The sequence below is a fragment of the Mytilus trossulus genome, chromosome 4, assembly GCF_036588685.1.
Source record: "Mytilus trossulus isolate FHL-02 chromosome 4, PNRI_Mtr1.1.1.hap1, whole genome shotgun sequence".
Classification (NCBI taxonomy): domain Eukaryota; kingdom Metazoa; phylum Mollusca; class Bivalvia; order Mytilida; family Mytilidae; genus Mytilus; species Mytilus trossulus.
The window spans coordinates 15,391,517-15,637,947 of record NC_086376.1 but is presented as its reverse complement, the minus strand read 5'-3'; the positions used below and the strand labels follow the sequence as shown (position 1 = coordinate 15,637,947).

The window sequence follows — 246,431 nt, the reverse complement described above, 5'->3', positions numbered from 1 at the left end:
CAATCTTATCGTCGCCGATTGGCTCTCTCTTACAGAGAGCCAGCGACGCGACCAATGATCACTAAGAGTTCAAGCCCTCGTGTGGGAGAAAATCGGACACGGAAAGGGCTTGAATTATTCGAGTTAGGTATAAACCAAAACCTTTATTAATATTAAAGAAGTAGGAACAAAGACGGGCTTTAAAACATAATAAAAAAGGGGGGAGTTGAAATAAAAAAAAATCATCAAAGATAAACTCTGTCCCTTTCCTTGAGCCATAAAACTAGTATTTTTTTTTTGTTATTTGGAGGATTTAGTGGTGAATGTCGTCTGGAATACTATTCCAAATGTTTATAACGGCTGGTAGAAACGCGGCCTTTTGGTAATCAATAATAATGATTGATTCATGATTTTTTAGCATAATATAGTTTGTAAATATATAGACCCCATAGTCCTGTGGTCGTGTCGATCTAGCCTCTGATTTGAAATTAATACAGAAAGATAATCAGGAAAATCTCTGTGAAACATTAAGTGAAATTTTAACACTTGAACTTGTGTTTATTACGCCGAGACTGGAGAGTTTCTCGACATTTCAGTCATCGGTACAGCAACTGTCTCGATGTTATGTTGGATCCCCCTGTATCAATTCTTGCTGCTTTTAGTTGTATTTTTTCCAGATATGTTTTTAAATAATCAGGTATGATTATATCCCAGACATTTTTCATTCTTTTTAAATCAGTGTATGTTGACATTTCGTATAGACACCACAGTGAGTCACTTGTCTATGAACTCTGTTGGTACTAATTTCAGTTTAAATCATTTTTTTTTGCTATACTTTATAAATTTTACCATATCTCTGTTCTTTTTATTTTGTCACTCCAATATTATATCTTCTTTATATTTTAGTAACTTGGGCCAAATAAAATTCATCCCACCTACATTTTAAACAAAAACGTTTTACTTTTTATCTTCTATTAGGAATTTAACACAAAAGAAAGATGTGTAGTGATGGGAAGATTGTTATTCAAGTGTTTGAAACTGCTGTGAGGTCTTGTGAAGAAAGGGTTATATCATTTGTTAGATAAATATTCATTATGAACTGTTGTACTTTTCAATTTATACCAATCTGAAAAACGTAAAAAAAATTTACCGAACTCCAATCGTATTAAAATAAAAATCGATTGTAACTCGCTCAAAATAACAAACGCGGATTTAGGGGAAGGGGGGGGGGGGGGGGCAGGGGGCCCGGGGCCCCCTTTTCTGGGAAAAATTTGGTTGCTTATATAGGGAGTCACTGAAGCATGAACGGAGCAGGCCCTCTCTTATGCAGCCAACGGGCCCCCACTTTTGAAAATTTCTGGATCCGCCACTGCATAACGAAATCAAAGATATATTTTACTTAGATTGCCCAAACTCCACGGGAAGTCCAAGGAAAATTCAAAAAGAGGAAGCCAATAAAACCAGACAAAATCAAACGCGGGACGAAGTAAAACAACTGTCCTATTCCTTTACATACGATTTCATCCAATGGAACGAAGTAAAACAACTGTCCTATTCCTGACTTGGTAATAACATACGATTTCACCCAATGGAACGAAGTCAAACAACTGTTCTATTCCTGACTTGGTAATTACATAGGATTTCATCAAATGGAACGAAGTAAAACAACTGTCCGCTATTCCCGACTTGGTAATTACATACGATTTCATCAAATGGAACGAAGTAAAACAACTGACAGTCCTATTCCTGACTTGGTAAATACATAGGATTTCATCCAATGGAACGAAGTAAAACAACTGTCCTATTCCTGACTTGGTAATTACATACGATTTCACCCAATGGAACGAAGTAAAACAGCTGTCCTATTCCTGACTTGGTAATTACATACGATTTCATCCAATGGAACGAAGTAAAACAACTGTCCTATTCCTGACTTGGTAATTACATACGATGTCACCCAATGGAACGAAGTAAAACAACTGTCCTTTTCCTGACTTGATAATTACATATGATGTCACCCAATGAAATGAAGTAAAACAACTGTCCTGCTCCTGACTTGGTAATTACATACGATTTCATCCAATGGAACGAAGTAAAACAACTGTCCTGCTCCTGACTTGGTAATTACATACGATTTCATCCAATGGAACGAAGTAAAACAACTGTCCTATTCCTGACTTGGCAATTACATACGATGTCACCCAATGGAACGAAGTAAAACAAACGTCCTGCTCCTGACTTGGTAATTACATACGATTTCATCCAATGGAACGAATTAAAACAACTGTCCGCTATTCCTGACTTGGTAATTACATACGATTTCATCCAATGGAACGAAGTAAAACAACTGTCATAATCCTGACTTGGTAATTACATACGATTTCATCCAATGGAACGAAGTAAAACAACTATCCTATTCCTGACTTGGTAATTACATACGATGTCACCCAATGGAACGAAGTAAATCAACTGTCCTAATCCTGACTTGGTAATTACATACGATTTCCTCCAACGGAACGAAGTAAAACAACTGTCATATTGCTGACTTGGTAATTACATACGATTTCATCCAATGGAACGAAGTAAAACAACTGTCCTATTCCTGACTTGGTAATTACATACGATTTCATCCAATGGAACGAAGTAAAACAACTGTCCTATTCCTGACTTGGTTATTACATACGATGTCACCCAATAGAACGAAGTAAAACAACGGTCCTATTCTTGACTTGGTAATTACATACGATTTCATCCAATGGAACGAAGTAAAACAACTGTCCTGCTCCTGACTTGGTAATTACATACGATTTCATCCAATGGAACGAAGTAAAACAACTGTCCTATTCCTGACTTGGTAATTACATACGATGTCACCCAATGGAACGAAGTAAAACAAATGTCCTATTCCTGACTTGGTTATTACATACGATTTCACCCAATGGAACGAAGTAAAACAACTGTCCTATTCTTGACTTGGTAATTACATACGATTTCATCCAATGGAACGAAGTAAAACAACTGTCCGCTATTCCTGACTTGGTAATTACATACGATTTCATCCAATGGAACGAAGTAAAACAACTGTCATAATCCTGACTTGGTAATTACATACGATTTCATCCAATGGAACGAAGTAAAACAACTGTCCTATTCCTGACTTGGTAATTACATACGATGTCACCCAATGGAACGAAGTAAAACAACTGTCCTATTCCTGACTTGGTAATTACATACGATTTCATCCAATGGAACGAAGTAAAACAACTGTCCTATTCCTGACTTGGTTATTACATACGATTTCACCCAATGGAACGAAGTAAAACAACTGTCCTATTCTTGACTTGGTAATTACATACGATTTCATCCAAAGGAACGAAGTAAAACAACTGTCCTGCTCCTGACTTGGTAATTACATACGATTTCATCCAATGGAACGAAGTAAAACAACTGTCCTATTCCTGACTTGGTAATTACATACGATGTCACCCAATGGAACGAAGTAAAACAAATGTCCTATTCCTGACTTGATAATTACATATGATGTCACCCAATGGAATGAAGTAAACCAACTGTCCTGCTCCTGACTTGGTAATTACATACGATTTCATCCAATTGAACGAAGTAAAACAACTGTCCGCTATTCCTGACTTGGTAATTACATACGATTTCATCCAATGGAACGAAGTAAAACAACTGTCATAATCCTGACTTGGTAATTACATACGATTTCATCCAATGGCAATGGAACGAAGTAAAACAACTGTCCTATTCCTGACTTGGTAATTACATACGATGTCACCCAATGGAACGAAGTAAAACAACTGTCCTATTCCTGACTTGGTAATTACATACGATTTCATCCAATGGAACGAAGTAAAACAACTGTCCTATTCCTGACTTGGTAATTACATACGATTTCATCCAATGGAACGAAGTAAAACAACTGTCCTGTGCCTGACTTGGTAATTACATACGATTTCATCCAATGGAATGAAGTAAAACAACTGTCCTATTCCTGACTTGGTAATTACATACGATTTCACCCAATGGAACGAAGGAAAACAACTGTCCTATTCTTGACTTGGTTATTACATACGATTTCCTCCAATGGAACGAAGTAAAACAACTGTCATATTCCTGACTTGGTAATTACATACGATTTCATCCAATGGAACGAAGTAAAACAACTGTCCTATTCCTGACTTGGTAATTACATACGATTTCATCCAATGGAACGAAGTAAAACAACTGTCCTATTCCTGACTTGGTAATTACATACGATTTCACCCAATGGAACGAAGTAAAACAACTTTCCTATTCTTGACTTGGTAATTACATACGATTTCACCCAAATGAACGAAGTAAAACAACTGTCCTGCTCCTGACTTGGTAATTACATTTCCCGTACATCATCTGAATTGATTTCCTTACCTGATGTCAAAAACAAACACAAAGGTGAATAGCATATACTGAACCTGGAATCATACCTAACTCTAAGAACTTAGTCTACCAAATTAAATTCAGTTTTATAATTTAGATTTATTTAGCAAATCTAATTTGTACATTTACCGGTTAAAATTACAAATATCGCAAACTCCATAGTTTATTAAAATGCACAACTTTTAGTTCTATCAAAAATAGATATAAGAAGATATAGTATGAATGTCAATGAAACAACTCTCCATCGAAGTCACAATTTGTAAACCTAAACTGACCATTATAGGTCAATGTACGGTCTTAAACACGGAGCTTGGCTCACACGAACAAAAAGATATAAAGGCCCTTTTTTGTTTTTTGTGTTTTTCTATTTCACTATTTTTGTGTTATTTTTTCCTCCTATATTTTGTATTTGTTGTGTTTTTGGTGTGTATATCCCTTTAATCATTGTATGTTGAATTATTATGTTTCTTTCTCTGTACCTTGTTAATTGGTTTTAGAGAACGAAGTATCTATATAATATCTAAGGCATCAAGGACTTTCAAAAAATACATCCTTGTTTTACGCTAATTTTTTACGAAAACAAACTTGTTTCTCCTTCTGTAGACTTGATTGAACACCTGTCTTCATCGTCAATATTTTTCATTGCTGGCTTCTTTTTGACATAGAAATAACAAGATGTGGTATGAGTGCCAATGGGACATCTGTGAATTCTTGCGTACCGACGTCCAAAATTCTACTGAGTATCTGTCCTCAAACCCTATTAATTTGTTAAATAAGGCAATCGTTATTCTCAAATTCTCGTTCCAGGGTTTAATACTCAAATTTCTTGTCGACGGTTCTTTTTTTACACATCTGTATTTGACTTCACGTTCAATATTTCTGAAAATTGTATTTGTTTGATTATTTCTTGTCATTTGTACTTTTTGTTGGAGCACTGAAGAATGGAGAAACTTTTTTGCATTTTTAATATTTAATTTAATCACTATGTTAATCAGAAATTTTATTCTAAATGACTTAATAGATATAGGAAGATGTGGTGTGAGTGCCAATGAGACAACTATGACTTAACTATGTTTTCACACTTGTAAAAATATTTTTTTGTTAACAAGTTTGACTTTATTAAAGTAGTTTCTTTGCATGGTCTCAGTTCACTAAATATTTGTTACGTTATTGTAATTTTATAAAAGGTTTTCATTCGACGATTCCAGGACAAGTTTGACTTTAAAGTAGTTTCTTTGCATGGTCTCAGTTCACTAAATATTTGTTACGTTATTGTAATTTTATAAAACGTTTTCATTCGACGATTGCAGATAAAAACATGTCGTAAAAGTGAATAGATCGACCTACATGATTGGGTTCCAGTAGGGAATATTGCATGTTTTATCCATTATAGATATAATATGCAGTATATATTCCCTACTGAAGTCCCATCATGTAGGTCGGTCTATTCACTATTACGACATATTTTTATGTTATCTGATACTTAGTGGTAAACAAACTGTTAATATCATGATCCGAGTCATTGACTATATATAAAATTGAGAATTGAAATAGGGAATGTTCCAAAGAGACACCGACCTGACTAAAAAGAAGAAAACAGCCGAAGGTCACCAATGGATCTTCAACACAGCGAGAAAATCCCGTACCCGGAGGCGTGCTCCTGCTATCCCCTTAACAAAAATAAAGTATTGTTAATTCCTATCTAGCATCTCAAAACTATGCCTTGTTATCACAATTGTCTTAAATGTAAAAGAAGAAAATTGGAAGGCCGAGGAAGAAAAAAACAAAAAACAAAACAGCAACAACAAAAATAAAAACCCACATACAAATATAAATCTTAAGAAAATTTGAAAATCCCTATGTGTCATTTGAACCACAAAATACCATTGACTGATATATATAATAAAAGTTGCAAGACCCCCATTTGGTTTCTTAGATTTTATTTCTCGTGGTTAATATTAGACAACATAGGGATTTGTAAACGCATTAAAAGTACAATTGTAAACCAGTGTTCTATGAACTGCCGACATATATTCATAGAAAAAAAAAGTGTCAAGAGTTCATTTGTGGTGGGTTACCAATCCGAAAATCATTTTATTTTTTCTTTCTTTCTTATTCAAGTAACTGTAATCTTGACCTGCCAGTCCTAAATCAGTCAGTATGGGCTTTTAAATTCTAAAATCTTCCATGGGAAACTGAAATTACTATCCGGAAACCACTATTCAATAAAAAAAACCTGTTTAGTAACAGTGACCATGACCTTTGACATATTGACCACTTAAGCAGTACTTAGTCTTCCCCTCTTTGCTCTTTATCTTTCATCTTTAAAAGTTTAATTTAAGCAAACTAAGTAAATGAAACTCGGGCTATTATCCGGAAATCATTTCTTAAAAAAACCTTAATAAAGCAAGCGTGACCTCGACCATTGATCTACTGACCATCATACTTTAAGATGCATCTTAACTTTCCCAATAGCTTTCATCGAACTCAAATTAAATACCAATCAGACAAGGGAAACTCAATTTATATACTTTCCGGTACAATATTGTTAATTTTTATGACAAAATAAATAGGCTTCTTTTCCGTCCCTTTATGTTCAACGAATTTCATTTCAATCAAGCAAAATACCAGTGTGGAATCAGTTCTCCAAAATGTCTCTACATTAAGTAGCGACCTTGGTTTTTGACCTTCAGTATACCATCCATCTTTAAGATTCATTAGATTCCAGCAAGGGTTACTAGTACTTAAGTTATTATCATCTGTATTAAAACTTTTGTCTTGGACACACGGATGAACGATCAGGTTACGTAGGCTCCCAAAATATCTTCAAATTTGAAATATGATTTTTATATAGCAGTATTATGCAGTATCTAATATTATTTTGATACAAATGTTACAAAAAAAAAAGGTATGCATTGATTGACTAGATGTAAAGCTGATAATAACGATATTTTATGGACTTTTGAGAAGTGGAAATCGTTTCCATTTTTGTACAGTTTTTAAATCGCACGGAGCTATTTGCAAAGATAATCAACAGCGTTTTAAAACACCAAAAGATATCGAAAATTATGCTACCAGGAGTACGTTGTATAATTACTTCCCCCGACGAATAATACTCAGTTGCGTAAATGGAACGTGTAATCTTGGATGTGACGTAGTATCCTGAACTTGCATCTCCCCATGTTTCCTAAAGAAGCAATTATAGAACATAGCCATTCCCTTTTTGTTTCAGCAGAAAATCATTCCACTTTGGGGTAGGGAGAATGCGTCAACGAGACAGTAATTCAACAACATCATTAACACAGAAATCGAGGTCACAACAAGTTAGAAAAAACAACAGAAAATTATCTATAAAAAATATATAGAAGAAAGAAGACAAACAACTATTAACACAGAACAGTAGATAACCCCGGCAGTGTCGAGTTTTTCTTACTTTCAATATAAAGAACATCAACAGTATTGGTTGGGTTCTCTCCCTTTTTAGCCCCTATCATTTAAAATAACGAATAACTCGATAAGGTCAGATGATCTTAGGAGGTTCAGACAAAGCTGATTAAAATACGGGATTACAGACGACAAAACATAGATGTCATAGATACAAGTAAGATATACATGATACCTTATATTATAAAAGAAATCCTAGCAATCACTGAAAGCATGCTGCAAGGTCATATAGAGCAACCTGATGTGCATAGGACAATGGTTGTGGTTTGTTGATGTGGTTCACAAGTGTTTTATCGTTTCACGTTTTTATGATAGTTTAGACCGTTGTTTTTCTTGTTGGCTGGCTTTAAAGTGTGAGCTAAGCTCCGTGGTTTTAAAAGACCGTACTACTAGTTAAAGTTTACTTTTACAAATTGTGACTTGAATGGAGATTTGCATCATTGTCACCGTCATACCACATCTTCTTATATCTATCAGTTACGTCTGCTGATATATCTGTACCATGATATCACAGAATTGAACTGTTTGTTGCTGAACATTATGTTTCGATCCTTCCATCCAAAATGATCCAAAATCTATATAGCAATTTAGATAGTTCAACTTTAGGCCTTTTGCAACTATCACCAAAACACCAGGTGATGAATCGAATTTTACATACGTCGTATAGATATATGAATATGTGGTATGAGTGCCGATGAGATAACTCGCAATCCAAGTCACCATTTCAAAAGTAAACCATCAGAGGTCAATGTATGGTAGCTCAAACCGAACAGCAAGCTATAAAGGGCCCTGAAAATGACTAGTGTAAAACCAACGGTATAATCTATTGCGAATAACACTTATGAACCACTTTAACAAACGACAACCACTGAACATCAGGTTCCTGACTTATATAGGATATAGGTGACAACAAATGAAGTTGGGTTAAACGTCTGTTAAATAGGTACCAATCTTCGCCCTTACCTAAAACAATAGTGTAACATCTGAACACTATAAAATATCAATGTAAAGTATGCTAGATTGTCTATAATTGAAGTCCGTATATTGTCCTATATTATGTCTTATTTATATTAACTTTGCTGTTAGTTTTCTGTCTTCTTGATGTCAAGCCCACATCTTTTATTCATAAAGTGTTTCATCTTGGGTCAGGATTTATAATCATAAGAAATTTAAGACAAATAATCAAAACAGTTACTTCCTCAATATAAATATCTTTGTCCCTGATTTCACAAATTCCCTGTAACATAGACAAGTGAATTGAACCTAGATGTTCCATTTGCAGACTACCTGACAGAAAATTATGTGACAATATTGAATCACGATTTCTAGTCATCATACAGTTAAGTGTACGACAAATAGTCCAGAATCCTTCCATGCCCACTGTTTATAATGAACAGTTTTACCTGACTCATCCTGCCAGGTTTATCTCTTTGAAGAGTATCATTGGACAACAGTCTATGAATTACATTAAGATTTGTTATATTGAAAACGGACCTGTGATAACTCTACGTGTTTTGTGTCTTTAAAATGTATAACCATAAAGAAAATTATGACTTTTACTCTGCCAGGTCAGATCTGACGGTTCCAAGCCCGTGTAAAAGGGAAGGATAGTCATAAAAGCCAAATATTACAAAGCGCAAATGTCCTTTTATAAAAAGCGCAAGTGTCCAATGATTTGAAGCGCAAGTGTCCAAAATAAAAAGCGTAAATAAATGTCCTATGAAAAAGCGCAAACGTCCCGCTCCTTTTTTTTATGGTGCTATTTTTTTCTGTTTTTTTTGTTTGTAAGTAGACATTTTGTTCTATAAATTGATTTAGAGGAGAAATTTTCGGACCAAATTTCTTTTTGATTCTATGGCAAACAATCATTTGCAAATGTTCTTCTCAAATGGTCCTATGACACAGTTATCCCTCTTTGGTTTTAGTCCCTAGTGTAAGCAGTGTATAACTTGCATGTTTTATTTGATACACTTTCCCAATTTATTTCTTGATATTAAATGAATGAAATATTTAGTAGGGGGTGTAATTACATGTTTAAAAAATTTGGGTGCTGAATCTTTATGTTAAGTATAGTGATTTGGTCCAGTTCAAAAAGGTCAAATTTAATCACGTCTGAAGCTGTCAAACTGAATTTTACACCCCCTTAACACAGAATTGTCAATATTTTGAGTTAGAGCTGGTAGAAGTTTCTATAATTTTGATATTATTTGTATCACTGGTAGTTCACTTCACTGTAAAAATCTTTTTGAGAAAGAGCAGGTGCGATTTTTTTAATTTGAATTTATTGTCTAGAAGAAATGCACTACTGTGACGAAATAACTGTGTTCTCTGGCCAAATATGTGTTTTTTTACAATGCCGAATCTTATCATTTTAGTTCCAGTAAACAAGTTACATCGTTAAAAGGGTACCGACTAAACTGAAAAAAAGTCAAACATACAAGAAGCGGTAAACAAAAAAATGTACGTCCTTGATCTATTTTTATGTAATGTTCGCACTTTCTTTAAGTAAAAACGTTTTCAAATTATCAGGAAACTTCATGGGTGAATGATGACAAAGAAGTTTAAACATAAAATTTTGTTTCGTGGAACAGAATTAAAACTATGAATTAATAATAAGAAGAGTGAGTATGAATATTAGTACAAATTAACATACTTTGTCACGTGTTTTTATGGCAAAATATTGATAACGAGCACAGCCTTTTTTCTTTTCATCCGTTAAAAAGGTAAGCAATTATTATTTATTGTTTGGTGATTTTTGTAATCAACTATCACCATTATAAGATGTTTGTCAATATAAAAAATAAGAGCTCATGCATGTTTATTGTTATTATGTATATATATGCAACCCGATTTTAAATAAAGATAACTTTACTTTACTTTATGTCATATGATTGCTAATGAAAAATATCCCAGCGACAGGTACCCGACAAACGCCTTATAAAGTTTACAACTATACTTCAGCATACGGCCTTCAATAATGAAGAAAAAAACCCATACCGCAAGGAAAGCTATAATATGCTTCAAAATGACAAATGTAAAACATTGAAACGAGAACACTACCTGATTCAAGGGGTACAATCAAAATCACGTGATGGATATACGCACACCGGAAGTAACAGTCGAGCAGACCGCTTGAAAGGTAAGTAGTCGTATTTACTTGTTTATATCAAGAGAATTTAATAAATAAGGTAGTGCACCGAATGTCGGATAGTATGTAGTCTTAGAATACACAATTGTTTTTGCTAGAAAGCGTGCAGTTATTGCAAACACTTCGACACAGAAATTTTGGAACTGTGTCGAAGTGTAAGCATTAACTGCACGCTTCCCATCAAGGATAATTGTGTATTTCAAAACTAGATAGTATCCGACATTCGGTGCAGTACCTTATGTATTAAATTTTATTGATATAAACAAGTAAATACGACTACTTATCTTTCAAGCGGTCTGCTCGACTGTTACTTCCGGTGTGTGTATATCCATCACGTGATTTTGATTGTACCCCTTGTGATTCATATGTATAAAACGATAACCACTGAATAACATGCTCCTGGTGGGTCTAAACAAAACCCTCCCATAACATTGAACAGTGGTGGAAAAGCACAATATAGGAACACACAGCATCATTTAGTTAAATAGGGATTACCGGAAACTTATCAGATTGATACACAACACAAAACAACCATTGAAAAAAGTAAAGATGTAAGGTTCAGATTTGAGAGTATTCGTCACTGAAAGCCTTAAACAACTAATATAAATCAGGTATCTTATGTTCAGTAGTTGCCGTACTTTGACCTATTATGATTTACTTTTACTAATTTTGACTTTGATGATTAGTTGTCTCATTGGCACTTAAACCACATATTCTTATTTATAAATCATGCATCTAAGACTGAATATCAACCAGTACAAATACAACATCCAAATAAAATGGAAAATGGAATCGGGGAATGTGTCAAAGAGACAACAACCCGATCATAGTCAGAGCAGACAAATTACATATGTGTATAACACTAATATTTTGTTGGATTTAACCAATAATCAAGATATATAATTTCAGTTCATTTAGAATAAAATTGTTTAGAGAATCGATGCTTTTACCAGGATCGTATGACACGGTAAATAAAATCTCCGTAAAAATAATATATTATATCCCGTGTGTAACAACTTTTTCTACTGGAACAGTCATCTTTCCGAACCATATCTTTGTAAAGCTTTTAAATAATTTGTGGTAGCATTTACTAGTACTACATATAGATGACGTTCGCTGCAATCCAAGACGTCACTACAGACACGGGTATAGTGAACGAGTTGGACAATATAAACACCGCAGGAACATCATCATTCAAACACAAAAAATAACACAAAGGATCGGTACATCGTCCCTTTTATCGTATATTTATATGTGTAGAGTTTCCTTTATTAAACTAAAATATCAAGGTCAATATAAATAAATAATATGATGATTGCCAATGAGACAACTCTCCACAAGAAACAAATGACACAGAAATAAACATCTAAAGGTCACAGTAGGGCCTTCACCAATGAGCAAAGACTATACCGCATAGTCAGCTATAGAAGACCTCGAAATAACAAATGTAAAACAAATCAAACAAAAAACTAACGGCATAAATATTGTACCAAAATAAATATTAAACCAAAAAAAAATGTGTAACACTGCAACATACAACCACCACTGAATTAAAGGTTCCTGACTTTGCACAGGCACACACATACAGAATGTGGCGGGGTTACACATGTTAGCCTAACATGGGACAGTGGTGTGACAGTACAACATAAGAACAAACTATAAAATCAGTTGAAAAAGATGGATACAAATAGAAATGCATAAACAACAACATGTGGACGTGACTGGGTACTTGTACATCCCAATATCAAAAAGAAACTAAATATAGATCTGAAAGTTCTCGCAGTTACTTACAAACTAGATCAAAGTCAATAACAACTAATAAAAAAATCATGCATCTAAGACAAAATTCATATCAGTTGATTTTATTATTATTCAATCAAGAATAACGACTGAAGTAAAAAAAAACATCAAATAGATCTAGATGTTTGGATTCTTCAAACCTTTAGTAACAGATGCGCTTCATAGTGCCTAGTCATCTGTTCAGCCTTCCTACTTCGTTATATGCACAGTTTTTGTTGGTGTTGTTGTGTGTTGGCAATTAAATATTATGTACTTTACTAATATTCGATTTATATATGTGCAATGTGCTACTTAAACAGCATTTATCATGTTTATTTTTTATCTTTAGATATTTTTTTTTTAACTGACCGATTTTATATCGTATACATATAGTTATTTTGAACAACAGATGTTTACACATTTAAATGCCTCTATGTTAATGTTATTTTTAATGTTTTTATACCGAATTAACCAAATATAAATATAATCTTTTTTTCGTGTGCCATGTTGCATGCGACTTCTTTTTTCGATTCAATTTGCACAGAAATATGTTTTAAAGGTTATACAGTCTCGTAACGTTTCCTGTTTACAAAATAATAAATGTTCGTATAAATGAAAGGACATGTTAAACTCTGAAAACAACCAGAGCGTAGACTTCTGTGTCAAGTTCAAGTTCGCCATACACAACTACATAAACAAAACAATAATTTACTCTGACTTCTTTAAAGGAAAAACTAAAACATTATAGTAGGATATAACTTAAGATAACCACTCTCTAAGTTTCTGAAATTCGACATACAAATATAAAATATATTTCAATAATAATCGATTTCTTTTACAAAAAAATAATTTATTTTATTAAAGTGTCTGCAGATTTTTATACATATCTTTTTACTAAAGAACTTATGAATAAGTAAAGGCAGAAGTTTCTTAGTATGGATAGTAAAATTTGGTATTTTCTCTGGGTCGTTCAAATCACTCGAAACTAGGTGAGACATGCACAGAAGTGATAGATTTGTATTATAAATATAGAAAATTGAATATTTTAATAAAAAAAAAAAAAAAAAAAAATCTGTATCATAGACCCAAGCGCCTGTGAATCCCGTTGGTAATCTCTCCTTTTTTGGTAAATATTATGAATAAAACAATTAAAAATATGTTTTAATGGCATCTGATAAAATGAATAAACGAAATACAAGCATAACTCAAAGTTTAAAAATTTGCAGCTTCTATAGTACGAGTTTTTTTTAAACATTCAGACCATAATACTATTGCCTAGTTTAAGGATTTTCCCCAAATACTATTCCCGGTGGCAGTCCGATTTTAGATTATGCATTTTTAAAATAGTTTAATCTTTCTGTGGAATGCTTTGGCGGGGTTTAGATCGAGATCAAATTGTACTTGCACTTGTCTTCCATTATTGGATGTTTTGTAATGAAGATATCTTTATTTAAAAAAAAGGTTACACAGTTCGTGACTATAATTTTTGTATAAGCAAATGTATCAGATGTACACATTTCTAAGTTATGCCTCTACTTTAAACGTTTTAAGTCCAGCGAAACAGCAGTAAAAAATCTGAATATACCAACTTGGTCATTTTAAAACTGACTGAGCTGGAAAAAAAGAAGATATAAAAACCGAACTCCAACTCAAATTTAAAAAAAGGGATAAGTCCATAAAAATACAATAAATTAGATTAAATATATGATAGATGTTATAGGGGAAATAATACCAATATAGTTCAATTTAATTCATTGGTTTATGTTTTTATTATGCAAGAATATTAGATAAGATGCGAATTTAATGTCGCTAATTGAAAAAAAAAAAAAAATGAAATGAGATTAGCTTAATCTGACAAACTTGACTTAAACCATTCATGCACCATAAAATCAATGAACAAATATTGACAAAATCATCAAGTGGAACATTGCAAATACAAGAAGTACAACGATTTAACCAAATTCTTTTATGAAATGTCAGAAAAGTTTCAAGTTAGTCTAAATTCTCACTGCAGCAGCATGCTTATTATCTTTTTTTTTCAATAGAAGCAAGTTCGTAACATTCCAATTAGCCTTGACCACTACATGATTAACGTTCTGACCACTATGTCTCGGTTATTGTATAGAAAGGTATATACTATGAAAATTAGAGCGCGGGGCTGTGCCCCAAGCTCTTATTTTCATAGTATATACCTTTCTATACAATATCCAATTTAGCACATATTTACAACTTGAGTAATCCTGTAATTAGTCTATTGGTATGTTTTGGCTGACTAGCTGTAGCTCATTTACATAGTTTTGTAAATCTACTCACTATCATCATTGTAAGATATTGCCTTCAGAATGAGAGATTGTAGTTGCTGGTGTAAGTATGTTTATTGGTATATTTGTATAAAGCTGTGTTTTACTATACATGATAAATTTCAAAACACATAGATATAGCTTACAGTGGCAGATCCCAAAAGAGGGTGGTGGAAAAGGCTTATTTGGGGTATGATCAATGCTTTGACTAAGAACATACAGTTGAACCCCTCCCCCTTAATTTTGGGTTAGAACCCGTTTAAAAATGAATGGATCTGCCCCTGGTATGTACCCATAGGTAGTCTAGTGAATAGTTTACATGCATGAAATATCTGTCACTGGACATTTAGCAACCAATAATCAATCCATTCATGACGAACTATATTGAATTTCTTTTATTTCCCTTTACAAGGTTTCAAGGTTCACTCTTTTTTTGTGTACAAAGTAATTTCATGGAAGATAATATGAATTTAAAACTTTATTGTTCTCTAATCAAGTTATAATGAACTACAATGTATATTTGTTACTCTTTATTTAATTGAAAGAAACTTTTAATTGTCAAAAACATTTTTTATCCAAAGATTAAATAGTGGGATGTTTGAAAATTAATTTGAAAACTAATTACAAACTATTTAGTTTAATTTGGAACACAACATTTTTTTTCACAATAGCCAGTAGCAATTTGTATTTCAATATCATATCTTGATTACGATACAATGAAATCTGACCCTTGTGGTCATTCATGCGTAGTTACTTAGTACACGAAAAAGTATGTACTATGAAAGTTAGAAGACAAATTCAAGCAATTTGATTGGACGAAAAGTTGTGAGTATGTGCTAAATAGGATTACCACACTGACCACAATATAAAGGATTATCTCCATTGTAGCCAAGGTCATTAAACATTCCTGTATACTATGTGATCCTATAACTGTTAATTTCTGTGTCATTTGGTTTCTTGTGAAGAGTTTTCTCATACCACATCTTCTTTTTTTTTTATATACAAGAAACTTTTTCTTCGTTGGTCTATGTGCTATGGCCAAAGAACACCAATAGAAGATTTCAGACGGGATAAACACTCATATGGTAAATAGCTATTGAATTTTAAAAAAAATCTAAATCTATTGATGGTCAATTCAACCCGTAATTGTTGGTTAAGGTGGCATACTTAACGACTTGTTCACTGTTTTTGGCAGGTGTTAAGTTGCAGCATTTTACCGCAAATTAAATAATTATATATAAAAAAAATGTGGTATGATTGCCGATGAGACAACTCTCCAAAAGATACCCCAGTGGGCACTCAACGTTGTGACAACGTTGAAATTTGGTTGAAAAATGGTCGTGACGTTGATCGATCTAAATTCTACGTTGATCTAACGTCATGGTATTCAACGTTGACTTCACAACGTTGTTTCAACGTTGAATTTACGTCGTTAAAATCAACGTTTAAACAACAACGTTAATTCAACGTTGGGCTAACGTCAGTCAATCGCGACAGAAAAATCTTATTGTCAAAATTGAAGGGTACAGATATATTGGATGAGCAGATCGAACAAGGAGCAGTGCTGCAGTATTATAAACGATTGGATAATAAGTGTCTAATCTAGAATTTATAATACTTATAAGGGGGTCCACTGACTGCCATAAGCGTGAGGGGGTTTCCTCCTGTCGTGCTTCCATGATCCCTCTAATCAATCATTTTATCCCACAAAAAAGGGGGTAGACCGAATTGCATTGTTTATGCATGGAAAGGAGTTTTGGACAAGAACAAGTGGTCAGGAGACATCACCAATAAAACAAATCGGCTTTTTCAAATTAATTTTGTTTTGTGTTTATTTCTTAAGTATCTTAAAAAAAATCAATTCTAACCAATTATTAAGAAGATCTAATTTTGGTTTATTAATTATCTATATTTTGGGAGATCTCGAAAACCTGTTCATGCTATTTTAATTATATGTATATCTGTATAAATATGATATATTCTTAGTTTATATTTTTTTTAATCAAATCGATTTTTTTTAATTGCTTTCATTCAATTAAAAAAATAGGTGAAATTATTCGGTATATTTATTTAATTATTTTTACCGATTGATATTTAATATATAAACTTAAAATATCATCGATGTACAATGTAATCATAATAGACATAATAATTGAGAAGTTTTTAAATTTTCGCGGTTTTTCAACTGGAGTTCCGAATATTTACATTTGGATGCGCACGCAAGCACGCGCACCTCTTTTTAACATCCGTTTAGAAAAATTTGAAAATCATCCTCGAGAAATTATCGCACCAGACTGATGAACAAATAGTGAACAACTGCGTCTAAGGAATATAAAGAAGATAGAAGACTTTTCTGTATAAACCTCTTGATATAAGCGTAAGTCTATTTTACAGTTAAATTAACGAAGAATCATAATATAAACAAACACATTCAAATTATTTATCAGATTATCTGCATGTTTACCTTCACAGAAATTATGAAAAGGTCTTCTCTTACTGAATCTAATTCAGTTTCATGTCAAAACATGATTGCATATATCCTCTAATTAGCAAACTAACATAAAACATATCTAGCCATGCACAGAGTCAGTAATATCAGAAAAAGGGGGAGGGGGTGTCATCGAAAACTAGCCATGCGTTCCAATACAACTCGATATGGTGTGTCTGACACACATAGAAATGGTCTGCTCTTAAACACTATTTTGGTCTTTTAGATTTTTTTGTTAAACACCTCTCATCTTTGATAGTTTTATCTGTATATGAACATTATGGTTATTGCCAAACACAGATCTGGTTTAAAGGATTCATGCTTTGTCTTGTTATTGATGCAAGTTGGTACAATTGTTTCAAATGAACATGTTGTTTTCTATGATCTAAAATAATTGTTTTATAATTGGTAGAATTTGATAACATTTCCGGCTTGTAAAAGTTCACAACTTTATTTATGTAATTCAAATGTATGTTATTTCTTTTCCATGCTTTCAGATGCTGTTCTAGTTTGCCACAAAGAGACACCAGAATCCAAAATATCCAAGCAGTGATCAGGACATTTGAAGTGTGCCCCACAGAGAGCAGAAGGAGTTTCTAGGCCAGAAGAATAAATCATGAAAACAAAATAAATTTTTCATTTTAAAAACCTCTTTTTTTTTATTTCTATAGTTAATTTAGTGGCAGTAAAAAAAGGCAGTGAAATTTAGAAATACGTTATTTAGTGCATCTTTTTTTTCTCCGGTTTACTCAATTGTATCGGGTGTATAGATAATGATTGAATGGAATGAGTAAACAGCTTGTTGATGGTATGGTTTGTTCCAAATGCCTTCAAGATAAATAAAAAACCAACATACGGTATACCCTCAGAAAGTCAAATTTCAGATCAACAAGTATCAATAAAAATGAAAAAAAGACAACTAAAAAGAAGTAAATACATGAAATATCGGATTACAAAAACCTAAAATGAGAACATCTTTTTTATGGTCCTGCTATGTATTCACATAAAACAAAGGAGGCATTTTGTGTCACTGTGTCAAATTTGCTGCATTTACATAATTTTGTATAAGTTGGAAAACTTGATCAACCAGAATCAAACCAGTGTGCTGTAGTAAGTTTTTCTTTTTTCCTTTGCCTTGAGAAATTGATGAGCTAGAAAAGTAAGCTTTCTTAATATTGATATATTTGGTTTCAAATAAAATTTTGATATTGTAACTGTCTCTTCTCTTTGTTTCTGATTGTTATTGTCTACTTTTCTCTTTTGGAGTCCCTTGTTGAGAAAGGAACTGTTGATGGACACTAACTTGAAATAAAACTTGAAAGTGGCTTTTTCATTTCATAATTCAGGTATCTTGATATTGTATTTGAACACGTGCCAATAAGGATTAATGTAAATCCCAAAACCATCACTTCAACCAACCTACAAATGACCCAACTACAACCTAACTCGACCTGATATCAACCTAAACCAGACCTGATTTCAACCTAACTCCACCTGATTTCAACCTAAACCCGACCTGATTTCAACGTCACTGGACCCGATTTCAACATGTTATCAACGTCAATACAACGTTGAAACTGCAACGTTGATTCAACGTCAGAATTTCAACGTCATTACAACTTTCAAAACTAACCCAAGTTTCAACGTTGTAACAACGTTGAAGACTGACTTTGGATCAACGTTGATACAACGTTTTGTGCCTGCTGGGACTAAATTGATATGTAAAAAAGCAACTATAGGTCACCGTACGGCCTTCAGCAATGAGTAAAGCCCTTCCTGCATAGTCAGCTTTAAAAGATTCCGAAGTGACAAATGTTAAAAAAAATAGACTAGAAAACCAACGTATGAACACAATAATGAGCTAAACATTACCCAATTAAACAGATTATGAGTAGTACAAAAATAAATAGATGATTTATTTTATAAAAGTTTCACTGAACATAACAATATTTACTTATACACAATGTCATATGAACCTTACTTAAAGTAAACGGATGCTAGCTTAAACGGCTTTATTAAACCGATTTGTAATACGCATATAACATGTATAAAAAGACAATATTTTTTTTTCACGTTGAGAGAGAGGTAAGAAACAAATAACTTTTAGATTGTAACATATAAAAAAGAAGATGTGGTATCATTGCCAATGAGACAACTATCCTCAAAAGACCAAAATGACACAAACATGCATGTTTTTTTCCGGTGTAAAATAGTGTAAAGGAAACTAAAGTAGGAACTATTTTCTCATTACATATATTACACATAGGGTAAATCAATTTTTCAATATCACAAAAATAATCATATTAAAAATATTAAATCAAAGTACTTATTTAATGTCTGCCCGGATGACCTCAAGATCTGTTGGTTCAGTTATAAATGATAGGAATCTTAATCTATGTGTAATAATGAATGTTTTGTTTATGCATCATGTGGATTGCTGCTTTTACCATATCGGTATATGTATGACAGTGGTGTAGCAGATACGCTTTATAATCTGACAGACAAATGTTCACTCATTGAATGCCTACATTCTATTCTTATGATAGTGTATTGTATATGAAAAGAAGGCACCCTCCTGCAATAACTTGTATTTTCTAATGAGTTGGAGTTATGCAGCCAACCATATTTTGATACTTTATCAACTAAATGTTTTAGTCATCTGCATATTTGACAGTACTCAATATACACGGTATATATTTGTGTACTATATAAGTTATTGTAGATGTGAGCCAATGATCCGTGTTAAATGCCGTGCTTTGACCATTATTGTTGACTTTTTTACACATTGGTACTTGGATGGAAATTTGTCTCATTGACACTTATACCACATCATCTTGTTTCTATTTGTCAGTTAAACACATTCAATATCTATTTTTTGTTGTTGAAATATATAACTGTTCATACGTATTTCGTCAAAATTTATCAAAATAAATTGTAACTTTTCGCGGTAGAGTCTTCGACTACATTTCGAGATGTCCGGAGTTCGATTTTTCACACAGTGACCGAGTGAGACAATATGTGTTTTTACTTCGATCTCCCAAGCTTAAACAATGAATTCCTCTACCTATGATAAGTGTAACCAATTCACCTGTCATTATTTTTTTTTAAATTCTTCCCCTTTTCTGTATGACTCTAGGTATTGATGTCATCGACTTATATATATAGGGGTCTATATACATGTATATACATGATATTTTACTATACAATTGCATGTTAATAATCGGTTCACTAACTTTTAAACATAATTTGTTTTCAGAATATCAATGAGCATTTTCAACCTGAACAGCACATTGAGCCTAAAGAACAGACATGACTTTTAAGGTGGCACTTATTCAGATGGCGGTAACGGCAGTTAAATCAGATAACCTTGAGCATGCGGTCAAGCTTATTAATAAGGCTGCAACAAATGGAGCACAACTAATCATATTGCCGGAATGTTTTAACTCTCCTTACGATACGTCATGTTTCCCAAAATACGCCGAGTCTATCCCAGGACAGACTACAGATCTGTTAGCACAGACAGCCAAGGATAACAATGTCTACATCATTGGGGGTTCTATACCAGAATTCTATAACGGAAAGGTATATAATACATGTCCAGTGTTTAGTCCATCAGGGGAACTTCTTACTAAACACAGGAAAATTCATCTGGTTGACATTGACGTTCCTGGGAAAATTCGTTTTAGAGAAGCTGATACCCTAAGTCCCGGATGTGACTTTACTACATTTGATACTCCGTATTGTAAAGTCGGAATCGGAGTCTGTTATGATCTGCGATTCCCAGAACTAGCACACATTTACGGTGAAATGGGTTGTAAATTCCTGGTATACCCAGGGGCGTTTAATATGACCACTGGCCCTTCACATATGGAGCCTTTACTGAGAGCCAGAGCTGTTGACAACGAAGTTTATGTAGCGTTGGTGTCGGGGTCTCGCGATGAAACAGCTTCATACGTTGCATGGGGACACAGTACAGTGGTCAGTCCTTGGGGAGACGTTATAGCCACTACAGAACATTTGGAAGCCATTGTATATTGTGATATCGACCCAGACTTTGTCGACAAGGTTAGAACTCGACTGCCAATTTTATCACAGAAGAGGACAGATATGTACTCATTGACAAATGTTGTAACACGGACATAAGAATTTAACACAAGAGACTGGATATATACTCAAATGTTGTAAAAAAGGGAAAATATATCAATATAACCATTGGAGGAACAGAATATGTAGTTGAATTTTCTAAAAAATTAAATAAGTAAAGTCTGAACGCAATTGTTTATTCATATTTTTGCACCCTTAGTTATCGGTTTATCCAACCCATATTACTAATAATAAATATTATAAACATGCCGTATTAACCTTAAACAGAATTGACTAAGTCAGAAAAATAGAGATTGTGTGTCGTATTACTAAATAAAGGCAACATTAGTATACCGCTGTATAAAAGTCATAAATCGATTTAGAGAAAATAAATTCGAGTTACAAACTAAAACTAAGGGAAACACATCAACTATAAGAAGAAGAAAAAACGAAATAACAAAACCCAGAAGTGCACCAAAAAAACAAACAATAATGCAATATCCATAGAAAGCCAGTTGTAATTTTGTGTGAAATCGGGAATTTTCAGTTTAACAGGTGAGGAATTCAGGTATAATCCACCATTTTAAATATAGTGAGATCCACCAATTGAGGTATAAGTATATACAATGAATTATGAAAACCTGAGGGTTCAAGAAGTCATTTTTTCAAGTTCTCACATAAGGATTTCCGATATAATGCCGAATCTTCAAGTAAAACTATGACCATATCATTAAATATCCTTGCAGTTTAGTCAGATAACCATATAATACTCAAAGCACTGACGTACTGCTAGCTCGGTTGACCAAAAGACCTGATGGCAAGAAAATGAACATCACACAATTCAATCCTACTGTAGACTGTTAAATGCAAAAAGTAATTTCACACAAATACAAAATGCTGAGGAAAATCCAAAACGGAAAGTTCTTAATCATACGGCAAAACCGAAAGCTCATTATGATAGTTTTTTTTATTTGGCTAACAGCAATCTCCACGTCAGTCTGAAATAAACCCTCATTCCAAAATGAGCCTTCATTTCAAAATAAACCTTCATTTTACTTAAAAAAACTTCATTTCAAAATAAACCTTCATTTTACTTAAAAAAACTTCATTTCAAAATAAACCTTCATTTTAAAATAAACCTTCATTTCATAATAATTTAATTTTGGATGTAACACGTCTTCTGATTGGCTGACGTTATTTTGTTATCAGCCCATAGATATAATTTAGTCATGCGACCGTGACGTCATCAACGTTTTTTCATGGTTTTCTACGGTTTAAAATGAAATTTAGAATTAAATTATAAGAAATAGCTGTAATATTTTTTCTGTCCATTCGAAATAACATAAAAAATGTGGTGCACACGGTTAAATAACCCACTAAAAAGTAAAATCACAAAAATACTGAACTCAGAGGAAAATCAATTTGGAAAGTCCATAATCCGATAAGCGCGTAATTCAGTGTACACCAAATTTTTTATGTTATTTCTTCATAGACAGAAAAAATATATGTCATTCCTTAAATGAAATGTTAATAAAGACAACAGTAGTATACCGCTGTTCGAAATTCATAAATCAATTGAGAAAAAAACCTACCCGGGTTACAAACTAAAACTGATGGAAACACATCAAATATAAGAGAAGTACTACGACACAACAGAAATACAACCTTAAAATGTAATACACACAGAAACGAACTATAATGTAGCAATGGTCATTTTCCTGACTTTGTACAGGACATTTTAAGAAAGAAAAAATGATGGGTTGAACCTGGTTTTGTGTGGTATGTCAAACCTCCCGCTTTTATGGCAATGTTAAATATAATATTGAAATAACAACATGACATAACAGGAATACAGTACAAACTATTAAAAGAACATTCAAAGAATGCTCAAGTAAGAGTAATGCAGTTTTGGCACTACAATACAAATAAATGGGAGAACATATTAGAAAGAGTAACACACGTATAGAATGAATGAACACGTGAAAGATCATGATCTCCTTCCTACAAACCAATCTGCGTATCGTCAATTCCATTCGTGCGAATCGGCCCTTCTACGACTCGTTAATGACATACTCGATGGGATGGAGCATCAAGAAGTCACCGCTATGATCGCCGTTGATTTAAGTGCAGCATTCGATACTGTAGATCATAGTATTTTGACAAATGTACTCGAATATCAGTACGGTGTAAATGGAACCGCACTTAAATGGATCGATTCCTATTTGAGACCTCGAAGCTGTCATGTAAATGTCAGCTCTACAACATCATCAGAGCGACAACTTGAGTGTAGCGTACCACAGGGAAGTTGCTTAGGTCCCTGGCTTTATTTAGTCTACGCCGGAACCCTATTCGACATTATTTCACCATCTATTACTGTGTACGGATTTGCCGACGACCATACTGCTAATAAACGTTTCGTGCCAACATTAACGAATGAGATGGATGCAATTCGTGACTTACAGGCCTGCGCTGTTCATATAAACACCTGGATGAACAGTAACAAACTAAAAATGAACAATGCGAATACAGAGTTTATTCTCTTTGGCAGTCGACAACAACTCTCTAAATGTCAGACAAAAGAAATAATCATTTGTGGAGATGTTATAAAATCAAAAACATGTATACGGTACTTAGGAACTTTTCTGGATGAGACTCTAAACTTCAAAGACCATATTACTAAAAAAATGTAAGACAGCAATGATGAACTACTACAAAATAAAGTGCATACGATCCTATCTATCGAAAGAAGCAACTGAAACTTTGGTCTTATCTTTGGTTGTTTCACATTAAGATTATTGCAATGTTATACTTTTTGGAATTTCACAAACTGATTTATATAAATTGCAACGTATACAGAATATGTGTGCCAAACTTGTGTTAAACCGTTCTAAGGATGACAGTGCCAAGCAGGCATTGTTTGACTTACACTGGCTTCCGATCAAAGCCAGAATTACATTTAAAATCTTAACATATATGTACAACTGTCATGTAGGTAATGCACCGTCATATTTGATCAATTTGTTAAATCCTCAAGTGTCGAAACGTTCATTAAGGTCGTCAGAGTCATCTATTGGTTGTTATGCAGTCCCATATAACAAAAAGAAAACTTTTTCAGATAGAAGCTTTAGTACTATTGGGCCAAAATTGTGGAATGAACTAGGTACAAATGTAAAAAACTCTGAATCTTTGGATACTTTTAAATGTCGGTTGAAAACATTGTATTTCGAAAATTATTTTGAACTTTTCTGACTTTTTTTCTTGTGTATCACAGTATAAATTTTCAATTTTTGGTATTGTACATACATATTGTATTTTTGTTTAGTATTTTTGTATTTTATATGTCATTTATGTACAACGCCATTGAATACATATTGTATATGTAGAAATAGGCGTTTAATTAAGTTTTCATGTTTCAAAAATAATAGCTAACAAAAGGTACCCGGTTTAAATTTACACGCGTTTCGTCCACACAAGAATTTCTGTATTTTATGAGTATTTTAAAAATTTATATTTTTTTTTATTCAGAAATAACTCTTATTTATCAAATGTTAATGAATGTAAAAAAAAACAACATAATTTTTTGCTGTATATTTATCAAATTTTTAAAAATTGCACTATTTACGTTTTCATGGAAGCCATGTCTGTTGTTTCTTTAATTTCTAGTTATACCTGGAGAATATTTAAATGGAACCCAATCAGAAAAAATGGGATTGTTGATCATGAATGTATCTGAAATTAAAAGATCTGGGTTCTTCGAAGGTACTCCGTCTCATATAAAAATAAAAACAGGTCGAAAGGGAGAGGCGCACAGTTTCCTCTAATAGGAATGCCGAAAATTTGTTGATAAAGTCTACCTCCAAATTCAACAAATATGCTGTCATTAAAATACTTCGGCATACTGATAATTTGACTGTTCGTCTCTGTAGCATGTTTCACATTTATGTTCACTATTAACAAAATAAGCCGTTTGGTATCCCAAAGTAATTAATTTATAGCGTATGCTATCATTTTGGTTAATATCTTTTAGATTAATTTTCAATTTCTCATGAGGAATGGTGGTTTACAGGGTTAAAAAGTTTTGATAGAACTAAAAGATCGAGATTTAAACTTTAGAGTTTTTATAATCATCATATGGTTAATACCACTACACGAGTAAACAGTTTCAGAGTATTTCTTCTGAAGACCCTCTTTCACTGCGGACAAAACTTTTGTCAATCTACTGGACAATTCTTTAGTCGAACTCGGAGATGAGCCAGTTATTTACCGTTGTTTGTACGGATTTTTGTGAAGCTGAGGTATTCAATACAAACAAGGTCCTTCGATTTTTTGTTCAAACGGACTTTGGTCGATCATTCACAAAGTTTTTCAACTTATCAATGAGATGTCTAATCAGAAACCTGATTGTTTTGATCCATTCTGACAAAGGGTTCAATTCAACTTTTTCTTGTTTAGCCCATGCTCTGGCGTAATTTACATTTGTTTTCTTTTTTTCATATATATATTTTGACGATTTTAAAAATAGTTAACAGTTTGTCAATTTGATAAAATTTTGTGGGTACATATGGTTGACATTGAAGAAGACCAACTGAAAGAAAAAAACTGCAAGGCACTGTCTTAACGCAGGAGGATGAATTCAATAAACAATAAGCTGTGACATTAAAGAAAATTCCATCCCACGAATATGTAGTCCTACAAATTTATTGACAAATTGCTTTTTTTTGCCATTCTGTAACAAAATGGCTTCATTAGCAACATCTTGAGTCGAATTTCAATTTTGGTTTATAAATATATGTTAAATTGATAGTAAAAGTGTCATATGATGTGTTGATAGTTAGATAGATACCAGGTTTATAATTAAATACACCAGACTCGCATATTAAATACAGGAACAAAATTCCAAAAGTTTTGCCAAATACAGCTAAGGTTTATCTATTCCTGAGGTAGAAAAGCCTCAGTATTTTAAAAATTCAATCGTTTTTAAACAGTTAATTCAAAAATGTCAATGATAATACATGTAAGCACATAAGTGAGACTTACGTGCCAGTCTTTGTAAGAATCAGGCAATTCAGGAAAAAATCAAAACATGATAAGAAATAAACCACCTAGCTTATCATGCTATTTAATGCTAACCATCATCCTGAGTAAAAAAATAGTAGTCTTTCGTTTGTTTGTGTCTTGTAAGATCAAATAACTTGGATAGAAAATTGGTTAGAATGATAGCAAATTATTGAGATATCTCCCCGTATTCGTTAATTTCTAATGCATTTCAACCAAATTGTATCTTCTATTACTAGAACAGAAAACGGAAATGAATGTTATTTGTGTGCATAGCTACATATCATGAACTTAAATCAATGTCAAATTGGGTGGGGTTTTTTTGTCATGTTTTCACCACTGCCTGATTCTTAGGCAGACTGGCAGTACCAGGATTATTATTTAGTACGCCAGACGCGCGTTAACAGTATTAACTGGCAGTTAGCACTTCGACATGAATATCAATTAAGTGGTAATTTTTATTAGTTTCCTGTTACAAAACTTTGAATTTTTCGAAAAAAATAAAAGAAAGGCTTTTCTACCTAAGGAATAGAATACCTACGCTGTATGTAGCACAACAATTTGGAATTTTCGGTCCTCAATGATCTTTAACTTTATACTTGTTTGGCTTTATAACTTTTATGATCTAAGCGTCACTGATGAGTCTTATGTAGATGAAACGCGCGTTTGGCAGTTTGAAACTATAGTATTGGTACCTTTGATAACTATTAACACCACTGGGTCGATGCCACTGCTGGTGGATGTTTCGTCCTCGGCGTATCTCCATTCCAGTAGTCAGCACTTCGGTGTTGATATGAATATCAATTATGTGATTATTTTTCTAAATTTCCTGTTACAAGACTTTGAATTTTTCGAAAAAAAAACTAAGGATTTTCTTCTTCAGGAATAGATTACCTTAGCTGTGTTTGGCAAACCATTTTGTAATTTTGTTCCTCAATGCTCTTCAACTTTGTACTTGTTTTGCTTTATAAAAATTTATAACTATTTTGATCTGAGTCTTGTGTAGACGAAACGCACGTCGGCGTAAATACCACATTTAGTCCTGGTATCTATGGTGAGTTGATTTAAATATTCAATATCATGTTGGATTTAGCAATTTTATTTAGTTGATTCTTCGTTTGACGCTAGTTCAGATGATATTGTCCCTTCTTCTTCTTTGAACATTTCAATCAAGTTGTAAATAAGGTATCTGTTACTAGCATAATAGTCAGCACTTCTGTGGTGACATGAATTATCATTGATATGGTCAAAATTGTTAATTAAATCAAAAACTGTCAACCATTTTTGATTATTAAAATACTAAGGCTTTTCTACCTCAGGAATAGATTACCTACGCTGTATTTGGCAAAACTGTTTGGAACTTTTGGTCCTCAATGCTCTTCAACTTCGTACTATAGTTTGCCTTTTAAATATGTTTTAATTCGGTCGTCACTGGTGAGTCTTTTGTAAAAAACACGAGCGTCTGACGTTAATAAAACATTTCAATTCTGGTATCTATGATGAGTTTATTTGTTTAACGTATTCGTTTTTATTCTGTAGTTAGTCACAACTTCGGTGTTAACATGTATATTTATTATGTAGTCATTTTTATAAATTTACTCTTGGCAAAAGTATGAATTATTTTTGGAACTTTGGTCATCGCTGCTCTTTAACTTTGTACTTGTTTTGGCTTTCGAATTCATCAGAGCGTCACTGATGAGTTTGTGTGGACGAGACGCGAGTCTGGCGTTTCAAATTATAAGCCTGGTAAATTTTGGTAGCTATTATTTGTGTGTTTCTTTGTCCTGTATGTTCTCCCATTTATTTGTATCGTAGTTCTCATGTAATATTGTCATTTTAATGTTATATGGAACATTGCCATTAAAGCGGGAGGTTTGGCCAGATCACAACAAGATTCAAGCCTATTTTTCTTAAAATGTCCTGTACCAAGTCAGGAAAATGGCTAATGTTATATTATAGTTCGTTCCAGAGTGTGTTGTATTTAAGTGTTGTGTTTCTGTTGTGTCGTTGTTCTCCTCTTATATTTGATGTGTTTCCCTCAACTTGTAACCCTGATTTGTTTTTTTTCCTCAAGACACTGAGAGGTATACCCCATATAACCAGGATCAATAATGCATCTAGGAGAGTATAGCAGCATCCTACAAATAGGATCGTTTTATGCTCCACTGACTTGTGTAATTGTGTCATTCAGAATGAAAAAAATGGACATTAACTACATGCAGGCTATAAATGTTTCACAATTTCTTCAAAATGATTGACAGATATGATAAAAGGACGAGGTTTCACCTATGAATATCTTTTAGTAGAATAACACAAGAGAAATAAACATTCACTCGTAAAAAAATGTTTTAACAAAAAGACCAAACTCCAAGGTAAACTCAAAAGGGGGAAAGTCCTAAAAAACTAACAAAATCAAATGTTATCAACCAACTGAATGAGCGAAGAACAACAGTCCTATTTACCTGTTTTTATAACTAGTAATACCTCCAACGGCAGTGGTTTTTGGTTTTATATATAGTTTTGTATTGAAAAAATTCGGTGAGCAACCCAAACAGACATAAAAGGCTAATCTGAAGAAAAAAAATGATATTCAGAAGACATAGCTGCTATTGACCATGGAGAACTGTATGTTCCAAGTCAGGAATATGACAGTTGTTATCCATTCGTGTGATGTGTTTGAGCTTTTGATTTTTGCCATTCTTTATTCTACCATTTCATTATTCAAACCAAGAGATCTTGAAGGGCAGCACGACATGTACACATAAAGCAATACATCATGATTTGTAACAGAACAACATTTTTATGTATTTAAATGAAACATTTAGATTCGAGTTGAGTCTTATCGTGAGTCTTATGATAAAGAAACACACATCTGGGATATCAAATTATGAAAATGTGTTTTTTATGGAAGACAAGCAAAATATACATAAATAATTTATTCAAATATTAAAAACTTTGGTCACATTTCTGTACAAAGATCACAGATTTAAGCATTGTCCCAACAGTATTTTTCATTGTAGAACTGGCAACATTGTAGTGGATAAAAGGGAAGCACCTGTAAATTACAATCTACAATCTACACTTTAATTTTTTTAAATCAATTTCCAACATTTAGTAAAATTTTAAGAGTAAAAGCAATTGTTTCATGAGTATACGAAATACATATGCTTTTGGATTAAATTTTGGATCTTTTCATCCTTGAAAGATATATCGTTATATGTATTAAACATTATGTATCAATAAAGCGTTAAGATAGATATTTCTTCTATGTTATTTCTTGTGAGATGTTTTAACATCGACAGCAGTGTTTAAGATTTTGAGTACACAATAATGAAGGAAAAGCCTATAAATACATTTAATGATGCTTTTTGAAATAAAAAAATGAAAGATTAGAGTTCAAATGTCTGCCGTATTTAACGTCTAAAGGCATTTTCTTTGGTTCTTTAACATTATAAAATATGAAATGAAGACTTGAGAGTGAATGCAGTTTGTAATTTCAAATACAATTACTGTTATATTTTAAAGGGGAATAACACTTTTCAAATTATTTGATCGGTACTTGTTTTAAGTTACCTTGTGTGTTTGCAGCAGGTCAATCCATTGTTTCATACCCATCACTATTGTTTGGCACTGGAGGAATATAATCATTTACTCTATTTATTCCTATAGAATAAGTGTTGGAACCATTTGTATTTTGGTGGTCATTTAAAATGGATTGCAAGTTCAGACCCTGATCATTTCCACAATCGTGATGAGGATTCGAATTTGGACAAACAGATCTTTCAATATGATCAGATTGCTGTGAACAGACCTGGCTTTTTTCTGTCTCAGTTTTAAGTGAATCAGTGCTTACCTGCAACAGACACAAAAAGAAAATATATTTACTTATTTGGCATGGTAACATATATTAAATCCTTCTAAAACTTACTCTATAAATATTCAAATTACGACCATTCAACGTCATATGATTACTTTTTATTGATGAATGTACATGTATTGTGGGTTTTTTTTCTCTACAAAAATACACTTTGCTATATATATCAGCATTCGGATATTGGTTTTTTTTAAAAGAAAAAAGAAAAAGAAATCACTCAAATGTCTGGTTTCAAAATTACCTACATTTAAACTATATATCAACCACCTGAATAATAGAACACATGTGCTTATCAACCACAACCACAGGAATTCTAGAAAAAAAAATGGACACCTTCAATAACAGTTTCCAAAATTGACCCACAAAAGCAGGACTTTCAGATTCAAATGCAACATCGTTTGTAACGTTCAATTTGATTGGATACTGTCACCTATTTTCAGGACATCAATTAACAATTGATTCTATGAATATATATTTGCAAGCACAGCCGCCGTTTGATAGATTTCAGACGGATGTTTTTTTTGTCAGTTTCTGTTGAATGAAGATAACAATATTATATTTTAAGCCCCAACTGCATCTATTGGTGATTAAATGGTCATAAATACCAGTTGGCTGACGCATTGCCAGTAAACTCAATTTCCGACCTTAAAATCATCAAAGGATGTCGATACAATACATCCATCTCCTAAATCAAAGATTTCAAAGGTACCAGGATTATAATTTAGTACGCCAGACGCGCGTTTCGTCTACATAAAACTCATCAGTGACGCTCATATCAAAATACTTATAAAGCCAAACAAGTAAAAAGTTGAAGAGCATTGAGGATTCATAATTCCAAAATTTTGTGTCAAATACGACTAAGGTAAACTATGCCTGGGATAAGAAAATCCTTAGTGTTTCGAAAAATTCAAAGTTTTGTAAACAGGAAATTTAGAAAAATGACCACAGTATTGATATTCATGTCAACATGGGAATCATTTATTTCATAAACACGGAAATAATAAAATTTTACATAAACCCCAAGCACAGGCATCCTAGGATAAAAGTACTTTTAACATGTTGAGGTATACATGTACCTTAGATGAACCTTAGTTTTAGTGAAAAAAATCTACTTGATATACTTTTTTAGTGTGTTTCCTTAAATTCATACAGCATTTTCACCTATCCATTTTGTTTCGAAACACTAAGGATTTTCTTATCCTCAATGCTAGCAAAACTTCAACGAACTAAATGATTTTAGATAGTTACTACAAAATATGAGAAACAATACATTGATACCTGGTTGTCTATTGAGTTACTTTGGTCACAGTTTTCAAGTTCTTCTTCATTTAATTTTAAACTACATAAAAGACCATTTTTATCAATAGTGTCTCTGCCAACTATTTCCTGTAAAAAAAATATTCAAATAAGTTTTTAAAACGTAAAATCACAAAAGTACTGAACTCCGAGGATAATTCAAAACGGAAAGTCCTTAATCAATTGGCAAAATCAAATGCTCAAAGACATCAAACAATTTGAAACTGTCATATTCCTGACTTGATACAGGCATTCTCTTGTTTAGAAACTGATGGATTAAACCTGTTTTATAGCTAGTTAAACCTTTCACTTGTATAATATTTGTATAAAATTCCATTATATTGACAACAATGTGTGAACAAAAGAAACAGACATAATAGCTAAAATATCAAAAATAGGGGTTCATCAGTCAACGTTGTGTTTTTATGATACCGGTAATCACTATAAAAAAAAAATAGATATATAAACATCATTCACCATGAAACAATAACACAACGACGGGATGTATTAGTACAGAGCAAAGTTATTTGATTTTGCCATGTGACAATGGACTTTCCGAATTGATTTCCTCTAAGTTCAGTATTTTCGTGATTTTACTTTTCACATGCAAAAAATAAATTCAAAACGGCACACAGACAAAGCACATTAGCAAAAAAAGAAAGACAAGAATGCAGAAATTATCATACAACAATGAGAAAATGATAGGATGTATAAGTACAGGGCCTCGTCATATGTAAATGTTTTCTCTCTCTGAAAAATATAATAAAATTATGTGAATAATGTTTGTTTTTTCAAATTTGTTGCACAAATTTTTACAGTTATTTTTCAATTCCTATTTTTGGTACTTCCAAGAAGTTACCTCCATTTTTAATTTTTTTATTTTTATGACATCATCTTTTGACTTGGATAATATTTTAAGGTAAATTAACCTTTAATTTCGTATCTGAAGAATTTTGTGAATGAGTCGAAGGTGCTGCGTCATCAAGAGGCTCTCCATTATCAGACATCTGCATTGCAGTACTTGTTTGATCTCTATGTGGAAGGATTATGTTCTCCTCCGTATTGCGCCCTGTAAAAGACGTTGTTGTGCTTGGAGGAGTGGTCACTGATGATGTCAGACCAACACCTGTTTGTGTTGTGCTTTGGTTGTTTGCAGCATTTTGACTTGGTATAGTTGTTGATTTAAATGGTAGAATTGTTGCTATTGGAACAATAGCTGAGTTGTTTGAAACCAACCCATGGCCATGTATACTATTTCTGTGATATATAACCGAGCTGTCATTAGATTGCATCTCAGCAAGATCGTGTTGATTGCATGTACCCAATTGTTGATGTAAAGGAGTTCCATTATCAGATCTATTTGTTGTATTCTGATTCACTGATTGTAATATGCTGTTAATTTTCGATGGTTCATCGCTTTCAATACAACTGATTTCTGTCATATTAAAACAAAAATAATTTTGATTTTGTGCAAACAATTAGTCATATATGAAAACACAATGACAAGGTTAAAACTACAGGTCACATAGCTGCCTTCAACATGAGTAAATTTATTTGAAGCTAATAAAGGCATCATGATCCTAAAATGTAAAACATTAAATGAAAGAATGCAATTCAGTTCTTTTCTGGCTTAACAAAGAATCCTCATCAACACAATGCCATGTAATATATATAATATATATGCACACACAATAACTAATAACTAAATACATAATGCACACATTTGTGGGGCCCTTTATAGCTGGCTGTTCGGTGTGAGCCTAGAATCTGCGTTGAAGACCGTACCTTGACTTTTGATGGTTTACTTTTATTAATTTTTACTTGGATGGAGAGTTGTCTCATTGACACTCATACCACATCTTCTTATATATTTTATGCTTATACAAACTTAAATGGCGATGATCGCTCATAATAAAAAATAAACTGACAACGCCATGGCTAACAAAGAAAAAGACAAATAGACAAATAATAGTATACAAGACAACACAGAAAACTACAGACTAAGCAAAACAAACCCCACTAAAACCTTGGGGTGATCACATGTGTTTGGAAGGATAAACAGATCCTGCGCCACATGGGGCACACATCATGGTGCTCATGTTATTATAAATCCGGTAAATAGTCTAATTGGGTAGGTCACATTCGTCAAAAGGGAAGGGGATTGTAGTTACGACATAAGGGTCTTATCCGATATCAACTGTGAAACGGTTATTCCAAACTTGTGATGGCGTACGTAAAATTTACGAAGAAATTATTTCAACTTCACCGTTTGGAACTCTTTGTTTAATAGCATCCTTGACAGCAGCAACCCTATATCAAGGACATCATGACAGACCTTCTCAATATTCTGAGCATTATGAAATTCCACATAGCTCACATCTTCGCTAGCCAAGCAGATTAAGCCAACATTTGTGATAACAATGTTGTGCCATATATCAGAAGACCTTGGTAGCACTTGAACTCTTCAATTTGGAAGTAAAATTACGGAACCATCTAGATTATACACACTTGGTAAAGCAGGAAACAAAAATATACGTTGACATTCATGCATTTGTACAAAAAACATACACATGAACTTTTATTAATTGATTAAAAACATTCAAATTGTAAAATAAATATAGTCGTAGTTTTAGGGATGTAAAGACTTGTTGCACAATAAGCACAATGAAACCATTACTTATTGTCTCCAAAATTCTATATTAGTCCGCCAAGGGTGGAGAGGAGGGAAGTAAACAATTTAAAATATGTGAAATCATTCAAATATAAGGATGATACCTCTGATTTCAAGGCAAATACACTTTCTCCTTTCCTACTTTGGTCGTCTATTAATTGTTTCTGTGTTTTACCGTAATAATTCAACAGTATTCTTAAGCAACAGAGTTCTTCAATAATGTCAATAGCCTAATATATTGAATCTTACAGAGTAAAGCAATGGATCATAGATAATTAATAAAACATTTAATAAAATTATATGTATGCAGACAGTATGTGATGAAATGCAGGTCAGTGTGTGTTGTGAAACATATAACTGTTAATCAAATCTGCCTCATTTAGAACAGCTGTAATAATTACAAGCATATATTCAAGACGATACAAAATTAATGAGGCCAAAAAAACCGAAATTTTCAATCCTTATTCTGTTGTAATTATTTACAGACTTAAAATCGTGAAAATTAAGACACTTGTGTGACTGAAATATTGTTACCCGACATACCTGGTTGCATTTCATTACATACACACTGTATAGAATTTTATCATATAGAAGCAGTATTGTTTATGATTTCAAAAAAAATATATGAAAGTCTGTGAGCTATTAAATGCTACAATGCACTTTCTGAAAAGCTTATACTACTGTTGCCTAAGTAGGCAAATCCCACAATTCTCCTTAAAACTAACATGTTCTGATTTTTTGTCATGGAATTTTTATCTACATGTATACAAGGTTGACTTCATATAGTAATAGAAAGAAAGAGAATAAGTTAGCAGAATTATTCAATTCAACTTTTCGCCTCATTTGATAATACAACAGTTGGTGACTATGTTGAACGCATCTATATCATCGAGATAAAGAATACAACAGACACAGTAAGGTTTGCCTCATTTATTGACTTACATCTAGAAATTGAAAATGAGGGTCGATTGAAAATAAAACTTTGTGTCAAAAGAGATGATTGCAGCTTCCCATTTGTGAACTTCACATTTCTATGTACCATCAATGTAATAGTGATTGCATACGGAGTATATATCTCTCAATTGATACAATATTCCAGGGCTTGCATTTCCTCTCACGATATACTTGATTGTGGGTTTTTGCTAACAAGAGTTTCAAGTGGAAAAAATGAAATCATTCCTTCGCAAGTTTTACGGACGCCATCGCTAATTTTTCCATAACGGTCAACCAACTCGTCATGGCCAATATGCGATTCATATATGATAACAGGTATTTTCCTAATGTCGTAACTACAATCCCCTTTTCCCGAATGTGACCTATTTGATTATTAGTGGGATTGTACTAACATGAGCAACAGAAAGGGTGCCACATGTGGTGCAGGACCTACTTACAATTCCCCTAGTTTTTTGTGTTGCTCAGTTTTGAGTTGTCTATGTTGTGTACTACTCTGCTACTGTTTGTCTGTTTGTCTTTTTAGCCATAGCGTTAGCAGTTTACCTTTGACTTATGAGGTTGAATGTCAATATGGTATCATTGCCTCTCTTTCAAAACTGTTGATAATCATATTACTTATTGTATATCGAAGCTACTCAAAAAACAAATAAGCATAATATTAGATAATTCAATTATACAATAAAACCCTTGGTCACATTAAATTCATGACACTTCATAGCACGCTTACATGAATCTTGATTATGAATTTCATGAAGCTGTAGTTTCTAAGAAAAGGAAACAAAATGTGTGTGTGATATACGGAAACACAGGGGCACTTCAACCAGTATTTTCAAAACTCATTCACAAGTCATCTACACGAGTAAGAATTATTTCAAAATCCTTCATCTTCAAATTTTTAAATTAATTAGAGTATTTCTATGGATAATAACCTTAGCAAGACATAAAGCATTAGTTAAAAGGACTACTACCATTTCAATTTATATTTATGATTTTTAAATAATATTTTACCTTGTATCCCAGCAGGTACTTGCTGCTTGACCTTGATAAAAATATCTTTAAACTTTTCCCACTCCTCATGTTCATTGTGCCAGTTAGCACTGAAAGATAGACCGGTCATTGTATAGAATGCCTCTGGAATTTCTGGATCTGTTAAATCTAAATGTATGACAATAAATCTTTTCGATTCATTCTGGTCTAACAATTTAGCAAATGCAGCATGAGACGAGTAATGTCCCCAAGCATCTTTTAAAAACCCTCTTGTACACAAAACAACAATAAATCGTGATGCATCCACTGTGGTAAACAATTCACCAAATATATTACTCCCTGCTTTGGCATTGAGGTCGTGATAATAGCTTTTTAAACCCCATGTTTCCATTTTTTCTACTGCAAACTTAACAAATCTATAGGATAATACATAGTCAGGGTCCTTTTTGCGATTGCTACTCAGCTTAGGTCTGTTATAAAGAAACATGGCACTATATGTTTTTTCCATTACATCTGCCATTGATTGCTGTATACAAATACAATATTCAATTTTTAAAAAGTAGGCAGGTGTTTTGAAAACATTTCAACATAAGTATGTTCGATTCTCCAAATAGCCTTACGAACTCTATCTGAAAAATAAAATTATTCGACTATAGCTATCACGACCTAAAATTTCAATGTTCATGTATGAGCTTATCTATTCGTTTTTGATGCGTTTTGTTATTTGATTTTGCCATGCGATTATGGACTTTCCGTATTGATTTTCCTCTGAGTTCAGTATTTTTGTGATTTTACTTTTTAGAGTTCATGGAATAAGGATACATCACCAGAAACAGTTTCTCCACTGTTTTATTAATTTGACAGTGGTAGTTATTGTGCCTTCACTAAATAGTAAATTGTTAGTTCATATTGAGCAAAGTGTGACTGTTTTAACCTTAAATTCAGGTGTGGGCTCTTAAGCTCATTGGTGAACACCCCTAGCATACCTAATGACGAAATGAGAATTATAAGTCACCATCTGCATCTTTGTAACTTCGATACATATATCGTGGCTTTGTACCTTGTCGTGCTATTGTAAGACTTGTTTGTTGCTTGTCTTTCATTTTTGCTATGCGCTTTGTCTATATGCCTTTTCATGTTTCATTGTTACATTCATGACGTGTATTCTCGTCTTTAAGTTTTGCTATTATGATATGTCTATATGCCATATAATTCTTAAAATATTTGTTTATTGATTAAAATCATTACTTTATTCATACAGTTCTATATAGTTTATAATCATCAATCGAAAATCCGGCTTCAAAATAATAATTCACAATGCTTTTCAATATAAAATTTGTTAGCATGTGCCATAAATCTATTTCCTTGGGATAATATACTACGGGGCGCCGAATGGGACTCTTGTGGTTTTGTACTCAAAATTCAACTTTGTACGGACAAAAGTGACTTTTGTTCAACAAAAATGAGTTCAGTTTAACAAAATTTGTATCATGGTACAAATTTTAAAAAAATTCATACAAAATTATCTATCAGCGGACAAAAGTCACTTTTGTCATGACAAAATTCATTTTTGTTACACAGACTTGACTTTTGTTACCTAATTTGAAAATTGGGCGACAAAAGTCAATTTTGTATTCAAATTAGTTTAGTTTGGTTTCTGTGAACTAATTTGCATACAAAATCGACTTTTGTTACACAAAATTGACTTTTGTGAGACAAAATTGACAAAATTGACTTTTGTCTCAACAAAATTGACAAAATTGACTTTTGTGAGACAAAATTGACCAATGTGAGACAAAATTGACTTTTGTCTCAACAAAATTGACAAAATTGATTTTTGTTTCAACAAAATTGATTTTTGTCTCACGAAAGTCAATTTTGTCTCACTAAAGTCAATTTTGTCGTATAAAAGTCAATTTTGTTGTTACAAAATTGAATTTTGTCGTCACAAAAATCAATTCTGTCGTCACAAAATTGACTTTTGTCTCAACAAAATTGACAAAATTGACTTTTGTCTCAACAAAATTGACAAAATTTACTTTTGTCTCAACAAAATTGACAAAATTAATTTTTGTCTCAACAAAATTGACTTTTGTCTCAACAAAATTAACAAAATTGACTTTTGTCTCAACAAAATTGAATTTTGTCTCACAAAATTGAGTTTTGTCTCACAAAAGTCAATTTTGTCTCACAAAAGTTAATTTTGTCTCACTAAAGTTAATTTTGTCTCACAAAAGTTAATTTTGTCTCACAAAAGTTAATTTTGTCTCACAAAAGTTAATTTTGTCTCACAAAAGTCAATTTTGTCGTATAAAAGTCAATTTTGTTGTTACAAAATTGAATTTTGTCGTCACAAAAATCAATTCTGTCGTCACAAAATTGACTTTTGTCTCAACAAAATTGACAAAATTGACTTTTGTCTCAACAAAATTGACAAAATTTACTTTTGTCTCAACAAAATTGACAAAATTAATTTTTGTCTCAACAAAATTGACTTTTGTCTCAACAAAATTAACAAAATTGACTTTTGTCTCAACAAAATTGAATTTTGTCTCACAAAATTGAGTTTTGTCTCACAAAAGTCAATTTTGTCTCACAAAAGTTAATTTTGTCTCACTAAAGTTAATTTTGTCTCACAAAAGTTAATTTTGTCTCACAAAAGTTAATTTTGTCTCACAAAAGTTAATTTTGTCTCACAAAAGTTAATTTTGTCTCACAAAAGTAAATTTTGTCTCACAAAATTGAATCTTACCTCACACAATTGACTTTTGTGATTTAATTTCCATATCAGGTAACAAAAGTCAATTTTGTATGCAAATATGTTTATATTTGCATACCTTTTAGACAAAATTGACTTTTGTCATAACAAATATGAATTTTGTTTACAAAAATGAATTTTGTCATGACAAAAATGAATTTTGTCTACACAAATGAATTTTGTCATCACAAAATTGAAGTTCTCACAAAACAAGTCTGTAGCACAAAGTTTTGTAAGACAAAAATGATTTTGTCATGACAGAATTGAATTTTGTACAAAACCACAAGAGTCCCATTCGGCGCCCCGTATATACGGCATATTTTGTTAAAGGTGAAAGAAAAGGTAAATCCTGCAACACAGAAGAACAAGTGATTAGTATTCTTGAGTTTCTTATTGACAACATATTTGTTGAATCTGGAGGTAGACACTTTCAACAAATAGTCGGCATTCGTATGTTAACAAATTGTCCGTTGACTTTGACAAAATTTATTATTAGGTAGTGTATGAAGAGGGAGTTATGTTTAGTTTAATAGGATATTTCAAAGGCGTAATTGTAAGTTTGTCAATTTCATGTTATCCATGGTTATCTATACAGCGATATATTGTATATTCAGAAGAAGGAATTTACTAAAAAAAAATGATAATACAGTAATGCTGATCTTATCACACTATTTAAATAAACTGTAATAATCATGTAACCTATCTGTATCTGTAATCTTTGTGTGGAAAAGATGTATGATAAATGATATTGAGAACTAAAATAACAACACACACGGCTTTCTCTTCCTCGTATTTAGACTTATTCGAGTACCTCGAATTTGACATAAGCGGTCATCTCACTACCAGAATTAATGATAAACGAGACGGTCTTGATGTTGACATAATCAATTTTCCCCACCTTAGTAGCAATATGATAGCTTCGCCTGCATATACATTTCCCAATCCATAGATATAATATTTAAGGGTTTGTAAGTGATATTCAGACTTTCTTAAACGTCACCAGTGTCTGAACAGAGAGTTGATTAACAGAAAGTTGATTTCGAGTTGATCGAAAGATACTCAGGCTTTGTTGATAAATATTCCGTATCAACGTCACAAATAATACACGATGGTCTTGAAGTGTCGTTTCTAGGTACTGACGTTGTTTGTCATCTCAATTACGTGTTATAGTGTTCTTTTATTTGTCTTTTAAAATGATTACTTTTACTATTTACTCTATTTTTTGGTAATATATTCATTTAACTTGGCTCGGTACGTATTCATCCAGTCATTGTGTTATTATACTTGTTTGTATTCTTGTCTTGCGTGTTCGCTAATGTGTTTTGTTTATATACCTGTTTGTTTTTCTTTGTTGTTTTAAAATTTATAGTAAATAAGTATAAACACTATGTTGACTGCTGTACACCTTTTGTGAACGTGTGTACCTATTATGCCTGTTTGTTCATACGTAGATGTCAACATAGTGGACTTTTATGCGACTGTCATACAAGAGGTTAGGCTAGCTATAGAAGAAAATGCCTGCACCAAGTCATGACAGTTGTTATTCATTTGACTCTGGACTTTCCGCGTTTTGAAACTTCCTCGAAGTTCCAAAGCGCAGAAACCTGTAAATTTTGTTGGAAACATAAAAATGAGACAGACCTGACTAACTGGGTTAGCACTAATACACGTGCATCATAATTTATTGACTATTGTTTCTGATGACACAGTGGCAAATTTTTCATTTATAGTCAGGACGAGAAAAAATAAACAATGAATAAAAATAGATCGATCCTTTAATAACGGATAAAAGCGGGAAATGTGGACACCAAATGAAAAATGAAGGTACATTAGATAGTTTTATATATAATGTTCAGCTTCGTTAATAACTCGCTTTAGACGAGGTATAAAATGTAACTACTCAATTCTAACTTGAAATGGCTTCGAAGTAATGCAGTCCACGCACGAAACGGGTATCAAAGACGGATCTAGGAGGGGGCCCCTCTTTTTTCGAAATAAATCGTAGATTATGTGTATAACATGTATAAGGAATCACTAAAGCATGGCTGGAGATGGCTCCCTCTTATCGGAAGTCAGAGACCCCCCTAATTATGAACGTTTTGGTATCCACCACTTGATAGCTTATTGGCTAATAGGCAAATGCCAGTTGTAAGACCAAGGTATGCAAATTTGTTTCATATTCCCAGGCAACGCTTACAGTTTACTGTAGTCATCACAGATAAGTGAAATAATAATTGATTTTGTAAATATATTTATCATACATACCACGTAAACCACGGGTTAACATTCGCTTTCTTACTATACCTTCATAATTTTGAGCTTTTAAATTGTTAATATAAAAATGAAACGTTTGGAAGTGCACAAACCCATTACAAATTCCTAATATAAAAGTGAAAGTTGTAGGGATTTCCCATTTAATACTTTACCTGTTAATCTATAATTAAAATCCCTCCTATGTCAGGATAACCATCAATATTATTAACCTGCATTATATATAACACTCATTCGTTTAAAAATCCTCCATTAAACTTCTAAACGGCAAAAATACATACTAAGCATATAAAAGTTAAAAACTCAAATCGCCACTAAGATACTCGTGTGGAAAGGAAGGAGTAAGTCTGATAAGGCGATTCATTTGGCTTATGAATTCAACTTTGCCGTACATATTTGCATTTCTGTTAACATGGGACATAACATAATTATATACTATTATCATGGCCAACTTGAAGGTACAGTCAATGAACTATTAAATGTTGATGGCGTTGATGCTATGTGTGTGGAACTTATCTTTTCTTGAAATAGCTAGGTAATGAAAAGTTCACTAATAAATAAACTCATCACAGATACCAGGACCAAATTTAGCATAAACGCCAGATGCGCGTTTCGTCTACAAAAGACTCATCAGTGAATCCAAAAAAAGTTAAGGGCCAAATAAAGTACAAAGTTGAAGAGCATTGAGGACCAAAATTCCTAAAAGTTTTGCCAAAAACAGCTAAGGTAATCTATGCCTGAGGTAGAAAAGCCTTAGTATAACAAAAAAAATAAAAAAATTGTAAACAGTAAATTTATAAATATAACCATATCAATGACAATTCATGTCAGCACAAAAAGTTTTTTATCAAATAATTCCAGTCCCAAATACCAGGAAAAATAAAGTATTTCCTAATAAAATCTAACAATTTTAATTACGAGCAAAACTTTGAAATCATGGTATATGACTACACTGTTGATTGATGTGTCGTTTCCGAGGGTATCACAGCTCAGTATACGTAGTCAGCAGCTTAGTGACATAGTTTTGTGTTGGCTTATAATGTCATTCCTTTGTTCATGTTTACAAAAGTAGAAATATCCAAACTGTAAGATTTTTCTACAGGTATATAATCTTTTCGGAATTTGGGTTATTAATGGTTTTAAATTTGTTTTTTGTTTTTTGCTTTCCAAATCTTTAGATTCGACTGCTAATGATGAGTGTTATTTGAGACAAAAGGCGTGTCTTAGGTTCCAAAATATACTAGTATTTTTTATGACTTACTATAGTTACTGCCACGGGTATGGTGTTATTTTGTTACGTAGGACGACTTTCAAACTGTAATTGGACACGATAACACACATTTTGAAAAAAATAGAGGGAGAGAGAGAGAGAGATATTTTACATTGCAGCAAAAACTTATTTTGTGTCATGGATCGATACCCCATATCCTTAATTAAACATTTAAACAAATGCTATCTAAAGCAAAACGCAAATTAAGTAAAAGTTAAACGCTTTTAAAAAGCTTGTTTTAAACGTGTCAATGAACTTAGGTAAAATTGATAGAAATAATAAAAGAATGATCAAATTTTACAGCGAGACCGCCTTAGTTGACATACTAACCAAAAACAAATATTTAAATTGACCTTTGTTTTTAATATATGTACACTTAAACTCCTGTACAATGATAAATTAAAAGTAGTTTTAATTAATGTTTAGATGAAACGCGCGTCCGCCGTATTAAATTATAATTCTGGTACCTTTGATAACGATTTACACCACTGGGTCGATTCCACTGCAGGTGGACGTTTCGTCTTCGGGGGAATCACCAACCCAATAGTAAGCACTTCGGTGTTGACATGAATATCACTTATATGTTTGTTGTATGCCCCATCTACGTTAGCAGAGGGACATTATGTTTTCTGGTCTGTGCCTCCGTTCGTCCGTCCGTTCGTTCGCCCCGCTTCAGGTTCAAGTTTTTGGTCAAGCTAGTTTTTGATGAAGTTGAAGACCAATCTATTTGAAACTTTGTACATATGTTCCCCATGATACGATCTTTCTTATTTGAATGCCAAATTAAAGTTTTAACCCAAATGTCACGGTCCACTGAACAAAGAAAAAGATAGTGTAAAGCTCAGGTTAAAGTTTTGGTTAAAGTTTTTTGGCAAGGTAGTTTTTGATGAAGTTGAAGTCTAATCAACTTAACACTTAGTACTCATTTTCCCTTAGATATGATTTTTCTAATTGTAATGCCAAATTAAAGAACTGACCCCAATTTCATGGTCCACTGAACATGTAAAATGATATAGCATCCGTGTACTATGGACACATTCTTGTTTTATATATAAATTTCCTGTTAGCAAAGTTTTAAATTTAGAAACCCTAAGGATTTTCTTATCCCAGGAAAAGATAACTTTTTGGAATTTTGGGTCCTCAATGCTCTTCAACTTTGTACTTGTTTGGCTAGATAACTATTTTGATCTAAGCGTCACTAATAACTCTTATGGGTGTCATCCTGGTTTGCAAACTGAACTTTTAATTACATGCATATGTAAACGGTTTAGTCCTTGAATGCCAACATCTTTAAAATTTTATCTGCCGACAATTTACCTGTAACAGAATGTTGGCGCTCGAGGAATAGGTGCAAATAGTTATCACAACAAAAGTGCATGCTTATCAAAACAATTATATTAATTAAACAGATAGGTAAAATCTAATTCATGTTTGTCAAGTTGCTGGAAATCATTTATTTGATGTTACTTCTTGAACACATATGGTTTCTTTCAAATTTAAACTTTGAAAAGGGTTGCATCCCGATGTAAAAAAAAATGAAAACAACACGTTTAATAATTTCTTGCGTCCGAAGCGCTTTTCTGGATTTACCTTTACCAGGAACATTCCAATCCAAACATTTAATCCGAAGATAGATAAGTACGGAAAATCATTGAAGAGCTATATGTCAACAATACCCGAAATAAATAGCCAAATTCATCTAACGCCAACTTTGTCTGAGGGAGTTGAAACCAAGTTTCACATTAATTTCAAAATTTATTAACGGACAATTTTAGTAAAGTTTGTTAAATCATGTCAGTACCGGAGCACTGACTACTGAGCTGATGATACCCTCGGGGACTGACATATGTATTGTCAGGAATTCCAGTATACACAAATTCTACATCAACCTCTTTAGACTTATATTTTTTTCAATATTTCTTTAGTTGTGTGTGCAGCTGCTGTAATATCTTCCCATATAACACGATCGAATTTCTTGAAACTTTTTATCATGTGTTAGATTACTAAGTTTTATTATGTTGAGTTTGTTCAGGATATTTTTCTTGGTTATAATGCTATATTCTTTGTTTGTAAGTGATTCGTAAAATGATATCGGTAGAGTTAATTATGTTCGCAAACTCAACAGAGATCTTATAAAAAAAAAAAGAAGATGTGGTACAAATGTATGATAACCAATGCGACAACTCTCCACAAATATCAATATGACAGAAATTGAGAATTATAGGTCACCGTACGCCCTTCAACAACGAGAAAACTAACGGCTTATTTATGTATAAAAATGAACGAAAAACAAATATATAACACATCAACAAACGACTACCACTGAATTACAGTCTCCTGACTTGGGACAGGCACATACATAAAGATTGTGGCGGGGCTTAATTTGTTCCAACGATCCCAATCCTTCCCTAACCTTGGACAGAGGTGTAACAGTACAACATTATAAAAATCACTTTAAAAAGGCTTAACTCATCAGATGGATACAAATACTGAGAAATCATATCTTCATGCACATAGTGGACGTGGTGGGTACTTGTATATCCCAACAACAAAAAGACACTATAAGTACAGATCTGAGTTACTGACAGCTAGTTCAAATCCACTTATAACTAATAAGATAAATCATGACTCTTAGACTAAATTCTTGTTACCCTATTTTATGGATTTTTTTCAAACTTTGTAGCGTTTCAGCTTGGAAATGATCAAATTTTCTAAATTATTTTTAATGGTTTTAAGTTTTATTTTAATTTAAAACTGTTCAATTGAAATCTTCATATATTTCATTTATAATATTTAAAATGATATGAAATTGAATAATTCTCTAATATTTTGTTTTTAGCTTGAAATAATTGTATCTAACTTAAATGCCTTTAATATTTCCAATATGTCTTATGTTAATAAATATTTCCATTCACAAAAAAAAAAAAAAATTCAATCAAAAGTAATAAAATGTATTCATTTTTATTTCTTTATATACATAATAATTCTAACCCTAAAATTTTGCTATTTTTTTTCTAATCAAAAACTGATCAAATGTTGCAATTTTATCAAGTTCACCAATTATTTTTAACAGTTAAATACTTATAAAAAACACCTATTGTTATTATATAAACATTCATTGAAATATTTGTGTTGGCATTCAAAGAATAGGTTACATACAAAATGTTGGCATTCGAAGAAGACACCATGTAAACATCGGGGGAATTGTTGTTTTAACAACTATAGTTTATTTCTCAATAATAGTAATAGTTTTTATATTATATTCTGCAATTAAAATTTATTTGACAGGACAATGTATTAAAAGAGGGACGAAAGATACAAAAGGGACAATCAAACTCATAAATCTAAAACAAACTGACAACGCCATGGCTAAAAATGAAGAAGACAAACAGAAAAAACAATAGTACATATGACACAACATAGAAAACTAAAGAATACACAACACGAACTCCACCAAAAACTAGAGGGATACCAGGTGCTCCGGAAGGGTAAGCATATCCTGCTTCACATGTGGCAACCGTCGTGTTGCTCATGTGATAACTAATCCGGTAAAAAGTCTTATTCGGTAGGTCACATTCATGAAAGGGAAAGGGATTGTAGTTACGAAGTGAGGAACATATCCGATATCATTTGTGAAACATTTATTCCATAACGGTCAACCAACTCGTTATGGCGTCCGTAAAATTTACGAAGGAATGATTTCAACTTCACCATTTGGAACTCTTGGTTTAATAGCTTCCTTGTGAGCAGTAACCCTCTATCCAGAAAATCATGATAGGAAATGCAAGCACGGGAATATCGTATCAATTGAGAGATATAAACCCCGTATGCAGGTGCTGGTGGAATGTTGCTACTTATAAATGGAAAGTTCACAATTGGAAAGCTGAAATCATCTCTTTTGTCGTAAAATTTTGTTTTTAACCGACCCTCATTTGTAGATGTATGAAGCCGACTTAACTGTATCTGTAGTATCCTTTATCTCCAGTTCGATGGGATAGATGCGTTCCACATAGTCACCAAATTTTGAATTGTTTAGTGAAATAACATCATCTATATAGCGGAAAGTAGAGTTAAAGGATATTGCTAACTTCTTATCTTTCTTCCTAAGAAGTTCCTGCATGAAGTCAGCCTCATAATAATAAAGAAACAATTATTAAATTATTTAATTAGATAAACAGAAAAAAAAATAGGTAAAAAATTCTGAAAAAAGTAAAAAGTAAAATAATGAAACTAAAGAGTAGAACAAATGTCATTTGAATTTCTTTTCATTTATCCAACTAATTCTAACAAACATAAAAGCAGAGACAAATATTATAATGTCTTATATGTCTCTGATAAAATAAAGGCGACTGTTCAGTAGCCAAGCTTTAAAAATATGACACAATTTGAACAGTAATTTGCATCCACGCTAGCATTTTCTTCTAAAACAAATAAAGCAATAAATTAAAAATGGTACCACTACTACACAGAAAAACCCTGCTGCACAAATGACCTGGAAGAATGACACAATAAACTAAAGAAAAGACGCAAACATGCCCATCCCAACATCTAAGTGGTCATCAAGTTACTGATGAAGACTCAGGCACTAACAGAATATACTATTATCAAGTATTCAGCAGGAGGAACCCGCCAACAAAAAGACGAGGATACAAGGTAAAAGACTCCAAAATCTCACAGACAGATTTATCAACACGGAGTAATCAACATGATAGATTACAGCATCACATCTTCTACATTTGATCAGAACAATGCAATGAAATAGTGTTTTGTGACATCTGATGTATTTTACACATAGACCACATAGTGTCCCATATTACTTATTTTAGTTTAAACAATATTTTATTAAAAAAAAAGGGCACAAAATATAATTATACAATATAAATACAGGGATTCGGAAACAAGAAAAACTTATATTAATCCGTTTCCCTCATTTTACCATTATTATTAATGATGATAGTGGTTAAATATTTATTTCCTTATGCAATAAATTTATGAAATTGATTCATATAGTATGAAAAGTATGTTTGCAATACAAGAGAACTTGGATTAGTGTATTTATATTTCTATATCATTAAAGACAATAACAATCAAACCAAGGAGTAAACAAATACTCACAAAACCAAAGGACATTTACATTAACAGTTATAAATAATTATTAAGAAACAACACGAACTCCACAAAAACCGGGAGTGAAATCAGGTGCTTCGGAAGGGTAAGCATTTTCTGCACCGTATACGACACTCGTCGTGTTATTTCTTTGTAAAGTCCGGTAATGATGGAAGGTTTGAAAATCATTCAGAAACTATTGAAAATAGGCACTTTTATCACTGAATGTCATTGTTTTGTCAATGTGCATGTATGTTAAATGAATTAATTGAATATTTGATTTTGTTATTATATTTTCTAAACTTCGAAAATGTAATTACAAAAAAAAAATACCTTAATATATAGAAAACACTAACAAACTAAATACCTAAGTTTGAAAAGACTGTACAATTGTATGCTCATTAAAACCTTTGTTTTTTGTTTTCTTTATTAATAGATAATTGGTAGAATAAAAAGTGGGCAGACCAGGAGTATGTAGTTTATGTAGATGAAATGCACGTCTTGCATATTAAATTATAATCCTGGTACCTTTGATATCTATATTCCAGCCATTCTCTACAAATGTTTCTTGAACTCCTGTCAGGGTCTCATGTTTTGAAAAAAAAATTGGCAATCGAAATCTTTTAATTTTGGCCATGGCTTTCATTTTCAGTTGATCATTGTGTTCGTATTAATCATCTTTGGACTTTTTTTTGGTTATAATTTTCTAGTACATCCTTGCCATGTATGTTGTTAAAATGGATTTGTCTCATTTTAATAAGAGGAATGTTAATTTTGTTGGTGCATTCATATACATTTGAGCTCCTCGTGCTTTTCTCGCAGCATTACAGTCTTGTTTACATGTTTTGATTTGTATATTGCTGGAAGTTTCACTATAGTTCCTTGTTGATTTTCTTGTAAAATATTTCCGTAATGTTTTCCTGCATTTGTAACAGTGAGATTTTTTTAAAATTCCATCATGTTCATGGTGTGTCCTTTTTTTATTTATTAAAAAGTAAAATAACAAAAATACCGAACTCTGAGAAAAATTCAGAACAAAAAGTCACTATTCAAATTTTTCAACTATTCAACTATTGTCAATAACGATGTTTTATTTTATAGATAAAGGAAGATGTGGTATGAGTGCCAATGAGACATGTTTATTCAGTTTATTTTGACAAAATTGAACAGATCTGACTGCTTGTAGCTTATATATACAGCAGGATCTGCACAACCTTCCAGGCATATGAAATCACCCTAGTTTTTTGGTGGGGTTCATGTTGCTCAGACTTTATATTCCTATGTTGTGATTTATGTACTGTTGTTTGTTTGCGTATCTTTTTCTGTTTTAGCAATGAAGATATCAGTTTACTTTTGACTTCTTAGTTTGAATGCCCTATGTGTATCTTTTGACTCTCTTACACTTTCTTCTAACATATACCATTCCTTGAATTGTATTGTCAATATTTACATTTTCCAATTATCTATATTTAGAGACTGGCTTGGAATCCATAGTTACTAAGTAGAAGACACAGAAGAAACTATATGTTTTAAGAGATACAATGGTTTTGCCCCACAATACTTAGGAGATTTTTTTTTCACCATCTTTACAAAATGCTCAGAATTGAAAATTATCCTGATTTAAAGTTATTTCTCGCAATTTGAATGGATAATATTGTCCTAATAAATAGTAGTGCATTTTTTTATTAAGTAGGTTTGAACTATCTCTTGTCCCATTGACTTAATAAAAAGAACTTCTATTTTTCATTTTTCACAGTTTTAGATTAAAGATCTAAATATTGTTCTATTAATTTAAATTGCAAAAACTATTTATAAACAAGAGTGAACACACTGAAATGTCTCGCCTTCTTTCCTTATCATTGATATTATGTTGATAGTCATAAATATAAAGCTTTATTACAATAGTTATCAAAGGTACCAGGATTATAACTGTCACATAAAATTAACATTAGCCAAGAAAACAAAACATTGACCAATGAACCATGAAAATGAGGTCAAGGTCAAATGAACAAAGCCAGGCAGACATGTACAGCTGACAATTCTTCCATACAACAAATAAAGTTGATCTTTTGCGTAAAGTTTAAGAACCAGATGATCCGCAGGGCGCAGCTTTATACGACCACAGAGGTCGATCCCTGAACGGTTGGGGCTAGTATGGACACAACATTCAAACTAGATACATCTCTGAATTTGGATTGTGATTAAATAGTTGACACAGCATAGGTTTCTGACACAGAATGAACTTAAAATAGTTTTCACTATGCTGTTGAATATTAGTCCTTTGATATTTGAAGAAATTTTCTTTTCCATTTCTGAAATTTTATTAATAATAAAGTTTTTGGCAAATTCCCAATGTACATAATTTAAGAGCAGTTTAGGTGAGATATTTAAATGACTTTTAATTACCAATCTTGCACTGCTTTTAAATTATGTTAAGTTATTGTGCATAAACCAAGAAAAATGCTTATTTGGATCCCCTTTTGGCCCCTTTTTCCTGAACCGTTGGGACCAAAACACCCAAACACAATCCCAACCTTCCTTTTATGGTCATGAACCTTGTGTTTAAATTTCATAGATTTCTATTTACTTTTACTAAAGTTAAAGTGCGAAAACCAAATGTCTTTGGACGACGACAACGACGACGACGCCAACGTCATACCAATATACGACCAAAAAATGTTCCATTTTTGCGGTCGTATAAAAGTAGACCAAAACACAAAAACTTAACACTGAGTAATGAACCATGAAAATGAGGTCAAGGTCAAATAAAACCTGTGAGACTGACATAAAGATCATAAAATATTTCCATACACCAAATATAGTTGACTTATTGCATTGAGTATTACAAAAAAAGACCAAAACTCAAAAACTTAACTTTGACGTCTGAACCATGAAAATGAGGTCAATGTCAGATTATACCTGCCAGCTAGACATATACAACTTACAATCATTCCATACACAAAATAAAATAGACCTATAACATACAGTATAAGCATAACAGACCAAACCACAAAAACTTAACACTGAGTAATGAACCGTGAAAATGAGATGACACCTGCCAGCTGGACATGTACACCTTACATTACCTTAGGCAATATCCTTCATCATAAATTAGTTCAATCGAAAATACCTCCTTATTTCAAAGACCAGTCTGTACCAATCATTTCTTATACCTATACCAAACCTATTGCAACTAAAATTTTCAATTACAAACACGTTTTGCAGGATTTCGATATTGACGACTTCAAGTCTAAACCTCCTGAGAGAACTTGTGCTACTTCCCTATTCATATATAATCCTGCTGGCCACGTTATTACCGGTGACCTCAACGTTGTTAATAACACTTCTTTAGAAATGTGTTATCGAAAGGTCCGAAATATCGTGAGCCTAAATCCATCAATTGGAAATACAACTTTAAATGTTTTGATGGATTCAGTCGACGATTATGCCAGGCAATGGGATAAACGCGAGAAGGATGACGAAGACACTCTTTCCGAATGGATAAAGGCAGTGAGGTCGTTGATACAAATCAGAATTAAGAAACTGAATGGGTATATCAATGCCCATGCTACATCAATCTTTAAAGACCCAAATGTCGCAAAACACCTAGCCTACCTCCATGACAAATATGTAGTCGTCCCTGCAGATAAAGCCCCAAACAACATCATTTTTGTGTGTAAAACTCATTACATTCACTGCTTGATAAACGAATTAGGTATTGACAATTCACTTGGAAACTCAACATATACCCTCACGACACTTACCAAAGAGGAAACCCTGGATAAGCTTGGGTCTGTTCTATGTTCCTTTGGAATTTCAACCAAAGATGAAGAACTGGATCTTCTATCACTGTATTGGATACCTAAACTACATATTGTACTTACAAACAATGGTATATTGCTGGGTCTTCCAAGTGCTCCACGAAACCTCTTTCTAAATTATTAACATCTATTTTATCAGCAATCATAGATGGGCTTCAAAGTTATTGTGAAACTGTCTATTCTAGATGTGGCGTGCATTAGATGTGGATACTTAAAAAATTCTAAAAATCTTTTAGAGTACATACAATCTAACTCTCTTTCATCTTGTAACAGTATTAAAACATTTGACTTTTCTACTCTTTTCACAAGTATCCCACATTCCAAACTAAAAGACAAATTGAAAGAGTTGGTATTGCTTTGCTTCATTAAAAAGAATGGCCAACGCAGATACAAGTATCTTGTTTTAGGGAGGGATAAATCCTGCTTTGTAAAGGATCACTCTGATTCAAACAAAATATTCTCTGAAACTGATATTATAAAGATATTTGATTTCTTGATTGACAACATATTTGTTACGTTCAGAGGACGTGTTTTTCAACAGACTGTCGGCATTCCAATGGGAACAAACTGTGTCCCTCTACTTGCCACAATGTTTCTTTATTATTATGAGGCTGACTTTATGCAGGAACTTCTTAGGAAGAAAGATAAGAAGTTAGCAATATCCTTTAACTCTACTTTCTGCTATATAGATGATGTTCTCTCGCTAAATAATTCAAAATTTGTTGACTATGTTGAACGCATCTATCCCATCGAACTAGAGATAAAGGATACTACAGAGACAGTTAATTCGGCCTCATATCTTGACTTACATCTAGAAATTGACAATGAGGGTCGGTTGTAAAAAAAACTACGACCAAAGAGATAATTTCAACTTTCCATTTCTAAGTAGCAACATTCCAGGAGCACCTGAATACGGGGTATATATCTTCTAATTGATACAATATGCCCGTGCTTGCATTTCCTATCATGATATTCTTGATAGAGGGTTGCTGCTCACAGGGAAGCTATTAAACCAAGAGTTTCAAATGGTGAGGTTGAAATGATCCCTTCGTAAATTTTACAGACACCATCAAAGTTGGTTGACCGTTATGAAATAACTGTTTCACAAATGATATTGGATATGTTCCTTACGTCGTAACTACAATCCCCTTCCCTTTCATGAATGTGACTTACCGAATTAGACTATATACCGGATTAGTTATCACATAAGCAACACGACAGTTGCCACATGTGGAGCAGGATCTGCTTACCCTTCTGGAGCACCTGCAATCACCCCTAGTTTTTGGTGGAATTCGTGTTTTTTATTCTTTAGTTTTCTATGTTGTGTCATGTGTACTATTGTTTGTCTGTTTGTCTTTTTCATTTTTAGCCATGGCGTTGTCAGTTTATTTTACATTTATGAGTTTGACTGTCCCTTTGGTATCTTTCGTCCCTCTTTTACAGTCCTTCCATACACCAAATATACTAGACCTATTGTTTATAGTATCTGAGATATGGACTTGACCACCAAAACTTAACCTTGTTCACTGATCCATGAAATGAGGTCGAGGTCAAGTGAAAACTGTCTGACGGGCATGAGGACCTTACAAGGTACGCACATACCAAATATAGTTATCATATTGCTTATAGTATCTGAGATATGGGCTTGACCACCAAAACTTAACCTTGTTCACTGATCCATGAAATGAGGTCGAGGTCAAGCAAAAACTGTCTGACATGCATCAGAACCTTGCAAGGTACACACAAACCAAATATAGTTATCCTATTACTCATAATAAAAGAGAATTTAATATTACAAAAAATCTTAATTTTTTTTTCCAAGTAGTCACAGAACCATGAAATGAGTTCAAGGACATTGGACATGTGACTGATGGAAACTTTGTTACATGAGGCATCTATATACAAAGTATGAATTATCCAAGTCGTCCACCTTCTAAAATATAAAGCTTTTAAGAAGTTAGCTAACACCACCGCACGACTGCCGCCAAATCACTTTCCTATGTTGAGCTTTCTGTGACAAAAGTGGCAGGCTCAACAAAAAAAACAATGAATAAGTGCTTTGATAACAAAATCCGAAAAAAATCATTAATAATAGTATTCTAATCACAGCTAATCTAACCAGCCTCATTTCAAAATAACAACCAATTTAAATAAAATATATTATTCTAAATATTGACCTTTATAAACAAAATATAAAACACTAAATATAAACTTTAATAAAACCAAACAGTTAGGTTAAAAGTTTAAACAATTAATATATAATCTATTTAAATAAAACTTTGGTCACATTTATTTACAAAGTTCACTGAGTGTTTAAACATTGTCCCCACAGTATTTCTCATTGTAGAGGTTGCACCAGGTAGCATCTGTCTCATTGTAGACAATAAAAGGGAAGTACCTGTAAATAAAATTACTCATGTTAAAAGACTTTTATCTCTTTAAATGATTTACAATATTTATTAGTAAAATGTAATGAGATAATTAATATGACTCTGAAACAGATTTTTTATTAAATATAAAATCCAGTGCATTATGGCTGCGCCCATTAATTACCATTACATTTGCGCACTAAAATCATTACGTTTGTGTGCAGCTTTTCATTACAATTGCACACATTTATTTGACAGGTTTTTACCCCCGATTTGCTATAAAAAAAAACCACCTTCATAAAATATTCGTGCCTTGACAAAACTTTATAACTAACTTAGATTATTTAGAATTTTAAAGAGATCACTATTCTGGTACTTGTTCACCCTAAAAATTCGCAATGAAGTTACATGTATGCCTTTAGTTATAACAGAATTTATCATGCACACTTTATATTTTGTCTTAGAATGCAATATGAACAATATATGATTAAATTATATCTTCAAAGTTAACGAATTTTTCTATCATTTATATTTCATTATATACCCTTTTTTACCTGAGTGCATCTGTAAGATAAATGTGTGCAAATGTAAAACATTTTAATCCCAAAATGTGGGCAATTGAGTGCACCCATAAAATCATTTATTTTTAATTAATGAGTATTAATTGGTTGTGTCATTAATGATCTTAAATTGATGAAGAGTATTTTTGAATACCTAAAATGATGCATTTAACAACATGATTCAGCATTGTTTAAAAAACTAAACTATTCTTACGATAAAGATGTGCAGATTGTAACAAATGTAAGAAATAAACATTTGACAATGAAATTTTGACATGTGTAATCAACTGAATACAAGAAAATAACATAAATAAATTTTTCATAAAGAGGGGTATTATATATAATGAATGTATTAATTTCATATGATATTTTTCTATTACAGAGAACTTCACACTTTGAAGCAATGTGTGTCAATTATTTTTTTTTTTTTTTTTTTTTTTTTTTTTTGGTACTTATTATTGATTTTAATTCTATTATTTTTCTATCAATATAATTATTTATGTTCATATATCTTTCATATATACGTTTTTAGTTCTTTTAAACATAACATTTTTTATTCCATTTTGTTTTGTGGTTAACTTATTATATTTTTATCATGTATATATATATGTAAAGCGTCTTAGAGTGATTTTATTGTTATATAGGGCACTATAGAAATTTTTACTATTATTATTATTATAGTTTTTAGTTACCTTGGCTGTTTTTAGCAGATCTGTCCATTGATTTACACCCATCTCTATTGCTTGTCAGTGGAGCACTACTATTAGCAGTTGGTCTGTTTATTCCTATGTCAGAAGTGGTGAAACCATTTGTCTCTTGATGATCATTTAAAACAGATTGCAAGTCCAGACTGGGAGCATATCCACTATCGTGCTGAGAATTGGAATGTTTATCTTTTGGACAAACTAACTGTTCAGGTGGCAGTGGACAGGTATGACTTTTCCTGATAAGTGGATAAGTGCTCAACTGAAAAAGAGTCAAAATAATCAAACATCCGGTTAATTCATATGTCTCAAGACAGTATGCTAACCTATTATAAACCTTTTTCTCTTTATTTCACCTGGTTCGGTTTTGAAATAGTTATTCCTCATCATTTTAAACATATCATCATAAAACAAATACATTATAATTATAGGGTTTTGAAACAAGATATTCATAGCTTATACTAATCAATTTCCTCATTCAAATAATGATTACATAACCATAGCATGCAATACATGCTACAATATTAATAGGGAACAAGAATAATTAAGTAATTACAGAACAAAGAAAACGGGCTAAATATAATTTGAAAATAATGAAATAATAAAAATACAACAATAAATAAATGGTGAATGTATCCATGGGACACAGATGATGCCCCCACTTGCATATAACGTTACAAGGGGACTTACCTGAAGAACTGTAAAACTGTTGCAACCCAAATTTGAACTTGATGTGAGTTTTTTGTTTGTATGGGGGCATCACTGTAGAACCATATAAATGATGCCACCAAATTTAAATTTGATCTGTGTTTTGTGGTAATAAGCATTGTGTATAAGTTTCATAACATTTGGTTGAGGCAAACTAAAGTTAGAGAACGGAAACCAAAGGAGTAGGTTCAGTAAGACCCCTTTTTGGTCCCAAAATATAGCAGTTTTACAAAAGTGTGAAAATGTTATCTTTTAGCTATTTACTGGAAACAAAAATGCTTCTGCTAAATAATATTAGCAGTTTTTACCAATACAATGCACATATATCAGTTCTAGCATCTTTAAGTGATGCTAAATTACTAAAATTTTAGCATTTTAGTTAAATTTTAGATGGTTGAAAGTGGCAGCATTCGTGTTCATTCATAATATTGAAATGTAAGTTGTATTTGATGATAATACATAACATATATAAAGGTTGAGGATGAACAAGGATGCTGCCACTTTCATTTTTGACAAAAAGCATCTTAAAAGTGATGTTTTTTTGCATGTTTGATAGATTATTCATATTTACGCTTGAATCTGAGCATTTTTATTGACTAAATCAGTTAAAATCTCTTACATCAACTAATTAAATCAATTTAAACAGACATTTAAGTGTCCAAAATCTTTCGTTCGATGAACCTGAAACTTGAGGCCAAAATCGGCCCTTACCGAAAGAACTTGGCCCAGTAGTTTCAGTGGAATATGTTAGAAAAAATTTACAAATTTTATGAAAATTGTTAAAAATTGACTATAAAGGGCAATAACTCCTAAAGGGGTCAACTGACCATTTCGGTCATGTTGAATTATTTGTAAATCTTACTTTGCTGAACATTATTGCTGTTTACAGTTTATCTCTATCTATTATAATGTTCAAGATAATAACCAAAAACAGCAAAATTTCCTTAAAATTACCAATTCAGGGGCAGCAACCCAACAACAGATTGTCCGATTCATTTAAAAATATCAGGGCAGATAAATTTTGACCTGATAAACAATTAAAATCCATGTCAAATTTGCTTTAAATGCTTTGGTTTTTGAGTTGAGGCAAAAAACTGCATTTTACCCCTATGTTCTATTTTTAGCCGTGGCAGCCATCTTGGTTGGATGGCAGGCCACCAGACAATTTTTTTTTAAAAAGATACCCCAAAGATGATTGTGGCAAAGTTTGGATTAATTTCGCCCAGTAGATTCAGAGAAGATTTTTGTAAAAGATTACTAAGATTTACGAAAAATAGTTAAAAATTGACTAAAAAGGGCAATAACTCCTAAAGTGGTTAACTGACCGTTTCGGTCATGTTGACTTATTTGTAAATTTACTTTTCTGAACATTATTGCTGTTTACAGTTTATCTCTTTTTATAATAATATTCAAGATAATAACCAAAAACAGCAAAATTTCCTGAAAATAACCAATTCAGGGGCAGCAACCCAACAACGGGTTGTCTGATTCTCTGGAAAATTCCAGGGCAGATAGATCTTGACCTGATAAACAATTTTACATTGTCAGATTTGCTCTAAATGCTTTGGTTGCTTAGTTATAAGCCAAAAACTGCATTTTACCCCTATGTTCTATTTTTAGCCATGGCGGCCATTTTGGTTGGTTGGCCAGGTCACACCACACATTTTTAAACTAGATACCCTAATGATGATTGTGGCCAAGTTTGGTTTAATTTGGCCCAGTAGTTTCAGAGGAGAAGATTTTTGTAAAAGTTATTGATGACAGACGACGCCGCCGGACGATGGACAGAAAGTGATAGGAAAGCTCACTTGGCCCTTGGCGCCAGGTGAGCTAAAAAGGGGGAAGTCCATAAAACCTGACATAACCAAAGCCAAAGATTTGACTTTTTCAACTAACAGTAGTGGATAACATTTGTCAATATATTTCTATCTTCTAACAGGCATTTCCAAAAGAAAATGATAGGTTAAACCTGGTTTTAAAGCAATCTAAACCTCCCACTTTTCACTAAATGATAAGAGACAATAATATTTTACGAAAAAGTGCAGTAATATTCTGATACCTGATTATCTGTGGAGTTACTGACACTTCCACTATTGTTATCAGGTTCCACATCACTTCTGTTTAAACTACTGGAAGGATAATCTTCATTGCCATTGTCTCTGCCAACTATATTCTGTAAAATAAAAATACAAACAATTTCTCACTAAATGTATTATAAAGGATGCCTCCCGTTGGGGGAATTTCTCCCTACATTGAAGACCTGTTAGTGACCTTCTGCTGTTGCTTTTTCTATGGTCAGGTTGTTGTCTCTTTGACACATTCACCATTTCCATTCTCAATTTTATCTCTCAGATAATATATTAAAGTTTATGTTATGGAATCAAGATAATGAGACAAAGTTTATGTTATGTCAGTTCAGTTATTCTCAAATGCATTTCCCTAATTTTAACAGTGATATTGCACTTAGCAGGCTATTATTTCAACTTATTATTATTTTTACTTAGAATTTGCACAAATTCCATGGTTATTCTGTATTATGATTTTTTGGGCAGTGCATACCACTTTCCATACAATCATACAATGTATTTTGTATAGAAGTGTTGTGCACAGCACAGTAAATTCTATTGAAAATGTGCTATTTTCTGTGGAATAGAAAGTGTTGCATGCGGCACAGAACCTTAAAATACAGAATAAACTTGGAATTTATCAATCATTTTTAGCCCAAGAAATTATGCAAATTCCATGATTAAAAATAATTCCAAGTTGAAATAATAGCCTGTTACTTTCTATTTTTTTATACTTCCCAGGATTTTATTTAATTTCATTTTGTTATTTCAATGACATATAACTTTTAATTTAAACTAATATCTGAAACATAAAATATAGTACCTTTACATTTGTATCTGAAGAATTGTGCATGGTTATAAATGGTGAGTTAGTCAAAGTTGCTGCACCATCAGGAGGCTCTCTACTAGCAGAAGTGTGCATTATAGTACTTGTTGAGGCTACTGTTTGAGCTCTAGTACCAGAATTCTGCATTGCAGTTCTTACTGAGGCTACTGCCTGAGCTCTAGTACCAGAATTCTGCATTGCAGTAATTGCTGAGGCTACTGCTAAAGCTGCTGGTTCCTCAATATTGTTCCCTGTAGTAGACATTACTGTGGTTGGAGGAGTGGCCACTGACAATGTGTGATCAGGACCTGTTTGTGTTGAGCTTTGACCATTTTCAACCAGCAGACTTGAAGTTGATGATGATGATGTTGAAGATGAATTGTTAGAATTCAATCCATTTGTACTGGTCCTCTGGTAAATAACTGGTCCACCTTCTGATTGTGTCTCTGAAGCTCCCAAACTATGTTGGTTACCTCCACCTGATTGTTGGTTTGAAGGATTTCCATTTCCAGATCTATTTGTTGTATTTGGATTCTCTGGATGTAAGTTGTCAGCAGTTTCTGGTGGTTCCTGTGGCCCTGCATCTGTTTCAACAATACTGTTTGCTGTCAAAAACAAGAATTAATTTTGTAAACAAAAAAATTAAGATATAAAAATATAATGGAGATGGTATTTGCTTGACATTGTTTAACAATTGAAACAAGTATCAACCAAATATCAAGTGACAGAGATTGTAAAAACTACAGATTAATGGACTGACTTCAATGGCCAACTGTGTCAAAGAGAGGCTAATTAATTGCATGTACAAACAAATTTCATATCTGAAGGCAATTAAGAGTTATGCTATAAATATCAACAGTATAAAGAGAAGTGCCATACATACCTCTTGGATAATTTGGTGGATTTGTTTCTGTAAAAATAATAAACCAAGTTAAGTTACTTGTAGGTACTAAATCCTTATTAATATGCCAATAAACATTTACTGAGAATATTTTTATCAGGCAATAGAAAAATGAAGTCTTTTTACTTGACTTCTGGTATAGCACTAAATTACTAAATCATTAGTTATTATTTTATCAATAACTTTTGAGAAATAGACTAAATCACAAAAAAAGCTATTTCATTGATGATATCGTTTCAATTTGCTGTAAGCTTGGTTGATAAATAATTCAGCATCGCAATATAGGTTTGCAACAAATAAGATGCCAGTATTCATACTGAAGAACAACAATGGTCAAACCATGGGCGCTTAATAACATGATAGTGAACATTGTAAATTTATAAAAATATCATTCAAACAAAGCTTAACATTTTAGTTAAATTTGAAAAGAAGTCCATGTCTTTTCAACTGAAACCTAAAATTCTTCTTTACAAAGAACTTAAACAAGACAAAGATTAAGCGAGTTAAATTTGAAAAGAAACTGACATGTATGTAAAAGCAAACTAAATATCTAATGTAAATATCAGTTTAAAAACTCATTGGATTAGAAAACTTTACATTTGAACAATGAGAAGATTTTCAATTCACTGAAGCACCAATTAGTATATCCTATAATATTCTGCTTAAAATCGAAATGAAAAGATCCTTTTGCAACAGCATTGTAGCCAAATATTAATGATCTAGTTCTTTATGAACGCACCTAATCAGAAAATTTCAAAAACATTGTTAAATAAAGTAAAAATTCCAAAGTTATTGATGCATAACTTAGGAGAGTTATCCAAATTTGCTCTGACATCTGTACATTTTTTCTGACTGGCTGAGCTGTTTTAACCCCCATAAGATAAAGTCATTATCTTTTCATAATTCATACACTGTCAATTCAGAAATGATTGCAATGTTTTTATTATTGCCAAATTGCAACGGGATGGGTTCCTCAAGAATAAAGCTTTCATTTTGAATTTTGTTACCATTGTTTGTTAGTAGCATTTCCGGAAATCACATATTAATCTTGAATTTTATAACAATCGCCATCATAAATGCATGCAATAATTTCTGAATTTACTGAACTTTTGATTTAAAATCTACCTTGCACTCCAGCAAGGAGATTATTCCCATGAAGACTTGCTTGAGGGTGTTGTACATTTTCTCTCCTATTTAGGATTGAATCAGAACCAGAATTATTGTATGTCACTGGAAAGCGATCTGGTCCTGTGTCCTGTACAGGTTGTCTGACTTTTGGTGTAAAAATGTTTATAAACCTTTCCCACTCAGTATGCTCACTTTGCCAGTCAGCTTTAAAGGAAAGACTCTCCATAGTATTAAACTCATCTGGTATTTGTTGATCTTCTAAATCAATATTCAAGACAATAAATCTTTTTGAGTTATCCTGTTCTATCAAGTTAGAAAATGCTGCCTGGGATTTGTACTTTCCCCAACAGTCATTTAAAAACCCTCTTGTAAGTACAACAACAGTGTATCTTGATGCTTTCACAGTATCAAAAAATTCACCAAATATATTACTTCCTGGTAAGGCATCTCGGTCATGATAGTAAGTCTGTCTGATTCCCCTTGATGCCAGTTTATCTGCTGCATACTTAACAACATCAAAGGAAACTTGAAAGTCCTGGTTTCTATTACGATTGTTTTTTAGCTTTGGTTTATTGTAAATAAACATTGCATGATAACTATATCCTCTTTCCATTAAAACATCAGCCATCATTTCATTCTAATGAAATCTGCTTCCAATATCAATTAAATACCAAATCAAAATATTTTGATTTGAATATGTTCTTTTGTAATTTGGCAGTCCAAACTGCCATGCATTTTAACACTTCCCCATGATGTTAAGTTATTTGTTTTTTTCCAAAAGCAGCAAAAACTCAATCTGGAAATAAAAATGTTAAATATAAGACCAGTCTGTTCCAATGTCCCCCATGATGCACATATTAATCATTCCAAAAACTAAAATAAAATGCTTATCTGAATGCAGCCTAATAAAACCACAGAGGTCAAACCTTGAAAAATTGAGGTAAGCTTGGACACAATATTCATTTTATTAAACTGGTGATATAGACGATTTCCCATGAGAGAACAGCCAGGTGGCGCTGTCCAAGGTCATTTTGCGGTCACGTTGTTGTCCGAGGTCGTACGTGCAAATTTATGAGCTTGATTAGTTTTTGACATTTTCATCCGTTATATATATTGTTGGACTTACTGGATTTTTCTCTTTATTTATTAACAATTTTGATTGATGGATATTCTATAATTTTTGTGTGATGGTTTAAAAAACCGTGTGGATTTAATAGATTAACACTGCTATATTGACCAAAGTGGTCATCAAAATGGCGGATAGTAATATTGGTGATTCGACGTCCGAAAGGAACAATTTTGCCGAAATGGTAAAACGTCGTACGAAAGAGATATATAAAATAAAATCAGGAAAGGTTTCTGAAACAGTGGGAAACCACGATACCGATATGAACACTAGAAGTATAAATAGAAGTTCGGATGCAATGCGCATGGCCGAGGGAAGTACAATTCTACGCATGTCCGGCAACCCGGAAAGCGAAAGTGAAACTAACGATCATGAAAACAATAACAGTCCTACAATGAAGGACATGATGAACAAATTTTCCAGTATGGAAAAGTCCCAAACAGAAATAATGGCTAATTTAGCCGTGAACATTTTGCAATTGCAAGACAAAGTTAGTGGAAAAGAGTTGAATAAAACTAAAACTCATTCACAAAAAGAGTCCGATAGGACAAGAACTGTTAGTGTCAGTGACATTCCTGAATTGTCAGACATATCAGATGATGATATGGAGTCTGAGGAGGAACAAGATGACCAAGATGTTGGTTGTTCTCTTGATCAAATGTTGGATGAGGTAGACGAAGACTTTTTTCTAGAGTTAGAGAAAGAGTACCAAGAGGACAAAAAGTTTGGTCCTGAGATAGATAGTGCTATGGCAAAACTTGCTGAAACAGCTATAGAGAAACCCTTGAAAGACGAGGAGTATCAAAAGTTAGCAGACAAGTATTTGGTGCCTGAAAATTGCAAAAAGATAAAGGTATATTTTCAGGTTATATATTATATTGCTTTAGATATATAAAGTATAGTTAAGATTAAGCAAAATAAAGCAAAAACGTATATTTATAATTGAACGATAATGTTTTTGTGATTGAAGTTCGTTTTTATTCAACGGTACTATTAATTCTATTATCATGATAAAATGGTCAAGCATTTATGAATGCTCAATTGATTTTTTAGGTACCTCTGGTAAACAGAGAATTATGGAAGGTGCTAAAAACCAGACGAGAAGGAGATGTGGCGATGCAAAAGGTGACTCAGACATGTAGTTCAGCATTGGTCATGGTACTCAAGGCTTTGAATATTATTAAGACAAAAGGGGACATGAGTGAAACCAAACCCATATTCAAAGACTTGTTTAAAGTTTTAACGCATGGGATATGTACGGCAAACAGGAAAAGAAAGCAGATGATAAGGCCTATAGTCCCAGGGAAATACAGGAAATTGTGTGAAGTAGACACACCTGTTACAGAATTTTTGTTCGGTGACAATCTGGATGAAAAGGTGGACAAATTGGACAAAGATGACAAAAGGTCAGACAAGTTATCTATGGAATCAGGAGGTGTTTTTTTAGGGAAAAGAAAGCACAATTGGTCAAAGGACAGTCATTGGGGTCCAGCAAAAGACAAAAACTGGCCAAAAGACAAATTCTGGCCAAAGGACAAATTCTGGGCAAAAAACAAAAAGAAACTGAAGAAACCAAAGACAATACATTAAACGTATCTGTAAGTACTTGTATGTTCAAGTTTTACAATACTCCAGATAATTTTATTGGAGGACAGATTTCAGTATTCATTCAAAACTGGGATTTACTAACTTTGGATAAGTGGATAAGAAATGTTTTAACTGGTTATACAATTGAACTAGACAATATACCATTTCAAAATACTATTCCAAAAACAATTGAATTTAATGAACACGAAAGTGATTTAATTCAGAAAGAGATTGAAAAGTTTTTAAGGAAAGAAATTATTGAAAAAGTGTCAAATACATGTAATGATACTCATGGATATTATTCTAACATTTTCATTAGACCTAAAAAGGATGGTAGTGTTAGAGTAATTTTAAATCTCAAATCTTTCAATGATAATGTTGTCAAAAAACATTTTAAAATGGAAACTCTGCATACTGCTATTAACAACATTAAATTAAACCAATTTATGGCTTCAGTTGACTTGAAAGATGCGTATTATAGTGTACCAATACAAGAAAGTGATAAAAAATATCTAAGATTTAGATGGAAAAATGATCACTACCAATTCAAAGTACTTCCACAAGGGTTATCGAGTAGCCCAAGGGTTTTTACCAAATTGTTAAAACCTGTTTATGGAAAATTACGTGAAATGGGACACGTCAATGTGCCTTATATTGATGACAGTTTGTTATTGGGTGATACATATCATGAGTGTTTGAAAAATATTGAAGATACTGTTACTTTATTAGATGGATTAGGATTTACAATTCATCCTGAAAAATCAGTATTTTTACCCACTCAAGAAATTGTTTTCCTAGGGTTCATTATAAACACATTAAATATGACTTTACAGTTAACTCCTGAAAGGAAAAAGAATTTAATAGAACAATGTAAACTGCTTCTCTATCAAAAGAAAGTAACAATTAGAGATTTAGCACGAGTAATAGGAAAAATGGTAGCTAGTGAACCAGGGGTGAAATATGCTCCTTTGTATTTCAAGGATTTAGAACATTTTAAAGATAAGTCCTTGAAAGGTAATCAAGGCAATTTTGATGCGATTATTGAGTTGGATATTAAAAGTAAAGAATTACTTCATTGGTGGATTGATAATATTATGTCCAGCTGCAAGTCGATGACTATTTCACAACCATCAGTTATTTTTTATAGTGACGCTAGTAAGACTGGTTGGGGTGGTTTTAATAAAACCAACCAATTGACTGATAATGGGTTTTGGACTCATGATGAAATTTTTGAACATATCAATTTTTTAGAATTGAAAGCAGCTTTATTAACATTGCAATCTTTAGGACATATGCTTCATGATACACATATACGTTTGTATGTTGATAACACAGTGGCATTATCTTATATACACAATTTTGGGGGACGTATACCTTCTTTACATAATCTTACTAAAGAGATTTGGTACTGGTGTGTTGATAGGAATATTTGGCTAAGTGTTGCACATATTCCAGGGAAAGACAATGTTACAGCTGACAAATTGTCTAGAAAACTTAATGAGGATATGGAGTGGATGTTAAAACCAGAGGTTTTTGAGATAATTGAACAAGTGTTTGGCAAAATAACAGTTGATTTGTTTGCATCTGGCTTTAATAAACAAAAACAACGGTATGTGTCTTTTTTGCCAGATGTAAATGCAATGGCTATTGATGCTTTTACTTTTTCATGGACAAGTTCTGATGTTTATTATATTTTTCCTCCTTTCAGTCTTCTGGGAAAAGTGCTGCAGAAGTTAATTACAGACAAAGTCAACAAAGCATTGATTGTAGCACCAATTTGGACAACTCAAGTATGGTTTCCAATTCTTCTACAGCAGACTTGTCAACAACCATACTTACTACCACAAAAAAGTTTAATATTTCCAGGAAATCTACAAAAACTACATCCAGTGAAAAATCTTCAACTTGGGATTTTTTGTGTGTCAGGGAACATCTCCAAAGTAAAGGAGTTTCAAACAATGTTGCCGACATCATTCTACAATCATGGAGATCTAGTACATCACAACAATATAAATCATATCTCAAGAAATGGAAACTATTTTCAAGTGAAAGGGAAATTAATTTGTTTGATCCCCCTACCGAAGTGATACTGGAGTTTTTAAATTCCTTATTTGAACAGAATGTAGGTTACAGTGGTATAAATACTGCTAAATCGGCTATTTCAGCATTGTGTAGTTTAGTTAGTAATAGAAATATTGGTAAAGAAACTTTAGTTAAAAGGTTTATGAAAGGTGTTTTCACTAAAAAACCTAGTTTACCAAAATATAGTAAAATTTGGGATGTTAACAAAGTATTAACATATTTTGATAAAATATCGGACAATGAACAGTTGTCTTTATTAGAGTTATCACAAAAACTAGCTATGTTGTTTATGTTATTGAGTGGACAAAGATGTCAAACTATATATAAATTAGAATTAGATAATGTTCAAATTGAAGGAGACACAATGGTTGCTTATGTTAGTGAATTGTTAAAACAAACTAAACCTGGTGTACATATGAAACCTTTAGTATTTGATAGATATATTATTAATGGAAAATTGTGTATTTTGAGAACTTATGAGGAGTATGTAAGGAAAACTGAAACTCTCAGGAATAATGAACAAAAAGTATTTATTTCTACAGTTAAACCATACAAATCTGTTACAAAAAGTACAATTGCTAGATGGGTAAAAACTGTTATGAAAAGTTCTGGAATAAACATTGAATGTTTTGGCCCACATAGCTGTCGTTCAGCTTCAACATCAGCAGCATTAGGCCAAGGACTTAAAATAGACACTATATTGAAAAGTGCAGGGTGGAAATCTGCAAAAACATTTCAAAAATTTTATAATAAAACAATAGTTATTGAAACTGAAAATAATTTTGCTCAGAAGATTTTACCATCAAGTAACTAAATGTAATATGGTGTTTTATGATATTATGTTATGATCATTATGCATTAATGTACAAATGTATATATGTTTATTAAAAGATATATTACTTGAAATATTGGTATTAACATAGCCTAAAGAAGGTTTTTTCAATTCAACGTGGATTGATGATCTAGTTGTGCTCTAAAATCTCATGGGAAATCGTCTATATCACCAGTTTAATAAAATGTTTAAATTAATCGAAACATTTGAAGATTAATTATAATTTTATTAAACTGGTGATATAGATTTCACATGCCCACCACTTGGGAATTTCTTGTGAAATTGTACCCACCCTAAAATACAACTAGATCCTCAAAGCTCTGAAGTATGACCTTGGACAGCGCCACCTGGCTGTTCTCTCATGTGAAATCTTAATTTAAACAATAAAATTGAGAATGGAAATGGGGAATGTGTCAAAGAGACAACAACCTGACCAAATAAAAAAACAACAGCAGAAGGTCACCTACAGGTCTTCAATGTAGTGAGAACTTCCCGCACCCGGAGGCATCCTTCAGCTGGCCCCTAAACAAATATATACTAGTTCAGTGATAATGAACGCCATACTAATTTCCAAATTGTACACAAGATACTAAAATTAAAATAATACAAGACTAACAAAGGCCAGAGGCTCCTGACTAAGGACAGGCGCAAAAATGCGGCGGGGTTAAACATGTTTGTGAGATCTCAACCCACCCCCTATAAATGTACCTCTAACCAATGTAGAAAAGTAAACGCATAACAATACGCACATTAAAATTCAGTTCAAGAGAACTCCGAGTCTGATGTCAGAAGATGTAACCAAAGAAAATAAACAAAATGACAATAATACATAAATAACAACAGACTACTAGCAGTTAACTGACATGCCAGCTCCAGACTGAATTAAACTGACTGAAAGATTATGATTTCATCATATGAAAGCTTGATACCGTCTAAATTTGGATTGTGATAAAAATTTTGACATATATAGATTTCTGACACAAAATAAATGCCATTGTGGTCAAAGATCTTAAAAATTTGAAAGAGGACATTTAATTTACATAGAATTGTCTGATATCCAGAATCTAACAACATGGTTTATAGATTCAGCATATAAAAAATCACCAAGAATTTAATTTTAGCTGAAATCAAACAAAGTTTAATTTTTGACACTTCAAACCTTAATGTTGACAAATTTGAAAACAGGGCCAAAAAAAAAATAAAAGAACATCTAAATGCACAATAAAATTTAAGCATATCATAAAGCTGCAATAATTCAGTTTTTAATGAAATCAAACAAATTTTAATTTTTGGACCCTTATGACCTCCATGTAAACCTATTCAAAACTGGGGCCAAATATCCAAAATAGTAATACATCATTGTATTGATGATCCTCTGTCAATTTAGCTCTTGAAACTGATAAATCTACATAGTATTATTAAGATCCTTATACACCAGTTGTATTTTAAAAGACAAATGTATTGACTAGCTATTGGGCATCATTTAATGTACATTTATGCATTTTGTGAACTTAGAACTGTTGTCTGTGATCTCTTGTCAGGAGGAATTTTTGAAAGTTCTAAGACATTTAAACAAAAAAACAAGTGCGGGCAGACTAAAAATTTTAAGAGGTTGAGAAAGAAAAAAGAGTTTCATTTCATTTGTTTAATTACAATTGAGTTTCAGCCTGACAGATTGAAATCAACTTGTATAATGAGCCTTCTAAAGAGAAAGTATCAAGCTATTATTTGAACTTGGAATTATTTTTAATTAAGGAATTTGCATAATTTCTTCTGCTTGAAATTTTCAATAAATTACATGTTTATTTGGTATTATAATATTTGAGCAGTTCCTAACACTTTCCATACAATGTATTTTGTATGGATAGTTTTGTGAGCAGCACAGTACATTCTATTGAAAATGTACTATCGTCTATGTAAATGAAAGTGTTGTGCACAGCACAGAACATCTAAGTACAGAATAAACCTGGAATTTATTAAAAATTTCAAGCAGAAGAAATTATGCAAATTCCAAGTTCAAATAATAGCCTGTTAAGTGTACTTTTTTTCAATTAAACAAGCTCCAGTGTGTACTGATTGGATGAAATTAACTTGTACTGGCATGAAAATACAGATTGTTTTGTGTTATTAAAATTTGCTGTTACAAAATGTTAGAAATTATGAAAAATTAAGGAATGTATCTTCTTCATGCAAAGCTCTGATTCCTTTGAAGCATTTGGCTATACCTTTTGAACATTTTGGATTATAGATCTTCATCTTTTATATAAGCTTTGGATTTCAAATATTTTGGCCATGAGCATCACTGAATAGACATGTATTGTCGAAATGCACATCTGGTGAAGGAAAATTAGTACTGTTTATTTTATTATACTACCACTGGGTCGATGCCTCTGCTAGTGGACTGTTAGCCCCCGAGGGTATCACCAGCCAAGTAGCCAGTACTAGCATGAAAATACAGATTTTTTGTGTTATTAAAATTTGCTGTTACAAAATGTTCGAAATTATTAAAAATTAAGGAATGTATCTCCCTCATGCAAAGCTCTGATTCCTTTCAAGGATTTGGCTATAGTCTTTTTGAACCTTTTGGATTATAGCTCTTTATCTTTTATATAAGCTTTGGATTTCCAATATTTTGGCCACGAGCATCACTGAAGAGACATGTATTGTTGAAATGCACATGATATGTGGCATCTGGTGCAGGAAAATTGGTACCGTTTATTTTATTGTAACTGTTGATAAAAAAAGTATAATCATCTTCTTGCTTTCTTTTGACGATCAATAGCAGTAAAAAATCTTGCCAAATGATGTTAACCATAATTTTTGTTGGATGACAATAAAATGTACATTTTTTTAACCATTATTTTTTTTTAACTGATTTTGACAAATCATGTAAAAATTATTCCATAAATTATTAAATAATGACAAATTTAGTATGAAATGAGACCTCTCATGAAGCACAAGGATTATTTGATGATTATCAGTAAAAATTTAACCAATAACACGCTAACATTGCTAACTGTAAACGAAAATTATTGATTAACACCTGATGTTAAAGGGCATCATATTCATACCCTCTCTCAAGGGGGTCTCTCACTCTTGTCGGAATCTGGATTCCGCTTACTGTTTTGTTAGATTCCTGTACACCCCTTAAACTATAAACCTAGGCAATTCTCATTTTTTTTGTATTAATTTCCTGTGTCCTGCTAGACTCTATCATTTCGGGTACACGACAACTCGTACTTTCGGCAAGTCGTACTCAACCAACTCGTACCCTATTTTTACCAACTCGTAACCATGTTTTAATTGTTATTATTTATCTAGTTTATATGCATAGTTATTGTAATAAAGCCAAATGTGCTACTGCATAATTGATGTCAATACGAATATAAATGATAGTAGTATTGTGATGAAATATACATTTTAAAATATTGTGCAAACGTACATGCAGAAAGATTAGATCAGACATGAAGTTGTTTTGATAACGGTTAATAAATGGCACACTTCGTGTGTGAATAAGGGCCGATTTACTGGTAATCGACATGCTTCAGGTTTGAAACAATGATCAATGAATCACCGGCAAGCGAACTGCAATACATAATTTGTTTATTAAAGTGTCACATATTACTTGTGATTTCTTATAGGTTAAAAAATTATCAATAATGTTTAAATATACGTGATGTCAAGTGCCTTTGCATAGAATTGTAAGTAAATTGAATTAAATGAAATAAAATTATCTATCATAATTATAAAAAATTAAACCAATACATTTTTTAATTCTTATAGGCATTTATAAAGAGTTGTATAATCAGCTAGTACAACAGGAAGAAGAGATAAATATTTACTACTTACACGAAAAAACTAAGACATGTTCAACGCAATGCTAAAAAAATATAGGGTACGACTTAGTAGAAGTACGAGTTGGTAGAAGTACGAGTTGCCGAAAGTACGAGTTGGCTGAGTACGAGTTGCCGAAAGTACGAGTTGACATGTATCCATCATTTCCCATTTTCACGGAACAATAATTTGACTTTCACATGTCACGGTTATAAAAAAAAACCGACAATCCCCAGTCATGCTTAGACCCCAATAAGACTAACTCTTTAAAAGTATTCTGAAATATAATCATAAAAAAAGTATGACAGTTTAAAAAAAAACCATCACAATCATCATCGTGTAATGTGTTTTCGTACTAATAACAAATTTTACTGCTTACGGTTTTCACTGTTGAGTTTTTATTCAGGTGTTTACTCAAATTTAAAAAGCATATCCTGTAGATTGATTTCATGTAGCTAGTTTTTTTGTCAAGGCTTACTACGATTTTTTACTGTTTCCGATTACTTTGCGATTTTTGTATGTCAAAAAAACGGCGTCATATGTTTTCGTATGAAATAAAAATTGGATCAGTACACGGACAGGAAATGACTATAAAATCCGGAAATTAATATTTTCCAAAGTCGTGGTTCTGGTGATCGCGTGAATCATAAAATAGGTTATTTAATACTATTCAGTACTAAAAATTACTAGCAAATAGTTTAGGTTGGTGTTTCATGTGCTGAAATTGTTAGATTTTGATTAGTTTCAGATTGGCACCTGGTTTGCACAAAATACATTATTTTTCTAAAATAAAATGCAGTTTTCAAAATTTAGGATTAAATATAAACAAAGTTAAGACTGTATTCATCTTCATGTGTCAAGGATGTATAAAAAGAATTGTCAATAAAATATTGAATAATTAGATTTTGAACAACCATTTTATATAACAACCCTGTTAATTTTAAATCGCTGGTTTGTAATTAAAACGGCCAAAAAACACATGACAGTCGTATGTCTTGAAGATCAGATGTCTGACAGGCAAAAAACATATCTGGACTATATTTTAACCCTTCAGAATTTTTTTCCACAACTATTCTAGTGATGCATATTTTTGACATTAAATAAAAATGGCTAAATAGGTCAGTTTTAATAAAGGAGTAGGGGCATTAAGGCCTTGTTTTTGCCCAAGAAAATGAAATGTTTGATAACTATTTCAAATTGGCACATAATGTTTAGAAATGTATAGGGTCAAGAAATAAAAAGGAAAAACATTAAGATTTTTATCTGATGACGTCACAACTACGTCATAATATGTGCTGTTTTCACAAAAACGATGAAAACTACAGAATTTATGCAGTTTTATGACTTTATTTCTGTTGTGGAAACATCCTGCGCAGCCGAGAAACAACAAAATAATTTGACAAAAGTTTTATTATAACTATTGGCATTTTCTCACCAAATGTAAAGTTGTTTCTTGGGTGCGCACATACTTTTTCAATCTAAAATATACTTAAAATTTGATGAAAAAACAAGAAAAATCACGAAATTTTACAAAATATGCAATAAGGTTATGATTTGTTGCCATGGTAACTTGTTCAATGTCAAATTTGTTTTGTTTTTCTTAGTGCCATATACCTTAGACAAGTTTTCAGTAATTTAAGAATATGTTTGCTAACTTGAAAATTTGTAGTAATTTTTGGGCCAAATAAGGGCCTTATTGCCCCTACTCCTTTGTTCTAACGTCTTTAAAAAGCGCTGTTGAATATGTTTTAAATTTGTCAAACTGTAGTGGTGTTATTGTTCTAAATATAGAAACCGAAAAACACGCCACAATATACGCGTATGCTGTTAAAAACCGAGAAAATGTAGTTGATACGAAAACATATGACATAGGAAAACATATGACACGACGACAAATGGCTCTATCCTTATAATGTTAACTTACTAACTATACATAGAAAATGGTGTTCTCGGACTGAATGCACGTAATTGTCTGTATGTTGATGAAATGTGGAATCGTAAACTAAACAGGAATTAACAGTCCCAACAAATTCTTCGGAGTCTATAAATAGAAGTGAAAGTAGGGATTTTCCGGAAATTTCTTGCTAATTTCGCCACTTTATAATACTCTCGCCACTATTCGAGCGAAAGTAATTTAAACTCTCGCCACGCAAAAAAAAAGTTAAATAAGATAAGCAAAACTATAGATTTTTTTCTGGCAGAGTCTTTTTTTCAAATTTTGCTATTTGCTAACTAACTGAGCAAAAAGAAAGGTGGCGTCTTAAAAAAATCTATCAGGGTCGACTTTGTGTATATGGTATTTAAACTCAGAAATGACATAGATTTCTACCAAAATGGCGCTGCCCACAGAGAACTCGTGTGGAAAGATGTTTCAGCTAAATTAGAGATTTTAAAAGTAAAAATGAGGATAATTTATCTTTATTTCCTTATCTATAGTTGTATACGACTCTTAGTCGTTCATCATGACAGCCTCTCTTGTACGAAATTGGTTTGAGAATGTAGACAACTGGAAAAATGTATATCGAGTTCAATAAATCTCATGTTTTATAAAAACAAATATGGAAAAAAGTTCTGCAAGCATCCACTTGATAAAAATACAGCTAATGAGGGAGGGGGGGAGTAGAATGGGTCCTGATCCCGAAATACTGGGTTTAAAAGCATGAAATTCCTGCGGTCGTGAATTTAAAAGAATTAAATTATCCCAACATCCTGAAATTAGAAAAAAAGAATATCAGGTTTTCAAAATGGTCAATACGAGGGTCCTAATAGAGGTACTGCCCCCTTCCTCATCGTTTGAAAAGTTTCTTGAACTATTGATGTCATGCAACACTTACATTTCCATTGTGGCGTCAGTTATTTTGAATTAGGACGTTCAAATTTTATGGGATCCTTTGTGATGTCTAGTAATGCAAATAACAAATAGTGATAAAGAGAGGTGTGGTATAGTGGTTAGTGCATCTGAAAACTTACACAATGGTTCCTGGTTCGATCCCCAATTCAGGGGAACATTTTAGGGACTAAATATCAACTCTCCCTTGACACCATTTGTTAGTATGGTCTTGAAAAACAAGGATAATTTGTTGTAAGGGGATTATAAATGGCTGACCTGTGTGAAGAGAAAGCCATATATCTTGCAGGTTCGTTTCTGATGCAAGATTTATTTGGTTTATATCAATTCCAACGGCATATTAGAGATTTATATGTATGCCATTTGAATCAAATTGGATGAGTTAAATGTGTACTGATATGTTATATAGGGAAGATTTGAATGTGTCACTCTGTGGCAAAAACTGTCTCATTGATGTCTGTTTATTCACGTTCATATTAAAAAACTGTGTTAATTTGGTTGTTTTTTGCTTGATTAATAATCCAGTGATGCCAATTTAAAATGAAATTACAAAAAAATGTATAAGAAATATTGAGTCAGGAATGAGATTAATTGGTTGTCAGTTATTTCTCTAAATGAAAATTCCATAGCTTTGGCATAATGTTTGATTTATCATTAATGAGTAAATTCTTATGCAAACATAAAAATTCACGGCTTTTACATTTTTGGATTTTATCAGTTTTTGACTCTTTGCATTATGTTTTCTGGCAAAAACAACTGTTGAATTAAAAACAATTAAAGTTTCCATGTATTTCTTACATCAATAAAACAATCATAGGTCATTAGATCATTTCATTTGCTGGAAGGACAACAAAGTATTCACAGATATACTAAACATCAATATTCATTCAATAAAGGGAAGTATTTTATCATGTTCACTGCTAAGCTTATGTTACAATATTTAAAAAAAATGATATAATTTTTAAAAGTTTAATAACATATTAAATACATTGTTGACTGGACCAATAATACATTTTATATGAAAAATTATAAAGTTATATGAAGCAGTTTAAAGAAGTTTTTCCTTTTCCAATTGGTAAAATACTCAATGATTTGCAAATATATTATGCATAAAGTAAACATGTATTTTGTCTATGTGATAGGAAGTGGTGTTTGCATTTGGCATATAGGTATTGATCATTGGTAGTTTTTTAGTACAAAATAGAAAATATACATGATATAGGGTAAGAATTGATAATTTAAGGTATTAAATGACTAGCTTCTTAACAGATAAGGTACATTTTTACCTATATATGAAAAAAGTTGCCATGTTTGAATAAAAAATTTACTCAGGAGTACAAACAGACTTGTACATATAGAAAAGTTAACAGACATGGTAGGACCTACATAAATATAATTCAAACACATTTTTTATTTCAGAAAACTAAAATCTGAACTGGATTTTGCTTTAAAGAAAAATGGAAGCAAATTTTCCTAGAGGTGGAGTGGCAAAGAAACAAAGTCATGAAACAAACAATAGAAAAGATGATAAAGATTTATTTAAAGTATGAAAATAGTGTTATCAGTGGTTTTTTTTAGTATCATCATATGTCATGTACATCAGGGTTGGCAAAGTATTACCCACCCGGGTTTTCCCGGGCTGGGCCATACTCCCAGAAATGGGGGTACTGGGCATTACTGGGCAATATGATTTTTTTAGCTTGTTTTAATATAAAATAGTAAAGTTTTTGCGTAGTTTCATAGTATTTTAGCTAACTATATACTTTTTATACAGATAACCATTGAAAGTCATTTCTAAAAGTATGAAAAATTCAATTTCATTCCCTTCTATGTAGCCGGAATACAAGATTTGCACATTTAAGGAAACCTTGTTAATTACCAAGCATTGTTTCAACAATCCATACTTTGATTTTTTTTTTATTGCAATGTTTAAGTGAATTGTTAATTTAAATGTTTTACATTCATACATTTGTCATATTGCTAAATAAACACTCTAAGGGGTCATGCCATTAACACCTATAAAATTGAAAGGGCTGATTATTGTTACCTAAACAAATCTGCATTCTAATCAGAACAATTACTTACTAATTAGTGACAGTACATACATTTTGTACATACATTATTTAAATGTAATTTTTCTTACATGTAATTGTTAATTCTTAATAGGAGTTATATTTATTTAAAAAAAAGTTTTTTGCTTTATGATTTACAGTTTTACCAATCAAGACAAACAAAAAAGGTTATATATATATTAGTGTTGTCAAATTGTACGCTTTTGGCTAACCGGTTACTCAGATAATCGTTCGACCGATTAACCGGTTAACCGGTAGTTTTAAGTTGTCGTTTGAAAGCCTTATCAATAGTACCATACATGTACACATAGTTATAAGATGTGGTATGAGTGTCAATTTGACAACTTTTCATCCAAGTCATAATACTACAATTAAAGAATTGAAGTTTGTCCTTTGGTATGATAAGGCTTGTCTGTGAGGATTCCTGGTGAAGTTTGGTTTTTAATAAACAAATACACCGTATCAACTATAGCATTTGTACCAACTTCAGATTGAAAAATATAAAAAGAAACGGTCTTGATCTCGTAGAATTGAATTTGTTTGAAACCGATCATTGTTTAATTTTCTCTTGTTGTCTTCGAAAACAATGTGGAGTGTTTCAATTTGAAATGATTAATTATAAAAAAAGAAGATATGGTATGATTGCCAATGAAGCAATTCTCCACAAGAGAACAAAATGACACAGAAATTAATAACAATAGAGCTCAACATACGACCTGTTTCTTTACTTTGTTTGCTTGTTTCTTTCAGCATGCTATCACGTATACCTTGAGTACATTACATAAGTTTGCATTTCACAATTTTTAAGGTAGCATTTAGTTTAAAGAAAGACTACACCTTGCACTACAGAGGTTACACATTTAGATGTTGGTTTACACAATATTAGATCAAAAACGAAATAATGAACTAATTAGTAAAATTTAATCGCATCTCTGATTTAAAGTTATTGTTAAAAAAAATGTTTACCAATCATGTTTCTTTAAGGTCCTGCCCCGAGCTCTAATTATTTTTTTGTATTTAGGATCAACAATAGCAATCAATATACTGGACAATTGATCTGTCAAATTAATAACCACGACAAAATTTTTTAAATAAAACATAACTATTTAATGATTTCCATGCAAATTTATATCAACACTTTCAAAATTAAAAAAAGTCTGGTTAACCGGTTAGAGTTTTTGGTATTCGGTATTCGGTCGTTCGACCGGTTAACCGGTTAATCGTTGACAACACTAATATATATCTTAAATGTATGAAATTTGTGTTTGATCACTGAATCCTCTATAAATTTCAGAGTAGTATTTTATATTACCCAGTATTGCCCAGTATTACCCACTAAAACCCAGTAAAACCCGGGTTTTCCCAGTATTTCCCACTGGGCTGGGCAATACTCATAAAACCCAGGTTTTTGCCAACCCTGATGTACATAGAAGAGGTTGTTAGGACATTCAAATGGCAAATGCAATATATCATTTTCTAAGAACTTATGAAAAGTATATGTTTGAAGAGCTCTCAATTGTTACTGTTATTTATATTGATATCCAGATTTTACACATCATTTGCATGTTTGCAAGTCTATTTGGTTGTAAGAGCATTTAACTGCCAGTATATTATCAGGCTGCAGGTAAAGACTATAAAATAAAGATTCATTTAAACCTGGTGTATTGGACATGTTGAAGGAGATTAATTATATTCTTGACTTGAATCAGGTGCAGGGCTCACGCTACCAGGCGAAGTGGGCGAAGAAGTCGATTTCCCGACTCACTTTGCTTTCCCCAACCCCCAAAAGCGAAAAGAAGTCGCCCTGTTCTAGACGATACTCGCTTTCAGTCGCTTCCGTCATCGGACATTTTCGATTTTTACCAAGTTGATGAAACATCAATTTTTCATTGATAATTTAAGAAATTAAGACATAAACGATTCATTATCTTAAGAAAAGAGGTTGTGAAGCAGTGTCTTTGAAGTGTGTAGCAGGTTATTTGATAAAAAATCAACTTGTTATCACTTCGTACATTTTCGCTAGTTCCGGTGCTTGTTACTCAAAAAACGTACATTTACCAAAATTTCGGCGGCAAAATAAGTTTGTTTCTTCATTTAAATGTGATGCAAGTTGCCTCCATTAAGTGTTTAATCCATGTATTGCAGTAAAAACATCATGTTCCTTTCCAAATAACTTGTCAAACATCGTTTATTTTTGTAAATTTTCTTTCATTCGTCCGCCATTGACTGATTTCTTAACTACAAATCTCAACCGGACCAGCTATGACCGAAATCCGTACTTTTACAATGATTACTTTGGACGCATGGATGGAACAGCTAACAGAAGAATATTGATCCAAAAGGGAAAAATTACGTATTCCACACGAATTAAGAGACTTTTGGTTACATCTTATTGATTGGTGTATATAATTTCCCTATATTTTTTATGGATTGTTTCAAACTATTGATTAAAGTTGTTTAACTCTGAGACTATTATGACTATTATACTATATTTCAATATATTATGGCCCAGCTTAAAAACTTTTTTTTTTTTTTATTAGAAACACTGAATTTCATACACAAGATAGTTTGGAATTAAATTGTAATTGATATATAATTATATAAATTCTTTACATTTTTTAAAATAAAATTATTTTTTTTTAGTGCTAGATGCTAAATATTTAATTTGTAGTTTCTCACAAGAACCTTAGTAAAACTTAAACAACTTTTAATTTGAAATATTACTTTAATTGTATACTCAGATATGAATTGAACAATATAGAATGAACATTATTTACATATGACCCTTTATACTATACATGCTATAGTAAAATCCAAATATTGTAGCGCATCGCGCGAATGAGCACTTCTCTTTCAAATCCCACCACTTCTCCCTATCAGTTTCAAAAAGAGAAGTCACTTCTCCCTATAAATCTGAAGTAGTGTGAGCCCTGAGGTGTGTTTAAGAAAAGACGGATCACTATATTTGTTTCCTATGGTACGAAATCTGCTACTCAAATTATAACAGTACACTAAAACAACCTCCTTGGATCAACTTGTAATCTGTTGCACAGTTTAAATGTGTTATAAAGAAACTCTGACTCAGTAGCAAATATGTTAAATTTAGTTGTAAGCTTTCATGCAGAGCTTTATTTGGGAAATTAACCTGAAGTTAAATGTGCTTTTCTTAAGTACATAAACATTTTTCTACCTTTATAGTTTGTTAATGTTATGAAAGAGTTGAACATTTTATTTTTCAAAACTATCATAATATGATAATGTCTCTTATTCCATGAAGACTGGAGAAGATGGTACTAAAATTGAGAAAGGACAGAAAAGAAAGAAGAGAAATGAAAAGAAGGGAACAGAAAAGAAAAAGAAAAAGCAGAAAGTGATGAATCCAAAGTCTAACCAGTATAACACAGGCCAGATTCAGCAGCTTTCTACCAAGGTATTATAGGTTTAATGTGTAGGACTTTAATATACTGGGGAAATAAAAAAAATGCAATAAATTTGTATGTAACTGGGTAGTTTTGGATCTATTATTTTTCACTCTTAGTCACAGTTTTAAGGGGATTATTGTGTTACATTGTATTTCAAATTCCCATTCAGCATATTTTACAGTAACCAAGTTGTTTACATTTTATAGAAAACAACTGTTTCTCAATTTTATTGGAGCAGAATTGATATTAATGCATTGCATGAATTAAAGACAATATTTTTTTATTTTTATTTAGTAAACATTATTACTATTTTCCCTTTCAGATGTTATCTACCGACATGTTAGTACTGGGTTGTGTGAAGGAAGTACATGATTATGAAGTGATATTAAGTTTGCCTGGTGGTCTATCTGGTGTAGTACCTATAACTAACATATCTGATGCCTACCATGACCAACTCAAACAACTAGCTAGTCAGAGTGGTACAGAGGATGACATGGAAGACTCAGTAAGTAACTATTATGTACACTTTTTTGTACTCATTTATGGTTTGTGACCCATATTTGTTTTCGCTTAAACAATTTATGATTTTTGAACAGTAATATACTACTTCTACCCAGGGTTTCCGCTGGCGGTCGCCATTTTCGCAATTTGCGAAAAAATAATAATTTTGGCGATTAAAATTCATCATTGGCGAAAGAATTTGGCGAAAGAAATAAATAAAACGATTTATTTTCAGCCATCTTGTTTGTTTACTTTTTTTCGGGTTTCTCTGACTTTACCAATCAGACAATACTCGGAATTCACCTTGAACTCGTTAAGATTTTGACAGAAAATCGATAATCAGCTGATTGCACTCATAGCTATTGACATCAAAGGACTAATTAATAAAGGTGTTGATTGTTATAATATGACAAAATGATATGATTAAATGGCTTCTGTCACATGTCACAAAAGGGAACTATTAACCACTTTGCGACGCACGTGTTTGAAGCAAAATTTTTACGCTGCCTCTTCTTCTTTTAATGATAGTCCAGAAAAGAAAATTGTTGTTATGACGGAAAATGTTCAAAAGCAAGAAATGTCTCTGATTTAAAACTTTATCATTTAACTTTCATATAGATAATTGATTTGAGTGGGTACTCCAAAGTCGTTTCAGTGACACACTTGTTTCAAGCATATAGTTTTACTTATTTACGATGGTCTAGAAAAGAAAACTGTCGTTATGACAAATATATTCAAAAGGTTGGCATGAGAGTAACCCTTCAATGTAATGACTACACCTTACATGAGGGATCAATTTCAAGTGATAAGATGCTTCGTTCTGTTGTAAAAACCACTTCTTATTTAGGGGGGGGGGGGGGGGGCTGAAAAAAGGAAAATTTTAAAAGAAAAATATATTGTGTTACTTGGCGAAAAAAATAATAAAGTGGCGAAAAATATATTGTTTTGGCGAAAGAGGTGGCGAAAAAAATAATTGACCCAGGGGAAACCCTGCTTCTACCTTTATTTATCTGCCTTTTTTTTAATTTTTAATTTTATGTTTTTCTCAAGTCTTTTTATTATGGTTGGAAATAAAGTTAAAATCATAGAACACTTCCTGAGGATGTGCATAATCCTAGGGGTGCTATAAACAGTTTCGTATAAAAAACTAGGGGTTATTCCCCGACTGAAAATAGACATTGAGGGAAGACCCTTTTTATCAACATATTAAATTGGTGAAAAAGTATCATGTTTTTTGTATTTGGTTGTAAAAATAAGTTAATTAGCTTTAATTAAAACAGGTTGAATGATTAAAAAGATTTTAAAAAATTAGATTAAATACACATGTTTTGAGGTGAGACAAACTGTAAACATCCTGTTTTTTTGGCAGTGAAAAGTGCAAAACTTATTTGCACCCACTGTAGCTCTTTTTGGAGCAGGTGAACTTACTCTGAAGCATAAATTTTTAGAAAGACCAGGTAAATTCATACTGTTGATTGCATCCTAGTCTAAAAAACATGTTTAAGGGGAGATAATCAAATTAACATTGTTCAATAAAGCAATATTTGGTAATTGTCTCTGGTAGGCACATGTCTTCCTACATGTCAAAACTTTTAACTGAAACATATACAATGACTAGACAAATATCAATGAAAATTTTAATACATAAAACACTACCTGAGTATGTGAAGCCAAAAATATAATCCTAGTCCAAAATGTTTAAGGGGAGATAATCAAATTAACTTTGTTCAATATAGCTTTATTCTGTAATTGTATTTGATATGCACAACTTTTCCTACATTTCAAAACTTATATGATAAAAATTACACATTTATAGAACACTACTCAGGGAAACTTGAAGAAATAAATCATGGTCTTAAATGGAAAAGGGGAGGTAATTGAATTAGCTTTCTTCAGTTACAGTATTACAATATGTGTTAATAAGTTTCTTTGTACAACTCTTACTCAAAGGATAGATGAATATTGACTCAAAACTAATGTAGAATACTATTTGAGGATATGTTTAAAGAAATATTGCTCCTTTCCACCATTTTAAAGTGAAGGAAACAGAATAAATTTATTTCAATATTTGTACGAATGACGTCTTTCTAGCACCATTTTGAAGTGAAGGAAACAGAATTAACTTATTTCAATATTGGTACGAATGACGTCTTTCTAGCACCATTTTGAAGTGAAGGAAACAGAAATAACTTTATTTCAATATTGGTATGAATGACATCTTTCTAGATGAATGAGCATTGATGACCTGTACTCAGTTGTAGAACACCATGTTGTACACAAGAATGTACATATGAATCTTTATAATACTAGTTCTAGTCGTAAAATTAGGAGATGACTGACCTAACTTACCTAAATTTTGTAATATTCTCTCATAAGGCCTAAATTAAAATATTGTTTGTTTGCCCTTTTCCGACCCTATGTTTTGAAACAGGGTAGGTAGGTAGGTAAAATATTTTATTTTTTTCCGCCAAAAAATAACTTGGCTCGGTATATAATTTGTCATGGGTAGGCAGGTAGGTATAATATTTTATTTTATAGATACAAACTCTGCATAATGTCATTTGTGTCCGTTTTGTTTTTGCAAGTCAGTTTTCTGGGACTATTAGTTTTAAAAAAAAAATGACGTAGAATGTGAAGCACAGGCACTTGTTTCTGTCCATTGGAAGACCCACTATCAACATACATTTACGAGTAAATGTACGTTGATAGTGGGTCTTCCAATGGATAGAAACAAGTGCCTGTGATTCTATACTACGTACCTTTTATGCTTACCTTAAGATTTTCTGTAAAAGATAACTTTGTACTGATAAGATATGTCCGGGCAGACATACATTACTAGTAGAAAAAGTCCCTAGAGTGTTAAAAACATAGTGTGTGCCTTTGTTTCCAATAAAAATGCTACAAGACATAAAACTTTGACAATTGTCATGTATTTTACATCGCTTTTATAAATGATCTGTATGGACAACTTGGCGTTTTACTGCCAGATATTCTCCACTTTACAGGGTTTTGTCACTTTTGATTCATATCAGATATAAATAATACACCTTATCTCTATTTGTCCGCCATTACTTGATATTACACAGGTTCCCGTAAAATTTTGACATCATAAAACAATATATCTGACGCCACAATGGAAAAGTGATTGCTGTATGCGTCAAAAGGTCAAGAGGCCGGGTCGGCTGGCCGAGTAGGCTAATAGCAATAAGGTGTATATAGCAGCATCGTTAACATAATCATCCTGATCTGCGGATCACAAAAGGTCATCCCTTCATAGAATACAACGTCCGTTTACAAATTAGATTGTACACACGTTGATAATTTTGTATCAAACAAACTTTTTTGTAAATGAACCCTGCTTTTTAAGTATAAAGGTACAGAGTAGCGTACCGCATATCATGATTTCAGGAAGCGTTCACATGCTGAACATCGATTTCAAACAAATGCTTTGAAACTTCAAATGCAAGTGTTCATGTCAAACGCTAAGGTGATACCAAACGAACTGGACCTTATATGTAAAAGATAAAACCCGAGAATTCCGGATAAAATAGTTTTGAGCGGGAAATACAAATATAAGATTTTTGGTAGGAATGAAAAAATAAAATAAAATAAAATCTTGCTGGTAAATACAAATAAAAGATTTTCAGGCGCAACGAATTTATAGGGTCTGTCGGTAAAGGGCAAACAATCAATATTTTAATCTAAGCCTAAGTGCAATGAACATGATGAAATATTATTGACAGAGGACATAAGAGAAATTTCTATATTTGCATTTTTTGATAGTTTGAAATCTATGAATGTTTATTGCGTTTTTGCATTTGAAGCTAGCTGAAGAGAAACAAGGTTATAAATATTAGTTATTTTTGTTTCCAACATACAAGTTAAAGATGTTATTGAAATTATTTAATGGATGTGCATGATTGAATTATAAAAGTGATTTTTTTCTCTCTCAGGATGTTCACAGTTTACATGAAATATTTAAGATAGGAACTATAATACCTAGTAAAGTGGTATCTATAGGGAAAAACACAAAAGGAAAAACTGCCATTAAACTGACCATCAACCCTAAAGCTGTTAATCAGGAGTTTGAACCTTCACATATAAGAGATGGACTCGTAAGTACTTTGTTATACAGCTATTCATTATTTAATTTACCATCAATCCTTAGGCTGTTAATCTTGTTAATCCTGTTAAAATGTTTAATTTTGATTATTTTGACAGGTAAGGGCAAATCAAGAAAATCTGATGGTTTAATTCAGAGTTTACTTTTACCCACTTAATCCACAAAAATTATAATTCCATAGTACATTGTAAATAGAAAGTATTTTCATTTTATTCTTGAATTGTGTGATTGCCAGGTTTTGTATGGTAGTATTGCAAGTCAGGAAGATCATGGATATGTAGTGGACCTAGGAGTAAAGAACAACAAAGCTTTCCTAAAGAATAAGGATGCTGAACGATTCATACAGCTACATAATGATGGTAAGTGTTGTCATACAATTAAAGAATGAATGTATGAATGGTGGAATAACAGCCAGAGGCAAATTTAGTAAAATTAGAACGAGAACTTATTAATGAAATTGAACTACCTACATGCTAAGTCAGAGGATTTTTATTATGCCCAATTTAAGGGCATTATGTTTTCTGGTCTGTGCATCTGTTTGTCTGTTTGTCCGTTCGTCCCTCTACGTTTTTCCGTCCGTCTGTCCCTCTTCAGTTTAAAGTTTTTTGGTCAAGGTAGTTTTTGATGAAGTAGAAGTCCAATCAACTGGAAACTTAGTACACATGTTCCCTATGTCAGATATGATCTTTCTAATTTTAATGCCAAATAACGAATTTCTACCCCAATTTCACAGTCCACTGTACATACAAAATGATAGTGTGAATGGGGCATCCATGTACTATGGACGCATTCTTGTTATCGTACTAGTTAATATAGTAATAGTCTGCAAGAAGACATGTCACCCACCCTACAAATAGACCCTACTTGACTCCAAGTTGACCAGGCTTTGCTCTTATTCTAAAATGTAGCATATTTTGCAGAAAAGCTGCAAATACTAATTTTCAAGCTGATGTTGTTTAATAGATAGATTAGGCCTACCACAAGATTTCTAATTATATAAAATAGAAGATATAAAAGTGAGTTAATGTGTTTTGCAGGATATCCATTGATGGTTGGACAATCTATAATATGTAAAGTAGAAACAGGGAAGGATAAACTGGACATGTTAAGTGGAGAATCTAGAACTGTCACAGTGACCATAGATCCTAACAAACTAGCATCAAATGAGGTTAGTAGTCCCGCAGGGTGGGAGGGGGATAAACTGGACATGTTAAGTGGAGAATCTAGAACTGTCACAGTGACCATAGATCCTAACAAACTAGCATCAAATGAGGTTAGTAGTCCCGCTGGGTGGGAGGGGGATAAACTGGACATGTTAAGTGGAGAATCTAGAACTGTCGCAGTGACCATAGATCCTAACAAACTAGCATCAAATGAGGTAAGTAGTCCTTCTGGTATTTTTTGTCTTAAAAATTCTGAAGAAGGAAACATTAAATGGAGTGGCATAAACCTTGTAAAATCCACATAAGTGTTTTCTGGTTAAAAGTTCATGTCAAGTATGAAATTATAGACCTTGAGCAAAACTTAGAATTGTTAAGATTGCCATTGAGACAGCTGTCTATAAAGTCCAAAGACGTGGACAATTACCAGTCAAAATGACCTTCAGCAATGAGCAAACCCCATACCCATACTAGGCTTTAAAAAAATGGTTTTACTACTATGGAAGCACACATTTCTTTTTTCACAAAAAAATTTTGGGAAACTTTTTGATATTTACTGTCAATTTTACAGGCAGGAAAATTTTGAAAGAATTTAAAACTACAAAAATGTACATGAAAAAACACTGTCAATCTTTCTGATGCAGAACTTTTGAACACTTTGAAGGAGATCTGTTATCTAGATGGTTAGTTGCAAATAAAGGATGATTGTATATCTACAAGGTCAAGGTCACAAACTTAGTTGCACGTTATTTATTAAAACTTGAAAACTTTGGAATGATTTGAATATATAAATATTTTGAAATACTAAGTAACTGCATATTACACACCAAGCCCTGTATTTATATTTCTTTTATATTTTTACTTTTATAGGTTGTTGCAAAGGATATTCCATTTAGAAGTTTTATTCCAGGAATGAAAGTGAATGCTACAGTAGACCAGGTAATCAGTATATTTATAACTTTATTATAAGTGCTTATTTTATTGTATATTTGTAACTTATTATATTATGAATACTTCCACTGAAGGAAATAGAAGTTAAAAACAAGAGTATATTTTAAAGTCAGTATTAAACTGACATGGACACTCCAAAAACAAGAGTATATTTTAAAGTCAGTAACTGACATGGACACTTTAAAAACAAGAGTATATTTTAATGTCAGTATCTGACATGGGCACTTTTAAAAACAAGAATATATTTTAATGTCAGTAACTGACATGGGCACTTTTAAAAACAAGAATATATATAAAATCAGTAACTGACATGGACACTTTAAAAACAAGAGTATATTTTAATGTCAGTATCTGACATGGGCACTTTTAAAAACAAGAATATATATAAAATCAGTAACTGACATGGACACTTTAAAAACAAGAGTATATTTTAATGTCAGTATCTGACATGGGCATTTTAAAAACAAGAATATATATAAAATCAGTAACTGACATGGACACTTTAAAAACAAGAGTATATTTTAATGTCAGTATCTGACATGGGCACTTTTAAAAACAAGAATATATATAAAATCAGTAACTGACATGGACACTTTAAAAACAAGAGTATATTTTAATGTCAGTATCTGACATGGGCACTTTTAAAAACAAGAATATATTTTAATGTCAGTAACTGACATGGGCACTTTTAAAAACAAGAATATATTTTAATGTCAGTAACTGACATGGGCACTTTTAAAAACAAGAATATATTTTAATGTCAGTAACTGACATGGGCACTTTTAAAAACAAGAATATATATAAAATCAGTAACTGACATGGACACTTTAAAAACAACAGCACCAATATTGGAAACGTTACGGTATTTCCGTTTCTTTTAACAACATGTTTGAATTAAAAGAAAGGAAAAAAAAACTTCGTCCCAATTCACCGGTAATGCCTGCCTCATATTATATCCCTGACTCCCCTCCTGTTCTCCCTTTAGTAAGACGTGTAAGGATTATCATTGATTGTTTATATTATGTTTCCAGTTGACTGGTGATGGTGTTACTGTGAAGTTTTTGCAGTATGGTGGTACTATCCACAGATCACATCTTACAGAAAATCCAGACAAGGCTCTCAAAAATAAGAAGGTAATATAATAAACCACTTAATTATCAACCAGTTTTCTTGCAAACGGTGTATTGTGTAATTTTATCAAGAGCTTTTTAAAAAAAATTCAGGCATTGAAACAAAAATTCTCCAAATAAGGTAAATCTAGAACAAAGATTGAAGCAATTTTCATTTGCCCAGTGTTGAATTCAACACGTCGACAAATGGTTTTTGAATTTCATAGGATATTCAAACTCATAATTTGATGACACAAATGAACACCATGACAAAAAACAAAATAGATGACATAAAAAAAATACAACAGAATAAAATCTAAACATAGGAAAAGAAAAACTGAAAACATACAGGGTTTATTGTACATGTGAAATATTAGTACTTATTTGACTTAATAATCTTGATATTTTGTTGCAACCAATGAAATAAATGAGTTTTTCTTTTTCTGATGTAGATTAAAGCATGTGTTCTGTACATTCATCCAACAACAAAAGCTGCTGTGTTGTCAAATCTACCCCACCTGGTGGAATACAAAGGTGTGCCTGTGATTGGTCAGTTTGGTCAGCTGACTGTATGTCAGATAGTGGAGAATGCAGAGGTAACACATGCAAGCAGCTATAATGTTCTGTTTAAACTGCCAGGAGACATCAAAGCAACCTGTGGGGTATGTTACATATATGATGGTTGAAAATCATAAAGTTAAAGTAAGCTGCAATATTTTTTATTTATACAATTTAGGATACAAGGTTACATTTAGAGACTTTTAACTGTCAAGAAAATATTTTGCAAACAAACAAGAATACTGATTAAAAAAGTTTGATTGTTGTAGAATAGCTTACTGTAGACGGAACTCGCTTAATTTTCTGTTGTTGTGTTACAAATATTGTTAATAAAATCTCGCACAGGAAAAAGGAAATGTACAATAGTTTCGTAATAATTTTGATTTTTAATATCATAAAGTATGGATTATTATTGGCTTTATTGGTCTTTTACAATTTAATTCTGTTTAAAAAAAATATTTATTATATTTTGTAGTTAAAGAATTTGAGTGATGGAAAAATTGCTGATGTTCGCAGTATGTTCAAACAAGGATCTGAACACAGGTATTATACTAAAACATCATGATACTTTACACTTCAAAAATCAAAAGTGGAGTTCCCTTTTCAACCAAAAATTACATTTTTGTTAAAACAATATTGTCATAACATTTCAGTATTGAGTATAAGAACAGTTGTCCTTGGGAAACTGAGATCTTTTGACTGTGAACTGTTTTTTTTCCTTTTTGGTATCCTTTATGAAATGTAGGAATTCATCCTTCTTATCAGTAGTTTTAGAACTCTTCTCAAGAGACCAAATGACACAGAAATTAACAACTATAGATCACACAGCTTTCTTCATCAATGAGCAAAGTCCATATCGCAAAGTCAGCTATGATACATTAAATTATCTAGCCATCAGCCAATTAGATTTAACCCTATATAAAAAGATACTTTTAAGAGTTCTATATCAACTAAATGCTTATGTATGGTGTGTTAATTTTCATTCTAATGTTTTTGTCGAGCCTTCGACTTTAGTCGAAAGATCCTACATTCCGTCGTCGTCAGCGGCGTCAACAAATATTCACTCTGTAGTTAAAGCTTTTGAAATATTAATAACTTTCTGAAACTGCACTGGATTTCTACCAAACTTACACAGAAGCTTGTTTATGATCATAAGATAGTATCCAGAAGTAAATTTTGTAAAAATGAAATTAAATTTTTTCCGTATTTTACTTATAAATAGACTTAGTTTTTTCTGTGGGGAAACATTACATTCACTCTGTGGTTAAAGTTTTTAGAATGTTAATAACTTTCTTAAACTATCCTGGGTTTGTACCAAACTTGGACAGAAGCTTATTTATGATCATAAGATTGTATCCAGAAGTAATGTTTGTAAAAAGATTACTCCGTTTTTTCTGTAATTTACTTTTAAATGAACTTAGATTTTCTTACAATCATAAAATAGTAACAAGAGGAATATTTTTATTGATTTTTTTCCTCATGTTGTTGAGCCTGCGATTTACAGCAAAAATAGGTGAGACACTGGGTTACATTTTTTTTTTATTGTCAGTGACTTTTTTTTAATCATTGTATGAAGTATTTTTTTGTAACTTTTAGGTGTAGAGTAATGGACTTTCACTACATAGACCAATTAGTTACAATAACATTGAAACAGTAAGTACAACATGACATAAGTAGTATGTGTACATAGTTTTTACCTTTATATAAAAAAGCTCATGTAAGTAGTGGACTGGGTCAATATCTTTAATTGTTTTTACATAGGCAGTATGGTAACGTTTTTTCCTGTAGCTCAGTCCATATCGTAAACTTGGATATGTATGATAGCTCGTTTTGAAGCTGTGACATTTTCACATATGTGGTTAAATTTTCGGGTACGAAGTGAGATTACTTTTCCCGTAAATTAGCAAACCCCGAACATGTTTTTGTGATGCGGCTCCTTGTGGTAAAATGTCCCCTTTTTAACACAATAAGTTCTTTGAAAATTTAATACTTTGAACACATTCAATAGCTCCATAGTTTTTACACATTTATTCTATGTTCCTCTACTTTCCTAATCACCACAAATAATTGGAGTTCAGTCATTTGTTAAAAATAGAAACATGTCCAATATCACAACACAGAGATTTTTTCTTTACCCGTGACTTTTGAGTTCCTCATTTCGAGGCGCATAAGGGTTGTTGTCCCGACTGGTGTAGGTCAGAGATAATATTTTAAGCCAGACATACAATTTTTGATTATTTTTACCTATATTCCATTTAGGTATTTAAAATATGAATTTGAGATCCAGGGCAATTTTCCCCACAAAGAATGAGTAATTCTTTAATAGGGATTTCGTAACCAACTATACATACTTTAAATTTCAATCAGTTTGGTTGCTTACAACTGATTTCCTAATGCTTGTAAAGTAAAACTTGGTTGGCTTGCTTGCTTTGTTTGTACAATTGTTTATACAAGCTTTGCAAATAAGATTGACATCTTTGAACAATATATATAGACATAGTTTAAACTCTATATTTTATATTTGAATGTAATTGAGTGTTATCCTTATGATTGTACAATATACAAACAAAGCAAGCAAGCTTACCAAAGTTTTGTTCTACATGCATTAGGAAATTAGCTGTAACTAAAATATTAGCCTTGCATTAATGAAAAATAAAAAATAAAGAAAACATAAATAAATCCATGTTGATTTCTATCAAATTTAAACAAATTTTGTTGCCTGTTTACTGATTGTAAACGTGTGTTACTTTATATTGTAGAAGTATATTAGATCAGAAATATATGTCGCTACAGGATATCAGACCAGGGGATATTGTTGAGGTTAGTTCTAAAGATTCATATTGTTTGTTGCAAATACTGAATATTGTGTACGTCCTTTTCAATTTTATAACAACAGCTTATTCCACACAATCATTGTTATATTTTAGTGTACAGTACAATATTTTTTAAGTAGAAGTGCATTATGTTATAGTGTACAGTATGACGATTATTACAATGTTTTTGTTTTCAGTCAACAATAATTACAATGTTTTAGTGTACAATACCATATTTATCCATAAAAACTACAACACCTATTTTATGTTTTAGTGTACATTACAATATTAATTAGGGAATAACATACAACAACTATTATATGTTTTAGTGTACAGTAGAGACCTGCGTCGAGAAAGGAATTGGTGTAAAGTTATCTCAGAACATTCATGGCTATATACCAAATCTTCATCTGGCTAATTCAACCTTCAAAACCAGAGATGTTAAAGAGTTCCATGAAGGGAAACAACTCAAGTGTAGAGTAAGTCACTGATTTTTGTTGTATTTGAAATATTTAGAAAAGCAAGTTTGTTAATTTATTTAATTAGATGGTTAATAGAATTATTTTCATTATAATCTCATACATCTTTGTTTAACCCACTACTTTATTGTAGAATTCACCTTCGACAATTCATGAGTATTATACAATTATGGCCCATAGAAATGGTGATTATCCAAATTTGTCAACACTAAATGGTTGTTTCACTGAGGGCTAAGCCTGTAGTAAAATATTTTTTAGGGTTGTCAATTCTGGATATTCATCCCTTCTTTAAAAGGAGCCGCAATTACTTTATTATACCAAACATACAGTGAGATATTAAAAAGAAGATGTGGTATAATTGCCAATGAGACTACTCTCCACAAGAGCCAAAATGACACAAAAATTAACAACTATAGGCCACTGTACGGCCTTCAACAATGAAGAGGTTGTTTTAAAAAAGATGATTTATTTGGATTATCAGTGCAATGCTTGATAACTCAACTACTAGATTATGATTTAAATAAAGAGTTTCATGGTTCATGGTTAAAAATAATATATTTCCATCCCTTGAAGTCTTTTATGGAATAGTCCTTTTGTAAATTTAGATAACATTTTTAAAAAAAGTCGGGAAAAGTGTGATTACCTATTTACATAAGGAATAGTCTTCCTTGCAATGAATTGTTTCATCTTTTATGTTTTCTATAGGTCTTGAGAGTAGATGAAAAGAAGAGAAATGTAATTTTAACCAACAAGAAAATGTTACTGAATACCAAGTTACCAATTCTGACAGATTTTGATCAGCTTAAATCAGGAATGGATGTAGAAGGATACATAGCAAAGATCACCAATAAAGGAGTTCTTGTTGCTTTCTTCAATGAAATTAAGGTATAATAAGATAAAATAGTCAGTTAATCAATTTATATGTTTTAAAACAATATGCAGAGAACATTTTAAAGAGGTCTTAGATCTAATGAAGTTTATAAGCTGTTGAATTTTCCATTGTAAAGAATACTGTATATGCATTTAAAATCACAATAATAGATGCACGCAATAATTTCTGAATTAACAGTATTAAAATTTGTAAGATTTATAGAAATACATTTATTATTTCTCATTTATAAGAAGGAGAAAAAAGATTGACATATTGATTGTATTATTTATTTGTAGGGTTGGGTTCCAAGGAAACAGCTAAGCACTGAAAACATAGAATTCCCAGAGAAAGTCTTCTTTAAAGGTCAGGTTGTCAAAGCAAAGGTTTTATCTTGGAATGAAGAAAAGAAGAAAATTATTCTGTCTTTTAATGTGAGTAAATGTTTGTGTATGTATATGTTTAGAATAAAAGGATATGTACAATAAAGGTAAACGAAGCAGCAGCAAAGGATAAAAATTTTCTACAGATTGATTCTATGTTCAATAAAAAGCACACCAAACAATATTGCAAGTTTTAAGGTGCCTCGAGTCTTGACATCTGTGACTATTTAATACCTTAATTACTTAATGCTTTACTAGTAAGCTCAATATTCTCCATTAAGTTTTTTTATTTATTTGTTAGAAGGAGACTTAATTTGAAAATCAACAGCCGCAATAACTTGAAGTCAATAAAAACGGATGTTTCATAATTCAGGTTTGTTTTTTCCCCACATTTTTAAACGAATTAAGTTTTACCGATTTCTAGCTAATGATAAAACATTAAAATATTTGCAATGTTTAGGTTGGTGCTAAATCTTCATTTGGAACCAAAGAGGATGAGAGTGAAGATGGTATGAAGATCGGACAGGTAAGATTTAACTGCTACAATTGTGATTATCAGATTGAGGACTGGTTCAGAATTATATAAAGATAATAAATACCCTTGAGGTATTGAATGCTTTCTGTTTGTACCAGATTAACATAACCTCAAAAATAGACATATCTAATCTGGTTTTGATCCTTATGGTGTTAAATGATTAATGTATAACATTAAACTGTGTTTTATTTTTAAGACAAATTTTAACTTGAGTATTTTCCCAGATATTTGTATAGAAGTTGAAAAGAAGTGCTACTTTTTGTAAGACATATAAATATTTGTTTCCCCTTTTAAATGAAAGAAGAGAAGGAGGAATATCAAAATTTGAATGGATTTGAGTTATTCCTATATTTACTGATATGTGGTCTGTACGATTATATATATTATTGTGTTTTATAGATTATGAAGTGCGAGGTGACTGGGAAAACAGAAACTGGTCTGGATGTCAAACTACCATCATCAAAACAAGCTTTTCTACCCATAAAGCATCTAACAGATTCCATGGAAACCAGCCATTTACTGCTGGATATGTATAATCCTGGAGATGTCATCGAAAATGTCATGTACCTCAGTAGAAATAATATGCCTGTATCCTTTATTAAAAGTTTTATGTGTTATTTATCAATTTTATGCCCCCCAGAAGAATCCATTTTGGAAGACATTATACTTTAGTGGGAAGAATAAGTAATAAATATTCATTAACATTCATGTACTTGTTCTTACCTAATAGCTAAGATTTCTGTCTTTGATTTCACAAAGCATAACAAAGAAAACAGAAAATCAATCCAAAAAATACATATAATCAATAGTAAACTAACCAAGGAAGTGATCTTACTATTTTATCCCTGTCAATCCTTTGGTCCAATGAAATTTCATTTTTCCTTGAAACATGACTTCATGCTACATGCTAAAACTTGTGATGAGTTTTCACATTTATAACTCATTCAATCTGCTGATTATCAAATGCTTAATGCAGGGGTGACATTAGTGTGCAATATCTCATAGTTAAAGTTTAACACATGTTGATGTATATAAACTGATAGCAAACAAAGACCATATTAATATTAAAATAACAGTCAAGTAAGGTAACCATGTATTAAACAAAATAAAATTCTTAACTGATATACAGATAATGACAGCCAGGAAATCTATGATAGAGTATGGTAAAGAACATGTGGCTGTTACATCCATTGATCAGATAAAGGTAACATTATAGTCATTACACAACTTTTGTTTTTTCAATTAGTCAATTTTACATATAGATTCATGCACTGTTAATTTTTCAATACACAATATTATTGTTAAGCCTTCAAGCGTCAGTTAGAATACAATCATACTTGTATTTTATGTTTCACAGATTGGCATGATGATACCTGGTACCATCCGTAATATAATGTCCTACGGAGTGTTTGTCCAGTTTGCAGGTCAATTAGTAGGACTATCTCCTAATAAAGTGAGTATACTTGAAATCTTCACAAATAATTAATTCATAACACCAGTTCAACAAAATATATTTATTTGACTTCAATAATTACATACTAGAATGGAAACAGAGTATGTGTCAAAGATACAACAACTTGACAACAAAAAGAAAGCAGGCTCAGTCTGTCTTCATCGCAGCAAGACTTGGGATTCAGCTGTATCCTAACAATAATGTAAACTAGTTCAGCAAAATGAATGCCACACTCTTAAACTATAAAAATGAAACAAAATTAAAAAAATAGCATCTATCAGTAGCAATTATACAGTGAGGCCAAGCATGCCTCATGACACATTAACACCCCCCCCCCTTTTTTCCACATCTCTTACTAATGAGGAATAAGCAAACACATCAATATACATAGCACAAATCAGCCTAAAAGAAGTCTATGTCAGAATAGACAACAGATCAAAACAACCAAAGCCACAATTTAAACTACCTCTTTATCATAGCTTACTCTTACCTGTAATGGACAATTAAGTCCAGTATGCATATAACAATGCAAAAAGATTTGTTGATCTAGTATTCCATTTTTTTTATTTAAGTTTGCTTCAGGATCCAAAGTGGAAGATTTAAATACAATATATCACCAAGGGCAACCTGTCATTGCCATGGTAACAGAAGTGGACAATGAGAAAAATCGCTTTATTGTCAGTTTGAGAATACAAGATTGTTACCATGGTAACATAGATATTGGAATAGATCTGCTAAGTTCATATCTACAGGAGGTAGATAGTGCTTGGAATAAAGTGATAGAAAACAAAGGTAATTATTAATTTACATTTTCTTTTTCCTGAGTTTTGCATTTGGTTTGATATCTTATCAAGTGTAAGTTAGGGGATCATTAAATGTAAATTCAGAAATTATTGCATGCATCAATTCTTTTATGATTTGACAATCAGTTAGACAATCAACATAAATGCAAGTGTAATTATTGTAATTTTCAAATATGCTGCTCCTATCTTTTCTTTGTTATGGTGGATTACCTATAATATAATGGTTGTTGGTCCCTTACCGACATAGTCGAAGGGGACTCAAGTTTGCACTCTGTCTGTCTATCTGTCTGTCCATCCGTCAGTCCTGCAAATTAATGTTCCAGACTTTTTCCTTATGCTTGGAAATATTGATTTGATATTTGGTGTATTGTTTTATCATGAGAAGTTGCAGGTCAAGTTCGATATTCATGATTTTAGCTTTTCTCCATGCTCAGTTAAAGCCCTTTCCCTTGAATTAAATTTTTGATGAAATACTTATCATAAATTACTAGATTTTTGTTCAAAGGGAAATAACACAATTTTTAAAAGATTTGTAAAAGACATGGTATTAAGTAGTGTTGTCAAATCATACAATTTTGCCTAACCGGTTACTCAGATAATTGTTCGACCTATTAACCGGTTAACCGGTAGTTTAAGTTGGTGTTTAAAATCCTTATCAAGTGAACCCTACACATAGATATAAGATGTGGTATGTGTGTCAATTTGACAACTTTCATCCAAGACATAAATACGCTTTTAGAATTGAAGTTATTCCTTTAGCATTATAAGGCTTGTCCATGAGGATTACTGGCGAAGTTTGACTTTTAATAATCAAATACACCGTATCAACAAAAGCGTTTGTACCAACTTCAGATTGAAAAAAAAAATATTAATCTCGTAGAATTGAATATGTCATATGTCTGAAACCGATTATTTTTTCCTTTTCTGTGTTTCTGGTGTGTTTCAATTTGAAATGATAAATTATAAAAAGAGAAGATGTGGTATGATTGTAAAAGACAATTCTTCACAAGAGACCAAAATGACACAGATATTAACAACTATAGGTCATCGTACGACCTGTTTCTTTACTGCGTTTGCTTTTTTCTTTAGGCATGTTACTCCTACTATCACGTACACATTGAGTACATTAACATTGGTTTGCATTTCAAATTTTTAAATTAAAAAGTAAGACTAACCCTTGCACTACGGAGGTTGCACATTTAGATGTAGGTTTACACAATATTAGTTGAAAAACGAAATAATGAAGTAATTAGTAAAATTTAATCTCATTACTGATTTAAAGTTACTGTTAGAAAAACATGTATACTAATTATGTTTCTTCAAGATCCTGCCCCAACTCTAATCAATTTTATTTTTTTAGGATTAACAATGATAGCAATCAATATATTGGACAATTGATCTGTAAAATTAATTATCACGACGACAATTTTTATGATTTCAATACAGATTTATATCAAATTTATAAAAAAATGAAAAAAGTCCGGTTAACCGGTTAGCGTTTTTGGTATTCGGTATTCTGTCGTTCGACCGATTAACCGGTTAACCGGTTTACCATTGACAACACTAGTATTAAGATAAATGATATTTTGGATTTTTTTCCTTTTCTTTAGTAAATTGTTTCAAGAATTTAGTGGTAGGTTTGTTAGTTATTATTTGTAGTTTACACCATGACAAGTTATAGATTAGGTTAGAATTTCTTTCTATTGAAATGAATTTTTAACCAGGCTGGGACTATGTATTGGCATGCAATATTCACAGAAGGCTTGTTTTAATAGTGATTATATGTTAAAGTATTTTATTTCTGATGTTTGTATTCATGCTTTAATTTTTTATTTTTTTTAAATATAGGAAAGAAAAACAAGCTGAGAGGTGTGAAGATAGGACAGGTAACAGATTTTATTGTAGAAGATTGTTCTGAAGATGGTTTACTAGGTCATGTGACTAATGGGGTCAAAGGCATCTGTACAAAAGAACACATGGATGGTAAGTAGCTTTGAAAATGACATCTTTTATCTCCCTTTGATAATCAACTTGAAGGACACCTCCGGGTGCGGGAATTTCTTGCTGCAATGAAGACCTGTTGGTGACCTTCTGCTGTTGTCTTTTCTTTGGTCTGTTGTTGTCTCTTTGACACATTCCCTATTTCCATTTTCAATTTTATTGATAATTTTCATAATTGGGCAAGTGTTCAAGGGCGCTAGAAATAGCACAAGCAGTGTTGCCATTTGGTCACAAGCTTAGGTTGCAAGTGTTCAAGAGCACGTATAGAAATAGTGCATGCAGTGAGGTCCCATAAGCTTGAGTTAGAATGGAACCTATAATTTTCTACTAGAACAAACATTGTTGATTTATATTTCAGTCAAAGCCTATGTGTACTTTTTGGTGTTTAATAGCTGTACATACATGTATGTATTTGTCTATCATAAAATTTCTCTTACTAAAATGTTTATCATTTGTTTTTTTATAGATGGGAACTATGAAGAAGGAAGTAAATTAAAATGTATAGTTTTGTTTATTGATCCTGAAAACAAATGTGTGGAAGTGGCCGTTAATAAACATATAATAAAAACTGTCAACAGTAAACAGAAATCAATACACAAGGTAAGTGTTACTGTTCAATCAACGCTGGTCGTTTTGCTTCACTCCTCCTTTCTCAAATATTTAATTCAAGACTGATTTAATAACCCTCAGAAGGGGCTTGAAGAGTTGGTAGAAAAAGAGAGGGGAAAGATATCAAATTGACATTCAAACTCACTACTCATAAAAACCTACTATGGCAATAACCAGAGGGTATATTTGTATGCTTCTACAACATGGTGTCAATAAAACTCTGTCACCTGTTCTAGTGTCAGTATGTTTTAAACATATTTGAAATAAGATTAGTTTCTGTTCTTTGTAGACATACTATTCCTAAGATCTCGCATAAATATATCAAAATAATTAATTAAACAGTACAAATTGAATTAAAGAGGGAGGTAACCTACTTAAAAGCCATATGACAATGTGACAGACAAGTGAAACAAACTTGCAAAATCCACTTGTTGAATACCAATAATCTCCTTGAGCTCATCAGGTAGCAACCACCCACACAATATTAATTATGAAATAATCTGTTCAAAAATACCATTCCTTACCTCTGCTTGTACTAATATAAAGTAATGTCTATGGAATGCTACAAATTTTTAAAATGTCTGTTAATTTCAAGTTATATTTTGATTTATTTATAGTCCTTTCGTATTTACTTGTAGATTGATGCTGGCCAGCACGTTAAAGGGGAGATTACTCTGATCAAGAAAGATTGTATGATGGCAGTATTACAGGGGAAAGAAGCTGGCACTGTGGTGTATCTTCCATCTAGAAGGGTAAGACAGAAATTTATATACTCATTATTCATTCAAAGAAATTATTTTTATGCCGGTACGGCTGGGGCATTAAGTTTTAGCCTTGTCTGTATGTATGTTTGTCTGTCTGTTTGTCCAAACGTACATCCCAAGATTAGTTTCCATTCTCTAACTTTAGTTCTCCTCAACCAAATGTTATGAAAATTATACACAATGCTTATTACCACAAAACACTAGACAAGTTGGAATTTTGGTGGCGTCACTGTTCCAATCTAGAGTTTTGCCCCTTTACAAATGGAAAAATTGCTGATTTTTTTGTTACTGTTCTCTAACTTTAGTTCTCCTCAACCAAATGTTATGAAATTTATACACAATGCTTATAACCACAAAACACTGGTCAAGTTTGAATTTTGGTGGTGCCATACCACAAAGCTCAGTTAAAGTTCAAATTTTGGTAGCATCCCTTTTACTGTTCTTGAGTTATGTCCCTTTATAACCTTATATGCATTATCCGTCTCCCTATGGACACGTTCTTCATTTTTTTATTCAAGGAAATGACTTTGATATTTATTCCAAGCCATTAATCTGACTAGAACTTTTTCTTAACCATTTAATATCTATATGTACACCTTTTTGGCTTGTTAGATTTACATTCTTATGATACAGTATTTTGAATTCTTTTTGTGTCAAAATTGCAATTGAAAACAACATGAACATCAGAAATAATGCATACATTTATTAATGTTTGTATCAGATATGAAAATGCAATTCATATTATTGCAATTTTCACCTTATTATTTGAAATATTTTCTGAATTTACAGTATACAACTTCCAATCTTAAATCAAACAGAAACAGTTGAAGAAGTCCTATAAAGTCCTAAATGTTTGGCATAAAATAGAATAAATAGAATGCATAGAAATTCACAAACATGAAGGAGATAAATGTTTTTTTGGAAGATTAATAAGACTTTTTTTCTATTTACAGCATATGAATGATGTTTTACAAGTCTTCAAATATAATGTAGGCCAAGTTTTCCCCATGATAGTCAAAAGGTAGGCAATTGTGTTACTGGACTGAATTGTAAAACAAATACTAAATTTTCAACAATTTCCTATAGCTTTCTTTTTCTTTTAGTTGAATATTCAAACACAGATAGTCCATCAGCTAGTTCTCAAAAGCGCTCTAGTTAAGGAGTTTGTGTTACACCCCAGGGTACCGCGATTTTTTTGGATAGAATTCAACTTCAATATCTAATTGATAAAATACAAGGTGTTAGACTAAAAAAAAAGTGTCCAAAAGAGGTTTTAAAACGTCCCTTTCAATGGTCCCCTCATTTAGCAATCACGACTAAGTAATTTTTAATTTATTTTTTTTATATAAAGCGACTAAAAAAAAATAAAGTATAGGTGTAAACAACTAAATCAGATACAAAACTATCATATCTAATGTTACTCTGAAGATTTTTTGTTTTAAAAAATAGTTTTTTTTACATTACAAACAATCCCATTTTTTGGGTTAAAATTAAGGCATATTTTTTCCTTTCATAAAGAAATTCGTTATATATTTACCCGTTTTAGTTAAGTAAACTTAAGAATTAATCATTATACAATGTTTCAATCATTTGCAGTATTTATATATCGTCAAAAATATGTAATATTTGATAAAATAAATGTACGTACATATACTCGTTAAATTACGGAAATCATCAAATTACCGTCTTTGATTCAGTATACAACATGTACAATGCATTCACACATAAGCATTATCAATTTGCAACTGAAAACACACATTTAAATGTCGATTTATGATGTTTTGGTGTGACAAAATATTTTATAAAGTGAATGTATAACAAAATATTACTGAAAAGGTACAAATAAAGGTGTTTTTTTTTGCGTTCAGAAAAGGTGCACTCTATCGAACTCAATAAAAGTGTGCTTGATTACATTTTGTGTTTTAGCTATGTAGTGATTGACTTAAGATTATTAAGTCATTCAATCGACAAACATCGCTTTGAATGAACGTCAAATAGTCAGTTATCAGAATTGGCCATACTTTTAACGTTTTTAGGTTTCTAAGAGATACACAAAAAAATGGTTTTTGTTGTTTTCAGTTTAAATAAAGATTCTGTTAAGCGTTGGTTGTTAAATGTACATGGAATTGTTGTCAAAGGTACCAACATTATAATTAAGTATGCCAGACGCGCGTTTCTCCTACATTAGACTCATTAGTGACGCTCATATCAAAATATTTGTAAAGCCAAACAAGTATAAAGTTGAAGAGCATTGAGAATCCAAAATTCCAAAAAGTTGTGCTAAATACGGCTATGGTAGTCTATCTCTGGGTTAAGAACATCCTTAGTTTTTCGAACAAATCAAAGTTATATAAACAGGAAATTTATATAAATGACCACATTATTGATATTCATGTCAACACAGATTGTTGACTACTGGGCTGGTGATACCCTCGGGAACGTCCACCAGCAGTGGAAAGAGCTTCAATATCCTTAAAATTCGAGATTTGGTAGGAATGGGTAACCCTGAAACATCCGCACAAAAAGAACTTTAAAAAACTCGAATGAAGCGAGATAAAACCGATGTTATGAAATTGTTTCAGAAACTGCAAAGCTGGCCAAATCCATTTGAAACATCTGAGCACTTATATGGCGTGTTATCGGGTTCTGTTGCTTCTTCGGAATTAATGTGCAACCTTCTAAACGCGTATGAAAAGGGAAAGTTTGCTTCAAAAATTTTCATTAATGAACGGCTTGTACAAAAGTCAACCGATATCTTCAAACAATTAAAAGATTATCATTGCTTACATTTAAAAAAAGAAGAAATAAAAGACAAGCAGTTGATGGCTGATAAGAACAACAAAACATTAAGAGCAGATGAAAAAAATGTCGCCATCTTGTCATAGCCCAGACAAGATAGTTGGTTGCGCAAAAGGCTCTCCAGTTTGAATTAGGTCCTCTCCCAATGTATCTTGCAAACTTTGATGGTACACATGTAATGAAAATTAAAATCTGTCCTGGATGGTCTTTTAAGAAAATGGTCATTCCTTAGGAAAGCATGTGGATATTTGATGACATGGCAGTTATTCAACCCATTCCTAGGATACCAAGCACTTTTTTATTTGGCTATTGTTATTTTAAAAACCATCCTTTTATTGATTTTGTCACTGATTAGTATCCCACAATATCCATAAACAAATGAAAACAGCAGGTCCTTGGGAGGGCAAATCATTACGATAAGTTCTAGACCATCACAATCGTGTTCTTGGGAATGGAAGAAATGTTTGTTAGTTAGGGAAAACAAAGTTGCTCTTGTTGAATTCTTTGGTTCGGAAAAGAGTAAATAATCCTACAGATTTACACTTGAATGTATTGATTTATTTGTATCACATGGAAGTATGTGCCACAAAATAAATGTTGGAAATAAAATAGCGTAGAATGGTTTTATCTTATAATCAAACAGGAAGAAGCCGATTACAAAATGTTTCTTAATGCAAAAATATGCAGCTGACAAAAGTTACGACTCCATTGTTATAAAACCTTCTGACATTGATGTGGAAGTATTGGCTTCCTATTTTCACAGTTGCATATCAATTCTAACATTGTTAGATTGGTGAGAATGTTTGTAGAAAACTGCCAGAACTTCACGGCATTACAGGTTGTGATTCAGTAAGTGTTTTGTCTGTTCAATGAAATAAAGGCAAAGTATTCGGCTTTTTGACACGTTATGTGTTTTCGAAAGGTCTATTACATCGTGGTGAAACCTTTGAAGAGGTTGACGAAGAGTTGGCAAATAAAGGCAACAGTAGTATACCGCTGTTCAAAACTCATAAATCCATGGACAAAAACAAAATCGGGGTAACAAACCAAAACCGAGCGAAACGCATTAAACATAAGAGGACAACAACGACACAACACCGAAACGCAACACACACAGAAACTGACCAATCATCAGACAAAACACCACGAGAGTAACAAATATAACATGAAAACCAAATACATGAATTTGGGATAGACAAGTACCGTGCCACGTCTTATCTCAATATCTCAAAAATAAGAGAAAACACAAACGACTCAACGTTAAAATGCAACACACAGAGAAACGAACAATAATATAACAATGACCATCTTCCTGACTTGGCACAGGACACTTTTAAAGGGGAATAAAAGTGGTGGGTTAAACCAGGTTTTATGGCATGCCAAACCTCGCACTTTAATGGCAAAGTTAAATATAATATTGAAATGACAACATAATATTACAGGACTACAATACAAATAAATAGGAGAACATATTAGACAAAGAAAAACATGATTAATAGATAACAAAAAGCATCAGGTTTAAAATTCAATACGCCAAAAACGCGCCTTGTCCACACAAGACTCACCAGTGACGCCCAGATATAAAAGATCGAAAGTGAAAAAAGTACAAAGTTGTACAGCACTGAAGATCAAAAGTTGAAAAGGTTTCGCCAAATACGGCATTGTTTTTATGCCCGGGATAAGAACATTCTTATTATATAGAACAATTCATGCTATTGCAAACAGTTAATTTTATCAAATGAATATGAAAGAGATATACGTAAAGAAACTGAAGTATTAAAAATTACAGAAAACTAAACCTGAATACATAATGCCTAGATATAAAATATCGAACGTGAAAAAGGTACAAAGTTGTTCAGCACTGAAGATCAAAAGTTGAAAAGGTTTTGACAAACACGGCATTGTTTTTATGCACGGGATAAGAACATCCTTATAATATAGAACAATTAATGCTATTGCAACCAGTAACTTTTAACAAATGAATATGAGAGGTGTTCGTGTTCTATATATGGCAACGAAATTAAAAATATCGATGAATAAAGATCAGAACGTTTTGAAAGGCAACCAAAAAACGATTTATTGTCATCTACTGCCCCAAACAAAAGATGCAATGTTAAAGCACATTAAATCATCCAACTTTCAGACGAAGATTTCGAAATCTGCTCTTAAACACAACACTGGTCTGTTGCTAAACAACTATAGTTGGATTGTTTAGAACGATTTGATCAGTATCAATTGGCTAGACCAACCACCAGCGTTAGATGCTTTAAAAATTCTGAAGTGCTGTTCATTTAAAGCTGGTTGTGCCAACAACAGATGTTCATGTGTTCAACAAGGTTTATCCTGAACAGATACCCTGTATGTAAATGCTCGAAAGCTTGTAGATATAAGGATTATCAAAACGTTGATATTGTTAACGATGACGACGAATATGATGGAAATGATGATAATGATAGTTCGGTAGATGCAGGTGACCAAACTGATGATGATTCTATGGATTGACCTTCTGCGTGACCTTAAAATGTAGTGATTCGGTTGTTAAAAAAAATAAAAAGATAGAGATCTAGAAACCCTGACAGTTTTGTGTGTTTTAATATGTAAGTTATTTCATGAAATATGATGTAAAAATTTGTGACAGAATCGTGCATTTCTAGTTGCCTATATTTTTGTTTGTCGTTGATTCTATGTTTTTGTTTCTTACCTTCAAATGTTTTTTTCAACAGCCTTTACATTGTAGTTACATTATGCTCTATGTTTCAATATAAAAAATATACCATTTTATCAAGAAAATTAGTACTCTTGCTTCTTTTCATTCAAAATCATGAATTTTGGAAATTAACCTCCCCCTTTTTTCTTGGTCCTCTACGATTTAAAGATTAATTAAAAATAAGCCTGCGTTTTAATAAGATATGATTTGTTCCATTTAATAAAAAGAATAGTACTGAATTATTGGTTATTTTTACATTTTTCTGTAAATATGTGCAAAACAAAATTTTTGATATACCCTTAAATAAGTCCCCTTTTAACCCCTTTTGGACACTTTTTCAAAAGTCTAACACCTCTTAAAATATTCTTCATATATTACTCTTTAAATTTATACCAAAAAATTGCGGTACCCTGGGGTGTAACACAGAACTGAATTTTTGCCCTACCAGCTGATGGACTAAGAGTCATTGGTTTTATAACTTGTGTTTATATTGTATCTAGTATAACTATATGGAATGAAAATTTTGATTTCATCCTACCTTTAGAATTTTTATACATAAGAAACGGCCCACACTGGGTTTGATTGATGACATCTTTTTTGAACCTGTTTTAATTTAATTCAGAGAAGCATTTACTTTTGGCTTTAGTTTCAGAGGTAATTCACAATTTTATGGTTAGAGTTTTAAAAAAGTGCTGGTTATAGGATCTAGGTACATCATCAATAAGATCTTAACTGGTGTGTTTATATCAATAGGAAGATAAAGATACCTTTGAAAACATATTTATGAATTTTACAAAATGATAGTAGATACTATAAAAAGTAATTATTTAAGCTAATTACTAATAGCCAAACAGATACAAAAATTATTATTATATATTTGTAGAATTATGGATGAGCATATACTGTGTTGTTTTGAATCTCATGAGAGACATAAAAGTCAAAGTGAATGTGAGGAATTACAGGTTGGGGACATTGCTAATATTAGGTAAGTACGAACACGATTAATTGTTTCTTTTTATAGAAATTAAAAAAAACAAATATAGGAAGTTCGCTACTTTTGTTTCAAAATAACAAGCTTTTCAAAAGACTGTTATAAAATATAGTATATGGAAAGAAAATTAATAAACAGCTGCGCCATGAGCGCATGATATGCTCTTCGTCTTGTGTGAAAGTTTTATGCAAAAATCATAAATAGTTTCTGAGAAAGTTTTACAGCAATAACCATATATTGTTTTTGAGATACAGAGGGACATATGAAACCCCCTCTTTTTTTTTCTCCAAAAAACTAAATATCACTGAAATAAAATTTTGAATCAAAACCAAAAAGTAAACAAATCTTAAGATTAATATAACAAAGAAGTGTGTAAAGTTTTAAGCAATAATCATAAATTGTTTTTGAGATACAGTGCGACATGTAAAAAGAAACTCCCTCTTTTTATAAAAATACTAAATAACTGAAAATAAAATTTTGAGTCATCACCAAAAAGTATACAGATATTTAGATAAATATAACAAAGAAGTGTGTACAGTTTAAAGTAATAATCATAAATCGTTTTTTGAGATACAGCGCAACAGGTAAAAAAAACCTTCCCCTTTTTTTACAAAAAACTCAATAACTCAAAAATGAATTTTGAATCATCACCAAAAAGTATAGAGATCTTAAGATTAATATAACTAAGAAGTGTGTAAAGTTTTAAGCAATTATCAAAAATCGTTTTTGATATACAGTGTGACATGTGAAAAAACACTCCCCCCTATTTAAGTTACAAAGTACCGTAACTCAAAACGTTTTAATCTTATTTTCACATATTATCATTTGACCATCAAAGAAACAACTATAATCTGTTTCATGACATTTGGATAAGTCATTCTCAAGTTGCGGTGCGACATGTTTCCGGCGGACAGATGGACAGACAGACGGACGGACACGGGACATTTGTATAACATAATATATCCCGTCAAAATTTCTTGACAGGCATATAAAACAGAAAAAAAGGCGGGTCAATATGCTTGTTTTCAAGATATAAGCCATTGAAAATTTGGCAAGAAATAGTTATCTTTCATACATTTAACATTGGCATCTTTTTGTCTTAAAAAATAACAATCTATATTACCATCAATAAATACCATTGTTTTTCATTCTAACACCTTTATCTGTTGCAGTGTAAAGGATATACTTGATTTCCAGTTGAATGTGGTATATAATTCAATACATGGTAGAATTCATCTCACAGAAATGGTGGATAATATTGAAAATGTAAGTTTACATTGAGGTAGAAAATTGCCAATTTGCCAATCTGTTTTTATCAAAGTAACTGAAAATGTGAGAATATTTAAGAAAGAATTATATGTTAATTAACATTTTTTTAAAACCTAATTATGAAAATAAAATATTATTGCCAATAAGAAAATTCTTAACAAGAGACCAAATGTTGACTTTTAACAATGAGCCAAACTTGAATTGTTTAGTATTAAAGTTTGAAAAGCTCTGGATAAAAAGATGTGAAACCTAATAAAAAGTATTTATTTTTTAGGGAACAATGGTTTTATCACCTGGTAAATATAAACTTCAACAAGAAGTTAAAGCCAGAGTGGTGGGATTTAGAGAATGGATACAAAAGAAGTAAGTTGAGTTTCAACAAGCTAGTTAAGTGGTGACCAGTTAATAAAAGTATTATTTAACTACCCAATATCATTTCATAATATTTTAGGGATGTCAGTATCTTGTAAGTGATAAAATTCTTTGAGGGTTAATTGTAAGAGGAATACATTATTTCTATGTTCTTTTTGCATATCTCAATTCTTTTGGAATACCAGTTTATTTCAATGTAGGTTAGGTTTTGTGTTGAATTGCATGCTCTGAAATCTATAATAAAACTGTATATGTATTGCATTTCAAAACTTGAATTGTGTATAATCTTTAATGGCTAAATACTAATCAGCAAAATTAACATAACTGTGATGATTATTTCATACACCTGCCAAATGTTTAGTTAGTGTTGGCAATAGTTTTGATCTTTGATATGATTTTTAGAGTTTTTAACCCATGTTTGTGATTGATTTTGGCTTAGTTTGAACATCAGTACAATCTATGACATTTACATTTACAGAGACCAGTCTTCTCCAAAGACTCTTTCCTTACCAGAGTTTACAATAAAACCCAGGTAAATAAAGATATTATGTTGTATACCACATACACACACACACACTCAGTACCCTTATAATATTCACCAAAAACAATACTTAAGGTTTTTATACGACCGCAAAATTTGAAAAAAAAATTCGTTGTATATTGCTATCACGTTGGCGTCTTCGTCGTCGTCGTCCGAATACTTTTAGTTTTCGCACTCTAACTTTAGTAAAAGTGAATAGAAATCTATGAAATTTTAACACAAGGTTTATGACCACAAAAGGAAGGTAGGGATTGATTTTGGGAGTTTTGGTCCCAACATTTAAGGAATTAGTGGCCAAAAAGGGCCCAAATAAGCATTTTCCTGGTTTTCGCACTATAACTTTAGTTTAAGTTAATAGAAATCTATGAAATTTTGACACATGGTTTATGACCACAAAAGAAAGGTTGGGATTGATTTTGGGAGTTTTGGTTCTAACAGTTTAGGAATTGGGGGCCAAAAAAGGGCCCAAATAAGCATTATTCTTGGTTTTTGCACAATAACTTTAGTTTAAGTAAATAGAAATCAATGAAATTTAAACACAATGTTTATGACCACAAAAGGAATTTCGTTTAAGATTTTGGGAGTTTAGGTCCCAACAGTTTAGGAATTAGGGGCCAAAAAGGGACCCAAATAAGCATTTTTCTTGGTTTTCACACCATAACTTTAGTATAAGTAAATAGAAATCTATGAAATTTAAACACAAGATTTATGACCATAAAAGGAAGGTTGGTTTTTGATTTTGGGAGTTTTGGTCCAAACAGTTTAGGAATAAAGGGCCCAAAGGGTCCAAAGGGTCCAAAATTAAACTTTGTTTGATTTCATCAAAAATTGAATAATTTGGGTTATTTGATATGCCGAAGCTAACTGTGTATGTAGATTCTTAATTTTCAGTTCCGTTTTCAAATTGGTCTACATTAAGGTCCAAAGGGTCCAAAATTAAACTTAGTTTGATTTTAACAAAAATTGAATCCTTGGGGTTCTTTGATATGCTGAATCTTAAAAAGTACTTAGATTTTTTATTATTGGCCCAGTTTTCAAGTTGGTCCAAATCGTGGTCCAAAATTAAACTTTGTTTGATTTCATCAAAAATTGAATAATTGGGGTTCTTTGTGCCAAATCTAACTGTGTATGTAGATTCTTAATTTTTGTTCCCGTTTTAAAATTGGTCTACATTAAAGTCCAAAGGGTCCAAAATTAAACTAAGTTTGATTTTAACAAAAATTGAATTCTGGGCCTCTTTGATATGCTGAATCTAAACATGTACTTAGATTTTTTTATTATAAGAAATTTTCAATTGCACAGTATTCAACAACAGCAAGAAATCTTCAATTGCACAGTATTGTGCAATAGCAAGAAATCTTCAATTGCACAGTATTGTGCAATAGCAAATATTTTCAATTGCACAGTATTGCACAATAGCAAGAAATATCTAATTGCATAATATTGTGCAATAGCAAGAAATTCCAATTGGATTTCAATTGGAGTTATCTTTCTTTGTCCAGAATAGTAGTTGAATCAACTTAAATCATTGTTTTATACAATATACAATGTATATTCACTTTTACTACCAACTGATAGATTAAAACAATCTTTACCATTCAGTGATAACAAGCACTTTTTTTACATTTTAATATTTTATGATGTATTTAATTGAGTAGTCATTGTTGCAAACTTCATTAGAAATTTGAATTGAGATCAGTTTTGAAATAAGGGAAAGGGGGATGTGAAAAAAAAATTTGGGGGTCATTTTTTTCATTTCAGATTTCATAAATAAAAAGTAAATTTCTTCAAACATTTTTTTGAGAGGATTAATATTCAACAGCATAGTGAATTGCTCAAAGGCAAACAAATTTTTAAGTTTATTAGACCACATTCATTCTGTGTCAGAAACCTATGCTGTGTCAAGTATTTAATCACAATCCAAATTTAGAGCTGAATCCAGCTTGAATGTTGTGTCCATACTTGCCCCAACCATTCAGGGTTCAACCTCTGCGGTCGTATAAAGCTGCGCCCTGCGGAGCATCTGGTTTTATGTTTTTTTAACTGTTAAATGTACATCCATCAATAGTTTTTCTCAATAGCAAATACATAAGAATATAATTCAGTTTTATTAAAAATTGAATAGTTTTGTTTGTAGTTTTATTTGAAAGCTGTTCAGGCTAAAATATGCCTATGTTTGAGAAGCATTCAAACCTGAAATTTCATTTGAATGCTAAAACCATGAAATTCCAAGTGGTTTGTTTTGATTATTTCTGCACATCACTGTAATATTATCATGTAGAGTATATCATGCAGTCATTGATGTTGAGATTTAAAGCATCAGTTTTTAAAACACAGCATGACTTTTTTCATCAAAATGATGGGATGATCTGATTCCTTAAGAAACATCCATTTAAATTTATGAAAGAACAGTAATATCCTTTATCATTCAGTACTGTAAATCATGTAAGATACTGTATAACAGGTTATTTATAGTGGGGTGTAAATTTTCGCTTATTATTTCGGATAAAACAAAAGTTTTGAATGTGCCAACATATTAATAGCCACCTAAATATTTGGTATGTTTTATTCAATGAAAATTATGAATTTTTACACTAGCAAAATAACCTGCTATACAGTTACTGAAAAAAATTATATGTAACTTAGACACTTCTGTTTCAAGTTAATTTTGTTCTTCCAATTGATATATTTTTTATTTACAGCAAACTGGAAAAGGAAACCTTTGATTCAGATATGGATCGCAAGTTCAAGGAAAAAGACAAAGTTATTGGATTTGTTACCAAAGTAAGACTTAGTATTATTGATTCATAAACAAAATTACAGTAAATTCAGAAATTAATTTATGTATTCACAAATTTCAAATTCTTAATCTCTGCAAAAATGTGAAATCAAAATCTCAGAAAATTCACAATTAAAATTAAGAATTTAAAGTTTTTATTGATACCTTTACATTTTTGCCTTGATAAAATATTTCAATAACTTCTGAACTAACATTAGCTTTTAAGATGTAGTAGCATGTGGTTTTACATTTTTGAAAGAAAATGCATAGCAATAAGTGAATGTCACAAGAACCAAACAATAGCACTTGCAAATTGTTTTATTCTTCCCTCACCAGATTGAACTCATGCTATTGAGATATTATGACACCAAATTGTCTTGCACTGTATCTGACGTGGGAAACCACATGACCACCGAAGCCTATGTATTGAATATATATATACATTATTGTCTATCTATTTCAGTGTGAAAAAGATCATGTATGGTTACAAGTTACACCAAAGATAAGAGGAAGAATTGGGTTAAATGATTTGTCAAGAGATAGAAAGGTTGGAATTTACAGTATTTATATTATTTTGATGCTGAAACGATTCAAGTGTGATGGATTTTATGCTGATTTTGATAAGAAATATTCGCATATTCAATGAGATTTCTGTTCCAGATTATTACTTTGGTTTTGAAAATTGCTCTTCAAGACGTGACTTGATGCCAATGTTCGTGCATTTGATCTATAGGATGGATTATGAAGACCATAGTTGTGTATCACCTTTTCCCCTACCAATCTCTAAATTATCTTACCAATTAAAACTATAAAATATATCTTTTTGGAGTGTACACATATTTTATTTATGAACTTATCAGGGACAAATAAAGATGCAATGTATTAATTATACATCAAAATATTCAAAATCAAAGCTCAATAGCAGTAATAAATGTCATGTATTTCTATAAAACAGGTGCTTCAAGATCCCACAAAACACTTTATAAAAGGTCAAGGTTATAATACTACAGTAATTGGTGTAATGAAGGATGGTGCTTTAGTTCTGACATTGATAGGTAAGTATTCATAAACTCATAATTTCCAAAAAAAAACTACCATTTATTCTGAAATTTCACCACCTTGTGACCAAAATGTAGAAAACATCACTATAACACATGTTGATAGATTGGTTGAAAAAGTTTGTTGCTATGCTACAAGAAGTGTGAAATATTAATCTAATAAGTTGGTCACTGTAATTGATATCATGTACATACTGAACAAACTATTTCTAGCCTACCCTGCAGAATGACAAAGAAAACATATAACAATTAATTTCTGTTTTCAGAGAATGCTTCAAAAAGTTTAACAAGTGGAAGTGTACATAAATGTGTGATAACCTCCATTAAGGATGAGACAAGATTATTAGTACATCTTCCTGGTGGTGATAAAGGTGTTGTAGAACTGACAGAGATATATGATGAGTACAAAGATGATCCGACCTCAGACTTCTATGTGGGACAATACATAGACTGTACTGTTATAGATACTGGTAAAGAAAATCAACTTAACTTGTCCTACAGAAAGTCCAGGTAAATAAATTGTCCTATAGAAAGTCCAGGTAAATAAATTGTCCTATAGAAAGTCCAGGTAAATAAATTGTCCTATAGAAAGTCCAGGTAAATAAATTGTCCTATAGAAAGACAAGGTAAGGATTAAATCATTCAATGTTTCTCATATAATGGATGCTACTTATTTCTTGGATTTCATCAGTATAGGGCAACCTTAAATTTAAATGTTGAACAAAGTAAAAATTTTCTTGAATCTTGTATGCAGACTTTGACAAAACCATGAACAATAATACCAGTTTTCCTCAATCCACCAAAACTAGTACCAACCAAATAAAAATTAATTCACAGGAAATTGACATTTGTAAATGTTTTATCTGCTGTTTGGATTGATTACTGTCTCATCGATGTATAGCCCATATCATAGTTATACCAAATATTAAAGTATTCTGGTATTTACTATGCTGAAACATACTTTTAATGCCCCACCTAGGATAGTAGAGGGGTATTATGTTTTCTGGTCTGTGCCTCCATTCTTTCTTCCGTTCAATGTAGTTTTTGATGAAGTTCAAGTCAAATCAACTTGAAACTTAGTATACATGTTCCCCATGATATGATCTTTCTAACTTTAATGCCAAATCAAAGTATTGACCCCAATTTCACGGTCCACTGAACATGTAAAGTAATAGTGCCAGTGGGGCATCTGTGTACTATGGACACATTCTTGTTAATTATGCCCCACCTAGGTTTTCCAGTTTGTTCTGTTAGACAATTATTATTGTTGACCTTTGCCTTATTTCAGGAAAGGAAAAACTAAAAATATAGTAGACCCAGTACGAAGTTCTGTGAAAAAAGGACAAATATTACGAGGTTATGTAGTACAGAGTACAAAAACACAGCTGCTGGTCAGGTAGGTTTATCATATGATTTGGGGGTGGGGATAGAGACAAACACAAGCCAATAATAAGTTACTTAGATTTACTCAGAAGGTGGGCAAATAAAATGATTTTAGTGAATTAATTTTTCACAGAACAGAAATTTTATGATCCAAATAAATTAAATTACTCAAAAGGTGGTCAAATAATGTTATTCTGGTTACTTAATTTTACGAAAAATATAAATGTATGTGATTCAAATAACTCAAATTTACTCAATTCAAGTAGTTTAACTTGATACACAATAAATTACCTATAGCTCAAAGCTCATTTTGAATTGATTGTGGGGGAAAGACATGTCAGAAATTTAAGCATTTAGTTATGTATTTTCTGGTTCAAATAAATCAACATATTTAGTTGATGTATATTTTCTGTATATTAGTTTCGGCAATAAGGGTTGTCAATTAAGAGATTGATTTGATGTATATTTTCTGTGTATTAGTTTAGCCAATCAGGGAAGAGTATCAGGAACAGTCTCTAAGTCACATGTATCAGATCATAGCGTACAAGATCTTACAACAATACCTGTTGGAAAGGCTGTTACAGTCAAAGTTTTAAGGTAAATAATACATTTTATAGAAATCTACATTAAAAGTATTCAGTAACTTATTATATAGATGTGGTCTCACATACATTTATATCTGGAGTTCTATGATAAGTTATGTGCTCAACTTTTAATATTTTAGTTGAAAATTGTTACATGTAACTTCTCATGACTTCCAAAATATGTTATGTACTCACAATCGTAGATTTAACAAATTTATGGAAGATCTGAAATTCTAAATTAAGATTGAATAAATAGTAGGTTTGAAATTGTAACTTAAAAGGTAACAAATAGAAGGTCTGAAATTGTAACTTAAGATTGAACAAATGAAAGATCTGAAATTGTAACTAATGATTTACCAAATGGAAGGTCTGAAATTGTAACTTAAGATTGAACAAATGGAAGGTCTGAAATTGTAACTTAAGATTTAACAAATGGAAGGTCTGAAATTGTAACTTAAGATTTAACAAATGAAAGATCTGAAATTGTAACTAATGATTTACCAAATGGAAGGTCTGAAATTGTAACTTAAGATTGAACAAATGGAAGGTCTGAAATTGTAACTTAAGATTGAACAAATGGAAGGTCTGAAATTGTAACTTAAGATTTAATAAATGGAAGGTCTGAAATTGTAACTTAAGATTTAACAAATGGAAGATCTGAAATTGTAACTAAATTTTCCAGAAAGTTTACCAATGTTTGGATTTATTTTCAGTTCCATTTCAAAGTTTTAACAGGTATAACTCCTACATTAACTTTAACTTATGATTTCATTTTAGCAAATCTCCAACAGTAGAACTTTCAATTAAGAAAAGTGACACTGGTGTTGAAGAACCAAAGCCAGGCAAATTTAAAAGGAAAAGAAGAAATTCTTTAAATATAGATATGGATGTTTCTGACATGACAGAAGAAAACATTGCCCAAAATAATAAAATGCAAAAGACTAAAGTGAAAAAATTCGACCGTAAAAGAAAACTTTCAGACTCAGAAAAAGCTAATTCTAAGAAATTAAAAGGAACAGGTGACTCTGACAGTGGAATAGAAGATAATTATTCCTCACAGGTAAGAAACTAAAAGGGATAAACAACTTACACAGTTGTATAGAAGAGATAAATTCAGATTGATGGCTACTGACAATGCCAAGCAACCCATTCTGCAGGTCTTATCCTTCACAGAAGAACTACAAGTATCATAATTAAAATTCTCTTAAGAGTAGTATATGTTTAACTTTTGTCTGTATAAATCTGTTGGTTATTCTTTTTATGATCCCCTGAGCTACCAGTTGCATAGACATAGAAATACTGGCTGTAAAATCTACATAAAATTTGAATAAAGTGCTGTCAAGTGTACCATTCGGCGGCAATATACAATTTATGACAGAGGATTATATCTTCAATGTTATGAACAAGTTTTAAAAATCAGTACTGTTGAACATTTATCAAAGAAAATTGCATTGTTAGTACTCTCACAGCTACTTTTTATTTAGGATTGTTATTTTTTGTTATTAAATTTATATCATCAATGTCTTGGTTGAGTTCATAAATCATTGCTGATATTTACACCTGTTGTTCTATAATTGTAATTTATAAGAACGATCACTTTGTTAGCACTCAAACAAATACATTACTTGTCTCACTTACTTATTTTTTATGAAGTTTATATTATAGGCTTAGATCAGCATTGGTTTGGAAGAGTACTGATAAACTATTTTTATGAGAATTCCTTCAGTTCTTTAATTTCTCTTTTAAAATCGATAGAATCATCGACCCTGTGTTCAGGTGAAGAGTGGATGGTGTTGGGATAAGGAGTACACATCTCCTGTGATTACCAGATCTACACAATCTGATAGTGAAGATGAAGAGGAGGAAAACTCTCAGGTAAATATTATATAACTGGTATTTGTCAATAGAATGGATGTTATTGTTTCTGATTTCTACTATTATAGCATTGTTTTTATATTCTTTTATCTTTTTGTTATTTTTATGCCCCATTTATGGGCATTATGTTTTCTGGTCTGTGCTTCCTTTCATACGTTTGTCTGTCCTTCCGTCCCTATCGCTTCAGGTTAAAGTTTTTGGTCGAGGTGGTTTTTGATGAAGTTGAAGTCTAATCAACTTGAAACTTGGTAAACATGTTTCCTATGATATGATCTTTCTAATATTAATGCCAAATTAGAGATTTTATCCCATTTTCAGGGTCCATTGAACATAGAAAATAGTGGTGCAGATGGGGCATCTGTGTACTTGGGACACATTCTTGTTTGTGTTGTTTTATATAGTTATTCTATGTAACATGTACCCAAACATTGATTTTTGGACCTTTGAGACAAATCTAGCTAAATTATTTAAGATGTGTTTTTACTTCTTAAATAGACCTAAGAACAAGAGTTATCTTTTTTTGTTCTGCACAAAATAACTTAATTATTTTTTAAGAAACCATGAAATGGCTAAATGTATATATAAAACAAGTAAAATCTCAAATGTTTTTCTGACTTTCCATTAGGTTGAATCAGACAAACAGAAAAATCCTGTACAGAAAGACGAGAAAGAAGAAGAAAAGAATTTGTTTCAGGTAAAACAATCTTAGATGTCATGATGTCCTATCCATACTGTGGTCAAGAGAAATTCACCGAAGTTGTGAGAACTTTCGTTATTATCAAATAAAGATAATTTAATCCACCAGAATATGACATTTCACAAATATAGCTTCTTAAGTTATTGTTTTTATAAACCTTTAAAATCTTAGACATATAAGTGGACATTAGAGGGTGACCCTGTCTCTGTTAACAACCAACCAGAGTAAAACAGTTGTACTGTATTTTAAATATTTATCAAACATTTATGGGCAATGTGTGTCCAATTGACCTTAAGAAAGATGAATTCCATGGGAAATGCTTTTACTAACAATTAAAGGTCATTAAATTCTAATTCGTAAACTCAAACAAACATAAAATATTTATCAAACAACCACAAACTCTTACATGGGAGACGCCACTTGCAGAGACAAGCGCACATTTTATTATAAATATGAGTATAATATTGTTGAAAGTTCATTTAAATACACAGCTTTTAAGCAGCTTGTATTGGTTTCCCTATACTTGTGGTTCACAAATCTGAAAATAAATAACATGATTAATAATATTATTTATTTGGAAAAATGCTACTGTTCACTTTGACTGCAATGGCTCGGATGACTTTAAACCACATGAGTTCACTCGCGCATGAACTCAATTGAACCAACCTTACTATAATTAACTAAACATGAGTTAACTATAAACAAGAAACAAACAACAATTTACATGTTTGATTTTGTACAACTTTGATAAATACATCATTAAACATGATAAACATTTTTTTCTCAGCATATGTATTTTTTTATGGGTTGTATTTTTTTACAAATTATGTCAGGACAAATTTCAAAGACATCAACATATGATTTGTCTTACAGCACATTTTAGTCAGTATGTAGCTAATGGTAATATCTTTGGTTAGCTTGCTTGTTAGCTGAACCGTGAAGTCATTGTTAGGTAAGGTAAACTTCCCTCCTTTTAAAGTGGCTTAGTCCTACAGAGAAATAGATGTTTTATCTGTTGGGCTAGTCTACTATTAAAGGAGGGAAGTTTACCTTACCTAACAATGACTTCACGGTTCAGCTAACAAGCAAGCTAACCAAAGATATTACCATTAGCTACATACTGACTGAAATGTGCTGTAATTGTTTCAAAATTTTAAGTTTTGCATGTTGTATGAAATATGCATAACTAATATAAGGTACTGTAAATTCAGAAATTATTGCGTGCATTTATTATTGTGATTTTGTCATTTTACACTTGAGTGCAACTTTTTGAGTGCTTAATTTTTAACAATTTTGAAAAAGACATGCCTAATTCAGTTAAAATATTACAAAATGCGAGTTTTAATTATTGCATTTACAACTCAGTCGCATTATTCGCAATAATAAAAACCTCGCAATAATTTCTGAATCTACAGTAGTCTTCATGTACCTGTATAAAAAATCACTTTGCAAGGTGAGTATGAAATTAATGTAATATTTTTGTTTTATTTATAAGATGTAGAAAGCGTTTGTTTTTGCAATTATTAATGCTTGAGATAAGTAAAAATTGATTTGATTTTTAGTTTGAGCAGCATCAGTTAGTAGGGGACATAACTCCAGGAGCAGCAGATGACTTTGATCGACTTGCTCTTCAATCTCCTAATAGTTCTATGGTCTGGCTGAGATATATGGCATTCCACTTAGAAACAGCCGAGATAGAGAAAGCAAGAGCTGTGGCAGAAAGAGCTCTCAAAACCATCTCATTTAGGTAGGTTCAAAACAATGAATATATATTCTGGTAGGACTCTGACTCAAAACTGAGTTTATACTGAAAACTGGAACTAAAGAAATTTGAGATATTTTTTGCAATGGTAAATGTGTGAAAATTACATGTATGTCTATACAGAGCTATGTTGAAGGAAATGTCAGTTATAATTAATTTAGCTATTAAAAAATAAAGAGATGTTAAAAACTTTGGTAGTACATTGTATCAACCAAAATAGCATCTAAAACATTTATTTGGAGGTTGGTGTTAGAATGATGGTGTAATGGAACAAGTACTCAACTCATTCAGTCTTTTGTTATATATTTTATGTAAAACTATGTTTAAGAGTTCTAAGTGCTCATATTCAGTTTCTTTGGTCTAGAAGAAATAATAAACATTACAACAATCAGTAGCCTTGGTCTCATATAGAAGCTCCTGCATACATTTAATTGGACGTTTGTCATACATATAGACCATTGTTTTCTTCTTCTTTTGTAGAGAAGAACAAGAAAAGTTGAATGTTTGGGTAGCATTTTTGAATTTAGAGAACATGTATGGCACACCAGAAGAATTGGCTAAAATTCTAGAGAGAGCATTACAACAGAATGAACCATTAACTGTCTATCAACATCTCATCAATATATACTTCAAGGCAGGAAAGTTCCAGGTGAACAATGTAGAAAAGTCATACGATCATTTTCCATATTCAGTTAACTGACTGATTTACCTTATGATTAAATGTTTGCCACAAATACATGCTTAACTTATAGGTTACTATAATTATACTCAATCTGAGTGTTCAGCATTAATAAAAGATTTTTTAGCTGGTCGAAAGAAGTATGTTGGCTAGAATTCAAACAAAAAACTTACAATTATATCTCAGTTTATTTGATAGTAATTCCAATATTTTTGTTTAATTACTTTGTAGGAAGCAGAAAGCACTTACAATATTATGTGCAGAAAATTCTCATATAAAAAAGAACCTTGGATTGGATTTGGATTGTTCCACTTTAAAAATGGCAAATTTGAATCTGCCAGAAAAATCCTGCCAAGGAGTCTGAAAAGTCTCAGCAAAGACAATCGTAAGTTTTTCTGGTTGTGAAATTAGTAAATGAAATTTCTTGAAATATTTGAGACACAAAATACATTAAGGGTAAATTCTTGTTTAACACAAAATTTGATGTTAATTTGATTATAATTACACCCAAAATTGGTGAAATCAATATAAGTGGTTAATCTGCTCTACTGTGTAAGCAGTGGTCAAACTAGCTTTACTGTGTAAGTTATGTTCAAATTGGTTAATAATTCAAAGTAGAAGTACCGTTTAAGCAATTTCAATATCTATCAGCCAATCAATTCTTGACTGTACTTTGGAATTTTATTATATCTGCTTAGCCTGGAACTTTTTGTCTATGAATCAAATTGGTTATATGTATGACATCTAAATTCAAATTCTTGTTTATACACATATAGAATTTTACCAGCTCAATAAAGCTATGATTGTGATTTCAGATGTAGAAATAATTGCCAAGTTTGCACAGATGGAGTTTAAGCATGGAGAACCTGAGAGAGGGAAAACAATGTTTGAGAACATTCTCAGTAACTATCCCAAACGTACAGATCTGTGGTCAGTCTATGTAGATATGGTCATTAAAACTGCTGATATAGAGGCTGTAAGGTATGTATCACTGTCATGTTACTTTAATGTAGTATAATGTATCCGTATTTGATTGTCAACTGTACACAGGGGAAATTATCTATTACACCTATCACTTTCATTGGAGTAATTAATAGGTGTGTGATATTAGAGCTAAACATAACACAGAACTCTTTGAAACAAGTATGTGAGACAACCAACCACCAGTGACCAAATGACAATGAAGATTAGCAACTATAGGAACTGTACAGCCTTCATCAATGAACAAAATTCATATCCAAAGCATGCTATAAAAGGCCACAAAAAAGCAAATGTAAAACAATTCAAATATGAAGACTAAAGTCTGGATTAATGTTCAAGATAATAAACAAGAGAAAAAAAGATTCAGCAACACTGGTTACCAGGCTCAGGACTTCCTCCTCCATAAATAAACTAATGTTTCCTTTCTATTACAGACATTTACTGGACCGAGTCATACACATGAAGCTGTCGGCCAAGAAAATGAAGTTCTTCTTCAAGAAATATTTAGACTTTGAAAAATCTCATGGAGACACTAAGCATGCAGATTATGTTAAAAAGAAAGCATTTGAATATGTAGAATCTAAAGGCTTTGTGGATGAATAAGTTTTTAGTTTTAACAGTTTTAATGACAATAAACTATTTTATGATTTTGCCTTTTTAAAATCTAATAAAGGCTAGTGTATGTTTCAAGAAAATGAAGTTTAAAAATTTGTAAATAATATAGGGAATACATAAAAAGAACCTGAATGAATAAGTTAAATTTTCAGTATTATGGCATCAAATTGACATGATATGACCCTATTTTATAAACATAGAGGGAAAATGCTGATATTATGCAGTATTCCATATTTTTTTCTTTTAAATTTTTACCTATTTATCCTAGGTCTTATGAGTAGCTTTTTATTTTAAGCATATTTTAGAAACTTTTGGCATTACTGCTATAATTATTCCTTTATATAAAAACTACTCCATCCTCTTTAAAAAGTCATTTTTATATCAACAAATTCAGCAGCATTTGAAAATAAAGTTCAAGAATCAAATATCTGATAATGATATCTCTGGTTAAAAAATCATAGTAGTTTGACCTTGAATGTCTTTAAATGTTTCATCTGCAATAATGTATTAAAGAATGAGTCAGATGGTTGTGTATTGATATTAGTGGTATAAATCTGATATCTGAATGTTGAATCAGAGAAAGTGAAAGTGTTTGTGAGAAATGATTGATGTGTGATCATTGTTAGAAAGAATGTCAATATAATTATTATATAACTTTGTCATGTGTTCATACTCTGATAAAATACAACATTTTAAAAACAGAATTCTTAATCTTGTTTCATAGCCAAAATAACGGTCAAAGTCAGTCATACACCAAGTTTGTACATTTGTAGGTCATTTCAAGAAATAAAACAGGTTCCTGAAAACCTTATTTTTCAGAGGAAAAAAATACTTGAATCACAGGTCCTGTTGATGGTTTTTCCAGCAACAAGATTAATTGGCCCAAAAATAAGACCATCATGTTAAATTTATCAAAACTGACAGTTAGAAAATGACAAGCAAACACTGTTTACAAAAACCATTGCTTAGAGGTATTCTTTAACTGTGCTACTTGAAACAATACAACTGTAGAATCAATCGTTCACTTGTTTCTATTTATTAAATTTTGTCTGACTTGCAACTTCCTGTAAGTTTACAATGTGCAACTGTTGTAAGATTGGAATCATTAGCCGTAACATGATTAGACCAATATAATAATATTCTTTATTGCATGGTGAGTTTATTCATTTCATACAAGAGTGCACATGGGCAGATGTCTTATCAGCTTGATAGAATTATATGTAGATCAAGATTTAAAACTACATGTATCTCATAAAATTGACCTGTTCAATAATCCATGAAAATGACAGCAAAGTCAGATGAAACATATCAGAATGACATGTACACATAACCATTCCATACACCTTATCATGAAAACTTAACCTTGACCATCAATCCTTGTTTTTTTGCACATATTTACCTTCCAATAATCGACATACCAAATATAGTTGTCCATTTAACCAATAGAAAATAATGGAGACTAGATGTGTCAAAGCAACACAAATGGCCCCGTTCCAAAAAGTTGAAAAATTTGCAATTTGAATAATACATTTGCCAAATTGGACACAAACATGACGGTAGTCTCACATATAAAAAATTAGCTCAAATTCTGGAGGCGTATAGAAAAAAAGTCTGTACAACAATTTATCAAAGTCCAAGGCCTGTAATTTCGAAAAAAATTAGCAGAGCAGAACGAAACTTGAACTTGATCTGAAACTCATCATAAATAATTCACATGTAAAAAATCAGCCCAATATCTGAAGGTGTTTAGAAAAAAAGTCTGTATAGGGATAACTGTGATTTTCAACAATTTATCAAAGTTCAAAGCCCATAATTTCAGCACAAATTAGCTGAGCGGTACAAAACTTAAACTTGATCTGCAACTGATCATAGTTAACTCACATACCAAAACTCAGCCCAATACCTGAAAGCGATTAGCAAAAAACTCTGTTTCTGAAATATCCAGTTCTTGTACTTTCTGAATATAAAAGCTAAATTCAAATAGTTTACGCCGACACCAGAAGTGCATCCCTGTCTTGCATTTTGTAGCTCTCATTGCAGGCAAGGTAAAATCCCTTCAAATGAAGTACACATTTTTCTTTTGTTATTTGCTATTTTCTCTTATACTACTACATTTTTGCATTAAATCTGATCAGCTGTTGTAAATGGTAATTTGATATCCTGTTATTTCAAGACAAGATAACTGGAGTGTAGTTTGATCATCATTAAGTAACCAACCAACTTCCCCTTGCAATTATAACATCCTTATTTTAACCATCAGGTGAAATGTAAGCTTCATGGCCTTAATTGTGCAATTTGAGTATTTGATGTGGTATCATCTGAAGTCGTCTCTAATCTAAGGAAAACCTGGGGTTGGTTGAAATCATAAGACTTTGCTTAGTGCTAGGAATAAAAGTTGTGCTCGAAATATGAAACCCATCAATTTGATTGGCTGATTTTGGTAGTAAAAGAAACTGACTTGAAAGTTTTAGGTCTCATTCCTTTTGAAGTTCATATGATTCCTTCAGTATTTACTTTGCCTTGCATCTTCTTAGTTTGATTATGATGTCCTTAGAGTCATTAAAACATTGGCCAGGAAGAATGTAGGCAAGAGCTGATTGGATCAAATTAGCAATCTGGTTACAAAGGAGATTAAAACAAGAAGAGCACTGTTCATTGGTTTTATGTTGAAAGTCTTATTAAAGAAAACATTGGACTAAAAACATTACGTAAACTTTAAATAATGTATGACAATGAGATCAAGGTCAGATAAATTGTGTCAGACCTACATGTGCACATTACAATTTATTATACACCAAATATAGTTGACCTTTTGCTATTTGTATTTGAAAAACAGACCAAAACACTAAAACTTAAATTGATCAATGAACCATGAAAATGAGGTCATGGTTATATGAAAACTGTCGGACTGACATGTGCCCATTACAATCATTCCATACACCAATACAGTTGACCTATTGCTTATAATACTTGAAAACAGACCAAAACACAGAAACTAAATATTAACCAATGAATCATGAAATACAAAGCTTTATACAAATAGATTACGCCTCTGCTGTCGGATAGCAATACCTATGTCTTGCATACTGGGACTTTTGTCACAGGCAAGACAGAAATAAAGGACATGTGAAAGATTTCCAATATGAAAAACTCATATTGACCCTTTTGACCAGGAGAGCAAAAGTATTTTTCCATTTTCATGAAGATTCCTTATTTCCTAAGCTTTCTTATATCATTTTTGCCAAAGGGCCAAGTGAGCTTTTCCCATCAATTGGTGTCTGTCGTCGTTATCTTGTACAAAGATCTTCTCCTCTGAAACTACTAAGACAAATTTAACCAAACTTGTTCACAATCATCATTAGGGTATCTAGTTTAAAAAAATATGTTCGATGACCTCTGCCTGCGAACCAAGATGGTTGACATGGCTAAAAATAGTACATAGGGTAAAATGCAGTTTTTGGCTAAATTCTCAGAAACAAAAGCATTTAAAGCAAATCTGACAGGATAAATTTGTTAGTTAGGTCAAAGTCTATCTGCCCTGAAATTTTCAGACTAATCAGGCAACCCATTGTTGGGTTGCTGCCCATGAATTGGTAATTTTCTGAAAATTTTGCCGCTTTTGGTTATTATCTTGAATATTATTATTGATAAGAGATAAATTGTAAACAGCAATATTGTACAGCAAAGACAGACCTACAAATAAGTCAACATGATCAAAATGGTCAATTGACCCCTTTAGGAGTTATTGACCTTTATAGTAAATTTTTGAGAATTTTTGTAAATTTGGTAATCTTTAATTGTTTATGATATGCAAATAGACCAAGGTGGACGACACAGGCTCTTTAGAGCCTCTAGGTTTTTTTCTGACACCTTTTGCCTGATGTATGTGGTATAATTACCAATGAAACCATTATTTTGCAACATATGTTTTTTGCCTAAGTGCTGCATGTACCCAGCAATTTGTGTTAGTGGACATAATGTGACAATACATCATACTTTCTTATTATATCTGTAATTCAAACTAATAACTCTTTGGTGTTCAATCAAGTCCTTCATGTTTTATGATACTCTGCATGCAATGCATCACAAAAAAACACAATGCATTTATAATAGGTTATCTAATTCTATTATTTATATGATTGTTCATAATATCACAGACTCTTCATTAATAAATAGTTTAAAATCTAGATTTCTTTGTCACTTGTCTAAAATCAGTGTCCATGTCTACTTTCTCAGTTCTGGCAGCCTACTGTCTATTAGAGAAGTTCAGTAAATCATTTAAGATTGCATTAACAGAATTGTCATTGCTAAGTTTATATTCTTCCATTAGGATATCATGAAGCACCAATCTCTTTCGACTGTATTGCCTGAATCTTCATTGATGTTTCCTGTATTGTTAAACTTTGTGTAGCTGCAATCATCTCATTACACCTGAAACAATAAACATAACATTTGATTTTTTTTACTTCCTAGCTCCATTATGGTCAAATGTTTGGTTTATCATCTCTTTCTTCTAAACATTAGTTCTTTATAAACATTACTGTTGGGTCCACTATTCTCTTCATATTTTTTATTTGAGCTTCACTGATGAGGTCTTTTGCATTTAGCATAACTAGATATCATTGAGATGGGAGCCATCTCTGTGGGCCCCGCTGTCAATAACGTGGGGTAAATAAGTTGTATGGATAATCTGATATGAAGCATTATTTGAAGTTATTACACAGTCTCACATGTGATATTAATCTAAGATTTTAAGTTAAAACTGATAAATATTCTCAACTTACTTTCATAATTTAATAGTGATATGACTGCATGATGTGAACTCATTGTTGACTACTCTAAGGTGACTTCTGGATATATGGATTGATGTTTGAACAATATGTTTAAAGGTGCTGCCCAATTGATGTTTGTCACATATTATGCCTTTAATATATTATGACCCACCAAGTATAAAGTATGAAATATTAACGGTTCTCGAGAGGTAGAGCGGACACATTTTGTCATGAACAACGAACAGATAGACAGACTGACGGACTGACCTTTGACCTAGGATGCATACATTATGACACATTCTCTGGTGTTGGTTAATATATATGTTAAGTTGAAAATGTTTGTCAGGTATAAAGTATGAAATAATAACAGCTGTCCTCTCAAAATATAGTGTGGATCAAATTTGTTAGCGATGGACAGACCAACAGACAGACAGACCTTTGACCTAGGAAGTGGTACATACATCATGACACACCCTCTGGTGTTGGTTAAAATGGATGTCAAGTATAATATTTGAAATCATAACAGTTCTCAAGATATAGAGTGGACACAATCTTTACAACAGTACACGGGGTTGTCAACTGAAACCAAAATTTTTTTGACGTTAACCTTTGACCTAGGAAGTTGTACATACATCATGGCACGCCCTCTGGTGGTGGTTAAAATGGATGTCAAGTATAAACTTTGAAATCATAATGGTTATCTAGATATGGAGCGGACACGATCTTCACCACAGGACACGGGGTTGTCAACTGAAACCAAAGTTTTTGACCTTGACCTTTGACCTAGGAAGTTGTACATACATCATGACACACCCTCTGGTGTTGGTTAACAATCATGTTAAGTATTAAGTATAAAATCATAATGGTTATCTAGATATGGAGCGGACACGATCTTCACCAAAGAACACAGGGTTATCAACTGAAACCAAAGTTTTTGACCTTGACCTTTGACCTAGGAAGTTGTACATACATCATGAAACACCCTCTGGTGGTGGTTAATATACATGTAAAGTATAAAGTATGAAATCAAGATATAGAACGGACACGAAAGTGTTATGGACGGACGGACGGACAGACTGATCACTATAGGGCGACCTGCCTTAAGGCAGGGCCCTAATTATAAGCCTGGTATCTTCGTTAAGTATTTTTTGCAAATTGCTGGTTTTTAGATAATTGGCAATCATTCCTTGTCATTATTTTTATATTCATAAGATTTTATCATTTTCCATCATCATATTATTAAGGGTCCAATCTTCTGGAATGAGCATACAAAGTGAAGTTAAATACATCCACAAATAATGTAGGTGCTTTGTACATAATAATTTACATTACAGAATACTATTTGCATGCATCTTTATCTTACCTGACTAGTTCTTCCACCTGGCTTTCTGTAGCTTTCTCCATTGTTGACAAAGCGTGAGCCATAGCACTGACACTCGGTAGATCTTTACGTATCATCACAGACAACTCTCCTAACAACTGTTCACTCTCCAGTAAAGAATGTTCTAAATCTCCTAAAAATAGTCACGAAATATGGTCAATACATCAACACAATATTTTCATACCAGAATTGAAACTTTTTTTCTGAAAGTTCTTCACCACTGTGGATTCATATATTTCATGGGTATCAATTTTTGTGGATTGAGGAAAACTTGCGTTTTCGAGAACATTTGAATCGTGGTTTTGATAATCTCTGCATTCAATGTCTATAAAAACATATAATTAGTTGAACCTTTGAATTTGTGGTTCACCTGAACACATGAAACCTACAGAAATTGGTATCCGACAAATAATGATGATGAGTCCACAGTATTTCTTTGTCAAAAAAATAGTTAGAACTCTTATGAAAATTTAGAATTGCTGAACTCTTTTAAATAACATGTGTTGTTTTCTGTTTTGTTAAATTGCTAATTCTCAAAGATCAAAATTAACAGTACATTTGTTGACTGAAAAAATTACAAAATAGAGATATAGCAGGCTTCTATTGTACTGCAAAAGATTATTGGTTGTTGTTTGTTTAACTTCCAATGCCTAAATAATTTGTCAAAAAGCTGCTCAACTAATAGGAATAAGATATACTTCAACATACTTTGGTACTGGTCTTCATCGTCAGGGATATACACCCCTTTTGTTGGTATCTGATGTCGTGTGGTATCCAGGGCATGTGCTAAGGTATCATACTCCTTTGTTAGCTGTGGCAGACTGGATACAATAGGACCTAATGACTGTCTCTACAAAAGAATAAGTAAAAAAAACATGGAAATTTCTTTAAATGCACTAGTTATCTTATTTGTAGGACAATTTCTAATCATATAAATTGTTTCATCAAAACCTTATAAGCAGTAAAGTTCGAATTTTGTTGTTTCTTTAAAAACTAACATTTAATAACCAATGAATGTTTTTTTTTATTCATTTTTATAAAGTGAAGACTGAATTAACATATTTAATAAATAACAAAAGTATATCAACACAATATTTATGTATTTCTGATATCAAACAATTTGTGTACAATTTATATGAAAACCTATTTTTGAAGGATTTTTGTTTGTATTTATAATTGTTCCCCCTAAAACGCATTGTACAATTTTTGTTTGTGTTTATAATTGTTCCCCCCCTCAAACACATGGTACAATTTTTGATTAACAAAAACTAGTTTTTATAGAAGCAGAAGACAAGTTTTTCAAGGTCAACTTGGGAAGATATAGACATCTCATGAAAAAAATAAGTGTAAAATCTTATATAATGACAAAACTGTTTCCCAATACAAATAATTGCAATGAATTCAATACCAATTTGATAAGCTATAACAAAAGGGTTTATATATTATATAAAGGTCATTGTGAAATAAATTTTAAATACTGAACACCAGTTAACCAACCTGCAAATCAATCTGCACATCAACTTCATTTAGATGTTTTAATCTCATTAATTCTTTATCCATTTCATGATTCTTCTTCTGCAGTTTTTCTACCTCTGTATATATACCTAAGATCTGAGCCTAGAAATACAATACATTAATAATTTCTAATACTAAAAAAGCATGAAATGTATTTGTGTCTATCAATTTGGCAAACTGTGGATTCATTTATTCTTTGAGCATCATTTTTTCAGGGATTATAAAAAGCTTTTGTCAATCTCTCAATACAAAGCATATAGGAAATTTATAATTCCTCAAACATCTAAATTCATGGTTCACCTTGTACACGCGAAACCCACGAAATTTGGTATCCAACGAGTATTAATGAATCCACTGTATTTTATTTAAAGTTCACATAATAAGAAACATGTGCACTAAGTTTCAAATGATGTGACTATTACTATCTCAATTCTTATTTCTAATCGGAGAATTTGGTATTGATGGCACATCAGTGATTGTCTCTTTTAAAAATTTATCAACCACTTTATAAAGGATGATACACTGACAAATTGTATATACACTGGTCTCTTGTTAAAGATTATATGTTACCCTGTAATTGTTGTTATGTTGAATGTAGGGGTGCTCTCATTGACATATACTCAACATCTCTTTTATTCACAGAAGACTTGACATAGCTTGTTTTTCCTGTCCAGCCATATGCTATCTATAAAACTCACCATAGCTTGTTTTTCTTGTTCTTCCCGTACTTTTTTTGCTTTGGTAGACAAGTACAATGATTGAATATATCTAGCATACAACATGTCTAACTGATGTTGTGTTAGTTTGGCTTGTTTCTGGGGAAGAGAGAATATATAATTATTTATAAACATACACAATTGCCTTCCTAATTTAGTCTTCATTCATATTGATATATAGTCATAAATATGGATTACACAATTTAAGAGTCGTATAATACTCAGTTTTCATTCTTGGAACTATATGGTTTAAAAGTTATTATCTTACTATTTGTAACTTTAAAACAAGGCAAGCAGCTTTTAATTTTTTCCCCACAAGTACATGATAAGCATATAAGGCTATAAATAATACTTGCCTTTTTCTTAGGTGGCAGATGTGTAGATACATTAGACAATACAGAATGATTGATTCTGGAGCCTTCCCCTGTGAAATATAGATTAAATATTTAGGATTTCATTTTGACATGTTTTTACACATGCAAAATACTAATAGTTGACAATAAACTTCCAATGATATTGTTCTTCATTTAATGGCATTCATTAACAACTAAAATCACATTGTATAATCATTCATGACTTTTTATTACATGTTAACTCTAATTTGAAATCTGTTTATGATAAAAGCTTCTTTACATATACAGTCGACTCTCATTATGTCGAAGTCAGCTGGACCAGAGAAATATTTCGAGATGAATGTAGTTCGACTCAAACGAACACTGGAACTTCAACAATCTAAGGTAGCACTCCACAGTTAGAAAATAAAATTAAAAATGAGCCCCAAAATGTTTTATCATCTCCTATTCCTGGATTTCTAATACATTAACCTAACTGTTTGTGTTGTACATGTGCATATGTATGTAATCAGTATCTTCCATAGCTTTAATTTTCAAAAGTTAAAAGGGTGAAAATTAATTCCTTTTATGTGTATCCATGGCAACATTCTGCATTTATTTACCATAAAATATTGCAAAAAGGGGGGTGAACATGTCATATATCCCCCCGAAATTTGGATCAAACTAGAATTTCAAGGCCTTTGAGTGATACCTTTTTAGAAACTGTTTTCTTAAATCTTCCTAATGATCAAATGAAAAATGGGTGTCTTTCGCCTCATTTTTTCGTAAAATCCAATCACAAACTTCGTGCGATAAAAAGTTGGAAATAAACATTACAATAATTGCCGGACCAATGTATGGTATGGACATGCAAATACGGACTGTCATACAGAAAACAGCCTATATTACATACATTACATAACCTTGATATTCATATAAACCCAATACAAAGGCTATTTTAATACTCAGCTATCCAAAAATGAATTTTATTGCACACTAGCTCTCATATTTGAAAAATCCACAGGGGCCAAAATGCGAAACTACACACCTTACTGTGGAGTGCTACCTAAGGGACACAACTCTTGCTTAGCTTAGTAAAGCTAAAAATAAATCCGGGTGAATATGGCAAGGGGATCGATATTCTAGTATCAGATCGATGTATTTGTATGTCACAGTCTTTTGTTATTATAATGACATTATTTTTACTTATTCAATTGTTTCAATTAAAAAAAAAATCCTATGGCTTTTCCACATGTTCCAAGAGAGTGATTTCCAATCGATAGTTTCTTTATTCAGGTCGGTTACAGCTGACAAAATTGTTTATTCTTGGATACAAGAGATTTAAGAAAATTTTGATTTCTATTCATTTTGTTTTATCTCACTCTTTCTTTCAAAAGAAAATATAACAAAATTAAAGACACCGTTTGAGTAGTTTTTAGGTGATCATCAACGGAAGCCATAATCCTCACTTTTTACACACCCAAGCTCATTAGTGTTAATCACAAATTAATTGTTTTATAAACATTTTAAATACTTTTTCATGAACATTAACAATGTATCACTAAATATTTATAAAAATTTTATAAAAGATAATCTAAAGTAAACACTCATGGAATTGCATGTCACAAATCAATACAGTGGTCAGTGACCGGAAATTTAATTACACGTGTATTGTCAGATTAACTCTTGAATCTATTTAAATCCCGGAGATCATGTTTTGACATATGTGTATTAATTCGAGATAAAAAATGAATTTTGAATGCTTTTGTTAACCTTGGGACCGTAAATTTAGTTCGACTCATCCAATTTTCGACTCATCAGGAGTCGAATTACATATTTTTGTATGGAATAAAGTTCGGGACCATGTGAAAACTTCGACTCATCCGAAATTTCGAGTCAACCGAGTTCGAGACAACGAGAGTTAACTGTATTATATTTCTAACTTAATTATTAATTCAGATTTTTATCTAATAATATTAAAATTCTAAGCTCACTAAAAACTATTTGAATTAGAAAAAAAACCACATATAAATAGCTACTAATATGTACAGAGGGAATTGATATTTTGATGTACCATATTTGAAATGAATTCATTCAAAATTTGTTATGTAAATTATCACACGCAAATATTGTTGGTCTATTGGTTAAAGTATTTCAGAAACTGACTAAAGCATGAAAACTTAATACTGACCAATGGTTGAGGTCAAGGTCAGATGAAATCTGCCTAACAGACAAGTACACCATGCAATCATTTCCGTACACTAAATATAGTTCTATTGGTTATTGTATCCGAGATATGGACTTGACCCTGAAAACTTAACCCTGCTCTTTTATTCATGAGTTCAGGTGAACCCTGCCATATGGATATGTTGGCCTTGCAATGATCCCATACCAAATATTATTATATAGCGAGTATTTCTCATAATAAAACAACATTTTTTTTTTTTCAAGCAGTCAATAATTGACATATAACAGACACACATTAGAAATGTAAGGCTTTATACAAATGGTTCAAGCTGTTTCAGCCTGGGATAAAACAAATATAGTTTATTTACAAAATCATTCATAACAGTATGTTTTTTTAATTGTAATTTTGTTTTCATATATTTAATTAATTTTATTGAAACAGAATATCTTTGTCTTTCAAATCATTTCATTACAATATGGTAAAAAGCATGCTTTGGTAAATGTAGATGATCAAACACGAACAAATATAATCACAACAATCATGCAAAAAATAAATATCTTACGCCATACTGATTTCCTTAAACCTTAAGGAAAAATATATAACCAACTAATGCTTTTGATCTTGTAAAAATCTTAAAGTTCCAATATATACATGTATTTTCTTGTATCAATATTTTGCAGAATGTATTTGTGTTTAAATATTAAAGTATACATGTGAACCTAGTCTTATCAGGTACACAACTCAGTTGTTAGCAAGTCCTCAACTGAAAATTGTAAGAATTGGTTGAACTTCTGAGATAATTTCAATATTACAGAATAAATATTTGTTTAATAAATTGAAATAAATACAAATCTCCAAAGCAACAGAAACAATGTAGTTTAAACATACTGACATAATTATATCAACATTTTGTTTAACAAACATTGCTATTGTGTCCTCACTCCTAAGTCCTGTTATTAAACATTTCAGTTATAAATTTGGCCTTTTAAACATTTTTGATGTGAGCATCACTGATGAGTTTTTTAATAGTTGATGAAACTCATGCCTGGCATATATAATTTTAAGTCTGATTCTATAATGAGTTTCTAAACCACTCAAAAATGAATTACTAATTTCTTTGTCATTAAAGATTCAATTAAATATGTTACATACCAGTAGATAAAACGGATATTTCTGGATGTATTGCTGAAGCATCAATCTCATTAGGGAAGTCTGACCCATCATGTGTAGGCGTTGATGTCTGTCCTCCAGTTGTCATGTGGGAGTTGTCTGGTGTCTGTGGAGATACTCCATTATTATTCATACTGGTCCCCATCTCTGTTACTTTGCCTTTACTCTGACTGGTTCCTGAATCACGACTGGATAGCTTTGGTTTTTGGACTGTTCTTGGGGAAAAATCTATAGATGTATCTTTGGTTTTGCGTGATATTTTCCTTGCAGATTTTGGAGCAAAATCCATACTTCTACTGGCCTTTGAGATGCTCCTGTCTGGCCTTGTTGGCTGATAACATTAAATATGTATAGTATTATTTCAGGCCTAAAAAATGTAACTTCAGAAATGTAACGTATTTGTTATTGCCAAAAACTGAGAAAGGATAGGTTTCACAAAATTTCATATAGAAGAACAAATAAATTAGAAAAAACTTATCCTTATCACTTCAGCATGTTCAGGGAATATAGACAATTCTCAACATTGGTAGTCTGAGAAATCAGAGGCTCCTCAGTTATTTCAGAGATTTATATTCAGACTTCATAAAATAAATACTTTATCAGTTTTATTTACCTTTGGATGTAATACTGATAGTGAGGTTTTAACTTTAGCATCTGCAGCTTGTAAATACCTTGATGCAACTACTCGACCTATAAAAGAAATTATTATAGCCTATTGCATTGAGTGTGTAGGTAAAGATAATATCTTTGATAGCTTGCTTGCTAGCTGAACTGTAAAGTCATTATTAGGTAAGGTATACAAACCTTCTTTCATAGTAGCCTAGTCCCACATACAGATAGATTGGTTATCTGTCAGATTAGTCTACTCCTAAAGGAGGGTAGTTTACCTAACCTAATAATGACTTCACAGTTAACCTAGCAAGCAAGCTAAGAAAATATATTATCTTTAAATACACACTCAAGGCAATTGACTGAAAATACAGTACATGTCTTACAGTTTACTGTGAAAGTACTTTTATTCGTGGGGAACCAATTTTCGTTGTTTTCATGGATGATTTTAAGTGTCCAACAAAATAAAACAACCGTTGTCCAAATAAAGACATGGAAAGATTCCCATGAAGGTTTGACTACTGATATGATCTAGAGAATATATTAAATATTGCCATATCTGAGAATACTATAATTAGTAGCCACATGACAAACACACTATGAACTAAACTACATGCAGGATTATATCAATTTGATCTTTAATAACCTAAACTGTACAACTTTTGATTTCTTAATTCTCATACAAAAATATTTTGATCGATGAAAGTCAGATTTCCAGTATTGATATGCTAGTATGATAAAAGTGTTCATTTTATATCCTCATAGTTTTTGTACATATTAGAAATAATAATTAGCACCTTTGATGGTCTTTAATCTTTTGATCACTCTATCTCAGGTTATTTAGTGTGGTCACTATGATTTACACAGGTCAATGTTTTCTTTGCAATTTCCTTCAATCTAAACAATTTGTAACCTTCGATTCAAATGGCATCAATCTAGTGTGAATAATTTCAGCAGTTTGAAAAAAGACTAAAACTTTCAAGTCATCCCCAGGATGACCAAAATTGTGTGAAAAAAAATCAAGGTCCTTGGACTTTACTCTAAAATCAATTTTAAAAGTTACTGAGTAGAAATAACTGGAGCTATGAGATCTTACTAGATTTTTTCTTTGCTGTCTGTGGTGTTTTAATTGGTAATGGAGACTTTTTCTTCGCTGGTGCGCTGTTGAAAATAAGAAATAATAAAATTTAGAGCTTCAAGAATGCACAACTTGTAGAAACATATACACACTCTTAATTCAAATTATTATAAAATAGGAAGTAAATGTTAAAAGTGTGACTTGAATGTAGACCTCACTTAAAGAGTAATAGATTGATTGATGGTTGCTCTTCATCTTTTGGCTCAAAGAGTAACAGTGGCAATACAATTTCAGTAAAGGGAAAACAAAGTCACAAATTTTGAAGGAGAAAAAGTCAGAGATATTTCTAGGCTATCAGCATAAAATTCAGAAAATGACATTTTAAGAAAATGACAATCTGAAGGACAGCAACATTGCTTATTCATCCAGTCACTGAACCATGATCTTTCTGATATTTCCCATTATTTCAGATGCAACTCAATCTTTGACACATAAAAGGGTAACTGTGGTCTCTGAGGTGTTTACGTTTTCTTTCTGATATTGCTCTTAGTTTTATTTTGAGGTGTTTACCTTTTCTTTCTGATATTGCTCTTAGTTTTATACTGAGGTTTTTATCTTTTCTTTCTGATATTGCTCTATGTTTTATATTGAGGTTTTTACCTTTTCTTTCTGATATTGCCCTTTGTTTTATATTAAGGTTTTTACCTTTTCTTTCTGATATTGCCCTTAGTTTTATATTAAGGTTTTTCCCTTTTCTTTCTGATATTGCCCTTTGTTTTATATTAAGGTTTTTACCTTTTCTTTCTGGTATTGCTCTTTGTTTTATATTGAGGTTTTTACCTTTTCTTTCTGATATTGCTCTTTGTTTTATACTGAGTTTTTTCTTTCTGATATTGCCCTTAGTTTTATACTGAGGTTTTTACCTTTTCTTTCTGATATTGCCCTTTGTTTTATTTCGAGGTTTTTACCTTTTTTTTTCTGATATTGCCCTTTGTTTTATATTGAGGTTTTTACCTTTTCTTTCTGATATTGCCCTTTGTTTTATACTGAGGTTTTTACCTTTTCTTTCTGGTATTCCTCTTTGTTTTATATTGAGGTTTTTACCTTTTCTTTCTGATATTGCCCTTTGTTTTTTATTGAGGTTTTTACCTTTTCTTTCTGGTATTGCCCTTTCTTTTATATTGAGGTTTTTACGTTTAATTTCTGATATTGCCCTGTTTTAAATTGAGGTTTTTACCTTTTCTTTCTGATATTGCCCTGTTTTATATTGAGGTTTTAACCTTTTCTTTCTGATATTGCCCTTTGTTTTAAATTGAGGTTTTTACCTTTTCTTTCTGATATTGCCTTTTGTTTTATATTGAGGTGTTTACCTTTTCTTTCTGATATTGCCCTTTGTTTTAGATGTGACTAAATCTTGAACAGAACATGCATCACTTTCACTATGAACGGAATGATTGTCGTCTACTACAGGTTTTTCAGACATGTCAGAATCTTGTGAATCATCAAAGTTTGGCTGAGGTAATCTGTTGATTCGCATATCTTTTTCTATCTGTGTTAGGAGATTAAAATTATCTACCGATCGGCATGGCTCACCAGGGCTTACTGAAACAGAAATGTTAGGAGATTAAAATTATCTACCGATCGGCATGGTTCACCAGGGCTTACTGAAACAGAAATGTTAGGAGATTAAAATTATCTACCGATCAGCATGGTTCACCAGGGCTTACTTAAACAGAAGTGTTAGGAGATTAAAATTATCTACCGACCAGCATGGTTCACCAGGGCTTACTGAAACAGAAGTGTTAGGAGATTAAAATTATCTACCAATCAGCTAGGTTCACCAGGACTTACTGAACCAGAAAAGAGATAAATCAAGAATGTTTCAATGGGACACAGATGATAACCTGCTTGCATAACATAAAAAGTTATAAAGGGACATAACTGAAGAACAGTAAAAACGACCTTCCCCAAATTTGTACTTGATCTAAGTTTTGTGGTAAAAAGTATCGTGTATAAGTTTCATAAAATTTGGTTGATGCTAACTAAATTTAGAGAACAGAAACAATAAATTCAGCAATTTTTCCATTTGCAAAGGGCCATAAATTCAGAAAATTTAGTGAATACACAAAAAAATCAAATTTGATCAATATGTAGTGATAATAAGCATTATGTACAAGTTTCAAAGCATTTGAACAAGGCCAACTAAAATGAGCAAATGGAAAGAAAAATTCAGCATTTTTTTCATTTGTGAAGGGGCATAACTCTAGAATGATTAAAGTGACGGCCCCAAATTTCAACCTTGATTTGTATTTCATGGTAATAAGCATTGTGTATGAGTTATATAGCATTTGGTAACTGGCAAACTAAAGTTAGAGAACAGAAATGAAAAACTCAGCAAGTTTGTGTTTGTAAAGTGGCTTTTCTCCAGAACTGTAAACTAAAATTTAAACTAGATTTGTGTTTTGTGGTAATAAGCTTGGTGTAGAAGTTTCATAACATTTTGTTGAGGCACACTTAAGTTAGAGAATGGAAACAAACTTATGGACGTATGTACAGATGTACGTACAGATGGACAAGGGTAAAACTTAGTGCCCCCTATGTGTGACCATAATTAACATCTTAAACTGAAAAAGAAAAATAAGCCAAATAAATAATGTGATAGCATCAAATTTAGTAACAACAAGAATGTACACGAGATGCCCCATCAGCAATATCATTTTCTATGTTCAGTAGACCATGAAAATGGAATAAAAACTCTCGTTTTGATTTAAAATTAAAACTATCATATCATAGGGTACATCTTTCCTAAGTTTCCAGTTGATTGGACTTCAACTTCATAAAAAAATACCTCGACCTAAAACTTAAACCTGATGCTGGACGGATGGACAAACAGACAAACGAACAGACTCACAGACCAGAAAACCTAATGCCCATAAATGGGTCATAAAAATGAGCCATAAATTTCTGAACTAACAGTAAACTAGAGGGAAACAATGGTGCCTTTGCAAGTGTACTACAAAATCACTTGATTTTTCACTGATTTCTTTGTAGAAACTGGATAAATATTCTATAAACGTTCAAAGTTGCTCATCTGAAATGTTCTAACAATATTTAACTTATTTCTGGACATTTGTGATAATTAATAATCTCCCTAAATTTAAATACAAAGCTTATATATATCTATATGCCAAAAATCAATGATTTTCAATAAGTGGTTCCTTTAAACTGACCTAATGACAAACTTATTTCTTGACATTTGTGATAATCAATAATCTCCCAAAAATAGATATACCAAATCTAATACAACAACATACCAAATATCAATAAATTACCATCACTTTACTGACCTAATCACAAAATTTAACAAATTATTGACCATGCCGACCATAGAAACAGCTAAAGCTTATTCATACTTACACTTATCCACATTGATCTGAGGGAGTTCTTTTGTTATCTTAATGGTGTTCATACTGTCTACTTTAACTGATTTACTTTTAGATGATCTGAAATAACACATTATTTTTTGATGATCTTAAATACATTATTTTTAGATATCTAAAATAATACATTATTTCTAGATGATCTGAAATAAAACATTATTTCACTTAATACAGCAGCCATTAATATTCATTCTGAGTCAAACTATAACATAGGTTTTTTCATACTGTGGATTCATTTATTTTCGTGGGTATCAATTTTGTGGATTGCTGAAAACTTGCATATTTGTGAATATTTGATTTTGTGGTTTTGTCATGAATCTCTATACAATTCCTATTGATAATATGATATTCGTTGAACATTTGAATTTGTGGTTCACCTGAACCCACGAAACACACGAATATTTGTATCCAACAAATGATAATGAATCCACAGTATGTATTAAAGGACAACCAACTTTTACTTCAATCTTTGATTAATGTCTTGTTGTTAATAATACATTTTCTGGTACATGATCATTACTAAATCTGCATATTAGTTGTTTACAAGGCTTCCAAAATTTTGTTGAGCCAGCCGGACATTTTATTTATGATCCCGATTTTAATATCTAAGACTACGTCACAAAAAGGCAATTATGGTAATCAGATGGCCATCCCAATGATTGACATTAGTCTAGATGAAAAAAAAACGATATTAAACTTTACTTTCATATGAATTGGATGTTATGAAGTAAACTGTTAAAATTGGCAGTTCATCATTCAAAGTGTACACATCAGCGTGCTCATATCTGCCTTAGGCTCTTTATTTGTGCAAAATGACATTTTCAAAAACTTTATTTAGTTTTTAAAGTCACATTTTCCCAAACCGGATGTTGACTTGTCAATGGTAAAACATGGACCAAAATCAGATAGGTTTACAAAGCACGACTGAGTGAAGAAGCTCTTTCCACGTTATTTCTTCAACAAAATACTTGAAATGAACGTTAGATACAGGTATCAATGATGATTTTAGCATTTTTGAAGAAACGCAGGATGCATAATTAAATTTCCCTAAATTTCCTGCATGTGCACATGCGCACACATGTACTTGTATATGCAACGTAGTTCTGACGATTTTTCATTTAAAACCTTTATAAATGTTTCATCAAATCATGGTTATAAATATATTTATTATAACTTAATCTTTTGGACTAAATCAATTCGATACAAACCGCTGAAATGTACGAAAAAAATTGTGAATAGACCGATTAATTTAAATACGATGTCAGGTACTGAAAATTATAGTTTACCTGTCACCTGAACAGGTAGCTAATTAGCCTTGATTCAAATTAGAAAGTATTGAAGTAGGGGTTGTTTTGATAGTAATTAATCATCATGTCACTTTTATGACCGGAAATGTGGGGCTTTTAAAAAGCAAAAGTTTGGGTCAAAAAGATCGTGAATTATATTAAAATGACCGAAAAAGTCTTGAAAACTAAAAAGTATATGACCGTTTCATGCTTTGCCCAGCCGGACTTTTAACGGACATTATACAAATGACCGGAATATATGACCGTTTTGGAAGCCTTGGTTGTTTATTTGGATTTCAACATAATAAGGAAATCATGTGATAAAATAACAAGAATGTGTCCATAGTACAGGGATGCCCCACTCGCACTATCATTTTCTGTGTTCAAGGGACCGTGAAAATTGGGGTCAGAACTTTAATTTGGAATTAAAATTAGAAAAATCATGTCATAGGGAACATGTGTACTAAGTTTCAAGTTGATGTAACTTTAACTTCATCAAAAACTACCTTGACCTAAAACTTTAACCTGAACTTCGCACTATCATTTTCTATGTTCAGTGGACCATGTAATTGGGGTCAAAACTATAGTTTGGCATTAAAATTAGAAAGATTATATCATGGGGAACATGTGTACTAAGTTTCAAATTGATTGGACTTCAACTTCATCAAAAACTACCTCGACCAAAAACTTTAACCTGAAGCGGGACGAACAGACACACAGACGGACGGACGAAAGGAGGCACAGACCAGAAAACATAATGCCCCTCTACTATCGTAGGTGGGGCATAAACAGTACATTGAAACCATTCCTTACCTGAGGTCAGAGTTGACTTTATCTAAAGAATGACACACCACCCTGACAGGAGACCTTTCAAAGCCCACCATAATGTCTACCTCTGATTGGTTGGGATCTTTGGTCTGTCGTGAGGCATCAACCAATAAAACTTCTGATGGTAGTTGTTTGTGAACTCTTGTGTCTTTTGACTAAACAGATAATGTTAAATTTATCCAAAAAAAATATGAGATATATCTGCTTTACTTAAACTTAATGTAATTTATTGTGTAAATCAAATTATTGTCCGTTTTGTTTGTGGTTTGGGTCTAAGACTTGGCAGTTCAATCTTTCAAGTGTTCTTTGTCAACTATCACAGCTTTTTACAATCATGGAATGTTGTGTAAGGTTCTATTACTGTGAACTGCATTTTGTGAGTAGAGCATATATCATGTGTATATGTCTCCAGAACGAAAAAAACTTTTATTTTACTTTACTACAAACAATTGACAATGATGTAAAGTATATTAGTACCTTGTAATGATCAGGTAAATCCTCATCACTGTCAGATAAATCGAGGGAATCAGCTTTTTCTTTTCTGTGTGGTGAATGTTTTTCTATAAGTCCTGGTGCTAACCTGAATTAAATAACCATTAACATCAATATTATCTAGACTCTAGTACTGTTTTATTCATAGCAAACACACAATTTTCATCTATGTTACTAAGTTATATAACAAGAGAAAACGAAGTCATCAAACAAGATAATTTTATCTGACTAAGTTTAATATCTGAATGTAAGATTCTAACAAGATTTTTTTATACGTGTGATTAAGTTATCTTAGAAGATAATTTTCTGCATGACTAAGTTATATAAGAATATTTTGTCTGTCTGACCCTTATCAAACAAGATTTCTTACTTTCTTGGATTCACTGCTGTACTATTCTTCTCTGATACAAAGCTTGTGTATGGACTCTGTGGTTTCTTAATGATGGAATTTTTTTCTGAAATATAAACCATTTACTGTTTACCATACCTGCCAACTTTTGAAAACGCCCATGGGGGTTTTAGCTTGCGACAACAATTTCAAAAGTTTAAAAATTCTTTGCGACTACTATTTTGCGCGTGCTGTTTTGTAGTCTAGAAAAAGTGTCATATTTGCATGATTTGTTAGACGAGCTTACATCCCTTTTTTTAAAGTTTATTTGCATGATTCTAGCTATTATATCAGCAGAAAATATGAACATGTAGCTGTAAGACCAGGAATTATTTTCATGTGTATGGATACTAAATAGTTGTTGACTTTTCCAATTTAAAATTATACACAAAGAAGGACCTTTGTCAGGTTGGGAACAACACACAGGGATCCCCCCTCAATGGTAGGACATTTAAAACCACTTTTTAAGTACAAATGAGCACACATTCATATTAATTGAAGACACTTTTCCCAAAGAACTATATATCTTATGATCTATCTGGTATTATATGGTCAATACATGTCCAAGAATTTTGATATGTTCTTGGCCTTATATCTTCTTTATTATTCAAAATAATAGGACTTTTCATTTAGAAAAACTGTTCCAAATATAATGTCAGAATTTCCCATTTTAAAGTTAATAAATCTACATTTTTCAAAAAAAAAATTACAAGAGTGACCCCTTGACTAAGGGTATTCCCTCATTTAAGGGATTCCTCATGTTGATGTGGGTGGGGGTGGGGGGGTTCCATGTGAAAAATAATGAATAGTATATTATACTTTAAATGATTGAATACATAAATGAAATTATGTTACAGCAAGTGTACATGTAATGTCAATAAATTAGTGAATAAACTACTATTTATTATATTCATGGTAGTACTGCATCATTGAAGTTTGTTAATCAGCCATGATTTTATTCTTATTCTGTGTAAGAACCTCCTTGCAGTTAAAAAATCATTTGCCATGTTCACGTTTTTACAATTCTGACCAACAAACAGAGGAATACAACACAAGTTCAATATCTAGCATGTTAAAACAATCTTGAGAGAAAACGTTTTTGATTGGCCAATTAATTTGATCATGAGAAACACACAATTTGATTGGCTGAACACGATTTTCCTCCATTGGACACAGTTCAAAATCGGGAACAACAATATTTTTCGTGTAGATTTTCACCAAATCGTGTTTTAGAGGGTTTTTCAGGAACACGATCGTGCAATCGTGACAAAGGGTCAAAATCGTGTGGTACACGCCTAAATCGTGAAAGTTGGCAGGTATGGTTTACATGTAAATGTCTTGTTTATGAAATACATGTGCATGAGTATTTTTGTTAAAGTATTGATTCTCACAAAAATTTAAACCATCACAGATGCCATGATCCTTCTTATCAGATGTTATCATAAAAAATGCATATCCATTTGTGATTACTATTACATTTAATCATTTCTTTGTAAATGTTTTCTTCCTAACACTTTTGAAGGCTTTCTACTGAGATTTGGTTAAAGCATCTCTTATGTATGCAGAATCTAGCAGAGTCCTATTAAGCTAAACTAAATATATCCGAGCAATCCACAATTACCTTCAACTCCACTGACAAGATGTGCAGGCTTTGTTTTAGCAGCATCTCCAGATAACAGACGTCCTTGTGATAATGGTTTCCTATGTAAGATAAATACATGTATGTTATTTTATCAATAAAAATCGAATTCACTATTGAGCAAAACTTAACACTGATAAGTTGTACTTTAAATCAGGGGTTTAACTTATTGATCACACAGCATTTCAAAATTACAACTATGAGATGTTCCGTCTCTGCAGGTAATAACAATTGTATTGTGTTGATTGTCCTTGATGGACATGGACAATGAACAGACAATAGGTATTTACACAACTATAGGCGAGTCAAAGCCTGTATTAAACTGATTGAATAGTATCAAAAGCAATTTAGGCGTTTGTTTAATTTCATTTACACCTTGTCTGTACTCGTGAGTAGTTTTTGGGGTGCAACTACAGTAAATTTTGTCCATGAACCTGGAATCTTTTTCAAGTTATCCAGAGCTTAGCTACGATCTATTTGAAGGTATGTCCCAGTAGCTATGTACTTTGGTACTGGAATTATAAGTCTTTAAAATTTGCTGACACAAAATTTAGCAGATAATTTGAAAATAAGAAAGTATTATGCAAAATGATCTGTATCTCCAACTTTGAGTTTAACCCATAGTTGTTCATGTCAAAGGTTGACTTTACTCTTGTCATTATCAGTTTAATTAGGTCTTTGACGTTTATAGAGCTTATGATGTCAAGAATTTAAGTAGGATCATCAAATTTGAATAAAGTTTAAAAAATAAAAAGTTTTTGAAATTATTGTAAATATGATTTATTTTTTATCTTATTATGCTTCTTGTTACCTTCAACATCTTAATTCAAGAAGTATTATGTAGATGTAGAAAAGACGTTAATCGTAGAAATTAGCATATGTTCCATTAAAATGGTACAATTTAAAGTTATTATCTCCCCTTTGTTTACAGTTATTTGTGTTCAACTGAGGATTTTTGAACGACTATATCTTTTCTCGCTATCAATAAATGAGAGAATTGTTCTTTATGAAGAACATAATAAATTACAAAATCGGCTCTTAAAGATCACATGCCTGTTTCTACGTTGACCAACGTTTTCTTGTGGTGCAGGTCTGTACATAACTCTTTTGGACGCCATTTTTGTTTCCCGCGTTTTTGAAGAATTTGCTAAAAGAATATAATCAATCCCTGACACGAATTTATAACAAATGAAATTTTTGCTCATAATTCATTTCTGTAAAGGATTTGTATATTAGGGAGCTACCATTTGATTTTTATGGGGGGGCTAGGATGAAAAATTTTGTCCTGCATTTTTTTTTAGTTGTAATCTCTGTCCTGCCTTTTTATTTTTCACTCTATCGGGTCCTGCTTTTTTTTTTTTTAGTTTATCCTGACTTTTTTTACATAAATTGTCATCCTGACTTTTTTTTTTTGCAAGTGTCTCATCCTGCCTTTTTTTTTTACTCAAAACTCCTGTCCTGCCTATTTTTTTCAAATTTCATCCTAGCCCCCCCCCATAAAAATCAAATGGTAGCTCCCTTATCCTTTACAAATTCTTTGCTCTATACATTATATTTCAACGAAAGGAATAATTATCTTATAAAAAAAATCATTTTCATCCCAATATTTCAGTAATTTGTTTTTACAGTTTTCTGATAGATGCGCTTCAAAAGGTTGTAAGCTTCTTCGGTTTATAGAGGGTTTTGGATTTATTTATGTCCTTTTGCAGTTATATAGCTCATCAGCTGTTTCAATTCTTATCAATCCCTGTTTTTCAAATATTTTGCTTTGATCATTCCTGATGAAGAGAAATCCAGAAAAAAAAATCAAATTTATTTTATTCATGATCTGATAAGAAGATATCATCCTATACTCCCTATGAGGCCTTAATAACAATCATATCATACTTTCATACTGAAATAACAATTATATCATACTATCGTACTGATGTGTCCTGATTTCAACATTGATTCAACATTGTCGAGCCTGGAATTTTTAGTCGCAAAAGAGAGACATATAGATCGTACATTCTGTCATCAGGATTAGCGTCATCATCATACAACAATATTCACTCTGTGGCTGAAGTTTTTTTTAAATTTTAATTGTTTTCTTAAACTATCCTGAATGTCTATTAAACTTGGACACTAGATTGTTTATGACCATAAGATAGTAAGAGTATCCAGAAGTAAATTTTGTACAAAAAAACAATCCTGTTTATTCATATTTTACTTAATATAAATGGACTTAGATTTTCTGCCAGTGACCATTTCATTCATTCTGTGGTTATATATCTATATTTGGTAAAGTTTGTGTTTCTCTATCATTAGTTTTCTGTGGACTGTTGCGTTTGTTTATTTTGTGGTGCTGTCAATTTTTTGTTCTTCTCATGTTTTCTATTAACTCTTTGACATTCTCACCTTCTTAAACACTAAAACCAATATTGCTTTTTTTATGCTCTGTGAAAGGAACAATGGATATTGTAAATATATTGGTCAGTATACCAACAGATCACACCAATATCACGAACACTAACTTCCAAAGAAACAAACCAAGTACTTAGCAGCATGTGTATACTAAATTTGGAATCTTCATGTTCTCATCTTGATTCTAGATTTTTTTTCGATCACTATTTTGTGTACAGTATTTTGAGAGTATTTTATAATCTTCAACCATAACAAACAGAAATCCATTTTTGTTTGTTTGCATTGTTTGTTGCAAATTTGAAATTTTAAGGAACCTTTTTTGGTGTTTTTCCTGCAGACCATTAAAATAAATATTTCCCTAAATCAAACCCTATCCAAGATTTTCATCAATCAAAATCTTAAAAAGGTAAATCTTAATTTATATTTTTTGTATTTCCTGGATTTCATTTTTATTTTTGTCAACCTGGTCTCACTATATATGTACTGGTAGTCACAGCTGAGAAAAAGAGTAAAGAGTAAATTTGTTGGTTACTTGGGCATTGAAATAAAGAATTCTAGCAATGAATGGTTTTAGACAAGGCTTATCCAAAAAATTAGTAAATTGAATCCAGAGAAATGTAGTCAACAGTAGTAAATGGATGTTCGTATCTCATAAATTGATTGATAAACTCAAAGACAAGGAAATAAAAAAAACAATGGGAATCACATGAAATCAAAATGGACTATTTCAAATCCATACTACTCAAAACTTTGAGATCAGATGACAATTCTATTATAAAAAGATCTATGACATCTACAAAAGATGTTGCTAATGAGTAAAGATAGAGCACCTGTCAATGGTGCAGAGAGTTATTGTAAATAAATTGAAGTTGACGATTGGACATTTGAAATCATCATGGTTGTCATGGATTAAATCTGTTGTTCAAAGTATACCTCACTTTTCCAAATCCAAGTGCTTGTTAGCACAGAAAGGTAAAGATTGTGATAATTTATCATTTGGAAGTAAAATTAAAGATTTCAGTGACAATAAAGCATTGGTTGAATCTTATTAAACAATGGGAGATAACTTCAATTTTTAAAGATGACTTTAACAATGAAACCATTTATATTTTTAGAACAGTTATTAGATTCCTGCACCTTCCATAAGTAATGTGATTTTCTTGACAGGTGTAAAATTGTTTTGTGACTTGAATATCTGAGCATATATTACATTGATAAATTTCTGGAATGGTCCTTGGATAGGATGTATAGAATGTTATGATCAATGAACTATATTTTGTGTATCAAAAAGAAAGTGAAAATATTTAAAAGAAGATGTGGTATGATTGCCAATGAGACAACTGTCCACAAGAGACCAAAATGACACAGACATTAACAACTATAGGTCACCGTACAGCCTTCAAAATTAGATATCAAGCAACATAGGGTTTTGATTGCATAAAATGCAATCTTTACCCCAAAAATCAAAACAAATAGCATCTAATACTTTTATCACATGTTTATTCATTGTTCACATAATTACAGTTTTTTTTCTTCCAAAAAAAAAATAGTACATGTATTAAATTCACATTTTTATACAATTATATACATTATTATTTATCAAAACATAGTTAACATCAGATCTTTTCAATCAAAATATGATGGACAAATTGCTGACTTATGGGACTAGCTAGCAGTTCTGATTTATCAAATGCTAGCATTTAACATTACAGAAATATAGCCATTCTTGGGAATGAATAAATGTAAACAATAACGTATTGCCAAGTCAATGGCTGATTATTCAAATCAAAAAGATGAACAGAAAGATCACAGAGTCGTTATTGTGATCAAATTTAAATAAAGTTGAGAATGGAAATGGGGAGTATGTCAAAGAGATAACAACCTGACCAAAAAGCAGACAACAGCCGAAGTTGCTAACAATGTCTTTAACTTTAATAATAGTGGATATTTTGTTTAATTTGTGTTTCTCCATATAATTTATGTTGCTGCCGGTTTATTTTTATACCTTAAATATATTCATTTTCATTAAGTGTTCCTAAAAAATATTTGAACTGCTGATTATCAATTTGACAAAAATCACAACAAAAACAATGTGATGAGAAACAAACTTTGTTAACTAAAAATGCCAATATATGTATACATGTATGAAAACAACAACACTTCATAGATTCTGTGATTTTATTAAATTAAATATTGTTGACTTCGTTAACTGTCTGCAACTGACAACATCTTATTCAACTACACTTAAATACTAACAGGTTATGTACATTTTGATTTCTTGCTTTAAAATTATCATTAAAAAGTGAAACAATTGGTTAATTCTTGTCAAATATGGCAGACACGGCCATCAGTTCATGTACTGAATTACATAAAAAGGATTTAATGGGTTTTTATGTATTATCTTTTCATTTTTATGTCTATAACCAGAATTCCACCAATAATTCCTTGTATTCAACTCAACTGATTTTTTTCCCAGTGTTGTTTAATTTAAAAAAGATTAATTTCAATATAATTAGAAACTAGAATATACAATTAAGTTGTTAACCCAAGAAATTATAGGCAAGATTATGGTGGTTTGGCTGGTTATAACTCTTTCCTTTATTATGATTATAGATACAAACACAAAGTTGGTCTTGGATGCAAAATTTATGAGATTTCTTTCCTTTATTTAAAGAGGGTCTCATTGGGGGGTTCTGATCCCGGATCCCGCTTACTGTTTTGTCAGATTCCCGTATCCCGCTTACACTATGTACGTAAGCAATTCTCATTTTCTTGTCATTTCCCGGATCCCGCTAGACCTCAATTCCTGTTTTACAGAGACAATAATTTGATTTTCACGTGTCACGCTTACAAAAAATTGGCAATCCCGCGTCACGCTTAGACCCCAATGAGACCCACTTTAAATTATAGTTCCAAAGGTAATGGATGATCACATAATTTGTAATGTTTGGACAATCTATTCATCACAAGATGTTTGTGTAAAAGTATGATTACTCTTACACATCAACTATCTAAATACAAATTGTACAAAACTTCTATTTTTTATTTATCTAAATTACTACTGGAAGCAATAACCCTTTTTTGACTTATATTTATATGCTAAAATTGAAAATTCAGATTCAATGACATTGACCTAATATTGACCTGGGATGAAAATTCATTACAAAATTGTTATGAAGGCAAAATTAAGACAATCCTCTGATTTTAATATTAAAGTTTGGGAAGTCAGTCATCAAACCTGAGTCATACAAAGACAGTAGTTCGTTAGTATTATTAAGCAAACTAAATGTGAATAAAAATGTTTGTATGGGTCGTGTTCCATGTCGTAGCGGCTACATAGGTGCTATCAATATCTATGTACCAGCTAGGCTAAATACACGTTCAAAAGTCAAAACCTTCGTAGCATTATGTAGCCGCTACAATATTGACTGCAACCATGATAAAAGGAACAAGTATGATTAGAGCTATACTTTGCACCTGAATTTACAAAAATATTAAAATTCTTGAAGCCTTTACACATTTTGTTAATTGATAAATGAATTGGATAACATAATCTGGACACTTTAGTGCAGAAATGTCAAAGAGAGGCCTTATCATACTGCCTCATTTGACAATGTGATTATTATTTGAAAGACAATGGATACTTAATATTACATATATATACAAAAATAACATTAAATTATAACAATAAACAACATTGTTTGTTCTGACAGACAGAATCTTATTTTGTTCAACTTGGATCTGTATATAGGTCTATTCATTTCATACAACAATAACTCTGGCAGGGTAACACGGATTAATTTGTACTATTGAGTTAGTACAGTACATTCTAAAGTATTGTTGGCAAGTTTATATCATTGTGCTTTAGCCTTGTTTCTTAATGACCATTCAACAATCGAAACCCAGTTTAACATAACAAGGTTCAACATGTTAACACAAAGAAAATAAATCAATAAATTAAAGTTCAGTACGTCACATTATACGATCCTAATTATACAAATTATATATATGCTATAATATTCATATTAACTATACCAATTAAATATTTGATTGATGTATTGCTGCTAATAAATTTCACTGCTATTTCTTTATTTTTGATTTTGTACGAGATATGGTTTAACTATGATTCTTATCTCCTTATACCAGAGAAAGTAAACTGCTCCAAATTATGGAAACTATTATTTAATTATTAATTGAATGATCTTAAATGTAATAAATTTCAAATTGTAGGAAAGCTCTTTTTGTATTTTTTTAATTGCATTTTCAGTTGATCTTCGTCATATTAAAATCAACATATCAAAACATGTATATATGAAATAGATGTAAATGGTCTTTACAAACTTTCTCATATTCAAATTAAATCAAAAAGATAGTTTCTACCTCAAAATCTATTTTCATGATTTTCAATCTAATAGGTTAAAGATAACATCCTTTTTTGTCAATTGTTCATTCACCATAAACAAATATGCGGAGCATACACATTGTTGAAATTTTTTGTTGGAAATCATACAAATGCAAAAAAAACAATACACAAAAAGAGGATACAAGTATTAATAAACACATACAGAAAGTATATATATACAAATATATTTACAAATTATCTCGGCCAAGCAAGATATTCTTATATCACAGATATTGTAAGCACAACAGGAGTTCATGTATAAATATAAGTACAAATCTGCCAGTGGGGCCATTTTGGTATGTATGCCATCTGAACTTATTATCTACACTGTCTTGTTTTTAACTAAAATGTAAGCATTTTATTTTCAGCTAATGTCGAATTTTATTTGCAACTAAAATGTCAATTTTTTTCTTCAAATAATGAAAATGTCTTAATTAGTTATTTTGACCATGCCATTGATTTGAAAAAGCCTAAAACTGTTACAAAAATAAATATTTCATACAAAAAAATACTGACACTTTTCTTTCTATTGTTCATATTATCATTTTATAAAAGATTGAAGTTTTGTTTGAATAAATAATTAAATAACCTGGTAGCATGGTTTATAGTGGTGATAAATATTGGATTTTTTAAAATATGAATCTCTAGTCCATCTGATAAAAATAGAGATCTTGTGTCCTTGCTTTGATAACAATAATTGGAAAACACTCTTTTCTACTTTTCATTCTGAAAATTATTCTATCAGCCAATGAAATTTCAGCCTTCAAATTTTTGAAGGTGTGTATCATTACAACAAAACCAGAAAACCTTGATAGGTCTGTAAGATAGAAATAAGAAAGCAAAATTGTCAGATTTTACTGATCAAAGCATGGACACAAAATTTTAGAATCAGATTGAACTCTGGTAGAAATGTTTAATTTAAAAAAAATATAACTTTGTTATTCTTAAAGCAATTTGAAATATCTCAATAAACAATCTACTGCACTATTGTAGGTAGATCTATAGACATAGTCTTTATGCCAAAGGTTTATTCTCCCTGAGACAGGTCAACTATATAAAAAAGCCAACTGATATATTGAGACCATTCTAATGTGAATGCTGATATTTTATCTATACAGCCTTTAATACAGCGTAAATATTTAAAATATGATATGCAAATTAGCACCATTAATTAAAACTTTCCATGACCAAATAGTTCAATCGTTTTTTTCTTAACAAAAATATTAGGACTGAACTCTTCTATACTACATACTTATCTAAATACATTATGATACATGACAATGAATGGAGTGGAGACATAAACAATACATGGAATTAGAATCGATAAACAATGATATGTACTATACAGGGTCTGTATGTGAGGAACTAAATGGCTTTTTATATTTGGTTTTCTCTCCTTTCGTATGTTCCAAACTCTGTTTTCTGTGGTGACCTGTACAGAAAAAGAAATAGGGGTAAATTAAGTCAGCTGTGAAGAGTTATTATATATTTTGTAAGGTAGAAATCAATACAGAAAAGGCAGAATTAAACACACATTTTATCATTGAAAATCCCGTATGACTAGAAATAATGCTTATTCTTGGAAAAGGATACAGAAATAAAAAAATAAATAAAAAAATGAACTATTATCCTGAAACAATCCTTACTTAAATCAACATTAAAGAAGTAGCTGTAGTATTTTGAATCTCCAAGACCTCTTGTTAATTAAAACACATTATATCCCTTTTTCAATAAAGTCTTACCCATAGTTATTTAAGTACTGACTATTGCCCTTTTTCAATAAGTCTTACCCATAGTTATTAAAGCACTGGCTATTGGCCTATTTCAATAAAGTCTTACCCATAGTTATTAAAGCACTGGCTATTGGCCTATTTCAATAAAGTCTTACCCATAGTTATTAAAGCACTGGCTATTGCCCTGTTTCAATAAAGTCTTACCCATAGTTATTTAAGCACTGACTATTGCCCTGTTTCAATAAAGTCTTACCCATAGTTATTAAAGCACTGGCTATTGACCTATTTCAATAAAGTCTTACCCATAGTTATTAAAGCACTGGCTATTGACATATTTCAATAAAGTCTTACCCATAGTTATTTAAGCACTGACTATTGCCCTGTTTCAATAAAGCCTTACTCATAGTTATTTAAGCACTGGCTATTTGCTCTGTTTCAATAAAGTCTTACCCATAGTTATTAAAGCACTGGCTATTGCCCTGTTTCAATAAAGTCTTACCCATAGTTATTAAAGCACTGGCTATTGCCCTTTTTCAATAAGGTCTTACCCATAGTTATTAAAGCACTGGCGATTGCCCTGTTGCAATTAAGTCTTACCAATAGTTATTAAAGCACTGGCTATTGCCCTGTTTCAATAAGGTCTTACCCATAGTTATTAAAGCACTGGCTATTGCCCTGTTGCAATTAAGTCTTACCAATAGTTATTAAAGCACTGGCTAGCCCTTTTTCAATAAGGTCTTACCCATAGTTATTAAAGCACTGGCTATTGCCCTGTTGCAATTAAGTCTTACCAATAGTTATTAAAGCACTGGCTATTGCTCTGTTTCAATAAAGTCTTACCCATAGTTATTAAAGCACTGGCTATTGCCCTGTTTCAATAAAGTCTTACCCATAGTTATTAAAGCACTGGCTATTGCCCTTTTTCAATAAAGTCTTACCCATAGTTATTAAAGCACTGGCTATTGCCACACCAGAACTACCACTGGGTGCCAGATCTTCTTCGCCACCAGTGGGTAATAATACTATTAATGATAAAATTGCTGCTTTATGTCCACTCAAAGGTTGTATAGCAACTGGTTTTGTTCCTCCCTACAAAAGATATACAAGTTAGTGTTTTAAACTTTAGACTATGGGGACTTCTATAAATAAAGGAGATTATAATAATAAATCCTTAAATTACACTTTACATTAAAGAATATATATTCAATGCAATATCTTTATATACTTGAATTTTTATGATTTATGTACATCAGCACTTGTCAGAAGTATTTTCTGGTGTACCTAAAGCACATACACTCTGCAACTGATTAAAATGGAATTTTATTTTGAAATTCTTCAAGATCATCATGGTCCTTATATAGATATAACAGAAAATTAACATTATTAATGATCGGTGAAAAAATAAAGTCAATTTCAGGGGAACCCTGTTAGACAAACATGTACACCTTACAATTATTCTCTATTTTATGATCCAAAAATAATTGACTTATAACTATTTAATTTCTTTAAGAGGTCATGGAACGTTGAAAAATCCTTTAAAAAGTCATTGAACGCTGAAAACATAATGCTCCCCTCTCAGTAACAGTAGTTGAGGCTTAAAATTTATAATCATGTCCAATAGACATCAAAGTAAATACATTTTTATTTACCTTTTTCCGCTTTCGTAAATCAACAGAATTAGTTTCTTTCTTCTCTGCCAGATCTAATTTTCTATCTATCTCCACGGTAACAGAGGCAAAAGGTCGACTTGCCATTTCTTCCATCTCAACCATCATTCTCTATAAAAACATTTTTTTTATCTTAATATTTATGAAGACATTTTATCTTTATTAAATTTTTCTTAGAATTAATTTTGATATTTTTCTTAGAGTAATTTAGAAATTTCTTTCGAGTTAATTTAGATATTTTTCAATTATATCGAATCTTGGTGTATAAATAACTACAATTATTTTTAAAAATGTAAAAATTAGGCAAAGCCAACAGATGATCCCTTTTGAAGGGAATATCAAACTTGACCACCATTTCATAATAGATAGTTGTGCTATAATGAAAAAGTTCCTGAATAAAGAAAATATGCTCCAAGGTCAAAATGGAGGACACTAGTATCTTTAACCATACAATTTTGAGAGGCATAGCTGTTGAATAGTGATCAGGAAATTAAATGAGACTATGATGACATCTTAGCCTACATCATTGAAGTTGCCTGTGAAAGTATTTCAATATTGTATACAAATCAACTATAAAGGAAAGCAATAAAGAAATATATTTTTTTTTGTAAAAGATGATGTTTTAGTGTTCTGGCCCTCCTAGTATTCAGAACTTAGAATCTTTCACTTAGAATCTTTCACAAGCATGAACTAAAGCCACAATTTATTTATATCTTTTCTCATAATTTATACAACATACCTGTCTCCGTCTGTATAAATCATATTTATGTTTGATTTTATATAATACTGCTGCTATGATAAGTAATGATAGGAAACAGCTGAAAAACAAAGATATCAACAGTTAAAGAACTATACATATAATTATCTTTTAATAATTAATTTGCATTTAATTTTTGATAAAATTTGAAAGTATAAAGAAATAAAGGTTCTAACTCCTTCAGGCAAAGATGACCATAAATGGTTGACTATTCTTTAAGGTCAATTTTGTTACACAGCTCCTCTAGCTTTTAAATATCCTGGCCTTTCAATTTTTTCAATTGAGCATATCTGCAAAAGCAAAGAATATCCTACATAAAAATATGCCGTCATCATATCCTATTCTTTTTTAATTGTGCATCAATTGAGTTATTCATCATATTTTGCAATTCACCTTTTATTATCTTTTATAACTCTGAGTGTTATACTTTTATAACTCTGCCCTTTTTTTCAATATGTATATTTATCAACACCTAATATTAAAACTCACCTAAAGAATGTTACAAAGAAGTGAACTAAATCAATCTTTGGAAACTGTGAGAATGAAATCTGAAAATATAAACAAGTAGAAAGTATTAGAAGTGTAGGCATCTTTCAATCTTACTGTTTAAAATGCAATTTCATTAGAGGGCTTCCCGATTTTCTATATAGCAGGTCTTTTTTACTTGCTACCAATTTGTCTTCATTTGCGAGTTGAGTGTTGATTTAAACCTTGATATATAGAATGGCTGATTGTTTTGGTAAGTTGCCATTTTTACATGTTCAAAAGTAATAATGAACACACATATGGAAAGGACAGAATGACGACTTACGCACAATTCCACTACATACTCTATAAATGTGTCAATAATAATTGTGCTATTTTAAAAAGAGGTTTGTTTATATACTATTTAACAAGGTCACTTCATATTATAATTAAACATGTATTTGAAAACATACATTAATCTGAAGCTAAGGGCACTTTATATTAGAATGCAATTTTTATTTGAGACCTACCTGAAGCCAAAAAGGAGTATGAAATCCATAAACATAAACTAGGAATGTTGTATTTTCTTTTTCTCCAAATGAAAAGTCACCATGTTCAAATTTGGTACGGAAATATGTACATGGATATGCTTCATAAATCTTCTCTACTCTATTATTTCCTGAAAAAAGAAAAAAAAATTGTAGTTTAATATAAAATTGAATAACTGCATCAACTGATATTTACATGATTCAATAAATATGTATTGTAGAAGTTAATGTGTAATTCATAATGTTGATACAATTTGATCATTAAAAAATAAAAGAATTTCAATTTAAAATTATTATGATATTTATTTTTTATCAAATATTTTGCAACTGATCCTGAAAACAGATAGCGAAAATATCTCACCAACAAAAGAATGGAATACTATAAAAGGATTTTTTTCCCAAACATATTTAGATCAATAGGTCCAACTTACTTGTTCTGACTGAGATATTAAGGTATGATTCTCCAGAACAATTCACTTTAAAATCTACATCTCTGTCAGACTGGAAATATATAAAATAACATAACTTCAATAGAGCAAGTGATAAAACAGAGCAATTTTAAAATTACATTAAAAATATACATTTTTCTATAACCACAAAATACAAATGAGAACTATATAAATATAAACTGTATAAGAGATGGGTGATAGATACCTGGGGGACGGAAGAAGTAGTGGTGTTAAGTTTATGCAAATCTAGGAAAATCAAGAAATTTTACAACTCATTTAATGTCAAATTTGTTTAAATTATAAGAACAACTTGTTTCTTAGTACAGATAGAAGAAATTTAAAACTATTAGGGGCCAGCTGCAGGATGCTTCAGGGTGCTGGAGTTTCTCGCTGCATTGAAGACCAATTTACGGCCTCGGCTGTTGTCTGCTCTATGGTCGGATTGTTGTCTATTTGACACATTCCCCATTTTCATTCTCAATTTTATGCTCTAGTATTATAGCCTCATTGCTCCTACTCTTTTTCATTACTTAACCACGACTTCATTTTAAAAAAAATCGAAGAAATGATAAAAACAATAAGAATTTGAAATATGTATTACTGCAATACTTACAGCTTGTGGTATGTTCATAAAATTGATCTGTGTGTAAAATCTGTCATCTTTCTTTGATAAATTAAAAGTAAACTGATAATCTGTAACCAGGTGATCTATAACAAAGTATAAATTAGAAAGAGATAAATAACTAAATTGCTATACAAATGTGTTTTTTCATCTCACAATTTTTCTTTTAATATTATTTTCATTGATAAATGCAATTGGGACAATATCCCTAATGCGCCTTGAAATGAGGAACCTAAAAGTCATGTGTAAACAAAAAATCTCTGTGTAGTGATATTTGACACTTTTCTATGATAAACAAAAGACTGAGCTTAACCATTCGAGTTAATTTAGAAAGTAGGGGAACACAGAATAAATGTGTAAAATCTATGGAGCTATTAAATGTGTTCAAAGTATTAAATTTTAAAAGAACTCATTGTGTTAAAAATGGGATTTTTTACCATGAGGAGCGACATCACAAAAGGATACTCCGGGTTTGCTAATTTACGGAAAAAGTAATCTCACTTCGTACACCGAAAATTTAATCACATATGTCAAAATGTCTCAGCTTCCAAAGGAGCCATCACACATATCATTGAAGAAAATGTAACCATTACCGTCTATGGAAAATCTTATATGCATCTTGACCCAATTGTATGATACCTTGTCCATGCTGTATTGATTCATTGAGAAATGTAATTGTACAATAACTTTTCCATGCTGTCAGGAGCCTGTTGTTCAGTGGTTGTTGTTTGTTGTTGTGGTTCTCAAGTATTTTTCATTTCTTGTTTATATATAAATTAGACTGTTAGTTTTCCTGTTCGAATTGTTTTACACTAGTCATTTTGGGACCCTTAATAGCTTGCTGTTTTCGTTGTGAGTCAATGCCCCTTGTTGTAGGCTGTATTTGGATCTATAATTGTTGACTGTTAACACATTGTGACTTTGATGGAGACTTGTCTTAATTCTATTTATTGATTCATTGATTGATATAATTGTACAATAACTTTTCTATGCTGTATTGATTTCAGATATTCAACAGGTCATACATAAAGGAAAAACTTACAAAAGCAGGTGCCTCCTTTTTTGGGATCTCCAAAATATTTATGAGATTCATCACACCTACAAAATAAAAATAAATTACATGAGCAAAGTAGTCGTAATTTGACTCAAATGCAATATGATGTTTTGATTTTTTAGATTCATATCAGCCTTTTTTTTTTATTGTTAAGTGAATAACGCTTTTGGATAATGTTCAATCCGAAAAAAGGTATAAATGAAGATAAAGCTACTTAAATGAAAATCCAACAGGTATCATTTATTAATAAGATTAAAATGAAGATATTAACAAACATCAGGCTGCTAGTTTTAAGTTACATTAAATTACATTTGTAATGTTGGGGTCTTTTATAGCTTGCTGTGAGGAATAGTTTTGCTCATTGGGGAAGGCAATTCAGTGATTGATAGATGCTTATAATTACTTCTCCCTCATTTGGTCCCTTGTGGTCATTTGTCTAATTGGTAATCATACCACATCTTCTATTTTTTAAATGAAAACAAAACCAATCAGATACTGTAGGTAAGATGGTCATACAACTTAAATATAATTCACTAATTTGACATACTTGTCTGCAATCACACATCAAATTCTACAGTTGCATATTTATTACATTTATTACATATCACAACTCATGTTCTTGTAACATCCTTACTTGTCACATTTATCACCTATCACACCTCGTGTTCTACAATTACATTTTCCTGTTACTCTGTCACATGAATCAGCCTGCTCATTACAATCACATCCTACAATTATATAAGGCTAATTATTATGCAAAGTTGAACTTTAAAACAATAATCTAGAAGTAAATCTTTCATTGAAGACATCACAATCATTCCTTTTTGAGACAGCTTGTAATACAGCAAATTCAGCAACTTTTCTATTTAAGAAGGGATAGAATTTGATAAAGTGAAGGTAGCTTCACCAAAGTTCAATTCAATTCAAAAGGGACATAACTCATAAATGGTGAAATTGACAACACCCAAACTCTAAACCGATCTGTGTTTGCTAGTTATACTCATTGTGTATAACTTTCATAGCATTTGGTTAAGGTTAACTAAAGTTAGAGAATAAAAAAAACAATTTCTTGACAAACATTCAGGACAAGGGTAAAACTTGTGCCTACTTTGCTGGAAAAAAATTCTAAAATAACCCCTAAATAGCGCTCAGAGTCAAAATATTCTGTCATAATCTTTAAATCATAACCATAAAACAAAATAAACATACGTCTACAAATGCCTCCATTGACAGGATCGCCGTAAAATCCTTCTTTACAGTGTTCACAATTGTCACCTACAAACAAAAACATATATAGTGATACTTCTATGTTATGTCTACAAACAAAATCATATATTGTCAGCCACTAGAATGATACTTCTTCTATGTTATGGTCTCTACATTTTCCTTTCTTTAAAAATATAAAAACTCATACACTAATATTTAAAGTAAACAAAGTGATGTTGGATAAAATATAGTCTCTTTTTTGCAAAACTTCTGTCTTCACTTAAAACAAATTACCGAAAGACTTATAGTGTATTTTACAAACAAAAGCAAACAATACCCAAATGAAAGTTAACTGAGATCAAATGACCTAATTTTTCCTTTCCCATTCTTACCTTCAGTCATGTTTTTACATTCTACACAAACTTCTGTTTTCCCCGTTGAGTTTGAACAGACACTGTGACCATTACACTGACAATCTGTAAAGTCAAACATTCACATCTTTATATTAACATTAAAAGTAACAATTAAAGCTATCAGCAAATAAAAGTCCATTTCATTTTTTATGAATAAGATCTAATCATTTTCCATTATGTTTGATACTGCTTTCCCATCATTCAAAACAAAATGTGCACAGCAGCAGATTTACTTAGATAACATCTTTTTTAAATTTCTAAGTGTACTTGAACCTATTGAGTATTTTATAAGTTTATTTAATTAAAAACACCATGTTTGTTCAAGCTTTTAGAACTAATCACAGTTACTGTTAATTGTTTTATGAGTATATGATGAATTTTTATATATATATATATGTAAAGTTAAATTTTAAATACCATTGAACTATCATATTGTTTGTTATACATGTAAATGAATATTTTTTGGGAGAAAGATTTATAAAGGAGTAGGTTCAGTAAGACCCCTTTTTGGCCCCAAAATATAGCAATTTTACAAAATTGTGAAAATGTAATCTTTAAGCTATCTACTGGAAAGTAGAATGCTTCTGCTACATAAATATGGGCTGCTTTTGACCATACAATACACATATATTGCGTACTAGCATCATTAAGTCATGCTAAATTACTGAATTCTTCACAATTTTAGCATTTTAGTTAAATTTTAGACGGTTTTCGTCTTAAACGAAAGTGGGTGCATTCGTGTTCATTCATAATATTAAAATGAAATATGTATTTGATGATAATACATAATATATATAATGGTTGAGGATGAACACAGATGCGGCCACTTTTATTTTTGACAAAATCCATTTGAAAAGTGGCATTTTTTGGCATATTTGATAGATTTTTAATATTTAAGCTTGAATCGGAGCATTTTTATTAACTAAATCAGTTAAAATCTTTCACATAAACTAATCGAATCAATTGAAATAGACAGTTAAGTATTTAAAAAGTGTCTAAAATCTTCCGTCAGATGAACTTGAAATTTGAGGCCAAAATCGGCCCTTACCGAACCTACTCCTTTCTTTTAAAAGTTTGTTTCAGACTCCCATATTAAACATCTATATATAATTGTACTACTCTGTCATCATTGTCTTTTTTTTCAATAATAAATACGGTTTATACTAAAAACAACTTACCAGGACAACCAATGAAGAACCATCTATTTTTGTCACATGACCCATAATCTATCTGTGATTGGTTATTGACAGGACCTTGAAGACCTCCTTCCATACATTTCCCTAGACCCGTATTACTTTTATCATTACACCATCCACACTTAGGATTAGCTTGGCACTCGTCACAAGTGTGTAGATCTGAACACCTGGTGGCTGCAAAATTCAATAAAAAAATGTATTACACAGTGAAATAATATAGTGATTGTTTCAGAAAAAAGACTTTGTTTTTTCCATATGCTTTACATGTGCTATTATCATTGCAAAAATTGAGATACAGTTAGTTTACAAATTTGCATTTTAAAAGTATTATTTATATTTAACATTTCCTGAAACTGAAATAGTTAATCCTGCATAGTTTTCCATAGTTCCACAAATGTTCTTAATGTACATCATTTATAATATGTGATATGTTATACAAACCTGGACATTTATTATGTTGTGTTGTCCACTCCATACACTGACCATATATAAATGACGCCACATATGAATTAGTTTGTACACACAACTGTTTATTTCCACACCACATACATCCTTTGGACGTACAGTTCTCACAACTTTTATGTGCTATACAAGGCTGATCACATTTCTTAACTTGTCTTGTAGTATTATAATCTACAAAACATGGACAAACTTGTGTACACTAGCATTATTTACTTATTCACTAGTTTATAATATATTTTTTAATCAGCTTTAATAGCAGTAAACAACAAGTGAAACTGCGAGCTACTGCTCACTGATGATACCCCCGCCTCAAGTGGATAATATAAATAGTGTAAAAATATGCAAGTGTTCGGTAAACAGGAAGTTGTCGAGTGATGAATCTGAAACCTCATCACACGGTATAGCTGACTTATATAAATCCTGAAACCAAATTTCAGAAATCATTGTATTGTAGTTCCTGAGAAAAATGTGACGAAAATTTTCAACTTGGCTATCATGTGTAAAATCATACAAGTGTTCGGTAAACAGGAAGTTGTCAAGTGATCAATCTGAAAACGCATCACACGGTAAAGCTGACTTATATAAATCCTGAAACCAAATTTCAGAAATCCTTGTATTGTAGTTCCTGAGAAAAATGTGAAGAAAATTTTCAACTTGGCTATCATGTGTAAAATCATACAAGTGTTCCGTAAACAGGAAGTTGTTGAGTGATCAATCTGAAAACCCATCACACGGTATAGCTGACTTATATAGATCCTGAAACCAAATTTCAGAAATCACTGTATTGTAGTTCCTGAGAAAAATGTGACGAAAATTTTCAACTTGGCTATCATGTGTAAAATCATACAAGTGTTCGGTAAACAGGAAGTTGTCAAGTGATCAATCTGAAAACGCATCACACGGTATAGCTGACATATATAAATGTTGATACCAAATTACAGAAAGGGTGGATGTGTAGTTCCTGAGAGAAATGTGACGAAAGTTTCATGGGACGGACTGACTGACGAACGGACGGAAGGACTGATAGACAGACAGAGGTAAAACAGTATACCCCCCCTTTTTTAAAGCGGGGGTATTTTTTAAAGCGGAGGTATAATAATTATTGATACACACTTAACCATACATATTGTGATTACTTTAAAATTATTAAAAAGGAATTATCTTTAAGGATATATACTTTCTCATGATTTTTTCTTCATAACAGGTGCCCTTTTGGAGCTAATTATAATGTATGTGTATTTCAATAATACATTTAAAATGTTTTAGAAGTTTTATTAAGGAAAATGTTATATGTTACCTTCAAAACAATTTTCAAAATTCTTTCTGATATCTTGACAACAATAATGTCTCCATTTTATAACATGGCAATACTTAATCATATGAACTATACAAAACATTCAAAGGCAATGAATCATCACTGTGGATGAAGGGACAAATAATTGGCATGGAAATTAAAATAACCAATGTTGATATATTTGCATAATAAATACGATTGACTTGTAAGTGGATCCCTTTATAATATTCTAAACTTTTTACCTTGTAAACTATGCCAAAGTTTAAAAGTCAATGAACCAAATCTAAGGGGGGTAGAGCCATATAATCTTCATGAAAATGAGAATGTAAATGCTCATACAACTGCATACCAAATATCATTGTCTTCACAATAGGGTTTTAATCTTAAACTGATCTAATCACAAACATTAACATATATACTATGCAAAAGTTTCAAAGTTAATAGACCAAGTCTGAGGTGGGAGGGCCAAATTACCTCCATGGAAATGAGATGTGCCAATGCTAAAACATGATACCAAATACCATTGAGGAACCACTAGTGGTTCTCCATAAACCTACCTTATCACAAAATGATCTATGTTAAGGCAATTGCAACTGATTTTTACAGTTTGTTCATTTTTGTGATGTGTATAGGTGAGGATTGAGCGAACATATTTAACCCCTGCTTTAACCCACCAAATTCTTTATGTGCCTGTTGTTGGTTCAAATCTGTCATATATGATTTTTCCCTAAATTGTTTTATTATAAATTAGGCTGGTAATTTTCACATTTCAATTGTTTGAAAGGCTGTATGGTGTCCTATAATTGCATACTACTACTTATTTTTACTCTGGTGGATAGTTGTCTCATTGGCACATTCCTTCATTGTTAAACTAAGCAAAAGTTGAAATAAAAAGTCAATTGATCATGATTGATGGTGCGGGGCCAAATAATCTCCCATCTAAATAAGATGTGTCACTGCAGATATACTGCATACAAAATATCACTGACATACCACTAGTGTTTCCCCAATACACTGTCCTAATCAGACACTTATAAAGTGTTGAGGTATTTGACTGAAGCAAACAGCACACCTTTTCTATTTCATAGAAGTGAGAGACACAAATTTCCTCTATATGATTCACTGACATGTTATGTTTTTTGACATTATATTTTGTAAGTTAGAAATAATCATCCATCTTTTTGTGACATTGTAATTTGTAAGAAATAATTGTCCCATCTCACCAGAAGTGTAAATGACAGCCTGACATTTCTTTGTGACATTGTAATTTGTAAGTAAGAAATAATTGTCCTATCTCACCGGAAGTGTAAATGATAGCCTGACTTTTCTTTATGACATAAGTCACATTGTAACTTGTAAGTAAGAAATAATTGTCCCATCTCACCAGAAGTGTAAATGATAGCCTGACATTTCTTTATGACATAAGTCACATTGTAATTTGTAAGTAAAAAATAATTGTCCCATCTCACCAGAAGTGTATATGACAGCCTGACATTTCTTATCACTGTGATTCCATTCACAAGAGTCAGACTGGATACAGGCAAAACAATTCTGTGTGGCATAACATGGACTACTGTACTTGGCTGGACATTGCGATATAGTGGTAACAGGCTGTATCATTTAAAATAAAATGCCATTTATTGAGTTGCTTACCAATAACATAAAACTACCAATATCACCAATGGTTGCTTTGATGAACTGATTCAGTCTTTATCAAAGAAGGCTGTTTCAAAAAGAATTCTAAAATAAAACTTTGGTATAAATTTTATACCTTTTATTTTTTCAATATTTCAGATCTTCTTTTTTTTTTTTTTTAAACAGAATCAGTTTAACAAAAGCCCATCCCTTTAATGTACTTAACATTTAAACCACATATCTCATTATAAAATTTCATATGCAGTTTAAACATTCAGACATGTGTGTTAAACTGATCAACCTTGTTTAATTATGCCACCAAACAAATTTCAGTTCTTTAGTTAAAATATTCATTTTTGTTTAAGATGGCTATCTTAAAACAAAGTTCACACAGTTAAGCATTTTTTGACACGACAAGCACATCTATGAAGCAATACTAACCTAAACTGTCCACCTCCTTTATATGAGAACATTTATCTGACCAATCACATTCACCGTAACTCATGCAGGTTGGACAATGTTTATGATCTGAGCAGACGGAGCTATCTAATTGGTTGGAAGTTTGAGTGGTACAATTTTTTGTCTGTGAAATCAAATAAAATTAAACAATAATGGTCATGCAAAAATAAATATAATAAAAATGAAAAATACATAAAACAAGAATGTATCCAAAGTACATGAATGCTCCACTCGCACTATCATTTGCTCATTCAGTGGACCATAAAATTGGTGTCAAAACTCTAATTTGGCATTAAAATTAGAAAAATCATATCATAGGGAACATGTATACTAAGTTTCAATTTGATTGGACTTAACATCATCAAAAACTAACTTGACCAAAAACATTTACCCAGGGTTTTAGCTAGGATTTTGAGGGCTTTAGTCACTTTTGCGCGTGATAAAAATCAGCCTTATTTTTTTATAAAGCAAGGGATCTAGGATGTTTATCAAACTCGCTATACATATATGTCCAAGTCCTTCAAGGACTAGTCTAGGATCTTTGAAGACTTTAGGATTGCTAATGTAGGCAGTTATTTGCAATATTGAATGAATTGACTGATGTGATGCTAAGATATGAAGATAAGAACAGGGATCTGGTAATATGGTCAAAACTTCACTTCAGTTATTTTCAGGGCACACCCCTTATCAACAAAAGTTGGGTGCCTTTATTTTTAAGCACTGCACAAATGAACTTGTAACGACTTTTTCACTTCACAATCATTTATATCCGTGAAAATACGTTTTAATATCTATTTGGAATCAATTTCTTTAATATTGGATAGAAGGATCTGCATCTATACTTAATGGGACAATTCTAATGACTGTAGACTGTAGATCACGTTTACTTTCGATTTTTAAACGAAATGAAGTGACAATTGAATAATAATTTTAGAATAAAACCGGATTCATCTACGAACTTTTACGCATGCGCAATGCATTGAACAGGAAGCACCTGTTTGCAAGTGAAAATATTTACGTTTTGAATAAAGTTCATTCTTTTTAATCGAAGTTGTCGAAAGTTTTTGATGAATATATTTATATAAAGTATGACGAAAATACGTTGAAATGACGAAACTACGACAAGCAAACTGCAAATTATAATCCTAAGGGAAATATTGAAATGTAAATAAAGTTGAAATGTCTGGGAAGTTTATCAATCTTGTTCAAATGACGAAAATACGACTGAACTGTGAGAAATGATTAAAATGAAATGCTGACTGACTGAATTAACTTAAATAGATTATTATGATGGTCATTTATGAGGTTTTATAATGATAATTAAGGGATTAGTGACCCATCTGATTGGCGATAAGCGGATTACTTGTCATCACAACTTTTAACACCTTTGGTAAACGTTAATTACCTGAGGGCCATAAACTTGTCAGAATCATAAAGACAGGTAGAATTCAAGTAATTTGATGTGTAAATACTTTTACACTTTCCAAATTTAAGTGACGAAATTGATATGAAATATTTTCGTCATTTCGAAAACCTTTTCGTAAAATACGAAAGTGACGAGCGCTAGCTAAATCACTGCATTTACCTGAAACAGGACATACAGACAGACGGACGAACGGACGAAGGAACAACACTGATGCATGGCCCCCAGAACAGATATCCATAAATGGGAAATTATTTATCGAAGAATATTAAAATTTTGTTTACAAATTAATAAAGATATGATTACACACAATAAAATTTTTTTTTTTCAAAGTATCCATACAAAAATGATCTATGGTGCCTCCCACCACCACATATTGTTTGTCTCTTTAAATTTTTAATAAAAATCTTTAAAATTATATACGCATGAGATCACTTACAATGTGATTTTTTACAAAATGTTTCCGTTTCCAAGGGGAATAACTTCTGTAAAGTAGATGTTCTCTTTAAAAATCTTACTGATATTATCCCTTTGATTTTCTATAAACTCATCCTAACATTGTAGATATAAACCTATGATATAATTTCATTACACTCTTATTAGAAAAGTAAGGGAGAGATTATAATGCAATTTTCCATATCGTTTATTAATTCAAGGGGCATAGCTCTTTTAAATTAATGAATCCGTCCTGATTTTAGAACCTGTCTGAGACATTGCTGATATAAACATTTGATATACATTTCTGACACAGATGACAACTTTAAGACACTTGCTACATACTATATACCCAAACTAAGGACACAGACAAAAGCATGCAAACATAAAACATATTGAAGACAACATTGATATTTATATATTTTATATTTATTAAAAAAACAGAGTCCCTTTTTCCTCCTTTTGTGTAGGTTTAACAAATACTGTTGAGATCAGAAATGATTGTAGGCTTAACAAATACTGTTGAGATCAGAAATGATTGTAGGCTTAACAAATACTGTTGAGATCAGAAATGATTGTAGGCTTAACAAATACTGTTTAGATCAGAAATGATTGTGTGTATTAACTATGGCAACATTTGAAAACCATACAAAAATTTTCAATTTCAGGAAAAGATTTATAAAGATATGTGTATCAATTCTAAGAATGTGATTACAAATGTATTTGCAATATTTTCTGAATTTACAGTACCCTGTAATTTATCAACAGTTATCTATCAAATACTAAGCAATAATCACACAACTACTCCTGTTAAACCATATTATGAGAATAACTATCAAATTGGAAGTGCTCTGTGATGTATGTTTGTGTAATTTTGAATTTGTGTCTCTTTCAGCAATAATAAAACATTCAATTTACAGAGTTTTTCCACTGTGTTAAAGACCTATTTGTGGCTTGTATTCTTTAGTAGGGTTGTCGTCTCTTTGACACATTCACCATTTCCCTTCTCAATTGTATATGACATAATTTAGTATGTTTACATTTTCCTTATGTTTGCGAATGCATTTAACAAATTATGATAGGGTCTTTTATAAAAATTTAAACATAATTTAAAATAGTTTTGTATGTTTGTACATTTGCATGATTTATTGTGCAAAGTTTTAATAAGAAACTTACCTGGGTCAATGTACAATTGTAAGTACATTTACTATCACACCACTGACAAGTACAATCACCATGGGAACTTAGACATGTCGATGTACAAGTTCTACAATCTTTTACATCTTTACATGACTCATTATGATCTGAAAAATATCAATCAAAGGATGCTCTGAAAATATGAACTCAAAATATCAACCAAAATATGATTTGAATTATCAACCAAAGCAGGATCTGAAAATATCAACCAAAGAATGATTAAACAAGACAGTGTCCATAGTACATGGATGCCCCACTCACACTATAATTTTCTATGTTCAGTGGACTATGAAATGGGGGTAAAAACTCTTATTTGGCATTAGAATTAGAAAGATCATATCAAAGGGAACATGTGAACGAAGTTTCAAGTTGATTGGGCTACAACTTCAACAAAAACTACCTTGACCAAAAATTTTAACCTGAAGCGGGGACAGACTAATGGACAAATGAGGGGATGAACTGACAAGCAAACATAATGCCCCTATGCTATTGTAGATGGGGCATAATAATATTAACCAATTTATGATGGAAAATATAAACCAAAGTATGATCTGAAAATATTATTCTGGATTCTTTATTATTCAATGGATACCAATTTTCATGTTTTCGTGGGTACAGGTAAACCACGAAATTAAATATTTAAAGATGACAAATTTTCTATAGGCTTGTTTGCAGACCTCTGCAAAACCACAAAATTAAATATCCTTTTACCACGAAAATTGGTACCCACGAAATAAATGATTCAACAGTATAAGAAGATGTTGTATGAGTGCCAATGAGAGCTCTCCATACAAGTCTCAATTTATAAAAGTTAACAAAAGTATGATCTGAAAATATCAACCAAATTATGATTTTAAATTATATACCAGAGTATGGTCTGAAAATATCAACTAACATATTTTTTGTTCAAATGTATGATTTAGAGTATAATTTAATACAATTATAACATTTCCTTATAGTTGGTTATTGTACCTGGTGTTGATGAACATGATCTGTTTGTAGGAGCAGTGCCCAGGACATCCTTTGATATACAAGTCTGACTGTCTGTCCACACACAGATTGATCCCTGGGTAGAATTAGTACAGAACTCTGGATCAGTGTAGTTACAGTCGCCTGTAAATACAAAGAGAAGTGAGAACGTTTATTTACAAGTCTGACTGTCTGTCCACACACAGATTGATCCCTGGGTAGAATTAGTACAGAACTCTGGATCAGTGTAGTTACAGTCGCCTGTAAATACAAAGAGAAGTGAGAACGTTTATTTACAAGTCTGACTGTCGATCCACACACAGATTGATCCCTGGGTAGAATTAGTACAGAACTCTGGATCAGTGTAGTTACAGCCGCCTGTAAATACAAAGAGAAGTGAGATCATTTATTTACAAGTCTGACTGTCTGTCCACACACAGATTGATCCCTGGGTAGAATTAGTACAGAACTCTGGATCAGTGTAGTTACAATCACCTGTAAATACAAAGAGAAGTGAGAACATTTATTTACAAGTCTGACTGTCTGACCACACACAGATTGATCCCTGAGTAGAATTAGTACAGAACTCTGGATCAGTGTAGTTACAATCACCTGTAAATACAAAGAGAAGTGAGAACATTTATATACAAGTCTGACTGTCTGTCCACACACAGATTGATCCCTGGGTAGAATTAGTACAGAACTCTGGATCAGTGTAGTAACAGTCGCCTGTAAATACAAAGGGAAGTGAGAACATTTATTTACAAGTCTGACTGTCTGTCCACACACAGATTGATCCCTGAGTAGAATTAGTACAGAACTCTGGATCAGTGTAGTTACAGTCGCCTGTAAATACAAAGAGAAGTGAGAACATTTATTTACAAGTCTGACTGTCTGACCACACACAGATTGATCCCTGAGTAGAATTAGTACAGAACTCTGGATCAGTGTAGTTACAATCACCTGTAAATACAAAGAGAAGTGAGAACATTTATTTACAAGTCTGACTGTCTGACCACACACAGATTGATCCCTGAGTAGAATTAGTACAGAACTCTGGATCAGTGTAGTTACAATCACCTGTAAATACAAAGAGAAGTTAGAACATTTGTATACAAGTCTGACTGTCTGTCCACACACAGATTGATCCCTGAGTAGAATTAGTACAGAACTCTGGATCAGTGTAGTTACAATCACCTGTAAATACAAAGAGAAGTGAGAACATTTATATACAAGTCTGACTGTCTGACCACACACAGATTGATCCCTGAGTAGAATTAGTACAGAACTCTGGATCAGTGTAGTTACAATCACCTGTAAATACAAAGAGAAGTGAGAACATTTATATACAAGTCTGACTGTCTGTCCACACACAGATTGATCCCTGAGTAAAATTAGTACAGAACTCTGGATCAGTGTAGTTACAATCACCTGTAAATACAAAGAGAAGTTAGAACAATTATATACAAGTCTGACTGTCTGACCACACACAGATTGATCCCTGAGTAGAATTAGTACAGAACTCTGGATCAGTGTAGTTACAATCACCTGTAAATACAAAGAGAAGTTAGAACATTTATATACAAGTCTGACTGTCTGACCACACACAGATTGATCCCTGGGTAGAATTAGTACAGAACTCTGGATCAGTGTAGTTACAATCACCTGTAAATACAAAGAGAAGTGAGAACATTTATTTACAAGTCTGACTGTCTGACCACACACAGATTGATCCCTGAGTAGAATTAGTACAGAACTCTGGATCAGTGTAGTTACAATCACCTGTAAATACAAAGAGAAGTGAGAACATTTATATACAAGTCTGACTGTCTGTCCACACACAGATTGATCCCTGGGTAGAATTAGTACAGAACTCTGGATCAGTGTAGTTACAGTCGCCTGTAAATACAAAGAGAAGTGAGAACATTTATTTACAAGTCTGACTGTCTGTCCACACACAGATTGATCCCTGAGTAGAATTAGTACAGAACTCTGGATCAGTGTAGTTACAGTCGCCTGTAAATACAAAGAGAAGTGAGAACATTTATTTACAAGTCTGACTGTCTGACCACACACAGATTGATCCCTGAGTAGAATTAGTACAGAACTCTGGATCAGTGTAGTTACAATCACCTGTAAATACAAAGAGAAGTGAGAACATTTATTTACAAGTCTGACTGTCTGACCACACACAGATTGATCCCTGAGTAGAATTAGTACAGAACTCTGGATCAGTGTAGTTACAATCACCTGTAAATACAAAGAGAAGTTAGAACATTTGTATACAAGTCTGACTGTCTGTCCACACACAGATTGATCCCTGAGTAGAATTAGTACAGAACTCTGGATCAGTGTAGTTACAATCACCTGTAAATACAAAGAGAAGTGAGAACATTTATATACAAGTCTGACTGTCTGACCACACACAGATTGATCCCTGAGTAGAATTAGTACAGAACTCTGGATCAGTGTAGTTACAATCACCTGTAAATACAAAGAGAAGTGAGAACATTTATATACAAGTCTGACTGTCTGTCCACACACAGATTGATCCCTGAGTAAAATTAGTACAGAACTCTGGATCAGTGTAGTTACAATCACCTGTAAATACAAAGAGAAGTTAGAACATTTATATACAAGTCTGACTGTCTGACCACACACAGATTGATCCCTGAGTAGAATTAGTACAGAACTCTGGATCAGTGTAGTTACAATCACCTGTAAATACAAAGAGAAGTTAGAACATTTATATACAAGTCTGACTGTCTGACCACACACAGATTGATCCCTGAGTAGAATTAGTACAGAACTCTGGATCAGTGTAGTTACAATCACCTGTAAATACAAAGAGAAGTGAGAACATTTATTTACAAGTCTGACTGTCTGTCCACACACAGATTGATCCCTGGGTAGAATTAGTACAGAACTCTGGATCAGTGTAGTTACAGTCGCCTGTAAATACAAAGAGAAGTGAGAACATTTATATACAAGTCTGACTGTCTGTCCACACACAGATTGATCCCTGAGTAGAATTAGTACAGAACTCTGGATCAGTGTAGTTACAGTCGCCTGTAAATACAAAGAGAAGTGAGAACATTTATATACAAGTCTGACTGTCTGTCCACACACAGATTGATCCCTGGGTAGAATTAGTACAGAACTCTGGATCAGTGTAGTTACAATCACCTGTAAATACAAAGAGAAGTGAGAACATTTATATACAAGTCTGACTGTCTGTCCACACAGATTGATCCCTGGGTAGAATTAGTACAGAACTCTGGATCAGTGTAGTTACAATCACCTGTAAATACAAAGAGAAGTGAGAACATTTATTTACAAGTCTGACTGTCTGACCACACACAGATTGATCCCTGAGTAGAATTAGTACAGAACTCTGGATCAGTGTAGTTACAATCACCTGTAAATACAAAGAGAAGTTAGAACATTTGTATACAAGTCTGACTGTCTGTCCACACACAGATTGATCCCTGAGTAGAATTAGTACAGAACTCTGGATCAGTGTAGTTACAATCACCTGTAAATACAAAGAGAAGTGAGAACATTTATATACAAGTCTGACTGTCTGTCCACACACAGATTGATCCCTGAGTAAAATTAGTACAGAACTCTGGATCAGTGTAGTTACAATCACCTGTAAATACAAAGAGAAGTTAGAACATTTATATACAAGTCTGACTGTCTGACCACACACAGATTGATCCCTGAGTAGAATTAGTACAGAACTCTGGATCAGTGTAGTTACAATCACCTGTAAATACAAAGAGAAGTTAGAACATTTATATACAAGTCTGACTGTCTGACCACACACAGATTGATCCCTGAGCAGAATTAGTACAGAACTCTGGATCAGTGTAGTTACAATCACCTGTAAATACAAAGAGAAGTGAGAACATTTATTTACAAGTCTGACTGTCTGTCCACACACAGATTGATCCCTGGGTAGAATTAGTACAGAACTCTGGATCAGTGTAGTTACAGTCGCCTGTAAATACAAAGAGAAGTGAGAACATTTATATACAAGTCTGACTGTCTGTCCACACACAGATTGATCCCTGAGTAGAATTAGTACAGAACTCTGGATCAGTGTAGTTACAGTCGCCTGTAAATACAAAGAGAAGTGAGAACATTTATATACAAGTCTGACTGTCTGTCCACACACAGATTGATCCCTGGGTAGAATTAGTACAGAACTCTGGATCAGTGTAGTTACAATCACCTGTAAATACAAAGAGAAGTGAGAACATTTATATACAAGTCTGACTGTCTGTCCACACAGATTGATCCCTGGGTAGAATTAGTACAGAACTCTGGATCAGTGTAGTTACAATCACCTGTAAATACAAAGAGAAGTGAGAACATTTATATACACGTCTGACTGTCTGTCCACACACAGATTGATCCCTGGGTAGAATTAGTACAGAACTCTGGATCAGTGTAGTTACAGTCACCTGTAAATACAAAGAGAAGTGAGAACATTTATATACAAGTCTGACTGTCTGTCCACACACAGATTGATCCCTGAGTAGAATTAGTACAGAACTCTGGATCAGTGTAGTTACAATCACCTGTAAATACAAAGAGAAGTGAGAACATTTATATACAAGTCTGACTGTCTGTCCACACACAGATTGATCCCTGGGTAGAATTAGTACAGAACTCTGGAACAGTGTAGTTACAATCACCTGTAAATACAAAGAGAAGTGAGAACATTTATATACAAGTCTGACTGTCTGTCCACACACAGATTGATCCCTGAGTAGAATTAGTACAGAACTCTGGATCAGTGTAGTTACAGCCGCCTGTAAATACAAAGAGAAGTGAGAACATTTATATACAAGTCTGACTGTCTGTCCACACACAGATTGATCCCTGGGTAGAATTAGTACAGAACTCTGGATCAGTGTAGTTACAGCCGCCTGTAAATACAAAGAGAAGTGAGAACATTTATATACAAGTCTGACTGTCTGTCCACACACAGATTGATCCCTGGGTAGAATTAGTACAGAACTCTGGATCAGTGTAGTTACAGCCGCCTGTAAATACAAAGAGAAGTGAGAACATTTATATACAAGTCTGACTGTCTGTCCACACACAGATTGATCCCTGGGTAGAATTAGTACAGAACTCTGGATCAGTGTAGTTACAATCACCTGTAAATACAAAGAGAAGTGAGAACATTTATTTACAAGTCTGACTGTCTGACCACACACAGATTGATCCCTGAGTAGAATTAGTACAGAACTCTGGATCAGTGTAGTTACAGTCGCCTGTAAATACAAAGAGAAGTGAGAACATTTATTTACAAGTCTGACTGTCTGTCCACACACAGATTGATCCCTGAGTAGAATTAGTACAGAACTCTGGATCAGTGTAGTTACAATCACCTGTAAATACAAAGAGAAGTGAGAACATTTATTTACAAGTCTGACTGTCTGACCACACACAGATTGATCCCTGAGTAGAATTAGTACAGAACTCTGGATCAGTGTAGTTACAATCACCTGTAAATACAAAGAGAAGTGAGAACATTTATATACAAGTCTGACTGTCTGTCCACACACAGATTGATCCCTGAGTAAAATTAGTACAGAACTCTGGATCAGTGTAGTTACAATCACCTGTAAATACAAAGAGAAGTTAGAACATTTATATACAAGTCTGACTGTCTGACCACACACAGATTGATCCCTGAGTAGAATTAGTACAGAACTCTGGATCAGTGTAGTTACAATCACCTGTAAATACAAAGAGAAGTGAGAACATTTATTTACAAGTCTGACTGTCTGTCCACACACAGATTGATCCCTGGGTAGAATTAGTACAGAACTCTGGATCAGTGTAGTTACAGTCGCCTGTAAATACAAAGAGAAGTGAGAACATTTATATACAAGTCTGACTGTCTGTCCACACACAGATTGATCCCTGAGTAGAATTAGTACAGAACTCTGGATCAGTGTAGTTACAGTCGCCTGTAAATACAAAGAGAAGTGAGAACATTTATATACAAGTCTGACTGTCTGTCCACACACAGATTGATCCCTGGGTAGAATTAGTACAGAACTCTGGATCAGTGTAGTTACAATCACCTGTAAATACAAAGAGAAGTGAGAACATTTATATACAAGTCTGACTGTCTGTCCACACAGATTGATCCCTGGGTAGAATTAGTACAGAACTCTGGATCAGTGTAGTTACAATCACCTGTAAATACAAAGAGAAGTGAGAACATTTATTTACAAGTCTGACTGTCTGACCACACACAGATTGATCCCTGAGTAGAATTAGTACAGAACTCTGGATCAGTGTAGTTACAATCACCTGTAAATACAAAGAGAAGTTAGAACATTTGTATACAAGTCTGACTGTCTGTCCACACACAGATTGATCCCTGAGTAGAATTAGTACAGAACTCTGGATCAGTGTAGTTACAATCACCTGTAAATACAAAGAGAAGTGAGAACATTTATATACAAGTCTGACTGTCTGTCCACACACAGATTGATCCCTGAGTAAAATTAGTACAGAACTCTGGATCAGTGTAGTTACAATCACCTGTAAATACAAAGAGAAGTTAGAACATTTATATACAAGTCTGACTGTCTGACCACACACAGATTGATCCCTGAGTAGAATTAGTACAGAACTCTGGATCAGTGTAGTTACAATCACCTGTAAATACAAAGAGAAGTTAGAACATTTATATACAAGTCTGACTGTCTGACCACACACAGATTGATCCCTGAGCAGAATTAGTACAGAACTCTGGATCAGTGTAGTTACAATCACCTGTAAATACAAAGAGAAGTGAGAACATTTATTTACAAGTCTGACTGTCTGTCCACACACAGATTGATCCCTGGGTAGAATTAGTACAGAACTCTGGATCAGTGTAGTTACAGTCGCCTGTAAATACAAAGAGAAGTGAGAACATTTATATACAAGTCTGACTGTCTGTCCACACACAGATTGATCCCTGAGTAGAATTAGTACAGAACTCTGGATCAGTGTAGTTACAGTCGCCTGTAAATACAAAGAGAAGTGAGAACATTTATATACAAGTCTGACTGTCTGTCCACACACAGATTGATCCCTGGGTAGAATTAGTACAGAACTCTGGATCAGTGTAGTTACAATCACCTGTAAATACAAAGAGAAGTGAGAACATTTATATACAAGTCTGACTGTCTGTCCACACAGATTGATCCCTGGGTAGAATTAGTACAGAACTCTGGATCAGTGTAGTTACAATCACCTGTAAATACAAAGAGAAGTGAGAACATTTATATACACGTCTGACTGTCTGTCCACACACAGATTGATCCCTGGGTAGAATTAGTACAGAACTCTGGATCAGTGTAGTTACAGTCACCTGTAAATACAAAGAGAAGTGAGAACATTTATATACAAGTCTGACTGTCTGTCCACACACAGATTGATCCCTGAGTAGAATTAGTACAGAACTCTGGATCAGTGTAGTTACAATCACCTGTAAATACAAAGAGAAGTGAGAACATTTATATACAAGTCTGACTGTCTGTCCACACACAGATTGATCCCTGGGTAGAATTAGTACAGAACTCTGGAACAGTGTAGTTACAATCACCTGTAAATACAAAGAGAAGTGAGAACATTTATATACAAGTCTGACTGTCTGTCCACACACAGATTGATCCCTGAGTAGAATTAGTACAGAACTCTGGATCAGTGTAGTTACAGCCGCCTGTAAATACAAAGAGAAGTGAGAACATTTATATACAAGTCTGACTGTCTGTCCACACACAGATTGATCCCTGGGTAGAATTAGTACAGAACTCTGGATCAGTGTAGTTACAGCCGCCTGTAAATACAAAGAGAAGTGAGAACATTTATATACAAGTCTGACTGTCTGTCCACACACAGATTGATCCCTGGGTAGAATTAGTACAGAACTCTGGATCAGTGTAGTTACAGCCGCCTGTAAATACAAAGAGAAGTGAGAACATTTATATACAAGTCTGACTGTCTGTCCACACACAGATTGATCCCTGGGTAGAATTAGTACAGAACTCTGGATCAGTGTAGTTACAATCACCTGTAAATACAAAGAGAAGTGAGAACATTTATTTACAAGTCTGACTGTCTGACCACACACAGATTGATCCCTGAGTAGAATTAGTACAGAACTCTGGATCAGTGTAGTTACAGTCGCCTGTAAATACAAAGAGAAGTGAGAACATTTATTTACAAGTCTGACTGTCTGTCCACACACAGATTGATCCCTGAGTAGAATTAGTACAGAACTCTGGATCAGTGTAGTTACAATCACCTGTAAATACAAAGAGAAGTGAGAACATTTATTTACAAGTCTGACTGTCTGACCACACACAGATTGATCCCTGAGTAGAATTAGTACAGAACTCTGGATCAGTGTAGTTACAATCACCTGTAAATACAAAGAGAAGTTAGAACATTTGTATACAAGTCTGACTGTCTGACCACACACAGATTGATCCCTGAGTAGAATTAGTACAGAACTCTGGATCAGTGTAGTTACAGTCGCCTGTAAATACAAAGAGAAGTGAGAACATTTATATACAAGTCTGACTGTCTGTCCATACACAGATTGATCCCTGAGTAGAATTAGTACAGAACTCTGGATCAGTGATGTTACAGTCGCCTGTAAATACAAAGAGAAGTGAGAACATTGATATACAAGTCTGACTGTCTGTCCACACACAGATTGATCCCTGAGTAGAATTAGTACAGAACCCTGGATCAGTGTAGTTACAGTCGCCTATAAATACAAAGAGAAGTGAGAACATTGATATACAAGTCTGACTGTCTGACCACACACAGATTGATCCCTGGGTAGAATTAGTACAGAACCCTGGATCAGTGTAGTTACAGTCGCCTGTAAATTCAAAGAGAAGTGAGAACATTTATATACAAGTCTGACTGTCTGTCCATACACAGATTGATCCCTGGGTAGAATTAGTACAGAACTGTGGATCAGTGTAGTTACAGTCTCCTATAAATAAACAGATATCATATCATATAACTATGGGATCTCAGTTCTTAACTTGTATACTGATTCAATACTGTTAAATGTTCACTTATTCTTTAATGGGTTTTAGAATACAAATATTAAAGTGAAGAAAACACATTATGACACTTTACCACTTCGCAAAAAGAAATTGTGTAAATGATCAGAACAAATATTTTTTAACCAGTGAGATATCATTGTTGTATTAGTGGGTACTGTTTTTATTTAGTGTAATAACCCATCTTGCTATCTTCAAACTTCTCTATCATTACTGTAATACTTGTAAATAAAACCTCAAACGTAGTAAAAATATCTACCATAGCTTTGAAAGATCTTTAAATTTCTCTTTGTTGACACAATGGACAAGTTTTGTTTTATAATAATTTTTTACATCAATGTTTCTTTAGATCTTACTTGATTAGACAATATCACACTATCTTGCATATTCCATTAAAAATTTCCTTTAAGGTATAATTTTTTTTTGCAATATCTTTTAATGCTCGACTGGACAACTGTTTCTGTTTAAAACAAATTTGTTTATTTTATTTTCTCTTACCCGGACTAAACAGCATCACGTTGTCCTGCATCATTCCATTAAACCCACCAATGATGTACATCTGAGTCTTTCCATTTCTAAAGTCAATAAAGATTGAAGTAATATAATATTATCGTAAGAAGTGGCTAAAAGGCCATCAATTCAAAGAACAGTACGAACTAATGATAAATGAAGTTAATTGCTGTTGTTTGTTCTATGGTCGGTTATTGTCTCTTTGACACATTCCCATTTTCCATTCTCAATTTTATATATACATGTATTTCATTTCTAATTTGTTTTATTTATTTCTTTAATTGTATGTGATTGTATTTTGTAATTTACCTCTTATTTCACATGTCAATGTGACTGAGTGTTTTTAAAATAAAGCATATTGTATTGTATTGTATCTTAATTGTATAGTTAAATCATACAAATCTATGTTCATAACCCATGAAATTTGTACCAAATGGAAGAAGTTGTACAAGCTAAAAAATGCCCATTATCTCAAATTCAGCCAAATCAAGAGAACTATTTCAATAAACCTGTATGACACAACTCTTGCTTAGCTAAGTAAGGCTAAAATTAAACTTTGATCAATGAACAATGAAATGAGGTTGAGTTTAGATGTGCACTATCTGATGGACACTTTATAACCTATGGCACAAAAAGGTTCACTTTTTTAACTATAATTTCATCACAAAAACAAGTGTTATGTCTTGCAATTTGTGATTACGTATCTGATGTTAAAATACCTTTTGTATACAGCTGCTGTATGACCATATCTGGCTCCATTGGAAGGTAGTCCTTTCACATCTACCTCTAACCACTTGTTACATTCTGGAAAATATTTTATACAACTCAAAATTACTTCACAGTTGACATTAAATTCATATTGATTATTTCCTGTAATAGTGATTCTATTATTACAAACTTGTGTATGGGAATATTATTTGTTTTATTATCTATAAAATTTATTTGCAAATTATCTAATTAAAATTACTCTAAGTATACAAAGAGATAGTAATAATTTGATTTTATATTACCTGTAATAAAATGAGGAATCACAATTGTAATGAAAAGGAAGAAAGACTGGACAAACAAATTATTTCATTCCATGAAAAGGTACAGACCTTATAATTATATCATGCATTTCCTACCTGTATCATATGCTAAGAAGTCTAGAGAGTAACATTTAGCTCCAAGACTGATTGATGTATCGTTATGTGTATTCCCACCAAACACTAACATTAAACCACCAATTAATACTGCTGAATGTAAGTATCTAGGTCGTTCATTTCTGGGTAAAGTTTTCCTACAAATATTCATGCATGATTGAAATAAAGTTATCTCAAATGTGTCCAAAATCTTGGATTTATTAAGTTTTCTTAGTCTATTTATTTGTTAAGTTTTTTATGAATTATAAGATTTATATATCTTCAACATTTTTTACTATTTCATTATTAGAATTGTAAAAGTGTTTCTGATCTTTTTTTACTGTACCACTTTATATGAAAAGTGCTGATAGTCTTTTTTTTTTACAAAACCACTTTGTTTAGTGTTGTACATTAAGTTACAAAGTCACAAATGCTAACCAGAATCTTGTCCTGATATCAAAGCTGTATAGTTTATCACTGAGTTGGTCACTAGACGTATCTCCTGCATGGTATCCACCGTAGACATAGATGAGCTTTGAGTGTGGATCATATACACTGGAATGACCAAATCCACCTTCCACAACAGAACCAAACGTCCTTGGAACAATCCATGTATCATTACCTGTTAATAAACATAGAAATATCTAAGTGTTAGTCATATTAATGTCAAATTATCAACATGTCATATAAATATCAACCTAATAACATGACTTTACAATACATGACAAAGAAAACATTATTCATTGCCTTGTGACAACATGCTGCTTTTTAAAATGCTTCTTAGCTTCATTTTCTTTCTCTTTGATTTTTGTTTTCAGTTAATTTTACTTCATTTATTTGGGCATTGAGAATAATTAGCTGTAAACATCCAAAATAATTTAAACCATTTTGCATGCATAAAAGGTTGGTATTTTTTTGCATTTTTTCATGTGTTTATATACTAAGTTTTGTAAGTTAATCTAATTAGTTTATTTGTCATCCTGAATATTTATGAAACATTGTCCACTGGGTATTAAGCAACCAATAATCATCCACATCAAAATATGTTTGATAAAGATGCAAGGTGATCAAAATAAACAATTTGATGATTTACTATACCTATAAAATATTCCTGTATTCTGTTTTTGTATCCGTATATAGGACTGTAACCAAACAATATATACATGACACCATTGATTACATGTGCTGTATGCGAAGCCACGGCCACTGGAGGGGTGGAGTTGTAATTCTTTAAAGTCCATAGGTTACTTGTTAGGTCATAAACCCATAATTCTTTTGTAGTGTCCTTGTCAACAACACCACCAAACATATATAGTTTTCCCTGAAAAATAATATGAATTTATGTGTAAGGTAAAAATCATTTAGACAGCAACCCAATGACAGAGATATAACAAAGTATCCTGATACAATAAATTTTAAAAGCAGAAAGTCGGTTTTTCTTTCTTCTTTTCTGAAAATGAACATATGTCTTTGAATGGTCCATTGACATAAAAATTGTATAATTTAATCTGTGAAAATTATACGTTTTTTTTATTAACGAAATTTAAAATGTCCAAAATAAGAAGGGTGCATGCAAGCAAACTTAATTTATCATTAGATCTGAACTGGTAGACATGATAGATGACAGACAAAAAGCTGTGTAGTGTATACCATAAAATGTTCTATATTTGTATAAATATCTATAACTATATTGAATGTCCTACCTGATATTCTAATAGTGTGTGTCCATATCTACTTTCAGGATTGTTTGTTGAGAGAGGTGTTATTGTATTCCAGCTGTCAGTATTAAAGTCATACCTAAAAGAGAGAGGTGTTATTGTATTCCAGCTGTCAGTATTAAAGTCATACCTAAAAGAGAGAGGTGTTATTGTATTCCAGCTGTCAGTATTAAAGTCATACCTAAAAGAGAGAGGTGTTATTGTAGTCCAGCTGTCAGTATTAAAGTCATACCTAAAAGAGAGAGGTGTTATTGTATTCCAGCTGTCAGTATTAAAGTCATACCTAAAAGAGAGAGGTGTTATTGTATTCCAGCTGTCAGTATTAAAGTCATACCTAAAAGAGAGAGGTGTTATTGTATTCCAGCTGTCAGTATTAAAGTCATACCTAAAAGAGAGAGGTGTTATTGTATTCCAGCTGTCAGTATTAAAGTCAAACCTAAAATAATCGTATCTTTAACAAACAAATCAAATAAATAATTAAAAAACATGATCTTTGTATGTGTTTTATAAATTTAATCCAGTTTCAAATGTAGTTCATATTATTTTATTTAAAACATAGTCATTGCTGGTCAAAACTTTCTTCAGATAACATAAAGACATTCTCCTTGGCATGTTTGGATTCTCATAACTCAATTCCAAAGACAAAAACACATATCTGACAACCAACACATCCATTAATTCCCAACATACATGGGTCATGTTTTGACAAACAGAAATTGTATAAATGGTTTAGTAATCTGAACTTGATTTTTTATTTTTTGTATTTCGGTATTTTACTACCTAACATATATCTGCACATTATCTCAAGTTAGTAGCATGAATATCAAACAAATAGATTAAAAACAAATTACAATTCAATCATTCTGTACATTGTTTTTAATGATAGATAATTGTTTTGTTCTTCAAAGTCAACAGAATAAAACAATACTGAATCCAGTGATCATACATTTGATAATTTGTCAGATACAAGTAAGTTTAAGGCAAGACTGCTGTCCTTGAACAATTGCTGTCATGATAATAGTACCTTGTTAGAAAAGGAAGTTCGTTGTTAAACGTGTATCCTCCAGTTAAGTAAAGCTTATCTTGAACTTGTGCCACAGCAGCAGACGCACGGCCCCCAATGGTTGTGTTTATATCAAGTGTACTCCACACTCCGTAATACGATTTCTGTGAACAATCTGATCCTGTAACAAAATTATTGTGTTAAATTAAATCAGATTAATAACACAATCAAAGCACCATATCATGACATAGTGAGCTATAATTACACGGTTGCTAGAAACAGTTATAGTCAGTTAACATTCCAAATATGAACTTAAAATGGTGAATCTTTAATAATTGTAAATAACGTTGGATTAATGATAACAATAATCACTTTTTTTAGTAACCTTTTGTAGTGCAGACATAAATGCCTAAATTATGAATACTTATAAAGGGAGATAATTAGTTATACATTGATTTGGCCATTTGTTTAGGGACTTTTTGTTTTGAATCTTCCTCGGAGTTCAGTATTTTTGTGATTTTAATCTGTATATCCTGAGGAGCATTCACACTGGTTCCCTTTACATTTTCCTTTGTCTGAACAGTTGTTTGGGCAGATGACTGTCTGACAATAGTCTCCAGTAAAACCAGTCAAGCATGAACACATGTAAAGGGACATAACCTACCTGTATATCCCGAGAAGCATTTACACTGGTTCCCTACACATTGTCCTTTGTCTGAACAGTTGTTTGGGCAGATGACTGTCAGACAATAGTCTCCAGTAAAACCAGTCAAGCATGAACACATGTAAAGGGACATAACCTACCTGTATATCCTGAGAAGCATTTACACTGGTTCCCTTTACATTCTCCTTTGTCTGAACAGTTGTTTGGGCAGATGACTGTCTGACAATAGTCTCCAGTAAAACCAGAAAAGCATTCACACTTGTTAACTTTACACTGTCCATTCTGTAAACAATCTTTTTCACAACCACCAGTCCTGTAAAAATAAAAGTTTAATGCTAGCATCTGTCCACGGATCTATTTTAATAGTTTAATGCTAGCATCTGTCCACGGATCTATTTTAATAGTTTAATGCTAGCATCTGTCCACGGATCTATTTTAATAGTTTAATGCTAGCATCTGTCCATGGATCTATTTTAATAGTTTAATGCTAGCATCTGTCCACAGATCTAGTTTCAATAATTGTGGTACAGTAAACAATATATTTTAGAACTGCCTTATTTCCATGTCTGTGAGGAGTTTGTAAGTGGTTGACTTCTGTCATACATTTGTAGATTAATGATTGTTTTATTTAGTATAAATAAGGTGTTCAAAGCAGAATGTTAATAGGTTTTTAGTTAGTTATATATTGTGGATTCATTTATGATAATGTATAACATGTTTACATCATTGAAAAAAACTCTAAATTATCTCCCTTTGAAGCAAAAATGACTTCTTTTTGCATTAAAATTGAAAGATTTATTTTAACTCAATGGTGACCTATATTTTTTATTATTATTTTCAAATTAGCTGTTCTTCTACTATACAATTGTAAAATCTAGGTGATTTCTGTAATTTAGTATCTTTTCTTATTTTGAGATTACCTATATTTCTCTTATTAGTTCAACAGAAAAACAGTACCTAAACAAAAATGCATGCTTCTTTCAAAAGGCAGATTGTGAGTTTAAACACACAGTGACCCCAATTTTTTATTTTATCTTTCTATAAAGTAAATGATAAAGTAGTAAAATCCTATATTTTTTTTGAATCGTTAATTGCCCCGTTAATTATTCTGAAATAATTCCCTAAAATAGTTCCCTTAATAATTCTCAAATAATTCCCTAAATTATTATAAAACAAAGACCAATTTTATCATCTGTCTTATATTTTTGTTGAATTTTAAACAGATATTCATATATTGAAAGCTTTGATTTTTTTAACTGAGATATTTAGTATTATACCTATGTATAAGCATCTACTACTAAACATCAGATTTCTGTGTAAAGACTTCTGTGTGGGAAAGCTAATTGGACATATAAGTATTAACTACAAATTGCTAGTCTAACTATATATAATGGCCAGAAAAATCAATAATATATTGAACCATATATACAGAAGATTCAGAACATATGTTATGATAAAACCCTCTCATTATTTATAAACTTAGCAATGTGATTATCGATTGTTTCACAATTAAATTTCAGCTACTTTGGGCTTTTTGTGATTTGATTTACCTAACATGTAAAAACAAAAATAATGATAATTCTAGAATCTTATTTTGGTATTGATAATTTGACATGCCATTATATCTTATGTCATATTTTATTTGTTTTCACACAATTAGACAGGGTGTTATCACAGAAGGATAAAATGTATATTATAAATGCTAAATATTCTTTGATATAAATTGGTAAATGCTTATAGATATTATCATAACAAAGTTTAGGAACCTTGCTGTCTTATTGAATAAGGAGATAAGAATACTGTTAAGATTGCTGTTCCTCATCATTGTGTGTGGTGTTTTTCATGTCGTTCTTCAATCATGTTTTTTTTTTCCATGTTGTTCTTCAATCATTATGTTTTCGATTTTTTCATGTTGTTTTCAATCATGATGTTAAGTGTTTTAATGCTGTGCTTCAATTTGTTGATTTTTATCAATATTTTTTTAATAAATAATTGCCTACTGATAAGTCTAAATCTTGTACTGTCACAACTTTTATAGTAGAACACAGATTTGAAATATTGACAATATAAAACTGTAGTGTAATATAACTGATTACATATCCTGTAATAAAGATACAACTTGAAAATAAAAAGTCTTGTTACACTGGGAAAATAAATTTCAAATGATATAAAATCATTCTATATTTGTTCTTGTCATTTTACAAGCAATAAATTACTTGTACGACAAAGAAATAAACTGATATAAAACAAACAGTTAATAATATAAAACACCTGAGATTCTTTTACCTGTATGTAATATTAAAACCAGACATATTATAAGCTGCATCACTGTAGAAATAGATATAGGCATTCCCTGATGTTGTTGTTATTTCTGGTAAAACAGTGTCGTCTTCATTCTTCTGTCTCAATAAACCACTGAAATACAAATATAATTTCTCTTGACTTTATATAATAAGTCATTGTTTCTATAGTTGAAGACTCTAGGACATTAGGTATGTTGACCTCTAAATGTATTTTGGTCATTGGGTTGCGGTCTCTAGGATATTAGGTATGTTGACCTCTAAATGTATTTTGGTCATTTGGTTGCTGTCTATAGGACAGAAGGTATGTTGACCTCTAAATGTATTTTGGCTGTCTCTAGGACATTAGGTATGTTGACCTCTAAATGTATTTTGGTCATCGGGTTGCTGTCTCTAGGAGATTAGGTATGTTGACCTCTAAATGTATTTTGGTAATTGGGTTGCGGTCTCTAGGATATTAGGTATGTTGACCTCTAAATCTATTTTGGTCATTGGGTTGCTGTCTCTAGGATATTAGGTATGTTGACCTCTAAATGTATTTTGGTCATTGGGTTGCGGTCTCTAGGATATTAGGTATGTTGACCTCTAAATGTATTTTGGTCATTGGGTTGCTGTCTCTAGGATATTAGGTATGTTGACCTCTAAATGTATTTTGGTCATTGGGTTGCTGTCTCTAAGACATTAGGTATGTTGACCTCTAAATGTATTTTGGTCATTGGGTTGCTGTCTCTAGGACATTAGGTATGTTGACCTCTAAATGTATTTTGGTCATTGGGTTGCTGTCTCTAGGACAGAAGGTATGTTAACTTCTAAATGTATTTTGGTCATTGGGTTGCCTTCTCATTGAAATTACGGTGAATATGTAAAGAAATATGTTACTTTAGTAAGCATCCTCCCAGCAAAAATGTTCATTATAAAATTGATATTGGAAATGGGGAATGTGTCAAAGAGACAACAACCCGACCATAGAAAAGACAACAGCAGAAGGTCACCAACAGTTCTTCAATGTAGCGAAAAAATTCCCACACCCAGAGGTGTCCTTCAGCTGGCCCCTAAACAAATATCTGCAGTTCAGTGATAATGTTCGCCATACTAAACTCCAAATTGTACACAAGAAACTAAAATTTAAAAAAAAATACAAGACTAACAAAAGCCAGAGGCTCCGACTTGGGACAGGTGCAAAAATGCGGCTGTTTTCAAGAAATAAATCAAACATGTTGTGTAATCAGTAAGAACCAAGGGCTCTTTTCACAAAAAATCTTACAAGAAAAATTGATTGTAACTTTTACTGAATTGTTCAGGACATAACAAGTAATTTTTAAAGTTTTAAGTGAAATTCATCCTAGATTTGGTTTATTCCATGAGCCGTTCAGTTCTGAATCCCATTCCCACCGGTTCATTTACATTCAAAATGGTAATATGAGAATATCCACTTAGAACATGTGGTTAAATGTAGATACTTGTAGAGATAGAATTATTTAAGTAAATAAGGAATTTGATTTACCATTGATTTACATTTTTTTTTACAGACACCCTTCATAGCCTTGCCTTGTCAGGTGCCTAAAAACTCCTTATGATCAACCTTGACGGTCACTATTTGTGGGGGATTTCCCCCATGGAGGCTCCCAAATGGAAATTTTGAAAGAGCAATTTTGTCCACAATTGGAACAAAACAATAACTTTTACATTGGCTCTAGACTTGGAAAAGTATGAAGAATCCAAAAAACAACATCAAAATGAATTTAAAGGTCCCCTTGAAGGTTTTGTAGAACTATAAGAGCCATCTTGCACATAAAAACCCCATGGGCATTTTGAAAAGTTGGCAGGTATAATCATACAGATAAGATAAGACATACATGTATAAACTTTATAACTTTCATATTCTTGAGAATTAAATTACCCATAAGGCAAGGGACAGTACATTTAAGGTTTCATTTCCTGTCAATATATGCTTCTTTCAAGAACAGAATCAAAACATTTAGAACTTATTTTTTCTTTATTTAACAAAATTTACCTGAATGCCACGAGTAAAGGTGAGAATGTAGAGTCTCCATCATAGATATATAAGTGATCCCATCCACACTCTGTAGAGAACTGTTTAAGTTGTAGGTGTATAGGTTGGGTATTGTTCTCGGGAGCTATTAACCACGTACATTTATTGTCCTCAGAATAATTACCATACCCATCAAATATAATTCCTTCTTTATCTGTCAGTCTGGAAAAATAATTAACATATTCGTTAACCAATATACGAATGTATTAGATTTTATTCCATTGGCCATTTTGGCGGTATCTTATCAATTTATTAAGCAAAGATAAACCAGAGGTAAAAACAATTTAAACCACATATGAGTGAACTTTTCTCTGACACCCAATAACTATTTTTTGTGCTGTGATAGCTTATTTATTATGATTTCATGGTAAGATGTCCATGTACATGCAGCTTCATTGGCAACATTATTGTTATCTTCATCTGATCATGGGTTTTTACACAAGAATGACAAAGTATATCTACCTCTGACAATGTGTGTTAATTAGTGACAAACATGTAATATTTTGGCACCCGAGATACATTGTATTGAAATCTTAAATTTCTAAATGATTGCTAAACCTTAAGCTTGCACATAGACATGCTGAATCTAACTTTCTAGGGTACAGATACATTGTATATATGTTGGTTTTCACTTGAAACAAAATAAATATTTATGTACATGCACCTAAATTAATTTATACATGTTAAACATTCATAAGATTGATCATTACAATGTAGATACAATAGACCACTTTCGAGTTCATCCGTCACCAGCAAAAACTCGTCAATTATACATGCCTTTATGACGTCATTTACCAGATAGAGGGGCTCGCCTGTATCCCTGCACTATTTACGTTCATCAAGCGTCTTAGTGATCGTCTTTGTGCAGGATAAACTAGAAATAATGGTTGCTCTGTAGGTACTTACTGACATTTCCCTAATGACAGCAGTGTTGATTGTCAATTTTGAGAATTCAATTTGCCGAATAATTCGTACAATATAGAATTATAGTTTTCCAACCACTCGCTCAACATTGAAAGGAAGTGAAGACGCCCCTAAACGTACAAATGACGATGATAAAGGCGCGTATAATTGACGAGTTTTTTCCGGTGACGGATGAACTCGAAAGTGGTCTATTACATACAGTGTACAGTGTAAGACATTGTAAGAGTGGGATCAAAAATTGATTTCACAGAATTTTGATACTTTATTCTATTTTGCTAATAAAAATCCTTTGGATATGACTAAATACATGAAATGTCTAAAATAGTGTGTAAACAAGAATGTGTCCACAGTACATGGATGCCCCACTCGCACTATCATTTTCTATGTTTACTGGACCGTGAAATTGGAATAAATTCGCTAATTTGGCATTAAAATTAGAATGATCTTATCAAAGGGGAACATGTATACTAAGTTTCAAGTTGATTGGACTTCAACTTCATCAAAAACTACCTTGACAAAAAACTTTAACCTGAAGTGTAACAGACGGACGAACAAACAGACAGACGGACGAATGAACGGACGAACAGACCAGAAAACATAATGCCCCTCTACTATCGTAGGTGGGGCATAAAAAGATCAAAATGAGTGAACTTTTAACATAACAAATTTATTTTCATCATCCTTTGTTTTCTTTTATAAACCAAACCATGTATTTAGTCATGTTAGTAGAAGGGCTGATTTGGGTCTGTATACAATGGCCCTAACAAACCTTCAGCATGGACACAAGGGCATACTGTCACATGACCTGGTGTTAAATTGCAAGAAGGGTTAAAAAAAATTAAGAAATAATTCATGGGGGCTTGAATATATTGTGATTTTACCACGGGTTGGCCCTTTATGACAAATATTTTACCCTGAGCGATGGGGTAAAATATTGGCATACAGGAACAACCCATGGTAAAATCACAATGTATTCAAGCCCCATGAATTATTTCTATTCTAATAGAACAAATATGGCAATTGTATTGGATCGAAGCACTCTTTGTGAAGGCATTATTTGCCGTTTTCCATAAATAAATGCACAATTAAATTGATATAAAAGTAAGGAGCAAACTGAATAGATGTCATGCTTAAACTATTTACAAAAACATATTTAGATAGGTTTGGATGAATCTAAATGATATTACTGCTGTATTATTTGGGGAGAATTTCAAAATGAAGTGATAACAGAGATCTAAAAACTCTGAAAAGGGCTACATGACTTAACTTAGATACAGACCCTTTATCTCCCTTTTAAAGAACTTGGGTGGTGACAGTTGAAAATAGAATAAATTACCACATATATTTACTTCTATATAAATGCATGTATTCATATGGAAACATGAATGTACATTTGTGTCTAGTTCAAAAGTATACCGGTAAACTAAAATCAGATAATAATCATGATAATTATTTAAGGTAATCCAATTGCAATAGTTCCTAGGCCAAAATCTGAGATATTTAGGAAATCTTTTGTTTATTCTAGATCAGTGATATTGAAATTACAGAATGGACCATAATTTCTATGACATTTAAATTTGGTCTGTGGTGAAGAGTTGTCTCATTGGCAATCATATCAAATCTTCTATTTTATACCACATGAAAATGTGTGTAACCCAAAACACTTTTACAAGAAATACTTGACACAGTCCTGATAAAATACTGTTTTCTACAATGTATTATTTTGATTTGCATATTTTTTATTTGATTTAATTTAAATTTGATTTAATTTTTTCATATTATTATTTAACTATCATTTGGTAAGGCCACACCAATTTGATTCCTTGTTCGACGGACCTGCCCCCACCTATTTTTTTCAAAACAGATTTTTTTTATATTTTTATATTCCCGCTTCCCGCATCTGGAAATGTAATCATGTCCATTTCCCGCACCATTGGTTTTGTAAATATTATTAAAAAGATATCAACATTTGTTTTAAAATCACAGTCTAACCTGTATATAACGACTTTAAACATAAAATCACCCCACCACAAGGTGTAAATATCTGTGAGAATATTTGCTTCAGCATGAAACCTATTTATCCAAAGAGGGAGTGCTCCGATATAAATTTATAATAGCGCGGAAATACCTGTAAAGAACAAACAATTGGTTTCTTTCCCCGTTACTTATATTCCCTATCAAAACATATTCGCTGTTAGAATAAAGTATGAAGAACTTCTGAAGGATTTGCCTTCAACTGCAATTATATTGTATGCTGGCGAAACAAAACTATCTATAGCCACTGCATGTTTATGCACCTGTCCTGATTGATTCAGGGGCTTGTCGTTCAGCAGTTATCGTTTGTTGATGTTGTTTATAATTTGGTATTTTCCTGTTTGGATATATATATAAATTAGACCGTTGGTTTTCCTGATCGAATTGTGTACGCTAATAATTTTGGGGTCCTTTATAGCTTGCTGTTTGGTCTGTATCAAAGCCCTGTGTAAAAGGCCGTACTTCGACCTGTGTTTGTTATTATCAGGTTGAGAACAACCCTCCCTCAGATAAGGGGTCATTTTATTGATGTAGAAAAGAAAACAGAAATACCAAGGATTTGCATAGTTCTTCTATACAAAACCTTTGAAAACTTAGAAATTTGTACTCAAAAAGAGAAGAGTTGCATCATATTTTAAACAACTTTTTCTAAAAGAGGGGTCCACTTATTTTGAATAATATTAAACTGTTAAAGTAAATGTGTTAACATGGTTAAAGTCCAGGAATATTACAAAATTCTTGGACATGTTTTGACCATTTAATACCAGATAGATATATAGTTCTTTGAGAAAATATGAGCTCTTTTATACAAACAAATATATTATAACTTATATTGATCCCTCATAAAACATGTAAAAGGGATATTTACAACATTAAGGGGTTGCCCCCAAACTGATTATGACTTGAATGGAGAATTGTCTCATTGTCAGTCACACACACATAGACCAGATGTAACTATTTCTTGGTGAACAGGGAAAAAATACATCAGAAATTAAAGAAATGTCAACATACAAGTGATAAATCAAGATTTTATATTGTCAAAATCTACTTTTTAATGTATACAAAAAAAAATTATAATCGCTCGCCTTTACTTTTCAAGTTTCGCCTCAAAAATTTGCAAATTAAATATTTTTTTATTAAAATTTTCAAATCGCTCGCTCGCCACATATTTTGGAGTCCAAAAATCCGTAGAACAAGAAATTAAATTGGTGTGGCCTAACAGTTAAACTGATTTTTTTTCAACACAACATACAGAGCACTGTGGATTCCTAATTATTTGTTTTACAATTTCATTGATACTTGATATATTGGTGAATCTTGAATTTCAATTTTTAACAAGGTACAAATTTTAAGATTTTAAGTGGATAGCCTAGCTTTACAACCAATTTCAATGACACATGTGTTGAAGTCATGGTTTTAACGGTTTCAACTTTTTCTTTTTTGTGTATTACTGAGAAGGGTTCTCACTAAGTCGAGTCCATGAGTCCTAGGCCAGTACTCATGAAAATCTGTCTGGAATCACAATTTTCAAAAGTAGCATCAAGATTGAAATATTTTGCATAAACTGAACACACATGTCATCATTTTATAGCAAAAGTTTAAAAGTAATCTGAATTTAATGTCATTTCATTGTTCTATTAGGTCATGGAGACTAAAATGATAAATTATATTGCAATAAAATATATTTTTCTTACTGTTGGACTCACCATGGCCAAAAATGTGAGTCCCTGGACTCGCCTTCAAAGTTCCTTAGGGAGAACTCTGAAGGGTGTGTTTGTGCTACAGGTATAATATATACTGGTTGACGATAATAGGTCGTCATATTAGAATAGTTGGTGAAAACTATATTGTTCTAGCGAAAGAGGTGGCCAGTGAAAAAGAAAATTAGCCCATTAGAAACCTTTGGCTTGTATTTATATATATGCAGGCTTTTGGCAAAACTATGAAGTGGATAACTACATTTTTTACTCATTCCTGAAAAAAATGTACCACAAAAATGAATGAATCCACAGTACAATACATGTACAATGTATGTCAATATTACATCATGTTAATTATAACTGGTCATGAACTCTTTTGTGTTCACTAATACACATGTACAGCCTAAATCCTGCGATCAGCTTTCGATCTAAAATGTACGTGATTTAATAACTTAGACAAGAATAAGTAGTGCATCATCATAATCATGTAAGTTTATTATGTATTATATTGACAGGAACTCAGAAAAGAAATAAGCACAATACTATCCCTACTGAGTTCTTAAGGAAATGAAAAACACCAATTCAGTTTGTCAAGAATATGAGTCTGCACTTCTCGGGCATTTACATAAAATGTATCTGTGCTGCCACCATGAAGTTAACTAGCAGTAACTAATCTATTTTGCGTCCCCTAGAATGTTGTGAATTAGTTGAGTTACAGTTTAATTGGTTTACGTTTTACTGCCTATTTTACATACATGTAATGATAGACGCTAAGTCACTTGCTGACATCTCTTAAGTGTATCATTGACTCCAAGTAAAGCATACTAAACATTGCAGCCTTTACTCTCCTTTATTATCTACCTGTTTAAACAGCAGTGTTAAAATTTGAGTTCAAGTTTGCTGAAGTTCCTATGATATCAATATAATTGGTTGATTTGATAGCGAATCGTCAAAGGAGTAGGTTCAGTAAGACCCCTTTTTGGACCCAAAATATAGTAGTTTTAGAAAATTGTGAAAATGCAATCTTTAAGCTATATTTGGAAAGTAAAATGATTCAACTACATAAATATGAGCTGTTTTTGACAATACAATGCACAAATATCATGTTCCATGTGTTCTGGCATAGTCATGCTAAATTACTAAAATCCTCAAAATTTTAGCATTTTGGTTAATTTTTAGGCCGTAATAAATAATAGGTTTGTTTGCCTAAACGCTACCTACCCAGAAAAAAGCTGCCTACTCAAATTCTTTTATTGTCCTGATTTGAAGAAGTTTTTTTTAATCAAATAGGCATGAAGACTAATAAACATCTGATACTTCAATTTCCTTCTTTCTTTTTTTTTAAAAGAAAATGCCTACCTACCTACCCACTGTCTCAACCTTTGGGTAGGGTTTGGGCAAACCAAGATATTTTTAAGTGTAGCCTTAGGCGGTTTTCATCTTAAATGAAAGTGTTCATTTGTGTTCATCCATAATATTGAAATGTAAGTTGTAGATATAGGAAGATATGGTGTGAGTGCCAATGAGACAACTCTCCATCCAAATAACAATTTAAAAAGTAAACCATTATAAGTTAAAGTACGGCCTTCAACACGGAGCCTTGGCTCACACCGAACAACAAGCTATAAAGGGCCCCAAAATTACTAGTGTAAAACCAATCAAACGGGTACATGTATATGATGATACATTTTTGTATTAAATACAAAACATACATGTATAAAAAGGTTGATGTTTTTTGGCATATTTGCTAGATTTTTCATATTTAAGCTTGAATCAGAGCGTTTTTAATGACGAAGACGCAACGTCAGATATTGCTACCATTTAGTGTAACATAAAAATGACGTTAAATTGGAAACGTGCTCTATCTATTTCTTCCTGCTTTCCCTTTTGGGTAAATGCAAATTATAACACACAGGTATAAATGCCGTTAGAATCCAATGATTTTATAATTAACATAGGATATTCAATTTTACTGTTAGTGATTATGTGTTTTTAGAGGAATATTGCTGCAATATATATTCAACCCGAGTATGATTTTATACAAGCAGTGACACACAATAGCTTATACTTATGATACATAAGTGTTCTTACTTTTTCACAGTCTTATAGATATGTATTTTTGTAATGTGTGCATCATTTCGTTTTGTTTAAAGCAGGACATTTATATTTAGTGGAGGAAGGCACACGCAGTGCATGCCGTCCCTAGCATATTACGCTTGTAGCGACGTCAAATTATGATAACGGACAAACTTGCAAGACATTTTCACTAATCTGTATTTTTTATAGATAACCCTGTAATATTAATGTTATTTGGTGTACCAACTTCAACTTTAAAAGTACTTTTTATTGGTATAGTTATCAAGGCCGAAAAAGAATCATCACGAAATAAAATCTCCCGTTTTTTTCTGTAAAAGTTTTTGTGAAGGCACGAAAGTTGAACTCGGACATTTCCGCAAGATATTGCAAGTTTATTGTTTTGAATTTATTATGTAGCTCAATTTATTTTTCAATTCGAATTTCGGGAGCAAACACTTAGTACACAACGATCGTGCATACAATTCAATAAATTATCTTGTCAAAATTTTATTTTTGAACTGCAATGTTTTAAGTTTTCAAATTAAATTTCCGATGGGACATTTCCGTACATCATATTCTTTTGAAAATATGTATGCAAATTTTAAATGGAGACAACCATGTCAACCAATACTGAAATATATCCCGTCATAGAATGTTCATGCAAAATTTGCATGCACATTTCACGAAGTGTTCGAGTTTTATGTTTCGAGTTTGTTACATGGGACAACGCTAAGTAAACGTTTTTTCGGATAATCTGTGTCTTCCTAAGCCTATATGGTTATTATATTTTTATTCTTTTTCTGTCATAATGTGAAAATTTAAGAATTAATCTTTATTTTCATGTATAATTTGAAATACTTATTTCAGCATTTCTATAAAAAATTTCCCGTCAAATGTTTACTTAACGCTATTTTTCGGAGTGGTAGCAATATATATCTAACGTTGTGTCTAAATCAGTTACAATCTTTCACATTTTCTAATTGAATCAATACACCTTATCGCTATTCCCGCTTGACCCGAGAATCTGTCCTGCTTGAACTTTTGACGTTAGACAACAATCTCTTTTCCATTGTGGCGTCAGATATTTTCTATTATGACGTCAAAATTTTATGGGAACTTGTGTGATGTCCAGTAATGGCGGACAAATAGCGATAAGATGTATTGAAATAGACACTTAGTGTTTAAAAAGTGTCCAAAAACTTTCGTTAGATCATGATTGACCTGAAATTTGAGGCCAAAATCAACCCTTACCCCTTTGAGAGACTAGTCCAATCAATGCCAAGGTGACAATTGCTAAAAAAAAGTTCCTTTTGTGCGAAAGGTTGAGATGGAATGGAGAGCAAATGTAGCTACATTTTTACCTAAGTTTGTGTTGTTTATTCTTTAGTTTTCTATGTTGTGTCATGTGTACTATAGTTTGTCAGTTTGTCTTTTTTTTCATTTTTAGCCATGGCATTGTCAGTTTGTTTTAGATTTATGAGTTTGACTGTCCCTTTGGTATCTTTTGTCCCTCTTTTACAGACCTACATGTACAATGTAAGCCATGCAAAGAATTTGCACATCTGCCTATACGTACTACAAGTTTTTAGATTAAATTAAACTGACTTCATTCTCTTCACAGTTAACACTACCTGACCCCTCATTAGTTTTATTATAGTTTTCTTACCTTACTCTTCCTGTACAGTGCTGACAAGCTGGGCCTTTCCAACCTTTATCACAAATACAGGAATCATTTATACATTCTCCTTCTCTGCAATTTATTTCATCACAATGTGTTGTACAAGATGAGTCCGGTATTATAAGAATTAAAATAAACGTACACACACAAATTAAGAAATAGTGACGTCTTTCCAGATGCATAATGTCAATAGACATCTTTTATTATTATGCCGGAAATTGACGAGCTACCCGGAAGTGACTGTTCGATTGTTTACGGAAATCGATTTTTCGATGTAGCTAATTACCACCAATGCTAGATAATATACCACAGCATAATAACGACCGATACAAAGAATGAAAGACGCAAAGGACGTCATTAAAGAATGTTAACGCACCTTTGGCATAATTTATTGACCCAATATAATAGCTCCTGAAATCACAACAGGTACTGTACGACCAACCGGTTATTATTGCATTTTTTTTTTTCACTTAATACATATATAAATTATTTTACTTTTTACTTTATCATCTTACAGAGCACCTCAGATTTTTTAATGGAGTTCGTGTTGTTCACTCAGTCTTATGTTTTCTATGTTGTGTTTTGTATGCTTTTATTTTTGTCTTTTTATCCTTTTTTTTTGTGTTTTGCCATTGCATTGTCTGTTTTCGTTTTAATCTTTTGAGTTCATATAATCTTTTTGAAAATGTTCTCCTTCCTTCGAAAAAGATATAAATTCGCGTGGAAAAGTCAGCCTCTCTGATACGATCTGACTAAACAAAAAGGGAGCTTGCGAGAAATCAAATAGATGTAGGAAGATGTGGTGTGAGTGTCAATGAGACAACTCTCCATCCAAATAACAATTTAAAAAGTAAACCATTATAGGTTAAAGTACGGCCTTCAACACGTAGCCTTGGCTCACACCAAACAACAAGCTATAAAGGGCCCCCAAATTACTAGTGTAAAACCATTCAAACGGGGAAACCAACAGTCTAATATATATAAACAAAACGAGAAACGAGACACACGTATATATTACATAAACAACGAGAAACGAGAAACACGTATATATTACATAAACAAACGACAACTACTGTACATCAGATTCCTGACTTAGGACAGCTGCAAACATTTGCAGCGGGATTAAACGTTTTAATGGATCCAAACCTTCTCCCTTTTTCTGAAACAATAGCATAACATCACCACATAGAAAAGCACACGATAAAATATCAATTGACAGACTTAACTCAATCAAAAAACGTATGATTACACAATGAACGAATAAATTTGATCTGCGATATCTGAATACAAATGCAGAGTTAATTAAATATTAGAGACAAACATTCATGACCAAAAAGCTAACAAACAAATTCAAACAAAGCCATGGCAGGACACCACTGAGAAATATTTAACCCTTCGAAAAATATTGATCTGGGCCTTTTTGTGATATATAAACGAAAAATAGTCCCGAAATTTCTGGCAACAGTATACAATTAAATTACATAGATGACTGACTGCTATAACACATCTATAAGTTGACAGAAGTTGTATGACAGCATTCGCATAGATGACTGACTGCTATACCAATTCTATAATTAAGGTGTCAAAAGTTGTATGACACCATTTACATAGATAACTGACTGCTTTACTAAATTCATAAGGTGTCAGAAGTTATATGACACCATTTGCATAGATGCTTGAACTGCTATACCAATTCTATAAGGTGTCAGAAGTTGTATGGCACCATTTACACAGATGACTGACTTCTATACCAAATGTATTAGGTGTCAGAAGTAGAATGACACAATTTACATAGATGACTGACTGCTATTTACAAGGTGACAGAAGTTGTATGACACCTTTGCATAGATGACTGACTGCTATACCCAATTTATTAGGTGTCAGAAGTTGTATGACACCATTTACATAGATGACTGACTGCTAAACCAAATTTATAAGTTGACAGAAGATGTATGACACCATTTGCATAGATGCTTGGACTGCTATACCAATTCTATAAGGTGTCAGAAGTTATATGACACAATTTACAAAGATAACTGACTGCTATACCAAATTTATAAGGTGACAGAAGTTGTATGACACCATTTGCATAGATGACTGACTGCTATACCCAATTTATATGGTTTCAGAAACTGTATGACACTATTCGCATAGATGACTGACTGCTATACCAAATTAATAAGGTGTCAGAAGTTATACAACACAATTCTTATAGATTCTTGAACTGCTATACCAATTATATGAGGTGTCAGAAGTTTCACAACACCATTTGCATAGATTCGGGACTGCTTTACCAAATTTATAATTGACAGAAGTTGTATGACACAATTTGCATAGATGCTTGGACTTCTATACCAATTCTATAAGGTGACAGAAGTTGTTTGACACCATTTGCATAGATGCTTGGACTGCTATACAAATTCTACAAGTTGTCAGAAGTTGTATGACACCATTTACATAGATGACTGACTGCTTTACAAAATTTACAAGGTTTCAGAAGTTGTATGACACCATTTGCATAGATGACTGACTGCTATACCCAACTTATATGGTTTCAGAAACTGTATGACACCATTAACATAGATGACTGACTGCTTTACAAAATTTACAAGGTGACAGAAGTTGTATGACACCTTTGCATAGATGACTGACTGCTATACCAAATTTATAAGGTGACAGAAGTTGTATGACACAATTTGCATAGATGCTTGGACTGCTATACCAATTCTATAAGGTGACAGAAGTTGTATGACACCATTTACCTATATGACTGACTTCTATACCAAATGTATTAGGTGTCAGAAGTAGTATGACACCATCTACATAGATGACTGACTGCTATGCCAATCTTATAAGGTGTCAGAAGTTGTATGACACCATTTACATAGATGACTGACTGCTATACCAAATTGATAAGGTGACAGAAGTTGTATGACCCAATTTGCATAGATGCTTGGACTGCTATACCAATTCTATAAGGTGACAGAAGTTGTATGACACCATTTACATAGATGACCGACTTCTATACCAAATGTATTAGGTGTCAGAAGTTGTATTACACAATTTACACAAATGACTGACTTATATATACCAAATGTATTAGGTGTTAGACGTAGTATGACACCATTTACATAGATGACAGACTGCTATACCAAATTTATAAGGTGTCAGAAGTTGTATGACACCATTAACATAGATGACTGACTGCTATACCAAATTTATAAGGTGACAGAAGTTGTATGACACAATTTGTATAGATTCTTGGACTGAGATACCAATTCTATAAGGTGACAGAAGTTGTATGACACCATTTACATAGATGACTGACTTCTATACCAAATGTATTAGGTGTCAGAAGTAGTATGACACCATTTACATAGATGACTGACTGCTACACCAAATTTATAAGGTGACAGAAGTTGTATGACACAATTTGCAAAGATGACTGACTGCTATACCAAATAAATTAGGTGACAGAAGTTGTATGACACAATTTGCATAGATGCTTGGACTGCTATACCAATTCTATAAGGTGACAGAAGTTGTATGACACCATTTACATAGATGACTGACTTCTATACCAAATGTATTAGGTGTCAGAAGTAGTATGACACCATTTACATAGATGACTGACTGCTATGCCAATCTTATAAGGTGTCAGAAGTTGTATGACAACATTTACATAGATGACTGACTTCTATACCAAATGTATTAGGTGTTAGACGTAGTATGACACCATTGACATAGATGACAGACTGCTATATCAAATTTATAAGGTGTCAGAAGTTGTATGACACAATTTACATAGATGACTGACTGCTATACCAAATTTATAAGGTGACAGAAGTTGTATGACACAATTTGCATAGATTCTTGGACTGCTTTACCAATTATATAAGGTGACAGAAGTTGTATGACACCATTTACATAGATGACTGACTTCTATACCAAATGTATTAGGTGTTAGACGTAGTATGACACCATTGACATAGATGACAGACTGCTATACCAAATATATAAGGTGTCAGAAGTTGTTTGACACAATTTACATAGATGACTGACTGCTATACCAAATTTATAAGGTGACAGAAGTTGTATGACACAATTTGCATAGATTCTTGGACTGCTTTACCAATTCTATAAGGTGACAGAAGTTGTATGACACCATTTACATAGATGACCGACTTCTATACCAAATGTATTAGGTGTCAGAAGTAGTATGACACAATTTACATAGATGACTGACTTCTATACCAAATGTATTAGGTGTTAGACGTAGTATGACACCATTTACATAGATGACAGACTGCTATACCAAATTTATAAGGTGTCAGAAGTTGTATGACACCATTTACATAGATGACTGACTGCTATACCAAATTTATAAGGTGTCAGAAGTTGTATGACACAATTTGCATAGATTATTGGACTACTATACCAAATTTATAAGGTGACAGAAGTTGAATGACACAATTTGCATAGATTATTGGGCTACTATACCAAATGTATTAGGTGTCAGAAGTAGTATGACACCATTTACATAGATGACTGACTGCTATACCAAATTTATAAGGTGACAGAAGTTGTATGACACCATTTACATAGATGACCGACTTCTATACCAAATGTATTAGGTGTCAGAAGTAGTATGACACAATTTACATAGATGACTGACTTCTATACCAAATGTATTAGGTGTTAGACGTAGTATGACACCATTTACATAGATGACAGACTGCTATACCAAATTTATAAGGTGTCAGAAGTTGTATGACACCATTTACATAGATGACTGACTGCTATACCAAATTTATAAGGTGTCAGAAGTTGTATGACACAATTTGCATAGATTCTTGGACTACTATACCAAATTTATAAGGTGACAGAAGTTGTACGACACAATTTGCATAGATTCTTGGACTACTATACCAAATGTATTAGGTGTCAGAAGTAGTATGACACCATTTACATAGATGACTGACTGCAATACCAAATTTTTAAGGTGTCAGAAGTTGTATGACATCTTTTACATAGATGACTGACTGCTATACCAAATTTATAAGGTGACAGAAGTTGTATGACACCATTTACATAGATGACTGACTTCTATACCAAATGTATTAGGTGACAGAAGTTGTATGACACCATTTGCATAGATGCTTGTACTGCTTTACCAATTCTATAAGGTTTCAGAAACTGTATGGCACCATTTACATAGATGACTGACTGCTATACCAAGTTTATAAGGTGTCAGAAGTTGTATGACAACATTTGCATAAATGCTGGACTGCTTTACCATATTTATAATTGTCAGAAGTTGTATGACACCATTTACATAGATGCTCAGACTACTATTCCAATTCTATTAGGTGACAGAAGTTGCATGACGCCATTTGCATAGATGCTAGGACTACTATTCCAAATTGCTACACCAAATTTATAATTGACAGAAGTTGTATGACACCATTTGCATAGATGATTGACTGCTATACCAAATTATATAAGGTGTCAGAAATTGTATGACACCATTTGCATACATGCTCCGACTACTATACCAAGTTTTATAAGGTGATAGAAGTTGCACAATACCATTTGCATAGATGATTGACTGCTACACCAAATTTATAATTGACAGAAGTTGTACGACACCATTCACATAGATGCTTGGACTGATATACCAAGAAAATTGACCAATAAAGAACTGAGATCATACTAACCAAAGGTTGATTAAATTACCAACATGTCAGGAAAAAGATAACTCAAGGAGGAGAATAAGAGAAAAAAAATTAACAGGTCAGGGCAAATATAAAATAAAAAAAAAATTGATATGGAATAAAAAAATAATTCAAAACAAGTATATTTTTTATCACAGAATCTCAATATAATCTTCAACAATACAGAGCAGCAGTTGAATAAAACAAAAGGCAAGACAAAAACAAAATATATAACATTTAGATCTATAGATTGCATAAAACAATTTGGTACACATATTCTGATGCAGACATTTTCCTACTAAACAAAAAATATACTCTATAATCAAATTCTTTCTGAAGTCTAGATATTCTACAATCACAGTTTTTATAGAGAAAGAATTCCTAATCATAATATCAAAAATAAATCCATGTTTTTTGGCAGCCAATGCCTTCATCAAAGGTTAATAAATATGCAAATATTTCTATTTAGAACAAATCTATTTTGGTCAAAGGTTTTGTCCTATGTTTTCATCCTTTTAAACAAAATTACAACCAAATTATGCACTTGAACAACTGATAAGAAACCGTAACCCTATAACAAAGCAACTAAAGTCCTCTACAACCATTGGTAGAACTATTGCTACTCTAAAATATACATTTAATACATTTCTGATTTATGCTCTGGTTCCCATTAAAAACACAAACTTTATATGACATAAACTCATTTCATTGCAACTGCTTATTCCAATTAGAATTTTGTCAAAATCAAATCTCAAAAGGTTTTTAATTAACATTGCTCAAACTTATTCCAATTAGAATTTTGTCAAAATCACATCTCAAAAGGTTTCTAATGTATTTGCCACAACCAAAATTGGTTTTTGTATGTTTTGCAAATAAAGATATATATATTAACATTGCTCAAACTTTTTTAAGCGATTTTATCTAAGATGAATTCAGTCTAAGCAATCTTGTTTCAACTTTGGACATTTAAAAAAAAGCTCTTCATAAAATTAAAAAAAAGAATAAATCAGCAGCAGAAAAAAACAACCTTTTAAAGATTGGATATAATGTAATATAACAAATTCATTTGAAAACTTCAACAGGTGTATACAAAAATATAAAAAATAACATAACTTAATCACAGATAGTTTGATTGCCTGTAGAATGAGCAATCTTTTATGACAATAAGGTAAAAAGATGAAAAAGATTTTATAAAATAGTGAAAAGTAACATCTGTGTCACAAGATAAGATAATGACAAGTTATTCCAAAAGTAAAAGATTAAGTGTGTAATCTAGTTTTCTCAATAACAAATTCATAATGCATGAAATTTCTTGAACCGATAAATATTAAAAAAATTGAATATCAGCTGAACACATAAACACCATTTCAAAATACAAATTATCATTCCTATTATTATAATATAATGCTTAGTAACTTTTGTGAAAATTACCAAACATGACTATTGATATTGACAATGTGTTCAATGAATAAATATATAATCTTTTAACAAATAGTTACACCGAATTTTATATGGTATGCATGTGAAGTGCTTAGAAGAAAGCTGTAAGTGAAAACACAGTAATGTTTATCCCTGAAGAGTCCCTGACAAAATCAAATATTAAAGCTTACTTTTCATCAGCAGAATGTTTGTACATTCACAGACACTAATATCACTGTGACATAGATTTTAATGTTTCAAGAAAACAAAAGATACATGTACTACATCTGTAGATGGAAAAGTTTTAAGGTTGCGGTATTAATAAGTAAAATAATAATTTGGCAACAAAATTTTATAGAAATACATCTAAGGCACAATAAACAAGTCATTTGGCTTTCACAAGTAAACTCTTTAGAAGGCATAATTATTGGCACTATTCAAAACAAAAATATATAAAGCATTCAGCAGTAAGATTTTTATACATGATGTCTAACCTTTTTTCTTGTTAAAAAATAACAGATTTTTATCATACTTGTACTCTACTCCGTATCTTGTACTTCTAATTTACAATATACTATTTTTTTTATTCTTAACAGTTTTGACTCATTAACAACCTATAAAGCATGTAAATAAAATTTGATAACCATAATGCAAAAAGATTCAGAAATAGAATTTCAGCATTCAATACAATAAACAAATTTGTTGTTAATAAAAAGATTCCACTTTTAAAAATGAAAATAATAACTTGTTCTGTGTGCCTGTGCCATGCTCTGGTTGGCTGACAGTGACAGACACACAACTCTTTTAGACAGCACACAAAGCTTATACTGATTTCATGGTCCTCATAACAAATTATAATTCACCGTATTTAGTACATTCAAAAACAGTTAGTTATCAAAAGCTTAAATAACCTTAGTGATTTGGTCATTTTACAGAAAACTAGTAATAGTACTTAGTGTTGCTAACTTGGCCTAGAGAAACCTTTAAACTCTCTTCATACAAGCCCCTGAAAGATGACTTCAGACAGATATTATGTACACATTTTTTTGTAGCTTATTACAAGTCTTTCACAATCCAACCATATATTCAAAGTTCTGGTACTTTGCCAACCTCGTCAATATAAACTGGTTGTAATAAATAGTCTGACATGCCTGGTTCAAATGGTTGGCTTCTGTTTATAAAGTCCTGATATCCAGTATATACTTCATGTAATTTAGTTTCCACATTTAATTTAGCCAGTTCTAATGCTTGAATATTCTTCAAATATTTGGTAATTTCTGCTTTTTGTTTCTGTATATCTCCTTTTAATTTGGTAATTTCAGCCTCATATTTTTGTTTTGTAGCTTGTAATGTAGTATCAGCTTTCTTCCTCTCATTTTCTTCTGTTTTACTGATTTTTTCTGTCATTTCTTTATTTTTAGAAGCTTCAAGATCTGTCACTGCTTTCGTTTTCTCTGTTTCAGCTTTCTTCAGTGCTACAGCTAGTTTGTCTTTGTGACTTCTGTAAGATAGAATAGTTATCTCTATAAATATTTTATATGTTTAAACACAGCAGATATTATTATGACATGTACATATAACAGCTGTTTTTTTCTCACCAGAACAGCTAAATAAGTAAGTCACAGGTATTCAGTGTGTCAACTTTCCCAAATAAGTAAGTTTTTTTTCTTCTGGTAGACAAACTAATGGGTTAAATACAAATATTATTTATTTCAAAGATATTTCTCCTTAACTCTTGTCGACTTATTACTTGCAGATAATGATATTATAAAAAAGAAGATGTGGTATGATTGCCAACGAGACAACTATTGTCTAGATTACAGTATCAAAAAAGGAGATTAAAAATCTGTTTCAGGAGCTCATTTTTTTCACTAGGAAACAGTAGCAGACAGACACCAATACATTAACTTGACATGTACAAGCCAAATTTTGTTCTTTGGGGAAAAAAACAAGTTCATTTGTAAATTACATTAGGAAAGCTCAAATGTAGGAAAAATAGTACGATCATATCACTTAATTTTAGTCTGAAGCCATATCTCACGTGTCTTAGTATTAAGTTAATTTGTTGCAAGGATGTCATTGTTATAAGAGGATTACATTATCTGTTCACTTTAATCTCTCCTCAGATTATAAAGTTTGTCATCATTGACACACATGCATTAGAATGTTTAACTTTGAACAACACTAAGGTAGGAATTTATTTATTATATTTTTATAAGAATAATAAGAAATAAATGTTCCAGGAACTCTGCATGTTATTCATAGTTAACATAATTAAAGGTTTGAGTAAAAAATTGATTTTGGAAGTTGATAATTTAAAAGATCTTCTTAAATGGATGTCAAATCAGACCCCTGTTAATTTTTTCTTGTATAACTATCAAGAGTTGAATAAAAATATAAGTTTGTTGTTTTGGATACAGTAAATGTAGGTCTGTACAGTAACTAGTTTGAAAAGGACAGTACATTTTATTATATAGTTTATCAAATAATTATCAGGCTAATCAGCACTTCAGAATGAACAACCTCATAAGTTATTAAACTTTAGTGTCAATGTTTCTTACATTGATTTTAATCATTCAAAGGTAAACAGTAAGAATAAGTGTAGAAATGAAAAGTTTTTAGAAGGAAACATAAAAAATCAAACCAATAAAAAATTCACAAAATATCTTGCAACTCTGACAGAATTTCTTCATACTATGTGTAGTGTTGCAATATATATTAAGATTTTTTTTTTTGCATTAAAAAATGTATCCAACTATGTATATACAATGTAGCTATGCTTTGCTTTGTGACTTCTAAAAAATATATTATAACCAAACAGCAAAATATTGCTTACAAAATTACAATGGTTTAAAGTAATTATGTCATTTGCTTCTATTTCAATGTATGATATGGACCAATCTTTGTAACATATAGAAGAAAACACTATATATTGTTTTTTACAATAGTTGTCAAACAGATATGTCATACTACATGTAATCTCAATACTATATGTGCAAGGTCATTCTAATCTCAATACTAGATATTGCACATAAAAACTACAGATGATTTTCATAACTTATAATTTTTTTTATAACTTTCCATTCCAATGTAAAATGTAGAACATTTTGCTGTGACCTACTTTCTTTTAAAACATAAAGAGAGGAACAGTACAAAAATAATTAGTCTAAAGATAACAAATACATCTTCTGAAATCTACCTTTGTGAAATCAATATTGAGATTAAAGAAAGATTAAGAAAGGCCAATTTATATTACATTGAAAAATATGTGTGAAAGATTTATTTTATTTTCAGATCTATTTTTCAAAATTTGACCTACTTTTCAATGTCTGCTGCTTTCTTTGCTGCAGCAGTCTGTTCTTCTTTCCGAGCCTCTGACAAAGCTTCAGATAAACGTTTTGTAAACTCTTTCTCTTTTTCTGATAAAGCATCCTTGAGCCTCTGTTCAGCCTCCAGTCTTTCCTGTTTTACCTGTTCTATTGCAAGTTTCTGCATCGCCATCTCAACTCGTAATGCCTCCTCCTTCAAAAAAACAACTTGATAGGATGAAATAGTTTCAAATAGGACACTGAGGATACTTTACATTAATATCTACACAATTTACAAAGTTCATTAATTTTGTGTCAATAATTTTTGTTCACCTAAACCAATCAGATTTTCAGAGGAATTATGCTCAGTGCATGTCAGATTTGACCTGACCTACCCAGGGTGACAAAAATTTTCCTCAATTGCTTCCCAGAATTCAGATCACAAGAGTGTCAAAATGAATCAATGAGTTATTAAATTCACACTTCATAAGGAATTTTGGCAAAATAATTTTTGATGGATAAGATTTTTTTGTAAATATAATTTAATTTTGTGTTCTTTAATTACAAACTTAAAATTACAATTATGGATCATCAATTATTAATATTTAAAAGTTTTATACAATAAAGCAATTTGTTTACTAGAATTCTTAATTTTTTAGTAAAAATAAATATATCTTAGGACCTATCAAACGGTAAAAATAAATATATCTTAGGACCTATCAAACCTCAATCATAAAAAGTGAGATTTTCTGAAGGAGGTTTACAAGATACATTTATATGTATGTCTACCATAAAGTAGGAGAATGGAGAGTATGAATTTATAACTAAGTTGTTCCATATAAATATTTGTTAATATGATGATAGAAATTATAAAGCACTTCACTTCTATATGTGATGGAATAAATTTTCAAAATCAGCAACAGAAGTGATAAAAATATAATAATGAAGTCATCCGAGATAATAATTGAAAAAAAAGATTAACAAATCTAAAATATTTGGTATTTAGTACATCTATACGATCCTATAGCTTCATGATAAAAATGTAATGGAAAATTACCAGTAGCTTAATGTTATACATATAAAAGCTGATATGCAAAAGTACATATTTGGTCAAGGCTAACTTGGTCCACTTTCGTATAAATGTGATTAAGTACATATCTGTAATCATTCAATTCATGCATTTTGGATATCTCTCTTGATATATCAACATTGTGCAAGTATTAAATTTGCACAATTCAATTTTTCCATTTTACTTAAAATGAAGGTAAAACTTTTCACTATTTTTTCAATAAGAAAGAAATCTCCTTTTCAAAGCTTTACATGATCATTACAGACATTCTACTTTTTGAAAAATTATATTAAAATAATTACAAATTTGTATCTGACATAGTTGTCCTAAAATATACATGCTCATCTTTATATAGAGATATTTTGGTAAAACAGAATAAATTATGATACATGTTTTAGTACTGGTTATCAAAATCAGTTTTTGGTCAGATTAGTCTGTCCAAACAAGGTCAACATGGTCAGATAATATAAACTGTCCTGAAATATGGTCAAATTAATTGTCCTGAATCATGGTCAAATAAACTGTCCTGAACATGTCACTGTGTGCATGATCAATCATTTAATTTATATTAGCTCCACCATGTCTATAAAAGTAAAATGTGAATTATTTCTTCAATAATCATAGTGCTGGTAACTTTATTTCTAGTATTTAATTTCTAATGTAATGATATAATATTGTAATATTTTTTTTTTCTTCTTTGTTTACTTTCAATTTAATATTTCCATCGAGAGCTTAACATGGGATGGGTATTAAAATTGAACAATAATTCTTATGCAGGTATAGAGCAGATAGAAAACAAGTCAACAAAGATATTTTACAGTGATTCTATAAACGACACTAAGTAACCTAGGAAATGAATAAGGTCAGTATTTTTTTTTTATCTAGATTTTCTTATAAATCTGCAATATTTCAGATGATAGTTATGAATCGGTAATGTGCTAAACTCTACAAGGCTATAGTGGATTACATATATTACCTATTTATAATCCTACAATATCCCCCCAGCAAACCTCTAGACCAATTGGCAACAATCATGAGTATATAGAACTCCAGTTAATTTGTTTTAGTAAAGTTCCCACTTAAAAACATCTTCTATTGCATTCTATGGCTAGTACATATGTTTTTCAAAAATAGCAACTTGGTGACAGCTATTCATTTTTCTAGTGTGATTCAATTTAGCTAGAGAGGGCTACCACTTAAATGAACATATGGAATGTGTCAAAGAGACAACAACCCAACCAAAGGGCAGTAAAATCCTGCAACCAGAGGCATGATTCAGCTGGCCCCTTTAAAAAAAAAAAATATAAGTTCAGTAAAAATGAGAGTCGCACTAAACTCTGAAACATGTAAATGAACCAAAATTCTAAAAAAACATGCAAGACTGACAAAGGCCAGAGGCTTCTGAGTTGGGTCAAGAACAAGGGTTAAACATGCTAACATCTGATTTCAGAATATATAAATGTGTATATTTCCAATACAAAGACCCTATGATTTAATCAATGTCAACTCCAAACAAGAAAGTGTCCTACATGTAAGTACACAGATGCCCATCCGCACTATCATTTTCTATGTTCAGTGGACTGTAAAAATGGGGTAAAATCTCTACTTTGGCATTATAATTAGAAAGATCATATCATAAAGAACATGTGTAGTAAGTTTCAAGTTGATTGGACTTCAATTTCATCAAAAACTACCTTGACCAAAAACTTTAACCTGGGCGGATGGACGAACAAACTAACAGACGGACGAATGGAAGAACGAACACACAGACCAGAAAACATAATCCCCATAAATGGGGCATTAAAATTGCCATCTTTAATGACCTGACAACAGTATACCATTCTCAATTTAATTCTATTGTTACTACATCACTTCTGAATAACTCTGTATAAGGCCACACTAATTTGATTCCTTGTTCGACAGACCCGCCCGCACCTTTTTTTTTAAAACAGATTTTTTTAATTTTTATTATATTCCCGCTTCCCGCATCCGGAAATGAAATCAGGTCCATTTCCTGCACCGTTTTTTTTGTAAATATTATATAAAGATCTCAACATTTGTATTTTAAAATCACAGTCTAGCCTTATATAACGATTTTAAACCTATCAGCACCCCACAACATTATAAATATCTGCGAGAATATTTGTTTCAGCATTAAACCAATTTAATCCAAGCGGGAGATAAATATAAATAGAAATACCAGTACAAAACAAAACGTTGGTTTCTTTCCCCCTAACTTATATTCCCTATAAAAAAAAATGTTTGTTGTTAAAATAAAGTACAAACATGACAAAGAACTTCTGAAGGATTTGCCTTCAACTGCAATTATAATGTATGGTGACGGTCATACCCGCTGCAGGTTTGTGCACCTCTCCTGGTTGATTCAGAGACCTGTCGTTCAGCAGTTATCCTTTGTTGATGTGGTTCATTGGTATTTTCCTGTTTGGAAATATAATTTAGATTGTTGGTTTTCCTGTTCGAATTGTGTACAATACTAAGTTGTGGTCCCTTATAGCTTGCTGGTTCTTCTTGATCAAAGCACTGTGTAAAAGGCCATACTTTGACCTATGTTTGTTATTATCAGGTTGGGACCAACCCTCCCTCAGACAAGGGCCTTGAAGGGGGTCATTTTACCTTGTTTACTGTTCAGTCTGTTGTAGAAAAGAAAATAGAAATACTAAGGATTTGTACAGTGCTACTGTACAAAACCTTTGACAACTTAGAATTTTTTACTCAAAAAGAGGAGAAATACATTATATTTTAAACAACTTTTCTAAACGAGGGATGGGTCCACTTATTTTGAATAATATTAAACTGTTAAAGTAAATGTGTTAACATGGTTAAAGTCCAGGAATATTACAAAATTATTGGACATGTTTTGACCATTTTTAAAATACCAAATATTATAGTTCTTTGGGAAAATATAAGCCCTTTTGTACTTTAAGTGTTTTTACAAAAAAAAAATATTATAACTTTAATATTTTGACCCCTCATAAACGGGATATTCATAACATTAAGGGGTTGTTCTGAACCTGATTATGACTTGGATGGAGAATTGTCTCATTGTCAGTCACACATACATAGACCAGATTTAATTATTCAATTATTTCTTGTTGAACAGGAAAAAAATACTTCATAAATTAAAGAAATGTCAAGGTGCAAGTGATAAATCAAGTTTTAATATAGTCAAAACCAACTATTTTATGTTTACAAAAAAAAAATATAATCGCTCGCCTTTACTTTTTAAGCTTCGCCTCAAAAATTTGCAAATTAAATATTTTTTTATTAAAATTTTCAAATCGCTCGCTCACCCCAATTTTTGGAGTCCAAAAATCCGTAGAACAAGAAATTAAATTGGTGTGGCCTAAAGGTTTGGTTAGCTTTTTTGGTGAAAGACACCATTTTTGAGCTTTGTATTGATATAACTATAAAACATTGGATGTGAAACACCTGAAGGTATAAGATGTCTGCACAAAATCAGCAGTAATATCCTTGGAATAGCAAATGTAATGCCATTTTCTTTCTATAGCAAGAACTTAAAAGGAGTTCATAATACATGAACATTGCATATCCATCTTTTAAAATACTTGTGAAATTTGATTGCACTGATATGAAGTTTATCTGAAGTTCTTTAAAAGTAATGACATTTTAATTGTATGTGTATAGGTTTATGCAACACCTTCCCAAGTAATACAGAAGGTAATCATATGTTATAGGGTAGTTTTTGCATTTCAATTTTTTTTTAGTATTTTTGGAAAATATTTTATTTTGATATTATTATTAAGAAAATTGTAAAATTATGATGTCAGGTAAATTTTGTTCTGTCAGCATGTCACTTATTACTCAAGGCAAAAGTAATGTAATTAGATTTATCTTTTAATTGGCTTAATTAATTTGACACTATTCTTATTTTTACCTTTGGCTGTTTTGTAGTAAATTTTGAATACTCAAATTACATAGATTTAAAGTTAGTAATACTTGTCATAATTTGAGCACTTACTAGATGTGCTATAAATTGTACAGTCAACTTTTTTGAGACAATTGAAGTCAGGAGTCAGACACAATGTAGTCATGATGTAGTTACAAGTGTAGTCTCGTCGGTGTGATCCAGATAGGAGTGCTTCCAAAGCCAACCAGGCTCAGCTACTCAGGAGAAACGCTAACTCAAAAGACAGCTCAACACAACTTTAACTTGGAATATTTCGAAACTTTTGAATTAGTGAAATTAGTGACTTTATTAATTGGAACATTTGGACTTTATTTGTTTGTAAATTGTTTTGGCATCATTATTATTATTTGGACTGGTTACTATATAAAATTGTTACAACTTGCTGCTTGCTTTATAGTTTTGCCTGCCATTGCTTAAGTCTTGCAAAAGACTGACCCTCTGTACTTTGGGCTGTGCATGTTCGATAGTCCCCCTTAAACTCGACGTGCATTGGCTCTTGGTGACAGATTTGGTGGAGGACCCGGGCATCTTTTTGATCCATTTAGCTTTGGCATGACATTATTATTAGCAACAGCTTTCAAAATTACTTTTGAATTATCTACTTACGAAATTTGCGAAGGAATTTCGTAACTGAATTTGACTGAAAGAACAGCAGAAAATGAGGAACTACTTTCGAAGCTAAGTAACTTATTGAAATATTATTTATCATTCTGTCTTTACAGTTTTATTTTAATTTTCTAGTTTTAGCAAATATTGAGCAAGATTGAATCTAAATAGATTTAAAAATAGAAATTAGTTTTAAATCTGTAAAAAGTAATTGGTAGTATTCAAATGAATTTTTCTTCATAGTCTACAATTTACAGAAGTCTAATTATAATCTTGTTCAGTTTCAGTTTTCAACTTTAAAAGTTGCTGTACCAAAGTTGGAAATCTAATTGTAAAGATAGACAACTGCAGTGTGTGAACAAAATAGTACTACAGAGACTAAAGATAAGTAGCTTTTGAAATAATAGTATTCATAATATTTCTCGAAATTAAATTGCTAGTATATTAAAGCAAAAAGTTTCTTTAAAGAAAAGTTGTGAACATATAAATTATTGAGATTGCTAATAAATTTAAGACATTTTGTAGTTTTACACACAATTTATGTAGCATATTGAAAAATGTATTGACTTTTTATTCGGTGAATAGATTTTATCTAATATAGCCAAATTCTTTTAGTAGAAGTCATGGGAAAGAAAAGAACTAAGAATATATGGTGCCACAGAAGATCAAAATGTGCAAGCCTTTCCATTTTAACAACAAAGAATTAATTGTCAAAGAAGAACACACTGGACACAGGATCAGCATCACATCTTTAGAAATAGCAACAACAGTTATGGCAGAAAGCTTTCAACACAGGGTTCAAAGATAGATGTCTACTCCATACAGTTGTCAGAAATTGCCAAGAAAATTAACTTGTCATCCAATTGCCGTTTTCCAAGGAACCAACATGATATGAAACTGAAGTCCCTGTATGCATGACCACTTGAAGAATGTCATGTTCTTGATCGGACGTTTGCTGCCATTCTATTAAAGTACCTCTGGATTATCAGTTTACTTGATAGTATGTAAACCAGTAGATTCAAACTTGTGGAGTGTGTAAGCTGAGAAAATGTACCTTCAAATCAAGACCACACCTTCTAGAGTAGTCACAGCACCTAACAGTCAATGACAATAGTTAAAATAAAAAGATACTGGGGTAAAATATTTGAAGTAAAGACTGAATGTAATTGGAACTAATAGTTTTATAATGATTCTGATTTGTATAAAACATGTTAAAGACTTCTAGATTTAGTGAACATGTATTATGAATGGTTTTTGAGTTTTAATGTAGTAATTGGAATAATTTTTGTTGATTCTTTTAAAAGAAAACAAAGTATTGTGTAGTTAAATGATGTAAATTTTTATCACAAGTTATATATATATTTTTTTTATTTCCAACTGATATATTAAATATTGTTAATGTCTTGGATGTATATGCTTAATATAACTAGTAATGCTATTATCAATGTTTGTATGATTTTTTTTTTTTTTTTTTTTTGGTGTGATTCTTTACCTTGTGATTGTACCGGTAAATCAAATGGTGTATAGCTGGATTGACCACTCAGTTTTACACCGTGCACTTGTATAAGACTTGGTCATCTTGTGCAAGTTGCAGCCGGTATGTTTGTGTGTGAGGATGAATGTCTGGGTTTTTCTTCTTAAATATGTAATTTCCCATGTGTTATACTGTCTTATATAATCACAATGACTTGTTATCAACTCAGTTCATTTTCAGATTTTATTATGTATTTTCTTTTTTAATTAACTGTAATCTTTGTGATAATCTTTGTTTTTAAATGTTTGAGGACAAACATATTTGAGCGGAGGGAAATATGTTATAGGGTAGTTTTTGCATTTCAATTTTTTTTTAGTATTTTTGGAAAATATTTTATTTTGATATTATTATTAAGAAAATTGTAAAATTATGATGTCAGGTAAATTTTGTTCTGTCAGCATGTCACTTATTACTCAAGGCAAAAGTAATGTAATTAGATTTATCTTTTAATTGGCTTAATTAATTTGACACTATTCTTATTTTTACCTTTGGCTGTTTTGTAGTAAATTTTGAATACTCAAATTACATAGATTTAAAGTTAGTAATACTTGTCATAATTTGAGCACTTACTAGATGTGCTATAAATTGTACAGTCAACTTTTTTGAGACAATTGAAGTCAGGAGTCAGACACAATGTAGTCATGATGTAGTTACAAGTGTAGTCTCGTCGGTGTGATCCAGATAGGAGTGCTTCCAAAGCCAACCAGGCTCAGCTACTCAGGAGAAACGCTAACTCAAAAGACAGCTCAACACAACTTTAACTTGGAATATTTCGAAACTTTTGAATTAGTGAAATTAGTGACTTTATTAATTGGAACATTTGGACTTTATTTGTTTGTAAATTGTTTTGGCATCATTATTATTATTTGGACTGGTTACTATATAAAATTGTTACAACTTGCTGCTTGCTTTATAGTTTTGCCTGCCATTGCTTAAGTCTTGCAAAAGACTGACCCTCTGTACTTTGGGCTGTGCATGTTCGATAGTCCCCCTTAAACTCGACGTGCATTGGCTCTTGGTGACACATACCTTTAACGCTTTTTCCTGTGCTTTTGAGACCTTTTTCAGCATTTTTTCTTGATCCAACCTAGATTCTTCTTTAGCTCTCTGTACAGCTTCAGCTTTGATCTGTTCAGCCTGTGCCCAAACTGCTTGTTCTGCTTCTCGGATACCTCTCAACCGTTCCACCTCAGACATTTCCATGGAACGTCTCTGCAGTTCATGACCAATACCTGTAATGTTAAAATGTATTAAAAAGGGGTAAACATTTTTAACTCCAGTTAAGGTGGTACCCAACACCTTGACTTAAACAAATTTGGCTTGTTAAATTTTCATTAAATTTTGATAAAGTATTTACTTTGACCCTTTGACAAAAATAGAAAATTAGAAGAAAAGAAAAATTGAACCAATCAATATATATCAGAAAAATTACACTGGTTATATAGCATTTTGACAAACACTAATTTTGATCATCGAGAAGCTTATTATTCCCTTAAGCACACAATGTAATTTAATTGTTTAGCTGATTTTACAGAGTTATCTCCCTGTTGTGTTAGGTACATTTTTTGTACCACCTTAATTTGATAAAAACTTATAGCTTTTTTTTCTGTTTAGTTGTCCAAAACAAATGAACATGTATGCAACAGACCAATTATCAGTTTGTTGCATTTCCATCAAACTTTTGGTTTCATTTAACATCATTCTTAAGTTTAGGGGTTTCGTCACTTCCTTTGATATGTTTTAATAGCAAGTGGTTGAAAAAAGGAAATGCTAATTTGCAAGAATCATTCGGTAAATTAAATTCTTATAATTACATATAATTAATGTTCAACACTGAGGGGGGATAGGAGGGGTCCTGATCCCGAAATCCTGGACTTAAAAAAACTAAATCCTGAGGTCCCTAATTTAAATACAGTAAATCCCGACGTCCCGAAATAAAAAAAAAAGGATTCCCGGATCCCGAAATCCTGAGCTTAAAAACACCCGATCCCAGAGACCGGATAAAGGTCCTATCCCCCCTCAGCACTGCTGTCATTGGGGAATTTTTACAGAACAAGTATTATTTCTAGTATATGATGATCAAAAAGACTCTTGAGAAATCATTATTGGAGCTGGGATACAAGAAAATACCAACTTTCTGGTAAATGATGTTACAATGGCGCACAAAATAAACAACAATAAAAATAAAAAAATTGGTGACTAAAGTAAAATCACTTCAAAGTTGTCTATTATTTTTTTATTTTTTAAATATGCTCACTACACTTTACACTTTAAATGAATAAAATTGCTTTTAAATTGTTAATTTATAACATGTAATTACAATCAAATTTTGAATTATTTACATGTGTTTTTACAATTACATTTAACCATAGATAAAGCTCGCCAAAGAAGCATATCAAAGAAAAGGTGTATTTTAGAAGTTCAACAACGTGCTATTCCTATTTTCAGGAACTTACAGGAACATAGTTTTTATAAAATATAAAGATACAAGCCTAAAAAATACATTTTTGAATTAAGTTCAATATATTCCTTGTAAAATGCACAATTTTTGATTGATTTCATCCATTTTTTGACCATTTTATTTGTCTGAGCAGTGCGCTAAAAATAGACATAATTTAACAACAGAAGGGATATAACTCGAGAAGACATTTAAGAAAATCTATTATGCTGTACTGGTCAATGTGATCAACAGATAAAAGATGTGGCTAGAGTTACTTGATTGAATACAACACACATAAAACATCAAAGACAGTCAATTTGGTCATGGTTCTTTTCATCTAACAATAGTGAACAGTGGGGAACTTTTGGCGAGCTTTATCTATGGGAATTACATCTATGATTTAACTAATTACATGTTATTACAATTACAATGTAGAATATTAATCAATTGCATGTCATGACAATTAAATTTAATTCATTACTTAGTATTACAATTACATTTATAATTAATATTACAATTAAAATTTTGATTAATTGCATGTCATTACAATTTTATTTCATAAATTCATTGGTATGACCTCTCATTCAATTAGTAACATGTTATTACAATTACATTTTTAATTACACACGTCTGGTATATTTACCTATAATCATGCGATGAGCATGGCCCTGAATAACAACTGGTTTGGTTTCCTCATACCGTTTAGGAACTGTTTGTAATCTGCTAGATCCAAGAGGAGCTGTAGCAATTCTTGGTGTTATTGCAGGCAGCAGTGATCTTGAAGGCTCTGCAGTAGCCATATCGCTCTTTCCCCTAATCATAGATCTAAAGTTACTTTTGTAGTCTATAAAAACAGCATTTTTTTTTACTTTTCCTTTGAACCCAACTACAATTTTACGGAAATAGGTACACAAAAAGGTAGTACATAAAAAAATATATTTTCGTATGAAAAAATGCACGATATAATTTTTCAAATTATCTAAAGAAATAATTAAAATGATATCTGACAACTTCGGTAAATGGTTATTGTAATTTGCTTGAAAAAAGGTTAATTGCGTATAAACACAATGCGTCGATTGTTGCTAAGCGTACTATTTTTTCAATGAGAATTAGCACGATATCTCGCGAGATTGTGTCATCATCACAATTTCCGGTAGTGTTCATCAGGGCTGCAAGGTGCGAGTTTCCTAAAGAATACTTGGAAGCCAACTTGACATAGACTTTAAAAGAAAATAGGTGATTACATATACGTTAACTTGGTTGTCAGATTATATTTCTAATGATATAATCGAGTGTCATGGTTTGAGTAAATACAACACAACAGTTTTGCATGATTGAGAAGTTGATTTGTCTTGCACGACGACCACGTGTTCTCAAAATTGTAAAATAAGTACACTTGTCTTTTAAGTATTACCAATAGTTTATATGTTTTCTATATTTGTTTTAAAAAAGCAGTCTCATTCATTTAAGAAAAGCATAGAACATGAGGAATTTAATAATTTAATGTAAACGCATGTTATTTTACAATTTGTTCACATTGTTGACATCTGTTCTTTTTTTTATGCACCATCTATTTAAATACCTAAGACAGTTTTGATGTCAATCAGGTAATATATTTGGGGATCACTGGACTTTGGCAATCTCAATACAGATAAAAGGAAATTATCCTAGTATTGACTAAGGTGTTTTTTCTTCATCATAAGTATTCAATACTGGAGTATATCAGCATTGGAATTATATTTACAAATGTATCTGGTATCATTGCAACTCTTACCCAATAAAACAGTTATGGAAATCTTTGAATTCTGTGACATTAAGGAATTTGGTAAATATACATCCCTATGATATGATTTTTCTAATTTTAATGCCAGTCTAGTTTTGACTTCAAATGGCACGGTTCACTGAACATAGAAAATGATAGTGTTTACTATGGTGAATGACTATGGACACATTTTTATGCCCCACCTATGAAAGTTGAGGGGCATTATTTTTTCTGGTCTGTCCGTCTTTCACGCTTCAGGTTAAAGTTTTTGGTCAAGGTAGTTTTTGATGAAGTTGAAGTCCAGTCAACTTGAAACTTCGTACACATGTTCCTTATGATATGATCTTTCTAATTTTAAAGCCTAATTATATTTTTTATCCAATTCATGGTCCATTGAACATGGAAAATGATAGTGCGAGTGGGGCATCCGTGTACTTAGGACACATTCTTGTTTTTTTTCAATTTAACATTGAAGATATTTTTTTTCCTTCCATTAAATATATGATTAATTGATTTAAATTTCTCAAACAAATGCATTACTTATCATTCTTCAGGTGATTCTTAAGTTTCACTTTTTGTTTAATTAAATTATTTTAAAGAAATGTTATTTGAAAACAACTATAAAGGATTTTACAAGTTTTAAGAATAAACTAATAAGTGTATATTCACTTTTGTTAATTTATTTCTAACATGTGGAAAAGACTCAATTGTGACTATGATGGAGAGTTGTCTCATTGGCACTCATACCACATCTTCCTATATGTTTATTGTGACTATGATGGAGAGTTGTCTCATTGGCACTCATACCACATCTTCCTATATCTATTAACATCTTGTAATATATTACTGTATATATACACTTACTAAAAGACAAAAATTCAACAAGAAAGGGATTGGGTTAATTACTTTAAACAGGTCAGTAATAGTGATTAATTAGTGGATTATACCTATATTTAGACAATAATCCACTGTTAGAGTAGACATACATTTATAATAAGATGTACATGGTACAGAAGTATTGTAAGCTTGATTTCACTTCTTTTGGTTGCTCTTACTTGACTCAGTACCAGAATGTCCCAACATAGGTGAGGTATCTTGTTGAAAAAATGCATTATCCGGATGAAAAGCTTGTTAGTCTTAACATTGGAGAGTTGCCATTGTTGAAAATGCAGAAAGATCTGAGTTGGTAAGAAATGCTGTGTGAAGGATGTTTAGAAAGGCATTAGGAAATAATGTGACCTAAAAGCATGTTGACTTCAAAATTTAAACAGTACTGATATGGATTATTATTATAAGTTGTAAAAAGATGTTTAAGATGAAATGTTTGTTGAAACATTTTACCTAATATTGCAGGATTTGGAAATATATGTTATCGTCTTTTTCATTGTAGAATATGTTGGGTGGTGAGGCTTGTTTTAATGAGCTGGATCCTTCCAGTAATCCAGTTCTATTTTTGGATGATGAAGACTATACACTAAAGTTACAGAGTGATACTCTGCACAACGAATCATTATTTGAGATATTAGACACGGCCAGTAATAATGCAGTAGGAGGTAATAAAGATGTTAACCTTTTAGTAGTTGTAAATTCATTTCATAAAGATGGAAACAGTTGTAGTTAAATTTTCTCTTTTAAACATGTGTTAAACAGAAATAGACCTGAGTTCTTGTTTATATTTTATACTGATAAAATTGAGAATGGAAATAGGAAATGTGTCAAAGAGACAATAACCCCACCACAGAGATGCAACTAATCGTCGGACCCGTTGGACCTAAGGGGCAGAATTTATGCAGGTCCGGCAAAACTCGTAGCTGTGCAGGACCTGATGGCCGGCAATATTTAAGTCCGCTTGGGTCCGCCAAAACTGAAATCCCCGTCGGCCCCGGCAGAGTATTTTGTTTATAAAATTGCGATCATCTTTAATAAAAGTAAATGTCCTGTTCCCCCGCATTTTCTAACTCCGGGAACCAGTATTTCCGCCCAGTAATAGTCTTTCGTACCTTGTCCATCTCGCCCGAACAATTCTCCGTATTTCCGTCATGTTTTTTGTTTTAGAAATTCGCTCTCTAGGAAGGAGGTCTATTAAGCATAGTTGATAAGTTCAGGAAATATGTCATGGCCGATAAAATTTGTAAGTGGGTCGAAACCCGGTAAAAGACCAAACCAGTCACCTATTCAAGTTGATAAAGCTGTAAAGCGGTCTTTGTACGAAAAGGAGAAACGACCTGGAAGGTCATTCAACCCAAAATGGCAAGAGGGGAGATCATTATGAATCACAGGTTATTTTAAAATAATAATAATATCAACAAAATCAAAATTAACGTTTGTTCAATAGCATAATTTCATTTGATTTTTGAGTGAAAATATGGGTCTGGCAAAACTTGGTACCCTGTAGGCCCCATTGTCTGACAGGGAAAAAAAACTGTTTGCATCTCTGCGACCATAGAGCAGACAACAGCAAAAGGTCACCAACAGGTCTTCAATCAAACGAGAAATTCCTGCACCCAGAGGCTTCCTTCAGCTGGCCCCTAAACAAATATAGACTAGTTCAGTGATGTCTATATACATTTGTACAATACATGTAAGACCATCTTTCTATCAACTTATCATTTCATTCTTTGTTGCAATTATCCCATAATAATGACCATTGGTTCTTAAAAATATCATTTACAAAAAAGCTATATATTCATGGCAAGATTCATGAACTAATGAACAAAAAATATGCATACACATATTGAGTGTTATATTGATTTTCAATAGGAATTGAAGCAACAGATGTAAGCAGTTTGTTGGCTCAGTTTGAAGAAGCAGCTGATACAGCAAAAGATATACAGTAAGTTTATAAACACATCTTATCATCATAACTTCGGTGTACAAATATATAGAACCAATCATGTGACATGTTTGATTTTTGTTTTGAAAAAAAATCTCTTGACTCAAAAAGAGAAAAAATATTCTACATGCTTGTTCTTTAATTTGAAAAGACAGACCATAGTTCTTTTCAAAAACACCAATATAATTTTAACTTTAAAAGTTATACACTTAAAAGAAATGTATTGTTCAATCATTGAATTCCTCCTAAAAAGTCTTCAGTGTTATCCTATGTTAGTCTATCTTATATATATATAAATATAAGGAGATGTGTGTGGCATGATTGCAAATGTGAAGAGTTTCCATTAAAATCCAAATGATGTTGAAGCAATTATCTAAAGGTCACTACCTGGTTCAACTATGAACAAAACCTTAACTGTTCAGTCAGGTATAAAAATCCCCTTGAGAAACTTGACTAAAGTAAAGTTTAAAAGATACAGAACGCCAAGGAAAATTCATAACAGAGTCTTATTAGCAAATGGCAAAATCTGACAGCAGCCCAAACCATTAAAATGAATGGATAACAACTTATATTCCTGACTTGGTAGAGACATTTTCTTACATTTTCTCTCAAAATGTGCAACAATTCTTGAAAAACTTGACTGCAAGTTGATTTCTTAACTTTTCAGAAAACTGTTTGATGTAAAGACAGAAACTCCAGCTCCAGGTACATAAATAACTCTATAGATTGGGTGTCAAAAACTGGATGTATTATATAGACACATGTCTATTGCTAGATACCTCTAATCCTCCAAGTAATCTTTTATTGATGTTGTAATTGTACATTTGCTATAAAGAACACATTTGATGTACGGTTGACAACAAATTCTTTTTCATCATGATCACAACATACATGGATATATATGATTTTAACATATTTTTACACATTTCGTAACTAATACAGACATAAACTGCATAGAGTAAATTGATGTTAAAATGATTCTTGAAATACAAAAAAATCATGAAATTTTCTACCTAAGGACTATTCCATTAAAGAAAATTAGGTACACACACACACACTGAAAATGTCAACTTAGGTAGGTGTCAAATTCTTTTGGTACTGGTATTTGTAAAAAAATAAAAGTGAAATTCAAAATAAGTGGTCATGAACTATTGGCCTTCCTTTGGTACAGTGTATATTTGAATGGAACTGTTCTGAAAAGTATTTCCTCATACATTTCATATGCCACAAATTGATATAACTTGCATGTATAGTTCTCGTTTTATTGTAAACTTATGCTTTTACAGAGATTCCTGATCCAGCCAGTATAAAGTTGTCTGATGATGTCATTAGAAAAATCAGAGCTCTCAAGGAGAAGAAAAAGTCAACTATCATGTTACCTATGGGCATGCCATCAAAACGTGGAAGAGGTAGTGCTATTGCCATGCATTCAAGTTCTGCATCACAGAAACTACAAAAAATAATGGCATCTAATCTAAATGAGAATTCAGTGATTAAGTTAGACACATACACCCCAAGAAAACCTTCATTATCAAATGTGGAAAAAACTACTGATGTTTGTGCTAATTATTATACACCTATACCTGAACATGATTACTGTCAGAATGTACCAAAATCTGTGAAGGAAACAAATGTATCAATAGATTATAATGAAGACGATATCCTTGACCTTCAAGATACTGAAACTTGGAGTGATAAGGAAAATGATGAGAATGATTCAGGTATCAATGAATCTTATGTTTCAAACTCTAGTGCTAAGAAACAACAAAATAACAAGAGAAACTACAGGAAAAGAGATCGTGAAGAAAGTCCGGAGATTGAGTCAGGAAATTATTTTGATAAAATTCCATCCTATTACACTGCCTTGTCAAGAAAACACAATCAAAAGAAAAGTAAAACATCAGGTTCAGATAAACCTCTGGGTAATTCATCCTTTGAGGATTCTTTACAATCTAACAACCCTACACCCCACATGGATTCTTCAGCTTACAGTAAACTACCGGCATATTACAGTTGTTTTACAAACAGTACAAAATATGATGTGGATAACTCTAAAGGCTTTGACAGTTCTCAGGATAGTAGAAGTAGTGGTTATTCTAGCATACCATCATCATATAGGTCAAGGTCACCATCTCCATCCTATGAAAGGTCACCATCAAGATCAAGATCTCGTTACAACAGTGTTAGTCGTGGGAGGAGGAGAGCAAGAGTAGATAGACGTTCTTCATACTCCAGTGCTGATTCCCGGTCTAGTTCAAGGTCATCATCAAAGTGTTCAATGTGTTCAAGGTTTGTTTTTATTAATACTTCAATGATTTATTGTTCTTTTGGTTAATATTATCAAATACATTATAAATATTGGTAGTATTTTAAAAAGTTTAAAGGCTGCCTTTAGTGGTGCAATAGTGTTTGATTTTATCACAACATAATTTTTTATTAAAACATTTGGAAGATTTAAATTGAAGCACATTAGAGACAGGTGGATTTGTATGTCACTGCCACTAGGTGAGTGTTGACCATGCCTGACAGACCACTCACAAAAGAGCATGCTCATGAATTGGGGCATCTGTGGCCAAAAGACACATTCTCCATTTATTTTTAAAAATACATATGTATTCATAAAAAGTAATAATAATTTGGTTCTTACCTTAGTTGTGTGTATATGTTAACCACAGACTTAATGAATGTGTGTTTTACAGAATGATGATATGTTGATATAAACACTTTTTTCTTCAGGACAAGGTCAGTTTCAAGGACAAGATGTATTTCAAGAGATTCTTACTCAAGTGATTCTTCTTACTCAAGGTCAAGATCAAGGTCACCAAATTACAGACGGTAAGATATAAAACATTAGTGTGCAAGTTCATGATTCATAGCCTCATTAACACTCTCAATAGTTGATGCTCATCAGAAAAAGAATTAAAAAAAAAGAAATGTACATAATTTTCATCAGAAAAGCATATAAATATCTATTATTATTGACTGATAGTTAGCTACTGCAATTAGATATATTAATCAATGTGTTGAGAAATCATTTAATCGGTTTACCTAACATTCAGTATAGAATCTTGGGGAAATAATGATTAAAACATTTACTTGCGCTTTATAAAAGTAAAATTGATATTGTTGCAGATACTATTGTTGTATTACTTGCAATTTTAGTGCATGTTGTTGATACTTTGTAATACAAACAAATTGCAAGACTTCAGAATGTTAATTCAAATATAAGACATATACAAGACTCCAAAAGTATCTTCAAACTGCCATGTTCATTCACTATCTCATATTAGGATTAATATGCATAGATATCTATTTTATCAATAGGACTAGTAGAAGCAGATCACGTGAAAAGCGAAGACAAAGACGACAAAAGGAAAGAGAAGAAAGAAAACAACAACAAATTGTAAGTGATAAATGTGTCACTAGATTGTCAAAATAAAGGTTTACTTTACAGAATCAATAATATTTGTTGTCCTCAGAGTGAAGTATAGAAGAAAATAGATATCAATATTATAATTATACAAGGATATTCTAAAATTTAGTTTTCTGTTACACATTCACAGCAACCAAATCAGGTTGAAACAAAGAAGTGTCGTACAGAGTTTTCACCAATGTGTTTGATTACCAAATTATTCTTTTTCAAACTTGCTCATACACAATTCTATGATGACAAAAGTACAATTTCTTGCAAATTTGTATATCTAATTACTCAACTATCAGAAAAATAATGCACCCTCTGAATATAAGGTGATTTTAACACTTGCCTTGTATTAATGATACTAAACGTTCAATCAGACTTATTTTACATATCTATAACTTTTAATACAGGAAGAGAGGAGAATTATCTATGTGGGAAAAGTTCCAAATGATTACACGAGAAAGAAACTTCACACCCGGTTCCAAAGATTTGGAGAAATAGAGGAAGTCAGTCTACATTTCAGAGAACATGGGTAGGTATAAAAAAAAATATCAAATGGAGGGTTCAAAAATCAAATTACAAATGTATAAGTAATGTAAATGTATTCGAAGTTCATTTAAATATAACTTACAAAAGTAATAGGAATACATTGTATCAATAAAAGGGAGATGTTTTGTGTCCATCAATCAGACAGCAACCCCCAAGGACAAAAATAATGAAATTTGTATGCAGGGCATTTTTAATATTAACAGGTGTTTATACAACACTTTTCTCAGATACTTTTCAACAAAATGACTTCAGCAGGTTGATTTGATGAGTTGTCATGGGTGACTGTTTTATATTTATTGATTTTACAGTGGGGGTTTGCTTAGCACATGATAGTGTTGTTTCTTGAGCATTTACAGATACTAAGCAAGGAAGAATTTAAATTAGGTATTCCTGATAAATCAGGTTATCAAAAAAGACTTTTTAAATTCAATAAATAGATACATTGTTATGTTAAAGTTCCTTATTATTTTACTGTTCCCTATATCTGATTGTATCTATTTATTTACAGAGATAACTATGGATTTGTGACTTTTCTCTACACATGTGATGCTTATGCTGCCATAGAAAGTAAGTTCACAAAATATATAGTATGTTTGATTACAAGGAAGTTCTTTTTCCCACATGGAATTTCGTTTAGAAAGTAAATTCTTGATCGAGTAATGTACAGTAAAGATTAAGGAAGAAACAAGGGTTTTCTAAGAGAACATGAACCAATAAAACTGGACAAATATATGGAAAAGTGTTGCATAAATTCAAGGAAGTAGTAAATGTAATTTATATTTTGGAAAAAAAGTTGTGATTGGATATCTTTTTGAAAAATAATACATAAATGTTGATTTTTTTAGAGGGAAATACTATACCTGGTGAAGAACGTTTTGATCTTTGTTTTGGTGGCAGACGACAGTTTTGTGAAACAGAATATGCTGACCTAGGTATGTATTTACTTACTAATTCATGTTCGATATTCATTTGTTACTTTTTTATCAAGAAATGCAATTTATAAGAAGAAAATATATATGTTACTGGCTTGATATTTATCACTGCTAAACAATACATAGTGCATTGTAGATCCTTTTCATGAACATTAAAGAAATTAATTAATGAAATATAGGATATTACACACAATACATAATGATATGTATTTGTATCACCACACCTGTCAAGAAAGTAACATATATGCATGGTACATAGATCTATGGTCTGTTGTAAAAATATAAACAATGTCAAAGATATAAAATATTTGAGTTGTCTTTCTTTGTCTGCAATTTGAAGATGATATATTCTTATTGTGTCTTCCAATTCTTAAAACGATTTTGTATTAAGCGACATTGAATTTTTGTTCCTACTGCAAAATAATTGCAATCTTTATCCTCCAGTGCTCAGGAATAGCACTTGGATATTTTTCTAAAGGAATTGATACACCTTGAGAGCGTTAATGTTTAATCTTTTGACATTGCCCGAAATCCTTTTTGACATTGCCCGAAATCCTATCTGTATAAATCATGGTAATAAAGATACCAAATAATGTTATGAATATTTTTTCTTGTAGATGGGAATGCAGAAATGGAGGAAGAATTCAATCCATACCCCACATCATCTGATCCTTTTGATTTTGATGCCTTGTTAAAACAAGCCAAGAATAAAATGACCAACAAGAGATAATATTGGACAAGCAATAATAAAACAATCCTACAGTCTTTCAAAGTAGTGAAGAAGTCATCTTATCATGAATCTATAAAACTGTCAAGTCACAAATTTGCTCAAGGAATTTTTTGTGTTTTGCTGATTTTGTGACGAGAAAAGATTGTGAAAATATGCCTTTAACTTCAATGTGATTTTTTACAAGCTCCTAAATCCTAGAAATCTTTGAAAATGATTTCAGCACAAAAATAAGACAGTAGTCAACGTAAACATACTATCTAGTCGTCCGTAACACACATGGAATATTTGCCACTGGACAAAGCAAACATCTATCAATTTTTACAGTAGTTGTAAGACAGACATCATTCCCTTTGGCTTTGTTATTTAGGATACATTTACATATGACGTATCATCAACTCCTTTGGTTGTTTTCATAATGTGGTTGAACATTTGTTTTTTTGTGGTGATTTGGAAATGAATGAATTGTAATAATCTGTATAAATGTTTAAATAGTCATAGAAAAATTTATATGGGGGCATTTGTTGACAATTTTGCATTTATTTTTAGGGTTGTCATGGTTATTGTGTTATATTAATTGTGAAACTTGCTTTGATGAGTAAGGAGTATATTTCATAATAGTTATTATACGAAATTCTAATATTAAAAAAGTTGTAGATGAATGATACTTTTTTCAAATATATGGTCAAATAAGACCTCATATGATGGTGAAATAAGATTAATATTTGTATTAAATTGATATTAATTAAACATTAAGGGAAAAACTTTATTATCAAAAATTATGATAGTTATAAAGAAATATATTTTAGTTAAACATTATTAAGTTGAAAGATGATTGCTGTTTTACAGAAACCATTATTAAAAACCTTCAGATAATATTTGGTTTGAAAATCTTTAGTGCTACATTTTGTCTTTAATTTTTTTTACCAATTACCATTTACTGTGCATCCAAATTTAAATTAGGTTTCTCTAATTAAGAGGCTAGTTAATCGACATTAATTAATTTAATCTCGCAATTGAGTGGACTATGTTTATATGGGTAACATATGTTAAAAGTCGGAGGTTGAAACATGTTAAATTGGAGGTTATATGTCTCAAAGTGAAAAGAAAAGAATTTCAGAGTCTGTATTGTTAATGAGGATTTGGTTAATTGTACAAAATTTTATCAATTTTTTTCTTCTATCGACAGAGTATTTTTTATGGAAGGAATATCCCTCAAACTTACCAAGTTTATAGTGCTAGCTGTTTCATTTATATTTACATAGATTTTATAGGATTGCAACCTATCTTGTACATGCAGAATAGCCAAAACCTATGTTTGTTGTATTTGGGAAAATAATTTTGTTTTATATGCTGTGGGATTTTTTTTATAGCTATATACCTTGAACATAAATTTGATTTATACATAATGAAACAGATGATTCATAATGATTCTAACATTTTGATAGGGAGATAGCAATGACGATATGTGGGATTTTTTTTTTATAAATAGCAACATCCATGACCCTATTCCATAACCCTTCATTTACAGTGCTTATGTATTTTGGGGAAAAGCAACAGTAGGTATAAGGAATAACAAGATTTTGAATTAAATTGAAAGAAATGTCTAGTGAGACCATTGGTATGTTTTTTTATTCATTAACCTACATTGGAATATTTTGTATTCATAAGCCTACCTTGGACTATTTTGTAGTATAAAACATTTTATATATTTAGGATTATTTTCTTCATATGTTTTTATCTTTTCTGACAGTTATCATACTATCACATGACTTGTAGAAAACATATAAAACATTGGCATGCCTACACAGTGGTTAATATAATAGTCTAATAATGAAGCCTTGAATTTAATGCCTATATAATTGTGTTGTATCTGTAACCTGGTTCACAATAGGCTGTAATCAGACTCGTGGTATACTTGTGTAAATCTGTTGGGGGAACCCTGCGTACATGTGTATTTATAGAGGAACAAAACTATTAATAGTAACAACTGAGTACATGATATAACTGTATTTATAGAGGAATATTTGTAGGTATGATTGACTCATTTAAGTTGATTTGTACATCTTGATATATTTCTATGTAACATTTTTTGTAAAACCATTTTGACTCTTATTGTTTTGATCCTGTGATCGTTTGGTTTATTAAGACATTTGAATGAACTGTTATGAATGAAGTGACTGATATGATTGTTTTATATGAAATGTCTCAAATAAAATTTCAAAATTTATCAACAATTTGTTTGCTTTTTATTATTATCACAGAATTGATGATAGTTGTAGCAGATATAGTATATAAAGAAAAGATGTGGTATGATTGCCAATGAAACAACTTTCCAAGAGACCATCAGAAATTAACCACTATAGGTCATCATACTGCCTTCAACAATGAGCAAAACCCACACCGCATAGTCTGTTATAAAAGGCCCAGAAATGGCAATATAAAAAACTTCAAATGAGAAGACTAACAGCCTCATTTATGTACAAAATTTGAAAGAAAAACAAATATGAACACATAAACAAATGACAACCAATGAAGTACAGGCACATGTTCATTTAAGAATTTCTGACTGCAAGGGCTGTACAGCCATTAAAGGTTGTTCCATCTTAATTTAAGAATGAAAACAGCCTGCAGACCTCTTTAAGATTAAATTTTGGTAAACTTTTATTGGATAGTTCCTGGCCCATTGATGAATACCATAGCATTTATACATGTATATATAAAGCATCTATTAATAGTATATTCTTAAAAAGTTGGAACAGTTTGGAAATGAATTTTAAAAAAAGGCAGGTATAGATGGAAATAAAAAAAACATCAAGTGAAGGACAAAAAAACACCTTTAAAACAAAAATATAAAAAAAAAAAAAAAAATCTTGATTTTTTTTTATTTTTATTTCGTCCTCCTACCCATTGGTTTTGTAAGAAAATTTCGTAAAAATAAAAATAAAATAACTATGGCCCTACAGTACTAATAAAATGCAATCAACTGAAGTCTAAATTTTATGTGAAATTGTCTTAGACTCCAGAGCTGCTGGAGTTTTTAACATGCTCTTCCTCTGGTCTGGTGGTACCTTGTTTGCCCCATCTCTTGGAGGTTATGGGTTCAAACCCGGCCAGGTCAATTCAAAGACTTTAAAATTGGTATATACTGCTTCTTTGCTTAGAACATGGCATTAAGGTTCCACTAAAGTCAAAATATAGGACACTTCATAAACATCTAAACTTTGCCTGTATTTTTCAACCTATAAGGAATAAAGTCATAAACTATGAGAACATATGTTCATTTAAACATACTTTATATATACACATTGTGTAAATTGTAAATAAACTTGAAATGGTTATGTTGTGGCCAAACCGGTTATTGGGGTGAAGGCAAGCGCATGCTGATTTGTCACACATACATATGTTTTAATGGCATATTTGTCCAATTTCTGTTTTGTACATTCGATATACGTTCACTTAGATTCATGAAATTAACTGAAACTCGAAAATCAATACATTTTATAAAAAATCAACATGCGCCTGCCCTGCATTACATGTAATAGTATTCGTCCATACCAATTTTAGGCAAATTAAGTCGTCTTGCAGGCCTCCAGTTTCTTTTGAAAATTTATTGTTCACCCCAAGAACCGGTTTGGCCACAACATAACAATTTCAAGTTTATTTACAATTTATACAGTGTGTATATGTAAAGTATGTTTAAATGAACACATGTTATCATAGTTTACTGACACGTTAAGGGAGCTCGCGTCTCAGTTTCAAAGTAATTAACTTTTCAAAACACTAGTTTATATTGATAGGAAATTAATAAAGGAATCCAAAAAGTAAAAAAATATATAGGTCACCGTGCTTGTTTTCGAGATATGATCAATTCAAATTTTGGCAGGAAAATATTCTCTCTTGACTTTTCATAGCTTTATCATTGACAAGTTAAAGTTGCCAAAAACTGTAAAAAAGTAATTAAAATTTTATAAGACTTTTACAGATGGCTTATCATTATACATGTTAAAGAATTTCAAAAAGAAAAACGGGGGTCACCGGGCAAATTTTTTCAACGCATTTAAATGGATAAAACCAGAGAATTCTGAAAATTTGACAAAAAAAATCCAAAACATGACAAGCCAGCTTCCTTAAGCAAGGATGATACATGCTAGAACTAAAAACGATAGCAGAAAGCAAATTTATAAACTTTATTCATAGTCTTTGTATGTCAAAGTACAGAAAAACACAGAAAGTCTAATCTGACTTAAAGTTTTGTCCAATGACGGGAAAATACTCGGACGCTTTCTTTTTCGTTTTTATCCAAAATTACCCAAACTGAATGATCATAAGAATGGATGACAAATGCGACTATGCATGTTACCTATAGGACACAGATCTATAGGCATGATGATTAATTTATTGTGGAAGAAGGAGAAGCAACATACGAAATGAGGTCTTCTCGTTTCGTACTAGTATAGATGACACTGAGAAGTTATTAAACTTTTATTATTGTTAGAAAAAGCGACTGGCATAACATGCGCTCATGGCGCAGCTGTTTATTTTTATTTTATGGAATTACACTCCTAGAATCAGTTAAAATAGATATAGGAAGATGTGGTGTGAGTGCCAATGAGACAACTCTCCATCCAAGTAACAATTTAGAAATAATAGGTTAAAGTACGGTCTTCAACACGGAGCCTTGACTCACACCGAACAACAAGCTATAAAGGGCCCCAAAATTACTAGTGTAAAACCATTCAAACGGGAAAACCAACGGTCTAATCTATATAAACAAAACGAGAAACACGTATATATTACATAAACAAACGACAACTACTGTACATCAGATTCCTGACTAAGAACAGGTGCAAACATTTGCAGCGGGATTAAACGTTTTAATGGATCCAAACCTTCTCCCTTTTTCTGAAACATTAGCATAACATCACAACATAGAAAAACACACGATAAAATATCAATTGGCAGACTTAACTCAATCAAAAAACGTATGAATTACACAATGAACGAATAAATTTGATCTGCGATATCTGAATACAAATGCACAGTTAATTAAATATTAGAGGCAAACATTCATGACCAACAATTTAAGCTAACAAACAAATTCAAACAAAGCCATGGCAGGACATCACTGAGAAATATTTAACCAATCAAAATTCACTTTAGAAAAAAAACGGTTTTAAAAAAATAATTATAATCTTGAAGTTTATACAAATGGAGTAGGAATAAGTGAAAAATTGAAGATACTACAAATAATCAAAGCTGGTGTACAGACAAGATCCATATAAATAAATAATAACAAAAAAGCATTATAAACAGTATCAACAGGTCGAATTAACAAGAAAATACGATTTGAGAGTACTCGCAGTTACTGACAGCTAGTTAAAAGCCAAAACCAAATTAATAATAAAAAATCATGCATCAGAGACTAAAATCAACTAAAACACATCCCAGGGATTTAGTATTTTAACGTCATTAATAGTCAAAGAAGACATGACTTGTGCAATGCCAAAAATAAATGTATCGGCAGGTAGTAGGATAGTGAAGAGCGACTTCTTTAGAAATAAAAATTAGCGTGTCTGTGTCTCTATACATCTCGCCTCAAAAGATAATGAAATTTAGTTATGTTTTAATTTGCTAATGACAACTATATTCAGAGATCTAATTACAATATTGGTACGATAACCCTTACTTATAAGTTTGTTTAAAGGTTCGATGAGTTTACAAGGATCATACAGTGATTTCCTCGCTTTAAGTACAATATTACCATAAAATTTAGGATGTGAAATACCATTTTTAATAAGCTTTCTACAGGTATAGCCAAATTTACTAATCAAATCTTTGTATCTATGAAAAAGTACATTTGAACTTTGCAATATATCTGAGGTAGTTAATGATTATTATGTACACCTTAGCTGTGCATGATCCTGATTTATGAAAGATTCAAACAAAAACGACTCAAAATGCAACAGTGTATATATTTAAATTTGTTGAGTCTTTTCAATGAGCAAAGACAGTCATGACAGTACTGAGAGTGAAACAAAGCAAAGCATGCAGTTATATTCCCCTTAGAAAAATGAACATTATTAACAGAATTATATGTAATTTTTTACATAAACTATATGATTATCATTTGATTGACTGTTATGGGTGATACTTGTTACCATGGCAACTGTTGTAATAATACTTAACGATTGTAGTTTAGAGCTTATATATGCTTCGATGCATGTCTTTTCATACAGGTTTGGAAACAATTGAGAACATTGAATTCCCTATACTGCAGAATTCAACAAATAATAACTCTGTTTCAAAGGAGAAAATACGTTACATGGTGATAAAATTTAAGAGAGCCCCACGCAATGTTTTTTTTTTGGTCAGGTAGTATTCAAACTTTGTTACTACAATGCTAGTTATGCTTAACATATTTTCAATTTTTGGAAGAACACACGAGAAAATTTGACAAATTCACAATACTTTATGATTCCGAAAAAAATAAATGTTCTTTAGTATTTTTTAACAAATCTAAAAGTCGGGGTTGAACTGCAATATTAACTAAGCTCTGGAGCTAAAACCAAGCTATTCATATATATGAAATTTCTGAAAATAGAATTGATTCTTTTCATAATATAATCATTATTCTATTCATAATCAGGCTCTCCGACCAAAGGTTATCTTTTTCAAGAATCTACATGTAGGATTTTTTTTTAAATAAACCTACCCCCCTTTTTCCTAACCTTCGGTTCTAATCCCAATGTTTCATTATATATTACATTTCTTGAACCTTCTGAAAGGACAGACAAGACTGTGAGTGAAGCAAAGCATGCAGTCATATTCCAACTTGTATATAAACACCGTCTATATATAATATATGTATTTTTTTACATAAATTTCTATTGATACATTTTAAAATAGATGTTGCTATGGGTAATATGTATTTCCATGGTAACTTTTGAAGTCAGCAACTATTAACGATGGTAATTTAGAGTAAGCTTATGCGTAAATGTAATTTTTTTATCAGTTATGAAACAATTTAGTACATTTAAGCTCTAAAACTGCAATATTCTGCAAATAATAACTCCGTTTCCAAGGAAAAATTCGGTTGCTATGGTGATAAAACTAAAGAAAGTCCCAAGCTTTTTTTTCATTTAATTTGGTAAAGTAGTATTTCCAAACTTCATAACTATAGTGCTAACTATGCTATACATAGTTGCTATTTTCTGAAAAACACCATAGACAATTTGATAATTTTGCAAAAATCCCAAATTCAGAAAAGTTGAAAATATGCATTTTTTGGGCAAAAATTTTCAAAAAAATTACAAATTTAATTTACATGCAATCTTAACTAAAATGATGCTTAAACCAAGTTGTATCAATGTTACATAAGAAAATTAATGAAAAATGCTTGATTCTATTCCTAATCAGGCTCTGAATTGTAGTGATTTAGCTGATTTTTGAAACATTTTACTATGCCTCACAACCAAAAAATAGAGTGTCCGTTACCATGGCAACCACTCATTTTTTCCCACTCATATTTAATTTTTGAGCAGTATTCAGTTACTGCTTCTTCTAGGCCATGTATAGATAAAATCTGAAACCCTCATAAATCACATGTATATATGGCACTCTGCCTGGTTCTTACAAAGAGCTGTACTTAAAAATGACATAACATTAATAAAACAAGCATGTTAAAGTGACAATTACAAAAATAATCGTAAAGACATGACTCCTACACAAAACATCCAGACAAGAAGAAATGTTTTTTATTCAAATGATATGTCTACGTGAAATATAAAAAATATATACATTTGTGATTTACATATAAAACCATACGTAATGATAAAGTACACTCACTTTTCACGCACGAATATTATGTTTGATTCTGTCATTATCTACACCTGACTTATACCAGTGAGTGAAACATATCAGCAAATCACTTATAACAGTGAGTGAAACATATCAGCAAATCGAGAGAAAGGTTGACTGGTGTTCCGCCTTGTTAAGTAGTACCGCAAATACTGTAGTTATTGTACACTTTGTAGAGAAAATACAGACCGTATTTTACAAATTGCCTTTTTGTTAGATATATCAGGAACATATATATTGAGGTCAGATATACTGTTCCCAGGATATAGCGACAATTGAATATTCTTTACAGGTATATGCATCGTTTCAGGTTGATGTCTCATAGACGTTTGTTTCACTGTATCTACTTTGATGAAAAATACGCATGTACACATTAAACAACAAAACACCATTTACATTTCATCATAACCTGGCTTTATCATTAAACAATATTAAGACACATCGCCATGGACAAGAGATACTGAAAAATATATCAATCCTGATAGAAAAACAACAGCAGCAATGACTCCTAGTGTATACAGAGCAGACGACCATCTCCCATCATGCTTTGCTCTGTCGTCATGACCAGACTTGTACTCCTCATCAGATCTCTCCATGAAATGAACGCCCGGTAAACAACACAACAAACAGAAGAAAAAGAAACATGGACAATGTAACACGGCATGTATCTTATGGTTACACCTATTATGAGGATTGGGCTGAATTACATAGTCCTTCGGAGCGACTCGTTCTTCTTCTGATAAACGATTGAAAAAATATCTTAAAGGTTCATCTGCCACTTCTTCTTGTGCCATACATTCTTGTTTCTCTGACCATGGACTTAATGGCTGAGTAAACACAAAATGTATATTGGGTGTAGGAGGACATGTGATTGGTCGGCGAGGGGTATCATATGTCTGGTGAAGATTTTCCCATTCTTCGCCGATAGACATATTTATCTGTCGAGTATAGTGAGAACCAGCTGACTGTTTTGATCGTATCGAAAATGTCCTTTGAAAAGATTTTTCAGAAAACGGTGATCCTGGAACAACCGAATCGTCATGGTAAAAAGGATTGTAATATTCCGGATGGCGTAATGCCATTTTTGCTGAATCAGTGTCATTGTAAATATTTTGATTGTAAACATCGAAATCTAAAAGTAGATCTTCTTCTATTTGTAACGCTAGATTATCATGGGCTGGTGGCGCCGATGGTACAACATATGCCATTTTAAAGATCTACAATAAAAAACAACAATAAAATCAAGATGCCAGATGAAAAATATTATAAACACCCAAGCATACATTGGACAACCCTGACTGAAACCCTTTTCTAGAAGACATGTCATGCCATTTTAAAGGTCTACAATAAAATACAACAATAAGAACAAGATATCGGATGAAAATATTGTATACACTCAAGCATACATTGGACAACCCTGACTGGCACCCTTTTCTAGTAGACATGTCAATTCAAATAAAAAGTATGATGGTTTTGCTGTATTTAACCGTCTATAGGACAGTATGCTTTCACCAACACGTGTCCTTAGTACGAAAACAACGCAAAAGAATGAACTACACCTATAACAATATATACAAATACAGGTAAAGATTGACAAACAGCCATTATCATCTTGTTATTAAATATATGTTTTAAACTTTGATCTAGTTCAAATGTATATAATATTACAATCAGACACAAGACAGTTTGAAAACAATGAAATAAAATTAATTTATCTTTTGAAAAAGTGTTAACTTACCACTGTTAACTGTTTATCCACGGCGAGCAAATAGTTTCATTATTGTTGAAATGAATCATATATCCGTCACAATACACAATTATGATTACAATACATATTACATACCATTAGGGCGTAAAATAACACGACGGCGTTTTTATTGGTTAAAACAGTTTATTAATAAGTTATAAATGTAATAATTATAATTATCTGAATTGACGATAAAGGCTACTACTGTCTTCCCTTTCAATACAAGAGAAGATGATTTTTCATTAAAATGACACAGAAAATATACGACTCGTCGTGTATATAAGGAACACATGGACTTCATACAAAGGAGTAATTCGACTTAAGGAAATAAATGGCCCATCCTAGTATATTTCACCTCGCATCCACTGAGACGCAACAGCTGTAACCAAGCTTTTAGTAACTTTGTATGAATAAGGAATCTAACGTTATCCTATATTGTTTTACGGAGAAAAATTAAAGCGAGAGAATAAGCAGCTGTTGGCAAGTATTGGGATGGGATCGTGAAAGACCACGCACTATCAAACGGTGAAACAATTAAAAAAATAACAGACGTGTCTGACATAATTTATTCTTAAAAAAATACTGCTTACTACGGAAACTTAAATGCTATATATAAAACGAGTACAAAAATTGCACCTATTCAACAAAAATAGCTGCGGAAATCTTTCAAAGTTTCTTTGAGACCAAATAATTTGTATTTTATGAGTTGACATTATACACGTCTTTTAACATAGGTTGATATATTCAAATATACAAAAAAAAGTTCACAGTATGTATTCCAGCAGATTAGCACATTGGAAAACTGAGTAAAATCTACGGAAACGTCGCATCGCCATTCGTGTTCATGAAAAGTCATCTTTTTAAAATGAGCAAATAAAAAAAAAAATGTGTTACATGCATCTATTTCTTAAAAAATGAATACTAAGCATTAACTTATGTCAAATTGTTCTAAGTATTTGAAGAAATAAGACAAACCATATAGTATTGGATTCTTAAGGATTGGAATTTAAGCATGGATGCAATTTGGGTACTCCTCATTACAGACTCGTGCATCGTTTTAAGGTCGGTTTACACAACATTTTTCTATGATTTAATATCGATATAAAATAAAATTGGTATAACTATATATACTAGTATATAGAAAACAGGGTACAGTGTTTTATCTCGCGGAAACTATATTCAGCTCGATATATTAGCCTAGTAGAATTAAGGAATAAAATTGAGAATGGAAATGGGAAATGTGTCAACAACCCGACCAAATAAAAAAACAACAGCAGAAGGTCACCAACAGGTCTTCAATGTAGCGAGAAATTCCCGCACCCGGAGGCGTCCTTCAGCTGGTCCCTAAACAAACATATACTAGTTCAGTGATAATGAACGCCATACTAATTTCCAAATTGTACACAAGAAACTAAAATTAAAATAATACAAGACTAACAAAAGCCAGAGGCTCCTGACTTGGGACAGGCGCAAAAATGCGGCGGGGTTAAACATGTTTGTGAGATCTCAACCCTCCCCCTATACCTCTAACCAATGTAGAAAAGTAAACGCATAACAATACGCACATTAAAATTCAGTTCAAGAGGAGTCCGAGTCTGATGTCAGAAGATGTAACCAAAGAAAATAAACAAAATGACAATAATACATAAATAACAACAGACTACTAGCAGTTAACTGACATGCCAGCTCCAGACTTCAATTAAACTGACTGAAAGATTATGATTTCATCATATGAACATCAGGCACAATCCTTCTCGTTAGGGGTTTAGTATCATACCATCATAAAATATATGAGAAGAACATAACTCGTGTCATGCCAACAACTGTTTTTAGAATAAATGTGTTTAGTTCCGACGCAAAGACCTTATCAGTGGCTCAATGTTAACGCCAAAATATGCAATCTTTAATGACTTGACAACAGTATCGTAATTATAGCCCTTCTTAATAAGTCTATTCAAAGGTTTTGTAAGTTTCTGAGGTGAATACTGACACCTTTGTGCTTTATAAAGAATATTTCCATAAAAAAATGGATGTGAAATACCTGAACGTATAAGAAGTCTGCATGTTGAGCTATATTTACGAATGATGTCTTTATACCGATGATGATATTTAGTAAATGTTTTGACTAGTTTGTGATATCGAAAACCCTGGTGTAATAATTTTTCAGTAATACATAAATTTCTCTCGTTAAAATCTAAAACATTGTTACATACACGAGCGAATCGTACAAGTTGAGATATATAAACACCGTCAGATGGTGACAAGGGAACGTCACCATCTAAAAACGGATAATTAACCATAGGAAATAAAAAATCATCCCTTTTATCATAAATTTTAGTATTCAGCTTTCCGTTAGTGATATAGATATCAAGATCGATGAAAGGGCAGTGCATGGTCATTGTTAGTATTAGCTTTATTTAAAGTAAGTTCAGCAGGATAAATTTCATTAATATACATACTGAAGTCGTCATTATTGAGAGCCAAAATATCATCCAAATATCTAAAAGTATTATTAAATTTGTTTATCAGATGTTGTTTTGATTGGTCTTTGCTTATTATTGTCATAAGTTGCATTCAGTCTCTGCTATATATATAACCATGGCATGACCAATTGTAATAGCGGCAATTGTCATTTAGCATATGACATGAACAGATAGCTAACTATTACTGTGCGTACACCACTCATATATTGCCTATTTGTTTGTTTGTTATACTATTGGTTGATGCTGCTGGTAGTGATAGCCATTATGGGAACCATCCGTCTAGCAGTAAATATTTCTTTATTGACAAATCATATAATTTTAATAACAATAGAGCAAACAAAATTACACATCTGTTTTGTGATCGATATTTTGATAGTTCCAAAGGGTGAGGTTGAAATCACCCCTTCGTAAATTTTACAGACGCCATCACGAGTTGGTTGACCGTTATGGAATAACCGTTTCAAAAATGATATCGGATATGTTCCTTCCGTCGTAACTACAATCCCCTTCCCTTTCATGAATGACTTACCGAATTAGACTATTTACCAGATTTGTAATCACATTAGCAACACGACGGGTGCCACATGTGGAGCAGGATCTGTTTACCCTTCCGGAGCACCTGAGATCACCCCAAGTTTTTGGTGGGGTTCATGTTGTTTATTCTTTAGTTTTCTATGTTGTGTCATGTATACTATTGTTTTTCTGTTTGTCTTTTTCATTTTTGGCCATGGCATTGTCAGTTTGTTTTAGATTTATGAGTTTGACTGTCCCTTTGGTATCTTTCGTCCCTCTTTTTGTATTATAATCAAAATGATATTTTTGATTCATGCTGTAATTTGTGCATAAATTAGTATATATGTCGTACATTTTTATGATACATTATATACGGTATTGCTGATTTTTTTTTTTAATTAAATATACTATATACTTGTATAAACTTTCATTACTCCCTAAAACTTTCTCTTTGAAGACCAAACTTAGATAAAGGAAAGACAGGAATAGGATTACATCTTATATCTTATGACTTTATCAGATTCTGCCAAACATCGGCTTTGACAAACTATAAAATTGTTTGAGGTGCAAAGTTTCCGTCAAGTCATTTTGGCACCATACTGTTCTCACATTACAAAATTAATCAGACTATTTTGTATCCAGTTTATGAGGAAATAGACTAGTTGATGTAAATTGGCAATTTTAAAATCGATGGAATCAGTTTTGTCATTATATAATCATATATCCTTAATTTCGAGCTGTCTGTCTGTATTTGAATTTGATATATCAAGAAAATATAAGATGTGAAACACATCTTGCTTTTCATCTTTAATCATAAATTGACTGTGTGTATGGAATTGGATGTTTATTTTATGAAAACATTATTTCAGTGTCTTCAACCTTATTAAACAAGTGTGATGTATATAATAGGCAGCCATTTTCAATGTTTCCCTAAAGTAAAGAATAAGCAGTTCACACACATTAACTTGGTGATTTAAAAATATTCTATTCTAGTCTCTTCATACTGTATACTAGTATATTACAAGTATGGAGAATAGCCTTAGGGACGACATCAAAAGTTCAATGAAGGATAAAAAAAAACTTAATTCAAATAGTTTTTTTACTGACCCCCCCCCCCCCCCCCCCCCCCTTACCCCCCTCTTAACTTAATTTGGGAAAAATTGTTTGACCCATATGGATATATGTAAAATCGATGTAGGATAAATAAAACTTGCAGCCCCACCCCCAAACTATTTGAATTTAAGTTTTTTTTATCCTTCATTGATCTTTTGATGTCGTCCCTTATAGAACAACACAGTTTTGCTACAAATAGATATTTTTGTTATTATATCAATAATGAAACCACACGGTGCAAAATCAAATAACTCTTAGTTTTATATATTATAAAGGAGTACATACTATATGTACAATATAAATACATTTGCCATGGTATATGTCGCAAGTGATAATTTATAGAATGAATGTTTTGCTTGTATCAGCTGGGAATTTGGATGAGGGTTTATAAAAACTGTTAACGAGGAGATCTGGGCACTCAGCAGTGATTCCACCAAATAATTCTGATTATGTAAGAGATACCATTGAACATTATATAAGAATCGTACATTCTCCCTATGTTTGGACCAGGAAACAAACCAATGATAAAAAATAGGTGAACAAAGTGATGAATGGAAAACTGTCTTGAATTGTATGCAGGCAACACTAAGGGACGTTGCTTTTAAAAAGATATGTTTTTGTCATTATAATAAACAAAATTCCGCATGTCGGTAAAATGCTCAAGATATCTTATGTTATGTCTTTGTCTTGTAAACCATTAATCTGGATAAAGCTACATGTCATTATTATTATTCCACTTCGTGTCTGGAATAGAACAAAACAAATTTATTACCACTGAATTTAGTCCTTACATTACACTACTTTTTTTCTTTCTCTTATTACAAAAATAGAGTTGTCTCGCTTTACACCGTAAAATAGTTAGCTATTCACTGTGATCAGGGACGTATTTAAGTCCTTGCTGTGATCTTTCTTTATTAAGAAGATCTTGCAAAAGTCTTCTGTATATCATCGGCAGAAAATGTTAACGAACAAAGAAGTATATAGCTACAACTATTAAAATGATAACTATTTGTACAAAAAACAACATATAATCAAACAACAAATATTCGACAAGTTTTAAGCACTCAAGCATTCGTTTGTGAAATAAGATAGAAATTGATGGAGTAACAATTTTGAGAAAATAAGCCATGATTCCATTTAGTAATGACTTCGTTAAAGAGAGATATTTGCGAAGAAAGGTTAAACCAATTTTTCAAATCTAGGAATTTTAAAATTAAAGTCTTCCTCGTTGATTGACATTTATAAATAACATAACTACAAGATATTGTAAGAGACAATCTACTTAGCGCTGTGGAATGACTCGAAATATCACAGAGAAAAGAGGAAATAAAACCAACAATTTGAATTGCAGTGAGATTCACAAAATAGAATATAACCCGTTATTTAGCCTGACGTTTTTTCCTATTTTGTCAAATTAAACCTATCCCAATTTCATCGTGGGTTTATAAAATTCACATTTTTGACATGGCGTCTTAACAATTATCCAATTACATTATAAAGACATATGAAATCTGTCATTGGGCTTGTTTATATCGTAGCATTGAATAATGTAGTCCCAGGGTTAGATTGGAGACATTTTGATAGAATACTTAGGTAAGAAAGTCTTCTTAAGAATTAATTACACCCGATATGAAAGGGAGAATAATTTTTGTACACCTCCGTATTTTATCATTGGTAAGTGCACTATTAACATGTATCAACGGAGGTTAATTTGATCTACACAATGATGCATTGTTGATTCTGATGGAAAACTTCGATCTTATCATTTTATCAACAAAAACTTTTTATTTTTCGTCTGTTATATATAATAAAGGATTATTGTGATTAATTGTATATCAAAAACTGATTAAATATATGTCGTCAGAACACTTAATATTGTAAAGTGCTATCCCGTATTACATTATTGTTGTGAATATAAACGATAAATGCGTTGCCGTTTAAGATACTATCACTTGTTGATGGCTGCATACAGTTCAGGTTTTTGAGTGTGTTTTCATATGACTGGTGAATGTTTGTCTTTTCGGAAAAACAAATCTTGCACAAAATCTGGGACAAAATATCCGTTATACTGTACTTAACTCTTTGTCTTTGTTTAGGTTTCTTTAACTACTGACGAACAAGTTGTTGGTGGTTGCTGTTGCTCGTGGTAATTTCTGTATTATATAACCATATCGATGTTCAATATTAAACATGCAATGAATCTATATATTTCCAAATATCGTTTTAAATAAAATTCTTTGTTAGGGGAAGCAAAGAGCCTATACTGAAATTAATGGGTCATCTGTATGAAATGATATTTAGCTCACCTTTAAAATTTCTACATATTGAGGTCCGCAACAAATTTCTTTGCATGTATTTCAATATGCCTGTGCTGCTATATATTTTGTCTGCATGTTGTGTATTTAATGATGTGTTTATGTTATTTTATATTCGGTAAAAAGCTTTTTAAAATAGCTTACGTTTGGTTTGTAATGTTATTTAACCGAATCAAAATAAAACTTTCGTTTTCGCATTCGTATTCGTATAAACGACTTCATGAATGTCAAAATTGTCCAATTTTCATGTTAAACTTCCGAAAATATGTAACAATTGGTTATTAGTTATTTTTCCGTAATACTATGAATGCCGTGAAAACTTTTTTAAGTAGTTTAGAAAGTCGCAATCTTTAGCTTCATGTTTAAGAATGATTTTTTTTTCGAAACATATCAAATAATTATGGCTTTATGCATCGAACGTCAATAGAACATTGTTATCAGTAATTATAATAGAATAATACAATAAGTATTGATTTTACATTACAGAAATGTCTGTAAAGAGGCTTAGAACTTCTACATGAACGGACTAAGAAAATCCTCAAAAGACAGAGGTATTTCTCAATAGAATTATTCTATCTATCAAATTAAAATCCTTGGTCCGTAAAGTTAACTGTCCGTTCAAATGATCACAGATCTGTTCGTTTGTATATACCAACACTGCGGGTACCAATATAGTGATGCAGGAACTGTTACTGTAACTCTTACAAAGAATTCGAGCTCATCCGAGATATTTTTATTGTCTTGTTAATTTTTTCATTTTACAATTTTACTTTTGGCGTTGACCACGCTGTGTCCTGTTAGCTAAAGTTTATCTCCCCGCCAGATTAAGGGACACAAAGAGCCAATGTTTATATGAAAGATTTTTTTACAATGAGCAAAACACAAACTGTATAATTAGCCATAAACTACCCACCATGACAAAATAAGATACAATTAAAACAAAAAATAAAACCGATACCTTTTTTGTTGTCTGTTCTTATATGATGCTTATGCTCTCAACTCTTAGATATTGTGAATTCGAATGGTGTTTTTAGCTTACAAAACAACACTTTAGAATAACAGTTACATGAATGGTCGTATATTCATAGCCATCATATTAAAATTGTCAGATTATTGCTAGTCTAGATGCTCAAGTAGTCAGCAGTGCATAAAAAAAGAGGTTTGATGAAAAACAGACGAAGATTTCTAGAAATTTCATTCCATTGTATTCAACAATTTAACCTCTATATATCTTAGCAGATGGAATTTCTAACAGAGTTTTTACAAATGTACTTTGTAAGTCTCTCAACATGTATTTGGCGGGACTAGGTGGAAATTGCATGTAAAGGGTCGTTTAAAAATAAGAAGTTAAAAGGATTTAAAGGTAATGGTGTGTAAAATGCAGCAGATTAAATATTTTTATGATCACGACATGAGGCTTTTCGACAATTCAATCACATAATCTATTCTTCTAAAACGGTGACTTGAACTAGGCGGTGTAACTATTTACGGTGGAGAAAAACTGAGGGAAAATCCCATAAATATCATTTAATTTATGACAGATATCTTTATAATATATCGAAACAAGTTATTTATCTCCCACAAATGAAATACAGCGAAAGCTTAGATCTTATCTGCAATAATTAATATTTATTTCAGAAGAATGCACTTCTATTATCACATTTATCGTTAACTTGATCAGTTCACCATCACTGGAAATAGACGGAATTGTTCACTGATGCTTTTCTAACTTCATTTGTTAATTATAGCCTCTTTATGACTAATTGATTAGCGGATATTGCTATTGCTTACATAAGTATTGTATGTGAAAACTTGGTGTGGACAGCCGCCTTTTTGTTGTACAAAATGTCTGTCGGTATCTAATTAGAGAAGACGCTCGAGCGATGATTCGTGTTACACAGATTTATATTTCTGATTTAGAAGTTAGAGTAAAAGGAAACTGGTAGTATTTTTTCAGCCATAGGCGACATTACTTATATTTTCTTAATTCGCTACTGTAGGACAATACTGTTTTGTTGTGGTATTAGTGCTTCATTATCCTGTTTCAGAAATTGAAGTAAAATGGTGGTATGATCTTCTTTCTACCTTTTTAGCTTATATTAGAATATCCATAGCAACCGTCATTTATATCAAATTAATGAAAACACTTACCTTTCTGAAGAAATTTATAAAACATATACCCAAATGTTTAAAAATGTATTATTAGAAATATACACACTGCAGACATTCATCACGAGGTTGACCGTTGTGGAATGTCCGTTTCACAGATGATGGAGGATATGTTCCTTATGAAGTTATGTTGTAACTATACAAACCCGTTCCCTTTTCACGAATGTGACAGTCCGAATTAGACTATTTACCCACAGGCACTTGTTTCTATCCATTGGAAGAACCACTATCAACGTATATTTACTCGTAAATATACGTTGATAGTGGTTCTTCCAATGGATAGAAACAAGTGCCTGTGTATTTACCGATGTTGCAATAAGATGAACAACACAAAGGTCGCTGAAATGTGGAGCAGGACCTGCTTACCTTTCCGGAGATCATACCCAGTTTTTTGTGGGGTTCGTGTTGCTATGTCTTTATTTTTCTATGTTGTGTTTTGTATACTATTGTTTATAAAAAAAGAAGATGGGATATGACGGCCAATGAGAGACTCTCCACAAGAGACTGAATGCCACAGACATTTTCAGCTATAGGTCACCGTACGGCTTCGAACAATGAGCAAATCACATACCGCCAATTCTGCTATAAAAAAAAACGAAATTACAAATGTAAAAAAAATTCAAACGAGAAAACTAACGGTCTAATAAATGTACCAAAAAAATAACGAAAAACAAATATGCAACACAGCAACCGACAACCACTAAATAACAGTCTGTTTGTCTTTTTCTTTTTTAGCCGTGGCGTTGTCAGTGCACCTCTAATCACAACGCTCCAAATTCGACTTCCTTCAATCGGCACTTTGTATGTCAGTATATGTTATAATACACATTTCATATAAGAAGGAAATCGTTATAATACTTTCAATTAAAAATTCCTTCCGGTCTTACTTATTGCTAAAATCACATGTTATAAAGTATACTTGATTGTGAATATATTTGTTCTTAACCCTGAATTTCAACTATATTAATTTGAGAATGAAAATGGGGAATGTGTACTAGAGACAACAACCCGGCCAAAGAAACGAAAACCGCCGAAGATCGCCATATATTCTTTGGTTTCAAATCATAACCACAATGAAAAAAGATAAGAACACTAGCGATTTAGAAGAACCTCTTTTCAAATGTTTGTAGAATATACATAACCCAGTAAAAATGAAGCATTTTAAAACTTACAACAGCCGCTTCTATAAATACAAATTTTATGACGAATATTTATCAGGAAAAACTATTGCATGCTATTAAGAAAAGCTTTTACTTGTTTAGCTGAACTCGATGTAGTGTAACCCACATTCGTGAACCAATAAACGCCAAACTGTAATCTAAACGTAAGACGGTAGATTCTTAAGAGTTATATTAAAAAAGACATATGAGCTTTCCAATCCCAAGCATTTTAGAAAAGCTACTATTTGTCAAATTACAATTTTTTTCTTCTGAAAATCTTAAACACAAGATTTTGAGATAAGAATGACAAGACAATAGAATCAAAGAAGACCTTGTAAATATTAGTGCAAATGAACTAGCCAACAATAATTGCTGCTACATGTGGACTCTCACTTTCTAATCCTTTTTACCCGCTCAATACACGATATTTGCGTTCAGGGCCAGTTTTATCAGCTTGGCAGCCCGCTAACCTCGATGATGGAGTACTGGCAGATGAGTCACGGACGTAGTGTTAAAGATGACAGGAAGCATTATCAGGACCAAAGCCGTGAGGCAGTGCAATGAAGGTCAATCATCTAACACCTAGGATTCAGCCCTCGGACGTTAAACGGCAAAACACCTCCCCAATCTACAATAGGTTCTGGAGTGCATGGTAACGCGGAAATACGCGAACTACTATGTTTACTGTACAGCGCTGTCATCTAAAGTAGTAAGTCGTTGATCATCTAACTGTAAACCCTCATCAAAGATAGCGGGTAAAGGAGAGCTGGCCCAGCACGTCCGTTCAGCTGTAATGACCGAGTCGTGAGTTGTAATGGTAATGGTTTGAATGATTTAACTAATATATGGTTTGAATTCATATAAACTTATATCATTAATTCGTATATTTTAACAAATTTGATTCGTTTAGGGATAGTCACATGTTAAACTATATTTTCGAAGGTAGAGAAAAACGGCGGATAGCAAAAAGCATATTGCACAGAGCATATTGCACGGTTATTTTTAGAATATTTCAGGATATCGTTAAACGTTTTGAAACAATGATATATCTGTGATCGATTATTTGACGAAAACAAATCTTAAAATACATAAGATGTCAAACAAACAAAAAAAGTAAATTAAATAACAACTAATATGTTGTAATTGTCAAGGAGACAATATGATACCTATAAAATTCAAACAAAATCAAATGACGATTTTGATACAAATATGCATAATTGTCTGAAATTAATAATATAACAAATATAGCCTTTGTATGAGGTCAATACAGGATAGATCGACCCAAAGAAGTATATCGACCTCCAACTTCGTCCTCAGTCAATATACTTCTTTCAGGTCAATATATCCGTGTATCGACCTCATACAAAGGCTATATTTGTATAAAATAATATCATTAATTCGTATATTTTAACAAATTTGATTCGTTTAGGGATAGTCACATGTTCAACTATATTTTCGAAGGTAGAGAAAAACGGCGGATAGCAAAATGCATATTGCACAGAGCATATTGCACGGTTATTTTAAGAATATTTCAGGATATTGTTAAACATTTTGAAACAATGATATCTGTGATCGATTATTTGACGAAAACAAATCTTAAAATACATAAGATGTCAAACAAACAAAAAAAGTAAATTCAATAACAACTAATATGTTGTAATTGTCAAGGAGACAATATGATATCTATAAAATTCAAACAAAATCAAATGACGATTTTGATACAAATATGCATATAATTGTCTGAAATTAATAATATAACAAATGTAGCCTTTGTATGAGGTCAAAACAGAATATATCGACACAAAGAAGTATATCGACCTCGGACTTCGTCCTCAGTCAATATACTTCTTTCAGGTCAATATATATCCGTGTATCGACCTCATACAAAGGATATATTTGTATAATTTAATTTTGGATGTAACGCGTCTTCTGATTGGATGACGTTATTTTGTTATCAGCCCATAGACATAATTTAGTCATGTGACCGTGACCTCATCAACGTTTTTTTCATGGTTTTCTACGGTTTAAAATGGAATTTAGAATTAAATTATAAGCAATGACTGCACTTTTTTTTCTGTCTATTCAAAATAACATAAAAAATGTGGTGAACACTGTAAAATAACCCGCGTAGGTTATTCAGTGTGCACCAACTTTTTTTACGTTATTTCTTCATAGACCGAACAAATATTAAAATCACATAACTTCGAATTATACCTTTAAGAACTTCAACCCTTGTCTAATTCATTTTTTTTTTGCTTCAGTTGGTTTATATGATCGCCAATAAAATACCCTAGATCATGTATATAAAGATGTTGATGTTACGATTGAATATTAATTCAAGCATGTTTCAAAGGACATATAAAACCATTCGTTTTCATTATATATTAAACACCAATAAAAATCCTTTTAATATTTTCTTTGTTGTTTCTTGTATATGATGTTAAACATTGAAAAAAATGTCTAAAGATTGATATTTATAACTCTTATTACCTTAACACTAAGTCTTATTACCACCCACAAATAACAGGTAGATTAATCAATGTAAAAGACAAAACTGTCGGAAGTGTTACTAATTGAAGATCTCTAACTGAAGACTCACACGCAACACGATCACCGATTGATCAATTACTCAATTTCAAAAGACTTCCAAAAAATTAAAAAGATCCGCCTGAAACGTCTTCCTTTACGATAGATGATGATGAAATAGAAATGTAATGTTCTATACATTTACTATTCATTTTCAGATGTTGAAATGCATGCTTATTTTTTCCTCACTTCATTTTCAGATGTTGAAATGCATGCTTATTTTTTCCTCATTTCATTTTCAGATGTTGAAATGCATGCCTATTTTTTCCTCACTTTTGTAAACAATTTTCTTCTTCATTTTGTGTTGCAGAATAGTAGTATTCATTTTCATGCAAGGACATGTATTATAAGCTCTTTCATTGATATTCCTTTCCAAACTCCTCTTGCTATCCTCTCTAGAAATTAAATGACGATCGTCCCCTCCCCGTAACACGAAGAGAGATAGTTTACATGTAGATATGCTCGCTCTTTTTTCCAACACAATCCATTTTTCTCTAGTTTTTGAAGCTCTAAAATAGTAGAAATATTTATTGTAATTCATGTACTGAATAGTACGGAAGCCCATAGGGGACCTCAAAAAAAATAAAATTATTTCGTTATCTCAATATAAATATCGTTATTTCGATATAATTAAATCGTTATTTCGATATAATTAAATCGGTATCTCGATATATTTATATCGTTATCTCGATAATTATTTATTTCGTTATCTCGATATAATTATTTCGTTATCTCGATATTTAAATCGTTATATCGATATATTTATTTCGTTATCTCGATATAATTACATCGTTATCTCGATATTCATATCGTTATCTCAATATTCATATCGTTATATCGATATATTTATTTCGTTATCTCGATATAATTATTTCGTTATATCGATATTTATTTTGTTTATCTTGATAAATTGACGCATATGAATTTTTCACTTATTATGAGTAATAGGATAACCATATTTGGTATATGGATTCATTACAACGTCTTCATGTCTGTCAGACAAGTTTCACCTGACCTCGACATCATTTCATAGATCATTGGTCAAGGTTAAAGTTACGTGATTAGGTTTTTTTTTTCTCAAATACTATAAGCAGTAGGTCAACCATATTGGTGTATGGAATTTTTTATTTTTCGTATTTAATTCTTATAATTCTTTAACTTTAACTATAATAACACTATTATTAGTGCAATTAAATGAAAAAATGAAAGAATGTTTTCAAATAAAAGTTAAACATGACGACGAATAGTGATCCTTATATGTCGCTTCTGCGTGCACAGGCGACATAAAATAAGGGTCTACCCAACAAGCGCATGTGACTCAGTCTGCGACATTTCTAAACGATGGCAGGGTTCACCTGACCTCCATCTCATATCATGGATCAGTGATCAAGGTTAAAGTACCGTGAGTAGGTCCGTTTCTCAGATACTATAAGCAGAAGTTCAGCTATATGTGGTGTATGGAATGATTGTATGGGGTACATGTCAGTCTGGCAGGTTTCATCGGACCTTAACCTCATTTTCACGGTTCATTGGTCAATGTTAAGTTTTTGTGTTTTGGTCTGTTTTTCTAATACTATAAGCCATAGGTCAACTATATTTGGTGAATGGAATGATTGTAAGGTGTACATGTCTGTCTGGCAGGGTTCATCTGACCTTGACCTCATTTTCATGGTTCATTGGTTAATAAATAAATTTTGTGTATTTCCTGTCTTCTGATTTGTTAAAATTA

General features: G+C 31.9%; 10 protein-coding genes across 21 annotated transcripts; 4 read left to right on the top strand and 6 right to left on the bottom strand.

Annotated features, from left to right (window-relative positions):
* The first annotated feature begins 7,902 nt into the window (after positions 1 to 7,902).
* Positions 7,903 to 21,848, top strand: LOC134714758 (omega-amidase NIT2-like). Of its 5 annotated transcripts, none has more exons than XM_063576285.1 (3): positions 10,376 to 10,484; positions 16,097 to 16,175; positions 20,835 to 21,848. In XM_063576285.1, exon 3 carries the CDS (start codon positions 20,888 to 20,890, stop codon positions 21,719 to 21,721), a length of 834 nt encoding a protein of 277 aa, XP_063432355.1. In that variant the 5' UTR covers positions 10,376 to 10,484; positions 16,097 to 16,175; positions 20,835 to 20,887; the 3' UTR covers positions 21,722 to 21,848. The 5 variants fall into 5 exon arrangements, with proteins under 5 accessions (XP_063432353.1, XP_063432351.1, XP_063432355.1 ...); XM_063576284.1 differs by lacking the exon at positions 10,376 to 10,484 and adding an exon at positions 10,569 to 10,586; XM_063576283.1 differs by lacking the exons at positions 10,376 to 10,484; positions 16,097 to 16,175 and adding an exon at positions 7,903 to 8,020.
* A 7,789-nt stretch (positions 21,849 to 29,637) lies between these two features.
* LOC134714756 (uncharacterized) lies at positions 29,638 to 41,662 on the bottom strand. Of its 2 annotated transcripts, none has more exons than XM_063576280.1 (6): positions 41,522 to 41,662; positions 36,520 to 36,666; positions 32,816 to 33,321; positions 31,869 to 31,976; positions 30,290 to 30,569; positions 29,638 to 29,771 (listed from the first exon to the last, which is right to left on the bottom strand). In XM_063576280.1, exons 1-5 carry the CDS (start codon positions 41,541 to 41,543, stop codon positions 30,309 to 30,311), a joined length of 1,044 nt encoding a protein of 347 aa, XP_063432350.1. In that variant the 5' UTR covers positions 41,544 to 41,662; the 3' UTR covers positions 29,638 to 29,771; positions 30,290 to 30,308. The 2 variants fall into 2 exon arrangements, with proteins under 2 accessions (XP_063432350.1, XP_063432349.1); XM_063576279.1 differs by having other exon boundaries at positions 36,520 to 37,127; positions 41,522 to 41,656.
* A 12,262-nt stretch (positions 41,663 to 53,924) lies between these two features.
* LOC134714755 (probable serine/threonine-protein kinase nek3) lies at positions 53,925 to 72,497 on the bottom strand. 2 transcript variants are annotated; one of them, XM_063576278.1, is made up of 7 exons: positions 72,376 to 72,497; positions 60,984 to 61,782; positions 59,841 to 59,867; positions 58,955 to 59,562; positions 58,125 to 58,238; positions 55,346 to 55,619; positions 53,925 to 54,122 (listed from the first exon to the last, which is right to left on the bottom strand). In XM_063576278.1, the coding sequence occupies exons 2-7, from the start codon at positions 61,615 to 61,617 to the stop codon at positions 53,992 to 53,994; spliced, it is 1,788 nt and encodes a 595-aa protein (XP_063432348.1). In that variant the 5' UTR covers positions 61,618 to 61,782; positions 72,376 to 72,497; the 3' UTR covers positions 53,925 to 53,991. The 2 variants fall into 2 exon arrangements, with proteins under 2 accessions (XP_063432348.1, XP_063432347.1); XM_063576277.1 differs by having other exon boundaries at positions 72,372 to 72,485.
* LOC134714753 (uncharacterized) lies at positions 62,068 to 65,494 on the top strand. The gene is made up of 3 exons (XM_063576273.1): positions 62,068 to 62,965; positions 63,166 to 63,710; positions 65,408 to 65,494. The coding sequence occupies exons 1-2, from the start codon at positions 62,240 to 62,242 to the stop codon at positions 63,700 to 63,702; spliced, it is 1,263 nt and encodes a 420-aa protein (XP_063432343.1). The 5' UTR covers positions 62,068 to 62,239; the 3' UTR covers positions 63,703 to 63,710; positions 65,408 to 65,494.
* A 266-nt stretch (positions 72,498 to 72,763) lies between the features above and the next one.
* LOC134714754 (protein RRP5 homolog) lies at positions 72,764 to 119,682 on the top strand. 3 transcript variants are annotated; one of them, XM_063576274.1, is made up of 43 exons: positions 72,764 to 72,842; positions 74,715 to 74,839; positions 78,645 to 78,797; positions 79,112 to 79,294; positions 83,244 to 83,405; positions 83,649 to 83,772; positions 84,451 to 84,581; positions 85,444 to 85,512; positions 86,556 to 86,657; positions 87,086 to 87,295; positions 87,667 to 87,734; positions 88,788 to 88,844; positions 89,951 to 90,011; positions 90,334 to 90,483; positions 91,189 to 91,368; positions 91,651 to 91,785; positions 92,195 to 92,260; positions 92,669 to 92,857; positions 93,399 to 93,473; positions 93,627 to 93,722; positions 94,295 to 94,514; positions 96,374 to 96,508; positions 96,993 to 97,126; positions 97,774 to 97,887; positions 98,853 to 98,920; positions 104,289 to 104,390; positions 105,569 to 105,662; positions 105,940 to 106,028; positions 106,516 to 106,569; positions 109,281 to 109,362; positions 109,821 to 109,904; positions 110,313 to 110,412; positions 110,682 to 110,925; positions 111,704 to 111,811; positions 112,279 to 112,395; positions 113,160 to 113,442; positions 114,138 to 114,257; positions 114,883 to 114,951; positions 116,517 to 116,701; positions 117,197 to 117,365; positions 117,627 to 117,780; positions 118,211 to 118,376; positions 118,811 to 119,681. In XM_063576274.1, the coding sequence occupies exons 2-43, from the start codon at positions 74,753 to 74,755 to the stop codon at positions 118,977 to 118,979; spliced, it is 5,358 nt and encodes a 1,785-aa protein (XP_063432344.1). In that variant the 5' UTR covers positions 72,764 to 72,842; positions 74,715 to 74,752; the 3' UTR covers positions 118,980 to 119,681. The 3 variants fall into 3 exon arrangements, with proteins under 3 accessions (XP_063432344.1, XP_063432346.1, XP_063432345.1); XM_063576276.1 differs by lacking the exons at positions 72,764 to 72,842; positions 74,715 to 74,839; positions 78,645 to 78,797; ... (2 more) ...; positions 83,649 to 83,772; positions 84,451 to 84,581 and adding an exon at positions 84,614 to 84,686 and having other exon boundaries at positions 118,811 to 119,682; XM_063576275.1 differs by lacking the exons at positions 72,764 to 72,842; positions 74,715 to 74,839; positions 78,645 to 78,797; ... (2 more) ...; positions 83,649 to 83,772; positions 84,451 to 84,581 and adding an exon at positions 84,716 to 84,791 and having other exon boundaries at positions 118,811 to 119,682.
* A 3,412-nt stretch (positions 119,683 to 123,094) lies between these two features.
* On the bottom strand, positions 123,095 to 141,990 carry LOC134714752 (uncharacterized). Of its 2 annotated transcripts, XM_063576270.1 has the most exons (17): positions 141,879 to 141,990; positions 140,808 to 140,887; positions 139,169 to 139,253; positions 138,784 to 138,886; positions 138,292 to 138,461; positions 136,170 to 136,255; positions 134,123 to 134,354; positions 132,771 to 132,835; positions 131,679 to 131,755; positions 131,048 to 131,396; positions 130,458 to 130,478; positions 127,732 to 127,799; positions 127,358 to 127,474; positions 126,642 to 126,761; positions 125,853 to 125,994; positions 125,127 to 125,277; positions 123,095 to 123,422 (listed from the first exon to the last, which is right to left on the bottom strand). In XM_063576270.1, exons 1-17 carry the CDS (start codon positions 141,941 to 141,943, stop codon positions 123,326 to 123,328), a joined length of 2,028 nt encoding a protein of 675 aa, XP_063432340.1. In that variant the 5' UTR covers positions 141,944 to 141,990; the 3' UTR covers positions 123,095 to 123,325. The 2 variants fall into 2 exon arrangements, with proteins under 2 accessions (XP_063432340.1, XP_063432342.1); XM_063576272.1 differs by lacking the exon at positions 130,458 to 130,478.
* Positions 141,991 to 144,710: 2,720 nt separating this feature from the next.
* LOC134714751 (attractin-like protein 1) lies at positions 144,711 to 192,737 on the bottom strand. Of its 2 annotated transcripts, none has more exons than XM_063576268.1 (28): positions 192,485 to 192,737; positions 184,046 to 184,246; positions 182,018 to 182,146; positions 179,872 to 180,044; positions 179,089 to 179,248; positions 178,050 to 178,143; positions 177,445 to 177,667; positions 176,785 to 176,968; positions 176,350 to 176,504; positions 175,945 to 176,029; positions 175,214 to 175,290; positions 165,618 to 165,758; positions 164,625 to 164,752; positions 161,573 to 161,714; positions 158,182 to 158,373; positions 157,723 to 157,914; positions 156,524 to 156,607; positions 156,135 to 156,200; positions 155,560 to 155,653; positions 154,914 to 154,969; positions 153,863 to 153,957; positions 153,232 to 153,301; positions 152,783 to 152,931; positions 152,277 to 152,335; positions 151,770 to 151,848; positions 151,013 to 151,141; positions 150,302 to 150,452; positions 144,711 to 149,062 (listed from the first exon to the last, which is right to left on the bottom strand). In XM_063576268.1, exons 1-28 carry the CDS (start codon positions 192,691 to 192,693, stop codon positions 148,971 to 148,973), a joined length of 3,609 nt encoding a protein of 1,202 aa, XP_063432338.1. In that variant the 5' UTR covers positions 192,694 to 192,737; the 3' UTR covers positions 144,711 to 148,970. The 2 variants fall into 2 exon arrangements, with proteins under 2 accessions (XP_063432338.1, XP_063432339.1); XM_063576269.1 differs by lacking the exon at positions 161,573 to 161,714 and adding an exon at positions 160,966 to 161,107.
* A 5,603-nt stretch (positions 192,738 to 198,340) lies between these two features.
* Positions 198,341 to 213,617, bottom strand: LOC134714748 (uncharacterized protein C6orf163 homolog). Its single transcript, XM_063576267.1, has 4 exons — positions 213,179 to 213,617; positions 211,125 to 211,327; positions 202,949 to 203,151; positions 198,341 to 201,130 (listed from the first exon to the last, which is right to left on the bottom strand). The coding sequence occupies exons 1-4, from the start codon at positions 213,354 to 213,356 to the stop codon at positions 200,716 to 200,718; spliced, it is 999 nt and encodes a 332-aa protein (XP_063432337.1). The 5' UTR covers positions 213,357 to 213,617; the 3' UTR covers positions 198,341 to 200,715.
* LOC134714747 (peroxisome proliferator-activated receptor gamma coactivator 1-alpha-like) lies at positions 201,754 to 224,993 on the top strand. Of its 2 annotated transcripts, XM_063576265.1 has the most exons (12): positions 201,754 to 201,818; positions 204,784 to 204,868; positions 215,688 to 215,850; positions 217,058 to 217,130; positions 217,798 to 217,835; positions 218,417 to 219,419; positions 219,867 to 219,965; positions 220,455 to 220,533; positions 220,959 to 221,080; positions 221,606 to 221,664; positions 221,943 to 222,029; positions 222,647 to 224,993. In XM_063576265.1, exons 2-12 carry the CDS (start codon positions 204,860 to 204,862, stop codon positions 222,757 to 222,759), a joined length of 1,845 nt encoding a protein of 614 aa, XP_063432335.1. In that variant the 5' UTR covers positions 201,754 to 201,818; positions 204,784 to 204,859; the 3' UTR covers positions 222,760 to 224,993. The 2 variants fall into 2 exon arrangements, with proteins under 2 accessions (XP_063432335.1, XP_063432336.1); XM_063576266.1 differs by lacking the exons at positions 201,754 to 201,818; positions 204,784 to 204,868 and adding an exon at positions 213,638 to 213,771.
* Positions 224,994 to 230,898: 5,905 nt separating this feature from the next.
* Positions 230,899 to 232,432, bottom strand: LOC134713752 (uncharacterized). Its single transcript, XM_063575040.1, has 2 exons — positions 232,355 to 232,432; positions 230,899 to 231,833 (listed from the first exon to the last, which is right to left on the bottom strand). Exon 2 carries the CDS (start codon positions 231,822 to 231,824, stop codon positions 231,048 to 231,050), a length of 777 nt encoding a protein of 258 aa, XP_063431110.1. The 5' UTR covers positions 231,825 to 231,833; positions 232,355 to 232,432; the 3' UTR covers positions 230,899 to 231,047.
* Positions 232,433 to 246,431: the final 13,999 nt, after the last annotated feature.

Bases quoted from the DNA above. Each gene is read 5' to 3' on its own strand.
- LOC134714758 (XM_063576283.1), top strand. From the start codon at position 20,888: ATGACTTTTAAGGTGGCACTTATTCAGATGGCGGTAACGGCAGTTAAA.
- LOC134714756 (XM_063576279.1), bottom strand. From the start codon at position 37,018: ATGGCAGATGTAATGGAAAAAACATATAGTGCCATGTTTCTTTATAAC. The intron at 33,322-36,519 runs GTAAAATATTAT...TTAATATGACAG, and splicing joins AGTACCTGCTGGGATACAAG to AAATCAGTTGTATTGAAAGC. The intron at 31,977-32,815 runs GTTAATTTACCT...TTTTTTTTACAG, and splicing joins CTTCAGATACGAAATTAAAG to GAAATAGTTGGCAGAGACAC.
- LOC134714755 (XM_063576278.1), bottom strand. From the start codon at position 61,617: ATGATGGCTGATGTTTTAATGGAAAGAGGATATAGTTATCATGCAATG. The intron at 58,239-58,954 runs GTACTATATTTT...TTTATTTTACAG, and splicing joins CTTCAGATACAAATGTAAAG to AATATAGTTGGCAGAGACAA. The intron at 54,123-55,345 runs GTAACTAAAAAC...TTTTATTTACAG, and splicing joins ATCTGCTAAAAACAGCCAAG to GTACTTCCCTTTTATTGTCT.
- LOC134714753 (XM_063576273.1), top strand. From the start codon at position 62,240: ATGGCGGATAGTAATATTGGTGATTCGACGTCCGAAAGGAACAATTTT. The intron at 62,966-63,165 runs GTATATTTTCAG...TTGATTTTTTAG, and splicing joins AAAATTGCAAAAAGATAAAG to GTACCTCTGGTAAACAGAGA.
- LOC134714754 (XM_063576274.1), top strand. From the start codon at position 74,753: ATGGAAGCAAATTTTCCTAGAGGTGGAGTGGCAAAGAAACAAAGTCAT. The intron at 98,921-104,288 runs GTAGGCAATTGT...ATATATTTGTAG, and splicing joins TTCCCCATGATAGTCAAAAG to AATTATGGATGAGCATATAC. The intron at 118,377-118,810 runs GTATGTATCACT...TTTCTATTACAG, and splicing joins GCTGATATAGAGGCTGTAAG to ACATTTACTGGACCGAGTCA.
- LOC134714752 (XM_063576270.1), bottom strand. From the start codon at position 141,943: ATGGCGTCCAAAAGAGTTATGTACAGACCTGCACCACAAGAAAACGTT. The intron at 131,756-132,770 runs GTAAGATCTCAT...TTTCTTTTATAG, and splicing joins GACAGCAAAGAAAAAATCTA to GTCGAGTAGTTGCATCAAGG. The intron at 125,995-126,641 runs GTTGGTTAACTG...ATTCTTTTGTAG, and splicing joins ATGTGCAGATTGATTTGCAG to AGACAGTCATTAGGTCCTAT.
- LOC134714751 (XM_063576268.1), bottom strand. From the start codon at position 192,693: ATGTCTATTGACATTATGCATCTGGAAAGACGTCACTATTTCTTAATT. The intron at 179,249-179,871 runs GTAGGTTATGTC...ATTTTGTTACAG, and splicing joins ATGCTTCTCAGGATATACAG to GATCAGATTGTTCACAGAAA. The intron at 161,715-164,624 runs GTAAGTTTCTTA...TTGATTTCACAG, and splicing joins ACAATTGTACATTGACCCAG to ACAAAAAATTGTACCACTCA.
- LOC134714747 (XM_063576265.1), top strand. The intron at 217,836-218,416 runs GTACATAAATAA...ATGCTTTTACAG, and splicing joins GACAGAAACTCCAGCTCCAG to AGATTCCTGATCCAGCCAGT. The intron at 219,420-219,866 runs GTTTGTTTTTAT...TTTTTTCTTCAG, and splicing joins AAGTGTTCAATGTGTTCAAG to GACAAGGTCAGTTTCAAGGA.
- LOC134714748 (XM_063576267.1), bottom strand. From the start codon at position 213,356: ATGATTAGGGGAAAGAGCGATATGGCTACTGCAGAGCCTTCAAGATCA. The intron at 211,328-213,178 runs GTAAATATACCA...TTAACATTACAG, and splicing joins TGCTCATCGCATGATTATAG to GTATTGGTCATGAACTGCAG. The intron at 201,131-202,948 runs GTAGGTCAAATT...TCTATCTTACAG, and splicing joins AAAGCAGCAGACATTGAAAA to AAGTCACAAAGACAAACTAG.
- LOC134713752 (XM_063575040.1), bottom strand. From the start codon at position 231,824: ATGGCATATGTTGTACCATCGGCGCCACCAGCCCATGATAATCTAGCG.